Below are 278,740 nucleotides of genomic sequence, written 5' to 3' on the forward strand. Positions count from 1 at the left end.
GTAAGAACAGAGAATCTCCCTTTGATCAAAAGCGCAACAGAACTGTTTTCCGTGGAGCAGGTTTCAGACCCGTAGACCTGTTTTATTTGTAGGGCAGGGCGCATTCCCAAACGCGAATCTCCTGTTTTAGAAATGGTTTGGGGCGGCGTGAAGTGAAAATAAGAAGTGGGCTCCAGATGCACATGGAAGCAATCAAGTGTTTCATCCGAGCTGTTTCAAAGACTGCTCAACAGCTTTCCTTTCACAGAGGCCCAACGATTAATGATGGGGGTGCACCCTTCAATGTGCCTTACGACTCTAGGGAGTGATTGAGACGATTCGTAGCGTGTTTTCATTTCCCTCTATTCCCCGTGTTGCAGTGGTAGGATGACGTAAATTCCTGCTTCAACACGTAACGGCATTATAATCACGTGCAGGAGCTGAGGGCTTTTGTTTTGTTTCGTTTTCCATGGCGTTCGTAAACGCGCAAAACAAAGACAATTCCTCCGTCTAACACGAATGTAAATGCTTTTGAAAGTGCAGTGTGGTGCAGCTTGTAAAATCCTTGTCCACATTTTTGGTTTGTTGATGTTTTTTCTGTCTGCCAAAGTTGCATTTTGACATCCGGACGGGGAGACTTTATCATTTGAACGTGAAGCCAGCCTTAAACCCTCTGAGGCGTGTCTGTCTGCCGGCATGTATCTTGTGAAAGGTTTTTTTTTTTTAACGGAGAGCGACTTAAAAAAAGTTTCTGCAGCCACCTCGCACTCCGTGTTAGATTATAGGAGGAATGCGGCGGCGGCGAGCTCGCTGTAGTTGTGGCCGAGTAGTTAAGGCGATAGACTTGAAATCCATTGGGGACTCCCCGCTCAGGTTCGAATCCTGCCGACTATGGCGTCTGCCGCACGTTGCCTTGTGCCTGTGCGGCAAAGGCGAAGTGCAGTTTCTCCTTTCCTGGTACTATAAAAATGCTACATCGCTTGGTCCTGCTTCCATGGAAAGCAGTTCTTCAGGTAATTCTACTCTCTTACCAAAGCTGTTAGGTTCCTTTCCGTGGTGAGAGGGGTTGTCATGCAACGCTGCCACATAGTGCCGACAGACAAGTGTGTTGCGGGAGAAGAGAAAAGTGTTTGAAGATTTAAGAGTGTCTTAGGTGGAGCCAAAATCAAGTGTCACAAATGCAAGTGGGAGGATTTCCAATGTTTAATATGGTAAAAATAAGCGGAAGTTATCTGCCGGTCCGGCACAGTCTGCCATGCTTTTGTCATATACTGTAAAGTGGTGTCGAACTGGGTGTCGAACTGGAGCCTCACCATTTGCATATGTGAGGCTCCAGTTATACATCGAGTGTCACATTAAATGACAAAAATGAAGAGAGTTAAAGCAGCTGGAGAGGTTTTCTTACAACTTTTGAGCTGACACAGTTTTGGAAAATGTTTCCTTCACGCTGCACTGTACAACATAGGCAGCCAAGAGTCCCCAAAACAAAACAGAATTGACAGATAGGAGAAAATTCCCATTCGTCCTGAAGTTCCCAAAATCCAGCACTGAGCGTAAACAAAGTGTCTAAGTAGCGTGGGAATGCTAACCCTAACCCTAGCTGGAGTTTGAGCAATCCAGCACTGAGCGTAAAAAGATGAGTCAAAGTAACGTCTAATCGGATTAGTTTCCTTAGAGCTGGTTCAGAGTTTGCTCAAGAGTTTACCTTTCACAGATGCGCAAAGAAGAATGTTGGGGGTGCAAGCTTCAAGGCGCCTTACAGCTGTAGGGTGTGATTCGAGACGATTCGTGGCGTGTGCTGGTTCCCATATACCGTATGCACCGGGGTGCAGTACTAGGATGACGTACAATACCGCTTGGGCACGTAACGGCGTTATATGCAGGGTTTTCGTTTGTTCGTTTTGTTTTGCTGGGTGAACCTCCTTCTTGATCAAGGTATCTCCCCTGCCAGGTAAGTATGAGTTAAACAGGCCCCTGCAAGCGGCCCGCACCCACAGCACAAATCGCGCAGTCTAGGCCACCTCCTCGCCCCGCACGCCACCGCCTCCTGCTGGGCCCACTCTTTCACACAGTCACACGCCACACTAACACTCAAAAGTGTGGGCAAAACGAGAAAACGAGCGCGCCGTTTCCTACACATCTGCAGTCGCCGTTGCGCATTCGCAGCATGTCCCGGGATGCAATTCGGCCTCATTTGCATAACTCCAGACCGGCAGATCGCCACGCAAGCTCGCGACGTGCGCCTGCCACACACCGAACAAACCTTTTCAGCAATTTCCAAAAAACGGGCCTGCTCGCCTGCCCACAAGGCTCCGTCTCTTACCTGCTCTCCAGAGCCTGCTGCCTTCTGTGCTTTTCTCTCGGCACCGCTGCAGTGCACACAACTCCTGCAGCGGGAGGGGGGGAGAAAGTTCCCGCGCTCCGCCGCAGGGAAGGCTCGCTCCGTGCGCACACGTCCTTTCGATGCCAGTCCAACAAGTGCTCCGCATTAGCTGCGTCGGGGCTCCGGCGTGTCGCACCTCACCTCACCTCGCACTGCCCCCTCCTTGAATGTCTGCCGCTGGGCATGCCCCGCTCTCCTCCGCCTTATCTTATCGCGTGTGAGCACCGACAATGGCCACAATGCCGGGGAATGGCACCTGTAAAGTGTTAATTGGGGCACAGGAACAGCCCGTCTCGTCTCGGGGGGGCCGCCTTCAGAGACAATACAGCAAACACAGCGGGGCGGGGGAAGAAGACGACACCACACATGCGGGTACATTCAGCTCCGGCGGGATCGAGACATTTGTCGGTCTTTTCAAGTGCCGAGAGCCGAGCAATCCTTCACTTGTATCGTTTCTCCCCGGTGACTAGATCTGGCCCTGCGACTCTCGACTGGGCTCACCCCCGGGGCAGCCCAGCAGGTGTGAGCCTGGCCGGCACCCGGATGGGAGATTCCACCCCGGAAAAGCTCCGGTTGCTGCTGCTCCTGCAAGAGGTGTGACTGGGACCAGTAGGGAGCGCTCACCCTGCGGGCTGTGTGGCTCTCTTACGCCCCAGCCTCCTGATGGCAACACTCTGCTGCACAAACAGGCGCCGTCCTTCGGGATAATTGAAAAGTTCGGGTCATAGCCGATGCAGTGCGTGCTAATTAGAACAGCAACGCTGAGCTCTCAGCACCGTACTGAGCCCAGGTGTTTTTCTAAAGCTGTCAGGTGCAGTTCATTTACAGTACGCCCCGTGTCTCAACGGTAGGACGGAGTCAAATACTGCCTCGACACGCAACAGCATTATAATAAACCGCAGGACTTGAGGGCTGTTCTCTTTCAATGTTCCAAGGCATTCGTAAGAGCGTAGGTCAAGGGCCATTCGTGCATCTCCTGTAACTCGAGTAAAAATGCTATTCAAAGTGCAGTGACTGAAATCGTCGTCCACATGTCTCCGTTGTTGATTTTTTTCTGTCTAAGAAAGTTCTATTTTCATGTCCGAACGGGGAGACTTTATCATTCCAACTTGAAGCCACCCTTAAGTACTCTGAGGTGTGTGTCTGCTTACACGTATGGCGTAAAAGGTTTCTTAAACGGAGAGCGAACTTGAAAAAAGTTGCCGCCGCCTCGCACTCCCTGTTCGATTGTAGCAAGAAGCCAACAGCTGGCGTATTTACTGTAATCGTGGCCGAGTGGTTAAGGCAACAAACTTGAAATCTGTTTGGGTCTCCCTGCGCAGGTTCAAATCCTGCCGACTACGGTGTCCTTTGCATTTGCTCTCGTGCGTGCATGAAAAAGGACCAGCGCTGTTTTGTTTTCGCTGGGACCTTTAACACTCTAAATCGCCTAGACCCACTGCCTTGGAAATCGATTGTTCAGCACCCACGAGTGACGCTTTGCAGCTGGACGCAGATAACGATGCTTTTCTGCAACGAGCTTTCCAGCTGAATTTTCTCGGCAGCTCCATACTGAACCTGTTCTCCATTGCAACATAGCGGAGGCTCGTCACGTCTATAGCAAGGCTGTGTAGGACCGCATACGCCACAGTGACTTGTACACAGACCACATGAAAGGCAAGCAAAATACACTTTTAAAATTCCAAAGACTCACAAGGTCAGAGGAACAGCGATGACCTGAACAGATCTGTTACAGAAGTCTAGGTTGACCTTTTTAGAGCTGTAATTGCATTTTTGTTTAATAGAAGATCAAATCTACTCGCATGTACCAGCACCTTACAGTTTATTGATGTTAATTCTATTTAAGTAATAAGATTGCTAACGATGTTGGACTTTAGCCAGTGTTTTTTAGAACAAATTGCTTACTCTTCTGTAAGGAATACGCAGTACGTGCCTTTGTCAGTCATTGCTCACCATACCTGTAACTTTCTTATCTAACTCACTTCCTCAAATGGTGAAGGTCCACAAACATAAATGAAAAAAAAACCCTTGTTGTAGATGAGGTGCACAAAAAAGCAGCCCCTGATAGTGTATAACACATTTATACTATTGCAGAGACACATGTAACATATATATATATACTGTATATATATATGAAACAGAAATACAAACAGAAACAGGAATCGCTTACTCACCTGGAGAATCTCTGTAGGAATATCTAGCATTTATCAATGGAAATAAAAGCTGCTTTAATACAGTGCATGTTCAAACTCAAAACCTCAGCTGCTGTTCTTGTTTGTTTTGGGACAAATTGCAACTGAGCATCGCATGAGCCGGTACGTACCCTTATCTGTTAGGGAATTTCAAGGGAGGAGTTAGATCAGAATGGGTAGGCTGCAAAACAACAAGTAAAGATTTATTCCAAGATGAAACGTTGTGGCGGTTTTCTTATCTTTTCAGCATGGACTAAACTTTTACGTGTTCCTTATATGCTATATATGTATATATTAGAACCAATGTCGTTCTTAAAAACTTACATGAAATTGTCAGGGACATTCAGCTATATACAAAGACGAGACAGACAAAGTAATAATTCTATATTAACGTGGCCTACATATTGACGCAATGATCGAACTAACTGACATGTTCTGATTCAGATCCCCTGCAGTTCATGCCAATTAGAACAATAGCAATGCTGAGTCCTCCCCACCCTACTGAGCACAAATTCAGCTGCTCTCCAGTTCTGTTCTGCATGTTTTTTCATTGCAATTGAGCTCGGAGCTGGAGATGATCTCCATACAGTTCTGTGTTAACTAGCCCGCACTTGCGTGCTAATTTACGGGTTGTGGCAAATGCTTTTCTATAGTTCATATACATGACGGCAACCTGTTACCGAGGAACCTGAGAGGTTTAAAAGCCTCACAAGCCAGGAAGGACTCGAACCTACAATCTTCTGATGCGAAGTCAGACGCGTTATCCATTACGCCACTGGCCCATAGAACATGCGCTTACACTCCACCACAGAGAGCTCTACACTGCTACCAGTAGTACACTTCCCCATCTAAATTTTCACAGCAAGAAACTTGTGTTTCCTACTATTTTTATCAGGTTTAAAATATCATCTCCTTAAAACAGAAAAAGTGTTGATGTGTCGTGCTGAAATTCCGATTGATTTTGAATTCAAAGAAAAAAGGTTTTCTTCCAAAACACCGTGAAATTCTAACATCTTGCAGACAATAGGTGTATTCCATGTTGAAAAGAGAAGAAAGAAAACCATGGAACCTTTTACAGGTGTGAGGCTTCTTCAGGTGTGAGAAGACCTCATGGCCGAAACGTTGTGTTTCCTTTCTTCTCTTTTCAGCATGCAATAAACCTATTACTTGTTCCTTTGCAGCCGAGGCATGGTGACGTAGCTACCCAGCTGAACATCTTGCAGACTCTACAGTACTTCTCTCCTGTAGAAGTAAAGCAGGGCTTGCTGGGTGAGCTTTTGCTCCGGTAAATTAGGTCACGTGTCATGTTAAATCACTTCTTCTAAACACAACATTTGCTGGTGCTAGCTTTCCCCATGAAAAGGGTGAACTGCGTCTACCACTAATGTAAGAGCTATTTCAAGTGCGACGTGGTGCGGCTTTTCAAATGCTTGTGGGCATTTCTCTGTTGTTGATTCTTTTTTTGTGTGTAACAAAGTGGTATTTTCATGTCCGGACGGGGAGACTTTATCATTCCGACATGAAGCCACCCTTAAGTCCTCTGAGGCGTGTCTGTCTGCAAGGCTTGTATTTTGGAAATGTTTTTTTGAAACGGAGAACGACTTTGAAATAGGCTTTCGCCGGCGCCTCGCGATCCAGGTAAGATTGTAGCAAGAACGCAGCGGCGGTGGGGCTTGCTGTAGTCGTGGCCGAGTAGTTAAGGCGATGGACTAGAAATCCATTGGGGTCTCCCCGCGCAGGTTCGAATCCTGCCGACTACGTTGTCTGCCTCCAGTCGGTGTGTTTCGGCGCAAGCAAAGAAGCGCGCCTCTTTGCTGTTCCTGGTGGTTTTAAAACGCCCAATCGCTTGTACCCACTGCCTTGGAAATAAGTTCTTCAGCGTCCGCGAATGGCATTTTGCAGCTGGAAGCAGATGTCGACGCGTTTTCCACAGAGCACCAAAAAAGCGTCTTTTTTGAAGGTCCAGGCACTGAGCATTGGTGGTTCAGTGGTAGAATTCTCGCCTGCCATGTGGGAGGCTTGGGTTTGATTCCCGGCCAATGCAGTGGCTATTGCAGCGAGCGGCTCCATCACTTGCATCCCCTTGCAACTTGCAACTGAAAACCCACTGAAGCTAAGCAGGTGTTAGCCAGGTCAGTACCTGGATGAGGGTGAGCTACAGGGAAAAACAAAGCTTCCAGCTGGAAGCGGTGTTAATGGTGCCAGTGGGGGGGTGCTCACCCTGAGGTCTGTGCGGGTCCCAATGTCCCAATATAGTGACGGAGAAGCTGTGTTGTAAAAGGGTGCTGTCTTTTGGATGAGATGTAAAACCGAGGTCACAGCGCACTGTGGTCATTAAAAATGACCACCAAAACCTTTGACAAAAGCTCTTGGTAATTGATGGTCTTCAATAATGCTTCTCCTTTAGGTACATTTTAAATCAGCTGAAAAATGCTGTGAAATGGGGGGGCACTTCAGGCCAGTGTAGGATTTGGGTTACAAGAACCATGAAACTGCACGAGAAAGCCCGTACACTGAATTACACGGCTTTCTATTCAAAGGAGGAAAAAAGAAATTCCCTGAGTTCGATTTTTTGCAGCACAGAGAGGAGCACTGTCGTGAGGCCAGTTAGCTCAGTTGGTTAGAGCGTGATGCTAATAACACCAAGGTCACGGGTTTGAGCCCCGTACGGGCCAGGTCCTTTTCTCCTCTCTTACCAAAGCTGTTAGGTTCCTTTCCGTGGTGAGAGGGGTTGTCATGCAACGCTGCCACATAGTGCCGACAGACAAGAGTGTTGCGGGAGAAGAGAAAAGTGTTTGAAGATTTAAGAGTGTCTTACTGTAGGTGGAGCCAAAATCAAGTGTCACAAATGCAGGTGGTTGGATTTCCAATGTTTAATATGGTAAAAATAAGCGGAAGTTATCTGCCGGTCTGGCACAGTCTGCCATCCTTTTGTCAGATACTGTAAAGTGGTGTCGAACTGGGTGTCGAACTGGAGTCTCACCATTTGCATATGTGTGTGCGTTGTTAGTTGATCTGACAATTGATTTTCTAAAAGCCCCAACGAACAACCTCGTGTTTATTGCTACAATTAATAATTGTCTCAGTAAACCCATCAAACCTCTACATTTAATGGCGTCCCTGGGCGGGCGAGTTTAGAATAAAATGAGAATCAATCGCACAGAATAACTGATGTTATACAGTTATACATCGAGTGTCACATTAAATGACAAAAATGAAGAGAGTTAAAGCAGCTGGAGAGGTTTTCTTACAACTTTTGAGCCGACACAGTTTTGGAAAATGTTTCCTTCACGCTGCACTGTACAACATAGGCAGCCAAGACTCTCCAAAACAAAACAGAATGGACAGATAGGAGAAAATTCCCACTCGTCCTGAAGTTCCCAAAATCCAGCACTGAGCGTAAACAAAGTGTCTAAGTAGCGTGGGAATGCTAACCCTAACCCTAGCTGGAGTTTGAGTAATCCAGCACTGAGCGTAAAAAGATGAGTCAAAGTAACGTCTAATCGGATTAGTTTCCTTAGAGCTGGTTCAGAGTTTGCTCAAGAGTTTACCTTTCACAGATGCGCAAAGAAGAATGTTGGGGGTGCACGTAACGGCGTTATATGCAAGTGCTGGACGTGAGGGTTTTCGTTTGTTCGTTTTGTTTTGCTCTGCTTTGCTTTGTTTTGCTTTCCATCGCGTTGGTAAGAGCGTAAATAAAAAGGCGATTCCTGCGTCTACCACTAATGTAAGAGCTATTTCAAGTGCGGCGTGGTGCGGCTTCTCAAATGCTCAACAGGATGACTTCGCATGCACGCGTGCTTTCTTGCAGTCGTGTGTGCAACCATGTCTGCTTACGTGCAAACGGGCGTGGTTTCATGTATGCAAAAAACTTTCCTGGGCTCTTCTGAAGCACATAACATTTTTTGGAGATATACATTTGTCTTGTTTTCCTCTTAGGCTCTAGAATTGATAACTTTTTTTTCATTTTTGGCATTTTTATCATTTTCCAGAAAGTGGTTGCAAGCCCTATATCATGCGAAGAAACTTCAGAATTCGGGGATCAGTCAATGGATTTTCTTCAAAGTTGGATTTTTGCACTCTGTGGACCAAGAGATGTTGTTCTATAATGTTTTTTTTCAAATTTAAAAATATCATTTTTTCATGGAGCTTTGAAGGGGATGGATTCACCCTCCTTTAGCCAGGACAGAGCTCCAGGAGCCTGGGTAGGATTCTAGCTTTCTCCCCTTGCAGGCACCTGGCACAGAAGACATCATTTTTTTCCTTAAAATCTTTTTTTTTTGTGTTCCTTGTTGTTCCAAACTTAATTTTAATCACTTTTAATTAGAGATTTTATTAAAAATAGTGCAAAAAATGACAAATTTCACACAAAATAATGTAACATAAAACGGATGTTTTTAACTTTATTGTAGTGTTTTAGAAACTAATATGTCTTCAAAAATGGTTGTTTTTCACTCCTAGGAATGAAAGCTGTTGTTAAATGATGTTTATTTTCAAATTTTGAAAAAATCAAAGGATTCTAGCTTTCTCCCCTTGCAGGCATCGGACACAGAGAACCTCATGGTTTTCCTAAAATCATTTGTTATGTTCCCTGGTGTTCCAAACTTAGTTTTAATCAATTTTAATGTGTTATTATGTTAAAAACAGGGTAATAAGTTTCTAATTGGACTATAAATAATGTCATATTGTCTGCTATAAAACTGATGTTTTCAACTCCATTGTAGAGATTCTAGAATCAACTAATAGAGAATTGAAATAAAAAAAGGGCATAAGAAGACATTACCAACAACGACCACAGGATGGAGATATTGTCTAGACATTACCAACAACGACCACAAGATGGAGATATTGTCCAAAGAGGCAAGAATGGCAATGCCGCGATAAGGTAAAATCATTTTTTGAAAGAGATTGCTGTCAGAATGCACACCCGTATCCCAAACATAATCTCTAGTAAAATATGATCATTTGTGAAACAGGCAAATGAGTGTCTGCGACAATATGATTGCTACATATCTGCATTTGTTGGTTTTTAAGGAGTAAGAGTGCAGGGGGTTTAAACCTGCGATCCAGTGTGTTGAAGTATTTCACAACACTAACCCTAGCACATTTGGAAATAAATCCTCATAATGATTATTGCCCTGGGCATGTACCAAAAAATCAGTGAGCATATATATATATATCACTGTGTTGAAGCTAGAGACACAGAATAAGAGCAAACACATCCTAAATACAGTGTTCCTGCACCTTTGACCTCATCCAGAATGTATCGTTTTTTGAAAGGGATTGCTGTCAGAATGCACAACTGAATCCCAAACAGAATCTCTAGTCAAATATGATCATTTGTGAAACAGGCAAATGAGTCTCTCAGGTGCCCATTGCTCATTTTCAGACACATTTATGCAATACTTTCACCATGCGTTGAGCAATAGGGATTAAAGATACCAGAGGTAAGGTTTAAAAGTGATTCTGAGGTGCAACACATCAGCGATACAGCTAGGCATCTGAAATGCGGGGTTTGAGAGCCCTTCAGGGAACACCGTACCCTAAAGGTACCAGAAGTCCACTAGTATAAGCATTAAGTCACTGTCACCCCTGTTACAATGTGATTGCTACATATCTTCATTTCCTTGGTTTTTAAGGAGTAAGAGTGCAGGGGGTCTAAATCTGCGATCCAGTGTGTTGAAGTATTTCACAACACTACCTGTAGCCCGTCTGGAAATCAATCCTCATTCTGATTGTTGCCCTGGGCATGTACCAATAAATCACTGAGCATATATATATAGCACTGTGTTGAAGCTAGAGACCTGTATGTAATAATATGATGCTAAAATGTTATTTTCAGATATATTAATGTAATAAATGATTGCTTATGCTTTATAAACAAATCTAATTAAAATAAAAGCTTAAGTTTTGTATTTATCTTGTATCATAGAACATGATTTTCTTTGTATTTCAAGCCCACAAAGTGTCCAAATGACGCACTACATGATATAAGGAAGATTATCACATGCATATCGGTATTATCTTTCTTATGAAAATGCATTCCTTTCATTACCTTTTACTTTTTAAAATGAACTCAAATTGTGTATAATGTAATAATTTAAGTAGAATAGATTCTAATAATATAATGATCCAGTGTGTTGCACTACTTCACTGCTTCACTGCTCTATGCCGTCTGGAAATAAATCCTCAGACTGCTTACTGCCCTGGGCATGTACCAATAAATTACAGGAGCACATCTATATATCACTGCGTTGAAGCAGGGGACACACAATCACTGCAAACACATCCTAAATACAGTGTTCCAGCACCACTGACCTCATCCAGAACGTATCATTTCTTGAAAGGGATTGCTGTCCGAATGCACATCTGAATCCCAAACAGAATCTCTAGTAAAATACGATCATTTGTGAAACAGGTAAATGACTGTCTCAGGGGCCCATTCCTCATTCTCAAGACACATGTATGCAGTACGTACACCATGCATTGAGCAATAGGGATTAAAGACACCACAGGTAAGGTTAGAAGTCATTCTGACTATATTCTAAAATATTGGACTCATATTCTTATGATGGCTGACATGATGCTGCGTTTAAAACCGGGGTTAATGGACATTATATGACTGTCAATTCTGTTTTGTTTTGGAGACTCTTGGCTGCCTATGTGGTACAGTGCAGCGTGAAGGAAACATTTTCCAAAACTGTGTCAGCTCAAAAGTTGTAAGAGAACCTCTCCAGCTGCTTTAACTCTCTTCATTTTTGTCATTTAATTGTCTGTCGGCACTATGTGGCAGTGTTGCATGACAACCCATCTCACCACGGAAAGGAACCTAACAGCTTTGGTAAGAGAGGAGAAATGGACCTGGCCCGTACAGGGCTCGAACCCACAACCTTGGCGTCACTAGCACCACGCTTTAACCCACTGAGCTAACCAGCCTCACAACAGTGGTCCTCTCTGTGCTGCAAAAAATCGAACTCAGGGAATTTCTTTTGTCCTCCTTTGAATAGAAAGCTGTGTAATTCAGTGTACGGGCTTTCTCATGCAGTTTCATGGTTCTTGTAACCCAAATCCTACACTGGCCTGAAGTGCCCCCCCATTTCACAGCATTCTTCAGCTGATTTAAAATGTACCTAAAGGAGGAGCATTATTGAAGACCATCAATTACCAAGAGCTTTTGTCAAAGGTTTTGGTGGTCATTTTTAATGACCACAGAGCGCTGTGACCTCGGTTTTACATCTCATCCAAAGGACAGCACCCTTTTATAACACAGCTTCTCCGTCACTATGCTGGGGCATTGGGACCTGCACAGACCTCAGGGTGAGCGCCCCCCCGCCGGCACTGTTACGTCCCAGTGTGTGTTCTGTGTGTTTTTCTGTTATGTCCACACTGCTGACCCTTGATTGTTCTCCCTTCCCCATTGGCCAACCATCACACCACTGTTTCAATATGATGTCATCATCAATCAGCCTTCAGCCAATCAGAACATATTTTATTCACTATATAACATGGAGGCTTTCAGAAAGAAAAGGCCTTTTGTTTGACTTTGGTCCTGTTTGGTTTTGGTTTTCGCTTCGCTTCGCTTCGCTTCGCTTCTTGTTATTGCTTCGGCTTCGTTTGTTGGTTTGTATTGCTTTGTGTTTGTGTATTTTCGTATAGCTTCGGCTTTGTTGTTTTGTTGGTTTTACGTTAGTTTCTTTGTACTTTCGTTTGTTTGTGTGTTCATCCATGATTTGTCTTTACCTTGCCCAGGTGTTACATGTTCAACTTATGTGTTCTTTTGTACCCTGTCCTGTTGATTACTCTTGTTTTTCCTTATTTGTATTCCTGGTTCACTTGTATTTTTGTGTGAACTTTTGTATATAAGGTTAGTTTAGGTTGTTGGGTACACTTACACACTTAGTTAATTTTGTATTAGTACACTAGTTTAGTACGGGTGAGTGCCATTTGTCTTGTATGGTTTTGGGTAGTCAGTGCAGGTTAACTAGGGTGTTGAAGACGCAGAAGACCGTGTGTTTCTGGTTTTTCTTTTGTAGTCAGATTAGCTTTCCCTCACTGTCCTAGCCAGCTCCATTTTGTTTGTTATTTTCTTTTCTTTGGCAAAACTCTAGTTCCTTACCCTTATCACGCTTCCTAGTCCCTCACCAAAACCCATCTGCTTCCAAAAGAATTATCCTAAATGTTACACCCCTTTTCCCCTAGACACTTGGGGTCGTAACATTATTGGGGGCTCGTCCGGGATATCAAATTCCCGTCCTAAGGATTTTTTTTTGTGTTGCAGAATTTTGGTGTTGGTACAGGATTTTGATTTGTGGATTGTGTTTTGGCAAGGTACTGTAGTTATGGCTACTTTTGATTTGCGAAAGTTTGTGGAGGAACCTTCCTTTGAGCAGCTGGATAAGTGTAGGAAGGACGAATTGCTCCAAATTGCTGATTACTTCCAGATTCAGGTTTCGACGCAAGCTCTTAAAAGGGACGTCAAGAGACCTGTGATGGATAGATTGGTAGAGTTAGAGGTCATTGCATTAACGAGCAGGTACGCCGGTTCTCCTGGGGCTGGTGCTAAACCTGCTATGGTGGTGGAAGAACAGGACGAGGTGCAGGGGGTGGCTGAAGACTTAGTGGAGGCTGAGGTCAAGGCCACCTTGCCTCCCTTTGAACCGTTCTCTCCGGTCTCCACCGGGTCAAAAAGCGATACTCGCCTGAAAGTTCATTTGGCCCGCTTGCACATGGAGGCGCAGGAAAAAGCCCAAGTACGCCAGGCAGAATTTGAATTGCGCCTTGCAATTCGTAAGATGGAGATCAAGGCGGAGAAAGAGGTTAAGCTCCGACAGCTTGAGCTAGAAGCACGAAAGAATGCTCCTGCTGTGCAGCCGACCCACTCCGAGGCCTCTAGCATGTCTCCTTTGCAAGATCCACTCTCTACCACCTTTGATGTAAGTAAGCACATTGCTTTAGTACCTCTGTTTAGGGAGACGGAAGTTGATTCGTACTTTGGTGCATTCGAGCGAATTGCCACATCACTTCGTTGGCCTAAGGAGGTTTGGTCACTGCTTTTGCAGTGTAGATTAGTGGGCAAAGCTCAGGAAGTTTGTTCTACACTTTCTTTAGAAGAAAGTTTGAATTACAATACTGTGAAAGCTGCTATCTTACGGGCTTATGAATTAGTTCCTGAGGCATATAGACAACGCTTCAGAAATCATCGTAAAGTGTCAGACCAGACATTTGTTGAATTTGCTAGAGAGAAGGGCACTCTCTTTGATAAATGGGTTGTAGCCAGTAAAGTGAGTGACTTTAACTCATTGCGTGAGTTAATGCTCTTAGAGGAATTTAAGAACTGTTTGCCTGAACGCATTGTTGTGTATTTGAATGAGCAAAAAGTAACTACTTTATCGCAAGCCGCTGTTTTGGCAGATGAGTTCGTGCTCACTCATAAGAATGTTTTCATGTCTGTGCGTGCGGAGAAGACTTTGTCTACTCTAAGTTCCCAGTCTCAGTCTCCCTCAGTAAAAACTAGTTCCTCACGTCTTAAAGAGGAGCGTGAATGTTTTTATTGTCACAAGAGAGGTCATATAATTGCAGATTGTTTGGCCCTAAAACATAAGCAGCAGCAACAGCAACATCCTAAGAGTGCTGGGTTTGTTAAGACTGTTTCCCGTTCTGCTATTCCTTTGTCTAGTGAAAACAGTCTCCCTGACCCTAGTTATGAACCATTTATTATGGAAGGATTCATTTCGCTAACAGGTTGTAAGAAAACCGGCTCAGGGACGCCAAATATGTAATCATAGTGGCTCTCTGAAGGCACCAGTTCTGTAGGGTTTGGGCATTTACTGAGACAATTATTAATTGTAGCAGTAAATCACAAAGTTGATTCTTTTGATGGCTTTAGAATCCAACCATGCGACATAACTCAAACAACGCACACACACAGGTACTAATACACGAGGATACATTTATTAATACATAGAATATGCATGTAAACCTAACAGATCTTATCGAGAGGGTTATCAGAATACAAAAGGTATATATTCAGTCAGTTACTAAGTGTTACACATATCAAGAGGACATACGTTCAGTATATCATTCATTTATACCGTTTCGTAATTGAACTTGGTTACAACTTCTACATTAGATACTCAAAACAAGTACATAACTCTTAGGAAATAAATTGATATCAACTGGTTGGGATAACAATTGAATTCTCGAGCTGTAATGCATTGAAGTTGAATACTCATCCAATTTCTGGGGATTCAGATCTCCTGCGGGCACAAAGAAACAGTTGCAGGCTGTTGCTGTCAAATCCGCGCTCTCTGGCTCGGTGCCAGGCTGTGATGTGCGGCTTGCAACGATGCGCTGCTGATGCTCACTGTTGGCTTTAACTAGCAAAGTTTGTGCACAGGAGAAAAGATGACTGTGGGTCCCAGCAAGTCAGGAAGAGGACCTGTTCGTTCCTGATGAAGAGCTAGTTCTGAATAGTGATTCAGCTGTCCACAGTTCCGACCTGTTCACGAGGCTTGCTGCTGGTGCTAACCTCGAGTGGATCCTCTGGTTAGTCTCTGGCAACCTCCGCTGTAGACTCTTAGAACAAAGGAAAGTTCTGGCACTCGGACACACTGGCCGTTCCGTGGTTGTCCGGGCTGAGTCTCAGGATGGTCAGGAGGCGCGCTGCGAGAATGTCCTGCCCTTGGGATCCTTCTGCTCCTGGGCCGTCCTGCCCTGGAATTCTCCTTTGAATTCCCTTTAGAACAGTCCACAGAATCCTCTCCAGAATCTTACTGAATCTTACTGAAGCCGAATCTTGTTGAATCTCTCAGGCTCTCTGTGTTGCCTGTTTTTACCTGGAGGAACTTCAGCTCATTGATTGGTTGAAAGTTCCATGGGCATCAGAGTCCCATGTGGGTTACTCGGCCCTACCAGTCCCTGATTGGTTGATCAAGGTGAGATATGAGTCACTTACTCCTGACACTTAGGAATGCAGTCCAGATGTCCAACTGGCACTCCCTAGACAGATAGGCACCAATGGATGACCATTGATCATGATAGCCAGGCTTAGCTAAGTGCATCCCCCTTTGGGAGCTGTCCTAATCAAACCTTATATCAGCTTGCATGAATAGTTTCTCTGTGGCTGCACCACAGAGATGAACAGAGAAATAATTTGGGAAAGCTCAGAAACACTTAATTATTTCTTATTAATAAGCCTCGCCGCTACAAGGTAAACCAGAAGACCAGAAAACAATTCAAATATTTAGAGATAGTGGAGCAGCCCAGTCATTTATTGTTGTGGATGCACTGCCTTTGTCTGATAAATCTTTCTGTGGTTCGAGTGTATTAGTTCAAGGCATCGAAATGGGTTTTATGAAAGTGCCTTTACACTGTGTACATCTACAATGTGGTTTAGTTACTGGATTTGTTAGAGTTGGGGTATGTCCTTCGCTACCTGTTAATGGAGTAACTCTTATTCTTGGAAATGACCTGGCTGGGGGTAGAGTATAGCATATTGTTTGATTGGTTTTGTCTTCATTGTCCAAACATTAGATGTTTGTTTTTATGGGTGGGGGTGTTACGTCCCAGTGTGTGTTCTGTGTGTGTTTTTTCTGTTATGTCAAACAATGTCAACCATCACACCACAGTTTCAATATGATGTCATCATCAAACAGCCCTCAGCCAATCAGAACACATCTTATTCACTATATAACATGGAGGCTTTCAGAAAGAAGAGGCCTTTCGTTTGACTTCGGTCCCGTTTGGTTTTGGTTTTCGCTTTGCTTCGCTTTGCTTCTTGTTATTGCTTCGGCTTCGTTTGTTGGTTTGTTTTGCTTTGTGTTTGTGTATTTTGGTATAGCTTCGGCTTTGTTGTTTTGTTGGTTTACATTAGTTTCTTTGTTCTTTCATTTGTTTGTGTGTTCTTCCTTGTTTTGTCATTCCCTTGCCCCAGTGTTACATGTTCAACTTTTGTGTTCTTTTGTACCCTGCTCCTGTTTATTACTCTTGTTTTCCCTTATTTGTATTCCTGGTTCACTTGTGTTTTTGTGTGAACTTTTGTATATAAGGTTAGTTTAGGTTGTTGGGTACACTTACACACTTAGTTGACTTTGTATTAGTACACTAGTTTAGTACGGGTGAGTGCCATTTGTCTTGTATGGTTTTGGGTAGTCAGTGCAGGTTAGCTAGGGTGTTGAAGACGCCGAAGACCGTGTGTTTCGGGTTTTCTTTTGTAGTCAGATTAGCTTTCCCTCACTGTCCTAGCCAGCTCCATTTTGTTTATTTTCTTTTCTTTGGCACCACTCTAGTTCCTTACCCTTATCACGCTTACTAGTCCCTCACCAGAATCCCCCTGCTTCCAAAAGAATTATCCTAAATGATACACCCCTTTACCCCTAGACACTTGGGGTCGTAACAGACCTCTAACTCGTTTCCTTAGCTTGGATTTAAGCCACGAAGCAGGCTTCTACTGTATAAACGTCTAGAGGAATCACAAGCTATTTGAGAGGCCATCATGCCAGGGGGAACTGACAAAGTCTATGCCTAAACACCTAGCGCAGTCTCTCGAGAGACTGTCAAAAATCGCTTTCTCCTTTTGCGTTGCAAGTAAGTGAAAACGCAGTCTCAACCCAGAGCCACTTGGCAGCAGCGGCACGTAAATACTGTTACTGTTACTGCTCGATACCGACGTTAACCTACTATACCATGTTCAGCCACCGCTAGAAAATGTTCGGCTCTAGTACCGGAGCAAATGACAGGAGGGCCAATGTCGAACAGGCACACGTGTCAGACATGGAGAGCGACTAGGATGGGATTTGAACCCATGCGTGCAGAGCACAATGGATTAGCACTCCATCGCCATCGCCTCGTCGGGGAAACTGGACTGTCCGGACATGAGCTAGCGCGCTCCAGATGATCTTTTTCATTTTTTTCCCTCATACTCGAGGGTCATTTTCCTGTTCCACATGCGATTTCAACATTTTCCTTGGGAGATGTCAAGCCAGCACGCCACTGCTGTGGTTCAGTGGCCAGTGTGGAGTTCAGAGGCCCTGTTGTACACAGAAAGCACATTGAGCTCCTTGGACGTGAAAAGTTCCAGATAAAAGCCATTTGTCATCCTTTTCTCTTGGTGTCGATGTTGCTATTGTATGTAAAGGTGGCAACTTGCTCAGCGAGCAGGCGGAGCACACACCGAATGCAGATGTGTCTGAGTGGTGTGTCCAAGTGGCTGCAAAAGGACAGCGCTCCCGGGGTGCCGTGGCTTAGTTGCTTAAAGCACCTGTCTCTTAAACAGGAGATCCTGAGTCCGAATCCCAGTGGTGCCTTCTTTGTTCTGTCTTCTTGAACAGAACTGGTCCTTACAGACAACCGCCTACGGCTAGACTTAATTAAATGCAAGTATTCATTTCCTGTCTTTAACGCGACTTGTTTTTCTTAAAATGGATGCAACTTGCAAAACATGAAATACAAACATTGCTAATCAGCGCTAGCGGCTGGCAAAAAAAAAGAAGTCAGCAATGTTTTTTTTCTTTAACCTTAACCCTGCTAATGGAGAAGAGTTAAACGACCGAGTCTATGCAGCTTAAACGGTGCTCATGTCGGGTTCTTAGCTGAAAGGGTTGTAAATCACGCTCACCCCAGTCCTTAATCTTTTAAAAGGATACAAAATTGAACCTAGTCGCCACATCACATACATCCTGTTCAACGATAAAAAGGTGACATCTATCCTCGATCCAGTGTAAATCCCACTTTGAGGGCATATTGTTTTCCACTTTACCATGAGTTGGGCTCAGCTGCACAGAGGCGAGAGCAGAGCAATGAGGTCACGGGGACAGGGGAGTCACACGCTGGCGGTTTAAACACGCGGAAGAAAACTGAGGGATCCACAGTATGTGGACCCTCTGTGCGCCATCAGTCCGCACTCCGGACTCTGAATCCTGCCATCCAAGTTAAGATCTCGGCGGAACCTGAGGCGCAGTTCCTTCTTAAAACGTAATCTGGTGAGCATTTCTAGAATCGTACTTGTATAGATGCAGCCTTTAATGTGTTGCTAGGTTAAAATTGATGACTTCTTGAACTTCAGTAGGAAACTTCCCTCTTGATTTCAGATTTAATTTCTTTATTACAGGGGCGCTTTTATGAAGACAGAGTCATGTTCTGGTACTTTGCTTGATGGAGGAAGCATATTTCGGACTCTGTGATCTGCTCACCTGGAAAGGTCTGCTGTACTACTACAAGAGAGAAGTAGAGTCTGGAAGAATGGACAATTTTATGATGCTTTGGAAGATAATGTTTTTTTTTTCTTTGAAATCGAAATGAATCAGAATATCAGTGCAAAAGACAAACTCTTGGTTTGGTTTAATGAGATATGGTTTTAAAACAGACAAAATGTAGAAAACAGGTGTTTCTCACTTTTGGAAAAGAATGGACCGGGGGTAATATTTTACTAGTTGCAGTGCTGATCTCACTGGGTTACAGTCCTGTAGTGTCACACCAGGGCCAGTGGCGCAATGGATAACGCGTCTGACTACGGATCAAGAGATTGCAGGTTCGACTCCTGCCTGGCTCGGGTCGTTTTTAAACGCATCGCGCTACTCCCTAAGTAGTCTATGCTACTTACTGCATTGTAATCGTACCCAGTAAGAGATTTCCTTCATGTAAATGAACTGCACCTGACAGCTTTAGAAAAACACCTGGGCTCAGTACGGTGCTGAGAGCTCAGCGTTGCTGTTCTAATTAGCACGCACTGCATCGGCTATGAGCCCGAACCTTTCAATTATTCCGATCAGTAAGTCAACACGTAGTCCACATGAACGGTAGAAATATTCTCGTCTGTCTCTTGTTTGTATAGAACTGAATGTCCCTGACAATGTACTGTTAGTTTTAATTGAAGAACGGCATTTGTGTTCAAATATACCAGACAAGTTTATGTAACTGCTCATGCGACACTCAGTTGTAATTAGTCAAGAAATAAAGTCGAACAACAGCTGCGGGTTTGATTCTGAACGTATCAGATTGCAGCGCCTTTTACTTCCATTGACAAATGATAGAGATTCGAAGAGAGATCCTTCAGACCAGCAAGCAAACCCACGGCTATTTCGGTTTTCTATCTAGGCAACGTTGGTGTGTGCAATAGCATACATGAAAGCGTGATGCAATTTCTGTGGTTACATTTGTTGCACGTCATGCACAGTAAGAGTGTTTCTAACACCAAATAAAAAGTCAACAATTAGCGATCACGCCTTCTCCTCAGTTAACCCACTGAAACCCTTGCTGTTAACAGTTCTTTACTGCGTGCTTTAAGAGCACCTACACATCGTGTCGGTTCTTACAGCTTTATTCATTAGGTTTTCAAAGGCATAAGTAGAGCACCAGAGGTGCGAACGCAAAATGTGTGGTTATCTGAAGAATTGCTTTCCATGGCAGCGGGGCCAAGCGATTTAGCGTTTTTATAGTACCAGGAAAGGAGAAGCGGCACTCCGCCTCTGCCGCGCAGGCACAAGGTGACGTGCGGCAGACGCCGGAGTCGGCAGGTTTCGAACCTGCGCGGGGAAGCCCCAACGCATTTCGAGCCCATCGCCTTAACCACTCGAGCACGACAAATGCGGGCTCCCCGCCGCCGCATTCCTCCTATAATCAAACACGGACTGCGAGGTGGCTGCGGAAACCTTTTTAAAGTTGCTCTCCGTTAAAAAAAATACCTTTCACAAGATTCGTGCCGGCAGACAGACACGCCTCAGAGGGTTTAAGGCTGGCTTCACGTTCAAATGATAAAGTCCCCCAGTCCGGATGTCAAAATGCAACTTTGGCAGACAGAAAAAACATCAACGAACCAAAAATGTGGACAAGGATTTTACAAGCTGCACCACACTGCACTTTCAAAAGCATTCGTGTTAGACGCAGGAATTGCCTTTGATTTGCGCACTTACGAACGCCATGGAAAACGAAACAAAACTAAAGCCCTCAGCTCCTGCACTTGATTATAATCCCGTTACGTGTCGAAGCAGGAATTTAAGTCATCCTACCACTGCAACACGGGGAATAGAGGGAAATGAGCACAAGCTACGAATTGTCTCTAATCAGTCCCTACAGTTGTAAGACGCCTGGAAGCGTGCACCCCCATCATTAATCTTTGCGCATCTGTGCAAGGTAAACTCTGGAGCAGTCTCTGAAACGGCTCAAAGGAAACACGTGATTGATTCCATGTGCATCTGGGGTTCATTTCTTATTTACATTTAATTCAAGGGAAAGGCTTGGGTCAGTTTCAGACGGCCTCCAACAGCGAGATTCAAGCGCCCCACCTTCAGCCCAATCTGCGCCGCCAGAACGCCAACGGCTCCTCTGGTCTCCGGGGTGCGGTTGTGGCCCCGTAACCTAAAGTGTTGGTGGCAGACAAATGGAGACTAACAGGTGATGTCCTAGGACATGACTACATTGTGACACTCGGTGGGGATGGTGACCATTGCTTGGAAAAGAGTGCGAGGCCCCTTTAGAAAAACATTTTGTTAACAGGCATTCTGCCTCAGCCTAAACACTTATAGCTTGCAAAGCGCATGCTATTAGACAGGCACCTCTGCAAGACCTTAAGAGTCTCTTAAACTAGTGATAGTAAGGTGTTCCCAATGGGCGATGTTCGGCTTTCAAATCATCTCTCCGTGGAAGCGCCGAGATGCAGCTGTTTAAGGCTTAGAAGCAGCTGACTGTTTTACTACCTAGCTGATCACTGTCAGTCAGGGAGCTTAGAGGTGAAAAGCCTGTCTGAGAGACAATTCGCCGTCGATCAGTTCAATATGTTCCGTACCAGCTCGGCGCACCTGAGATCATCTTGGTAGCCGTGTAGCTCATATGAGTGAAAGCGTGTGTGTCAGGACTCTTACTTGGCCATCCCAACATACGGAATTTCTTCTGTTTCAGCCACTCTGTTGTTGATGTACTCCTTTGTTTTTGTCATGTTGCAAGACCCAGCGTCTTTTGAGTTTTAGATCACAGGCAGACACCCTGACATTCTGCTGTAGAATTTCCTGATACATCTCGGAATTCATCGGTCCCTCGATGATTGCAAGCCGTACAGCCTCCGCCATGCTTCCCAGGTGGGATGAGGTTTTGGAGTTGGTATGCGGTGTTTTGTTATCTCCAAACATAACACTGTGCATATTTACCAACAAGTTCAACTTTTGTCACGTCTGTCCACAGAACATTGTTCCATGAGTTGTGGAACATCCATGTCGTCTTTAGCAAACTTGAGAGGGGCAGTGGTGGTTTTTTTTTGGGGGAGAGCAGTGGTTTCCTCCGTGGTGACCTCGCATGATCACCACTCCTGTTCAGATTTCTTCTTATGGTGGACTCATGAACACAGACGTAAGACAAAGTAAACCACCTGTTTGCTAGATCCCATCCCCACTCAGCTAGTCAAAGATTCCCTCGAAGGACTGGCAGGACCTATAATTAGTATGATGAATGCATCGCTTGCGTCAGGCGTCGTACATGATCAATTTAAGGTAGTGGTTCTTAGACCGCTCCTTAAGAAGTCAAATTTGGATCCACAAGTTCTTAACAACTACAGGCCTGTCTCAAAGGTCCCATTTCAATCTAAAAGTCTTGAAAGAATAGTTGTTGCCCAACATCAAATGGATTCAAATAATATACTTGAGAAATTTCAGTCTGGTTTCTGAAACTGCATTAACAAGAGTCGTAAATTATATTCTCTTAGCTACTGATGCGGGGAATGCAACAGTGCTAGGTTGCAACAGTGCTAGGAATGCAAACTTTAGGTTGCGCTTCTTCATGCTGCATCATTGGCATGAGTGGAGCTTTTTAAACGTCTGTACTTACTGCGCCCCATAAGAAATCGTTTGTCCCTGTTCAAAAGAGATTGTGCGATGTCCTGCAGCGTTCGCAAAGCAAACCTTTGACAGTTTGAATAGAGGAATTTATTCTGCTTCCTGTGCGTGCAGTAGTTACAAACTTGAACGTCTTTACACGATCTCCTGCAGTTTTCAGGGGGCAGGCTTGGTCAGATGGCTTGGAAAAACGCACTGTGTTTCGGCTCGGGAAACATCATGAGCAGTGTCCTGCATGTTTTCTGTGTATAGCTGTCTTTTAACGCATACAGAATTCATTCGAAATCATTGATTTCTCCAATTAACAAGGATCCCTTAAATGATGAGTCAAAGTAACATCTAATCGGATTAGTTTCCTTAGAGCTGGTTCAGAGTTTGCTCAAGAGTTTACCTTTCACAGATGAGCAAAGAAGAATGTTGGGGGTGCACGCTTCAAGGCACCTTACAGCTGTCGGGAGTGATTCGAGACGATTCGTGGCGTGTGCTCGTTCCCATATACCATACGCACCGGCGTGCAGTGCTAGGATGACATACAATACCGCTTGGGCACGTAACGGCGTTATATGCAAGTGCGGGACGTGAGGGTTTTCGTTTGTTCGTTTTGTTTTGCTCTGCTTTGCTTTGTTTTGCTTTCCATCGCGTTGGTAAGAGCGTAAATAAAAAGGCGATTCCTGCGTCTACCACTAATGTAAGAGCTATTTCAAGTGCGACGTGGTGCGGCTTTTCAAATGCTTGTGGGCATTTCTCTGTTGTTGATTCTTTTTTTGTGTGTAACAAAGTGGCATTTTCATGTCCGGACGGGGAGACTTTATCATTCCGACATGAAGCCACCCTTAAGTCCTCTGAGGCGTGTCTGTCTGCAAGGCTTGTATTTTGGAAATGTTTTATTGAAACGGAGAACGACTTTGAAATAGGCTTCCGCCGGCGCCTTGCGATCCAGGTAAGATTGTAGCAAGAACGCAGCGGCAGCAGGGCTTGCTGTAGTCGTGGCCGAGTGGTTAAGGCGATGGACTAGAAATCCATTGGGGTCTCCCCGCGCATGTTCGAATCCTGCCGACTACGTTGTCCGCCTCCAGTCGGTGTGTTCCGGCGCAAGCAAAGAAGCGCGCCTCTTTGCTGTTCCTGGTGGTTTTAAAACGCCCAATCGCTTGTACCCGCTGCCTTGAAATAAATTCTTCAGCATCCGCGAATGGCATTTTGCAGCTGGAAGCATATGTCGACGCTTTTTGCACAGAGCACCAAAAAAGCGTCTTTTTTGAAGGCCCAGACACTGAGCATTGGTGTTTCAGTGGTAGAATTCTTGCCTGCCACGCGGGAGGCTTGGGTTTGATTCCCGGCCAATGCAGTGGCTTTTGCAGCGAGCGGCTCCATCACTTGCATCCCCTTGCAACTCGCAACTGAAAACCCACTGAAGCTAAGCAGGTGTGAGCCAGGTCAGTACCCGGATGAGGGTAAGCTACAGGGAAAAACAAAGCTTCCAGCTGGAAGCGGTGTTAATGGTGCCGGCGGGGGGGCGCTCACCCTGAGGTCTGTGCGGGTCCCAATGTCCCAGCATAGTGACGGAGACGCTGTGTTGTAAAAGGGCGCTGTCTTTCGGCTGAGATGTAAAACCGAGGTCATAGTGCTCTGTGGTCATTAAAAATGACCACCAAAACCTTTGACAAAAGCTCTTGGTAATTGATGGTCTTCAATAATGCTTCTCCTTTAGGTACATTTTAAATCAGCTGAAAAATGCTGTGAAATGGGGGGACACTTCAGGCCAGTGTAGGATTTGGGTTACAAGAACCATGAAACTGCACGAGAAAGCCCGTACACTGAATTACACGGCTTTCTATTCAAAGGAGGGCAAAAGAAATTCCCTGAGTTCGATTTTTTGCAGCACAGAGAGGACCACTGTCGTGAGGCCGGTTAGCTCAGTTGGTTAGAGCGTGGTGCTAATAACGCCAAGGTCATGGGTTCGGTCCCCGTACGGGCCATGTTCTTTTCTCCTCTCTTACCAAAGCTGTTAGGTTCCTTTCCGTGGTGAGATGGGTTGTCATGCAACGCTGCCACATAGTGCCGACAGACAAGAGTGTTGCGGGAGAAGAGAAAAGTGTTTGAAGATTTAAGAGTGTCTTAGGTGGAGTCAAAATCAAGTGTCACAAATGCAACTGGGAGGATTTCCAATGTTTAATATGGTAAAAATAAGCAGAAGTTATCTGCCGGTCATGGCACAGTCTGCCATGCTTTTGTCAGATACTGTAAAGTGGTGTCGAACTGGAGCCTCACCATTTGCATATGTGAGGCTCCAGTTATACATCGAGTGTCACATTAAATGACAAAAATGAAGAGAGTTAAAGCAGCTGGAGAGGTTTTCTTACAACTTTTGAGCTGACACAGTTTTGGAAAATGTTTCCTTCACGCTGCACTGTACAACATAGGCACCCAAGAGTCTCCAAAACAAAACAGAATTGACAGATAGGAGAAAATTCCCACTCGTCCTGAAGTTCCCAAAATCCAGCACTGAGCGTAAACAAAGTGTCTAAGTAGCGTGGGAATGCTAACCCTAACCCTAGCTGGAGTTTGAGCAATCCAGCACTGAGCGTAAAAAGATGAGTCAAAGTAACGTCTAATCGGATTAGTTTCCTTAGAGCTGGTTCAGAGTTTGCTCAAGAGTTTACCCAGTGGGCATTGATTCGTCGCATATACGTATATTCACGGCGAAAATACGGCTATACGTATATATACGTCGCCTCGACGTATAATCAACGTCGAATTGCAACCGTAAAATCGACGACATTAATAAACGCATATATAACGTCGAAAACACATCTAACACAGTGCCTGAGGCTTTTTACTGTATGTATCGTGTGTGCCGCAACTAGGAGTATACGGCACTCTGCACAGTGTACGAAGTAAATTATTTTCGCAGTAATTAATTTACACTTGTATAATAAATATAGTAAATATAATAAATTAATTACTGCGAAAATAATTTTCTTCGTAAATCCTGCAATCCAGATGATTGGGGTATTGGTGCATGGCTACAGTCTGTGCTAGGAACATGGAGAGGGTCTCTGGTTCAATACATATTTGTGGGTCTGGTATTATTCGTTATGATCATATCGTTAATATCCTGTTTGAAAAACATGTGGACTAAAGCTGCTGCTTCTGTGCTAATTGTACGCCCTGAAGGGATCATGAAGGTCAAAAAATGATTTCATGGGAAAGATTCTCTTATCTAGTGGCAGAACCTGATGGGTAGAACAATATAGCTTTAAGGGGGGTTACCCTTGGGAGTGATTCCCCTAGATGCAAATGATTATTGTGGTTTGTTTGTTCATAATAAGATGTTTTGCAGGAACGGAACAAAGAGAAATTTTACAACTTCAGCTAGTATTGTTCTACAAAACGTCACAGCTGAGGCAGGGGAACAATGTGTAGATTTTTCTAAGAGTTATTACCCAGTTGTTGACCAATCTGTTGACCAATGTTGACCAAAAAAGCCTAGGATTATGCTGGGCTCCAGCCCACAGGGATTTACCTGTGCTGTAAGAACTAATGAGTGAATAAGGAGACTGGATTCTGGTGAAAGACTTCAGGAAAAAGAAATGGTGTTCACTCAGGTGGAGGGGGCTGTACCAGGTGCTGCTGACCACTGCCACTGCTGTGAAGGTCACAGAAATGGTGCCCTGGATTCATGCTTCCCACTGTAAAAAGGTCACAAACGAACTGAACAAAGCGCAGGAGTGATGTCTCCACAAGGACAGATGGGGATAACCTGCTTGGGACTGATGTGCACAGCCTTTTTCCTTTTTATGTAGAAGCCTGTCACCACCCCAAAAGAGGAAGAATCTAAACACGAAGCCTCTTTGTATACAAACTGGCTGAATGAAACTGATAATGAGGGGGATATGAGTAATTTGTGGTATAAATTTATAAATCATACTGTAAAGTTAAAGAAATTTAATGCATCTTGTTATATATGTGCTTTAATGCCTCATTCTACAGCCTCACCCATGCGACTTTTTATGAAATGTACTCTTTTATTAATATCATGTTAGAAGGCTTAGACGCTATCAAACAAGAATTAAGGGGAGTTAGATTAATGGCACTTCAGAACAGGTTCGTGCTGGACCTTCAAAATGCAGCATCTGGAGGAGTCTATGCTTTAGTAGGAGACTCCTGTTGTACATATATTCCAGCTAATGACTATGATTACGGAAATCTTACGCTCGCTATTCAGCATTTAAAAGAACTAAAAGACAAGGTGAATAAAGAGAGAGGCATAAAAGATACACCGGCTTTTCTCTCCTGGTTAGAATCACTGTTTGGGCCAGGGGGAATGTTTTTCTTTTAAGTTACTAACACCGATTATAGGGGCTGTGATACTTGTCTTCCTGTTTTTATGTTGCTGTATGACATGTATTATTCCAATGCTTCGAAATATGGAAATATGGTACCTAGGGGGATAAACTGTTCATCCTTCCAGTCTGGAGAATTGGCAGCTGTCTGACGTCAGTAAGTGATCCTTAAAAAATTAATAGTTCCATGACAGTGTGCATCACCAGAAAATCAATTTCAATGCATTAAAACTCTTGTTATCCTTCTGATCATTGAAGTGTCATTGCCCCAGCACTGTATACTCTTACTTTTGACGCCTGTCTGAAGTTGGATCCATTTCTAAGAATGGTGACTCACATATCCTCATGCTCAACTTTGGCTCAACCACACAAACTATGAAGTTAATCATCTGCTTTTGCTCCAAGATTTATGTTACTAGGCTCTCTCCTGGGGATCCTCGTGTTCAAACATTGCCCTTATTGTGGATGATCCATGACAGAATTCAGGGAATTCAGAATTCTGATACCTCAGCTCAGATTCTGACTGGGCAGACTGTCATTGCCTGGTGTGAATGTGTGCATATCTGTTTTTGTGCATGTTCTGTGGCCTGTTGTACAGTACATCACAAATGAAAGGGAAATGGAAAACTAAAATAAGACTCAAGTGTTTTATCTTTCATTAACAGTGTTTCATTAGTATCTGTGCTAGATCCTGTCATCCACTGCTTACCACGACAGGCTCTAGCACAGGATAGCAGCTAATACATTTAACAATCTCACTGCACAATGTTGTATATTCAAGGGCTGATCTTCTGTACTTTTTCTTTCACTTTTCATTTCCTAGAAACTCAGTCCTGCCAGGAATAATCTGAGAACAAAATCAATCTGAGTGAAAATCTAAGCAGAGGAAGATTGTTTTACAGAGTCAACAAGGTCTTATTCAAGGTCATCAGCACTAACAACATTCTCTCTGGAGACAGGCGATAAGAAAATTGAAAGTGTGTATTGTTACATAACAGCAGAGACTATGAGTTATGCTATCATGAGAGTGGTGATGGATTTTTTTCATTGCTTAGTTTTGCAGGTTCTGTACATTTGAACATTCAAAGTGACTAAAGTAAAGGAGTTTTCCCTTTTTACCACATAATTCCCAAAGATCAACACTAATAGAAAGCCTAATTCCAGCCAAGATTCAATTACTGTCTCTCAGGCATCCCAGCAGTGGATTTCATGACTTCAGACAGCCATCTTTATCAGTGGAGAACTCAATGCTCTGAGGTTTACTGGCAGAGTCTCACACTGGGTAATATGTTGGTAAATAATGTCCTATGGAATTCTACTATTGATAAATTCTACTATGGAACTGCGATGTGTCCTGAAAAAATCTTCTATGATAGTGGTACAGTCCATCACACCCCACCTACAGCCTTTAAAAGAGAAAAAAATATTCTGATATTATGGTGGAAAAAGAGCCCTGGAATCTTTGTAGAAGGACAAAAGACGGAAAGAACGGGCAGTGTAACCATGGCGAAGAGAAGGGAAATATTGGAGAGAGCTTTTTTCATACACTTTTTATCATTGTTTTTCCAGCCCAACAATGATCAACAAATATGGGCAGGCGTCCTGTGCCAAATCCAATCTACCTTTCTTCCAAGCATACAGGAATGTCAGTGAATTAAATATTGACATATGAAAATACCCAAAAATATGCAATCACACATATGCAGTTTGAGCAAACATAAGACAATACCCAAGTACCACAAACTACCAGGCATCATTAGCAGTTCAGGTGGGGAGCTGTGTCAGCATGCGTAGGCTGCAAAGGAACAAGTAATAGGTCTATTCCATGCTTAAAAGAGAAGAAAGAAAACACAACATTTCAGCCGTGGAGCCCTCACACCTGAAGAAGGCTCCACGGCCGAAACGTTGTGTTTTCTTTCTTCTCTTTTCATCTAGTGTCATTAGCCAGTTCCTGTCAAAATAAAATAGAAATGGATAACATTCTAGAGAGAGTTTGAAATACCAAGGTACAATTTAAACCATATTTCTTCCACTACAACCACAATATTTTGGAGAGATCGCTGAGCCTAACTGTTCTGGCATGCCCGTTAGCCTCCGTCCTGCTTCAGCAATGAATGCAACGGGGCACATTCTGAGGGAGATGCGGTCAATCAGGTTACAGGAAAACCACGCTATGCTTTTTTTTGAGATCCTGAAAAGGACAGAGGGGCCATGTATATGTGTGCAGCTGGATATGTAATTGCAGGTGGCGTAGCAAATTCTGCTGAAGCCCCACTGCCTGGTGTGGACGGTAGCTGTGCATGTTGCAGCAGAATTGTGCATGTGAGATCAAGGGGGCATGTCATGTGTTTGAGCACTTCACTCCCTTCCGGAAGCACGTGATTCCCTGAGTCCAAAAATATTTGTAAGTTCTTTGGATGACCTGTGGACCGATCTTTCACGATGAAGAATTCCTTAAGAAGAATAGATCTCGGCCCACCATCCCAATGCCTCCATCTCAAAACAGCAACCTCCCACTGCCCTTAGTCTGCAAGGCAGTCCTTTCAAGTGCGATGATGACGCCGGGACCTTCGTTGCCTATTGTACGAGCTGAACTTTTGTGCTCATCAATTCAACGCTCTTTCCATCAACTCATCTTGTCTTTTGACGCTTCGTGTTTTGTGCTCCTTTGACTATCGGCATATCGGGTGACTGCAAACACTGAAGTTCTTGCTTACGGAGTGTGGAATAGTGTTTTCAAGTGATCGCTGTTCTGTCATGTTGACGCCGAGTGAATCTTTCTTTGGCAACATGGGCAGGCTGACAGCAGCGCGAGCGAAAGTAATGGCAAATTTCTTGACTTATTTCTGAATGTGAATGTTCTTTAGAAAAGGGATGCGGCGTTGCTTCTCCCCCGTGTAAAGGTCACGCATTCCAGACGTGGTTATGAGCGAACAGTTGCCGCAAGTGTTTGAAAAGAGCAAGAGAGGAAGCAGCCCTGCCCCGTGTGAGGATCAAACTCAGGACCTTCAGATGATGAGACTGACGTGCTACCAACTACGCCAACGAGGCCAGCTGCAGTACACAGCCGGAAAGTTTGCCTCATGGATTTCAGTCGCCCGTTCCCTAATCTTTAGACGCCCTCTGCTGGATGTTGCATTTGCCTTTTGATCTCACCGATACTTTTTTGGTCTGTTTCTGTTGCAAGTCTGTTTTTCAGATCTCACCTAGCACAAGTCTCTCTGACTGAAGTGGCCTCTCTGCTTCAGCATCGTGCCCTCACTCAGCCTTTAAAAACGTCACTCGGACTTCTGACATGCTGACATGAAATGTCAAGAGAGAGTGGCGGAGACGCTTAAGGCAGAGAGAAGATGAAGAGGGGGCGTGGCTGCGAAATGATTGACAGATGCATGACGCTCTCCGTGACCACAGGCTAAAGGACACCTTTCGGCACATCAAGCTCTAAGCACACACCTGGAGGACGTGGGAAATGATCCCGCTACCTCTCGCATGCAAAGCGAGCGCTGTACCATGCAAGCTAACCCCCCTCGCTGGGGCTCATGCCTCGGTGTCGCCTAGTGCCGCTTGTTCCCCTCTTACCGGGTGCAGTTCACTGCCCTTCGTCTGCAAGGCAGTCGTGTAATTGCGGCTTTCTTGACTTATTGATGAAGGTCTGACTGGACGAGCGAATGACGCCTCTCCCCCGTCCTCAAGCTCGCTGACAGAATAAAATGGAAAGTGCTGCCGTGGCTCATTGGTTTAGGGGTATGATTCTCGCTTAGGGTGTGGGAGGTCCTGGGTTCAAATCGCGGATGAGCCCTTGTGTGTTCTTTCTGTCCTCGTCCACAAGACTGGGAACTGATATCCACATCACCTTGCAGCATCTGCTTATGGCAAACGATGGAATGTGACTAATGACTGAACGAGCCTGGTGAATACTCATCACGTGGCACAATGAGAGCGTGCAGTCAGCTGTCCAAGGCAGCAACCTCATTGCTCGTTCAAAAGAACACGTACTGAAAACTCATCACCACTATGTCGTAAATGAGCACCGCGATCGGTTGTTGTCATGCGTCCTTACCTGGGAAATGCAGAAGCAAAAACTGCCCTCTCTCAGCCACCGAAACGTGTGCGGCTCGCCTTGCACTCTCTGCGCCTCGCATATTTATGGAGCTGTCTGCTCTTCTTTCTGTTGAAGTACGCAAGTTATGGGGCGTACTGCAGACTATGATGTGCTCAATGACAGCTTTCAAGATTTGAAAACTATGAGCTTGATGGCTCAAGTCGAACGAATGTGGTTGTTACGCAATTGATGATCAAACGCACGTATTCTAACGATTCGTGAGAGTATGTTCTAAAGGTCCCTGGCTCGATCCCGGGTTTCGGCATTTTGTTTCATCGCGCTCTTTGTTCCTCTCTCCAGCGCCCTCTGCCTAAAGTGACGCGTCCCTTTCTCAGCCCGAAACGCAAGCGAGACACCAGCAGCAGTCCCTACAGGTTTCCGTAGTGTAGCGGCTATCACGTTCGCCTAACACGCGAAAGGTCCCTGGTTCGAGACTGGGTGCAAACAGCCTCTTCTTGCACGCTCCTGCACTTCACAGAGGTCTTGAACCACCAGTCATTTGTTCCCAATGTATTTCCGGTGCCTTCATGCACTCTTGTACCAAACGCACGTTTTTTCTGTACCTGGAGCCGATCATTTGCAATTGGGCTGTCCCGACAGACCAAGACGAGCTCTGTCGGCTCAAAAGCAGCGCAACACCTGCGAGAACAACAGAAAGATTAGTACCCAGCGGGGGCCTCTTAGTGAGCCCAAGATCTAATCAAGAATCGACTCCAGAAACAGGGCTTGGCGCATTGTTCCATACTCCGACCACTCTTGGTGTAAACAGGTCCCTCCTGGTCTCTGCATGAAATGCACTTTCCTGCGTTTGCTTTGGTGTAACTGGCTTCCCATGCATGGGCGAATGTGAAGAAGATCCTTAGTAAGTCATTGAAGAAACCCGAGAAGAGGTCGGAGTGGCCTCTGTCGTTCATCAACGATCCAGTCAGGCAGTACTCCTCTGTAAAGCGCCGTTTGTTCACATCGATTGGCTTTTTTTTGCCTTCATTCATGCAAGTAGTAAAAGCAGACGCCCCTATTCTGCCGTGACCCGGATTTGAACCAGGGTTGTTGCGGCCACAACGCAAAGTACTGACCACTATACAATCACGGCGAGTTACCGATACACACGTGGCAGGGCGGAAAAGGCTGTGCTCTCTTCGTGTGACATAATTCGGAAAAGTCCTGACGTTGCATTTCAACTGAGTCCCAGTATACATCGACCCTTCGACACTCTGAGTGACAACTCTCTTGCGTGTTTTCTCATATTTATGTAGTTTGCTTGCATGATGCCCGGAACAGCAGGGTTGTGCACTCCCATATGGTCTAGCGGTTAGGATTCCTGGTTTTCACCCAGGCGGCCCGGGTTCGACTCCCGTTATGGAAACGTGTCAATTTTGCCTCCTGCTTTCCAAAAGATCAGCAGTGTGTACGAAGGAGCCACATTAAAACTACTCAACGTGCAAAACGTGCGAGAAGAGGGGGCGCTTGTTTCCAGCCGAAACTTCTCGCGTGTGAGACGAGCTGACCATCGCTGCAGGAGGTGGGAGGGTCACTCTGGTAGACAGGGCTGACCTTCGGCAATAGGATTTATACTCTCCAAGATGATTTTTGCACTTTCTGGAGAGGCGATTTTCTCCACTTCAGTAGCCCGATTTCGTCGATTGCGTGGAGAGGGCTGTAGAATGTGGCGCCGTCTTTCCTGCTCCGTCCATGACAGGCGTGCTGGTCTCTGGAGAGAGAGCACGGTCCATCAGCGCACCCCAATAAAGGCACTGGAAGCAGCTGAATCGCATTGGCGAAGCTCAGCGCTGGGCCGCTGGGCACATCTGACCACAGTTTCCGTAGTGTCGTGGTTATCACGTTCGCCTCACACGCGAAAGGTCCCCGGATCGAAACCGGGCGGAAACAGACCAGACTTCTTCTGTCGCCACGCACAAAATGGGATTGGGGATTGGGGATTCGCCTAGTGATCGAACAGACCCACTCACCTCTTAGTGTGGCGGGATCTGCACAGTGCATGTCGCAGCGCATCCTGCTTTCACTTCAATGCGCGTCCTGATGTACCCCGGTCTCCCGCGTGACAGGTGGGGACAGGTGACAGGTCCTATACTAACGAGGAAGACATCACTCTCTCCGACCCCCGGCATCGTGTCCCGACCCACCGTGCTGGAAGCCGACTCGTGCTGTGATTCCTTTACGGAGCAGAAATGACAACCGAGGAGCCGAGAGATCATTTCAGCATTTCGCGTCTGAACGGAAAACACAAACGACCAACTCGGAATGATTTGCCTTTGACGCTTATCAAAGCGTTCTTTGTGCATCGAACAGACCCACTCACCTCTTAGTGTGGCGGGATCTGCACAGTGCATGTCGCAGCGCTCCCTGCTTTCACTTCAATGTGCTTCCTGATGTCGAGTCGTGTGCCGTGCAGAGGCTCTGAAAGCGAGAGCAATGAAAAGGTGCACGACGCTGTGTTAGAAAACAGAGAAGTGAAAGGCAGTCCTTTCTCTAAGGAGGTAAAAGAAAAGCTACTCCCCGTCGGGGAATCGAACCCCGGTCTCCCGCGTGACAGGCGGGGATACTTGCCACTATACTAACGAGGAAGACATCACACGCTCCGACCCCCGGCATCGTGTCCCGACCCAGCGTGCTGGAATCCGACGCGTGCTGTGATTCCTTTACGGAGCAGAAATGACAACCGAGGAGCCGAGAGATCATTTCAGCATTTCGCGTCTGAACGGAAAACACAAACGACCAACTCGGAATGACTTGCTTTGGACGCTTTTCAAAGCGTTCTTTGTGCACGACAACTGCGCCGCCTAGCAGATACAAATGGGTTGTACAACTTTGAAGTAGCAAATGGAAGAGGGCTAAGCCTCCTCTCTTTTAGCCCAGGTTCGATCTGTCTCCCAGAATCACCAGGGCGCACGCACACACACACACCCGTGCCGTTGAAGTACTCTGCTTCATTTCTAAGGGCAACTCAACATTCACTCCTACCCCGAGTGCAGAAAAGACAGCGTCTGCAGCAACAGCAGCTCAGGTCTCTGCACAGGAGCTAAGCTGCCCCCATCTCCTCTGCTCTGCGGCTCCTACTGAGTGGAGTCCTGCCTGGAGCCGTGTTTGCAGGCGGCGGCTCCCCGCACCCTGTCTGTGCGTCGTGTCCAAGAGCTCCTGGGAGGAAGAGAGAGCCCTCCGACTCGGGGGCTTTTCCACGGTCTGTGTGAGGAGGGGCGGGTGTGTCCAGCAGCTTATCGAGCGGAAGCCTGGGGCGGCGGAGAGCTGTGATCGTGCAGACCTTGAGGTGTCACCTCTTTGTCTGCTTTCCCGCCCTCCCTCCGCCCAAGCTCTGCTCCAAAGTAGCCCGGCAACCCCTCACACCTGCACGTGTCACAACCTAAGGTGTGGTCATGAGACACCCATGGGGTGTTGTTCTGTTCTTGCTAATTGTTTCCTGCCCGTCGCAGGCAGGAGTCCATGCGAGGAAGATGCGCTGGACAGAGCTCAGAGGACGCACCTGGGTGGCTTTCCTTCTGAGTGACGTTCCTGCAACACTCTCCCGCTACTCTTGGTGCGCTCATGCCGCAACACAGGAAGGCTGGAGCAGGTGGCTGTGGGCTCTGTGCACCGCCGAAATAGCTCAGCTGGGAGAGCGTTAGACTGAAGATCTAAAGATCCCGGGTTTCGGTGTTTTGTTTCATCGCGCCCTTTGTTCCTCTCTCCAGCGCCCCCTGCCTAAAGTGACGCGTCCCTTTCTCAGCCCGAAACGCAAGCAGCAGCAGTCCCTGCAGGTTTCCGTGGTGTAGCGGCTATCACGTTTGCCTAACACGCGAAAGATCCCCGGATCGAAACTGGGCGGAAACAGACCAGACTTCTTCTGTCGCCACGCACAAAAGGGGATTGGGGATTCGCCTAGTGCTGTGATCGAACAGACCCACTCACCTCTTAGTGTGGCGGGATCTGCACAGTGCATGTCGCAGCGCATCCTGCTTTCACTTCAATGCGCGTCCTGATGTACCCCGGTCTCCCGCGTGACAGGTGGGGACAGGTGACAGGTCCTGTACTAACGAGGAAGACATCGCTCTCCGACCCCCGGCATTGTGTCCCGACCCACCGTGCTGGAAGCCGACTCGTGCTGTGATTACTTTACGGAGCAGAAATGACAACCGAGGAGCCGAGAGATCATTTCAGCATTTCGCGTCTGAACGGAAAACACAAACGACCAACTCGGAATGACTTGCCTTTGACGCTTATATACCTCTTAGTGTGGCGGGATCTGCACAGTGCATGTCGCAGCGCTCCCTGCTTTCACTTCAATGTGCTTCCTGATGTCGAGTCGTGTGCCGTGCGGAGGCTCTGAAAGCGAGAGCAATGAAAAGGTGCACGACACTGTGAAATAAACATTAATAAACGCATATATAACGTCGAAAACACATCTAACACTAGGAGTATACAGCACTCTGCACAGTGTACGAAGTAAATTATTTTCGCAGTAATTAATTATATTTACTATATTTATTATACACGTGTAAATTAATTACTGCGAAAATAATTTACTTCGTACACTGTGCAGAGTGCCGTATACTCCTAGTGTTAGATGTGTTTTCGACGTTATATATGCATTTATTAATGTCGTCGATTTTACGGTTGCAATTCGACGTTGATTATACGTCGAGGCGACGTATATATACGTATAGCCGTATTTTCGGCGTGAATATACGTATATTCGACGAATCAATGCCCACAGCTTGGCATACAAGGGTTTTGCGGAGGGGTCTTGCCACCTGCCTGAAAAAAAAAACAGTAAAATGTTTGAGTGCCTATAGAGTTTCTATTTTTATTTTCTTGAGAAAAGTTGATACCATTTCCTGGAAACCCCGTCCCCCATCAGTGCGCGGTGCCCGGGGAAAAATCTGTAGGGGGGCGTCTGATATTCTGAGCGGGGGTGATATTTCGGTTGAAACGGAGCTGTACGGTGCAGCTACCCAAATGAAATCTCGCAGCTATGCCATTAATTAGTGCTTTATGATAGAAGATATCGACTAGCAATCTGGTATTTGCGATGAAGTTCAGTTTCACATTTTTCGTCACTCTCACTGGAGAGTATTGCCTGGAGCGAAAAGTACCATAAGCGTTCATTTTTGCAGCTACATGGACATTCTGAATCGTTAAGAAAAAATGTTGTAAAACCAACAGAAAGCACAGACTGCTATAACTAGTCCTAGTTATATAACGATTTTAAGTATAATGATAAACTACTGCAAGGAATCGGTCCACCTGAGCAAACAGGATCGTAATGTTGACACTCAATAACGACACTGATATGTGCAGCTCCTGGACGGATAGCCCTCCTGCCCATCAAACAGACTGAGTGACTGTTCGTGTCATTTAGTGTTGTCTGACCATTGACAAAGTACAACTATTTTTTAGGGCGCAAATTAAGTTAGGTAAATCTTTTTGCCCAAAACTGAAGGGGCAACATTCCCCCCTCCCCCCGTGATGCCAGGCCTGTCCCCATCCTATTCCATAATGTCATTATATATAATACCATACAACAGTGACCGATCCTTACTAACTACATGCGTTAAAATTGCACATCAGCTCATAGCAGGGGGCACATAGCCGCGATGTATTATCAATGTTATATTTCAACCATAATATCGACAACATTAATAAACGCATACGTTGAGAAAATATCGAACCCAGCATATTTTCCGCATATATACCACAATGCATTGCTAGTATTCGTTGGTCACAATTTTGGACACGTTTTTCAAACGTAGAAGTATATCCGCAAATATCTCAGCAATCCTCTTTTGACGAGTAAGTATGAACAATAATAATACTATCTGAATACATACAGATCTTTCTTAATATTATTTTGATTAAAATAGTACGTGAATAAGCAAAAAATGGCACATAAAATAGTGTGAATGGGGAAGATGACACAAAATTGTTTTGCCGTTTCTCTATTCTTATTCTATGTTGTACTTTCAAACTTTGGGTACTCTTTAATTAGGACAGACTTTATTGCTCAACTGCTATGATGCAAGCCAAATTTTATACATTTATTTCAGTTTTGAGCTTAGTAAACCGTTCACTTTTTAGATTATACTAAAGAAGATAATCATCATTTATTTGGGAAGTAATATTATACAATTTTCTCCTAGCTGCGGTGCTGAAGTCCCACCCTACATCAACAGAAAAAGAAATAAAGGAGCATGCAATGTGTTACTTGAAGAATGCATATGAAAGACAGGGGGCCAGGAGATCTGGACACTGAAAATAATAGGTTTTTGGTTCTAACTGTTAGGACAATTAGACAGGGTTTGCAAATAGTGGACAAAAATCGTCTTAACTTCCATTGTAATATTTTTTTTTCTTGGAAATATAGAAGTTGTACATTTTAAAATGTATATTTGAATCAAAATGTGGTTTTGAGTTAGTGTGTTAATGTAATTAGTTTTGTGTTTGTCATTACTATACTGTATATTGCCATGTTACCAGAATTTGTAGCTGAAGTTTAAGACTAGTTGTGTTTTTTATGATTATTGCCCATATGTTGATTGTTGATTGATTGTATACAATGTATAATTTGAAATACATATGTTTCAGGTGTGAATGTGTATTTTCAGAATACATTTCTAAACCTAATCATTGGCTTGGTTTACTTGTTTCTACGCCTATAAAATCTATCTTTGATGTATAATAGACCTCTACCCATATACGTATAATAGACCTTTAATGTTATCCGTATAACAGACCTCTACCCATATACGTATAATAGACCTCTAAAGTTATACGTATAATAGACCTCTAAAGGTATACGTATAATAGACCTCTAACCATATACGTATAATAGTCCTCTAAAGTTATCCGTATAATAGACCTCTAAAGTTATCCGGAACTCCAACCATATATGTATAATAGTCCTCTAAATTTATCCGTATAATAGAACTCCAACCATTTATGTATAATGAACGTCTAAACATAGACGTATAATTGACGTATAACTTTAGACGTATATTAGAATTTCATTCTAGACGAATTGTAGACCACATTTAGACGTCTAAGGTATGCGTTTAATAGACGTATATTATACGTCTTTTGCCCACTGGGACTACTGAATGGCGTAGACCTGAAAATAAAACTCACGCGCAACAGAGATGCTTTCTGCTTAATGAACAACATCAGAGAACACAAACTGAGCGTACTCTCTGCATCTTTGTTTGTGAACGCCGAAGCACTCCTGACGGTCGCACCACTAAATACCTAAATACCCCATAGACCGCGTACAGATGAAAGTCTTCAGCCTGCCTGCAGGGAGCCATGTGTGTAACCAAGAAAACCTCTTTCTCGGACAGTTACCCAAAGTGGTAATTTTGGGGTTTGTGGACAAAGCGGCATTCAGCGGCAGTTTTACACAAAACCCCTTCAAATTTAAACACTACAACATTAACTTTCTGGCTCTCTACACGGACGGTGAACAAATCCCGACTAAACCGCTTCAACCGCTTCAACCAGACTTCCAGAATGGACATTGCGTCGGTGAATATTTTAATCTGGTGGAAACATCCGGGAAGCCTCTGAAAGTCTTTTTTTGTGTGTAACAAAGTTGCATTTTCATGTCCGGACGGGGAGACTTTATCATTCCGACATGAAGCCACCCTTAAGTCCTCTGAGGCGTGTCTGTCTGCAAGGCTTGTATTTTGGAAATGTTTTTTTGAAACGGAGAACGACTTTGAAATAGGCTTCCGCCGGCGCCTCGCGATCCAGGTAAGATTGTAGCAAGAACGCAGCGGCGGCGGGGTTTGCTGTAGTCGTGGCTGAGTGCTTAAGGCGATGGACTAGAAATCTATTGGGGTCTCCCCGCGCAGGTTCGAATCCTGCCGACTACGTTGTCCACCTCCTGTCGTTGTGTTCTGGCGCAAGCAAAGAAGCGCACCTCTTTGCTGTTCCTGGTGGTTTTAAAACGCCAAATCGCTTGTACCCGCTGCCTTGGAAATAAATTCTTCAGCGTCTGCAAATGGCATTTTGCAGCTGGAAGCAGATGTCGACGCGTTTTGCACAGAGCACCAAAAAAGCGTCTTTTTTGAAGGTCCAGGCACTGAGCATTGGTGATTTAGTGGTAGAATTCTCGCCTGCCACGCGGGAGGCTCGGGTTCGATTCCCGGCCAATGCAGTAGCTTTCGCAGCGAGCGGCTCCATCACTTGCATCCCCTTGCAACTTGCAACTGAAAACCCACTGAAGCTAAGCAGGTGTGAGCCAGGTCAGTACCCGGATGAGGGTGAGCTACAGGGAAAGACAAAGCTTCCAGCTGGAAGCGGTGTTAATGGTGCCGGCGGGGGGGCATTCACCCTGAGGTCTGTGCGGGTCCCAATTCCCCAGCATAGTGACAGAGAAATAAACATATTTTGGCAACTTTGGTCACCCCCATTTAACTTCTGGGGCAGGAAAAGCACACTTTTCAAAACTTGTTTTTCAGCTCGAAATAAACGTATTTTTTCAAACCTTGGAATCCCAATGTAGCTGCCTGGCTCATTAGAGCCCACTGAGTCAGCCCTTAACCCCACTGTGCAGAAGCTGTCAAAACGGGTTTTTCAGCAGAAATAAACACGTTTGGGCAACTTTGGTCACCCCCATTTAACTTCTGGGGCAGGAAAAGCACACTTTTCAAAACGTGTTTTTCAGCTTGCTGTGACCTCTGTTTTACATCTCATCCAAAAGACAGCGCCCTTTTACAACACAGCGTCTCTGTCACTATCATAAGTGACTGCCATCATAAGAATATGAGTCCAATATTTTAGAATATAGTCAGAATGACTTCTAACCTTACCTGTGGTGTCTTTAATCCCTATTGCTCAATGCATGGTGTACGTACTGCATAGATGTGTCTTGAGAATGAGGAATGGGCCCCTGAGACCGTCATTTACCTGTTTCACAAATGATCGTATTTTACTAGAGATTCTGTTTGGGATTCAGATGTGCATTCGGACAGCAATCCCTTTCAAGAAATGATACGTACTGGATGAGGTCAAAGGTGCTGGAACACTGTATTTAGGATGTGTTTGCAGTGATTGTGTGTCTCCTGCTTCATCGCAGTGATATATAGATGTGCTCCTGTAATTTATTGGTACATGCCCAGGGCAGTAAGCAGTCTGAGGATTTATTTCCAGACGGCATAGAGCAGTGAAGCAGTGAAGTAGTGCAACACACTGGATCATTATATTATTAGAATCTATTCTACTTAAATTATTACATTATACACAATTTGAGTTCATTTTAAAAAGTAAAAGGTAATGAAAGGAATGCATTTTCATAAGAAAGATAATACCGATATGCATGTGATAATCTTCCTTATATCATGTAGTGCGTCAGTTGGACACTTTGTGGGCTTGAAATACAAAGCAAATCATGTTCTATGGTACAAGTTAAATACAAAACGTAAGCTTTTATTTTAATTAGATTTGTTTATAAAGCATAAGCAATCATTTATTACATTAATATATGTGAAAATGACATTTTAGCATCATAATATTACATAAAGGTCTCTAGCTTCAACACAGTGATATATATATATATGCTCAGTGATTTATTGGTACATGCCCAGGTCAATAATCAGAATGAGGATTTATTTCCAGACGGGCTACAGGTAGTGTTGTGAAATACTTCAACACACTGGATCGCAGATTTAGACCCCCTGCACTCTTACTCCTTAAAAACCAAAGAAATGAAGATATGTAGCAATCACATTGTAACAGGGGTGACAGTGGCTTAATGCTTATACTAGTGGACTTTTGGTACCTTTAGGGTACGGTGTTCCCTGAAGGGCTCTCAAACCCCGCATTTCAGATGCCTAGCTGTATCACTGATGTGTTGCACCTCAGAATCACTTTTAACCTTACCTCTGGTATCTTTAATCCCTATTGCTCAACGCATGGTGAAAGTATTGCATAATTGTGTCTGAAAATGAGCAATGGGCACCTGAGAGACTCATTTGCCTGTTTCACAAATGATCATATTTGACTAGAGATTCTGTTTGGGATTCAGTTGTGCATTCTGACAGCAATCCCTTTCAAAAAACGATACATTCTGGATGAGGTCAAAGGTGCAGGAACACTGTATGTGTTTGCACTTATTCTGTGTCTCTAGCTTCAACACAGTGATATATATATATATGCTCAGTGATTTTTTGGTACATGCCCAGGGCAATAATCATTATGAGGATTTATTTCCAGATGTGCTAGGGGTAGTGTTGTGAAATACTTCAACACACTGGATCGCAGGTTTAGACCCCCTGCACTCTTACTCCTTAAAAACCTGAAGCGTCTGGCGTCTCGCCGACGTCGAACACCCCCCTCAGGCTGTACTCGTACTCGGCTAACTGCTGTGGAACCCTGCGTGAGAAGCCGTTGGCCACGGTGACGGCTGGCGACCCACAGACGCCCCACTATCGGCCGGCTCCAGCCCCGGCTGGTCCTCTAGAGCCTCCCCACACGGCTCCTCCTCCCGGGCCTGGTAGGGGGCCAGCCGGTCTTGGTGCAGGACCACCACTCTCCCCCGTGTTCGCAACCGGACACGGTAGCAGACCTCGCCCACCACCCAGAGTACCTCAGCGGGCCCCTCCCACGACGGCGCCAGCTTAGGGCTGAGGCATTTGCGGCGGCGCGGGTTGTACACCCAAACCGAGTCCCCGGGCTGGAAGGCAGGCCCCCTGCAGCGCAGGTCGTAGTGCCGCTTCTGCCGGACCCCCGCCTGTGTCAGGTGGGTCCGTGCAAAGCTGTGCACCTGCTGCATCCGCTGCCGCAGGTCCCATTCGTAGTCCGGTCCAGCCAGCGGTGCCGACCCGTCTCCGGGCGACGGGCCGAAGACCAGGTCCACCGGGGTTCACATTTCCCGGCCCAGCATGAGTGAGGCTGGGGTGCACCCGGTGGATTCCTGGACCACGGTCCTATACGCCCAGAGTGCAAGGGGGAGGTGGCGGTCCCAGTCCCGTTGGTGCCGGGACACCAGGGTGGCCAGCTGGGTGGTGAGCGTACGATTAAACCGCGCCACCAACCCGTTGCTCTGGGGATGCAGAGGTGTGGTCCGCGTCTTAGTGATCCCCAGGCGCTGGCACACTCTGGCAAAGACCTGGGACTCGAAGTTACGCCCCTAGTCACTATGTAACTCCTCCGGCACCCCCAGCCTGGCAAACATCCCCTCCAGCAGTGCATCGGCCACCGTGGGGGCACTCTGGTCCGGGAGGGCGTAGGCCTCCGGCCACTTCATAAAATAATCCATGGCCACCAAGACGTAGAGGTTCCCGGCCTCGGTGCGCAGAAACGGGCCCAAAACGTCCACCCCCACCCGCTCCATAGGAGCCCCCACCTGGTGTTGTTGGAGGGGGGCCCGAGAGCGCTCGGGGGGACCCTTCTGCGCCACGCACACTGCATACGTTCGGCAGTACCACTCCACGTCCCGGTGGCAAAGACCCCAATAAAAATGGCCTCGGAGGCGCTACAGGGTTTTTTTACCGCCAAAGTGCCCCACGCCCGGCTGGCCATGCACTGCTCGGAGCACCGCCCCGCGGAGCGACCAAGGCACCATCAGCTGCCACCGTACCTCGCCACTGGAGGGTACCCGCCACCCCCGGCGCAGCACCCCGTCCTTTACCTCCAAGGCCTCCCACAGGGCGCAGGGGGCCTTGACGGACTTTGGGTGTGGGGCGAGCTTCTCTCGCGTAGACCGCACTCCGGCTACCACTCCCAGCATGCCCAGCGGTACTACGAGCGCCTAGGGGCGCTTCCTCCTCACCACCAGGCGAGGGCGTTACAATACATAGAATATGCATGTAAAACGAACAGATCTTATCGAGAGGGTTATCAGAATACAAAAGGTATATATTCAGTCAGTTACAAAGTGTTACACATATCAAGAGGACATACATTCAGTATATCATTCATTTAGACCATTTCATAAATGAACCTGGTAATAACTTCTACATTAGATACTGAAAACAAGTACATAACTCTTAGGAATTGAATTGATATCAACTGGTTGGGATAACAATTGAATTCGCGAGCAGTAATGCAGTGAAGTTGAATACTCATCCAATCTCTGGGGATTCAGATCTCCTGCGGGCACAAAGAAACAGTTGCAGGCTTGTTGCTGTCCAATCCGTGCTCTCTGTCTAGGTGCCAGGCTGTGCTGTGCGGGTTGCGACGGTGCGCTGCTGATGCTCACTGACCGGCTAGTTAGTGTTGGCTTTAACTAGCAAAGTTTGTGCACAGGAGAAAAGATGACTGTGGGTCCCAGCAAGTCAAGAAGAAGACCGGTTCGTTCCTGATGAAGAGCTAGTTCTGAATAGTGATTCAACTGTCCACAGTTCCGACCTGTTCACGAGGCCTGCTGCTGGTGCTAACCTCGGGTGGATCCTCTGGTTACTCTCTGGCAACCTCCGCTTTAGACTCTTAGAACAAAGGAAAGTTCTGGCACTCGGACACACTGGCCGTTCCGTGGTTGTCCGGGCTGAGTCTCAGGATGGTCAGGAGGCGCGCTGTGAGAATGTCCTGCCCTTGGGAGCCTTCTGCTCCTGGGCTGTCCTGCCCTGGAATTCTCCTTTGAATTCCCTTTAGAAAACTCCACAGAAATCTCTACTGAATTCCCACTGAATCTCTCAGGCTCTCTGTGTTGCCTGTTTTTACCTGGAGGAACTTCAGCTCGTTGATTGGCTGAAAGTTCCATGGGCATCAGAGTCCCACGTGGGTTACTCGGCCCTACCAGTCCCTGATTGGTTGATCAAGGTGAGATATGAGTCACTTACTCCTGACACTTAGGAATGCAGTCCAGATGTCCATCTGGCACTCCCTAGACAGATAAGCGCCAATGGATGACCATTGATCATGATAGCCAGGCTTAGCTAAGTGCATCCCCCTTTGGGAGCTGTCCCTTATCAAGGGAAACCTTAAATCAGCCTGCATGAATAGTTTCTCTGTGGCTGCACCACAGAGATGAACAGAGAGATGAGGCCTAATTTGGGAAAGCTCAGAAACACTTAATTCTTTCTTATTAATAAGCCTCGCCGCTACACCGCCCAAAGCACTTCTAAAACAGGAGATTCGCGTTTGGGAAAACAGGTCTACGGGTCTGAAACCTGCTCCACGGAAAACAGCTCTGTTGCGCTTTTGATCAAAGGGAGATTCGCTGTTCTTACTTTTTGATGACATAACACCCAAAGGGGCTTCTTTGGAGCTGGATTCCAACCAGCATCCTTAAGTTTCTTGGCGGTATCCTTTACAGTCCTCTGTTTGGTCGACAAGGGACTGAAGGGGGCAGCTTTCCTCACACATACAGTGCAATGTACTGTAGTGTTCCCCTTAATTGAATTCGCAGTTCTGCATCAAACCTCTAACTCGTTTCCTTAGCTTGGATTTAAGCCACGAAGCAGGCTTCTACTGTATAAACGTCTAGAGGAATCACAAACTATTTGAGAGGCCACCATCCCAGGGGGAACTGACAAGTCTATCCCTAAACACCTAGCGCAGTCTCTCGAGAGACTGTCAAAAATCGCTTTCTCCGTTTGCGTTGCAAGTAAGTGAAAACGCGGTCTCAACCCAGAGACACTTGGCAGCAGCGGCACGTAAATACCGTTACTGTTACTGCTCGATACCGACGTTAGCCTACTATACCATGTTCAGCCACCGCTAGAAAATGCACGGCTCTAGAACCGGAGCAAATGACAGGAGGGCCAACGCCGAACGGGCACACGTGTCAGACATGGAGCGCGACGAGGATGGGATTCGAACCCATGCGTGCAGAGCACAACGGATTAGCAGTCCATCGCCTTAACCACTCGGCCACCTCGTCGAGGGATCTGGGCTGTCCGGACATGGGTTGGCGCGCTCCAGATGATCTTTTTCTTTTTTTTCCCTCGTACTCGAGGGTCATTTTCCTGTTCCACGTGCGATTTCAACATTTTCCTTGGGAGATGCCAAGCCAGCAATTAATTCTCCAGGACCTTAATTCTCTTCTCTTGCAGCATGAGATCATGTCCTTCTTTTGGCTCCCTCCAGTTCTGATAAAAAATCTCATTCTTAGATTTGTTAATTTTTGCAGAGGAAGCCAAAGAGAAACGCTCACAACACTGCAGAGCTCTGCTAATTGAGGTACTGTCAGAGAGGAGCAGGGTGACGTCATCCATGTATAGAGATGTCTTTACCTCTCCTCCCCCACTTCCAGGCACTGGTATCCCATTAATGGCCTGATCCTGGCGCAAGGCACAGGCTAAGGGCTCCGTAGCCAAAACGAATAACAAAGGGGATAATGGGCAGCCCTGCCTCACTACTGAACAGACTTCAAAGGGGTGTGATCTATTGCCATTAACCATTACTCTGCTGTTGCTACCTGTGTACAGCAGGTTAATCCACTTTCTCATGATGGGGCCAAAATTCATGTGCTCAAGTACCGATGTTAAGTACTGCCGGTTTAGGCGGTCAAAGGCCTTTTCTAGGTCTACACCTAAAACGCACAGAGGGAGGGAGCGATCCTCTGAGTACAGACAGACATCCCTCAACAAGGCCAGGTTGTCGCTCATCAGGCGTCCTACTATCCCACAAGTCTGTTCTTTCCCTACCAGTGAGGCCACTACATTTTGTAGGCGCAGGAAAAGGGCTTTGGACAGGATCTTAGTGTCCACGCCTAACAGGCTGAGGGGTCTCCAGTTCTTTATGTCATTCTTTGCTCCTTTCTTAAACAAGAGAGAGATAGTGCCTTCTCTTAAGGAGTCAGGCAGCAATTCTGTCTTATAGCTTTCCTCGAATAGGAGCAGTAGCGGATCCTGAAGCAGATCCCAAAAGGTGCAATAAAATTCTTTAGGGAGCCCGTCAGCACCCGGAGTTTTCCCCTTCTGTAAGCTCTCCATAGCCTGTCTCAGCTCTTCTACTGTCAAATCCCTCTTAAGTACTTCCCTATCTTCTTCACTCAAAACGTTTTCTAGCTTTGAGGTAAAAAAATGAATTTCTTCATCCTTTACCTCTGTAGAGCTGTACAGTCTTGAGTAGAAGGCCTCGGTGCAGGAGAGGATAGCACTCAGCTCTGTTCTCTCTCGTCCCTCCTCATCAACTACACTTTCCATGACAGACTTGGAGCCTACCACTTTCCTGAAAAAGAAGCGAGTACACTTCTTATTTTCTTCCAAGAACTGCACTCTGCTTCTTAACAGCACTCCTCGACTACTTTCTTGGCTATGCTCCGGATGTCCTTTTTTAAAAGGGTGATATCCTCGAGCACATCGAAGCCACTGTGCAGCATCGTGTAGAGACGCTGCAGCTGCCTCTGTTTCCTGGCTAGCACTCCTCTCCGTCTGGCAGCAGCCTTCCTTCCCTCAGCCATGAAAAAGGCCTTTGTCCTCATCTTCACCTCCTCCCACCACTCTCCTACTGACCCGTACTGACACTGCAAGGACAGCCACTGTGATAGTTTCTCCTTGTAGCGGGATACTACCCCCTCGTTCTCTAGCAGCTTTGTGTTGAGTTTCCAGAGGCCTGGGCCAAAGACAGTCCCGCCCTGGAGTTCCACTCTACACCCTAAAGCCTGATGATCTGAGAAGAAGACAGGCTGAAGAGTGACCCCAACAACTTTCACTCTCTCTGAGACAAAGCAATAGTCAATTCTGGAGCTGCTATTCCTCCCTGACCATGTATATCCTGCTGTTGTGGGATATATACATCTATATGTGTCTGAGAGTTTAAAGTCTTGAACTAAGTTTTGCAGGGCCAGTGAGCTGGAATCCAATTTTATCGGAGAGCTAGACTGCCTGTCTGTGTGCTCTAAGATACAATTAAAATCCCCTCCCACTATCACATCTGTGCTACTTAACAATAGGGGAGAGAGTGCCTTGAGTAGCTCCACCCTTACTCCCACGTCAGTAGGACAATACACATTGATTAGCCGCAGGTTAACGGTCCCCCATTCCACATCCACACACAGCAACCTGCCATCTATGACCCTCTGAATACTTTTCAATTTGAAAGCCCATCCTTTGAAAAGAATGGCCACGCCAGAGGCTCTGTTGTTATTGTCCCCTGACCAAACAGAAGGCCCTTTATCCCACCTATCTTCAAAGCTTTTATACCTCTCTTGATAGGCTAAAGCACACTCCTGCAACATCAACACATCTCCCTCTCTCTGCTGGAGGTAATCAAAGACACACTGGCATTTAACTCTGTCATTGATACCTCTGGTGTTAAGAGAAATTATGTTTAGAGCCATATTACATAAGAAAGTGGAACCAGTCTTTACAAAACACATTTCTCTTCGGTCTCAACTGTTACCTTCTTCTTTTTCTTTTTCTTCTTACCAATTTCCTGCCAGCCATCCTCTGAATGAGCCTTCATCAGGGTGGCAGCAGTAAAAGCGTTCACGGAGTCCATTTCAAGGAAGGGGGTAGAAGGAGGGGTGGAGGGGTTCCAGCTGTCCCCATCGCCATGCTCTCCTTCCTCCTCGCTCGGGGAGAAAACAGAGTCATTTTTCCTTTTCCTCAAGTCCAGCTCCTGGGAGCACCGAGGGGAAAGGGGTGCAGCCGATGCACCAGTCTCCTCTTCCCCCTCACCCACCAGCTGTTGCAGATCCTCCGTGATGGACTGGATGGAGGAGAGGAGGGCATCTGTAGCACTTGCAGAGTCTGAGAAAAGCAGCTCCGCTGAATCCTGGGTATCCTCGCTGGACCCGCTCCACCGGGGGGCCCCACACTGGCCCTCGTTCTGAGGAGCAGGAGTGGGGGAGGGGTCCTCGCTGTTCTCTGGGGTTTTCAAACCCTCGTGCTTGTCTGGTGCAGTCTGCGGTTGTGGGGGCGTAGTGGATTTCTCTTCCACCGGCCCCGGAGCCACAGCAGGACTGATCCTGGCTGGAGGCTGAGACTCTTTGTCCAACAAGGGTTCTTTGTTTGACTTGTTGTTTGCTTTGGCTTTTTCAGGCCGGTTTGGCTGAAACAAGCACTGCCTCATCCTTTCTCATTTTGAGTTTATAGGCGTAGGCGTGAGGGCAGTTCTTAAAAACGTGTCCTTCTGAGCCACATAAATTGCACTTTGGCAGCATTGAACAGTCAGAGGCTTAATGTCCCTGTTTGCCACAGGTCTTGCAGCATTTCACAGTGCAGGACGATGCCAGGTGTCCCACAGCACCACAGCGCCGACACACCTTTGGTTGTCCCACATAAAAAACATAGCCATTGCAGGCGCCCAGCCGGATTGTAGAGGGCAGGTGCCTTAAGCCTCCATTTACATTGTCCGGTAGCAAGCGAACCTCGAATTTCCTTGTTCCTGTTTTTATACCGTCAACATCTCTAACCTCAGTTCCATGGTGGACGGTGCAGTACTGCTTAAGCCAGGTGTGAATGTCCTCCGTCTTTGCCATTTCCGAGAACATAACAACCTCTCTCTCTGTGTCAGAGGCTGCAAGTTGATCTTCTCAAGGGCAGGAACTTTCCCTCTTTTTGCCTCAAACACATCCACACATTGTTCAAACAGAGAATAGGTAGCAAAAACAACCTCAAATGCTTTCTGACCTGGGAGAGCGAAGATGAAATACAAGTGCCGAGGTTCAAAGCCAAGTTCCTTCTGTAACACTTTTCTGCTGAACTGCATACGATCCATGAAGAGGTCATCCAAAAGCTCAAAACGTACAGCATTCTTGCGGGATCCAAAGGTTGCCATCTCAAACTGCAAAACAAACACTGCTTCCACAAAACAAGAAAACAATCCAACTACTCCAACTACAGGCTGATCAAGGTATCTCCCCTGCCAGGTAAGCCGAGAGCCGCAGGCGATGAGCCCGGAGCTGAACGGGCCCCACTGGCTCGTTTGTAAGGCCAGGTGCATTGCCAACCACGACCGGCAGGGGAGAGGACTTGAAGGCGGCCTGGGCTCCTGCAGCTGTCCAGCCACGCACTCTGGTTTCTCTTCATCTCGTACAAATCTTTTGCCTTTTACTAAAGATTTCCATGGAGAGGAGCATGAATGAGTTCCATACAATTTTTGTGCTTCCCTGCCTTTGGGTGGGGCGCAGCTGGGCTGGTCAAAGAGAGAAAACAAAACCGCTCACAATCGCTCTTATTACGGCGACTGTGGCCTTCTGCTCTGCGAGTCCTCGGTCTCCGCCTGTCTGATTGGCGCTCTTTTCTTTGGGGGGCGGGAAGTGTCCGGCCGCAAATATGAAGCGTTACAGCAACGACATGCCATGAGACGATTGATAACGATTTCCATAGGATCCCCGCGGTTGCCTGGCTACCGTCAGCTTTGCGCAGTGGCAGTATCGTAGCCTGTGAGGTTTAGCCGAGGCGCGATTATTGCTAGTTGAAAACTTTTCCCAATACCCCGCTTCCGCCGGTTTCCAATACAATCGGCGAAAGCAATTTTTGAGCAAGGTGTTTAAAGACAGATTTTGTCATGGTAACATCATGGTAGAAAGAAACAAGCTTGTTACGTCTCAACAGAAACGCTCTTTAGCTCTTTCAGCGTTATGCAGAGAACAGCGTCTGTCGAGATCACTTTTGAGTCAGCGCGAAACGCCGTGTGCTGTCAGTTTGATTTCATATTGCTCGTAGCGGCGCCCGGCTTTTGTCTGTCAAACGTTAGGTTGCGCTTCTTCATGCTGCATCGTCGGCATGAGTGGAGCTCTTTAAACGTCTGTACTTACTGCGCCCCATAAGAAATTGTTTGTCCCCGTTCAAAAGAGATTGTGCGATGTCCTGCTGCGTTCACAAAGCAAACCTTTGACAGTTTGAAAAGAGGAATTTATTCTGCTTCCTGTGCGTGCAGTAGTTACAAAGTTGAACGTCTTTACACGATCTGCTGCAGTTTTCAGTGGGCGGGCTTTGTCAGATGGCTTTGAAAAACGCACTGTGTTTCGGCTCGGGAAACATCATGAGCAGTGTCCTGCATGTTTTCTGTGTATAGCTGTCTTTTAACGCATACAGAATTCATTCGAAATCATTGATTTCTCCAATTAACAAGGGTCCCTTTTTGAACCTGCGAGAAGCATTCTTTCAATGTAAAAGATTTACTCCGAGGAAAGGCAGCATGACATTGAGAGTAGCTCAAGCTTTCAGCACCCGTATCGGACTGCGTGTATGCAGACACCGCTCAGAATCCCCTGTAAGATTCTCCCTCAATTCCGTTGTGCAGTGCTTTACCTCTTTCAAAAGGCTTCACTTTCCTAGTCACATTCCAAGACTCATCGAACCCGGGCTGTTTCCTCCAGCGGTATAGTATTGCAGTGAGACAGCACGATGCCTGCAAGACTATGTCACGCTAAACGCCACAGATTGTGTTTGTCCCTTCGTGTCAGTCGTCCTGCAGCCACGGGAAGTGGGACACAAACATGCTGCAATGCTTTCAGGACGTTTGGATTTGTTTGTGCAACATCCGAGAAGAGTACTTGTGGCTTGAATGTGAACTGTACGTGCCCGCCCCCTTTCCTCTGTAGTGCATGAGTTCCTCCCGGCATGCCCTTCGTCATTGTTCTGTCATCTTGTATTTAAAGGGTTGTATTTCTGCTGCTGAAAATAAGCAACGGTTTTCTCACAACGCCCTTTGTTCCCGACGGAGCCCTTGTCTGTCATGAAATTCTTTAAAACCTCAAGCTAGAAGAAGAAGACGACAAATATGAAGCGTTACAGCAAAACATGCCATGAGACGATTGATAACGATTTCCATAGGATCCCCGCGGTTGCCTGGCAACCGTCAGCTTTGCGCATTGGCAGTATCGTAGCCTGTGAGGTTTAGCCGAGGCGCGATTATTGCTAGTTGAAAACTTTTCCCAATACCCCGCTTCCGCCGGTTTGCAATACAATCGGCGAAAGCAATTTTTGACAGTCTCGTCAGAGCGTGACATAGTCTTGCAGGCATCGTGCTGTCTAACTGCAATACTATACCGCTAGAGGAAACAGCCCGGGTTCAATGAGCCTTGGAATGTTACTAGGAAAGTGAAGCCTTTTGAAAGAGGTAATGTCGACGCTTTTTTAACAGAGCACCAAAAAAGCGTCTTTTTTCAAGGCCCGGGTACTGAGCATTGTTGGTTCAGTGGTAGAATTCTCGCTTCCCACACGGGAGGCTCTGGTTCGATTCCCAGCCAAAGCAGTGGCTTTTGCAGCGAGCGGCTCCATCACTTGCATCCCCTTGCAACTCGCACCTCCTGTCGTTGTATTCTGGCGCAAGCAAAGAAGCGCACCTCTTTGCTGTTCCTGGTTGTTTTAAAACGCCAAATCGCTTGTACCCGCTGCCTTGGAAATAAATTCTTCAGCGTCTGCAAATGGCATTTTGCAGCTGGAAGCAGATGTCGACGCGTTTTGCACAGAGCACCAAAAAAGCGTCTTTTTTGAAGGTCCAGGCACTGAGCATTGGTGATTTAGTGGTAGAATTCTCGCCTGCCACGTGGGAGGCTTGGGTTCGATTCCCGGCCAATGCAGTAGCTTTTGCAGCGAGCGGCTCCATCACTTGCATCCCCTTGCAACTCGCAACTGAAAACCCACTGAAGCAAAGCAGGTGTTAGCCAGGTCAGTACCCGGATGAGGGTGAGCTACAGGGAAAGACAAAGTTTCCAGCTGGAAGCGGTGTTAATGGTGCCGGTGGGGGGGCGCTCACCCTGAGGTCTGTGCGCGTCCCAATGCCCCAGCATAGTGACGGAGACGCTGTGTTGTAAAAGGGCGCTGTCTCTTTGGTGAGATGTAAAACCGAGGTCACAGCGCTCTGTGGTCATTAAAAATTACCACCAAAACTTTTGACAAAAGCTCTTGGTAATTGATGGTCTTCAATAATGCTTCTCCTTTAGGTACAATTTAAATCAGCTGAAAAATGCTGTGAAATGGGGGGTCACTTCACGCTAGTGTAGGATTTGGGTTACAAGAACCATGAAACTGCACGAGAAAGCCCGTACACTGAATTAGCAACATCGACACCAAGAGAAAGGATGACAAATGGCTTTTATCTGGAACTTTTCATGTCCAAGGAGCTCAAAGTGCTTTCTGTGTACAACAGGGCCACTGAACTCCACACTGGCCACTGAACCACAGCAGTGGCTTGCTGGCTTGACATCTCCCAAGGAAAATGTTGAAATCGCATGTGGAACAGGAAAATGACCCTCGAGTATGAGGGAAAAAAAAAGAAAAAGATCAACTGGTGTGCGCCAACCCATGTCAGGACAGCCCAGTTTTGTTGATGAGGTGGCCGAGTGGTTAAGGCGATGGACTGTTAATCCATTGTGCTCTGCACACATGGGGTCAAATCCCATCCTTGTTGCTCTCCATGTCTGACACGTGTGCCCGTTCAGTGTTGGCCCTCCCGTTCTTTGCTCCGGTACTAGAGCCGTACATTTTCTAGCGGTGGCTGAACATGGTATAGTAGGCTAACGTCGGTATCGAGCAGTGACAGTAACAGTATTTACATGCCGCTGCTGCCAAGTGGCTCTGGGTTGAGACCGCATTTTCACTTACTTGCAACGCAAACGGAGAAAGCGATTTTTGACAGTCTCTCGAGAGACTGCGCTAGGTGTTTAGGGATAGACTTTGTCAGGTCCCCCTGGGATGGTGGCCTCTCAAATAGTTTGTGATTCCTCTAGAAGTTTATACAGTAGAAGCCTGCTTCGTGGCTTAAATCCAAGCTAATGTAACGAGTTAGAGGTCTGATGCAGAACTGCGAATTCAATGAACGGGAACAGTACAGTATATTGCACTGTATGTGTGAGGAAAGCTGCCCCCTTCTGTCCCTTGTCGACCGAACAGAGGACTGTAAAGGATACCGCCAAGAAACTTAAGGATGCTGGTTGGAATCCAGCTCCAAAGAAGCCCCTTTGGGTGTTATGTCATCAAAAAGTATGAACAGTGAATCTCCCTTTGATCAAAAGCGCAACAGAGCTGTTTTCTGTGGAGCACGTTTCAGACCCGTAGACCTGTTTTATTTGTAGGGCAGGGCGCATTCCCAAACGCGAATCTCCTGTTTTAGAAATGCTTTGGGCGGCGTGAAGTGAAAATAAGAAGTGGGCTCCAGATGCACATGGAAGCAATCAAGTGTTTCATCCGAGCTGTTTCAAAGACTGCCCAAGAGCCTTCCTTTCACAGAGGCGCAACGATTAATGATGGGGGTGCACCCTTCAATGCGCCTTACGACTGTAGGGAGTGATTGAGACGATTCGTAGCGTGTGCTCATTTCTCTCTATTCCCTGTGTTGCAGTGGTAGGATGACGTAAATTACTGCTTCGACACGTAACGGCATTATAATCAAGTGCAGGAGCTGAGCCACGGCGCCCCAGGAGTGTTGTCCTTTTGCAGCCACTTAGACACACCTTTAGAAAAACATTTTGTTAACAGGCATTCTGCCTCAGCCTAAACACCTATAGCTTGCAAAGCGCATGCTATTAGACAGGCACCTCTGCAAGATCTTAAGAGTCTCTTAAACTAGTGATAGTAAGGTATTCCCAATGGGCGATGTTCGGCTTTCAAATCATCTCTCCGTGGAAGCGCCGAGATGCAGCTGTTTATGGCTTAGAAGCAGCTGACTGTTTCACTACCTAGCTGATCACTGTCAGTCAGGGAGCTTAGAGGTGAAAAGCCTGTCTAAGAGACAATTCGCCGTCGATCAGTTCAATATGTTCCGTACCAGCTCGGCGCACCCGAGATCATCTTGGTAGCCGTGTAGCTCATATGAGTGAGAGCGTGTGTGTGTACCACCGTGATTGGATGCCGGCCCTTCTCAAGTCACAGTAAACCTTCTGCTCAAAAAAAGTGAGCTAAAACCTCACTCTGCACAGTAAAACCTCAAAAAAAGTGAGGTTTTATTTAATCTCTGACCAAGGGAAACGTTTCATTTTTTCAAAGAAATGTTTGTTAAAAAATGAAGTCATAGTTCTATGGGATTCAATCAGAGACCGTGCGATATGGAAGTCAGGAACCTAACCCACAGCGCCAACAGCACAGTCACGTGCTGAGTGCTGAAAAAGCACTACAGAAACATTATCGACAGACAATGTACAGTGTGTACTATTCTTGTGTTGCGGTACATGAATATAATTATATCGTTATTAATTTCTAATTTATAACTTTATAAATTTACTTTATAAATTTATTAACGTTATTAATTAATTTCACGACGCACAGACAGGGCGCGGGGAGCTGCCGCCTGCAAACACAGCTCCAGGCAGGACTCCACTCCGCAGGAGCCGCAGAAAAGAGGAGATGGGCAGAGACCTGAGCTGCTGTTGCTGCAGACGCTGTCTTTTCTGCACTCGGGGTAGGAGTGAATGTTGAGTTGCCCTTAGAAATGAAGCAGAGCACTTCAACGGCACGGGTGTGTGTGTGTGCGTGCGCCTGGTGAGTCTGGGAGACAGATCGAACCTGGGCTAAAAGAGAGGGGGCTTAGCCCTCTTCCATTTGTTAGTTCAAAGTTGTACAACCCATTTGTATCTGCTAGGCGGCGCAGTCATCGTGCACAAAGAACGCTTTGAAAAGCGTCAAAGGCAAGTCATTCCGAGTTGGTCGTTTGTGTTTTCCGTTCAGACGCGAAATGCTGAAATGATCTCTCGGCTCCTCGGTTGTCATTTCTGCTCCGTAAAGGAATCACAGCACGCGTCGGCTTCCAGCACGGTGGGTCGGGACACGATGCCGGGGGTCGGAGAGTGTGATGTCTTCCTCGTTAGTATAGTGGCAAGTATCCCCGCCTGTCACGCGGGAGACCGGGGTTTGATTCCCCGACGGGGAGTAGCTTTTCTTTTACCTCCTTAGAGAAAGGACTGCCTTTCACTTCTCTGTTTTCTAACACAGCGTCGTGCGCCTTTTCATTGCTCTCGCTTTCAGAGCCTCCGCACGGCACACGACTCGACATCAGGAAGCACATTGAAGTGAAAGCAGGGAGCGCTGCGACATGCACTGTGCAGATCCCGCCACACTAAGAGGTGAGTGGGTCTGTTCGATGCACAAAGAACGCTTTGATAAGCGTCAAAGGCAAGTCATTCCGAGTTGGTCGTTTGTGTTTTCCGTTCAGACGCGAAATGCTGAAATGATCTCTCGGCTCCTCAGTTGTCATTTCTGCTCCGTAAAGGAATCACAGCACGAGTCGGCTTCCAGCACGGTGGGTCAGGACACGATGCCGGGGGTCGGAGAGAGCGATGTCTTCCTCGGTAGTATAGGACCTGCCACCTGTCCCCACCTGTCACGCGGGAGACCGGGGTACATCAGGACGCGCAGTGAAGTTAAAGCAGGATGCGCTGCGACATGCACTGTGCAGATCCCGCCACACTAAGAGGTGAGTGGGTCTGTTCGATCACAGCGCTAGGCGAATCCCCAATCCCCTCTTGTGCGTGGCGACAGAAGAAGTCTGGTCTGTTTCCGCCTGGTTTCGAACCGGGGACCTTTCGCGTGTGAGGCAAACATGATAACCACTACACTACGGAAACGGTGGTAAGATGTGCCCAGCGGCCCAGTGCTGAGCTTCGCCAATGCGACTCAGCTGCTTCCAGTGCCTTTATTGGGGTGCGCTGATGGACCATGCTCTCTCTCCAGAGACCAGCACGCCTGTCATGGACGGAGCAGGAAAGACGGCGCCACATTCTACAGCCCTCTCCACTCAATCGACGAAATCGGGCTACTGAAGTGGAGAAAATCGCCTCTCCAGAAAGTGCAAATATCATCTTGGAGAGTATAAATCCTATTGCCGAAGGTCAGCCCTGTCTACCAGAGTAACCCTCCCACCTCCTGCAGCGATGGTCAGCTCGTCTCACACGCGAGAAGTTTCGGCTGGAAACAAGCGCCCCCTCTTCTCGCACGTTTTGCACGTTGAGTAGTTTTAATGCGGCTCCTTCGTACACAGTGCTGATCTTTTGGAAAGCAGGAGGCAAAATTGACACGTTCCCATACCGGGAGTCGAACCCGGGCCGCCTGGGTGAAAACCAGGAATCCTAGCCGCTAGACCATATGGGAGTGCACAACCCTTCTGTTCCGGGCATCATGCAAGCAAACTACATAAATATGAGAAAACACGCAAGAGAGTTGTCACTCAGAGTGTCGAAGGGTCGATGTATACTGGGACTCAGTTGAAATGCAACGTCAGGACTTTTCCGAATTATGTCACACGAAGAGAGCACAGCCTTTTCCGCCCTGCCACGTGTGTATCGGTAACTCGCCGTGATCGTATAGTGGTCAGTACTTTGTGTTGTGGCCGCAACAACCCCGGTTCGAATCCGGGTCACGGCAGAATAGGGGCGTCTGCTTTTACTACTTGCACGAATGAAGGCAAAAAAAAGCCAATTGATGTGAACGAACGGCGCTTTACAGAGGAGTACTGCCTGACTGGATCGTTGATGAACGACAGAGGCCACTCCGACCTCTTCTCGGGTTTCTTCAATGACTTACTAAGGATCTTCTTCACATTCGCCCATGCAGGGGAAGCCAGTTACACCAAAGCAAACGCAGGAAAGTGCATTTCAAGCAGAGACCAGGAGGGACCTGTTTACACCAAGAGTGGTCGGAATATGGAACAATGCACCCAGCCCTGTTGCTGGAGTCGATTCTTGATTAGATCTTGGGCTTACTAAGAGGCCCCCGCTGGATACTAATCTTTCTGTTGTTCTCGCAGGTGTTGCGCTGCTTTTGAGCCGACAGAGCTCGTCTTGGTCTGTCGGGATAGCCCAATTGCAAATGTTTGGCTCCAGGTACAGAAGGAATGTGCGTTTGGTACAAGAGTGCATGAAGGCACCGGAAATACATTGGGATCAAATGACTGGTGGTTCAAGACCTCTGTGAAGTGCAGGAGCGTGCAAGAAGAGGCTGTTTTCACCCGGTCTCGAACCTGGGACCTTTCGCATGTTAGGCAAACGTGATAACCACTACACTACGGAAACCTGTAGGGTTTGTTGCTGGTGTATCGCTTGCGTTTCGGGCTGAAAAAGGGAAGCGTCACTTTAGGCAGGGGGCGCTGGAGAGAGGAACAAAGGGCGCGATGAAACAAAAAACCGAAACCCGGGATCGAGCCAGGGACCTTTAGAACATACTCTCACGAATCGTTAGAATACGTGCGTTTCATCATCAATTGCGTAACAACCACATTCGTTCGACTTGAGCCATCAAGCTCATAGTTTTCAAATCTTGAAAGCTGTCATTGAGCACATCATAGTGTGCAGTACGCCCCGTAACTTGCGTACTTCAACAGAAAGAAGAGCAGACAGCTCCATAAATATGCGAGGCGCAGAGAGTGCAAGGCGAGCCGCACACGTTTCGGTGGCTGAGAGAGGGCAGTTTTTGCTTCTGCATTTCCCAAGTAAGGACGCATGACAACAAGCGATCGCGGTGCTCATTTACGACATAGTGGTGATGAGTTTTCACTACGTGTTCTTTTGAACGAGCAATGAGGTTGCTGCCTTGGACAGCTGACTGCACGCTCTCATTGTGCCACGTGATGAGTATTCACCAGGCTCGTTCAGTCATTAGTCACATTCCATCGTTTGCCATAAGCAGATGCTGCAAGGTGATGTGGATATCAATTCCCAGTCTTGTGGACGAGGACAAAAAGAGCACACAAGGGCTCATCCGCGAGTTGAACCCAGGACCTCCCACACCCTAAGCGAGAATCATATCCCTAAACCAATGAGCCACGGCGGCACTTGCCATTTTATTCTGTCAACGAGCTTGAGGACGGGGGAGAGGCATCATTCGCTCGTCCAGTCAGACCTTCATCAATAAGTCAAGAAAGCTGCAATTACACGACTGCCTTGCAGACGAAGGGCAGTGAACTGCAACTGGTAAGAGGGGAACAAGCGGCACTAGGCGACACCGAGGCATAACCCCAGCAAGGGGGGTTAGCTTGCATGGTACAGCGCTTGCTTTGCACGCGAGAGGTAGCGGGATCATTTCCCACGTCCTCCAGGTGTGTGCTTAGAGCTTGATGTGCCGAAAGGTGTCCTTTAGCCTGTGGTCACGCCTTGTATGGAAAGCGTCATGCAGCTGTCAATCATTTCGCAGCCACGCCCCCTCTTCATCTTCTCTCTGCCTTAAGCGTCTCCGCCACTCTCTCTTGACATTTCATGTCAGCATGTCAGAAGTCCGAGTGACGTTTTTAATGGCTGAGTGAGGGCACGATGCTGAAGCAGAGAGGCCACTTCAGCCAGAGAGACTTGTGCTAGGTGAGATCTGAAAAACGGACTCGCAACAGAAACAGACCAAAAAAGTATCGGTGAGATCAAAAGGCAAATGCAACATCCAGCAGAGGGCGTCTAAAGATTAGGGAACGGGCGACTGAAATCCATATGAGGCAAACTTTCCGGCTGTGTACTGCAGCTGGCCTCGTAGGCGTAGTTGGTAGCGCGTCAGTCTCATCGTCTGAAGGTCCTGAGTTTGATTCTCACACGGGGCAGGGCTGCTTCCTCTCTTGTTCTTTTCAAACACTTGCGGCAACTGTTCGCTCATAACCACGTCTGGAATGCGTGACCTTTACACGGGGGAGAAGCAATGCCGCATCCCTTTTCTAAAGAACATTCACATTCAGAAATAAGTCAAGAAATTTGCCATTACTTTAGCTCGCGCTTCTGTCAGCCTGCCCATGTTGCCAAAGAAAGATTCACTCGGCGTCAACATGACAGAACAGCGATCACTTGAAAACACTGTTCCACACTCCGTAAGCAAGAACTTCAGTGTTTGCAGTCACCCGATATGCCGATAGTCAAAGGAGCACAAAACACGAAGCGTCAAAAGACAAGATGAGTTGATGGAAAGAGCGTTGAATTGATGAGCACAAAAGTTCACCTCGTACAATAGGCAACGAAGGTCCCGGCGTCATCATCGCACTTGAAAGGACTGCCTTGCAGACTAAGGGCAGTGGGAGGTTGCTGTTTTGAGATGGAGGCATTGGGATGGTGGGCCGAGATCTATTCTTCTTAAGGAATTCTTCATCGTGAAAGATCGGTCCACAGGTCATCCAAAGAACTTACAAATTTTTGGGACTCAGGGAATCACGTGCTTCCGGAAGGGAGTGAAGTGCTCAAACACATGACATGCCCCCTTGATCTCACATGCACAATTCTGCTGCAACATGCACAGCTACCGTCCACACCAGGCAGTGGGGCTTCAGCAGAATTTGCTACGCTACCTGCAATTACATATCCAGCTGCACACATATACATGGCCCCTCTGTCCTTTTCAGGATCTCAAAAAAAAGCATAGCGTGGTTTTCCTGCAACCTGATTGACCGCATCTCCCTCAGAATGTGCCCCGTTGCATTCATTGCTGAAGCAGGACGGAGGCTAACGGGCATGCCAGAACAGTTAGGCTCAGCGATCTCTCCAAAATATTGTGGTTGTAGTGGAAGAAATATGGTTTAAATTGTACCTTGGTATTTCAAACTCTCTCTAGAATGTTATCCATTTCTATTTTATTTTGACAGGAACTGGCTAATGACACTAGATGAAAAGAGAAGAAAGAAAACACAACGTTTCGGCCGTGGAGCCTTCTTCAGGTGTGAGGGCTCCACAGCTGAAATGTTGTGTTTTCTTTCTTCTCTTTTAAGCATGGAATAGACCTATTACTTGTTCCTTTGCAGCCTACGCATGCTGACACAGCTCCCCACCTGAACTGCTAATGATGCCTGGTAGTTTGTGGTACTTGGGTATTGTCTTATGTTTGCTCAAACTGCATATGTGTGATTGCATATTTTTGGGTATTTTCAAATGTCAATATTTAATTCACTGACATTCCTGTATGCTTGGAAGAAAGGTAGATTGGATTTGGCACAGGACGCCTGCCCATATTTGTTGATCATTTTTGGGCTGGAAAAACAGCCACAAAAACAGTCATAAAAAGTGTATGAAAAAAGCTCTCTCCAATATTTCCCTTCTCTTCGCCATGGTTACACTGCCCGTTCTTTCCGTCTTTTGTCCTTCTACAAAGATTCCAGGGCTCTTTTTCCACCATCTTTTTCTTCTTCTTCTTCTTCTTTTTCACAGCCTTAGTCCCAGACTGTCCTGGGGTCAGCTGCTTTGGTTGCTCTTCTCCATTTGTCTCTGTCGAGCACATCTTCTTTACTCACTTCACATACCTCCATATCTTTTCTCACACAATCTATCCATCTCTTTCTAGGCCTGCCTCTTCCTCTGTTACCTTCCACCTCAAATTCCATTACCCTCTTTGTTACTTCCTCAACGTCCCTCCTCATGATATGTCCATACCACCGTAACCTCGCCTCTCGCATCTTCTCAACCACATTCACCACCCTACATCGTCTACGGATTTCTTCATTTCTGATCTTATCCTTCATTGAAATCTGCAGAATCCATCTCAACATCCTCATTTCAGTTCTTCTCATCAAGTTCTCTTCCCTCTTTCCAACTGCCAAGCATTCAGCTCCATATAGTAGTACAGGTCTAATCACAGTCTTGTACATTTTGCACTTTAACTTTCTGGGAATTTTCCTGTCACAGATTATTCCAGTTATCTCTCTCCACTTGTTCCATCCAGCTTTCACTCTTTGTTTTACTGCCTCCAGTGTTTCTCCTCCCTTTACCAGTTTTGATCCAAGGTATTTAAAGTCATCAACTTGTTTCAGTTTTCCTCCATTTGTCTCCTCATTATTGGTCATAGTATCTCCTCTTCTCTCCATTACCATTATTTCAGATTTTTCTGCATTCATTTTCAGTCCACCTTTTTCCAGACTCCTCTGCCATTTGAACACTTTCTCCTGTAGTTCTACTTCTGAGTCTGCCATCAGTGCCACATCATCAGCAAAGATGAGTTCCCAAGGCACTTCTGTTCTTACCTCCTCTGTCAGTGTGTCAATAATGTTTATGAAAAGGAAAGGACTTAGTGCTGATCCTTGGTGTACTCCAACTGTGATTTCAAACTCTTTTGTCTCTCCCTGTTGTGTTATCATCTTCGTAGTTGCATCTCTATAGGTTGCTTGAACTAACTTCACCATGCTTTCTGGTACTCCTTTCTTCCTCAAGCACCAATAAACCACCTCTCTGGGCACACGGTCATATGCCTTCTCCAAGTCCAGAAAGGCCACATACAGCTTTTTCCCTTTCTCTAGTGTCTTCTCCTGTAACTGTCTCATCACAAAAATGGCATCTGTTGTGCTTTTCCCCACTGAGAATCCAAATTGTGAGTTGTGGATCCTGATTATCTTCCTGAGTCTCTTGTCCAGAATTTTTTCCAGGATTTTCAATCCATGTTCCAGAAGTTTTATTCCTCTATAGTTTTTACACTCCATTGGGTCTCCTTTCTCCTTGTAGATGGTAACCATACTGCTTTTTGTCCATTCTTCTGGAATTCTCTCTTCCTTTGCAATATTGTTTAGCAATCTCGTCAGCCACTGAATCCCCTCTTTTTCCACCATAATATCAGAATTTTTTTTTTCTCTTTTAAAGGCTGTAGGTGGGGTGTGATGGACTGTACCACTATCATAGAAGATTTTTTCAGGACACATCGCAGTTCCATAGTAGAATTTATCAATAGTAGAATTCCATAGGACATTATTTACCAACATATTACCCAGTGTGAGACTCTGCCAGTAAACCTCAGAGCATTGAGTTCTCCACTGATAAAGATGGCTGTCTGAAGTCATGAAATCCACTGCTGGGATGCCTGAGAGACAGTAATTGAATCTTGGCTGGAATTAGGCTTTCTATTAGTGTTGATCTTTGGGAATTATGTGGTAAAAAGGGAAAACTCCTTTACTTTAGTCAATTTGAATGTTCAAATGTACAGAACCTGCAAAACTAAGCAATGAAAAAAATCCATCACCACTCTCATGATAGCATAACTCATAGTCTCTGCTGTTGTGTAACAATACACACTTTCAATTTTCTTATCGCCTGTCTCCAGAGAGAATGTTGTTAGTGCTGATGACCTTGAATTAGACCTTGTTGACTCTGTAAAACAATCTTCCTCTGCTTCGATTTTCACTCAGATTGATTTTGTTCTCAGATTATTCCTGGCAGGACTGAGTTTCTAGGAAATGAAAAGTGAAAGAAAAAGTACAGAAGATCAGCCCTTGAATATACAACATTGTGCAGTGAGATTGTTAAATGTATTAGCTGCTATCCCGTGCTAGAGCCTGTTGTGGTAAGCAGTGGATGACAGGATCTAGCACAGATACTAATGAAACACTGTTGAAAGATAAAACACTTGAGTCTTATTTTAGTTTTCTATTTCCCTTTCATTTGTGATGTACTGTACAACAGGCCACAGAACATGCACAAAAACAGATATGCACACATTCACACCAGGCAATGACAGTCTGCCCAGTCAGAATCTGAGCTGAGGTATCAGAATTCTGAATTCCCTGAATTCTGTCATGGATCATCCACAATAAGGGCAATGTTTGAACACGAGGATCCCCAGGAGAGAGCCTAGTAACATAAATCTTGGAGCAAAAGCAGATGATTATCTTCATAGTTTGTGTGGTTGAGCCAAAGTTGAGCATGAGGATATGTGAGTGTAGTGGAAATCTAATGAGTTAATTGATTCTTAAAAATGTAGAGAGCTTTAAAAAAAATATATTGGTGCTTTTAGATAATATTTCAAGGATATAACTGCTATGCTACAGTACGTGCAGAATTTTAGAAAACAGTTCGTCAACAAAGTACACTGTTTAGGTTAGTTTAGAAGACAATGTACCAAAATAATATATGCTGTCTGGGTCATTAGAATTAGCTGAAAGTAACTGATAAGCTTTGAATAACAAATCTAGTTTTCTTCTCTCGCTCTATGATGTAATCTGTTTTCTCTTAGAGAAAGGGGAAGTTTTAGAAGGGACCAAGTGCTGAACTTTTTTACAGCGCAACGTCTTATAAAAACCCTGTACTGCTTGTAACAAATTGAGTCTCTGATGCACTTTGCGAAGTGGCAGCAGGGCTCCCAATATTGCAATATTGAAATAAAGACCTTACTCAGGTGAGAACTCTCTCTTGTGGCTTCCTTGATAGTTAAATTTCCATGACAATTTGGGGGCTCGTCCGGGATCACAAACCTGAACGCGAACGGCTGCTGAAACTCCATCCGGACCCGGACAATTTTAGCAAATTGGACGAACCTCGGAGGATAAACTGTTTATCCTTCCAGAGACGCGTCTGGAGAATTGGCAGCTGTCTGACGTCAGTAAGTGATCCTTAAAAATTAATAGTTTGAGAAGCGAGCCACAGGGGTGTTCTCACGCGGGTTTGATGAGTCTGGGACTCATATAAAGAACTTATCTTAACACAGACGTGTGGTTTTTGCTCTGCGGAGTAGTTAATGTGATAAGGTTCTAAGTAAGGCACCGATCGGTAAAAATGGGAAATTAAAATTCAGAGACGAAAATGGGACCGAGCAGTCCAGCAAAAGTACATGTACGACAAATTCGGAGAAACAATTATAGCCTGGGTTAGGGAAAAAAATTATGTTCATGAACTGTAAAGCTAGGGTAATAGGTGTAAGGGAACTTGCACATAATTTATATATGATAATTAGGGGCCCATAACTATGAAGGATCTTTGTAAGTGAATCAGAATGGACAGAGGAAAGTTGAATTAGGAAAAAGAAGTTTCCTGAAGAAGGGGAAACTTAGAAGAGAAGGAGAAGAAATGAAAGAAAATGAATTGGAAAACTTATTTAATGGAAAGAGGAATCACAGAAATAATGGGAAGCTTAAAAAAAGACTAGTCTTGAAACTAAAGAACAGCAAACTGCAGCTAAAGTCATGGCCATGCGTACTAAAAAGAAAAAGTCTCCACCGAAATTAGAAAGCGGTCCGGAGCCACTTGTTTGTGAAATACCAATGTGCACTTTTTCAGGTCCAGAAAGAACTCCACCATATGTACAGTACATTGACATTGGTCTCCTAGTGAATTATTTGCATTAGTTAAGTCTTTTCCTTAATTGCCTGATGATCGTAAAGAATTTAGAAGAAAGGCAAGCGCCTTGTTCTTGATTGTCTTAAGCCTAATTACAGTGACATAACCTTGTTGCTAGATCATATTGTTCCTAAAGGTTTTCAACATCCTCTAAAAAGGAGGAGGCAGATTGGCGGATACGTGACCCAAATGATGAAGAAGTATCCATCTAAATTAAACCACACGGACATGGGGAGGAAAAGTTAGGCGGCCGCTTCTAAAAAGAGGTAAGGACTCCTCTTTTCTAAAAAGTCCCTTGTCCTCTCCATGTTGCTGTGGTGGGTTCAGGGTTTTCCTGAAGCTGAAGCGAGTACAACAGAAAAATGAGTTAATGGTGTATGTGTTTTAGATGCCTGTTTTGTGAAGGTGGGGTAGAAAAGGAGGGATTGCTGAAGGAATAGCATCTCGCCCTGCCCGTGCGAAAAAATCCAGGTGTTGCATCCTGGTACACGACTGCAGTACGGCTGAAGGTAGCAACTAGAACTGTACTCGAGGAAGAGCCGAAAATGGTAACTCGATTCAACTGTGTGTTTAAAGCCAGGATTTGGAACCTGGTCCGTGTTCCCGAATTGTGATAGTTCGTCAGTTTGTCTCGACTGGGGGATTCCGCGGGGCGCGTGGGAGACGTGAAAATGGTTTGGTGTGAAGGAAAAAAAAGTTTGATTAATCCAAAGTGAAACTTAAAAGAAATATTGACTGTCAGACGGAATTTAGGCTGAACAGGAATGTAGAAAAGTGTATGAACCTTTGGATAAAAATATTTAGAGGAATATTTGAGAATTCAACAGAATATCATAGATGAGACGCAAAAATCCCTGATGGAAAAGCTAAAAGCAATGGCTGAACGAAACGAAGTTGTATATGTAGAAAAAGAGAAAGCAAAAGAAGAAATAGAACGCCTTAAGAGAGAATCTGGGAGAAGGGTGGGAATTAGTGTGGAGATTTTTGAAAGAGCATTACCCACCGAAAACTGATTAGAGAAAATTAACAGCATGTCAGCAGAAGGAAGTGAGGATGTTTTCAGATTTTACAGAAAGGTTTATAGCTTTATGGATAGTATACTCGGGGTTAGCCGATGAAAAGGAAGTGAATGAAGATACTTCCACAGTAATAAAACAAATTTACTTGAGTGGGTTAAAACCTGATGTTGCCAAGAATGTGCAACTATGCTTTCCTGATATTACGAACAGAGACAGATGTGATTTAATAACTCGCGAAGCATGCATGCAGAACTGCGAGCGCTGCAAATGGGTGGTAAAAAGACTCCCAAGGAGGAGAAAAGGGAGCCGCCAGTTTGTCGAAATTATTGTGCGACTTTAATGTTATACCGAGATATAAAACCTCAAAGACAGAACTACTAATAAGCTGGTGTGCAGTTACTAAAAAAAAAAATGTGTTTTTTGGAGAAATTGTAAGAAAGAGGCTTGATTTCACAATTAAAGAACTTGTCAGAAGCTGAAACGAGAGCCGTGTGTGAACTAACAGTTTTAATCTAGTAAGCCCCTCTGTAGCCTTCCTAAATTTATCTCAGGATTTAAATAAAAGTGAAATAATCTTACAGTGTGCAGTAACTGTGGGGCACAGGAGCACAGCTGTCCTGTTTTTAGACTAAAACAGCATAAAGATGTGATATAACGTTTTCTAACGGATAACAGGAGGCTACAGGAGAAGGAGTGTAAGGGTTGTGTTTAAAGCAAATATAAGCTGTCACAGTCTGCTTGGGTAAAGATGTACAGTTTCAACTACTGATGTGGGTGGGGGACACCCCAGACCTATTTTAGGCCCAGACTGCAGCATTTTATAAGGAATAACTGCATGAAATAGCATTTATGTAAACTAACTCAATAGAGTTATGTGATATTGTGATTGTTTTACCTAATGAGGGAATCCATAAGGCCGGACTACTCCAAGTATTGGATCTTGAGAGGAAAAAAAGGAGTATAAAACCAACTACATGATAAAGCCAGGGTGAATGCCTTCTCAGAACGAGCTTGTCTAGTGACGTACTGGTTTAAGGGGGGTAGTGCAGTCTAAAGACAAAATTGCCTTGACCCCTGCAGCAGAAACCGTTTTTGATGTTTTGAAACAAGCTTTCTTGCAGGCACTGGCTCTGGACTGGATTCCCTCAGACGGATCATCTGTATGTAATCTGTATGTAAGTGAAAGAAATGGGTCGTGAGCTGTTGTGCTGGTGCAGGAGCATGGAGATAGGCATCGTCTGGTGGGTGGCCCGGTGGCCAAGGGGCCGTGTTTATGTGTTGTGCAGGCTACCTGCCTGGCTGTATAAACTGTGAATAATCTGGTGTAGAACTAGCAGACCGAATGAAAAGATTTAATTGAAACTTGTAAATATGCTAAATGGAAAATTGTAGCAATTTATATAGACTGTATATATACATTTGGTGTATGCCACAAGTTTGGATGGCAGTGAAGGAATAGGGATTTCCCCAACATGGCAGGGACTCCAGTTAAGAATGCTGGGTTTGTCTCTGAACTGTTAGAAGCTTTGCAGCTGCTGACTGAAGTAGCTGTGGTAAAGTGTAAATCACATAATAAAGAAATGTTTCCAGTAACTCGAGGGAACAACTTTGCAGATGTAGCTGTCAGGTGAGCAGTACTCGTAGAACAGGAGTCTGAGACCCCTGTGAGACCTCTGTTGGTGAAAAGGGGACAGCTACAGGATATTCAGGCTGAGGCCTCTAAAGCAGAGAAAAGGACATGGTTAGAAAAGAGTGTGGTGCTGCCAGCACACTGGACGCTCTGCATGCCCTCACAGCCTAATGCCCTTTATAGCTCGACAAATGCACTCTGTCGGACACCTGGGTGGGGACCGTGTTTGAAGCAGTACCCACTTATGTGGTATCTCAATGTGATGCTTATCAAAGGAACTCAACTACAGTTCAGGTGCAGGTGCTACAGCTCAAAAGGCCTGCTCCTGAGAAACCTTTCACGCAGTAGCAAATGTTTACAATTTACAATTGTAAAGGGAAACCTTGGCTCTTATCATCTGTTTTCCCAGTGGGTTGCTGTCACTGCCTCTGTGTCTACCAAACACTTGATGATGGAGATAAGCCCTCAGTGGGCACTGACCTACCGCTTGTATTATGATCAAGGGACAGGCTGTGGCTGGATTATTCGGGGTGAGATGGACTGAGATCACCCTCAGTCTGCTGGAACAGTGGAATGAAGGAACAGAACTCTAAAAGATCGACTAGACATCAGAATGAAGGAACGCCATGGAATGCGGGCTGGATCAAACAGAACTGTGTAATAGAGCCTGTTTGATATCATCACAAGCCAATCAACAAAACTTCCTGGAGGGATGAATTTGGCTAATGGATTGTTAAATTTGCTAATTCTCTATTGTAATATTGTAGGTTGTTAATTGAAGTGGTGCATGGGGCTGGTGAACAGGTGCTGGACACTTGGAGACCTCCAGTAGAGGGAAGACACGACCTGATACCTGGCGAGTGGGTATGGTGAGGAAGATATACCCTGCCAGATGTTGCAACCCTGCTGGGAAGGACCATATCAAGTGCAACTGACTACCGACTCTGCCATCTGAGTGACAGGACGAGATCGCTGGATCTACGCATTGCGCCGACACCGAACCACTGCACCAGAGACTGAGTGAACATTAATTATTATATTGTAACTGTTTCTGTGTTTGTTGAGCTTCCTGAGGGGGGGCGACAGTGTACCTGTTAAGTGTAATGAGTTTTACTTTGATAAAATGGGGATATGGAATCAATACTTTATCAGTCAGCCACAAATAATAATCAGAGCTCATGTTGGGATTGTATTGCTATAGAAGATGCTCATGGGAGTAATCCCCTTTGATAGAGGTGATTATTTAGGTTTATTGGCATGGGTAAATAGCCCTTCTTTTAGTCTGAGTGTAACTCAGATATATTAAAATGGAAATAACTGTATGCTCCTCGCTATAATCACAGTTTTAGGCCATTCTCTATTAGGGTGATAGACAGCTGTTTAGGTGAGCAAAGACTAAACAGTACTTGTATTCTAGACAATTATTAGCAAATGAATGACTTAGCAAAGCACATCTATGATGAAGAAAAATATATATCATAATTATAATCCAGATAATTGGGGCATTGGTGCATGGCTACAGTCTGTGCTAGGAACATGGAGAGGGTCTCTGGTTCAATACATATTTGTGTGTCTGGTATTATTCGTTATGATCATACTGTTAATAACCTGCTTGAAAAACATGTGGACTAAAGCTGCTGCTTCTGTGCTAATTGTACGCCCTGAAGGGATCATGAAGGTCAAAAAATGATTTCATGGGAAAGGTTCTCTTATCTAGTGGCAGAACCTGATGGGTAGAACAATATAGTTTTAAGGGGGGTTACCCTTGGGAGTGATTCCCCTAGATGCACATTATTATTATGGTTTGTTTGTTCTTAATAAGATGTTTTGCAGGAACTGACCAAAGAGAAATTTTACAACTTCAGCTAGAATTGTTCTGCAAAACGGCACAGCTGAGGCAGTGGAACAATGTGTAGATTTTTCTAAGAGTTATTACCCAGCTGTTGACCAATCTTGTAAAAAAAACCCTAAGAAAAATGCTGGGCTCCAGCCCACAGGGATTTACCTGTGCTGTAAGAACTAATGCGTGAATAAGGAGACTGGATTCTGGTGAAAGACAGGAAAAAGAAATGGTGTTCACTCAGGTGGAGGGGGCCGTGCCAGGTGCCCTGAATTCATGCTTCCCACTGTAAAAAGGTCACAAACGAACTGAGCAAAGAGCAGGAGTGATGTCTCCACAGGGATAGATGGGGATCACCTGCTTGGGACTGATGTGCACAGCCTTTTTCCTTTTTATGTGGAAGCCTGTCACCACCCAGAAAGAGGAAGAATCTAAACGTGAAGCCTCTTTGTATACAAACTGGCTGAATGAAACTGATAATGAGGGGGATATGAGTAATTTGTGGTACAAATTTATAAATTATACTGTAAAGTTAAAGAAATTTAATGCATCTTGTTATGTATGTGCTTTAATGCCTCATTCTACAGCCTCACCCATGCAACTTTTCCCCCGACCAGTTGATAGTCACATTTCTGAATGCATAAGTCTAGTGGCAGGATTTCCAAAGCCAGATCCAAGATCTTTTCCCACCTTCACCATAACGTATTTGACCTACTCAAAGGGGCATCCATATGCAGCCGGCCTGAAGATAAATAAGTCTACTACAGTAGCATTAGGCTTTGTTTCTCCCAGTGATCCAGCAGTGCATTTTGCTATTCACTTCAATGTTACCAGTAAAAAAGCAGAATGTCCTCCTTTGTGGGATTACCTAAAGAATCACATTACCTGGACTGATTCTCCTGTTAAAATAGCAGTTTACCTGCCTTCTAAGGTTAATCACTCTTATTGCTATGAGAATAAAGGTCGTGGCCCCTCAGTAGGAAGAACAGGAGGCTGTAGCGCCACGGTTACTAACCATACTTTATCTAATGGAACTATGGTTTTGATGGATTGGTATTGGCAATGTGCTACAAAAGTTTATGATAGCCTTCCTCCCCAGTGGAGAGGAGTGTGTGCTCTAGTCACGCTACACCACTCCATTCTCATTGTCCCAGTAAACTCTTACTTGTTAAATTCAATGAAGCCCCTTCAGAGGGAGTCAAGGGTTAAACGCGCTCTCAGTTGGGCTGACAGATATGGTCCAGATATTTCTAAAGTACCAGAAGACCATAGACTATTTACTGCAGCTGAAATGATTTTTTCCTCAGGACTGAGTATTCAGGCAGTAGCTAATGCCCGCTGGTTACAAATTACTCGCTATGAAATGTACTCGTTTATTAACATCATGTTAGAAGGCTTAGACGCTATCAAACAAGAATTAAGGGGAGTTAGATTAATGGCACTTCAGAACAGGTTCGTGCTGGATCTACAAAATGCAGCATCTGGAGGAGTCTGTGCTTTAATAGGAGACTCCTGTTGCACATTTATTCCAGCAAATGAAAATGATTACGGAAATCTTACGCTTGCTATTCAACATTTGAAAGAACTGAGAGACAAGGTGGACAAAGAAAGAGGCATTAAAGATACACCTGCTTTTCTCTCTTGGTTAGAATCACTGTTTGGGCCGGGGGGAATGTGTTTTTTCAAGTTACTAACACCAATTATAGTAGCTGTGATACTTGTCTTCCTGTTTTTGTGTTGCTGTTCGACTTGTATTATTCCAATGCTTCGCAATATGATAATGAATATGTTTGCGCATCAGTATGTTCTGATAAAAACGGAAGAATCTGAAGTATGGGAGCCTCCTGGGAGTCCATATGAAGAATCTAACTTTTAATCATTTTCAAGAATAAAAAGGAGGGAATTGTAGTGGAAATCTAATGAGTTAATTGATTCTTAAAAATGTAGAGAGCTTTGCAAAAAAATATATTGGTGCTTTTAGATAATATTTCAAGGATATAACTGCTATGCTACAGTACGTGCAGAATTTTAGAAAACAGTTCGTCAACAAAGTACACTGTTTAGGTTAGTTTAGAAGACAATGTACCAAAACAATATATGCTGTCTGGGTCATTAGAATTAGCTGAAAGTAACTGATAAACTTTCAATAACAAATCTAGTGTTTTTCTCTCGCTCTATGAGGTAATTTGTTTTCTTTTAGAGAAAGGGGAAGTTTTAGAAGGGACCAAGTGCTGAACTTTTTTTACAGCGCAACGTCTTATAAAAGCCCTGTACTGCTTGTAACTAATTGAGTCTCTGATGCACTTTGCGAAGTGGCAGCAGGGCTCCCAATATTGCAATATTGAAATAAAGACCTTACTCAGGTGAGAACTCTCTCTTGTGGCTTCCTTGATAGTTAAATTTCCACGACAACCCCCTTCCTTGAAATGGACTCCGTGAATGCTTTTACTGCTGCCACCCTGATGAAGGCTCATTCAGAGGATGGCTGGCAGGAAATTGGTAAGAAGAAAAAGAAAAAGAAGAAGGTAACAGGTGAGACCGAAGAGAAATGTGTTTTGTAAAGACTGGTTCCACTTTCTTATGTAATATGGATCTAAACATAAGGCGTGCTGGTCTATGGAGAGAGAGCACGGTCCATCAGCGCTCCCCAATAAAGGCACTGGAAGCAGCTGAATCGCATTGGCGAAGCTCAGCGCTGGGCCGCTGGGCACATCTGACCACAGTTTCCGTAGTGTAGTGGTTATCACGTTCGCCTCACACGCGAAAGGTCCCCGGATCGAAACCGGGCGGAAACAGACCAGACTTCTTCTGTCGCCACGCACAAAAGGGGATTTGGGATTCGCCTAGCGCTGTGATCGAACAGACCCACTCACCTCTTAGTGTGGCGGGATCTGCACAGTGCATGTCGCAGCGCATCCTGCTTTCACTTCAATGCGCGTCCTGATGTACCCCGGTCTCCCGCGTGACAGGTGGGGACAGGTGACAGGTCCACGTGACAGGTCCTATACTAACGAGGAAGACATCTCTCTCTCCGACCCCCGGCATCGTGTCCCGACCCAACGTGCTGGAAGCCGACTCGTGCTGTGATTCCTTTACGGAGCAGAAATGACAACCGAGGAGCCGAGAGATCATTTCAGCATTTCGCGTCTGAACGGAAAACACAAACGACCAACTCGGAATGATTTGCCTTTGACGCTTATCAAAGCGTTCTTTGTGCATCGAACAGACCCACTCACCTCTTAGTGTGGCGGGATCTGCACAGTGCATGTCGCAGCGCTCCCTGCTTTCACTTCAATATGCTTCCTGATGTCGAGTCGTGTGCCGTGCGGAGGCTCTGAAAGCGAGAGCAATGAAAAGGTGCACGACGCTGTGTTAGAAAACAGAGAAGTGAAAGGCAGTCCTTTCTCTAAGGAGGTAAAAGAAAAGCTACTCCCCGTCGGGGAATCGAACCCCGGTCTCCCGCGTGACAGGCGGGGATACTTGCCACTATACTAACGAGGAAGACATCACACGCTCCGACCCCCGGCATCGTGTCCCGACCCAGCGTGCTGGAAGGCGACGCGTGCTGTGATTCCTTTACGGAGCAGAAATGACAACCGAGGAGCCGAGAGATCATTTCAGCATTTCGCGTCTGAACGGAAAACACAAACGACCAACTCGGAATGACTTGCTTTGGACGCTTTTCAAAGCGTTCTTTGTGCACGACAACTGCGCCGCCTAGCAGATACAAATGGGTTGTACAACTTTGAAGTAGCAAATGGAAGAGGGCTAAGCCTCCTCTCTCTTAGCCCAGGTTCGATCTGTCTCCCAGAATCACCAGGGCGCACGCACACACACATACCCGTGCCGTTGAAGTACTCTGCTTCATTTCTAAGGGCAACTCAACATTCACTCCTACCCCGAGTGCAGAAAAGACAGCGTCTGCAGCAACAGCAGCTCAGGTCTCTGCACAGGAGCTAAGCTGCCCCCATCTCCTCTGCTCTGCGGCTCCTACGGAGTGGAGTCCTGCCTGGAGCCGTGTTTGCAGGCGGCGGCTCCCCGCACCCTGTCTGTGCGTCGTGTCCAAGAGCTCCTGGGAGGAAGAGAGAGCCCTCCGACTCGGGGGCTTTTCCACGGTCTGTGTGAGGAGGGGCGGGTGTGTCCAGCAGCTTATCAAGCGGAAGCCTGGGGCGGCGGAGAGCTGTGATCGTGCAGACCTTGAGGTGTCACCTCTTTGTCTGCTTTCCCGCCCTCCCTCCACCCAAGCTCTGCTCCAAAGTAGCCCGGCAACCCCTCACACCTGCACGTGTCACAACCTAAGGTGTGGTCATGAGACACCCATGGGGTGTTGTTCTGTTCTTGCTAATTGTTTCCTGCCCGTCGCAGGCAGGAGTCCATGCGAGGAAGAAGCGCTGGACAGAGCTCAGAGGGCGCACCTGGGTGGCTTTCCTTCTGAGTGACGTTCCTGCAACACTCTCCCGCTACTCTTGGTGCGCTCATGCCGCAACACAGGAAGGCTGGAGCAGGTGGCTGTGGGCTCTGTGCACCGCCGAAATAGCTCAGCTGGGAGAGCGTTAGACTGAAGATCTAAAGATCCCGGGTTTCGGTGTTTTGTTTCATCGCGCCCTTTGTTCCTCTCTCCAGCGCCCCCTGCCTAAAGTGACGCGTCCCTTTCTCAGCCCGAAACGCAAGCGAGACACCAGCAGCAGTCCCTGCAGGTTTCCGTGGTGTAGCGGCTATCACGTTCGCCTAACACGCGAAAGGTCCCCGGTTCGAGACCGGGCGGAAACAGCCTCGTTTTGCACGCTCCTGTACTTCACAGAGGTATTGAGCGACCGGTCATTTGTTCCCAATGTATTTCCGGTGCCTTCATGCACTCTTGTACCAAACGCACGTTCCTTCTGTATGCGGAGCCGATCATTTGCAATTGGGCTGTGCCGACAGATCAGGACGAGCTCTGTCGGCTCAAAAGCAGCGCAGGACCTGCAACAACAACAGAAAGATTAGCATCCAGCGGGGGCTTCTTAGTGAGCCCAAGATCTCATCAAGAATCGGCTCCAGCAACAGGGCTGGGCGCATTGTTCCATTCTCCGACCACTCTCGGTGTAAACAAGTCCCTCCTGGTCTCTGCTTGAATTGCACTTTCCTGCGTTTGCTTTGGTGTAACTGGCTTCCCCTGCATGGGCGAATGTGAAGAAGATCCTTAGTAAGTCATTGAAGAAACCCGAGAAGAGGTCGGAGTGGTCTCTGTCGTTCATCAACGATCCAGTCAGGCAGTACTCCTCTGTAAAGCGCCGTTCGTTCACATCAATTGGCTTTTTTTTGCCTTCATTCGTGCAAGTAGTAAAAGCAGACACCCCTATTCTGCCTTGACCCGGATTCGAACCGGGGTTGTTGCGGCCACAACACAAAGTACTGACCACTATACGATCACGGCGAGTTACCGATACACACGTGGCAGGGCGGAAAAGGCTGTGCTCTCTTCGTGTGACATAATTCGGGAAAGTCCTGACGTTGCATTTCAACTGAGCCCCAGTATACATCGACCCTTCGACACTCTGAGTGACAACTCTCTTGCGTTTTCTCATATTTCTGTAGTTTGCTTGCATGATGCCCGGAACAGAAGGGTTCTGCACTCCCATATGGTCTAGCGGTTAGGATTCCTGGTTTTCACCCAGGCGGCCCGGGTTCGACTCCCGGTATGGGAACGTGTAAATTTTGCCTCCTGCTTTCCAAAAGATCAGCACTGTGTACGAAGGAGCCGCATTAAAACTACTCAACGTGCAAAACGTGCGAGAAGAGGGGGCGCTTGTTTCCAGCCGAAACTTCTCTCGTGTGAGACGAGCTGACCATCGCTGCAGGAGGTGGGAGGGTCACTCTGGTAGACAGGGCTGACCTTCGGCAATAGGATTTATACTCTCCAAGATGATATTTGCACTTTCTGGAGAGGCGATTTTCTCCACTTCAGTAGCCCGATTTCGTCGATTGCGTGGAGAGGGCTGTAGAATGTGGCGCCATCTTTCCTGCTCCGTCCATGACAGGCGTGCTGGTCTCTGGAGAGACAGCACGGTCCATCAGCGCACCCCAATAAAGGCACTGTGAAATAAACATTAATAAACGCATATATAACGTCGAAAACACATCTAACACTAGGAGTATACAGCACTCTGCACAGTGTACGAAGTAAATTATTTTCGCAGTAATTAATTATATTTACTATATTTATTATACACGTGTAAATTAATTACTGCGAAAATAATTTACTTCGTACACTGTGCAGAGTGCCGTATACTCCTAGTGTTAGATGTGTTTTCGACGTTATATATGCATTTATTAATGTCGTCGATTTTACGGTTGCAATTCGACGTTGATTATACGTCGAGGCGACGTATATATACGTATAGCCGTATTTTCGGCGTGAATATACGTATATTCGACGAATCAATGCCCACAGCTTGGCATACAAGGGTTTTGCGGAGGGGTCTTGCCACCTGCCTGAAAAAAAAAACAGTAAAATGTTTGAGTGCCTATAGAGTTTCTATTTTTATTTTCTTGAGAAAAGTTGATACCATTTCCTGGAAACCCCGTCCCCCATCAGTGCGCGGTGCCCGGGGAAAAATCTGTAGGGGGGCGTCTGATATTCTGAGCGGGGGTGATATTTCGGTTGAAACGGAGCTGTACGGTGCAGCTACCCAAATGAAATCTCGCAGCTATGCCATTAATTAGTGCTTTATGATAGAAGATATCGACTAGCAATCTGGTATTTGCGATGAAGTTCAGTTTCACATTTTTCGTCACTCTCACTGGAGAGTATTGCCTGGAGCGAAAAGTACCATAAGCGTTCATTTTTGCAGCTACATGGACGTTCTGAATTGTTAAGAAAAAATGTTGTAAAACCAACAGAAAGCACAGACTGCTATAACTAGTCCTAGTTATATAACGATTTTAAGTATAATGATAAACTACTGCAAGGAATCGGTCCACCTGAGCAAACAGGATCGTAATGTTGACACTCAATAACGACACTGATATGTGCAGCTCCTGGACGGATAGCCCTCCTGCCCATCAAACAGACTGAGTGACTGTTCGTGTCATTTAGTGTTGTCTGACCATTGACAAAGTACAACTATTTTTTAGGGCGCAAATTAAGTTAGGTAAATCTTTTTGCCCAAAACTGAAGGGGCAACATTCCCCCCTCCCCCCGTGATGCCAGGCCTGTCCCCATCCTATTCCATAATGTCATTATATATAATACCATACAACAGTGACCGATCCTTACTAACTACATGCGTTAAAATTGCACATCAGCTCATAGCAGGGGGCACATAGCCGCGATGTATTATCAATGTTATATTTCAACCATAATATCGACAACATTAATAAACGCATACGTTGAGAAAATATCGAACCCAGCATATTTTCCGGTTATATACCACAATGCATTGCTAGTATTCGTTGGTCACAATTTTGGACACGTTTTTCAAACGTAGAAGTATATCCGCAAATATCTCAGCAATCCTCTTTTGACGAGTAAGTATGAACAATAATAATACTATCTGAATACATACAGATCTTTCTTAATATTATTTTGATAAAAATAGTACGTGAATAAGCAAAAAATGGCACATAAAATAGTGTGAATGGGGAAGATGACACAAAATTGTTTTGCCGTTTCTCTATTCTTATTCTATGTTGTACTTTCAAACTTTGGGTACTCTTTAATTAGGACAGACTTTATTGCTCAACTGCTATGATGCAAGCCAAATTTTATACATTTATTTCAGTTTTGAGCTAAGTAAACCGTTCACTTTTTAGATTATACTAAAGAAGATAATCATCATTTATTTGGGAAGTAATATTATACAATTTTCTCCTAGCTGCGGTGCTGAAGTCCCACCCTACATCAACAGAAAAAGAAATAAAGGAGCATGCAATGTGTTACTTGAAGAATGCATATGAAAGACGGGGGGCCAGGAGATCTGGACACTGAAAATAATAGGTTTTTGGTTCTAACTGTTAGGACAATTAGACAGGGTTTGCAAATAGTGGACAAAAATCGTCTTAACTTCCATTGTAATATTTTTTTTCTTGGAAATATAGAAGTTGTACATTTTAAAATGTATATTTGAATCAAAATGTGGTTTTGAGTTAGTGTGTTAATGTAATTAGTTTTGTGTTTGTCATTACTATACTGTATATTGCCATGTTACCAGAATTTGTAGCTGAAGTTTAAGACTAGTTGTGTTTTTTATGATTATTGCCCATATGTTGATTGTTGATTGATTGTATACAATGTATAATTTGAAATACATATGTTTCAGGTGTGAATGTGTATTTTCAGAATACATTTCTAAACCTAATCATTGGCTTGGTTTACTTGTTTCTACGCCTATAAAATCTATCTTTGATGTATAATAGACCTCTACCCATATACGTATAATAGACCTTTAATGTTATCCGTATAACAGACCTCTACCCATATACGTATAATAGACCTCTAAAGTTATACGTATAATAGACCTCTAAAGGTATACGTATAATAGACCTCTAACCATATACGTATAATAGTCCTCTAAAGTTATCCGTATAATAGACCTCTAAAGTTATCCGGAACTCCAACCATATATGTATAATAGTCCTCTAAATTTATCCGTATAATAGAACTCCAACCATTTATGTATAATGAACGTCTAAACATAGACGTATAATTGACGTATAACTTTAGACGTATATTAGAATTTCATTCTAGACGAATTGTAGACCACATTTAGACGTCTAAGGTATGCGTTTAATAGACGTATATTATACGTCTTTTGCCCACTGGGACTACTGAATGGCGTAGACCTGAAAATAAAACTCACGCGCAACAGAGATGCTTTCTGCTTAATGAACAACATCGGAGAACACAAACTGAGCGTACTCTCTGCATCTTTGTTTGTGAACGCCGAAGCACTCCTGACGGTCGCACCACTAAATACCTAAATACCCCATAGACCGCGTACAGATGAAAGTCTTCAGCCTGCCTGCAGGGAGCCATGTGTGTAACCAAGAAAACCTCTTTCTCGGACAGTTACCCAAAGTGGTAATTTTGGGGTTTGTGGACAAAGCGGCATTCAGCGGCAGTTTTACACAAAACCCCTTCAAATTTAAACACTACAACATTAACTTTCTGGCTCTCTACACGGACGGTGAACAAATCCCGACTAAACCGCTTCAACCGCTTCAACCAGACTTCCAGAATGGACATTGCGTCGGTGAATATTTTAATCTGGTGGAAACATCCGGGAAGCCTCTGAAAGTCTTTTTTTGTGTGTAACAAAGTTGCATTTTCATGTCCGGACGGGGAGACTTTATCATTCCGACATGAAGCCACCCTTAAGTCCTCTGAGGCGTGTCTGTCTGCAAGGCTTGTATTTTGGAAATGTTTTTTTGAAACGGAGAACGACTTTGAAATAGGCTTCCGCCGGCGCCTCGCGATCCAGGTAAGATTGTAGCAAGAACGCAGCGGTGGCGGGGTTTGCTGTAGTCGTGGCCGAGTGCTTAAGGCGATGGACTAGAAATCTATTGGGGTCTCCCCGCGCAGGTTCGAATCCTGCCGACTACGTTGTCCACCTCCTGTCGTTGTGTTCTGGCGCAAGCAAAGAAGCGCACCTCTTTGCTGTTCCTGGTGGTTTTAAAACGCCAAATCGCTTGTACCCGCTGCCTTGGAAATAAATTCTTCAGCGTCTGCAAATGGCATTTTGCAGCTGGAAGCAGATGTCGACGCGTTTTGCACAGAGCACCAAAAAAGCGTCTTTTTTGAAGGTCCAGGCACTGAGCATTGGTGATTTAGTGGTAGAATTCTCGCCTGCCACGCGGGAGGCTCGGGTTCGATTCCCGGCCAATGCAGTAGCTTTTGCAGCGAGCGGCTCCATCACTTGCATCCCCTTGCAACTTGCAACTGAAAACCCACTGAAGCTAAGCAGGTGTGAGCCAGGTCAGTACCCGGATGAGGGTGAGCTACAGGGAAAAACAAAGCTTCCAGCTGGAAGCGGTGTTAATGGTGCCGGCGGGGGGGCATTCACCCTGAGGTCTGTGCGGGTCCCAATTCCCCAGCATAGTGACAGAAAAATAAACATATTTTGGCAACTTTGGTCACCCCCATTTAACTTCTGGGGCAGGAAAAGCACACTTTTCAAAACTTGTTTTTCAGCTCGAAATAAACGTATTTTTTCAAACCTTGGAATCCCAATGTAGCTGCCTGGCTCATTAGAGCCCACTGAGTCAGCCCTTAACCCCACTGTGCAGAAGCTGTCAAAACGGGTTTTTCAGCAGAAATAAACACGTTTGGGCAACTTTGGTCACCCCCATTTAACTTCTGGGGCAGGAAAAGCACACTTTTCAAAACGTGTTTTTCAGCTCGCTGTGACCTCTGTTTTACATCTCATCCAAAAGACAGCGCCCTTTTACAACACAGCGTCTCTGTCACTATCATAAGTGACTGCCATCATAAGAATATGAGTCCAATATTTTAGAATATAGTCAGAATGACTTCTAACCTTACCTGTGGTGTCTTTAATCCCTATTGCTCAATGCATGGTGTACGTACTGCATAGATGTGTCTTGAGAATGAGGAATGGGCCCCTGAGACCGTCATTTACCTGTTTCACAAATGATCGTATTTTACTAGAGATTCTGTTTGGGATTCAGATGTGCATTCGGACAGCAATCCCTTTCAAGAAATGATACGTACTGGATGAGGTCAAAGGTGCTGGAACACTGTATTTAGGATGTGTTTGCAGTGATTGTGTGTCTCCTGCTTCATCGCAGTGATATATAGATGTGCTCCTGTAATTTATTGGTACATGCCCAGGGCAGTAAGCAGTCTGAGGATTTATTTCCAGACGGCATAGAGCAGTGAAGCAGTGAAGTAGTGCAACACACTGGATCATTATATTATTAGAATCTATTCTACTTAAATTATTACATTATACACAATTTGAGTTCATTTTAAAAAGTAAAAGGTAATGAAAGGAATGCATTTTCATAAGAAAGATAATACCGATATGCATGTGATAATCTTCCTTATATCATGTAGTGCGTCAGTTGGACACTTTGTGGGCTTGAAATACAAAGCAAATCATGTTCTATGGTACAAGTTAAATACAAAACGTAAGCTTTTATTTTAATTAGATTTGTTTATAAAGCATAAGCAATCATTTATTACATTAATATATGTGAAAATGACATTTTAGCATCATAATATTACATAAAGGTCTCTAGCTTCAACACAGTGATATATATATATATATGCTCAGTGATTTATTGGTACATGCCCAGGTCAATAATCAGAATGAGGATTTATTTCCAGACGGGCTACAGGTAGTGTTGTGAAATACTTCAACACACTGGATCGCAGATTTAGACCCCCTGCACTCTTACTCCTTAAAAACCAAAGAAATGAAGATATGTAGCAATCACATTGTAACAGGGGTGACAGTGACTTAATGCTTATACTAGTGGACTTTTGGTACCTTTAGGGTACGGTGTTCCCTGAAGGGCTCTCAAACCCCGCATTTCAGATGCCTAGCTGTATCACTGATGTGTTGCACCTCAGAATCACTTTTAACCTTACCTCTGGTATCTTTAATCCCTATTGCTCAACGCATGGTGAAAGAATTGCATAATTGTGTCTGAAAATGAGCAATGGGCACCTGAGAGACTCATTTGCCTGTTTCACAAATGATCATATTTGACTAGAGATTCTGTTTGGGATTCAGTTGTGCATTCTGACAGCAATCCCTTTCAAAAAACGATACATTCTGGATGAGGTCAAAGGTGCAGGAACACTGTATGTGTTTGCACTTATTCTGTGTCTCTAGCTTCAACACAGTGATATATATATATATATGCTCAGTGATTTTTTGGTACATGCCCAGGGCAATAATCATTATGAGGATTTATTTCCAGATGTGCTAGGGGTAGTGTTGTGAAATACTTCAACACACTGGATCGCAGGTTTAGACCCCCTGCACTCTTACTCCTTAAAAACCTGAAGCGTCTGGCGTCTCGCCGACGTCGAACACCCCCCTCAGGCTGTACTCGTACTCGGCTAACTGCTGTGGAACCCTGTGTGAGAAGCCGTTGGCCACGGTGACGGCTGGCGACCCACGGACGCCCCACTATCGGCCGGCTCCAGCCCCAGCTGGTCCTCTAGAGCCTCCCCACACGGCTCCTCCTCCCGGGCCTGGTAGGGGGCCAGCCGGTCTTGGTGCAGGACCACCACTCTCCCCCGTGTTCGCAACCGGACACGGTAGCAGACCTCGCCCACCACCCAGAGTACCTCAGCGGGCCCCTCCCACGACGGCGCCAGCTTAGGGCTGAGGCATTTGCGGCGGCGCGGGTTGTACACCCAAACCGAGTCCCCGGGCTGGAAGGCAGGCCCCCTGCAGCGCAGGTCGTAGTGCCGCTTCTGCCGGACCCCCGCCTGTGTCAGGTGGGTCCGTGCAAAGCTGTGCACCTGCTGCATCCGCTGCCGCAGGTCCCATTCGTAGTCCGGTCCAGCCAGCGGTGCCGACCCGTCTCCGGGCGACGGGCCGAAGACCAGGTCCACCGGGGTTCACATTTCCCGGCCCAGCATGAGTGAGGCTGGGGTGCACCCGGTGGATTCCTGGACCACGGTCCTATACGCCCAGAGTGCAAGGGGGAGGTGGCGGTCCCAGTCCCGTTGGTGCCGGGACACCAGGGTGGCCAGCTGGGTGGTGAGCGTACGATTAAACCGCGCCACCAACCCGTTGCTCTGGGGATGCAGAGGTGTGGTCCGCGTCTTAGTGATCCCCAGGCACTGGCACACTCTGGCGAAGACCTGGGACTCGAAGTTACGCCCCTAGTCACTATGTAACTCCTCCGGCACCCCCAGCCTGGCAAACATCCCCTCCAGCAGTGCATCGGCCACCGTGGGGGCACTCTGGTCCGGGAGGGCGTAGGCCTCCGGCCACTTCATAAAATAATCCATGGCCACCAAGACGTAGAGGTTCCCGGCCTCGGTGCGCAGAAACGGGCCCAAAACGTCCACCCCCACCCGCTCCATAGGAGCCCCCACCTGGTGTTGTTGGAGGGGGGCCCGAGAGCGCTCGGGGGGACCCTTCTGCGCCACGCACACTGCATACGTTCGGCAGTACCACTCCACGTCCCGGTGGCAAAGACCCCAATAAAAATGGCCTCGGAGGCGCTACAGGGTTTTTTTACCGCCAAAGTGCCCCACGCCCGGCTGGCCATGCACTGCTCGGAGCACCGCCCCGCGGAGCGACCAAGGCACCATCAGCTGCCACCGTACCTCGCCACTGGAGGGTACCCGCCACCCCCGGCGCAGCACCCCGTCCTTTACCTCCAAGGCCTCCCACAGGGCGCAGGGGGCCTTGACGGACTTTGGGTGTGGGGCGAGCTTCTCTCGCGTAGACCGCACTCCGGCTACCACTCCTAGCATGCCCAGCAGTACTACGAGCGCCTAGGGGCGCTTCCTCCTCACCACCAGGCGAGGGCGTTACAATACATAGAATATGCATGTAAAACGAACAGATCTTATCGAGAGGGTTATCAGAATACAAAAGGTATATATTCAGTCAGTTACAAAGTGTTACACATATCAAGAGGACATACATTCAGTATATCATTCATTTAGACCATTTCATAAATGAACCTGGTAATAACTTCTACATTAGATACTGAAAACAAGTACATAACTCTTAGGAATTAAATTGATATCAACTGGTTGGGATAACAATTGAATTCGCGAGCAGTAATGCAGTGAAGTTGAATACTCATCCAATCTCTGGGGATTCAGATCTCCTGCGGGCACAAAGAAACAGTTGCAGGCTTGTTGCTGTCCAATCCGTGCTCTCTGTCTAGGTGCCAGGCTGTGCTGTGCGGGTTGCGACGGTGCGCTGCTGATGCTCACTGACCGGCTAGTTAGTGTTGGCTTTAACTAGCAAAGTTTGTGCACAGGAGAAAAGATGACTGTGGGTCCCAGCAAGTCAAGAAGAAGACCGGTTCGTTCCTGATGAAGAGCTAGTTCTGAATAGTGATTCAACTGTCCACAGTTCCGACCTGTTCACGAGGCCTGCTGCTGGTGCTAACCTCGGGTGGATCCTCTGGTTACTCTCTGGCAACCTCCGCTTTAGACTCTTAGAACAAAGGAAAGTTCTGGCACTCGGACACACTGGCCGTTCCGTGGTTGTCCGGGCTGAGTCTCAGGATGGTCAGGAGGCGCGCTGTGAGAATGTCCTGCCCTTGGGAGCCTTCTGCTCCTGGGCTGTCCTGCCCTGGAATTCTCCTTTGAATTCCCTTTAGAAAACTCCACAGAAATCTCTACTGAATTCCCACTGAATCTCTCAGGCTCTCTGTGTTGCCTGTTTTTACCTGGAGGAACTTCAGCTCGTTGATTGGCTGAAAGTTCCATGGGCATCAGAGTCCCACGTGGGTTACTCGGCCCTACCAGTCCCTGATTGGTTGATCAAGGTGAGATATGAGTCACTTACTCCTGACACTTAGGAATGCAGTCCAGATGTCCATCTGGCACTCCCTAGACAGATAGGCGCCAATGGATGACCATTGATCATGATAGCCAGGCTTAGCTAAGTGCATCCCCCTTTGGGAGCTGTCCCTTATCAAGGGAAACCTTAAATCAGCCTGCATGAATAGTTTCTCTGTGGCTGCACCACAGAGATGAACAGAGAGATGAGGCCTAATTTGGGAAAGCTCAGAAACACTTAATTCTTTCTTATTAATAAGCCTCGCCGCTACACCGCCCAAAGCACTTCTAAAACAGGAGATTCGCGTTTGGGAAAACAGGTCTACGGGTCTGAAACCTGCTCCACGGAAAACAGCTCTGTTGCGCTTTTGATCAAAGGGAGATTCGCTGTTCTTACTTTTTGATGACATAACACCCAAAGGGGCTTCTTTGGAGCTGGATTCCAACCAGCATCCTTAAGTTTCTTGGCAGTATCCTTTACAGTCCTCTGTTCGGTCGACAAGGGACTGAAGGGGGCAGCTTTCCTCACACATACAGTGCAATGTACTGTAGTGTTCCCCTTAATTGAATTCGCAGTTCTGCATCAAACCTCTAACTCGTTTCCTTAGCTTGGATTTAAGCCACGAAGCAGGCTTCTACTGTATAAACGTCTAGAGGAATCACAAACTATTTGAGAGGCCACCATCCCAGGGGGAACTGACAAGTCTATCCCTAAACACCTAGCGCAGTCTCTCGAGAGACCGTCAAAAATCGCTTTCTCCGTTTGCGTTGCAAGTAAGTGAAAACGCGGTCTCAACCCAGAGCCACTTGGCAGCAGCGGCACGTAAATACCGTTACTGTTACTGCTCGATACCGACGTTAGCCTACTATACCATGTTCAGCCACCGCTAGAAAATGCACGGCTCTAGAACCGGAGCAAATGACAGGAGGGCCAACGCCGAACGGGCACACGTGTCAGACATGGAGCGCGACGAGGATGGGATTCGAACCCATGCGTGCAGAGCACAACGGATTAGCAGTCCATCGCCTTAACCACTCGGCCACCTCGTCGAGGGATCTGGGCTGTCCGGACATGGGTTGGCGCGCTCCAGATGATCTTTTTCTTTTTTTTCCCTCGTACTCGAGGGTCATTTTCCTGTTCCACGTGCGATTTCAACATTTTCCTTGGGAGATGCCAAGCCAGGAATTAATTCTCCAGGACCTTAATTCTCTTCTCTTGCAGCCTGAGATCATGTCCTTCTTTTGGCTCCCTCCAGTTCTGATAAAAAATCTCATTCTTAGATTTGTTAATTTTTGCAGAGGAAGCCAAAGAGAAACGCTCACAACACTGCAGAGCTCTGCTAATTGAGGTACTGTCAGAGAGGAGCAGGGTGACGTCATCCATGTATAGAGATGTCTTTACCTCTCCTCCCCCACTTCCAGGCACTGGTATCCCATTAATGGCCTGATCCTGGCGCAAGGCACAGGCTAAGGGCTCCGTAGCCAAAACGAATAACAAAGGGGATAATGGGCAGCCCTGCCTCACTACTGAACAGACTTCAAAGGGGTGTGATCTATTGCCATTAACCATTACTCTGCTGTTGCTACCTGTGTACAGCAGGTTAATCCACTTTCTCATGATGGGGCCAAAATTCATGTGCTCAAGTACCGATGTTAAGTACTGCCGGTTTAGGCGGTCAAAGGCCTTTTCTAGGTCTACACCTAAAACGCACAGAGGGAGGGAGCGATCCTCTGAGTACAGACAGACATCCCTCAACAAGGCCAGGTTGTCGCTCATCAGGCGTCCTACTATCCCACAAGTCTGTTCTTTCCCTACCAGTGAGGCCACTACATTTTGTAGGCGCAGGAAAAGGGCTTTGGACAGGATCTTAGTGTCCACGCCTAACAGGCTGAGGGGTCTCCAGTTCTTTATGTCATTCTTTGCTCCTTTCTTAAACAAGAGAGAGATAGTGCCTTCTCTTAAAGAGTCAGGCAGCAATTCTGTCTTATAGCTTTCCTCGAATAGGAGCAGTAGCGGATCCTGAAGCAGATCCCAAAAGGTGCAATAAAATTCTTTAGGGAGCCCGTCAGCACCCGGAGTTTTCCCCTTCTGTAAGCTCTCCATAGCCTGTCTCAGCTCTTCTACTGTCAAATCCCTCTCAAGTACTTCCCTATCTTCTTCACTCAAAACGTTTTCTAGCTTTGAGGTAAAAAAATGAATTTCTTCATCCTTTACCTCTGTAGAGCTGTACAGTCTTGAGTAGAAGGCCTCGGTGCAGGAGAGGATAGCACTCGGCTCTGTTCTCTCTCGTCCCTCCTCATCAACTACACTTTCCATGACAGACTTGGAGCCTACCACTTTCCTGAAAAAGAAGCGAGTACACTTCTCATTTTCTTCCAAGAACTGCACTCTGCTTCTTAACAGCACTCCTCGACTACTTTCTTGGCTATGCTCCGGATGTCCTTTTTTAAAAGGGTGATATCCTCGAGCACATCGAAGCCACTGTGCAGCATCGTGTAGAGACGCTGCAGCTGCCTCTGTTTCCTGGCTAGCACTCCTCTCCGTCTGGCAGCAGCCTTCCTTCCCTCAGCCATGAAAAAGGCCTTTGTCCTCATCTTCACCTCCTCCCACCACTCTCCTACTGACCCGTACAGACACTGCAAGGACAGCCACTGTGATAGTTTCTCCTTGTAGCGGGATACTACCCCCTCGTTCTCTAGCAGCTTTGTGTTGAGTTTCCAGAGGCCTGGGCCAAAGACAGTCCCGCCCTGGAGTTCCACTCTACACCCTAAAGCCTGATGATCTGAGAAGAAGACAGGCTGAAGAGTGACCCCAACAACTTTCACTCTCTCTGAGACAAAGCAATAGTCAATTCTGGAGCTGCTATTCCTCCCTGACCATGTATATCCTGCTGTTGTGGGATATATACATCTATATGTGTCTGAGAGTTTAAAGTCTTGAACTAAGTTTTGCAGGGCCAGTGAGCTGGAATCCAATTTTATCGGAGAGCTAGACTGCCTGTCTGTGTGCTCTAAGATACAATTAAAATCCCCTCCCACTATCACGTCTGTGCTACTTAACAATAGGGGAGAGAGTGCCTTGAGTAGCTCCACCCTTCCTCCCACGTCAGTAGGACAATACACATTGATTAGCCGCAGGTTAACGGTCCCCCATTCCACATCCACACACAGCAACCTGCCATCTATGACCCTCTGAATACTTTTCAATTTGAAAGCCCATCCTTTGAAAAGAATGGCCACGCCAGAGGCTCTGTTGTTATTGTCCCCTGACCAAACAGAAGGCCCTTTATCCCACCTATCTTCAAAGCTTTTATACCTCTCTTGATAGGCTAAAGCACACTCCTGCAACATCAACACATCTCCCTCTCTCTGCTGGAGGTAATCAAAGACACACTGGCATTTAACTCTGTCATTGATACCTCTGGTGTTAAGAGAAATTATGTTTAGAGCCATATTACATAAGAAAGTGGAACCAGTCTTTACAAAACACATTTCTCTTCGGTCTCACCTGTTACCTTCTCTTTTTCTTTTTCTTCTTACCAATTTCCTGCCAGCCATCCTCTGAATGAGCCTTCATCAGGGTGGCAGCAGTAAAAGCGTTCACGGAGTCCATTTCAAGGAAGGGGGTAGAAGGAGGGGTGGAGGGGTTCCAGCTGTCCCCATCGCCATGCTCTCCTTCCTCCTCGCTCGGGGAGAAAACAGAGTCATTTTTCCTTTTCCTCAAGTCCAGCTCCTGGGAGCACCGAGGGGAAAGGGGTGCAGCCGATGCACCAGTCTCCTCTTCCCCCTCAACCACCAGCTGTTGCAGATCCTCCGTGATGGACTGGATGGAGGAGAGGAGGGCATCTGTAGCACTTGCAGAGTCTGAGAAAAGCAGCTCCGCTGAATCCTGGGTATCCTCGCTGGACCCGCTCCACCGGGGGGCCCCACACTGGCCCTCGTTCTGAGGAGCAGGAGTGGGGGAGGGGTCCTCGCTGTTCTCTGGGGTTTTCAAACCCTCGTGCTTGTCTGGTGCAGTCTGCGGTTGTGGGGGCGTAGTGGATTTCTCTTCCACCGGCCCCGGAGCCACAGCAGGACTGATCCTGGCTGGAGGCTGAGACTCTTTGTCCAACAAGGGTTCTTTGTTTGACTTGTTGTTTGCTTTGGCTTTTTCAGGCCGGTTTGGCTGAAACAAGCACTGCCTCATCCTTTCTCATTTTGAGTTTATAGGCGTAGGCGTGAGGGCAGTTCTTAAAAACGTGTCCTTCCGAGCCACATAAATTGCACTTTGGCAGCATTGAACAGTCAGAGGCTTAATGTCCCTGTTTGCCACAGGTCTTGCAGCATTTCACAGTGCAGGACGATGCCAGGTGTCCCACAGCACCACAGCGCCGACACACCTTTGGTTGTCCCACATAAAAAACATAGCCATTGCAGGCGCCCAGCTGGATTGTAGAGGGCAGGTGCCTTAAGCCTCCATTGACATTGTCCGGTAGCAAGCGAACCTCGAATTTCCTTGCTCCTGTTTTTATACCGTCAACATCTCTAACCTCAGTTCCATGGTGGATGGTGCAGTACTGCTTAAGCCAGGTGTGAATGTCCTCCGTCTTTGCCATTTCCGAGAACATAACAACCTCTCTCTCTGTGTCAGAGGCTGCAAGTTGATCTTCTCAAGGGCAGGAACTTTCCCTCTTTTTGCCTCAAACACATCCACACATTGTTCAAACAGAGAATAGGTAGCAAAAACAACCTCAAATGCTTTCTGACCTGGGAGAGCGAAGATGAAATACAAGTGCCGAGGTTCAAAGCCAAGTTCCTTCTGTAACACTTTTCTGCTGAACTGCATACGATCCATGAAGAGGTCATCCAAAAGCTCAAAACGTACAGCATTCTTGCGGGATCCAAAGGTTGCCATCTCAAACTGCAAAACAAACACTGCTTCCACAAAACAAGAAAACAATCCAACTACTCCAACTACAGGCTGATCAAGGTATCTCCCCTGCCAGATAAGCAGAGAGCCGCAGGCGATGAGCCCGGAGCTGAACGGGCCCCACTGGCTCGTTTGTAAGGCCAGGTGCATTGCCAACCACGACCGGCAGGGCAGAGGACTTGAAGGCGGCCTGGGCTCCTGCAGCTGTCCAGCCACGCACTCTGGTTTCTCTTCATCTCGTACAAATCTTTTGCCTTTTACTAAAGATTTCCATGGAGAGGAGCATGAATGAGTTCCATACAATTTTTGTGCTTCCCTGCCTTTGGGTGGGGCGCAGCTGGGCTGGTCAAAGAGAGAAAACAAAACCGCTCACAATCGCTCTTATTACGGCGACTGTGGCCTTCTGCTCTGCGAGTCCTCGGTCTCAGCCTGTCTGATTGGCGCTCTTTTCTTTGGGGGGCGGGAAGTGTCCGGCCGCAAATATGAAGCGTTACAGCAACGACATGCCATGAGACGATTGATAACGATTTCCATAGGATCCCCGCGGTTGCCTGGCTACCGTCAGCTTTGCGCAGTGGCAGTATCGTAGCCTGTGAGGTTTAGCCGAGGCGCGATTATTGCTAGTTGAAAACTTTTCCCAATACCCCGCTTCCGCCGGTTTCCAATACAATCGGCGAAAGCAATTTTTGAGCAAGGTGTTTAAAGACAGATTTTGTCATGGTAACATCATGGTAGAAAGAAACAAGCTTGTTACGCTCTTTCAGCGTTATGCAGAGAACAGCGTCTGTCGAGATCACTTTTGAGTCGGCGCGAAACGCCGTGTGCTGTCAGTTTGATTTCATATTGCTCGTAGCGGCGCCCGGCTTTTGTCTGTCAAACGTTAGGTTGCGCTTCTTCATGCTGCATCGTCGGCATGAGTGGAGCTCTTTAAACGTCTGTACTTACTGCGCCCCATAAGAAATTGTTTGTCCCCGTTCAAAAGAGATTGTGCGATGTCCTGCAGCGTTCACAAAGCAAACCTTTGACAGTTTGAAAAGAGGAATTTATTCTGCTTCCTGTGCGTGCAGTAGTTACAAAGTTGAACGTCTTTACACGATCTGCTGCAGTTTTCAGTGGGCGGGCTTTGTCAGATGGCTTTGAAAAACGCACTGTGTTTCGGCTCGGGAAACATCATGAGCAGTGTCCTGCATGTTTTCTGTGTATAGCTGTCTTTTAACGCATACAGAATTCATTCGAAATCATTGATTTCTCCAATTAACAAGGGTCCCTTTTTGAACCTGCGAGAAGCATTCTTTCAATGTAACAGATTTACTCCGAGGAAAGGCAGCATGACATTAAGAGTAGCTCAAGCTTTCAGCACCCGTATCGGACTGCGTGTATGCAGACACCGCTCAGAATCCCCTGTAAGATTCTCCCTCAATTCCGTTGTGCAGTGCTTTACCTCTTTCAAAAGGCTTCACTTTCCTAGTCACATTCCAAGACTCATCGAACCCGGGCTGTTTCCTCCAGCGGTATAGTATTGCAGTGAGACAGCACGATGCCTGCAAGACTATGTCACGCTAAACGCCACAGATTGTGTTTGTCCCTTCGTGTCAGTCGTCCTGCAGCCACGGGAAGTGGGACACAAACATGCTGCAATGCTTTCAGGACGTTTGGATTTGTTTGTGCAACATCCGAGAAGAGTACTTGTGGCTTGAATGTGAACTGTACGTGCCCGCCCCCTTTCCTCTGTAGTGCATGAGTTCCTCCCGGCATGCCCTTCGTCATTGTTCTGTCATCTTGTATTTAAAGGGTTGTATTTCTGCTGCTGAAAATAAGCAACGGTTTTCTCACAACGCCCTTTGTTCCCGACGGAGCCCTTGTCTGTCATGAAATTCTTTAAAACCTCAAGCTAGAAGAAGAAGACGACAAATATGAAGCGTTACAGCAACGACATGCCATGAGACGATTGATAACGATTTCCATAGGATCCCCGCGGTTGCCTGGCAACCGTCAGCTTTGCGCATTGGCAGTATCGTAGCCTGTGAGGTTTAGCCGAGGCGCGATTATTGCTAGTTGAAAACTTTTCCCAATACCCCGCTTCCGCCGGTTTGCAATACAATCGGCGAAAGCAATTTTTGACAGTCTCGTCAGAGCGCGACATAGTCTTGCAGGCATCGTGCTGTCTAACTGCAATACTATACCGCTGGAGGAAACAGCCAGGGTTCAATGAGCCATGGAATGTGACTAGGAACGTGAAGCCTTTTGAAAGAGGTAATGTCGACGCTTTTTTTTTTTTGGCGTGGTACTAATAACGCCAAGGCTGGGGTTCGAGCCCCGTACGGGCCAGGTCCTTTTCTCCTCTCTTACAAAAGCTGTTAGGTTCCTTTCCGTGGTGAGATGGGTTGTGATGCAACGCTACCACATAGTGCCGACAGACAATTAAATGACAAAAATGAAGAGAGTTAAAGCAGCTGGAGAGGTTTTCTTACAACTTTTGAGCTGACACAGTTTTGGAAAATGTTTTCTTCACGCTGCACTGTACCACATAGGCAGCCAAGAGTCTCCAAAACAAAACAGAATTGACAGTCATATAATGTCCATTAACCCCGGTTTTAAACACAGTATCATGTCTGCCATCATAAGAATATAAGTCCAATATTTTAGAATATAGTCAGAATGTCTTCTAACCTTACCTGTGGTGTCTTTAATACCTATTGCTCAATGCATGGTGTACGTACTGCATACATGTGTCTTGAGAATGAGGAATGGGCCCCTGAGACATTTACCTGTTTCACAAATGATCGTATTTTACTAGAGATTCTGTTTGGGATTCAGATGTGCATTCGGACAGCAATTCCTTTCAAGAAATGATACGTTCTGGATGAGGTCAAAGGTGCTGGAACACTGTATTTAGGATGTGTTTGCAGTGATTGTGTCTCCTGCTTCAACGCAATGATATATAGATGTGTTCCTGTAATTTACTGGTACATGCCCAGGGCAGTAAGCAGTCTGAGGATTTATTTCCAGACGACATAGAGCAGTGAAGCAGTGAAGTAGTGCAACACACTGGATCATTATATTATTAGAATCTATTCTACTTAAATTATTACATTATACACAACTTGAGCTCTCAGCACCGTACTGAGCCCAGGTGTTTTTCTAAAGCTGTCAGGTGCAGTTCATTTACATGAAGGAAATCTCTTACTGGGTACGATTACAATGCAGTAAGTAGCACAGGCTACTTAGGGAGTAGGCTGATGTGTTTAAAAACGACCCGAGCCAGCAGGAGTCGAACCTGCAATCTCCTGATCCGTAGTCAGACGCGTTATCCATTGCGCCACTGGCCCTGGTGTGACACTGCAGGACTGTAACCCAGTGAGCTTAGCACTGCAACTAGTAAAATATTACCCCCGGTCCATTCTTTTCCAAAAGTGAGAAACACCTGTTTTCTACATTTTGTCTGTTTTAAAACCATATCTCTTTAAACCAAAACAAGAGTTTGTCTTTTGCACTGATATTCTGATTCATTTCGATTTCAAAGAAAAAAGAAACATTACCTTCCAAAGCATCATAAAATTGTCCCTTCCTCCAGACTCTACTTCTCTCTTGTAGTAGTACAGCAGACCTTTCCAGGTGAGCAGATCACAGAGTCCAAAATGAGCTTCCTCCATCAAGCAAAGTACCTGAACATGACTCTTTCATCATAAAAGCGCCCCTGTAATAAAGAAATTAAATCCGAAATCAAGAGGGCAGTTGCCTACTGAAGTTCAAGAAGTCATAAATTTTAACCTAGCAACACATTAAAGGCTGCATCTATACAAGTACGATTCTAGAAATGCTCACCAGATTACGTTTTAAGAAAGAACTGCGCCTCAGGTTCCGCCGAGATCTTAACTCGGATGGCAGGATTCAGAGTCTGGTGTGGAATGATGGCGCACGGAGGGTCCACATACTGTGGATCCCTCAGTGTTCTTCCGCGTGTTCAAACCGCCAGCGTGTGACTCCCCTGTCCCCGTGACCTCATTGCTCTGCTCTCGCCTCTGTGCAGCTGAGCCCGACTCATGGTAAAGTGGAAAAAAATATGCCCTCAACGTGAGATTTACTCTGGAGTGAGGATAGTTGTTACCTTCTTATCGTTGAAACGGATGTATGTGATATGGCGACTAGGTTCTTCTCCATTAGCAGGCTTAAGGTTAAAGAAAAAAACATTGCTGACTTCTTTTTTTTTTGCCAGCTGCGAGCGCTGATTAGCGAGGTTTGTATTTCATGTTTTGCAAGTTGCATCCATTTTAAGAAAAACAAGTCGTTCAAGACAGGAAATGAATACTTGCATTTAATTAAGTCTAGACGTATGCGGTTGTCCATAATGACCAGTTCTGTTTGAGAACACAGAACAAAAAAAGGCACCGCTGGGATTCGGACCCAGGATTTCCTGTTTACTAGGCAGGCGCTTTAACCAACTAAGCCACGGCGCCCCGGAAGTGCTGTCCTTTTGCAGCCACTTGGACACACCACTCAGACACATCTGCATTCGGTGTGTGCTCCGCCTGCTCGCTGAGCAAGTTGCCACCTTTACATACAATAGCAACATCGACACCAAGAGAAAGGATGACAAATGGCTTTTATTGGACTTTTCATGTCCAAGGAGCTCAATGTGCTTTCTGTGTACAGCAGGGCCACTGAACTCCACACTGGCCACTGAACCACAGCAGTGGCTTGCTGGCTTGACATCTCCCAAGGAAAATGTTGAAATCGCATGTGGAACAGGAAAATGACCCTCGAGTATGAGGGAAAAAAAAGAAAAAGATCAACTGGAGTGCGCCAACCCATGTCAGGACAGCCCAGTTTTGTTGACGAGGTGGCCGAGTGGTTAAGGCATGGGGTCGAATCCCATCCTTGTCGCTCTCCATGTCTGACACGTGTGCCCGTTCGGTGTTGGCCCTCCTGTTCTTTGCTCCGGTACTAGAGCTGTACATTTTCTAGCGGTGGCTGAACATGTTATAGTAGGCTAACGTCGGTATCGAGCAGTCACAGTAACAGTATTTACATGCCGCTGCTGCCAAGTGGCTCTGGGTTGAGACCGCGTTTTCACTTACTTGCAACGCAAACGGAGAAAGCGATTTTTGACAGTCTCTCGAGAGACTGCACTAGGTGTTTAGGGATAGACTTTGTCAGTTCCCCCTGGGATGATGGCCTCTCAAATAGTTTGTGATTCCTCTAGACGTTTATACAGTAGAAGCCTGCTTCGTGGCTTAAATCCAAGCTAAGGAAACGAGTTAGAGGTCTGATGCAGAACTGCGAATTCAATGAACGGGAACAGTACAGTACATTGGACTGTATGTGTGAGGAAAGCTGCCCCCTTCTGTCCCTTGTCGACCGAACAGAGGACTGTAAAGGATACCGCCAAGAAACTTTAGGATGCTGGTTGGAATACAGCTCCAAAGAAGCCCCTTTGGGTGTTATGTCATCAAAAAGTAAGAACAGCGACTCTCCCTTTGATCAAAAGCGCAACAGAACTGTTTTCCGTGGAGCAGGTTTCTGACCCGTAGACCTGTTTTATTCGTAGGGCAGGGTGCATTCCCAAACGCGAATCTCATGTTTTAGAAATGCTTTGGGCGGCGTGAAGTGAAAATTAGAAATGGGCTCCAGATGCACATGGAAGCAATCAAGTGTTTAATCCGAGCTGTTTCAAAGACTGCTCAAGAGCTTTCCTTTCACAGAGGCGCAACGATTAATGATGGGGGTGCACCCTTCAATGCGCCTTACGACTCTAGGGAGTGATTGAGACGTACGTAGCGTGTGCTCATTTCCCTCTATTCCCCGTGTTGCAGTGGTAGGATGACATAAATTCCTGCTTCGACACGTAACGGCATTATAATCAAGTGCAGGAGCTGAGGGCTTTAGTTTTGTTTCGTTTTTCATGGCGTTCGTAAGCGCGCAAATCAAAGGCAATTCCTGCGTCTAACAGGAATGTAAATGCTTCGGAAAGTGCAGTGTGGTGCAGCTTGTAAAATCCTTGTCCACATTTGTGGTTTGTTGATGTTTTTTCTGTCTGCCAAAGTTGCATTTTGACATCCGGACGGGGAGACTTTATCATTTGAAAGTGAAGCCAGCCTTAAACCCTCTGAGGCATGTCTGTCTGCCGGCACGTATTTTGTCAAAGGTATTTATTTTTTTTTAACAGAGAGCGACTTTGAAAACGTTTCCGCAGCCACCTCGCACTCCGTGTTAGATTATAGGAGGAATGCGGCGGGGGTGAGCTCGCTGTAGTCGTGGCCGAGTGGTTAAGGCGATGGACTCGAAATCCGTTGAGAACTCCCTGCGCAGGTTTGAATCCTGCCGACTATGGCGTTTGCCACACGTATCCTTGTGCCTCTGTGGCAAAGGCGAAGTGCCGCTTCTCCTTTCCTGGTACTATAAATACGCTAAATCACTTGGCCCTGCTGCCATGGAAATGAGTTCTTCAGACCTCTGGTGCTCTACTTATGCCTTTGAAAACCTAATGAATAAAGCTGAAAGAACCGACACGATATGTAGGTGCTCGTAAAGCACGCAGTAAAGAACTGTTAACAGCAAGGGTTTCAGTGGGTTAACTGAGGAGAAGGCGTGATCGTTAATTGTTGACTTTTTATTTGGTGTTAGAAACACTCTTACTGTGCATGACGTGCAACAAATGTACCCACAGAAATTGCATCACGCTTTCATGTATGCTATTGCAGACACCAACGTTGCCTAGATAGAAAACCGAAATAGCCGTGGGTTTGCTTGCTGGTCTGAAGGATCTCTCTTCGAATCGCTATCATTTGTCAATAGAAGTAAAAGGCGCTGCACAGAGAGGATCACTGTCGTGAGGCCGGTTAGCTCAGTTGGTTAGAGCATGGTGCTAATAACGCCAAAGTCGTGGGTTCGAGCCCCTTACTGGCCAGGTCCTTTTCTCCTCTCTTACCAAAGCTGTTAGGTTCCTTTCCGTGGTGAGATGGGTTGTCATGCAACGCTGCCACATCGTGCCGACAGACAATTAAATGACAAAAATGAAGAGAGTTAAAGCAGCTGGAGAGGTTCTCTTACGACTTTTGAGCTGACACAGTTTTGGAAAATGTTTCCTTCACGCTGCACTGTACCATATAGGCAGCCAAGTGTCTCCAAAACAAAACAGAATTGACAGTCATATAATGCCCATTAACCCCGGTTTTAAACGCAGCATCATGTCTGCCATCATAAGAATATGAGTCCAATATTTTAGAATATAGTCAGAATGACTTCTAACCTTACCTGTGGTGTCTTTGATCCCTTTTGCTCAATGCATGGTGTACGTACTGCATACATGTGTCTTGAGAATGAGTAATGGGCCCCTGAGACAGTCATTTGCCTGTTTCACAAATGATCGTATTTTACTAGAGATTCTGTTTGGGATTCAGATGTGCATTCAGACAGCAATCCCTTTCAAGAAATGATACGTTCTGGATGAGGTCAAAGGTGCTGGAACACTGTATTTAGGATGTGTTTGCAGTGATTGTCTGTCTCCTGCTTCAACGCAGTGATATATAGATGTGCTCCTGTAATTTATTGGTACAAGCCCAGGGCAGTAAGCAGTCTGAGGATTTATTTCCATACGGCATAGAACAGTGAAGCAGTGAAGTAGTGCAACACACTGGATCATTATATTATTAGAATCTATTCTACTTAAATTATTACATTATACACAACTTGAGTTCATTTTAAAAATTAAAAGGTAATGAAAGGAATGCATTTTCATGAGAAAGATAATACCGATTTTTCATGTGATAATCTTCCTTATATCATGTCGTGCATCATTTGGACACTTTGTGGGCTTGAAATACAAAGAAAATCATGTTCTATGGTACAAAACAAATACAAAACTTAAGTTTTTATTTTAATTAGATTTGTTTATTAAGCATAAGCAATCATTTATTACATTAATATATGTGAAAATGACATTTTAGCACCATAATATTACATACAGGTCTCTAGCTTCAACACAGTGATATATGCTCAGTGATTTATTGGTACATGCCCAGGGCAATAATCAGAATTAGTATTTATTTCCATACGGGCTACAGGTAATGTTGTGAAATACTTCAACACACTGGATCGCAGATTTAGACCCCCTGCACTCTTACTCCTTAAAAACCAAAGAAATGAAGATATGTAGCAATCACATTGTAACAGGGGTGACAGTGACTTAATGCTTATACTAGTGGACTTCTGGTACCTTTAGGGTACGGTGTTCCCTGAAGGGCTCTCAAACCCCGCATTTCAGATGCCTAGCTGTATCGCTGATGTGTTGCACCTCAGAATCACTTTTAAACCTTACCTCTGGTATCTTTAATCCCTATTGCTCAACGCATGGTGAAAGTATTGCATAAATGTGTCTGAAAATGAGCAATGGGCACCTGAGAGACTCATTTGCCTGTTTCACAAATGATCATATTTGACTAGAGATTCTGTTTGGGATTCAGTTGTGCATTCTGACAGCAATCTCTTTCAAAAAATGATTTTACCTTATCGCAGCTTTGCCCTTCTTGCCTCTTTGGACAATATCTCCATCTTGTGGTCGTTGTTGGTAATGTCTAGACAATATCTCCATCTTGTGGTCGTTGTTGGCAATGTTTTCTTATGCCCTTTTTTATTTCAATTCTCTATTAGTTGATTCTAGAATCTCTACAATAGAGTTGAAAACATCAGTTTTATAGCAGACAATATGACATTATTTATAGTCCAATTAGAAATTTATTACCCTGTTTTTAACATAATAACAAATTAAAATTGATTAAAACTAAGTTTGGAACACCAGGGAACATAAAAAATGATTTTTAGGAAAACCATGAGGTTCTCTGTGTCCGATGCCTGCAAGGGGAGAAAGCTAGAATCCTTTGATTTTTCAAAATTTGAAAATAAACATTATATAACAACAGCTTTCATTCCTAGGAGTGAAAAACAACCATTTTTGAAGACATATTAGTTTCTAAAACACTACAATAAAGTTAAAAACATCCATTTTATATCACATTATTTTTTGTGAAATAATTAAATTGGCTTATTTCTCTCGCATTAAATTGGCTACAAATGCAAGAATTCAACCAGATATTCTTGTAAAATGTATACTGTTGCATTGCAGTTAGTTAATGTAGTTAGTCCATAGTCAGCAATCTAAACTTTATTGTTAAGCTTTAATGATTGATGTTGTACCAGTAACCTTTAGAAATACTATAGTACTTCACAAATGCTTTGTGTGTTTGGAAATCTTTTGAGTAAAAGCCTTATAAAAATAGGTTTAGTTTTTACAGGACATCACAAAGAAATAGGATGGTATAATTCTTATAATTGCTTAGTGATTGTATTTGGAAGATTATGCACTAAACAGACTTCAGGAATGCCAGTGGATCATTGTGCTATTTGGAATTATTCCAAAAATCAAGTGACCTCTTTGCTGAAGTATTTTTAGTATTATTTATTTAGTATTAATAAAGAATAGATTTATTAAAGTCATGCGATGTGCAAGCGGGATATGTAAAATAATTGAAAATAAAGTTTTTTATTATTGTTATAGAGAAACATGATCAGATTTTCCCTGGTTCAGAAAAAAAACGATTAAAATCTGTAATCTTTCCACTTGTATGTCATCAGACATTAACGAGTACAACCCCCCTCTCTGCCGGAGTGCTGGCTGTGACGAATTAAACCAATTTCACAGGTATTTTCAAAGTAGGAAGTACAGTGTTAACTAGTAGATGGCCTCCTCAATGAAATCGCTTCAACATGCTAATGCGTTGGTGTAACAGTCCGGGCGTGGCAAGCTTCCAATGTCAACTCGACTCGATTGGAAGACAATGAACGTATTTTAGCCCTAAATGAATTAATAGCAAACATGGTTTACATAAAAGACATTTTTCCAAGAAAGTTCATAATAATACGATCTATAGTTGAAATCTGAGCCTAAATATAAAGAAAAAAGCATTTTCAGAGAGCAATCACGCTGTGTTTATGTAGAAAAAGCGATTAGGTTTATGAGCAATCTAATTATCTATTCGCTTAAAACGCTATATAAAATAAAGTTTATTTAAAGATGAATGATAAGTGTCGCAGTTTAAATAATTTTCGTAGTAGGGCTTGGACAGATTCCAAGTGCATTTTTGCAATTTACGTTGCATTGTCCAATGTGATGTTGTAATACAGTTTAGAATACAGTAAGTCTAAACTGTATCAGCTTTATTTATGGGTTGCAATTTAGAAAAAGTCAAAAACCGCACTCAAAATGCAATTTAGAGCTTTCTGGCAAGAGGAGACACCCAAATTATAATGTAACATGCCACTGTTTGTGCATGAACAAAGTTATACTGCAATTTTCCTTAGATTCGCAATTAAAAAAAATAATTTTTTTGAATCCCCGGCCGAACACATTCCATTAGAATCAGCACTTTTATACAGTATATCGCCTTTAAACACATATATTTAAACACGCGTTTACGATTTAAATCAAAACGCGATTCAAATCAATATAAATGTTTATTTTGTAACGCATAGGTGACTATTCATTGTTATTAAAAAGACGTAAATTCGATCATGTTGTGATATTTAGAAATATAAATTTGTTTTGATGCGAGTGAGGTTTTATTTAATCTCTGACCAAGGGAAATGTTTCATTTTTTCAAAGAAATGTTTGTTAAAAATTAAAGTCATAGTTCCATGAGATTCAACCACAGACCATGTGACATAGGAGTCAGGAACCTAACCCACAGCACCACCAGCGCAGACACATGCTGAGGGCTGAAAAAGCACTACAGAAACATTATCGACTATAAAATAATGTAATTAGGCACAGAAGAAGTTTACAGCACAGTACAATAATAAATGCTGACCATGACTTTAGAAGCATAAATTACCTTACACTCAATTTAAACACAAGCTGTCTTTAGCCCTCTAAGCTGGTTCATACAGAAATGTAGAGAACCAGGCTCAGAACACACAGCTTCATTAGCGAATACATATGCAGAACAACTAGAGAAGATGTTTTACAGAGGATGGATTTTTAGAAACATCCCATCAGTGACATCACTGAAGTCAACTCCTAGGTAACTGTCGTGTGGATAGTTTCACAAGAATCAGACAAAGGTTTAAGCATCGCTTATTTTAGATAAAACTGCAAAAAAACAACAACAACCCATAATGTACTTCTTTGCGGCTCTGTTTGCCCAAATCATATATTCACAACGTGAAATTAGAAAATAATATTACGTAACCAAAAACCGCAATATGGAAACAGAACCTGTGTAATTGTTGACAGATGATGTACTCGTAACATTTTTACAAGACGAACTACAACATTTAAAAAATGACTTGTATGTACTTGATATCTCTAATCAATCCACTGCACTGCATTAAAACAAAACGAAAACTAAAACGCCCTGGGCATACCGTTTCGCGCTTCTTATCAGTTGCTCAAAAGCAATTTGACCGTATGAAATGCATAATATAAACCTAGAAACATATACGTGAGGAGTATTTACGTAGTATCGGTGTCAAGACATACCTCTCAAATACTGTAAATCAAGTTAAAAATATCTCAAGACCGATTCTGGTCATAATGAAACCATGTTTCGTGTATGTTTTCTTTAAAGTACCGAGACCAGCCATATACTGTATGTTTATGTTCCAAAATTAATATCGTTTATGGCCTTCACACGTGTTGCAGTATGCTCCTATTCTTTTTATGCTCAGGCACTAAGATTTCCCTTCAGTGGTAAAATTCCAAATAAATATTCAATACTTAAACGGGCACAGTTAAGACATTACATATACATATACATATACAAACTGTATACAGTACAGTTTGCATACGGTAATATGTTTATGTTCCTAAATCAACCTCTTTTATGAGCATGTGAAAGGCATGGTGAATCGATTCTCAAAAATTACTGTACTTTGCATGATTGGAAAAAAATGCGTGATTGCGAAATGCTGTGGTGTTACTTTTACAAAGACGGTCAATGAAAAAAATAATGTGGACCAGGGCAATACTTTGAGTTTACAGCTTGTCCAAGTTCATTTATTATTAATACTATTAGTAATATCTTCATTAAAGACTTTGATGGCTACAGCTCAAACATGAGAAGTTGAGCTTTATTAGCGCCACCTTGCGGAAATTCCGGATACTATTATTTTGCTAGCGGTATTTACCGGTAACTCGCGGTATTTACCGGTAACTTGTGGTAGACTGCGTACAGCGTACGCCCGCGCATTTTGAATGGCTGCATCTGTAGCAATCATATTGTAGCAGACACTCAATTGCCTGTTTCACAAATGATCATATTTTACTAGAGATTCTGTTTGGGATACGGATGTGCATTCTGACAGCAATCTCTTACAAAAAATGATTTTACCTTATCGCGGCTTTGCCCTTCTTGCCTCTTTGGACAATATCTCCATCTTGTGGTCGTTGTTGGTAATGTCTAGACAATATCTCCATCTTGTGGTCGTTGTTGGTAATGTCTTCTTATAGATAGATACTTTATTGATCCCGTGAGGGAAATTGCAGTGCAACAGCAGCTTAACACACACAACACAGCCACAGTGTAACAATTATATAATAATAGTACAATACTGTATATATACTGTATATATATATGAAACAGAAATAGAAACAGAAACAGGAATCGCTTACTACCTGGAGAATCTCTGTAGGAATATCTAGCATTTATCAATGGAAATAAAAGCTGCTTTAATACAGTGCATGTTCAAACTCAAACCCTCAGCTGCTGTTCTTGTTTGTTTTGGGACAAATTGCAACTGAGCATCGCATGAGCCGTTACGTACCCTTATCTGTTAGGGAATTTCAAGGGAGGAGTTAGGTCAGAATGGGTAGGCTGCAAAACAACAAGTAAAGATTTATTCCGAGATGAAACGTTGTGGCGGTTTTCTTATCTTTTCAGCATGGACTAAACTTTTACGTGTTCCTTATATGCTATATATGTATATATTAGCACCAATGTCGTTCTTAAAAACTAACATGAAATTGTCAGGGACATTCACCTATATACAAAGACGAGACAGACAAAGTAATAATTCTATATTAACGTGGCCTACATATTGACGCAATGATCGAACTAAGTGACGTGTTCTGATTCAGATCCCCTGCAGTTCATGCCAATTAGAACAATAGCAATGCTGAGTCCTCCCCACCCTACTGAGCACAAATTCAGCTGCTCTCCAGTTCTGTTCTGCATGTTTTTTCATTGCAATTGAGCTCGGAGCTGGAGATGATCTCCATACAGTTCTGTGTTAACTAGCCCGCACTTGCGTGCTAATTTACGGGTTGTGGCAGATGCTTTTCTATAGTTCATATACATGACGGCAACCTGTTACCGAGGAACCTGAGAGGTTTAAAAGCCTCACAAACCAGGCAGGACTCGAACCTACAATCTTCTGATCCAAAGTCAGACGCGTAATCCATTACGCCACTGGCCCATAGAACATGTGTTTGCATTCCACCACAGAGAGCTCTACACTGCTACCAGTAGTACACTTCCCCATCTAAATTTTCACAGCAAGAAACTTGTGTTTCCTACTATTTTTATCAGGTTTAAAATATCATCTCCTTAAAACAGAAAAAGTGTTGGTGTGTCGTGCTGAAATTCTGATTGATTTTGAATTCAAAGAAAAAAGGTTTTCTTCCAAAACACCGTGAAATTGTCACATCTTGCAGACAATAGGTGTATTCCATGTTGAAAAGAGAAGAAAGAAAACCATGGAGCCTTTTACAGGTGTGAGGCTTCTTCAGGTGTGAGAAGACCTCACGGCCGAAACGCTGTGTTTCCGTTCTTCTCTTTTCAGCATGCAATAAACCTATTACTTGTTCCTTTGCAGCCGAGGCATGCTGACGTAGCTACCCAGCTGAACATCTTGCAGACTCTACAGTACTTCTCTCCTGTAGAAGTAAAGCAGGGCTTGCTGGGTGAGCTTTTGCTCCGGTAAATTAGGTCACGTGTCATGTTAAATCACTTCTTCTAAACACAACATTTGCTGGTGCTAGCTTTCCCCATGAAAACAGACATTTCCCTTACAGTACATGACATATCGTTTTTATTCTATCAATAAGTATAGAAATAAAACAAAAGAAAAAATGTTGTCGCCAAAGAATGCACAGTTCTGTCGCCTTGGGGAGGTGTCAAGGGCATTGAGCTCCTTGGACATGAGAAGTGCCAGATAAATGCCATTTCTCATCATTTCTCTTGGCGTCAGTTCTGCTATTAAATGGGACGGAGGCAACGGGCTCAGAGAGCAGGTTAAGTGCACACCGAACGCAGATGTGTCCAAGTGTCTGTAAAAGCACGGTGCTCTGCTGGCGCTGTTCCCTAGTGGCTTAAAGTGCCTGCCTAGTAAGCAGGCGATCCTGGGTCTGAATACCAGCGGTGCCTCTCTCCGTGTCTTGTTGTGCCGCATGTCTCATTTCAGACAAACATGTACAGCTTGGTTCAGTTTAATGCAAGAATTCATTTCCTTTCTGGAATAACTTGTTTTTGAAGAAATCCATACAGCTTGTGAAAGATGAAATCCATTTCTTGGTTGTCAGTGGAAAAAGATTGCCGGCTGCAAGAAGCGCAAGTGATTGTTTTCTTTGACCATAAACCTGCAAATGTAGGGCGCACAAAAGACTGTCAGACTCTGTGGTGCTGAAAAGTTGGTGGTTCAAGCCCCTCCAGTATGCGTGTCTCAGTTTTTCCAATGTAAACATCATCACCATTGCTAAAGAAGATGGCGCAGAAGGCTCCACAGCCGAAACGTTGTGCTTCTTTTCTTCTCTTTTCAGCATGGAGTAAACCTTTGCTTTATCCTTTGCAGCCTAAGCATGCTGACGCAGCTACCTTTCTCTTAACACGCCTCAATCATTATTCACCAAAACGATCAGCAGAATAAGTCGCCTTTGTGGTGATGTCACTCCTCTGCTTCACAAATGTCCTTAGTGACGGGCCATTTCTTTCTGCCATTTTTCCGGAGCGGTTATTGATTGCTCCATCATTTCCCTCTTACTTTCCATCACTAGATTGAAAAAAAAAAACAGAAACAGGCTGACAGGACGACAATCAAATTGCAAAAACTCATCAAAGCACTCGATAGAGTATTTGAATCCACAAGTAGCTACGAGCAACTTTGTCCTGGCTTGCATGAAAGTCGGAAAATGTCAAAAAGAAAAAGATGGTGGCTTTTTCATATTCGTTCTTTTATTTTTAGTTTGTTGCTTCTTCTGTCCATTGTCCTCCTGCCTGGCTCTTGACCTGTGACTGTTTGAACGCACACAGTAGACTTTCATGCAGGGGATTTGTCCTGAGCCTCTGTGAAAGACCCACCCACCCCCATAAATAACTGCTCTAGAAACACATGAATGCAAAACTAAACCACAGCTTAAAGAGGAGCTTGTCATGACCGCCAGGCAGTTAAGACCAACTCTTAAGCAATCTAAACAGCACCAGCAGCGGGTGATTATTAACAAACGCCGCCGCACGAGTTAACCCACCTGCACACACTCCACCGTGCGGTACGCAGTGCTATTTTTACCATCTTTACCTGCTTCCCGCTGGTATTGAGTCTACTCCTTGAGAGCTCTACCTGGCGTTTTTTCCATTACCTCGTTTATTCTGGATATTGGACTCCCCTTCTGCCTTTTCGACTTTGGACCTCGCCTCTCACCTCGGACTGTTTGCCACCAGTGTTCTCCCTGGATTACGACTTACCTTACGCCTCTTGACCACGAAACAAAGCAAAGCAGAGCAAAACAAAATGAACAAACGAAAACCCTCACGTCCCGCACTTGCATATAACGCCGTTACGTGCCCAAGCGGTATTTTACGTCATCCTAGCACTGCACCCCGGGGCGTACGGTATATGGGAACGAGCACACGCCACGAATCATCTCGAATCACTCCCTACAGCTGTAAGGCACCTTGAAGCATGCACCCCCAACATTCTTCTTTGCACATCTGTGAAAGGTAAACTCTTGAGCAAACTCTGAACCAGCTCTAAGGAAACTAATCTGATTAGACGTTACTTTGACTCATCTTTTAAGGGACCCTTGTTAATTGGAGAAATCAATGATTTCGAATGAATTCTGTATGCGTTAAAAGACAGCTATACACAGAAAACATGCAGGACACTTCTCATGATGTTTCCCGAGCCGAAACACAGTGCGTTTTTCCAAGCCATCTGACAAAGCCCGCCCACTGAAAACTGCAGCAAATCGTGTAAAGACGTTCAACTTTGTAACTACTGCACGCACAGGAAGCAGAATAAATTCCTCTTTTCAAACTGTCAAAGGTTTGCTTTGCGAACACTGCAGGACATCGCACAATCTCTTTTGAACGGGGACAAACGATTTCTTATGGGGCACAGTAAGTACAGACGTTTAAAAAGCTCCACTCATGCCGACGATGCAGCATGAAGAAGCGCAACCTAACGTTTGCATTCCTAGCAAATTCCTTTTATTTTTTGATAAATAAAGACAGTCTTGTTTAACAAACAACACACACAACATTTTACATTGTCAATTCAATTCAAATCAATGTATTTCTATATAGCGCCTTTCACAACAAGGTTGTCCCAAGGCACTTAACAATGCAAGTTGTTAAGAGCCTTGTGTCTAATATGCCGCCTAGGTAACGTGCTGTCTCTTTGAGGCAAATGTTTAAATCCTCTGAGTTAAGTGCTGAAGTTATAGTAGTCCTATCAGTATTGTTGCCTCCGATCAACAGATCCTCATTTTTCTCAGAGTTGAGTAACGAAAAGTTTTCACACATCCAAGTATTTCCTTCCTTAATGCATTTAACTAAACTGATAATAGAAGAGTTGTCGTTTGGTGTAAACAAAATGTTTATTTGAGTGTCATCAGCATATGAATGAAAGTTCATATTATTTTTTCAGATTATCCTACCTAGCAGCAGCATGTAGAGAGAGAGAGCAATATTGGTCCCAGCACTGATCTTCTGGTACCCCAAATTGAACTGGTGACATTGATGAAGCAGTACAATTATTAGATATTTGAACATAATGAAAACGATGAGTAAAATGTGAAGTAAACCACTGAAGGACGGTTCCAGATAAGCCAACCTCAAACTCAAGCCTGTGTAACAAAACAGAGAGGTCAACCGTGTCAAAGGCAGCTCTAAGATCTAGAAGCACAAGCACTGTTGCATTCCCCGCATCAGTAGCTAAGAGAATATCATTTACGACTCTTGTTAATGCAGTTTCAGAAACCAGACTGAAATTTCTCAAGTATATTATTTGAATCCAGATACGATTGACGTTGGGCAACAACTATTCTCCCAAGACTTTTAGATTGAAATGGGACCTTTGAGACAGGCCTGTAGTTGTTAAGAACTTGTGGATCCAAATTTGACTTCTTAAGGAGCGGTCTAACAACCGCTACCTTAAATTGATCAGGTACAACGCCTGACGCAAGCGATGCATTCATCATACTAATTATAGGTCCTGCCAGTCCTTCGAGGGAATCTTTGACTAGCTGAGTGGGGATGGGATCTAGCGAACAGGTGGTTGACTTTGTCTTACGTCTGTGTTCATGAGTCCACCATAAGAAAAAATCTGAACAGGAGTGGTGATCATGTGAGGTCACCATGGAGGAAACCACTGCTCTCCCCCCAAAAAAAACCACCACTGCCCCTCTCAAGTTTGCTAAAGACCACATGGATGTTCCACAACTCCTGGAACAATGTTCTGTGGACAGACGTGACAAAAGTTGAACTTGTTGGTAAATGTGCACAGCGTTATGTTTGGAGATAACAAAACACTGCATACCAACTCCAAAACCTCATCCCACCTGGGAAGCATGGCGGAGGCTGTACTGCTTGCAATCATCGAGGGACCGATGAATTCCAAGATGTATCAGGAAAATCTACAGCAGAATGTCAGGGTGTCTGCCTGTGATCTAAAACTCGAAAGACGCTGGGTCATGCAGCATGACAAAAACAAAGGAGTACATCAACAACAGAGTGGCTGAAACAAAAGAAATTCCGTATTTTGGGATGGCCAAGTAAGAGTCCTGACCCCAATCCCATTGAAGTGCTGTGGCGTGATCTGAAGCAGGCCGTTCAGTGCAAGACATCCCAAAAATATACATGAACTGAAACAGTTTTTCATAGAGGAATAGGCCAAAATACCTCCTAACCGCTGCTCAGGTCTGACCAGCCGCTACAGAAAGTGGGGGTTGAGGTTTTTGTCATAAAGGAGGTTCCACTAGCTCCTTAATATAAGGGTTCACGTACTTTTTCCATCAATGACCTTGATTGTTTAAACCATTTGGTCAATAAAGAAACAGCAATGTCAAATGTTGGGCGTGTGTTGTTTGTTAAATCAGACTCTGTTTATTAATTATTATGACTTAGATAAAGATAAGATCACATGTTAGGAGCCATTCATGCAGAAATCCACATCATTCCGAAGGGCTGTTTACAAAAGTTTTTCTCCCAACTGTATGTGAGAGAAAAGCAGAGACGCTCACTGAGTAAGGTGGGGTTGCAGCTTTGCAAATCAAAAGGACATTTGTACGCTCAAAATGGGACAGGAGCACCCCAGATGGGACTCAAACCCACAATCCCTGGCTTAGGAGGCCAGTGCCTTATCCATTAGGCCACTGCACCACACTGGGTTGGGTCGATCATGCTGATGAAGAGCCAGTTTTTTTTCCTTTGCTTTTTCAAAGGGATCCCCAAAATTAGGAAAGTTAGGCAGCAGAAGGTTTACTGTGACCTGAGAAGGACCGGCATCCAATCACGGTGGTACACACAGACACGCTCTCACTCATCTGAGCTACACGGCTACCAAGATGATCTCAGGTGCGCCGAGCTGGTACGGAACATATTGAACTGATCGACGGCGAATTGTCTCTCAGACAGGCTTTTCACCTCTGAGCTCCCTGACTGACAGTAATCAGCTAGGTAGTGAAACAGTCAGCTGCTTCTAAGCCTTAAACAGCTGCATCTCGGCGCTTCCACAGACAGATGATTTGAAAGCCAAACATCGCCCATTGGGAACACCTTACTATCACTAGTTTAAGAGACTCTTAAGGTCTTGCAGAGGTGCCTGTCTAATAGCATGCGCTTTGCAAGCTATAGGTGTTTAGGCTGAGGCAGAATGCCTGTTAACAAAATGTTTTTCTAAAGGGGCCTCGCACTCTTTTCCAAGCAATGGTCACCATCCCCACCGAGTGTCACAACGTAGTCATGTCCTAGGACATCACCTGTTAGTCTCCATTTGTCTGCCACCAACACTTTAGGTTACAGAGTCACAACCGCACCCCGGAGACCAGAGGAGCCGTTGGCGTTCTGGCGGCGCAGATTGGGCTGAAGGTGGGGCGCTTGAATCTCGCTGTTGGAGGCCGTCTGAAACTGACCCAAGCCTTTCCCTTGAATTAAATGTAAATAAGAAATGAACCCCAGATGCACATGGAATCAATCACGTGTTTCCTTTGAGCCGTTTTAGAGACTGCTCCAGAGTTTACCTTGCACAGATGCGCAAAGATTAATGATGGGGGTGCACGCTTCCAGGCGTCTTACAACTGTAGGGACTGTTTAGAGACAATTCGTAGCTTGTGCTCATTTCCCTCTATTCCCCGTGTTGCAGTGGTAGGATGACGTAAATTCCTGCTACGACACGTAACGGCATTATAATCAAGTGCAGGAGCTGAGGGCTTTAGTTTTGTTTCGTTTTCCATGGCGTTCGTAAGCGCGCAAATCAAAGGCAATTCCTGCGTCTAACACGAATGTAAATGCTTTTGAAAGTGCAGTGTGGTGCAGCTTGTAAAATCCTTTTCCACATTTGTGGTTTGTTGATGTTTTTTCTGTCTGCCAAAGTTGCATTTTGACATCCGGACTGGTGGACTTTATCATTTGAACGTGAAGCCAGCCTTAAACCCTCTGAGGCGTGTCTGTCTGCCGGCACGAATCTTGTGTAAGGTATTTTTTTTTTAACGGAGAGCGACTTTAAAAAGGTTTCCGCAGCAACCTCGCACTCCGTGTTAGATTATAGGAGGAATGCGGCGGCAGCGAGCTCGCTTTTGTCATGGCCGAGTGGTTAAGGCGATGGACTCGAAATGCGTTGGGGACTCCCCGCGCAGGTTCGGAACTTGCCGACTCCGGCGTCTGCCGCAAGTCGCCTTGTGCCTGCGCGGCAAAGGCAAAGTGCCGCTTCTCCTTTCCCGGTACTATAAAAACGCTAAATCGCTTGGACCCGCTGCCATGGAAAGCAGTTCTTCAGATTACCACACATTCTGCGTTCGCACCTCTGGTGCTCTACTTATGCCTTTGAAAACCTAATGAATAAAGCTGAAAGAACCGACACGATATGTAGGTGCTCGTAAAGCACGCAGTAAAGAACTGTTAACAGCAAGGGTTTCAGTGGGTTAACTGAGGAGAAGGCGTGATCGCTAATTGTTGACTTTTTATTTGGTGTTAGAAACACTCTTACTGTGCATGACGTGCAACAAATGTAGCCACAGAAATTGCATCACGCTTTCATGTATGCTATTGCAGACACCAACGTTGCCTAGATAGAAAACCGAAATAGCCGTGGGTTTGCTTGCTGGTCTGAAGGATCTCTCTTCGAATCTCTATCATTTGTCAATGGAAGTAAAAGGCGCTGCAATCTCATACGTTCAGAATCAAACCCGCAGCTGTTGTTCGACTTTATTTCTTGACTAATTACAACTGAGTGTCGCATGAGCAGTTACGTAAACTTGTCTGGTATATTTGAACACAAATGCCGTTCTTCAATTAAAACTAACAGTACATTGTCAGGGACATTCAGTTCTATACAAACAAGAGACAGACAAGAGAATATTTCTACCTTTCATGTGGACTACGTGTTGACTTACTGATCGGAATAATTGAAAAGTTCGGGTTCATAGCCGATGCAGTGCGTGCTAATTAGAACAACAGCAACGATGAGCTCTCAGCACCGTACTGAGCCCAGGTGTTTTTCTAAAGCTGTCAGGTGCAGTTCATTTACATGAAGGAAATCTCTTACTGGGTACGATTACAATACAGTAAGTAGCACAGGCTACTTAGGGAGTAGCCTGATGCGTTTAAAAACTAGTTGCAGTGCTGATCTTACTGGGTTACAGTCCTGCAGTATCACACTGGATAACGTGTCTGACTACGGATCAGGAGATTGTAAGTTCGACTCCTGCCTGGCTCGGGTTGTTTTTAAACGCATCGGGCTACTCCCTAAGTAGTCTGTGCTACTTACTGCATTGTAAGAGTACCCAGTAAGAGATTCCCTTCATGTAAAGGAACTGCACCTGAAAGCTTTAGAAAAACACCTGGGCTCAGTACGGTGCTGAGAGCTCAGCTTTGCTATTCTAATTAGCACGCACTGCATCGGCTATGAACCCGAACTTTTCAATTATTCCGATCAGTAAGTCAACACGTAGTCCACATGAACGGTAGAAATATTCTCTTGTCTGTCTCTTGTTTGTATAGAACTGAATGTCCCTGACAATGTACTGTTAGTTTTAATTGAAGAACGGCATTTGTGTTCAAATATACCAGACAAGTTTACGTAACTGCTCATGCGACACTGAGTTGTAATTAGTCAAGAAATAAAGTCGAACAACAGCTGCGGGTTTGATTCTGAACGTATGAGATTTCAGCGCCTTTTACTTCCATTGACAAATGACAGAGATTCGAAGAGAGATCCTTCAGACCAGCAAGCAAACCCACGGCTATTTCGGTTTTCTATCTAGGCAACGTTGGTGTCTGCAATAGCATACATGAAAGCGTGATGCAATTTCTGTGGCTACATTTGTTGCACGTCATGCACAGTAAGAGTGTTTCTAACACCAAATAAAAAGTCAACAATTAGCGATCACGCCTTCTCCTCAGTTAACCCACTGAAACCCTTGCTGTTAACAGTTCTTTACTGCGTGCTTTACGAGCACCTACATATTGTGTCGGTTCTTTCAGCTGTATTCATTAGGTTTTCAAAGGCATAAGTAGAGCACCAGAGGTGCGAACGCAAAATGTGTGGTTATCTGAAGAATGTATTTCCATGGCAGCAGGGCCAAGCGATTTAGCGTTCTTATAGTACCAGGAAAGGAGAAGCGGCACTTAGCCTCTGCCTCGCAGGCACAAGGTGACGTGCGGCAGACGCCGGAGTCGGCAGGTTTCGAACCTGCGCGGGGAAGCCCCAACGCATTTCGAGCCCATCGCCTTAACCACTCGAGCACGACAAAAGCGAGCCCGCCGCCGCCGCCGCATTCCTCCTATAATCAAACACGGACTGCGAGGTGGCTGCGGAAACCTTTTTAAAGTTGCTCTCCGTTAAAAAAAAAATACCTTTCACAAGATACGTGCCGGCAGACAGACACGCCTCAGAGGGTTTAAGGCTGGCTTCACGTTCAAATGATAAAGTCCCCCCGTCCGGATGTCAAAATGCAACGTTGTCAGACAGAACAAACATCAACAAACCACAAATGTGGACAAGGATTTTACAAGCTGCACCACACTGCACTTTCAAAAGCATTTACGTTCGTGTTAGACGCAGGACTTGCCTTTGATTTGCGCGCTTACGAACGCCATGGAAAACGAAACTAAACTAAAGCCCTCAGCTCCTGCACTTGATTATAATGCCGTTACGTGTCGAAGCAGTAATTTACGTCATCCTACCACTGCAACACGGGGAATAGAGAGAAATGAGCACACGCTACGAATCGTCTCAATCACTCCCTAGAGTCGTAAGGCGCATTGAAGGGTGCACCCCCATCATTAATCGTTGCGCCTCTGTGAAAGGAAAGCTCTTGGGCAGTCTTTGAAACAGCTCGGATGAAACACTTGATTTCTTCCATGTGCATCTGGAGCCCACCCAGTGGGCAAAAGACGTATAATATACGTCTATTAAACGCATACCTTAGACGTCTAAATGTGGTCTACAATTCGTCTAGAATGAAATTCTAATATACGTCTAAAGTTATACGTCAATTATACGTCTATGTTTAGACGTTCATTATACATAAATGGTTGGAGTTCTATTATACGGATAAATTTAGAGGACTATTATACATATATGGTTGGAGTTCCGGATAACTTTAGAGGTCTATTATACGTATATGGTTAGAGGTCTGTTATACGTATATGGTTAGAGGTCTATTATACGGATAACATTAGAGGTCTATTATACGTATATGGGTAGAGGTCTATTATACATCAAAGATAGGTTTTATAGGTGTAGAAACAAGTAAACCAAGCCAATGATTAGATTTAGAAATGTATTCTGAAAATACACATTCACACCTGAAACATGTATTTCAAATTATACATTGTATACAATCAATCAACAATCAACATATGGGCAATAATCATAAAAAACACAACTAGTCTTGAACTTCAGCTACAAATTCTGGTAACATGGCAATATACAGTATAGGTGAGTAGCACCTGAAGAAGGCTCCACGGCCGAAACGTTGTGTTCTCTTTCTTCTTTTTTTCAGCATGGAATAAACCTATTACTTGTTCCAATATACAGTATAGTAATGACAAACACAAAACTAATTACATTAACACACTAACTCAAAACCACATTTTGATTCAAATATACATTTTAAAATGTACAACTTCTATATTTCCAAGAAAAAAAAATATTACAATGGAAGTTAAGATGATTTTTGTCCACTATTTGCAAACCCTGTCTAATTGTCCTAACAGTTAGAACCAAAAACCTATTATTTTCAGTGTCCAGATCTCCTGGCCCCCTGCCTTGCATATGCATTCTTCAAGTAACACATTGCGTGCTCCTTTATTTCTTTTTCTGTTGATGTAGGGTGGGACTTCAGCACCGCAGCTAGGAGAAAATTATATAATATTACTTCCCAAATAAATGATGATTAATATCTTCTTTAGTATAATCTAAAAAATGAACGGTTTACTAAGCTCAAAACTGAAATAAATGTATAAAATTTAGCTTGCATCATAGCAGTTGAGCAATAAAGTCTGTCCTAATTAAAGAGTACCCAAAGTTTGAAAGTACAACATAGAATAAGAATAGAGAAACGGCAAAACGATTTTGTGTCATCTTCCCCATTCACACTATTTTATGTGCCATTTTTTGCTTATTCACGTACTATTTTAATCAAAATAATATTAAGAAAGATCTGTATGTATTCAGATAGTATTATTATTGTTCATACTTACTCGTCAAAAGAGGATTGCTGAGATATTTGCGGATATACTTCTACATTTGAAAAACGTGTCCAAAATGGTGACCAACGAATACTAGCAATGCATTGTGGTATATAAGCGGAAAATATGCTGGGTTCGATATTTTCTCAACGTATGCGTTTATTAATGTTGTCGATATTATGGTTGAAATATAACATTGAAAATACATCGCGGCTATGTGCCCCCTGCTATGAGCTGATGTGCAATTTTAACGCATGTAGTTAGTAAGGATCGGTCACTGTTGTATGGTATTATATATAATGACATTATGGAATAGGATGGGGACAGGCCTGGCATCACGGGGGGAGGGGGGAATGTCGCCCCTTCAGTTTTGGGCAAAAAGATTTACCTAACTTAATTTGCGCCCTAAAAAAATAGTTGTACTTTGTCAATGGTCAGACAACACTAAATGACACGAACAGTCACTCAGTCTGTTTGATGGGCAGGAGGGCTATCCGTCCAGGAACTGCACATATCAGTGTCGTTATTGAGTGTCAACATTACGATCCTGTTTGCTCAGGTGGACCGATTCCTTGCAGTAGTTTATCATTATACTTAAAATCGTTATATAACTAGGACTAGTTATAGCAGTCTGTGCTTTCTGTTGGTTTTACAACATTTTTTCTTAACGATTCAGAACGTCCATGTAGCTGCAAAAATGAACGCTTATGGTACTTTTCGCTCCAGGCAATACTCTCCAGTGAGAGTGACGAAAAATGTGAAACTGAACTTCATCGCAAATACCAGATTGCTAGTCGATATCTTCTATCATGAAGCACTAATCAATGGCATAGCTGCGAGATTTCATTTGGGTAGCTGCACCGTACAGCTCCGTTTCAACCGAAATATCACCCCCGCTCAGAATTTCAGACGCCCCCCTACAGATTTTTCCCCGGGCACCGCGCACTGATGGGAGACGGGGTTTCCAGGAAATGGTATCAACTTTTCTCAAGAAAATAAAAATAGAAACTCTATAGGCACTCAAACATTTTACTGTTTTTTTTTCAGGCAGGTGGCAAGACCCCTCCGCAAAACCCTTGTATGCCAAGCTGTGGGCATTGATTCGTCGAATATACGTATATTCACGGCGAAAATAAGGTTATACGTATATATACGTCGCCTCGACGTATAATCAACGTCGAATTGCAACCGTAAAATCGACGACATTAATAAATGCATATATAACGTCGAAAACACATCTAACACTAGGAGTATACGGCACTCTGCACAGTGTACGAAGTAAATTATTTTCGCAGTAATTAATTTACACGTGTATAATAAATATAGTAAATATAATTAATTACTGCGAAAATAATTTACTTCGTACACTGTGCAGAGTGCCGTATACTCCTAGTGTTAGATGTGTTTTCGACGTTATATATGCGTTTATTAATGTTTATTTCACAGCGTCGTGCACCTTTTCATTGCTCTCGCTTTCAGAGCCTCCGCACGGCACACGACTCAACATCAGGAAGCACATTGAAGTGAAAGCAGGGAGCGCTGCGACATGCACTGTGCAGATCCCGCCACACTAAGAGGTGAGTGGGTCTGTTCGATGCACAAAGAACGCTTTGATAAGCGTCAAAGGCAAATCATTCCGAGTTGGTCGTTTGTGTTTTCCGTTCAGACGCGAAATGCTGAAATGATCTCTCGGCTCCTCGGTTGTCATTTCTGCTCCGTAAAGGAATCACAGCACGAGTCGGCTTCCAGCACGGTGGGTCGGGACACGATGCCGGGGGTCGGAGAGAGCGATGTCTTCCTCGTTAGTATAGGACCTGTCACGTGGACCTGTCACCTGTCCCCACCTGTCACGCGGGAGACCGGGGTACATCAGGACGCGCATTGAAGTGAAAGCAGGATGCGCTGCGACATGCACTGTGCAGATCCCGCCACACTAAGAGGTGAGTGGGTCTGTTCGATCACAGCACTAGGCGAATCCCCAATCCCCTTTTGTGCGTGGCGACAGAAGAAGTCTGGTCTGTTTCCTCCCGGTTTCGATCCGGGGATCTTTCGCGTGTGAGGCAAACGTGATAACCACTACACTACGGAAACTGTGGTCAGATGTGCCCAGCGGCCCAGCGCTGAGCTTCACCAATGCGATTCAGCTGCTTCCAGTGCCTTTATTGGGATGCGCTGATGGACCATGCTCTCTCTCCAGAGACCAGCACGCCTGTCATGGACGGAGCAGGAAAGACGGCGCCACATTCTACAGCCCTCTCCACGCAATCGACGAAATCGGGCTACTGAAGTGGAGAAAATCGCCTCTCCAGAAAGTGCAAATATCATCTTGGAGAGTATAAATCCTATTGCCGAAGGTCAGCCCTGTCTACCAGAGTGACCCTCCCACCTCCTGCAGCGATGGTCAGCTCGTCTCACACGCGAGAAGTTTCGGCTGGAAACAAGCGCCCCCTCTTCTCGCACGTTGAGTAGTTTTAATGCGGCTCCTTCGTACACAGTGCTGATCTTTTGGAAAGCAGGAGGCAAGATTGACACGTTCCCATACCGGGAGTCGAACCCGGGCCGCCTGGGTGAAAACCAGGAATCCTAACCGCTAGACCATATGGGAGTGCACAACCCTGCTGTTCCGGGCATCATGCAAGCAAACTACATAAATATGAGAAAACACGCAAGAGAGCTGTCACTCAGAGTGTCGAAGGGTCGATGTATACTGGGGCTCAGTTGAAATGCAACGTCAGGACTTTCCCGAATTATGTCACACGAAGAGAGCACAGCCTTTTCCGCCCTGCCACGTGTGTATCGGTAACTCGCCGTGATCGTATAGTGGTCAGTACTTTGTGTTGTGGCCGCAACAACCTCGGTTCGAATCCGGGTCACGGCAGAATAGGGGCGTCTGCTTTTACTACTTGCACGAATGAAGGCAAAAAAAAGCCAATTGATGTGAACGAACGGCGCTTTACAGAGGAGTACTGCCTGACTGGATCGTTGATGAACGACAGAGACCACTCCGACCTCTTCTCGGGTTTCTTCAATGACTTACTAAGGATCTTCTTCACATTCGCCCATGCAGGGGAAGCCAGTTACACCAAAGCAAACGCAGGAAAGTGCAATTCAAGCAGAGACCAGGAGGGACTTGTTTACACCGAGAGTGGTCGGAGAATGGAACAATGCGCCCAGCCCTGTTGCTGGAGCCAATTCTTGATGAGATCTTGGGCTCACTAAGAAGCCCCCGCTGGATGCTAATCTTTCTGTTGTTCTTGCAGGTCCTGCGCTGCTATTGAGCCGACAGAGCTCGTCCTGATCTGTCGGCACAGCCCAATTGCAAATGATCGGCTCCGCATACAGAAGGAACGTGCGTTTGGTACAAGAGTGCATGAAGGCACTGGAAATACATTGGGAACAAATGACCGGTCGCTCAATACCTCTGTGAAGTACACGAGCGTGCAAAACGAGGCTGTTTCCGCCCGGTCTCGAACCGGGGACCTTTCGCGTGTTAGGCGAACGTGATAGCCGCTACACCACGGAAACCTGCGGGGACTGCTGCTGGTGTCTCGCTTGCGTTTCGGGCTGAGAAAGGGACGCGTCACTTTAGGCAGGGGGCGCTGGAGAGAGGAACAAAGGGCGCGATGAAACAAAACACCGAAACCCGGGATCTTTAGATCTTCAGTCTAACGCTCTCCCAGCTGAGCTATTTCGGCGGTGCACAGAGCCCACAGCCACCTGCTCCAGCCTTCCTGTGTTGCGGCATGAGCGCACCAAGAGTAGCGGGAGAGTGTTGCAGGAACGTCACTCAGAAGGAAAGCCACCCAGGTGCGCCCTCTGAGCTCTGTCCAGCGCATCTTCCTCGCATGGACTCCTGCCTGCGACGGGCAGGAAACAATTAGCAAGAACAGAACAACACCCCATGGGTGTCTCATGACCACACCTTAGGTTGTGACACGTGCAGGTGTGAGGGGTTGCCGGGCTACTTTGGAGCAGAGCTTGGGCGGAGGGAGGGCGGGAAAGCAGACAAAGAGGTGACACCTCAAGGTCTGCACGATCACAGCTCTCCGCCGCCCCAGGCTTCCGCTCGATAAGCTGCTGGACACACCCGCCCCTCCTCACACAGACCGTGGAAAAGCCCCCGAGTCGGAGGGCTCTCTCTTCCTCCCAGGAGCTCTTGGACACGACGCACAGACAGGGTGCGGGGAGCCGCCGCCTGCAAACACGGCTCCAGGCAGGACTCCACTCCGTAGGAGCCGCAGAGCAGAGGAGATGGGGGCAGCTTAGCTCCTGTGCAGAGACCTGAGCTGCTGTTGCTGCAGACGCTGTCTTTTCTGCACTCGGGGTAGGAGTGAATGTTGAGTTGCCCTTAGAAATGAAGCAGAGTACTTCAACGGCACGGGTGTGTGTGTGTGCGTGCGCCCTGGTGATTCTGGGAGACAGATCGAACCTGGGCTAAAAGAGAGGAGGCTTAGCCCTCTTCCATTTGCTACTTCAAAGTTGTACAACCCATTTGTATCTGCTAGGCGGCGCAGTTGTCGTGCACAAAGAACGCTTTGAAAAGCGTCCAAAGCAAGTCATTCCGAGTTGGTCGTTTGTGTTTTCCGTTCAGACGCGAAATGCTGAAATGATCTCTCGGCTCCTCGGTTGTCATTTCTGCTCCGTAAAGGAATCACAGCACGCGTCGCCTTCCAGCACGCTGGGTCGGGACACGATGCCGGGGGTCGGAGCGTGTGATGTCTTCCTCGTTAGTATAGTGGCAAGTATCCCCGCCTGTCACGCGGGAGACCGGGGTTCGATTCCCCGACGGGGAGTAGCTTTTCTTTTACCTCCTTAGAGAAAGGACTGCCTTTCACTTCTCTGTTTTCTAACACAGCGTCGTGCACCTTTTCATTGCTCTCGCTTTCAGAGCCTCCGCACGGCACACGACTCGACATCAGGAAGCACATTGAAGTGAAAGCAGGGAGCGCTGCGACATGCACTGTGCAGATCCCGCCACACTAAGAGGTGAGTGGGTCTGTTCGATGCACAAAGAACGCTTTGATAAGCGTCAAAGGCAAATCATTCCGAGTTGGTCGTTTGTGTTTTCCGTTCAGACGCGAAATGCTGAAATGATCTCTCGGCTCCTCGGTTGTCATTTCTGCTCCGTAAAGGAATCACAGCACGAGTCGGCTTCCAGCACGGGGGGTCGGGACACGATGCCGGGGGTCGGAGAGAGCGATGTCTTCCTCGTTAGTATAGGACCTGTCACGTGGACCTGTCACCTGTCCCCACCTGTCACGCGGGAGACCGGGGTACATCAGGACGCGCATTGAAGTGAAAGCAGGATGCGCTGCGACATGCACTGTGCAGATCCCGCCACACTAAGAGGTGAGTGGGTCTGTTCGATCACAGCACTAGGCGAATCCCCAATCCCCTTTTGTGCGTGGCGACAGAAGAAGTCTAGTCTGTTTCCTCCCGGTTTCGATCCGGGGATCTTTTGCGTGTGAGGCAAACGTGATAACCACTACACTACGGAAACTGTGGTCAGATGTGCCCAGCGGCCCAGCGCTGAGCTTCACCAATGCGATTCAGCTGCTTCCAGTGCCTTTATTGGGATGCGCTGATGGACCATGCTCTCTCTCCAGAGACCAGCACGCCTGTCATGGACGGAGCAGGAAAGACAGCGCCACATTCTACAGCCCTCTCCACGCAATCGACGAAATCGGGCTACTGAAGTGGAGAAAATCGCCTCTCCAGAAAGTGCAAATATCATCTTGGAGAGTATAAATCCTATTGCCGAAGGTCAGCCCTGTCTACCAGAGTGACCCTCCCACCTCCTGCAGCGATGGTCAGCTCGTCTCACACGCGAGAAGTTTCGGCTGGAAACAAGCGCCCCCTCTTCTCGCACGTTGAGTAGTTTTAATGCGGCTCCTTCGTACACAGTGCTGATTTTTTGGAAAGCAGGAGGCAAGATTGACACGTTCCCATCCCGGGAGTCGAACCCGGGCCGCCTGGGTGAAAACCAGGAATCCTAACCGCTAGACCATATGGGAGTGCACAACCCTGCTGTTCCGGGCATCATGCAAGCAAACTACATAAATATGAGAAAACACGCAAGAGAGCTGTCACTCAGAGTGTCGAAGGGTCGATGTATACTGGGGCTCAGTTGAAATGCAACGTCAGGACTTTCCCGAATTATGTCACACGAAGAGAGCACAGCCTTTTCCGCCCTGCCACGTGTGTATCGGTAACTCGCCGTGATCGTATAGTGGTCAGTACTTTGTGTTGTGGCCGCAACAACCCCGGTTCGAATCCGGGTCACGGCAGAATAGGGGCGTCTGCTTTTACTACTTGCACGAATGAAGGCAAAAAAAAGCCAATTGATGTGAACGAACGGCGCTTTACAGAGGAGTACTGCCTGACTGGATCGTTGATGAACGACAGAGACCACTCCGACCTCTTCTCGGGTTTCTTCAATGACTTACTAAGGATCTTCTTCACATTCGCCCATGCAGGGGAAGCCAGTTACACCAAAGCAAACGCAGGAAAGTGCAATTCAAGCAGAGACCAGGAGGGACTTGTTTACACCGAGAGTGGTCGGAGAATGGAACAATGCGCCCAGCCCTGTTGCTGGAGCCGATTCTTGATGAGATCTTGGGCTCACTAAGAAGCCCCCGCTGGATGCTAATCTTTCTGTTGTTCTTGCAGGTCCTGCGCTGCTATTGAGCCGACAGAGCTCGTCCTGATCTGTCGGCACAGCCCAATTGCAAATGATCGGCTCCGCATACAGAAGGAACGTGCGTTTGGTACAAGAGTGCATGAAGGCACCGGAAATACATTGGGAACAAATGACCGGTCGCTCAATACCTCTGTGAAGTACAGGAGCGTGCAAAACGAGGCTGTTTCCGCCCGGTCTCGAACCGGGGACCTTTCGCGTGTTAGGCGAACGTGATAGCCGCTACACCACGGAAACCTGCGGGGACTGCTGCTGGTGTCTCGCTTGCGTTTCGGGCTGAGAAAGGGACGCGTTTAGGCAGGGGGCGCTGGAGAGAGGAACAAAGGGCGCGATGAAACAAAACACCGAAACCCGGGATCTTTAGATCTTCAGTCTAACGCTCTCCCAGCTGAGCTATTTCGGCGGTGCACAGAGCCCACAGCCACCTGCTCCAGCCTTCCTGTGTTGCGGCATGAGCGCACCAAGAGTAGCGGGAGAGTGTTGCAGGAACGTTACTCAGAAGGAAAGCCACCCAGGTGCGCCCTCTGAGCTCTGTCCAGCGCATCTTCCTCGCATGGACTCCTGCCTGCGACGGGCAGGAAACAATTAGCAAGAACAGAACAACACCCCATGGGTGTCTCATGACCACACCTTAGGTTGTGACACGTGCAGGTGTGAGGGGTTGCCGGGCTACTTTGGAGCAGAGCTTGGGCGGAGGGAGGGCGGGAAAGCAGACAAAGAGGTGACACCTCAAGGTCTGCACGATCACAGCTCTCCGCCGCCCCAGGCTTCCGCTCGATAAGCTGCTGGACACACCCGCCCCTCCTCACACAGACCGTGGAAAAGCCCCCGAGTCGGAGGGCTCTCTCTTCCTCCCAGGAGCTCTTGGACACGACGCACAGACAGGGTGCGGGGAGCCGCCGCCTGCAAACACGGCTCCAGGCAGGACTCCACTCCGTAGGAGCCGCAGAGCAGAGGAGATGGGGGCAGCTTAGCTCCTGTGCAGAGACCTGAGCTGCTGTTGCTGCAGACGCTGTCTTTTCTGCACTCGGGGTAGGAGTGAATGTTGAGTTGCCCTTAGAAATGAAGCAGAGTACTTCAACGGCACGGGTGTGTGTGTGTGCGTGCGCCCTGGTGATTCTGGGAGACAGATCGAACCTGGGCTAAAAGAGAGGAGGCTTAGCCCTCTTCCATTTGCTACTTCAAAGTTGTACAACCCATTTGTATCTGCTAGGCGGCGCAGTTGTCGTGCACAAAGAACGCTTTGAAAAGCGTCCAAAGCAAGTCATTCCGAGTTGGTCGTTTGTGTTTTCCGTTCAGACGCGAAATGCTGAAATGATCTCTCGGCTCCTCGGTTGTCATTTCTGCTCCGTAAAGGAATCACAGCACGCGTCGCCTTCCAGCACGCTGGGTCGGGACACGATGCCGGGGGTCAGAGCGTGTGATGTCTTCCTCGTTAGTATAGTGGCAAGTATCCCCGCCTGTCACGCGGGAGACCGGGGTTCGATTCCCCGACGGGGAGTAGCTTTTCTTTTACCTCCTTAGAGAAAGGACTGCCTTTCACTTCTCTGTTTTCTAACACAGCGTCGTGCACCTTTTCATTGCTCTCGCTTTCAGAGCCTCCGCACGGCACACGACTCGACATCAGGAAGCACATTGAAGTGAAAGCAGGGAGCGCTGCGACATGCACTGTGCAGATCCCGCCACACTAAGAGGTGAGTGGGTCTGTTCGATGCACAAAGAACGCTTTGATAAGCGTCAAAGGCAAATCATTCCGAGTTGGTCGTTTGTGTTTTCCGTTCAGACGCGAAATGCTGAAATGATCTCTCGGCTCCTCGGTTGTCATTTCTGCTCCGTAAAGGAATCACAGCACAAGTCGGCTTCCAGCACGGTGGGTCGGGACACGATGCCGGGGGTCGGAGAGAGCGATGTCTTCCTCGTTAGTATAGGACCTGTCACGTGGACCTGTCACCTGTCCCCACCTGTCACGCGGGAGACCGGGGTACATCAGGACGCGCATTGAAGTGAAAGCAGGATGCGCTGCGACATGCACTGTGCAGATCCCGCCACACTAAGAGGTGAGTGGGTCTGTTCGATCACAGCACTAGGCGAATCCCCAATCCCCTTTTGTGCGTGGCGACAGAAGAAGTCTGGTCTGTTTCCTCCCGGTTTCGATCCGGGGATCTTTCGCGTGTGAGGCAAACGTGATAACCACTACACTACGGAAACTGTGGTCAGATGTGCCCAGCGGCCCAGCGCTGAGCTTCACCAATGCGATTCAGCTGCTTCCAGTGCCTTTATTGGGATGCGCTGATGGACCATGCTCTCTCTCCAGAGACCAGCACGCCTGTCATGGACGGAGCAGGAAAGACGGCGCCACATTCTACAGCCCTCTCCACGCAATCGACGAAATCGGGCTACTGAAGTGGAGAAAATCGCCTCTCCAGAAAGTGCAAATATCATCTTGGAGAGTATAAATCCTATTGCCGAAGGTCAGCCCTGTCTACCAGAGTGACCCTCCCACCTCCTGCAGCGATGGTCAGCTCGTCTCACACGCGAGAAGTTTCGGCTGGAAACAAGCGCCCCCTCTTCTCGCACGTTGAGTAGTTTTAATGCGGCTCCTTCGTACACGGTGCTGATTTTTTGGAAAGCAGGAGGCAAGATTGACACGTTCCCATACCGGGAGTCGAACCCGGGCCGCCTGGGTGAAAACCAGGAATCCTAACCGCTAGACCATATGGGAGTGCACAACCCTGCTGTTCCGGGCATCATGCAAGCAAACTACATAAATATGAGAAAACACGCAAGAGAGCTGTCACTCAGAGTGTCGAAGGGTCGATGTATACTGGGGCTCAGTTGAAATGCAACGTCAGGACTTTCCCGAATTATGTCACACGAAGAGAGCACAGCCTTTTCCGCCCTGCCACGTGTGTATCGGTAACTCGCCGTGATCGTATAGTGGTCAGTACTTTGTGTTGTGGCCGCAACAACCCCGGTTCGAATCCGGGTCACGGCAGAATAGGGGCGTCTGCTTTTACTACTTGCACGAATGAAGGCAAAAAAAAGCCAATTGATGTGAACGAACGGCGCTTTACAGAGGAGTACTGCCTGACTGGATCGTTGATGAACGACAGAGACCACTCCGACCTCTTCTCGGGTTTCTTCAATGACTTACTAAGGATCTTCTTCACATTCGCCCATGCAGGGGAAGCCAGTTACACCAAAGCAAACGCAGGAAAGTGCAATTCAAGCAGAGACCAGGAGGGACTTGTTTACACCGAGAGTGGTCGGAGAATGGAACAATGCGCCCAGCCCTGTTGCTGGAGCCGATTCTTGATGAGATCTTGGGCTCACTAAGAAGCCCCCGCTGGATGCTAATCTTTCTGTTGTTCTTGCAGGTCCTGCGCTGCTATTGAGCCGACAGAGCTCGTCCTGATCTGTCGGCACAGCCCAATTGCAAATGATCGGCTCCGCATACAGAAGGAACGTGCGTTTGGTACAAGAGTGCATGAAGGCACCGGAAATACATTGGGAACAAATGACCGGTCGCTCAATACCTCTGTGAAGTACAGGAGCGTGCAAAACGAGGCTGTTTCCGCCCGGTCTCGAACCGGGGACCTTTCGCGTGTTAGGCGAACGTGATAGCCGCTACACCACGGAAACCTGCAGGGACTGCTGCTGGTGTCTCGCTTGCGTTTCGGACTGAGAAAGGGACGCGTCACTTTAGGCAGGGGGCGCTGGAGAGAGGAACAAAGGGCGCGATGAAACAAAACACCGAAACCCGGGATCTTTAGATCTTCAGTCTAACGCTCTCCCAGCTGAGCTATTTCGGCGGTGCACAGAGCCCACAGCCACCTGCTCCAGCCTTCCTGTGTTGCGGCATGAGCGCACCAAGAGTAGCGGGAGAGTGTTGCAGGAACGTCACTCAGAAGGAAAGCCACCCAGGTGCGCCCTCTGAGCTCTGTCCAGCGCATCTTCCTCGCATGGACTCCTGCCTGCGACGGGCAGGAAACAATTAGCAAGAACAGAACAACACCCCATGGGTGTCTCATGACCACACCTTAGGTTGTGACACGTGCAGGTGTGAGGGGTTGCCGGGCTACTTTGGAGCAGAGCTTGGGCGGAGGGAGGGCGGGAAAGCAGACAAAGAGGTGAAACCTCAAGGTCTGCACGATCACAGCTCTCCGCCGCCCCAGGCTTCCGCTCGATAAGCTGCTGGACACACCCGCCCCTCCTCACACAGACCGTGGAAAAGCCCCCGAGTCGGAGGGCTCTCTCTTCCTCCCAGGAGCTCTTGGACACGACGCACAGACAGGGTGCGGGGAGCCGCCGCCTGCAAACACGGCTCCAGGCAGGACTCCACTCCGTAGGAGCCGCAGAGCAGAGGAGATGGGGGCAGCTTAGCTCCTGTGCAGAGACCTGAGCTGCTGTTGCTGCAGACGCTGTCTTTTCTGCACTCGGGGTAGGAGTGAATGTTGAGTTGCCCTTAGAAATGAAGCAGAGTACTTCAACGGCACGGGTGTGTGTGTGTGCGTGCGCCCTGGTGATTCTGGGAGACAGATCGAACCTGGGCTAAAAGAGAGGAGGCTTAGCCCTCTTCCATTTGCTACTTCAAAGTTGTACAACCCATTTGTATCTGCTAGGCGGCGCAGTTGTCGTGCACAAAGAACGCTTTGAAAAGCGTCCAAAGCAAGTCATTCCGAGTTGGTCGTTTGTGTTTTCCGTTCAGACGCGAAATGCTGAAATGATCTCTCGGCTCCTCGGTTGTCATTTCTGCTCCGTAAAGGAATCACAGCACGCGTCGCCTTCCAGCACGCTGGGTCGGGACACGATGCCGGGGGTCGGAGCGTGTGATGTCTTCCTCGTTAGTATAGTGGCAAGTATCCCCGCCTGTCACGCGGGAGACCGGGGTTCGATTCCCCGACGGGGAGTAGCTTTTCTTTTACCTCCTTAGAGAAAGGACTGCCTTTCACTTCTCTGTTTTCTAACACAGCGTCGTGCACCTTTTCATTGCTCTCGCTTTCAGAGCCTCCGCACGGCACACGACTCGACATCAGGAAGCACATTGAAGTGAAAGCAGGGAGCGCTGCGACATGCACTGTGCAGATCCCGCCACACTAAGAGGTGAGTGGGTCTGTTCGATGCACAAAGAACGCTTTGATAAGCGTCAAAGGCAAATCATTCCGAGTTGGTCGTTTGTGTTTTCCGTTCAGACGCGAAATGCTGAAATGATCTCTCGGCTCCTCGGTTGTCATTTCTGCTCCGTAAAGGAATCACAGCACGAGTCGGCTTCCAGCACGGTGGGTCGGGACACGATGCCGGGGGTCGGAGAGAGCGATGTCTTCCTCGTTAGTATAGGACCTGTCACGTGGACCTGTCACCTGTCCCCACCTGTCACGCGGGAGACCGGGGTACATCAGGACGCGCATTGAAGTGAAAGCAGGATGCGCTGCGACATGCACTGTGCAGATCCCGCCACACTAAGAGGTGAGTGGGTCTGTTCGATCACAGCACTAGGCGAATCCCCAATCCCCTTTTGTGCGTGGCGACAGAAGAAGTCTAGTCTGTTTCCTCCCGGTTTCGATCCGGGGATCTTTCGCGTGTGAGGCAAACGTGATAACCACTACACTACGGAAACTGTGGTCAGATGTGCCCAGCGGCCCAGCGCTGAGCTTCACCAATGCGATTCAGCTGCTTCCAGTGCCTTTATTGGGGTGCGCTGATGGACCGTGCTCTCTCTCCAGAGACCAGCACGCCTGTCATGGACGGAGCAGGAAAGACGGCGCCACATTCTACAGCCCTCTCCACGCAATCGACGAAATCGGGCTACTGAAGTGGAGAAAATCGCCTCTCCAGAAAGTGCAAATATCATCTTGGAGAGTATAAATCCTATTGCCGAAGGTAAGCCCCGCTAAGCCCCGGCGCAAAATAGGCAGGCAGGACCGCACTAAGCGTCAGAGCCGCCGTGAGCGCTACGGGGAAGGCAAGGGCTCAGGCAGAGTCTATCATAAGACTGGACGAAGGGAGTCGACTGCAGCCCGCCTGGCCAGGCTTGAACAAGCCCTGCCTGAGAGATCAGGACAGGGTAAACCTTCCGCAGCGAATGCCAGAAGTGTGAATGAGCTTAGGGGGACCACGCCCCTTCTCACTGGAGGAGGCGGGGATCCGTCCCAAGCCCCTCCCTCAGTCTATCTGATTGGGTGGGAGGGTTCCTGTCTGGAAGAAGGCTGTGACTCTGAGTTGGGCGCTGACCCCGCCCCTGAAGTCAAAGAAAAGGCAGGCTTCCTACAATTCTTAGGGAATCTCAGCCAGAAAGGCAAAGCAAGGCGTATTTATATCAAGGTTTCTCTTGAAAACGTCTTAGATAGAGAAGCACTGATTGACACTGGGGCTGAAATTAGTTTGATGTCAGCCGATCTACTCAGCGAGCTCAAACGAGTAGCGATAGGAAAAGGCATCAGACTTAAGGTAGAACCGTGTAAGATAGATATTTCCAGCTATACCCAGGATCATGCCAGGATCACACACCGAGTGTGGGTGGCACTTAGGTTCGGGCCAATGAACGTGGTGCATCCTGTTTACATCTCTAGGTTAAAAACAGAGCCACTACTCATTGGCCAAGACCTGCTTGACAGGCTGGAGCCTCTGGTGGACTGCCAGCGTGGAAAATTGTGGGCTCAGGTCAAAAACCCTAAGCCTGTTGCACAGCAAAAAGGGGGATTCAGTGGTTATGCTGTGATCACACAGTGCCCACTGAACACTATAGCTGAGTTGGAGGTTCCTCCTGGTTCCTCTGGACGAGAATAAATGTCTCTTCTTGCTTTCCAAAACTACAGGGAAGTCCTGCCCAGGCCAGCACTCCCACGGTCTCCCAACTACAGGAGCAGTGCTCCGAGCAGCTGCTTGACCCGCCAGGTAAAGCACACCCCCTTTTCATCCCTGAAGAAGAGTGGATCTCCCTGTCCGGTAATGAATGGGAGTCCTTTCTGTGCACCCTGGTACCTCAGGGGGTCCAGGACTACCACCCCATGGTGGTGGGAGGGGGTCCAGGTGGCAGAAGTGCAGGTTGATGATGTAATTCTTAGCCTCAGCTCTGAGAAGTCCATAATCAGTGAAGGTCTGTTCGAGGACCTGTCGCGAAGCTGTCAGGTGACCCTGGTGACGCAGTCACAGGTTCTGTGGTGGGCACCCCCACCTCATAGGTCCATTTGGAGCAAAGGAAGCTGTGTAGCTTCCATCTCCATCGGAAAAAGGAAGTTTGCTCACTACTTCCAGGTAGCACCTCAGCTGACCCATTCGGTCTGCATTGGTGCAGACCTATTGGTTCGACTGGGCGCCCAGCTGGACACAGTAAACAGTGTGCTGTGGAAACGGGTGGACCCAGATGCCCACTCTCTAAGCGGTGACCCCGAGAACATTCGGTCAGGTCAGACGATTCCTCAGGCCTGCCAGGTAGTAAACGAATCGGACCTGATCGTTCCTGCGTCAACAGCAGGGTTTCCGGTACGCCTTGTCCTAAAGAAGGGACAGAGAATGGACGCTGAGATGGTTTTCTTCCAACCATCAGCTCAGTTTATCAGACTGAACCTAGCAGTCTGTTGTACCCCCAGACTGGAACGGAATGGCTGAGCCACCTGCCTGTTGGTGCAGAACATAGCAAAACAAGATGTCAAAATCCCTGCTCGCACTGACATGGGACTGGAATTGACAATAGTTTCTATGATTTCGAACTGGCCATCCCAGTACTGGGGCAGCTCCCTGGTCCCTTGGCTTCATAAAAGCGCCCCTGTAATAAAGAAATTAAATCCAAAATCAAGAGGGCAGTTGCCTACTGAAATACAAGAAGTCATCAATTTTAACCTAGCAACACATTAAAGGCTGCATCTATACAAGTACGATTCTAGAAATGCTCACCAGATTACGTTTTAAGAAGGAACTGCGCTTCAGGTTCTGCCGAGATCTTAACTCGGATGGCAGGATTCAGAGTCCGGAGTGCGGACTGATTGCGCACGGAGGGTCCATATACTGTGGATCCCTCAGTGATCTTCCGCGTGTTCAAACAGCCAGCGTGTGACTCCCCTGTCCCCGTGACCTCATTGCTCTGCTCTCTCCTCTGTGCAGCCGAGCCCGATTCACGGTAAAGTGAAAAAAAATATGCCCTCAACGTGAGATTTACTCTGGAGCGAGGATAGATGTTACCTTTTTATCATTGAACAGGATGTATGTGATGTGGCGACTAGGTTCAATTTTGTATCCTCTTTAAAAGATTAAGGACTGGGGTGAGCGTGATTTACCACCCTTTCAGCTAAGAACCCGACGTGCACACCGTTTAAGCTGCATAGACTCGGTCGTTTAACTCTTCTCCATTAGCAGGGTTAAGGTTAAAGAAAAAAAACATTGCTGACTTCTTTTTTTTTTGCCAGCTGCTAGCGCTGATTAGCAAGGTTTGTATTTCATGTTTTGCAAGTTGCATCCATTTTAAGAAAAACAAGTCGTGTTAAAGACAGGAAATGAATACTTGCATTTAATTAAGTCTAGCCGTAGGCGGTTATCCACTGGGATTCAGACCCAGGGCCTCCTGTTTACTAGACAGGCGCTTTAACCAACTAAGCCACAGCGCCCCGGGAGTGCTGTCCTTTTGCAGCCACTTGGACACACCACTCAGACACATCTGCATTCGGTGTGTGCTCCGCCTGCTCGCTGAGCAAGTTGCCACCTTTACATACAATAGCAACATCGACACCAAGAGAAAGGATGACAAATGGCTTTTATCTGGAACTTTTCATGTCCAAGGAGCTCAATGTGCTTTCTGTGTACAACAGGGCCACTGAACTCCACGCTGGCCACTGAACCACAGCAGTGGCTTGCTGGCTTGACATCTCCCAAGGAAAATGTTGAAATCGCATGTGGAACAGGAAAATGACCCTCGAGTACGAGGGAAAAAAAAGAAAAAGATCATCTGGAGCGCACCAACCCAGTTGGGACAGCCCAGTTTTGTTAACGAGGTGGCCGAGTGGTTAAGGCGATGGATTGCTAATCCATTGTGCTTTGCACGCATGGGTTCAAATCCCATCCTCGTTGGTTTCCATGTCTGTTTCCATTCTGTTTTTGATCCCTATTGCTCAATGCACAGTGAAAGCATTGCATACATGTGTCTGACAATGAGAAATGGGCCCCTGAGACAGTCATTTGCCTGTTTCACAAATGATCGTATTTTACTAGAGATTCTGTTTGGGATTCAGATGTGCATTCGGACAGCAATCCCTTTCAAGAAATGATACGTTCTGGATGAGGTCAAAGGTGCTGGAACACTGTATTTAGGATGTGTTTGCAGTTATTCTGTGTTTCTAGCTTCAACCCAGTGATATATATATATATGCTCACTGATTTTTTGGTACATGCCCAGGGCAATAATCATTATGAGGATTTATTTCCATATGTGCTAGAGGTAGTGTTGTGAAATTCTTCAACACACTGGATCGCAGGTTTAAACCTGCACTCTTACTCCTTAAATACCAACAAATGCAGATATGTAGCAATCATATTGTAGCTGACACTCATTTGCCTGTTTCACAAATGATCATATTTTACTAGAGATTCTGTTTGGGATACGGATGTGCATTCTGACAACAATCTCTTTCAAAAAATGATTTTACCTTATCGCAGCTTTGCCCCTCTTGCCTCTTTGGAAAATATCTCCATCTTGTGGTCGTTGTTGGTAATGTCTAGACAATATCTCCATCTTGTGGTCGTTGTTGGTAATGTCTTCTTATGCCCTTTTTTTATTTCAATTCTTTATTAGTTGATTCTAGAATCTCTACAATAGAGCTGAAAATATCAGTTTTGTAGAAGACAATATGACATTAGTTATAGTCCAATTAAGACTTTATTACCCTGTTTGTAACATAACAAATTAAAATTGATTAAAACTAAGTTTGGAACACCAGGGAACATAAAAAATGATTTTTAGGAAAACCATGAGGTTCTCTGTGTCCGATGCCTGCAAGGGGAGAAAGCTAGAATCCTTTGCTTTTTCAAAATTTGAAAATAAACATCATATAACAACAGCTTTCATTCCTAGGAGTGAAAAATAACCATTTTTGAAGACATTAGTTTCTAAAACACTACAATAAAGTTAAAAACATCCGTTTTATATTACTTTTAGTATTTTTAGTGAAATTAGTCATTTATTGCACTATTTTTAATATAATCTCTAATTAAAAGTGAATAGAATTAAGTTTGGAGCAACAAGGAACACAAAAAAAAAAAGATTTTAAGGAAAAAAATGATGTCTTCTGTGCCAGGTGCCTGCAAGGGGAGAAAGCTAGAATCCTACCCAGGCTCCTGGAGCTCTGTCCTGGCTAAAGGAGGGTGAATCCATCCCATTCAAATCTCCATGAAAAAATGATATTTTTAAATTTGAAAAAAAAAAAACATTATAGAACAACATCTCTTGGTCCACAGAGTGCAAAAATCCAACTTTGAAGAAAATCCATTGACTGATCCCGGAATCCTGAAGTTTCTTCGCATGATATCGGGCTTGCAACCACTTTCTGGAAAATGATGAAAAATGCCAAAAATGAAAAAAAAGTTATCAATTCTAGAGCCTAAGAGGAAAATAAGACAAATGTATATCTCCAAATAATTTTATGTGCTTCAGAAGAGCCCAGGAAAGTTTTTTGCATACATGAAACCACGCCCGTTTGCACGTAAGCAGACATGGTTGCACACACGACTGCATGAAAGCACGCGTGCATGCAAAATCATCCTGTTAAGCATTTGAAAAGCCGCACCACGGCGCACTTGAAATAGCTCTTACATTAGTGGTCGACACAGGAATCGCCTTTTTATTTATGCTCTTACCAACGCGATGGAAAGCAAAACAAAGCAAAGCAGAGCAAAACAAAACGAACAAACGCAAAACCCTCACGTCCCGCACTTGCATATAACGCCGTTACGTGCCCAAGCGGTATTGTACGTCATCCTAGCACTGCACCCCGGGGCGTACGGTATATGGGAATGAGCACACGCCACGAATCGTCTCAAATCACTCCCTACAGCTGTAAGGCGCCTTGAAGCGTGCACCCCCAACATTCTTCTTTGCGCATCTGTGAAAGGTAAACTCTTGAGCAAACTCTGAACCAGCTCTAAGGAAACTAATCCGAATTGATTACCTTTTTTTAGGATTCTAGCTTTCTCCCCTTGCAGGCATCGGGCACAGAGGACCTCGTGGTTTTCCTAAAAATCTTTTTTTTGTGTGTTCCTTGTTGTTCCAAACTTAATTTTAATCACTTTTAATTAGAGATTTTATTAAAAATAGTGCAATAAATGACTAATTTCACTAAAAATAATGTAATATAAAACTGATGTTTTTAACTTTATTGTAGTGTTTTAGAAACTACTATGTCTTCAAAAATGGTTATTTTTCACTCCTAGGAATGAAAGCTGTTGTTATATGATGTTTATTTTCAAATTTTGAAAAAATCAAAGGATTCTAGCTTTCTCCCCTTGCAGGCATTGGACACAGAGAACCTCATGGTTTTCCTAAAAATCATTTGTTATGTTCCCTGGTGTTCCAAACTTAGTTTTAATCAATTTTAATTTGTTATTATGTTAAAAACAGGGTAATAAGTTTCTAATTGGACTATAAATAATGTCATATTGTCTGCTATAAAACTGATGTTTTCATCTCCATTGTAGAGATTCTAGAATCAACTAATAGAGAATTAAAATAAATAAGGGCATAAGAAGACATTACCAACAACGACCACAAGATGGAGATGTTGTCTAGACATTACCAATAACGACCACAAGATGGAGATATTGTCCAAAGAGAAGGGCAAAGCCGCGATAAGGAGATGCTGTCAGAATGCACATCCGGATCCCAAACAGAATCTCTAGTAAAATATGATCATTTGTGAAACAGGCAAATGAGTGTCAGCTACAATATGATTGCTACATATCTGCATTTGTTGGTTTTTAAGGAGTAAGAGTGCAGGCGGTTTAAACCTGCGATCCAGTGTGTTGAAGTATTTCACAACACTACCCCTAGCACATCAGGAAATAAATCCTCATAATGATTATTGCCCTGGGCATGTACCGAAAAATCAGTGAGCATATACATATATCGCTGTGTTGAAGCTAGAGACAGAATAAGTGCAAACACATCCTAAATACAGTGTTCCTGCACCTTGACCTCATCCAGAATGTATCGTTTTTTGAAAGCGATTGCTGTCAGAATGCACAACTGAATCCCAAACAGAATCTCTAGTCAAATATGATCATTTGTGAAACAGGCAAATGAGTCTCTCAGGTGCCCATTGCTCATTTTCAGACACATTTATGCAATACTTTCACCATGCGTTGAGCAATAGGGATTAAAGATACCAGAGGTAAGGTTTAAAAGTGATTCTGAGGTGCAACACATCAGCGAAACAGCTAGGCATCTGAAATGCGGGGTTTGAGAGCCCTTCAGGGAACACCGTACCCTAAAGGTACCAGAAGTCCACTAGTATAAGCATTAAGTCACTGTCAGCCCTGTTGCAATGTGATTGCTACATATCTTCATTTCTTTGGTTTTTAAGGAGTAAGAGTGCAGGGGGTCTAAATCTGCGATCCAGTGTGTTGAAGTATTTCACAACACTACCTGTAGCCCGTCTGGAAATAAATCCTCATTCTGATTATTGACCTGGGCATGTACCAATAAATCACCGAGTATATATATATATCACTGTGTTGAAGCTAGAGACCTGTATGTAATAATATGATGCTAAAATGTTATTTTCACATGTAAGAAAACCGGCTCAGGGACGCCAAATATGTAATGTTGCCATAGCAAAATTAAATGTAGTGGCTCTCTGAAGGCACCAGTTCTGTAGGGTTTGGGCATTTACTGAGACAATTATTAATTGTAGCAGTAAATCACAAAGTTGATTCTTTTGATGGCTTTAGAATCCAACCATGTGACATAACTCAAACAACGCGCACACACAGGTACTAATACACGAGGATACATTTATTAATACATAAAATATGCATGTAAACCTAACAGATCTTATCGAGAGGGTTATCAGAATACAAAAGATATATATTCAGTCAGTTACGAAGTGTTACACATATCAAGAGGACATACGTTCAGTATATCATTCATTAAGACCGTTTCGTTAATGAACTTGGTTATAACTTCTACATTAGATACTCAAACAAGTACATAACTCTTAGGAATTAAATTGATATCAACTGGTTGGGATAACAATTGAATTCTCGAGCTGTAATGCATTGAAGTTGAATACTCATCCAATCTTTGGGGATTCAGATCTTCCTGCGGGCACAAAGAAACAGTTGCAGGCTGTTGCTGTCCAATCCGCGCTCTCTGGCTCCGTGCCAGGCTGTGCTGTGCGGCTTGCGACGCTGCGCTGCTGATGCTCACTGTGGGCTTTAACTAGCAAAGTTTGTGCACAGGAGAAAAGATGACTGTGGGTCCCAGCAAGTCAGGAAGAGGACCGGTTCGTTTCTGATGAAGAGCTAGTTCTGAATAGTGATTCAGCTGTCCACAGTTCCGACCTGTTCACGAGGCCTGCTGCTGGTGCTAACCTCGGGTGGATCCTCTGGTTATTCTCTGGCAACCTCCGCTCTAGACTCTTAGAACAAAGGAAAGTTCTGGCACTCGGACACACTGGCCGTTCCGTGGTTGTCCGGGCTGAATCTCAGGATGGTCAGGAGGCGCGCTGCGAGAATGTCCTGCCCTTGGGAGCCTTCTGCTCCTGGGCCGCCCTGCCCTGGAATTCTCCTTTGAATTCCCTTTAGAATTGTCCACAGAATCCTCTGAATCCTCCCTTCTGAATCTTACTGAATCTCACAGGCTCTCTGTGTTGCCTGTTTTTACCTGGAGGAACTTCAGCTCATTGATTGGCTGAAAGTTCCATGGGCATCAGAGTCCCACGTGGGTTACTCGGCCCTACCAGTCCCTGATTGATTGATCAAGGTGAGATATGAGTCACTTAGTCCTGACACTTAGTAATGCAGTCCAGATGTCCAACTGGCACTCCCTAGACAGATAGGCGCCAATGGATGACCATTGATCATGATAGCCAGGCTTAGCTAAGTGCATCCCCCTTTGGGAGCTGTCCTAGGACCTTAAATCACCCTGCATGAATAGTCTCTCTGTGGCTGCACCACAGAGATGAACAGAGAAATGGGGCCTCATTTGGGAAGGCTCAGAACACTTAATTCTGCCTTATTAATAAGCCTCGCCGCTACACACATATATTAATATAATAAATGATTGCTTATGCTTTATAAACAAATCTAATTAAAATAAAAGCTTAAGTTTTGTATTTATCTTGTACCATAGAACATGATTTTCTTTGTATTTCAATCCCACAAAGTGTCCAAATGACGCACTACATGATATAAGGAAGATTATCACATGCATATCGGTATTATCTTTCTTACGAAAATGCATTCCTTTCATTACCTTTTACTTTTTAAAATGAACTCAAATTGTGTATAATGTAATAATTTAAGTAGAATAGATTCTAATAATATAATGATCCAGTGTGTTGCACTACTTCACTGCTTCACTGCTCTATGCCGTCTGGAAATAAATCCTCAGACTGCTTACTGCCCTGGGCATGTACCAATGAATTACAGGAGCACATCTATTTCTCACTGCGTTGAAGCAGGAGACACACAGTCTCTGCAAACACATCCTAGATACAGTGTTCCAGCACCTTTGACCTCATCCAGAACGTATCATTTCTTGAAAGGGATTGCTGTCCGAATGCACATCTGAATCCCAAACAGAATCTCTAAAAAAATACGATCATTTGTGAAACAGGCAAATGACTGTCTCAGGGGCCCATTCCTCATTGTCAGACATATGTATGCAATGCTTTCACCGTGCATTGAGCAATAGGGATTAAAAACACAGCAGGTAAGGTTAGATGTCATGTTCTATGATCATTTCTTTCAGCATTAGGGACTAAATATACTAAACGTATGATGCTAAAATGTTATTTTCACATATATTAATGTAATAAATGATTGCTTATGCTTTATAAATAAATCTAATTAAAATAAAAGCTTAAGTTTTGTATTTATCTTGTCCCATAGAACATGATTTTCTTTGTATTTCAAGCCCACAAAGTGTCCTTTGATCTCTATTCTGTGGTAATCCATGATGACCCCGTTCTTCAGGTGATTCATCATGTCCTCCCTCGCCTGTTGAGAGGCCACCTGATCTCTTCTGCCGTGGCGTGCTTCATACACGCCCTCTTGAAGTGAGCAGGAAGCTGATCAAAAGTATTCAGGCACATCTTGCACACCAGGGGAATCCTCGCGGGTTTCCTTTGAAAATAAATAATACCATCTGTGTATAGAAACAAGCTAAGACTGATTTCTTAAATTATCCTTAAAATTCTCTCTCATAGTTTGAGCATAATGATTTTATTGCATTTATATAAGAATTGCTCATTGCTCCTAAATAAATAATGGTCTCAGTCACAGACTTTCCAATAGAAGCCATTGTGGAGTTCAGCAACTGCAGGTCCAAGAAGTGGGGAAGGAATTTTAAAAGAGAAATTGAATTACAATACAGAAGGAATGGCTGAGGGTTCACTGAAATGTATAAATATACAAATTCCAAAGACTGAGTCCATATAGAAACAACTACTTTTCATTTTCAGTATAAGAAAAAAAAAACTATCTTCCAAAGCATCATAAAATTGTCCCTTCTTCCAGACCCTACTTCTCTCTTGTAGTAGTACAGCAGACCTTTCCAGGTGAGCAGATCACAGAGTCCGAAATGAGCTTCCTCCATCAAGCAAAGTACCTGAACATGACTCTGTCTTCATAAAAGCGCCCCTGTAATAAAGAAATTAAATCCAAAATCAAGAGGGCAGTTGCCTACTGAAATACAAGAAGTCATCAATTTTAACCTAGCAACACATTAAAGGCTGCATCTATACAAGTGCGATTCTAGAAATGCTCACCAGATTACGTTTTAAGAAGGAACTGCGCCACAGGTTCCGCCGAGATCTTAAATCGGATGGCAGGATTCAGAGTCCGGAGTGTGGACTGATGGCGAACGGAGGGTCCACATACTGTGGATCCCTCAGTGATCTTCCGCGTATTCAAACCGCCAGCGTGTGACTCCCCTGTCCCTGTGACCTCATTGCTCTGCTCTCTCCTCTGTGCAGCCGAGCCCGACTCACGGTAAAGTGAAAAAAAAGATGCCCTCAACGTGAGATTTACTCTGGAGCGAGGATAGATGTTACCTTTTTATCATTTAACAGGATGTATGTGATGTGGCGACTAGGTTCAATTTTGTATCCTCTTTAAAAGATTAAGGACTGGGGTGAGCGTGATTTACCACCCTTTCAGCTAAGAACCCGACTTGCGCACCGTTTAAGCTGCATAGACTCGGTCGTTTAACTCTTCTCCGTTAGCAGGGTTAAGGTTAAAGAAAAAAAAATAGCTGACTCCTTTTTTTTGCCAGCTGCTAGCGCTGATTAGCAAGGCTTGTATTTCATGTTTTGCAAGTTGCATCCATTTTAAGAAAAACAAGTCGCGTTAAAGACAGGAAATGAATACTTGCATTTAATTAAGTCTAGCCGTAGGCGGGGATCTCCTGTTTACTAGACAGGCGCTTTAACCAACTAAGCCACGGGGCCCCAGGAGTGTTGTCCTTTTGCAGCCACTTGGACACACCACTCAGACACATCTGCATTCGGTGTGTGCTCCGCCTGCTCGCTGAGCAAGTTGCCACCTTTACATACAATAGCAACATCGACACCAAGAGAAAGGATGACAAATGGCTTTTATCTGGAACTTTTCATGTCCAAGGAGCTCAATGTGCTTTCTGTGTAAACAGGGCCACTGAACTCCACACTGGCCACTGAACCACAGCAGTGGCTTGCTGGCTTGACATCTCCCAAGGAAAATGTTGAAATCACATGTGGAACAGGAAAATGACCCTCGAGTATGTGGGGAAAAAAAGAAAAAGATCATCTGGAGCGCGCCAACCCATGTCCGGACAGCCCAGTTTCGTCGACAAGGTGGCTGAGTGGTTAAGGTGATGGACTGCTAATCCATTGTGCTCTGCAGGCATGGGTTCGAATCCCATTCTCATCGCTCTCCATCTCTGACACGTGTGCCTGTTCGACATCGGCCCTCCTGTTGTTTGCTCCGGTGCTAGAGCCGTACATTTTCTAGCAGTGGCTGAACATGGTATAGTAGGCCAACGTCGGTATCGAGCAGTGACAGTAACAGTACTTACTGCGCCCCATAAGAAATCGTTTGTCCCTGTTCAAAAGAGATTGTGCGATGTCCTGCGGCGTTCGTAAAGCAAACCTTTGACAGTTTGAAAAGAGGAATTTATTCTGCTTCCTGTGCGTGCAGTAGTTACAAAGTTGAACGTCTTTACACGATCTGCTGCAGTTTTCAGTGGGCGGGCTTTGTCAGATGGCTTGAAAAAACGCACTGTGTTTCGGCTCGGGAAACATCATGAGCAGTGTCCTGCATGTTTTCTGTGTATAGCTGTCTTTTAACGCATACAGAATTCATTCGAAATCATTGATTTCTCCAATTAACAAGGGTCCCTTTTTGAACCTGCGAGAAGCATTCTTTCAATGTAACAGATTTACTCCGGGGAAAGCCAGCACGACATTGAGAGTAGCTCAAGCTTTCAGCACCCGTATCGGACTGCGTGTATGCAGACACCGCTCAGAATCCCCTGTAAGATTCTCCCTCAATTCCGTTTTTCAGTGCTTTAGCTCTTTCAAAAGGCTTTGCTTTGCTAGTCACAATCCAAGGCTCATGACAGCATTTGAAAACATTCGCCACTGCATTGGCCGGGAATCGAACCCGGGTCAACTGCTTGGAAGGCAGCTATGCTCACCACTATACCACCAACGCACACCCACAGGAAGCCTGCAGGACACCACCAGAGAATGCTTTTTTTAATTTTTTTTTATTAAACATAGAATTTACAAATACAAATACAACAAGAGGATCAGAGTCATGTACAAGAGAAAAAAAACGCAGCAGAAAAAAGCATTTAACTACCAGAGGTAATTAAGTAATTATGTGATCAAATTGTATATTTTACACGTATCATATTTTCCTTGCTTTAATATTTCTCAATTATTTATAAACTTTAGTTTCAACATGCATGCGTTTCCTGTAAAAAATAAAACTCAGCACACAGTTTTTCTTTTAACAACATTTCGAGTACCTCTGGCATTCATGAAAAAGACATACACAAAAGCAAATAACTAACTCTAAGACTGTCTAAACTATTGAGTTTTTCAAAGAACCATGAAGAAAGATGTGAAGACGGGGGTTTGAATTTAATCCTTTCTGTAGGGGGTTTAGACTTCTAAGTCACAAGCTGGGGTTTATGGCAGGAAAGGGGGTTAACTGATAAGGATTGCAGATGCAAGCTAGGAACCCCCCTGGGTGTAATGTTAAACTGACCATTTGCCCAGAACATCGTAAACTGGCCAAATACCATGAACCCCCCTCTTTACCATCAGACCGAGTGACGTCAGAAACGGAGAAGAAAACACTATATAACCCAAAAGTTTGTAACAGTACGTGGAACAATACTTCGGTTTTGTTGTTTCTTGCGGGAAACAAGACTTCGGCTTTATTGTTCCTTGCATGCAATAAACTCATCTGTTTTACTTCATCTCGGGATCAAGAACCTTATTTCTTCTGTTACAACAAATTTGGCGTAGTCGGCGGATGCTCCAGAAGGCGCAGAACTTCCCATCGGCAGGAGAGACGGTCAGCGCGCACATAACTAAGAGGTAAGGACTCCTCTTTTATTTAAAAGTCCCGACTCTCTCTGACCGATTGGGAAATCTCTGCTCCCTGCGAGAATCGCCCGAGATGACGGAGTAAACGTGAGTTTCTGAATTCCTCTGGCCCGGGGAAGGCACCGGTGTATGTAATGGGTTGGTTGCTGTAAGCCCAGAATTTGGTCTGGCAGGGGTTCCGCGGTATTGTGTACAGGCGTTCGAAGCTGGTGTATGCCTTAATTGCGCGTGGAGTTTTTAACGGGTTTTGGACCCTTACCGTGAAGTTCAGGACTGGTGTGGGTCTTAATTGCACCCGGAGTTCTGAAGGTCAGAACTGGTTTGGGTCTTAATTGCACCCGGAGTTCTGAGGCTCAGAATCGGTGTGGGCCTTAATTGCGCCCGGGGTTCTAGAGCAAGTGGTGCATTAAATGCACGTAGTTCAGGACTGGTGTGGGTCTTAATTGCACCCGGAGTTCTGAAGGTCAGAACTGGTTTGGGTCTTAATTGCACCCGGAGTTCTGAGGCTCAGAATCGGTGTGGGCCTTAATTGCGCCCGGGGTTCTAGAGCAAGTGGTGCATTAAATGCACGTAGTTCAGGACTGGTGTGGGTCTTAATTGCACCCGGAGTTCTGAAGGTCAGAACTGGTTTGGGTCTTAATTGCACCCGGAGTTCTGTGGCTCGGGATCGGTGTGGGCCTTAATTGCGCCCGGGGTTCTGGAGCTGAGTGGTGCATTAAATGCACGTATAATCCAGGATTGGTGTGGGCTTTAATTACGCCCGGGGTCCTGAGATTAGCTACGCCTTGATCGTGCACAGATTGGAGTGGCGTGGTTTCTGGCGTGGCGTGGTTTTTTTTTTTGTTTTAAAGGAAACAGGAGTAGAAGAGATATATGTATGTATGTTTTTGGTGTTTTCCTTGTTTGTGAAATACATATACACACGCACGACACTAACATAAACACACCTCATAATAAAGAGCAAAGCATTAAGTAGCAGGATTTAAAGGACGTTGAGACCCGAGAATCGCCCTGATTGAGCTCAGTGCGTAAGTCCACCCCGGGGCAAAAGCAGCGATGCTGGCGTTCTGGGGATGGTGAATTACTGATCAAGAAAGGGGGTTTTCGAGGTCTCGTTTCTTACCTGTGAACAGTGCGGTGTAAGTCCTCTCTAAAGTCTCGGAGAGGCATTTAGATCTGGAGGTAACAGACGCCCTTGGCTGAATGAGTGCAGTAATGCACAGGTTTTTCCAAGTGAAAACATCCCCCTACTGAATGAGCTGTTACCTCACACACGACAAAAGTAAATCTTAAAGAGACCGAACATGTGCGCTAACTGATGGTTTGAGAAAGTGGTGGAAGGGTCCGTTTAAATATCGGAAAAGTGTAAGTTGACGGAAAAGAAGGAGAAAAATATGGAAAAAGCTGAGTTTGTCAGAGGGAATTTGGGGGCGAAGACGCCTGTAAAGAAAGCATATATGAGTATTGATTGGCAAAAGCACAAGCATGTAGCTCCCACCCTGGTGCACGGCCGGCACCAGTGGTGGCAGATACATGAGAAAAAAAAAAAAGAAATTGGGATGTGACTTAAAAGTGTGTTTACGGGGAAAACAAAAACCCGGAAGAAAAGATATTTTAATCGCTACGAAAGAGTATAGAAAAAAAGCTAAAAGAGGCAGTACAGGAGAATGAGAAACTAAAGAAGGAATTAACTCCTGGTCACGCTGCACTGGTTAATGTGCTGCAGCCAGCGACTAAGTTATATCCTGCTCTCCCACAGGGGAACAAACAGGCAGGAAACGAAAATAATTGGGATCAATTCCCTCAGTGGCCATATGGAGAAGGGGGGTCTGATTGGGATAACACTTGGTATGAGTGTGATAAAGACGGATCAGGGTCTCCCCTGTTAGAGGGAGGGCGCCCGCAGATCTGTACTCTCACTCGAAGTGGGAAAGGACTTGATGTAGCAGGGGCTGGCGCCGTTGATGACAGTGCCACTCTAACACTGTCTCGCACCCCGTCGAGGGGGTCTGCAATCGCACCTACCTTCCCTGATTTCCCCCATACGATCAAATCCAAAACCGTAAGATATTGACCGGTGGGCTAAAGTACCGCACCCGAAATTAGAAATGCAGCGAACCTGGAGTGCGCTTCAGGAATTAAAAGGATTCATGTAGAAGTAAAACAAGAATACAGCACATTGTATTACGAAGAGAAAAATATATTCTCGATGTGTATGTGTGTTTTATGAATTTGTGTGCCGGCATGTATGTGTGTAACTGTGAGTTTTGGTATACTAAATGACGGTGTGAGTGTGTTTAGCCAGCGGGACTGGCTAGAGACGTAACTAAAGAGACTTGACGAAAATCAACTTAAGGAGATTGGAAAATATAAGAGCGTCTGAAACGTATAAGTACAGTGCAGGTGGACGTAAAAGTAGTTAAACAGTTTTTGTATTATTATAAATTATTATAAATTGTAATTTATACAATTAGTTGCAATAATGGAAACAATTTGGTTTTATTCGAATGTCTCGAAACCAGACATGCTGAAACGGTGTAGGTTTAGAATCGAGACTGGGGAGAATAACGTCTTGTGAGAAAATCTGTTTACCTAACGATTAGATCCTGTAAATCCCTTGTAGCCTCCCTAAGTCTGTCCCAGTCCAGTGGATAAAAATGTACTGTTAATGGAGTGTTGGTTTCTCTGTTAGGGGATACTGGAGCACTACTGTCCTGCTTGTTTCACTCCTCTGTTCAACAGTGTACTATAGAGCAATGTATATGGGAAGATGGCAGGAGGCCACAGGAGTATTGGGACAGCAAGTTTTACTTGCCGAGTACCAGATTTTAATGGGTGGTTTTATTCCAGATCTATTGGGTTGGAATATTATGCATTACAAAGAATGACTATGCAGAACAGGGTATCACGTGGCTTCAACTGGCTGTGATCACTCAGTATGTTGATGGTATTCTGAGTGCTTCCCCTGACGAGGAAACCCACAAGTCTGAGTTGCTTCAGCTTTAGAGTGTCTAATAGAAGCAGTTATGATAAGGCCCTTTTGTGTCTAGCATTGTGAAATTTTAACAGGGCCTGGGTGCAATGTTTTTTACAGGGTGAGCACAACTCTTAACAGATCTGCTTAAGGGGGGAGTGCAGTACAAGGACAAGATTGCCTTGGTTCCCGCAGCAAAAGCCGCCTTTAATAATTTGAATCAAGTTCTCTTACAGGTGCTGAGACTGGGGTTTCCTCAGATGGATCAACCATTCCTTTGTATTATTGCAAGTTGCTGACAGAGGCCACACAAGGAGCCCGCGAGCAGGTCCTGGAGGCGTGGGGACCACCACCTGAAGGAGGGCACGACCTCATCCCAGGAGAGTGGGTGTGGATCAGGAAATTTCCTTCACAGGTTCTCCAGCCCAGGTGGGACGGACCCTACCAGATCCTGTTGACAACCGAGTCTGCGGTTCGAGTGGAAGGAAAAGATCGCTGGATCCACGCGCCACACTGCCGACGAGCCTCATCCCCATTTACAGACTCAGAATGAAATCATTTCTGTTTATAACAATAATTGTTGCTGTAGGACTATGTTCCGCAGGAATTAATGATCATCTCTCCCACAAAGGAGAACATGGAATTAATTCCTTTTTAGGCCTCTCCTATCCTAGCTAAGAAAACCAACCAAAGTGCCTGCTGGGTGTGTGCCGCATTACCCAAATATGTACAGGGAGGACTTCCTATGGGAGCCATTCCTTGGCGTCGCGAGGAAGTCATAGGCATGATCATTTGGAGGGATAATTTAGGAAATTTTAATATGACAAACTATGGGGGTTGCCATAACACGACTTTAACCTGCACAACATTACAATATCTACAGGAGCGAGGCTTAGAGCCCACGAGTTTCACAGGCTCTTACGCTCCTAAATATAACAGAAGCCATACACCACCATACCTGACTCTAAATAAGGAACGTGAGGGAAACATATGTTTTCAGCACACTAATGGTCTGCACTTGGTTGGATGGAGTCGTTGCAACCTTACCATCGCTGCAAATATATCCACCTCTACCTTCCAAATTCCAGGATGGGATCGGCACACCCCACAATTCGGTATAAGTTTCTTATTTTCAGAGGCATGGGGAGCGCCAAACGGAACATATTTCATTTGTGGAAAACGAGCCTACCCAAGGTTGCCAGCCCAGTGGTCTGGCTCATGTTATTTAGGATATGTGGTTCCTCATATCCGTGTTCAAATCCACAGCCCCTTCGGACCTAACCACAGACCACAAAGAAAATTGGCTGATTGGGAATATTATTTAGGTATAATATTTCCACAAGCCGGCATGAACTTTCTGAGTCGAGAGTTAATTCAAATGGCCTCGACTTTAGAAGAATTAGCAAATTCTACCTCATCTAGTCTGAAGGCTGTTAATGATGAAATGGTAGCCCTCAGAACAGTGGCCATGCAGAACCGACTAGCTTTAGATTATGTACTGGCGGCCCAAGGAGGAACTTGTGCAGTAATTGGCACTGAATGCTGCACATATATTCCTGAAAATTCTGAGCACATCTCAGATCTGGCCCAACACATTTACAATGAGGGACAGAAATTTCAGTATGGGTAAAGTCTGTGTTTGGGGCCTGGGGTGGAACCTTTTTATAGTGTTTATCCGTAGGAGTAGTATTGTTTATATGTATAATTGTAATCATCACATTCACAAAAAAATGTATCACATCTTGCTATAACCGTGGAACGTACAATGACATGGCAATACATACCTGTTCGCCAAGAAAGGAAAGATCTGCCCTGACATTGTATTTATAAAAATAGGCTACACTGACGTATGCCATATTTTATAAGGGGGGAATGAAGAAAGATGTGAAGACGGGGGTTTGAATTTAATCCTTTCTGTAGGGGGTTTAGACTTCTAAGTCACAAGCTGGGGTTTATGGCAGGAAAGGGGGTTAACTGATAAGGATTGCAGATGCAAGCTAGGAACCCCCCTGGGTGTAATGTTAAACTGACCATTTGCCCAGAACATCGTAAACTGGCCAAATACCATGAACCCCCCTCTTTACCATCAGACCGAGTGACGTCAGAAACGGAGAAGAAAACACTATATAACCCAAAAGTTTGTAACAGTACGTGGAACAATACTTCGGTTTTGTTGTTTCTTGCGGGAAACAAGACTTCGGCTTTATTGTTCCTTGCATGCAATAAACTCATCTGTTTTACTTCATCTCGGGATCAAGAACCTTATTTCTTCTGTTACAACAACCAGAACTATAACAGTCCTTAACACTTAACTACACCATTCCAAACTAACACTAAAGAAACACTAGTATATACTGGTATAACAAATATAACCAAACATAATCATTAACTGAGCAGTCACTGGGAGCAAATCTCCTTCCCATCCACAAAGGCCCTCGCTCCCACAAAGTAGGCTCTCCTCCCCTCTCTTCTGGCAGCTTCAACCTGGGGCCACAGCTGGTTCCTGGTACTCCTGTCCGCGGCAGACAGGTCCTCTGCAAACCTCAGTTTGTTCCCATTCAAATACTCATTCTCCCTCGCCGCTCGCCACAGCATGTCCCTCGCCGTCCTCTTGGTGAACTGTATTATAATCGATCTGGGGCGCACTTGCCCAGACATGTTCGCTCTCCCGAGCCTGTGAACAAAGTCAATGGCCGATATTGTCACGCCCGACATCCCTCCCTAGAGGGCGCTCCACTGCTCTCATTATCGTTCTTGTCATTTAGCTCTCCAGGTGTACCTTTTTAGTGTTATTATTTAAAGACCAGCTCCTCCAGTCCTCGGGGCTCATCATTAGGGTAAGATGTCGCGAGGCCCGCCTAGCACCAGGAAACCCTACGTCCGTCTCCTGAGGGCATAGGCCTCATCCCCGACACCTCCCGTTTCCTGAGCCCGGGGTCTGGAGGATCTCGCCCCGTCACCCTTGGACCTCCATGTTTCGTTCGTCTGTGTGCTCCCCTCTCTCGGGGATTTTAACTTTGTCGCGTTCCAGGATGGATTTCCAGTTGATGGACTTTCGGACTGTGCTTTGACCTGCCCTTGGACTCGTTTGGATTTGGATGCCGTTTTGTCTTCCCCGTACACTGTCTCACGGACTGTCACTATTATTTTGTGCACTATTAAACCCCTCTGTGTTCCTTTTACCACGCCTCCTGTTTTCTCCAGCTCTTACCGCATCGCATAGGGTCTTCTACAATATCTGACACGGATTCCAGTTCGTGTCCGTTACAGATATTACGTCCTCCTGGTCCGGCAGGGTCCTTTTACAGATACCCTTCACTGTTGCAACAAGGTCCTTATCACGTTCCTCTTTAACTCCAAATAATTTTAAATTCCATCATCGACGGTATCTATCTACATCGTTCACTTTCAATTCAAGTTCTTTAATATGCTTTTCTTGTTTGGTATTTACTTGTTTAAGAACTTTTACTTCACTCTTTAAGTCTTCAACCTCTTTAAACACACAGTCCATGGACTTTTTAAGACTTTCGATTGCGACTGTATTAGATCAAATCATTTCCTTCAGCTCACCCATGCTCTGTGCCATCATGTTGAAGATGTTGGTCTGGAGCTCCTCCAGCGTCAGGTCGCCCCTTCCTCTCTTGGCTGCCGGGGTTTTCACAGGTGTGCTGGGCAGGGACTCCGGCTCTTCCTCTGGCAGCTGAGTCTCACTTGGGCTGCGAACGCTCGCGTACGAGCGCATCTCCAGCACTCTTTCCACGTCCCCTCCAGCTGCTTCACTTTTCCCTTTAGTTGCCATCAATTTTCTTGTAGTGCTATACATATACGATTGAGGTTTCTTAGACTTCTCCTTCGAAGACCCAGCACTCTCTTTTCTTTTCCCAGTGTTACTCATATCGAAATTCTTAAACCTAAAAAAAAACGTTTTTTTTTCTTTCAATTATAACTGAAGTTTAAACAAGTAGTGTTAAGTCCTTATTTTTCTGTAGTCAAAAAAAGCAAAAATTAACATTCAGGTCATGAAAAACTCAAAAAAAATCCTCAACCACTAAACTTTACCTCCCACCTGAGCGCCATCTTGAACGCCCCTACCACCAGAGAATGCTCACGATTTCGGAAGCTGTCTCCGGGACGTGCTGATTCCACACATCCTGAATAAATCATGATATTGTTAGTTGCTGTAGCTAGACGTTCAAATGAGTTTCATGGCCAGATGGACTGTTTCCTCCAGCGGTATAGTATTGCAGTGAGACAGCACGATGCCTGCAAGACTATGTCACGCTAAACGCCACAGATTGTGTTTGTCCGTTCATGTCAGTCATCCTGCAGCCACGGGAAGTGGGACACAAACATGCCGCAATGCTTTCAAGACATTAGGATTTGTTTGTGCAACATCCGAGAAGAGTACTTGTGGCTTGAATGTGAACTGTACGTGCCCGCCCCCTTTCCTCTGTAGTGCATGAGTTCCTCCCGGCATGCCCTTCGTCATTGTTCTGTCATCTTGTATTTAAAGGGTTGTATTTCTGCTGCTGAAAAGAATCAACGGGTTTCTTTGTTCCCAACGGAGCCCTTGTCTGTCATGAAATTCTTCAAAACCTCAAGCTAGAAGAAGACGACAAATATGAAGCGTTACAGCAACGACATGCCATGAGACGATTGATAACGATTTCCATAGGATCCCCGCGGTTGCCTGGCAACCGTCAGCTTTGCGCAGTGGCAGTATCGTAGCCTGTGAGGTTTAGCCGAGGCGGGATTATTGCTAGTTGAAAACTTTTCCCAATACCCCGCTTCCGCCGGTTTGCAATACAATCGGCAAAAGCAATTTTTGACAGTCTCGTTAGAGACTGAGCAAGGTGTTTAAAGACAGATTTGGTCATGGTGACATCATGGTAGAAAGAAGCGAGCTTGTTCCCAGTGGGCATTGATTCGTCGAATATACGTATATTTACGGTGAAATTACGGCTATACGTATATATACGTCGCCTCGAAGTATAATCAACGTCGAATTGCAACCGTAAAATTGACGACATTAACAAACGCATATATAACGTCGAAAACACATCTAACACAGTGCCTGAGGCTTTTTACTGTATGTATCGTGTGTGCCGCAACTAGGAGTATACGGCACTCTGCACAGTGTACGAAGTAAATTATTTTCGCAGCAATTAATTTACACGTGTATAATAAATATAGTAAATATAATAAATTAATTACTGCGAAAATAATTTACTTCGTACACTGTGCAGAGTGCCGTATACTCCTAGTTGCGGCACACAATCAATGCCCACAGCTTGGCATACAAGGGTTTTGCTGAGGGGGTCTTGCCACCTGCCTGAAAAAAAACAGTAAAATGTTTGAGTGCCTATAGAGTTTCTATTTTTATTTTCTTGACAAAAGTCCCCCATCAGTGCGCGGTGCCCGAGGAAAAATCTGTAGGGGGGCGTCTGAAATTCTGAGGGGGGAGTGATATTTCAGTTGAAACGGAGCTGTACGGTGCAGCTACCCAAATGAAATCTCGCAGCTATGCCGTTGATTAGTGCTTCATGATAGAAGATAACGACTAGCAATCTGGTATTTGCGATGAAGTTCAGTTTCACATTTTTCGTCACTCTCAAGGTTTGTATTGCCTGGAGCGAAAAGTACCATAAGCGTTCATTTTTGCAGCTACATGGACGTTCTGAATCGTTAAGAAAAAAATGTTGTAAAACCAACAGAAAGCACAGACTGCTATAACTAGTCCTAGTTATATAACGATTTTAAGTATAATGATAAACTACTGCAAGGAATCGGTCCACCTGAGCAAACAGGATCGTAATGTTGACACTCAATAATATGTGCAGTTCCTGGACGGATAGCCCTCCTGCCTATCAAACAGACTGAGTGACTGTTCGTGTCATTTAGTGTTGTCTGACCATTGACAAAGTACAACTATTTTTTTAGGGTGCAAATTAAGTTAGGTAAAACTTTTTGCCCAAAACTGAAGGGGCGACATTCCCCCCTCCCCCCGTGATGCCAGGCCTGTCCCCATCCTATTCCATAATGTCATTATATATAATACCATACAACAGTGACCGATCCTTACTTATTGCATGCGTTAAAATTGCACATCAGCTCATAGCAGCGATGTATTATCAATGTTAAATTTCAACCATAATATCGACAACATTAATAAACGCATACGTTGAGAAAATATCGAACCCAGCATATTTTCCGGTTATATACCACAATGCATTGCTAGTATTCGTTGGTCACCATTTTGGACACGTTTTTCAAACGTAAAAGTATATCCGAAAATATCTCAGCAATCCTCTTTTGACGAGTAAGTATGAACAATAATAATACTATCTGAATACATACAGATCTTTCTTAATATTATTTTGATTAAAATAGTATGTGAATAAGCAAAAAAATGGCACATAAAATAGTGTGAATGGGGAAGATGACACAAAATCGTTTTGCCGTTTCTCTTATTCTTATTCTATGTTGTACTTTCAAACTTTGGGTACTCTTTAATTAGGACAGACTTTATTGCTCAACTGCTATGATGCAAGCCAAATTTTATACATTTATTTCAGCTTTGAGCTTAGTAAACCGTTCATTTTTTAGATTATACTAAAGAAGATATTAATCATCATTTATTTGGGAAGTAATATTATATAATTTTCTCCTAGCTGCGGTGCTGAAGTCCCACCCTACATCAACAGAAAAAGAAATAAAGGAGCACGCAATGTGTTACTTGAAGAATGCATATGCAAGGCAGGGGGCCAGGAGATCTGGACTCTGAAAATAATAGGTTTTTGGTTCTAACTGTTAGGACAATTAGACAGGGTTTGCAAATAGTGGACAAAAATCGTCTTAACTTCCATTGCAATATTTTATATTTTATGTAATATTTTTTTCTTGGAAATATAGAAGTTGTACATTTTAAAATGTATATTTGAATCAAAATGTGGTTTTGAGTTAGTGTGTTAATGTAATTAGTTTTGTGTTTGTCATTACTATACTGTATATTGCCATGTTACCAGAATTTGTAGCTGAAGTTTAAGACTAGTTGTGTTTTTATGATTATTGCCCATATGTTGATTGTTGATTGATTGTATACAATGTATAATTTGAAATACATATGTTTCAGGTGTGAATGTGTATTTTCAGAATACATTTCTAAACCTAATCATTGGCTTGTTTTACTTGTTTCTACACCTATAAAATCTATCTTTGATGTATAATAGACCTCTACCCATATACGTATAATAGACCTCTAATGTTATCCGTATAATAGACCTCTAACCATATACGTATAATAGACCTCTAAAGTTATCCGGAACTCCAACCATATATGTATAATAGTCCTCTAAATTTATCCGTATAATAGAACTCCAACCATTTATGTATAATGAACGTCTAAATATAGACGTATAATTGACGTTTAACTTTAGACGTATATTAGAATTTCATTCTAGACGAATTGTAGACCACATTTAGACGTCTAAGATATGCGTTTAATAGACGTATATTATACGTCTTTTGCCCAATGGGTTACGTCTCAACAGAAACGCTCTTTAGCTCTTTCAGCGTTATGCAGAGAACATCGTCTGTCGAGATCACTTTTTAGTCAGCGCGAAACGCCGTGTGCTGTCAGTTTGATTTCATATTGCTCGTAGCGGCGCCCGGCTTTTGTCTGTCAAACGTTAGGTTGCGCTTCTTCATGCTGCATCGTCGGCATGAGTGGAGCTTTATAAACGTCTGTACTTACTGCGCCCCATAAGAAATCGTTTGTCCCCGTTCAAAAGAGATTGTGCGATGTCCTGCAGCAAACCTTTGACAGTTTGAAAAGAGGAATTTATTCTGCTTCCTGTGCGTGCAGTAGTTACAAAGTTGAACGCCTTTACACGATCTGCTGCAGTTTTCAGTGGGCGGGCTTTGTCAAATGGCTTGGAAAAACGCACTGTGTTTCGGCTCGGGAAACATCATGAGCAGTGTCCTGCATGTTTTCTGTGTATAGCTGTCTTTTAACGCATACAGAATTCATTCGAAATCATTGATTTCTCCAATTAACAAGGGTCCCTTAAAGGATGAGTCAAAGTAACGTCTAATCGGATTAGTTTCCTTAGAGCTGGTTCAGAGTTTGCTCAAGAGTTTACCTTTCACAGATGCGCAAAGAAGAATGTTGGGGGTGCACGCTTCAAGGCGCCTTACAGCTGTAGGGAGTGATTCGAGACGATTCGTGGCGTGTGCTCGTTCCCATATACCGTATGACCCGGGGTGCAGTGCTAGGATGACGTACAATACCGCTTGGGCACGTAACAGCGTTATATGCAAGTGCGGGACGTGAGGGTTTTCGTTTGTTCGTTTTGTTTTGCTCTGCTTTGCTTTGTTTTGCTTTCCATCGCGTTGGTAAGAGCGTAAATAAAAAGGCGATTCCTGTGTCTACCACTAATGTAAGAGCTATTTCAAGTGCGACGTGGTGCGGCTTTTCAAATGCTTGTGGGCATTTCTCTGTTGTTGATTCTTTTTTTGTGTGTAACAAAGTGGCATTTTCATGTCCGGACGGGGAGACTTTATCATTCCGACATGAAGCCACCCTTAAGTCCTCTGAGGCGTGTCTGTCTGCAAGGCTTGTATTTTGGAAATGTTTTTTTGAAACGGAGAACGACTTTGAAATAGGCTTCCGCCGGCGCCTCGCGATCCAGGTAAGATTGTAGCAAGAACGCAGCGGCGGTGGGGCTTGCTGTAGTCGTGGCTGAGTGGTTAAGGCGATGGACTAGAAATCCATTGGGGTCTCCCCGCACAGGTTCCAATCCTGCCGACTACGTTGTCCGCCTTCAGTCGGTGTGTTTCGGCACAAGCAAAGAAGCGTGCCTCTTTGCTGTTCCTGGTGGTTTTAAAACGCCCAATCGCTTGTACCCGCTGCCTTGGAAATAAGTTCTTCAGCGTCCGCAAATGACATTTTGCAGCTGGAAGCAGATGTCGACGCGTTTTGCACAGAGCACCAAAAAAGCGTCTTTTTTGAAGGCCCAGGCACTGAGCATTGGTGGTTCAGTGGTAGAATTCTCGCTTGCCACGCAGGAGGCTCGGGTTAGATTCCCGGCCAATGCAGTGACTTTTGCAGCGAGCGGCTCCATCACTTGCATCCCCTTGCAACTCGCAACTGAATACCCACTGAAGCTAAGCAGGTGTGAGCCAGGTCAGTACCTGGATGAGGATGAGCTACAGGGAAAAACAAAGCTTCCAGCTGGAAGCGGTGTTAATGGTGCCGGCGGGGGGGTGCTCACCCTGAGGTCTGTGCGGGTCCCAATGCCCCAGTATAGTGACGGAGATGCTGTGTTGTAAAAGGGCGCTGTCTTTTGGATGAGATGTAAAACCGAGGTCACAGCGCTCTGTGGTCATTCAAAATGACCACCAAAACCTTTGACAAAAGCTCTTGGTAATTGATGGTCTTCAATAATGCTTCTCCTTTAGGTACATTTTAAATCAGCTGAAAAATGCTGTGAAATGGGGGGGCACTTTAGGCCAGTGTAGGATTTGGGTTACAAGAACCATGAAACTGCACGAGAAAGCCCGTACACTGAATTACACGGCTTTCTATTCAAAGGAAGACAAAAGAAATTCCCTGAGTTTGATTTTTTGCAGCACAGAGAGGAGCACTGTCGTGAGGCCGGTTAGCTCAGTTGGTTAGAGCGTGGTGCTAATAACGCCAAGGTCGTGGGTTTGAGCCCTGTACGGGCCAGGTCTAGGTCCAGGTCCCTGTTTGTGAAACAGGCAAATGACTGTCTCAGGGGCCCATTCCTCATTCTCAAGACACATGTGTGCAGTATGTACACCGTGCATTGAGCAATAGGGACTGAATACACCACAGGAAAGGTTAGAAGTCATTCTGAGGTGCCACATGTGAGGGATACAGCTAGGCATCCGAAATGTAGGGTTTGAGACCCTTCAGGAGTACTGCATCCTTTGAGACAGACCCGTGCATGTTAAACAAATGATCATTTCTTTCGGCATTAGGGACTAAATATACTAAACATATGATGCTAAAATGTTATTTCCACATATATTAATGTAATAAATGATTGCTTATGCTTTATAAACAAATCTAATTAAAATAAAAGCTTAAGTTTTGTATTTATCTTGTACCATAGAACATGATTTTCTTTGTATTTCAAGCCCACAAAGTGTCCAAATGACGCACTACATGATATAAGGAAGATTATCACATGCATATCGGTATTATCTTTCTTATGAAAATGCATTCCTTTCATTACCTTTTACTTTTTAAAATGAACTCAAATTGAGTATAATGTAATAATTTAAGTAGAATAGATTCTAATAATATAATGATCCAGTGTTTTGCACTACTTCACTGCTTCACTGCTCTATGCCATCTGGAAATAAATCCTCAGACTGCTTACTGCCCTGGGCATGTACCAATAAATTAAAGGAGCACATCTGTTTATCACTGCATTGAAGCAGGAGACACACAGTCTCTGCAAACACATCCTAGATACAGTGTTCCAGCACCTTTGACCTCATCCAGAACGTATCATTTCTTGAAAGGGATTGCTGTCCGAATGCACATCTGAATCCCAAACAGAATCTCTAGTAAAATACGATCATTTGTGAAACAGGCAAATGACTGTCTCAGGGGCCCATTCCTCATTGTCAGACACATGTATGGAATGCTTTCACCGTGCATTGAGCAATAGGGATTAAAAACACCGCAGGTAAGGTTAGATGTCATGTTCTATGATCATTTCTTTCAGCATTAGGGACTAAATATACTAAACGTATGATGCTAAAATGTTATTTTCACATATATTAATGTAATAAATGATTGCTTATGCTTTATAAACAAATCTAATTAAAATAAAAGCTTAAGTTTTGTATTTATCTTGTACCATAGTACATGATTTGCTTTGTATTTCAAGCCCACAAAGTGTCCAAATGTTCTATGATCATTTCTTTCAGCATTAGGGACTAAATATACCAAACGTATGATGCTAAAATCCTGAAAAAAGGATGTGCTCCATCTCGTCAGTAGATTGGATTCCAAAACTGATTTGGGTCAATATACATTACCTTTGAAATTAAAGTACAGTCTACTGTAGGGAACCATCAACTTAGAAAGCATTGGCCTTCCCTGGGGGTCAGGTAGGTGCAAAAGATAAACCTTTATCCTATCTTTATCTTAAGATAAGTGGCCAAGCAGTATTTTTCCAAGTTTCACCAAGCACATCATGTTGCCATAGTAGACAAAGTTCTATAAAATGTTAAATAACTTTTAAAAAAAGCATCTTGGTCTTACAGTACTGTACAAGGTGAATTAAACTGTCCCTGGTAATAAAAAGTAATTAGAAGCATCTCAGAAACTTTATCTCTAGAAACATTAGCTGTTTTATATCATGTAATTTAGTGTGATGTTGTCAGAATTCAAGGACATTATCACACACAGAAATTGGTTCAGTTAAATCTAAAAAACACAGCTAAACATGGGTTTAAATGTAACAGAAGTCTTACCTCTTGTCAAAAGATTTAATTCAAGAAGCGATGTAATAAATGATTGCTTATGCTTTATAAAGAAGCTTAAGTTTTGTATTTATCTTGTACCATAGAACATGATTTTCTTTGTATTTGAAGCCCACAAAGTGTCCAAATGATGCACTACATGATATAAGGAAGATTATCACATGCATATCGGTATTATCTTTCTTATGAAAATGCATTCCTTTCATTACCTTTTACTTTTTAAAATGAACTCAAATTGTGTATAATGTAATAATTTAAGTAGAATAGATTCAGGTAGGAAATATAGAGTCATGATGTTTATGGCTGACATCATTTCACATGGGTGAATTTTAAGCTAAGAAATAAAAACATTTACAATGAAGATACCATTGCTTAATTTTAAATGCCTTTAAAAAATAAATGCCTCCTGAGAATAATTTGCCACTCCCAGATCCTTGGTAAGGTACTGTTTGAATCCAATCAGGAGAGGAGCATCCAGGGAGTGCTTTCTATAGAGTCCAGCTTGGGCCACTCTCTTCCAGCCTGCTGATACTTTTTAACTACTCAGGGCCTGTAAGGATATAAAACACCGGTTTAAACATTTTATACCTATAAGACAAATTAGAATTTTAGTAAAAAATAGATACATCTGAAAAATAAAAAAGTCTTACTGCTGATAGAGTTCTTCAGAGCTCACATCTTCCCCTTCCTTATCCGCTTCTGTTTCAGTTTCTAGAGCAGCCTCTGGCATCTAATCCTCCTGGACAGCGGCCTCTTGCTCAGGGCCGCTGGAATGCAGGTAGATTCTTTTCAACATGCTTTTACATAATATGTTGTAACAATGATTTCAAAAAGAAACTACAGAAGCCTTACAGATTAAAAATATCTCACCTTGCCAATGTGTCTTCAGGCTTCCCATGTACAAAAAGGCCCAAGGACTCTAGCAGTCTTACAACCACTATCCTGTTTGCCTCACCAGACACGATCTCTATTCTGTGGTAATCCACGATGACCCCCTTCTTCAGGTGATTCATCATGTCCTCCCTCGCCTGTTGAGAGGCCATCCTGATCTTTTCTGCCGTGGCGTGCTTCATACACGCCCTCTTCAAGTGAGCAGGAAGCTGATCAAGAGTATTCAGGTACATCTTGCACACCAGGGGAATCCGCGCGGGTTTCCTTTGAAAATAAATAATACCATCTGTGTATAGAAACAAGCTAAGACTGATTTCTTAAATTATCCTTAATTTTCTCTCTCATAGTTTGAGCATAATGATTTTATTGCATTTATATAAGAATTGCTCATTGCTCCTAAATAAATAATGGTTTCATAAAAAAGTGAACACTTGGTCTCAGTCACAGACTTTCCAATAGAAGCCATTGTGGAGTTCAGCAACTGCAGGTCCTAGAAGTGGGGAAGGAATTTTAAAAGAGAAATTGAATTACAATACAGAAGGAATGGCTGAGGGATCACTGAAATATATATATACAAATTCCAAAGACTGAGTCCATATAGAAACAACTACCTTTCATTTTCAGTATAAGAAAAAAAAAACATTATCTTCCAAAGCATCATAAAATTGTCCCTTCTTCCAGACTCTACTTCTCTCTTGTAGTAGTATAGCAGACCTTTCCAGGTGAGCAGATCACAGAGTCCGAAATGAGCTTCCTCCATCAAGCAAAGTACCTGAACATGACTCTGTCTTCATAAAAGCGCCCCTGTAATAAAGAAATTAAATCCGAAATCAAGAGGGCAGTTGCCTACTGAAATACAAGAAGTCATCAATTTTAACCTAGCAACACATTAAAGGCTGCATCTATACAAGTACGATTCTAGAAATGCTCACCAGAATACGTTTTAAGAAGGAACTGCGCCTCAGGTTCCGCCGAGATCTTAACTCGGATGGCAGGATTCAGAGTCCGGAGTGCGGACTGATGGCGCACGGAGAGTCCATATACTGTGGATCCCTCAGTGATCTTCCGCGTATTCAAACCGCCAGCGTGTGACTCCCCTGTCCCTGTGACCTCATTGCTCTGCTCTCTCCTCTGTGCAGCTGAGCCCGACTCACGGTAAAATGGAAAAAAATATGCCCTCGACGTGAGATTTATTCTGGAGCGAGCCAGTGTTGCGCATAGATGCCTTCAAAGCAGTTAACCCAGGTTCGATTCCCGGCCAACGCAGTTACGAATGTTTTCAAATGCTGTCATGAGCCTTGGATTGTGACTAGCAAAGCGAAGCCTTTTGAAAGAGCTAAAGCACTGCAAAACGGAATTGAAGGAGAATCTTACAGGGGATTCTGAGCAGTGTCTGCATACATGCAGTCAGATAAAGGTGCTGAAAGCTTGAGCTACTCTCAATGTCATACTGCCCTTCCCCGGAGTAAATCTGTTACATTGAAAGAATGCTTCTGGCAGGTTCAAAAAGAGACCCTTGTTAATTGGAGAAATCAATGATTTCGAATGAATTCTGTATGCGTTAAAAGACAGCTATACACAGAAAACATGCAGGACACTGCTCATGATGTTTCCCGAGCAGAAACACAGTGCGTTTTTCCAAGCCATTTGACAAAGCCCACCCACTGAAAACTGCAGCAGATCGTGTAAAGACGTTCAACTTTGTAACTACTGCACGCACAGGAAGCAGAATAAATTCCTCTTTTCAAACTGTCAAAGGTTTGCTTTGCGAACGCTGCAGGACATCGCACAATCTCTTTTGAATGGGGACAAACGATTTCTTATGGGGCGCAGTAAGTACAGACGTTTAAAATGCTCCACTCATGCCGACGATGCAGCATGAAGAAGCGCAACCTAACGTTTGACAGACAAAAGCCAGGCGCCGCTACGAGCAATATGAAATCATACTGACAAGCACACGGCGTTTCGCGCTGACACAAAAGTAATCTCGACAGACGCTGTTCTCTGCATAAAGCTGAAAGAGCTAAAGAGCGTTTCTGTTGACACGTAACAAGTTCGTTTCTTTCTACCATGATATCACCGTGACCAAATCTGTCTTTAAACACCTTGCTCAGTCTCTGACGAGACTGTCAAAAATTGCTTTCGCCGATTGTATTGCAAACCGGCGGAAGCGGGGTATTGGGAAAAGTTTTCAACTAGCAATAATCACGCCTCGGCTAACCCTCACAGGCTACGATACTGCCACTGCGCAAAGCTGACGGTTGCCAGGCAACCGCGGGGATCCTATGGAAATCGTTATCGATCGTGTCATGGCATGTCGTTGCTATAACGCTTCATATTTGTCGTCTTCTTCTTCTTCTAGCTTGAGGTTTTGAAGAATTTCATGACAGACAAGGGCTCCGTTGGGAACAAAGGGCGTTGTGAGAAAACCGTTGCTTATTTTCAGCAGCAGAAATACAACCCTTTAAATACAAGATGACAGAACAATGACGAAGGGCATGCCGGGAGGAACTCATGCACTACAGAGGAAAGGGGGCGGGCACGTACAGTTCACATTCAAGCCACAAGTACTCCTCTTGGATGTTGCACAAACAAATCCTAACGTCTTGAAAGCATTGCAGCATGTTTGTGTCCCACTTCCCGTGGCTGCGGGACGACTGACACGAACGGACAAACACAATCTGTGGCGTTTAGCGTGACATAGTCTTGCAGGCATCGTGCTGTCTCACTGCAATACTATACCGCTGGAGGAAACAGTCCATCTGGCCATGAAACTCATTTGAACGTCTAGCTACAGCAACTAACAATATCATGATTTATTCAGGATGTGTGGAATCAGCACGTCCCGGAGACAGCTTCCGAAATCGTGAGCATTCTCTGGTGGTAGGGGCGTTCAAGATGGCGCTCAGGTGGGAGGTAAAGTTTAGTGGTTGGGGAGTTTTTTTGAGTTTTTCATGACCTGAATGTTAATTTTTGCTTTTTTTGACTACAGAAAAATAAGGACTTAACACTAGTTGTTTAAACTTCAGTTATAATTGAAAGAAAAAAAAAACGATTTTTTTTTAGGTTTAAAAAGTCCGATATGAGTAACACTGGGAAAAGAAAAGAGAGTGCTGGGTCTTCGAAGGAGAACTCTAAGATACCTCAATCGTATATGTATAGCACTACAAAAAAATCGATGGCAACTAAAGGGAAAAGTGAAGCAGCTGCAGGGGCAGCAAGAGGGCGGAGGCGCCGCGCGCCCGGCCGAAGTGTTGGACCGGTGCGCTTTACGTGCTGAAATAAACACGCGACAGCCCCGAAATGTTTCCAGAGTGCTGTGCACTGAAGACTTGCCTGGTGCTCCTCCGTGCAGATTCTTTGTCCTCCTCCAGTGCGGGACGAGCCAACACAAGGGAGCGCATTCGCCAACATCCAGGCACGCAATGCGATTTGGAAAGCAGCTCCTTTCCAAAGAGTTGCACACGAACGATCCTTCAGTCCCGCTCGGGGGGCACGGAGCCCCCGCCACACACAGCTTCAAGTAGCGAGTCAGGCGCCAGGGCTTTCGCTTACGGCCACACCACCCTGAACACGCCCGATCTCGTCTGATCTTGGAAGCTAAGCAGGGTCGGGCCTGGTTAGTACTTGGATGGGAGACCGCCTGGGAATACCAGGTGCTATAAACTCTTGCTCTCCCGGCCAGCAGGGGTCGCCGTTGGTGCCGTAGGCTTTGGGAGGAAAACCTGCAGGATGGAAAGGTGATCTATAGCCTCATCTCTAGAGATGTTTTGTTGCTGTGGCATGTGTGTGACCCATATTCAAAAAAAAAAACCCGTCTGTAAAATGAATATCGAAGCTGCCTCTAAATCTGCAAATGAAGATGAGTCGATAAACCACTCGTTTTTCGTATAACTAGACATATATTCATTTGTTACCGATTTCATTCATTGAGCACGGTTACAGTAGAGGTACAGCCATTCACTGTTTGACATGTCTGCACTGGTACAGAACCGAGCAATCAGAAAACGGGTGAAACTGTCTTTAGACTCAGCATACAGTACCGAGGCCCCCCATGACCAAATAAAGGCTAACCTCGATAATCAGCCTAAAGAACGCAGACTACAGCAAAACGACTGACTTTGAAAAGGGAATGAACGTCCGGAAGGAGTAGTGGAACTAGCTTGAGATGCTTCTCCGGACCCCTAACTAAAAGCCAGCGAGAACCAGCAGCGGCGTCCACTCCTGTCGAACCGGGATCCTTCCGCAGCCACGCAGCTCGTGGTGTCCTAACCCTCCCGTATCTGATTTTGGACCAAGCACATCAGGGGAGAGCGCGAACGCAGTCCCCCACTACCAGAAATTATGCAGTCGAGATTCCCACATTTGGGGAATTCGCAGGGGTCAGCACAGCCGGAGTGCAATGGCCGAGCCTTGCCCTGGGTGAACCTCCTTCTTGATCAAGGTATCTCCCCTGCCAGGTAAGTATGAGTTAAACAGGCCCCTGCAAGCGGCCCGCACCCACAGCACAAATCGCGCAGCCTAGGCCACCTCCTCGCCCCGCACGCCACCGCCTCCTGCTGGGCCCACTCTTTCACACACTCACACGCCACACTAACACTCAAAAGTGTGGGCAAAACGAGAAAACGAGCGCGCCGTTTCCTACACATCTGCAGTCGCCGTTGCGCATTCGGAGCATGTCCCGGGATGCAATTCGGCCTCATTTGCATAACTCCAGACCGGCAGATCGCCACGCAAGCTCGCGACGTGCGCCTGCCACACACCGAACAAACCTTTTCAGCAATTTCCAAAAAACGGGCCTGCTCGCCTGCCCACAAGGCTCCGTCTCTTACCTGCTCTCCAGAGCCTGCTGCCTTCTGTGCTTTTCTCTCGGCACCGCTGCAGTGCACACAACTCCTGCAGCGGGAGGGGGGGAGAAAGTTCCCGCGCTCCGCCGCAGGGAAGGCTCGCTCCGTGCGCACACGTCCTTTCGATGCCAGTCCAACAAGTGCTCCGCATTAGCTGCGTCGGGGCTCCGGCGTGTCGCACCTCACCTCACCTCGCCCTACCCCCTCCTTGAATGTCTGCCGCTGGGCATGCCCCGCTCTCCTCCGCCTTATCTTATCGCGTGTGAGCACCGACAATGGCCACAATGCCGGGGAATGGCACCTGTAAAGTGTTAATTGGGGCACAGGAACAGCCCGTCTCGTCTCGGGGGGGGCGGCTTCAGAGACAATACAGCAAACACAGCGGGGCGGGGGAAGAAGACGACACCACACATGCGGGTACATTCAGCTCCGGCGGGAACGAGACATTTGTCGGTCTTTTCAAGTGCCGAGAGCTGAGCAATCCTTCACTTGTATCGTTTCTCCCCGGTGACTAGATCTGGCCCTGCGACTCTCGACTGGGCTCACCCCCGGGGCAGCCCAGCAGGTGTGAGCATGTCCGGCACCCGGATAGGAGATTCCACCCCGGAAAAGCTCCGGTTGCTGCTGCTCCTGCAAGAGGTGTGACTGGGACCAGTAGGGAGCGCTCACCCTGCGGGCTGTGTGGCTCTCTTACGCCCCAGCCTCCTGATGGCGACACTCTGCTGCACAAACAGAGGTCAAACCGAGGTCCCGACCCTCCTTGGCCATTAGGAAACCCCAGGGCGTCTCTCAAAAAGAGACGCCGGGGGTGTCCCTCTGGTGTTAGTGCTCCCCTTTACCCATCAGTCGGGGTCTCCTCCTAATCCCCGTCTAACCTGTAACAATCAATGACGAGGCCCCCCTGTCCGTGAGATTTAGTACTCGCGCAAGAGACCGGGGGCAGAGCGCGAACGCGGTCCCCCGCCCCCCACAAAGTGCGCGCTCCGGGTTCCCTCTCGGGGCCCTGCAACACAGCGGAAGGGCAGCGAGAAGGAGCCTCTTGCTCTGATGCCGCAAGGCCACAAGAGGGCGGAGGCGCCGCGCGCCCGGCCGACGTGTTGGACCGGTGCGCTTTACGTGCTGAAATAAACACGCGAAAGCCCCGAAATGTTTCCAGAGTGCTGTGCACTGGAGGTTTTTGTCTGGTGAAGACTTGCCTGGTGCTCCTCCGTGCAGATTGTTTGTCCTCCTCCAGTGCGGGACGAGTCAACACAAGGGAGCGCATTCGCCAATATCCAGGCACGCAATGCGATTTGGAAAGCAGCTCCTTTCCAAAGAGTTGCACACGAACGATCCTTCAGTCCCGCTCGGGGGGCACGGAACCCCCGCCACACACAGCTTCAAGTAGCGAGTCAGGCGCCGGGGCTTTCGCTTACGGCCACACCACCCTGAACACGCCCGATCTCGTCTGATCTCGGAAACTAAGCAGCGTTGGGCCTGGTTAGTACTTGGATGGGAGACTGCCTGGGAATACCAGGTGCTGTAAGCTTTTGCTCTCCCGGCCAGCAGGGGTCGCCGTTGGTGCCGTAGGCTTTGGGAGGAAAACCTGCAGGATGGAAAGGTGATCTATAGCCTCATCTCTAGAGATGTTTTGTTGCTGTGGCATGTGTGTGACCCATATTCAAAAAAAAAAACCCGTCTGTAAAACGAATATCGAAGCTGCCTCTAAATCTGCAAATGAAGATGAGTCGATAAACCACTCGTTTTTCGTATAACTAGACATATATTCATTTGTTACCGATTTCATTCATTGAGCATGGATACAGTAGAGGTACAGCCATTCACTGTTTGACATGTCTGCACTGTTACAGAACCGAGCAATCAGAAAACGGGTGAAACTGTCTTTAGACTCAGCATACAGTACCGAGGCCCCCCATGACCAAATAAAGGCTAACCTCGATAATCAGCCTAAAGAACGCAGACTACAGCAAAACGACTGACTTTGAAAAGGGAATGAACGTCCGGAAGGAGTAGTGGAACTAGCTTGAGATGCTTCTCCGGACCCCTAACTAAAAGCCAGCGAGAACCAGCAGCGGCGTCCACTCCTGTCGAACCGGGATCCTTCCGCAGCCACGCAGCTCGTGGTGTCCTAACCCTCCCTATCTGATTTTGGACCAAGCACATCAGGGGAGAGCGCGAACGCAGTCCCCCACTACCAGAAATTATGCAGTCGAGATTCCCACATTTGGGGAATTCGCAGGGGTCAGCACAGCCGGAGTGCAATGGCCGAGCCTCGCCCTGGGTGAACCTCCTTCTTGATCAAGGTATCTCCCCTGCCAGGTAAGTATGAGTTAAACAGGCCCCTGCAAGCGGCCCGCACCCACAGCACAAATCGCGCAGCCTAGGCCACCTCCTCGCCCCGCACGCCACCGCCTCCTGCTGGGCCCACTCTTTCACACACTCACACGCCACACTAACACTCAAAAGTGTGGGCAAAACGAGAAAACGAGCGCGCCGTTTCCTACACATCTGCAGTCGCCGTTGCGCATTCGCAGCATGTCCCGGGATGCAATTCAGCCTCATTTGCATAACTCCAGACCGGCAGATCGCCACGCAAGTTCGCGACGTGCGCCTGCCACACACTGAACAAACCTTTTCAGCAATTTCCAAAAAAAGGGCCTGCTCGCCTGCCCACAAGGCTCCGTCTCTTACCTGCTCTCCAGAGCCTGCTGCCTTCTGTGCTTTTCTCTCGGCACCGCTGCAGTGCACACAACTCCTGCAGCGGGAGGGGGGGAGAAAGTTCCCACGCTCCGCCGCAGGGAAGGCTCGCTCCGTGCGCACACGTCCTTTCGATGCCAGTCCAACAAGTGCTCCGCATTAGCTGCGTCGGGGCTCCGGCGTGTCGCACCTCACCTCACCTCGCCCTACCCCCTCCTTGAATGTCTGCCGCTGGGCATGCCCCGCTCTCCTCCGCCTTATCTTATCGCGTGTGAGCACCGACAATGGCCACAATGCCGGGGAATGGCACCTGTAAAGTGTTAATTGGGGCACAGGAACAGCCCGTCTCGTCTCGGGGGGGCCGGCTTCAGAGACAATACAGCAAACACAGCGGGGCGGGGGAAGAAGACGACACCACACATGCGGGTACATTCAGCTCCGGCGGGAACGAGACATTTGTCGGTCTTTTCAAGTGCCGAGAGCCGAGCAATCCTTCACTTGTATCGTTTCTCCCCGGTGACTAGATCTGGCCCTGCGACTCTCGACTGGGCTCACCCCCGGGGCAGCCCAGCAGGTGTGAGCCTGGCCGGCACCCGGATAGGAGATTCCACCCCGGAAAAGCTCCGGTTGCTGCTGCTCCTGCAAGAGGTGTGACTGGGACCAGTAGGGAGCGCTCACCCTGCGGGCTGTGTGGCTCTCTTACGCCCCAGCCTCCTGATGGCGACACTCTGCTGCACAAACAGGCGCCGTCCTTCGGGGGAGGCGTCAAACCGAGGTCCCGACCCTCCTTGGCCATTAGGAAACCCCAGGGCGTCTCTCAAAAAGAGACGCCGTGGGTGTCCCTCTGGTGTTAGTGCTCCCCTTTACCCATCAGTCGGGGTCTCCTCCTAATCCCCGTCTCACCTGTAACAATCAATGACGAGGCCCCCCTGTCCGTGAGATTTAGTACTCGCGCAAGAGACCGAGGGCAGAGCGCGAACGCGGTCCCCCGCCCCCCACAAAGTGCGCGCTCCGGGTTCCCTCTCGGGGCCCTGCAACACAGCGGAAGGGCAGCGAGAAGGAGCCTCTTGCTCTGACGCCGCAAGGCCACAAGAGGGCGGAGGCGCCGCGCGCCCGGCCGACGTGTTGGACCGGTGCGCTTTACGTGCTGAAATAAACACGCGAAAGCCCCGAAATGTTTCCAGAGTGCTGTGCACTGGAGGTTTTTGTCTGGTGAAGACTTGCCTGGTGCTCCTCCGTGCAGATTGTTTGTCCTCCTCCAGTGCGGGACGAGTCAACACAAGGGAGCGCATTCGCCAACATCCAGGCACGCAATGCGATTTGGAAAGCAGCTCCTTTCCAAAGAGTTGCACACGAACGATCTTTCAGTCCCGCTCGGGGGGCACGGAACCCCCGCCACACACAGCTTCAAGTAGTGAGTCAGGCGCCGGGGCTTTCGCTTTCAGCCACACCACCCTGAACACGCCCGATCTTGTCTGATCTCGGAAGCTAAGCAGCGTCGGGCCTGGTTAGTACTTGGATGGGAGACTGCCTGGGAATACCAGGTGCTGTAAGCTTTTGCTCTCCCGGCCAGCAGGGGTCGCCGTTGGTGCCGTAGGCTTTGGGAGGAAAACCTGCAGGATGGAAAGGTGATCTATAGCCTCATCTCTAGAGATGTTTTGTTGCTGTGGCATGTGTGTGACCCATATTCCAAAAAAAAAACCCGTCTGTAAAACGAATATCGAAGCTGCCTCTAAATCTGCAAATGAAGATGAGTCGATAAACCACTCGTTTTTCGTATAACTAGACATATATTCATTTGTTACCGATTTCATTCATTGAGCACGGATACAATAGAGGTACAGCCATTCACTGTTTGACATGTCTGCACTGGTACAGAACCGAGCAATCAGAAAACGGGTGAAACTGTCTTTAGACTCAGCATACAGTACCGAGGCCCCCCATGACCAAATAAAGGCTAACCTCGATAATCAGCCTAAAGAACGCAGACTACAGCAAAACGACTGACTTTGAAAAGGGAATGAACGTCCGGAAGGAGTAGTGGAACTAGCTTGAGATGCTTCTCCGGACCCCTAACTAAAAGCCAGCGAGAACCAGCAGCGGCGTCCACTCCTGTCGAACCGGGATCCTTCCGCAGCCACGCAGCTCGTGGTGTCCTAACCTTCCTGTATCTGATTTTGGACCAAGCACATCAGGGGAGAGCGCGAACGCAGTCCCCCACTACCAGAAATTATGCAGTCGAGATTCCCACATTTGGGGAATTCGCAGGGGTCAGCACAGCCGGAGTGCAATGGCCGAGCCTCGCCCTGGGTGAACCTCCTTCTTGATCAAGGTATCTCCCCTGCCAGGTAAGTATGAGTTAAACAGGCCCCTGCAAGCGGCCCGCACCCACAGCACAAATCGCGCAGCCTAGGCCACCTCCTCGCCCCGCACGCCACCGCCTCCTGCTGGGCCCACTCTTTCACACACTCACACGCCACACTAACACTCAAAAGTGTGGGCAAAACGAGAAAACGAGCGCGCCGTTTCCTACACATCTGCAGTCGCCGTTGCGCATTCGCAGCATGTCCCGGGATGCAATTCGGCCTCATTTGCATAACTCCAGACCGGCAGATCGCCACGCAAGCTCGCGACGTGCGCCTGCCACACACCGAACAAACCTTTTCAGCAATTTCCAAAAAACGGGCCTGCTCGCCTGCCCACAAGGCTCCGTCTCTTACCTGTTCTCCAGAGCCTGCTGCCTTCTGTGCTTTTCTCTCGGCACCGCTGCAGTGCACACAACTCCTGCAGCGGGAGGGGGGGAGAAAGTTCCCGCTCTCCGCCGCAGGGAAGGCTCGCTCCGTGCGCACACGTCCTTTCGATGCCAGTCCAACAAGTGCTCCGCATTAGCTGCGTCGGGGCTCCGGCGTGTCGCACCTCACCTCACCTCGCACTGCCCCCTCCTTGAATGTCTGCCGCTGGGCATGCCCCGCTCTCCTCCGCCTTATCTTATCGCGTGTGAGCACCGACAATGGCCACAATGCCGGGGAATGGCACCTGTAAAGTGTTAATTGGGGCACAGGAACAGCCCGTCTCGTCTCGGGGGGGCCGGCTTCAGAGACAATACAGCAAACACAGCGGGGCGGGGGAAGAAGACGACACCACACATGCGGGTACATTCAGCTCCGGCGGGAACGAGACATTTGTCGGTCTTTTCAAGTGCCGAGAGCCGAGCAATCCTTCACTTGTATCGTTTCTCCCCGGTGACTAGATCTGGCCCTGCGACTCTCGACTGGGCTCACCCCCGGGGCAGCCCAGCAGGTGTGAGCCTGGCCGGCACCCGGATGGGAGATTCCACCCCGGAAAAGCTCCGGTTGCTGCTGCTCCTGCAAGAGGTGTGACTGGGACCAGTAGGGAGTGCTCACCCTGCGGGCTGTGTGGCTCTCTTACGCCCCAGCCTCCTGATGGCGACACTCTGCTGCACAAACAGGCGCCGTCCTTCGGGGGAGGCGTCAAACCGAGGTCCCGACCCTCCTTGGCCATTAGGAAACCCCAGGGCGTCTCTCAAAAAGAGACGCCGGGGGTGTCCCTCTGGTGTTAGTGCTCCCCTTTACCCATCAGTCGGGGTCTCCTCCTAATCCCCGTCTCACCTGTAACAATCAATGACGAGGCCCCCCTGTCCGTGAGATTTAGTACTCGCGCAAGAGACCGGGGGCAGAGCGCGAACGCGGTCCCCCGCCCCCCACAAAGTGCGCGCTCCGGGTTCCCTCTCGGGGCCCTGCAACACAGCGGAAGGGCAGCGAGAAGGAGCCTCTTGCTCTGACGCCGCAAGGCCACAAGAGGGCGGAGGCGCCGCGCGCCCGGCCGACGTGTTGGACCGGTGCGCTTTACGTGCTGAAATAAACACGCGAAAGCCCCGAAATGTTTCCAGAGTGCTGTGCACTGGAGGTTTTTGTCTGGTGAAGACTTGCCTGGTGCTCCTCCGTGCAGATTGTTTGTCCTCCTCCAGTGCGGGACGAGCCAACACAAGGTAGCGCATTCGCCAACATCCAGGCATGCAATGCGATTTGGAAAGCAGCTCCTTTCCAAAGAGTTGCACACGAACGATCCTTCAGTCCCGCTCGGGGGGCACGGAACCCCCGCCACACACAGCTTCAAGTAGCGAGTCAGGCGCTGGGGCTTTCGCTTATGGCCACACCACCCTGAACACGCCCGATCTCGTCTGATCTCGGAAGCTAAGCAGCGTCGGGCCTGGTTAGTACTTGGATGGGAGACTGCCTGGGAATACCAGGTGCTGTAAGCTTTTGCTCTCCCGGCCAGCAGGGGTCGCCGTTGGTGCCGTAGGCTTTGGGAGGAAAACCTGCAGGATGGAAAGGTGATCTATAGCCTCATCTCTAGAGATGTTTTGTTGCTGTGGCATGTGTGTGACCCATATTCCAAAAAAAAAACCCGTCTGTAAAACGAATATCGAAGCTGCCTCTAAATCTGCAAATGAAGATGAGTCGATAAACCACTCGTTTTTCGTATAACTAGACATATATTCATTTGTTACCGATTTCATTCATTGAGCACGGATACAATAGAGGTACAGCCATTCACTGTTTGACATGTCTGCACTGGTACAGAACCGAGCAATCAGAAAACGGGTGAAACTGTCTTTAGACTCAGCATACAGTACCGAGGCCCCCCATGACCAAATAAAGGCTAACCTCGATAATCAGCCTAAAGAACGCAGACTACAGCAAAACGACTGACTTTGAAAAGGGAATGAACGTCCGGAAGGAGTAGTGGAACTAGCTTGAGATGCTTCTCCGGACCCCTAACTAAAAGCCAGCGAGAACCAGCAGCGGCGTCCACTCCTGTCGAACCGGGATCCTTCCGCAGCCACGCAGCTCGTGGTGTCCTAACCTTCCTGTATCTGATTTTGGACCAAGCACATCAGGGGAGAGCGCGAACGCAGTCCCCCACTACCAGAAATTATGCAGTCGAGATTCCCACATTTGGGGAATTCGCAGGGGTCAGCACAGCCGGAGTGCAATGGCCGAGCCTCGCCCTGGGTGAACCTCCTTCTTGATCAAGGTATCTCCCCTGCCAGGTAAGTATGAGTTAAACAGGCCCCTGCAAGCGGCCCGCACCCACAGCACAAATCGCGGAGCCTAGGCCACCTCCTCGCCCCGCACGCCACCGCCTCCTGCTGGGCCCACTCTTTCACACACTCACACGCCACACTAACACTCAAAAGTGTGGGCAAAACGAGAAAACGAGCGCGCCGTTTCCTACACATCTGCAGTCGCCGTTGCGCATTCGCAGCATGTCCCGGGATGCAATTCAGCCTCATTTGCATAACTCCAGACCGGCAGATCGCCACGCAAGCTCGCGACGTGCGCCTGCCACACACCGAACAAACCTTTTCAGCAATTTCCAAAAAACGGGCCTGCTCGCCTGCCCACAAGGCTCCGTCTCTTACCTGCTCTCCAGAGCCTGCTGCCTTCTGTGCTTTTCTCTCGGCACCGCTGCAGCGCACACAACTCCTGCAGCGGGAGGGGGGGAGAAAGTTCCCGCGCTCCGCCGCAGGGAAGGCTCGCTCCGTGCGCACACGTCCTTTCGATGCCAGTCCAACAAGTGCTCCGCATTAGCTGCGTCGGGGCTCCGGCGTGTCGCACCTCACCTCACCTCGCACTGCCCCCTCCTTGAATGTCTGCCGCTGGGCATGCCCCGCTCTCCTCCGCCTTATCTTATCGCGTGTGAGCACCGACAATGGCCACAATGCCGGGGAATGGCACCTGTAAAGTGTTAATTGGGGCACAGGAACAGCCCGTCTCGTCTCGGGGGGGCCGGCTTCAGAGACAATACAGCAAACACAGCGGGGCGGGGGAAGAAGACGACACCACACATGCGGGTACATTCAGCTCCGGCGGGAACGAGACATTTGTCGGTCTTTTCAAGTGCCGAGAGCCGAGCAATCCTTCACTTGTATCGTTTCTCCCCGGTGACTAGATCTGGCCCTGCGACTCTCGACTGGGCTCACCCCCGGGGCAGCCCAGCAGGTGTGAGCCTGGCCGGCACCCGGATGGGAGATTCCACCCCGGAAAAGCTCCGGTTGCTGCTGCTCCTGCAAGAGGTGTGACTGGGACCAGTAGGGAGCGCTCACCCTGCGGGCTGTGTGGCTCTCTTACGCCCCAGCCTCCTGATGGCGACACTCTGCTGCACAAACAGGCGCCGTCCTTCGGGGGAGGCGTCAAACCGAGGTCCCGACCCTCCTTGGCCATTAGGAAACCCCAGGGCGTCTCTCAAAAAGAGACGCCGGGGGTGTCCCTCTGGTGTTAGTGCTCCCCTTTACCCATCAGTCGGGGTCTCCTCCTAATCCCCGTCTCACCTGTAACAATCAATGACGAGGCCCCCCTGTCCGTGAGATTTAGTACTCGCGCAAGAGACCGGGGGCAAAGCGCGAACGCGGTCCCCCGCCCCCCACAAAGTGCGCGCTCCGGGTTCCCTCTCGGGGCCCTGCAACACAGCGGAAGGGCAGCGAGAAGGAGCCTCTTGCTCTGATGCCGCAAGGCCACAAGAGGGCGGAGGCGCCGCGCGCCCGGCCGACGTGTTGGACCGGTGCGCTTTACGTGCTGAAATAAACACGCGAAAGCCCCGAAATGTTTCCAGAGTGCTGTGCACTGGAGGTTTTTGTCTGGTGAAGACTTGCCTGGTGCTCCTCCGTGCAGATTGTTTGTCCTCCTCCAGTGCGGGACGAGTCAACACAAGGTAGCGCATTCGCCAACATCCAGGCATGCAATGCGATTTGGAAAGCAGCTCCTTTCCAAAGAGTTGCACACGAACGATCCTTCAGTCCCGCTCGGGGGGCACGGAACCCCCGCCACACACAGCTTCAAGTAGCGAGTCAGGCGCCAGGGCTTTCGCTTACGGCCACACCACCCTGAACACGCCCGATCTCGTCTGATCTCGGAAGCTAAGCAGCGTTGGGCCTGGTTAGTACTTGGATGGGAGACTGCCTGGGAATACCAGGTGCTGTAAGCTTTTGCTCTCCCGGCCAGCAGGGGTCGCCGTTGGTGCCGTAGGCTTTGGGAGGAAAACCTGCAGGATGGAAAGGTGATCTATAGCCTCATCTCTAGAGATGTTTTGTTGCTGTGGCATGTGTGTGACCCATATTCCAAAAAAAAAACCCGTCTGTAAAACGAATATCGAAGCTGCCTCTAAATCTGCAAATGAAGATGAGTCGATAAACCACTCGTTTTTCGTATAACTAGACATATATTCATTTGTTACCGATTTCATTCATTGAGCATGGATACAGTAGAGGTACAGCCATTCACTGTTTGACATGTCTGCACTGTTACAGAACCGAGCAATCAGAAAACGGGTGAAACTGTCTTTAGACTCAGCATACAGTACCGAGGCCCCCCATGACCAAATAAAGGCTAACCTCGATAATCAGCCTAAAGAACGCAGACTACAGCAAAACGACTGACTTTGAAAAGGGAATGAACGTCCGGAAGGAGTAGTGGAACTAGCTTGAGATGCTTCTCCGGACCCCTAACTAAAAGCCAGCGAGAACCAGCAGCGGCGTCCACTCCTGTCGAACCGGGATCCTTCCGCAGCCACGCAGCTCGTGGTGTCCTAACCCTCCCTATCTGATTTTGGACCAAGCACATCAGGGGAGAGCGCGAACGCAGTCCCCCACTACCAGAAATTATGCAGTCGAGATTCCCACATTTGGGGAATTCGCAGGGGTCAGCACAGCCGGAGTGCAATGGCCGAGCCTCGCCCTGGGTGAACCGATTTTCCGATTTTTAAGAACTTTATTTTCTTTTCACAAAAAAATACAGGAAATCACAAATCAGAAAGCTTTACATTAATATACATACTTAAAACAGTATATATGATCACATCTCATTACATTTTGACACGGAACCAGTTACATAGCAACAATTTCTTTTTTTCTGGTGCAAATCACATTCTTTACTTAAACATGATAATGTTTTTCACAGTTTCTTGAGATACTGTCCAATGCCCTCTATTTCCCACAGATTTTCTGCTTCCTCCCTCCCTTCTCTCCACAGATCTCTGAGGTAATAGTTCTCTCGGGTGATGAACAGGGCCAGGCTACCTGCTGCCTTGACTGGGACCTCGATGCCTTTGAACAGCCCCATGTTCCTCACTCTCCACAGGGCGTCTTTCCCACTGTTCACCACGGCCCAGATCCTGTCAAACACGTCAGGAGGAAGCTTGACAGGAGAGATGCCGTATATGATGAAAGCAGCGGTCAGGGTAAATTGGGGCGAGAGAGCCTGCAACCAATCTTCAAACTGTGCCCAGAAGGCCTTAGCAAAAAAGCAGGACCACAGGAGGTGGGTCACAGTCTCCTCCTCGCCGCAGCCCACCCTAACGCAGCGAGGGCTGGGGGTGAGGCCCCTACGGTACAAGAAAGTTCGTACCGGTAAGCACTGGTGGACGACACTCCAGGCTAAATCTCTGTGAATGTTGCACAGAAATTTAGAGGATGTGTGTTTCCACACCTTCCTTGTTTGGGCTGATGTTAAAATGCCCACAGGGGTCTGCCTATTGTTCTGGGGTGCTACGAAATCTTCCAGTTTTTGGACGCTGACATCTCGGAGGGGAATATGGCCAATTGGGTGAGATCTTAGAAAACTTTTAACTGTCCCATAAATTGCAGGGCATGTGTCAGAGAGTGGGACGTCCAGCTTGGGTCTGACACCCCACACTCTGAACACCTCCCTACCTACCCAGAGCCTGGAAAAATAAGTCCAGGTACGCGCTGCAGGTGCTGTTGCAAAGCCTCTCAGCACAGAGGCCAGGAAAATGCACAGCAGCTTCGTAGCAATATCTGGGACAGACTTCCCCCCTGAGGGTAGCGGCCTGTACATTATTTCCCTTCTGAGTCTTTCCTGCTTCCCACCCCATAGAAATTGAAACATCAATCTCCTCAGCACCGCCGCAACACGGTGTGGGATTGGGAAGGTAGAAGCCAGAAAATTCAAGACAGGCAAGAGCTCGGCTTTGATGACCAGCACCTTCCCTGTCATGGTGAGGTCTCGGTCCTTCCATTGCATCAGTTTTTTGTTTAAGATTGGCAATTTGTTCTGCCAATTTACTGTTCCCATCTCTTCTCCAAAATACACCCCCAGGACCTTAATTCTCTTCTCTTGCAGCCTGAGATCATGTCCTTCTTTTGGCTCCCTCCAGTTCTGATAAAAAATCTCACTCTTAGATGTGTTAATTTTTGCGGAGGAAGCCAAAGAGAACCGATCACAGCACTGCAGAGCTCTGCTAATTGAGGCATTGTCAGAGAGGAGCAGGGTGACATCATCCATGTATAGAGATGTCTTTACCTCTCCTCCCCCACTTCCAGGCACTGGTATCCCATTAATGGCCTGATCCTGGCGCAAGGCACAGGCTAAGGGCTCCATAGCCAAAACGAATAACAAGGGGGATAATGGGCAGCCCTGCCTCACCCCTGAACAGACTTCAAAGGTGCGTGATCTATTGCCATTAACCATGACTCTGCTGTTGCTACCTGTGTACAGTAGGTTAATCCACTTTCTCATGATGGGGCCAAACTTCATGTGCTCAAGTACCGATGTTAAGTACTGCCGGTTTAGGCGGTCAAAGGCCTTTTCTAGGTCTACACCTAAAATGCACAGAGGGAGGGAGCGATCCTCAGAGTACAGACAGACATCCCTCAACAAGGCCAGGTTGTCGCTCATCAGGCGTCCTGCTATCCCACAAGTCTGTTCTTTCCCTACCAGTGAGGCCACTACATTTTGTAGGCGCAGGAAAAGGGCTTTGGACAGGATCTTAGTGTCCACGCCTAACAGGCTGAGGGGTCTCCAGTTCTTTATGTCATTTTTTGCTCCTTTCTTAAACAAGAGAGAGATAGTGCCTTCTCTTAAGGAGTCAGGCAGCAATTCTGTCTTGTAGCTTTCCTCGAATAGGAGCAGTAGCGGATCCTGAAGCAGATCCCAAAAGGTGCAATAAAATTCTTTAGGGAGCCCGTCAGCACCCGGAGTTTTCCCCTTCTGTAAGCTCTCCATAGCCTGTCTCAGCTCTTCTACTGTCAAATCCCTCTCAAGTACTTCCCTATCTTCTTCACTCAAAATGTTTTCTAGCTTTGAGGTAAAAAAATGAATATCTTCATCCTTTACCTCTGTAGAGCTGTACAGTCTTGAGTAGAAGGCCTCGGTGCAGGAGAGGATAGCACTCGGCTCTGTTCTCTCTCGTCCCTCCTCATCAACTACACTTTCCATGACAGTCTTGGAGCCTACCACTTTCCTGAAAAAGAAGCGAGTACACTTCTCATTTTCTTCCAAGAACTGCACTCTGCTTCTTAACAGCACTCCTCGACTACTTTCTTCGGCTATGCTCCGGATGTCCTTTTTTAAAAGGGCGATATCCTCGAGCACATCGAAGCCACTGTGCAGCATCGTGTAGAGACGCTGCAGCTGCCTCTGTTTCCTGGCTAGCACTCCTCTCCGTCTGGCAGCAGCCTTCCTTCCCTCAGCCATGAAAAAGGCCTTTGTCCTCACCTTCACCTCCTCCCACCACTCTCCTACTGACCCGTACAGACACTGCAAGGACAGCCACTGTGATAGTTTCTCCTTGTAGCGGGATACTACCCCCTCGTTCTCTAGCAGCTTTGTGTTGAGTTTCCAGAGGCCTGGGCCAAAGACAGTCCCGCCCTGGAGTTCCACTCTACACCCTAAAGCCTGATGATCTGAGAAGAAGACAGGCTGAAGAGTGACCCCAACAACTTTCACTCTCTCTGAGACAAAGCAATAGTCAATTCTGGAGCTGCTATTCCTCCCTGACCATGTATATCCTGCTGTTGTGGGATATATACATCTATATGTGTCTGAGAGTTTAAAGTCTTGAACTAAGTTTTGCAGGGCCAGTGAGCTGGAATCCAATTTTATCGGCGAGCTAGACTGCCTGTCTGTGTGCTCTAAGATACAATTAAAATCCCCTCCCACTATCACGTCTGTGCTGCATAACAATAGGGGGGAGAGTGCCTTGAGTAGCTCCACCCTTCCTCCTACGTCAGTAGGGCAATACACATTGATTAGCCGCAGGTTAACGGTCCCCCATTCCACATCCACACACAGCAACCTGCCATCTATGACCCTCTGAATACTTTTCAATTTGAATGCCCATCCTTTGAAAAGAATGGCCACGCCAGAGGCTCTGTTGTTATTGTCCCCTGACCAAACAGAAGGCCCTTTATCCCACCTATCTTCAAAACTTTTATACCTCTCTTGATAGGCTAAAGCACACTCCTGCAACATCAACACATCTCCCTCTCTCTGCTGGAGGTAATCAAAGACAGACTGGCATTTAACTCTGTCATTGATACCTCTTGTGTTAAGAGAAATTATGTTAAGAGCCATATTACATAAGAAAGTGGAACCAGTCTTTACAAAACACATTTCTCTTCGGTCTCACCTGTTACCTTTTTCTTTTTCTTTTTCTTCTTACCAATTTCCTGCCAGCCATCCTCTGAATGAGCCTTCATCAGGGTGGCAGCAGTAAAAGCGTTCACAGAGTCCATTTCAAGGAAGGGGGTAGAGGGAGGGGTGGAGAGGTTCCAGCTGTCCCCATCGCCATGCTCTCCTTCCTCCTCGCTCGGGGAGAAAACAGAGTCATTTTTTCTTTTCCTCAAGTCCAGCTCCTGGGAGCACTGAGGGGAAAGGGGTGCAGCCGATGCACCAGTCTCCTCTTCCCCCTCACCCACCAGCTGCTGCAGATCCTCCGTGATGGACTGGATGGAGGAGAGGAGGGCATCTGTAGCACTTGCAGAGTCTGAGAAAAGCAGCTCTGCTGAATCCTGGGTATCCTCGCTGGACCCGCTCCACCGGGGGGCCCCACACTGGCCCTCGTTCTGAGGAGCAGGAGTGGGGGAGGGGTCCTCGCTGTTCTCGGGGGTTTTCAAACCCTCGTGCATGTCTGGTGCAGTCTGCGGTTGTGGGGGCGTAGTGGATTTCTCTTCCACCAGCCCCGGAGCCACAGCAGGACTGATCCTGGCTGGAGGCTGAGAGTCTTTGTCCAACAAGGGTTCTTTGTTTGACTTGTTGTTTGCTTTGGATTTTCGGGCCGGTTTGGCTGAAACAAGCACTGCCTCATCCTTTCTCATTTTGAGTTTATTGGCGTAGGCGTGAGGGCAGTTCTTAAAAACGTGTCCTTCCGAGCCACATAAATTGCACTTTGGCAGCATTGAACAGTCAGAGGCTAAATGTCCCTGTTTGCCACAGGTCTTGCAGCATTTCACAGTGCAGGACGATGCCAGGTGTCCCACAGCACCACAGCGCCGACACACCTTTGGTTGTCCCACATAAAACACATAGCCATTGCAGGCGCCCAGCCGGATTGTAGAGGGCAGGTGCCTTAAGCCTCCATTTACGCTGTCCGGTAGCAAGCGAACCTCGAATTTCCTTGCTCCTGTTTTTATACCATCAACATCTCTAACCTCAGTTCCATGGTGGACGGTGCAGTACTGGTTAAGCCAGGTGTGAATGTCCTCCGTCTTTGCCAGTTCCGAGAACATAACAACATGCACCGTTTTCCTCTCTCTCTGTGTCAGAGGCTGCAAGTTGATCTTCTCAAGTGCAGGAACTTTGCCTCTTTTTGCCTCAAACACATCCACGCATTGTTCAAACAGAGGATAGGTAGCAAATACAACCTCAAATGCTTTCTGACCTGGGAGAGCGAAGATGAAATCCAAGTGCCGAGGTTCAAAGCCAAGTTCCTTCTGTAACACTTTTCTGCTGAACTGCATACGATCCATGAAGAGGTCATCCAAGAGCTCAAAACGTACAGCATTCTTACGGGATCCAAAGGTTGCCATTTCAAAAACCGCAAATCGAACACTGCTTCCAACAAAAGAAAAACAATCCAACTACTCCACCTACAGGCTGATCAAGGTATCTCCCCTGCCAGGTAAGTATGAGTTAAACAGGCCCCTGCAAGCGGCCCGCACCCACAGCACAAATCGCGCAGCCTAGGCCACCTCCTCGCCCCGCACGCCACCGCCTCCTGCTGGGCCCACTCTTTCACACACTCACACGCCACACTAACACTCAAAAGTGTGGGCAAAACGAGAAAACGAGCGCGCCGTTTCCTACACATCTGCAGTCGCCGTTGCGCATTCGCAGCATGTCCCGGGATGCAATTCAGCCTCATTTGCATAACTCCAGACCGGCAGATCGCCACGCAAGTTCGCGACGTGCGCCTGCCACACACTGAACAAACCTTTTCAGCAATTTCCAAAAAAAGGGCCTGCTCGCCTGCCCACAAGGCTCCGTCTCTTACCTGCTCTCCAGAGCCTGCTGCCTTCTGTGCTTTTCTCTCGGCACCGCTGCAGTGCACACAACTCCTGCAGCGGGAGGGGGGGAGAAAGTTCCCACGCTCCGCCGCAGGGAAGGCTCGCTCCGTGCGCACACGTCCTTTCGATGCCAGTCCAACAAGTGCTCCGCATTAGCTGCGTCGGGGCTCCGGCGTGTCGCACCTCACCTCACCTCGCCCTACCCCCTCCTTGAATGTCTGCCGCTGGGCATGCCCCGCTCTCCTCCGCCTTATCTTATCGCGTGTGAGCACCGACAATGGCCACAATGCCGGGGAATGGCACCTGTAAAGTGTTAATTGGGGCACAGGAACAGCCCGTCTCGTCTCGGGGGGGCCGGCTTCAGAGACAATACAGCAAACACAGCGGGGCGGGGGAAGAAGACGACACCACACATGCGGGTACATTCAGCTCCGGCGGGAACGAGACATTTGTCGGTCTTTTCAAGTGCCGAGAGCCGAGCAATCCTTCACTTGTATCGTTTCTCCCCGGTGACTAGATCTGGCCCTGCGACTCTCGACTGGGCTCACCCCCGGGGCAGCCCAGCAGGTGTGAGCCTGGCCGGCACCCGGATAGGAGATTCCACCCCGGAAAAGCTCCGGTTGCTGCTGCTCCTGCAAGAGGTGTGACTGGGACCAGTAGGGAGCGCTCACCCTGCGGGCTGTGTGGCTCTCTTACGCCCCAGCCTCCTGATGGCGACACTCTGCTGCACAAACAGGCGCCGTCCTTCGGGGGAGGCGTCAAACCGAGGTCCCGACCCTCCTTGGCCATTAGGAAACCCCAGGGCGTCTCTCAAAAAGAGACGCCGTGGGTGTCCCTCTGGTGTTAGTGCTCCCCTTTACCCATCAGTCGGGGTCTCCTCCTAATCCCCGTCTCACCTGTAACAATCAATGACGAGGCCCCCCTGTCCGTGAGATTTAGTACTCGCGCAAGAGACCGAGGGCAGAGCGCGAACGCGGTCCCCCGCCCCCCACAAAGTGCGCGCTCCGGGTTCCCTCTCGGGGCCCTGCAACACAGCGGAAGGGCAGCGAGAAGGAGCCTCTTACTCTGACGCCGCAAGGCCACAAGAGGGCGGAGGCGCCGCGCGCCCGGCCGACGTGTTGGACCGGTGCGCTTTACGTGCTGAAATAAACACGCGAAAGCCCCGAAATGTTTCCAGAGTGCTGTGCACTGGAGGTTTTTGTCTGGTGAAGACTTGCCTGGTGCTCCTCCGTGCAGATTGTTTGTCCTCCTCCAGTGCGGGACGAGTCAACACAAGGGAGCGCATTCGCCAACATCCAGGCACGCAATGCGATTTGGAAAGCAGCTCCTTTCCAAAGAGTTGCACACGAACGATCCTTCAGTCCCGCTCGGGGGGCACGGAACCCCCGCCACACACAGCTTCAAGTAGCGAGTCAGGCGCCGGGGCTTTCGCTTTCAGCCACACCACCCTGAACACGCCCGATCTTGTCTGATCTCGGAAGCTAAGCAGCGTCGGGCCTGGTTAGTACTTGGATGGGAGACTGCCTGGGAATACCAGGTGCTGTAAGCTTTTGCTCTCCCGGCCAGCAGGGGTCGCCGTTGGTGCCGTAGGCTTTGGGAGGAAAACCTGCAGGATGGAAAGGTGATCTATAGCCTCATCTCTAGAGATGTTTTGTTGCTGTGGCATGTGTGTGACCCATATTCCAAAAAAAAAACCCGTCTGTAAAACGAATATCGAAGCTGCCTCTAAATCTGCAAATGAAGATGAGTCGATAAACCACTCGTTTTTCGTATAACTAGACATATATTCATTTGTTACCGATTTCATTCATTGAGCACGGATACAATAGAGGTACAGCCATTCACTGTTTGACATGTCTGCACTGGTACAGAACCGAGCAATCAGAAAACGGGTGAAACTGTCTTTAGACTCAGCATACAGTACCGAGGCCCCCCATGACCAAATAAAGGCTAACCTCGATAATCAGCCTAAAGAACGCAGACTACAGCAAAACGACTGACTTTGAAAAGGGAATGAACGTCCGGAAGGAGTAGTGGAACTAGCTTGAGATGCTTCTCCGGACCCCTAACTAAAAGCCAGCGAGAACCAGCAGCGGCGTCCACTCCTGTCGAACCGGGATCCTTCCGCAGCCACGCAGCTCGTGGTGTCCTAACCTTCCTGTATCTGATTTTGGACCAAGCACATCAGGGGAGAGCGCGAACGCAGTCCCCCACTACCAGAAATTATGCAGTCGAGATTCCCACATTTGGGGAATTCGCAGGGGTCAGCACAGCCGGAGTGCAATGGCCGAGCCTCGCCCTGGGTGAACCTCCTTCTTGATCAAGGTATCTCCCCTGCCAGGTAAGTATGAGTTAAACAGGCCCCTGCAAGCGGCCCGCACCCACAGCACAAATCGCGCAGCCTAGGCCACCTCCTCGCCCCGCACGCCACCGCCTCCTGCTGGGCCCACTCTTTCACACACTCACACGCCACACTAACACTCAAAAGTGTGGGCAAAACGAGAAAACGAGCGCGCCGTTTCCTACACATCTGCAGTCGCCGTTGCGCATTCGCAGCATGTCCCGGGATGCAATTCGGCCTCATTTGCATAACTCCAGACCGGCAGATCGCCACGCAAGCTCGCGACGTGCGCCTGCCACACACCGAACAAACCTTTTCAGCAATTTCCAAAAAACGGGCCTGCTCGCCTGCCCACAAGGCTCCGTCTCTTACCTGTTCTCCAGAGCCTGCTGCCTTCTGTGCTTTTCTCTCGGCACCGCTGCAGTGCACACAACTCCTGCAGCGGGAGGGGGGGAGAAAGTTCCCGCTCTCCGCCGCAGGGAAGGCTCGCTCCGTGCGCACACGTCCTTTCGATGCCAGTCCAACAAGTGCTCCGCATTAGCTGCGTCGGGGCTCCGGCGTGTCGCACCTCACCTCACCTCGCACTGCCCCCTCCTTGAATGTCTGCCGCTGGGCATGCCCCGCTCTCCTCCGCCTTATCTTATCGCGTGTGAGCACCGACAATGGCCACAATGCCGGGGAATGGCACCTGTAAAGTGTTAATTGGGGCACAGGAACAGCCCGTCTCGTCTCGGGGGGGCCGGCTTCAGAGACAATACAGCAAACACAGCGGGGCGGGGGAAGAAGACGACACCACACATGCGGGTACATTCAGCTCCGGCGGGAACGAGACATTTGTCGGTCTTTTCAAGTGCCGAGAGCCGAGCAATCCTTCACTTGTATCGTTTCTCCCCGGTGACTAGATCTGGCCCTGCGACTCTCGACTGGGCTCACCCCCGGGGCAGCCCAGCAGGTGTGAGCCTGGCCGGCACCCGGATGGGAGATTCCACCCCGGAAAAGCTCCGGTTGCTGCTGCTCCTGCAAGAGGTGTGACTGGGACCAGTAGGGAGTGCTCACCCTGCGGGCTGTGTGGCTCTCTTACGCCCCAGCCTCCTGATGGCGACACTCTGCTGCACAAACAGGCGCCGTCCTTCGGGGGAGGCGTCAAACCGAGGTCCCGACCCTCCTTGGCCATTAGGAAACCCCAGGGCGTCTCTCAAAAAGAGACGCCGGGGGTGTCCCTCTGGTGTTAGTGCTCCCCTTTACCCATCAGTCGGGGTCTCCTCCTAATCCCCGTCTCACCTGTAACAATCAATGACGAGGCCCCCCTGTCCGTGAGATTTAGTACTCGCGCAAGAGACCGGGGGCAGAGCGCGAACGCGGTCCCCCGCCCCCCACAAAGTGCGCGCTCCGGGTTCCCTCTCGGGGCCCTGCAACACAGCGGAAGGGCAGCGAGAAGGAGCCTCTTGCTCTGACGCCGCAAGGCCACAAGAGGGCGGAGGCGCCGCGCGCCCGGCCGACGTGTTGGACCGGTGCGCTTTACGTGCTGAAATAAACACGCGAAAGCCCCGAAATGTTTCCAGAGTGCTGTGCACTGGAGGTTTTTGTCTGGTGAAGACTTGCCTGGTGCTCCTCCGTGCAGATTGTTTGTCCTCCTCCAGTGCGGGACGAGCCAACACAAGGTAGCGCATTCGCCAACATCCAGGCATGCAATGCGATTTGGAAAGCAGCTCCTTTCCAAAGAGTTGCACACGAACGATCCTTCAGTCCCGCTCGGGGGGCACGGAACCCCCGCCACACACAGCTTCAAGTAGCGAGTCAGGCGCCGGGGCTTTCGCTTATGGCCACACCACCCTGAACACGCCCGATCTCGTCTGATCTCGGAAGCTAAGCAGCGTCGGGCCTGGTTAGTACTTGGATGGGAGACTGCCTGGGAATACCAGGTGCTGTAAGCTTTTGCTCTCCCGGCCAGCAGGGGTCGCCGTTGGTGCCGTAGGCTTTGGGAGGAAAACCTGCAGGATGGAAAGGTGATCTATAGCCTCATCTCTAGAGATGTTTTGTTGCTGTGGCATGTGTGTGACCCATATTCCAAAAAAAAAACCCGTCTGTAAAACGAATATCGAAGCTGCCTCTAAATCTGCAAATGAAGATGAGTCGATAAACCACTCGTTTTTCGTATAACTAGACATATATTCATTTGTTACCGATTTCATTCATTGAGCACGGATACAATAGAGGTACAGCCATTCACTGTTTGACATGTCTGCACTGGTACAGAACCGAGCAATCAGAAAACGGGTGAAACTGTCTTTAGACTCAGCATACAGTACCGAGGCCCCCCATGACCAAATAAAGGCTAACCTCGATAATCAGCCTAAAGAACGCAGACTACAGCAAAACGACTGACTTTGAAAAGGGAATGAACGTCCGGAAGGAGTAGTGGAACTAGCTTGAGATGCTTCTCCGGACCCCTAACTAAAAGCCAGCGAGAACCAGCAGCGGCGTCCACTCCTGTCGAACCGGGATCCTTCCGCAGCCACGCAGCTCGTGGTGTCCTAACCTTCCTGTATCTGATTTTGGACCAAGCACATCAGGGGAGAGCGCGAACGCAGTCCCCCACTACCAGAAATTATGCAGTCGAGATTCCCACATTTGGGGAATTCGCAGGGGTCAGCACAGCCGGAGTGCAATGGCCGAGCCTCGCCCTGGGTGAACCTCCTTCTTGATCAAGGTATCTCCCCTGCCAGGTAAGTATGAGTTAAACAGGCCCCTGCAAGCGGCCCGCACCCACAGCACAAATCGCGGAGCCTAGGCCACCTCCTCGCCCCGCACGCCACCGCCTCCTGCTGGGCCCACTCTTTCACACACTCACACGCCACACTAACACTCAAAAGTGTGGGCAAAACGAGAAAACGAGCGCGCCGTTTCCTACACATCTGCAGTCGCCGTTGCGCATTCGCAGCATGTCCCGGGATGCAATTCAGCCTCATTTGCATAACTCCAGACCGGCAGATCGCCACGCAAGCTCGCGACGTGCGCCTGCCACACACCGAACAAACCTTTTCAGCAATTTCCAAAAAACGGGCCTGCTCGCCTGCCCACAAGGCTCCGTCTCTTACCTGCTCTCCAGAGCCTGCTGCCTTCTGTGCTTTTCTCTCGGCACCGCTGCAGCGCACACAACTCCTGCAGCGGGAGGGGGGGAGAAAGTTCCCGCGCTCCGCCGCAGGGAAGGCTCGCTCCGTGCGCACACGTCCTTTCGATGCCAGTCCAACAAGTGCTCCGCATTAGCTGCGTCGGGGCTCCGGCGTGTCGCACCTCACCTCACCTCGCACTGCCCCCTCCTTGAATGTCTGCCGCTGGGCATGCCCCGCTCTCCTCCGCCTTATCTTATCGCGTGTGAGCACCGACAATGGCCACAATGCCGGGGAATGGCACCTGTAAAGTGTTAATTGGGGCACAGGAACAGCCCGTCTCGTCTCGGGGGGGCCGGCTTCAGAGACAATACAGCAAACACAGCGGGGCGGGGGAAGAAGACGACACCACACATGCGGGTACATTCAGCTCCGGCGGGAACGAGACATTTGTCGGTCTTTTCAAGTGCCGAGAGCCGAGCAATCCTTCACTTGTATCGTTTCTCCCCGGTGACTAGATCTGGCCCTGCGACTCTCGACTGGGCTCACCCCCGGGGCAGCCCAGCAGGTGTGAGCCTGGCCGGCACCCGGATGGGAGATTCCACCCCGGAAAAGCTCCGGTTGCTGCTGCTCCTGCAAGAGGTGTGACTGGGACCAGTAGGGAGCGCTCACCCTGCGGGCTGTGTGGCTCTCTTACGCCCCAGCCTCCTGATGGCGACACTCTGCTGCACAAACAGGCGCCGTCCTTCGGGGGAGGCGTCAAACCGAGGTCCCGACCCTCCTTGGCCATTAGGAAACCCCAGGGCGTCTCTCAAAAAGAGACGCCGGGGGTGTCCCTCTGGTGTTAGTGCTCCCCTTTACCCATCAGTCGGGGTCTCCTCCTAATCCCCGTCTCACCTGTAACAATCAATGACGAGGCCCCCCTGTCCGTGAGATTTAGTACTCGCGCAAGAGACCGGGGGCAGAGCGCGAACGCGGTCCCCCGCCCCCCACAAAGTGCGCGCTCCGGGTTCCCTCTCGGGGCCCTGCAACACAGCGGAAGGGCAGCGAGAAGGAGCCTCTTGCTCTGATGCCGCAAGGCCACAAGAGGGCGGAGGCGCCGCGCGCCCGGCCGACGTGTTGGACCGGTGCGCTTTACGTGCTGAAATAAACACGCGAAAGCCCCGAAATGTTTCCAGAGTGCTGTGCACTGGAGGTTTTTGTCTGGTGAAGACTTGCCTGGTGCTCCTCCGTGCAGATTGTTTGTCCTCCTCCAGTGCGGGACGAGTCAACACAAGGTAGCGCATTCGCCAATATCCAGGCACGCAATGCGATTTGGAAAGCAGCTCCTTTCCAAAGAGTTGCACACGAACGATCCTTCAGTCCCGCTCGGGGGGCACGGAACCCCCGCCACACACAGCTTCAAGTAGCGAGTCAGGCGCCGGGGCTTTCGCTTACGGCCACACCACCCTGAACACGCCCGATCTCGTCTGATCTCGGAAGCTAAGCAGCGTTGGGCCTGGTTAGTACTTGGATGGGAGACTGCCTGGGAATACCAGGTGCTGTAAGCTTTTGCTCTCCCGGCCAGCAGGGGTCGCCGTTGGTGCCGTAGGCTTTGGGAGGAAAACCTGCAGGATGGAAAGGTGATCTATAGCCTCATCTCTAGAGATGTTTTGTTGCTGTGGCATGTGTGTGACCCATATTCCAAAAAAAAAACCCGTCTGTAAAACGAATATCGAAGCTGCCTCTAAATCTGCAAATGAAGATGAGTCGATAAACCACTCGTTTTTCGTATAACTAGACATATATTCATTTGTTACCGATTTCATTCATTGAGCACGGATACAATAGAGGTACAGCCATTCACTGTTTGACATGTCTGCACTGGTACAGAACCGAGCAATCAGAAAACGGGTGAAACTGTCTTTAGACTCAGCATACAGTACCGAGGCCCCCCATGACCAAATAAAGGCTAACCTCGATAATCAGCCTAAAGAACGCAGACTACAGCAAAACGACTGACTTTGAAAAGGGAATGAACGTCCGGAAGGAGTAGTGGAACTAGCTTGAGATGCTTCTCCGGACCCCTAACTAAAAGCCAGCGAGAACCAGCAGCGGCGTCCACTCCTGTCGAACCGGGATCCTTCCGCAGCCACGCAGCTCGTGGTGTCCTAACCCTCCCTATCTGATTTTGGACCAAGCACATCAGGGGAGAGCGCGAACGCAGTCCCCCACTACCAGAAATTATGCAGTCGAGATTCCCACATTTGGGGAATTCGCAGGGGTCAGCACAGCCGGAGTGCAATGGCCGAGCCTCGCCCTGGGTGAACCTCCTTCTTGATCAAGGTATCTCCCCTGCCAGGTAAGTATGAGTTAAACAGGCCCCTGCAAGCGGCCCGCACCCACAGCACAAATCGCGCAGCCTAGGCCACCTCCTCGCCCCGCACGCCACCGCCTCCTGCTGGGCCCACTCTTTCACACACTCACACGCCACACTAACACTCAAAAGTGTGGGCAAAACGAGAAAACGAGCGCGCCGTTTCCTACACATCTGCAGTCGCCGTTGCGCATTCGCAGCATGTCCCGGGATGCAATTCAGCCTCATTTGCATAACTCCAGACCGGCAGATCGCCACGCAAGTTCGCGACGTGCGCCTGCCACACACTGAACAAACCTTTTCAGCAATTTCCAAAAAAAGGGCCTGCTCGCCTGCCCACAAGGCTCCGTCTCTTACCTGCTCTCCAGAGCCTGCTGCCTTCTGTGCTTTTCTCTCGGCACCGCTGCAGTGCACACAACTCCTGCAGCGGGAGGGGGGGAGAAAGTTCCCACGCTCCGCCGCAGGGAAGGCTCGCTCCGTGCGCACACGTCCTTTCGATGCCAGTCCAACAAGTGCTCCGCATTAGCTGCGTCGGGGCTCCGGCGTGTCGCACCTCACCTCACCTCGCCCTACCCCCTCCTTGAATGTCTGCCGCTGGGCATGCCCCGCTCTCCTCCGCCTTATCTTATCGCGTGTGAGCACCGACAATGGCCACAATGCCGGGGAATGGCACCTGTAAAGTGTTAATTGGGGCACAGGAACAGCCCGTCTCGTCTCGGGGGGGCCGGCTTCAGAGACAATACAGCAAACACAGCGGGGCGGGGGAAGAAGACGACACCACACATGCGGGTACATTCAGCTCCGGCGGGAACGAGACATTTGTCGGTCTTTTCAAGTGCCGAGAGCCGAGCAATCCTTCACTTGTATCGTTTCTCCCCGGTGACTAGATCTGGCCCTGCGACTCTCGACTGGGCTCACCCCCGGGGCAGCCCAGCAGGTGTGAGCCTGGCCGGCACCCGGATGGGAGATTCCACCCCGGAAAAGCTCCGGTTGCTGCTGCTCCTGCAAGAGGTGTGACTGGGACCAGTAGGGAGCGCTCACCCTGCGGGCTGTGTGGCTCTCTTACGCCCCAGCCTCCTGATGGCGACACTCTGCTGCACAAACAGGCGCCGTCCTTCGGGGGAGGCGTCAAACCGAGGTCCCGACCCTCCTTGGCCATTAGGAAACCCCAGGGCGTCTCTCAAAAAGAGACGCCGTGGGTGTCCCTCTGGTGTTAGTGCTCCCCTTTACCCATCAGTCGGGGTCTCCTCCTAATCCCCGTCTCACCTGTAACAATCAATGACGAGGCCCCCCTGTCCGTGAGATTTAGTACTCGCGCAAGAGACCGAGGGCAGAGCGCGAACGCGGTCCCCCGCCCCCCACAAAGTGCGCGCTCCGGGTTCCCTCTCGGGGCCCTGCAACACAGCGGAAGGGCAGCGAGAAGGAGCCTCTTACTCTGACGCCGCAAGGCCACAAGAGGGCGGAGGCGCCGCGCGCCCGGCCGACGTGTTGGACCGGTGCGCTTTACGTGCTGAAATAAACACGCGAAAGCCCCGAAATGTTTCCAGAGTGCTGTGCACTGGAGGTTTTTGTCTGGTGAAGACTTGCCTGGTGCTCCTCCGTGCAGATTGTTTGTCCTCCTCCAGTGCGGGACGAGTCAACACAAGGGAGCGCATTCGCCAACATCCAGGCACGCAATGCGATTTGGAAAGCAGCTCCTTTCCAAAGAGTTGCACACGAACGATCCTTCAGTCCCGCTCGGGGGGCACGGAACCCCCGCCACACACAGCTTCAAGTAGCGAGTCAGGCGCCGGGGCTTTCGCTTTCAGCCACACCACCCTGAACACGCCCGATCTTGTCTGATCTCGGAAGCTAAGCAGCGTCGGGCCTGGTTAGTACTTGGATGGGAGACTGCCTGGGAATACCAGGTGCTGTAAGCTTTTGCTCTCCCGGCCAGCAGGGGTCGCCGTTGGTGCCGTAGGCTTTGGGAGGAAAACCTGCAGGATGGAAAGGTGATCTATAGCCTCATCTCTAGAGATGTTTTGTTGCTGTGGCATGTGTGTGACCCATATTCCAAAAAAAAAACCCGTCTGTAAAACGAATATCGAAGCTGCCTCTAAATCTGCAAATGAAGATGAGTCGATAAACCACTCGTTTTTCGTATAACTAGACATATATTCATTTGTTACCGATTTCATTCATTGAGCACGGATACAATAGAGGTACAGCCATTCACTGTTTGACATGTCTGCACTGGTACAGAACCGAGCAATCAGAAAACGGGTGAAACTGTCTTTAGACTCAGCATACAGTACCGAGGCCCCCCATGACCAAATAAAGGCTAACCTCGATAATCAGCCTAAAGAACGCAGACTACAGCAAAACGACTGACTTTGAAAAGGGAATGAACGTCCGGAAGGAGTAGTGGAACTAGCTTGAGATGCTTCTCCGGACCCCTAACTAAAAGCCAGCGAGAACCAGCAGCGGCGTCCACTCCTGTCGAACCGGGATCCTTCCGCAGCCACGCAGCTCGTGGTGTCCTAACCTTCCTGTATCTGATTTTGGACCAAGCACATCAGGGGAGAGCGCGAACGCAGTCCCCCACTACCAGAAATTATGCAGTCGAGATTCCCACATTTGGGGAATTCGCAGGGGTCAGCACAGCCGGAGTGCAATGGCCGAGCCTCGCCCTGGGTGAACCTCCTTCTTGATCAAGGTATCTCCCCTGCCAGGTAAGTATGAGTTAAACAGGCCCCTGCAAGCGGCCCGCACCCACAGCACAAATCGCGCAGCCTAGGCCACCTCCTCGCCCCGCACGCCACCGCCTCCTGCTGGGCCCACTCTTTCACACACTCACACGCCACACTAACACTCAAAAGTGTGGGCAAAACGAGAAAACGAGCGCGCCGTTTCCTACACATCTGCAGTCGCCGTTGCGCATTCGCAGCATGTCCCGGGATGCAATTCGGCCTCATTTGCATAACTCCAGACCGGCAGATCGCCACGCAAGCTCGCGACGTGCGCCTGCCACACACCGAACAAACCTTTTCAGCAATTTCCAAAAAACGGGCCTGCTCGCCTGCCCACAAGGCTCCGTCTCTTACCTGTTCTCCAGAGCCTGCTGCCTTCTGTGCTTTTCTCTCGGCACCGCTGCAGTGCACACAACTCCTGCAGCGGGAGGGGGGGAGAAAGTTCCCGCTCTCCGCCGCAGGGAAGGCTCGCTCCGTGCGCACACGTCCTTTCGATGCCAGTCCAACAAGTGCTCCGCATTAGCTGCGTCGGGGCTCCGGCGTGTCGCACCTCACCTCACCTCGCACTGCCCCCTCCTTGAATGTCTGCCGCTGGGCATGCCCCGCTCTCCTCCGCCTTATCTTATCGCGTGTGAGCACCGACAATGGCCACAATGCCGGGGAATGGCACCTGTAAAGTGTTAATTGGGGCACAGGAACAGCCCGTCTCGTCTCGGGGGGGCCGGCTTCAGAGACAATACAGCAAACACAGCGGGGCGGGGGAAGAAGACGACACCACACATGCGGGTACATTCAGCTCCGGCGGGAACGAGACATTTGTCGGTCTTTTCAAGTGCCGAGAGCCGAGCAATCCTTCACTTGTATCGTTTCTCCCCGGTGACTAGATCTGGCCCTGCGACTCTCGACTGGGCTCACCCCCGGGGCAGCCCAGCAGGTGTGAGCCTGGCCGGCACCCGGATGGGAGATTCCACCCCGGAAAAGCTCCGGTTGCTGCTGCTCCTGCAAGAGGTGTGACTGGGACCAGTAGGGAGTGCTCACCCTGCGGGCTGTGTGGCTCTCTTACGCCCCAGCCTCCTGATGGCGACACTCTGCTGCACAAACAGGCGCCGTCCTTCGGGGGAGGCGTCAAACCGAGGTCCCGACCCTCCTTGGCCATTAGGAAACCCCAGGGCGTCTCTCAAAAAGAGACGCCGGGGGTGTCCCTCTGGTGTTAGTGCTCCCCTTTACCCATCAGTCGGGGTCTCCTCCTAATCCCCGTCTCACCTGTAACAATCAATGACGAGGCCCCCCTGTCCGTGAGATTTAGTACTCGCGCAAGAGACCGGGGGCAGAGCGCGAACGCGGTCCCCCGCCCCCCACAAAGTGCGCGCTCCGGGTTCCCTCTCGGGGCCCTGCAACACAGCGGAAGGGCAGCGAGAAGGAGCCTCTTGCTCTGACGCCGCAAGGCCACAAGAGGGCGGAGGCGCCGCGCGCCCGGCCGACGTGTTGGACCGGTGCGCTTTACGTGCTGAAATAAACACGCGAAAGCCCCGAAATGTTTCCAGAGTGCTGTGCACTGGAGGTTTTTGTCTGGTGAAGACTTGCCTGGTGCTCCTCCGTGCAGATTGTTTGTCCTCCTCCAGTGCGGGACGAGCCAACACAAGGTAGCGCATTCGCCAACATCCAGGCATGCAATGCGATTTGGAAAGCAGCTCCTTTCCAAAGAGTTGCACACGAACGATCCTTCAGTCCCGCTCGGGGGGCACGGAACCCCCGCCACACACAGCTTCAAGTAGCGAGTCAGGCGCCGGGGCTTTCGCTTATGGCCACACCACCCTGAACACGCCCGATCTCGTCTGATCTCGGAAGCTAAGCAGCGTCGGGCCTGGTTAGTACTTGGATGGGAGACTGCCTGGGAATACCAGGTGCTGTAAGCTTTTGCTCTCCCGGCCAGCAGGGGTCGCCGTTGGTGCCGTAGGCTTTGGGAGGAAAACCTGCAGGATGGAAAGGTGATCTATAGCCTCATCTCTAGAGATGTTTTGTTGCTGTGGCATGTGTGTGACCCATATTCCAAAAAAAAAACCCGTCTGTAAAACGAATATCGAAGCTGCCTCTAAATCTGCAAATGAAGATGAGTCGATAAACCACTCGTTTTTCGTATAACTAGACATATATTCATTTGTTACCGATTTCATTCATTGAGCACGGATACAATAGAGGTACAGCCATTCACTGTTTGACATGTCTGCACTGGTACAGAACCGAGCAATCAGAAAACGGGTGAAACTGTCTTTAGACTCAGCATACAGTACCGAGGCCCCCCATGACCAAATAAAGGCTAACCTCGATAATCAGCCTAAAGAACGCAGACTACAGCAAAACGACTGACTTTGAAAAGGGAATGAACGTCCGGAAGGAGTAGTGGAACTAGCTTGAGATGCTTCTCCGGACCCCTAACTAAAAGCCAGCGAGAACCAGCAGCGGCGTCCACTCCTGTCGAACCGGGATCCTTCCGCAGCCACGCAGCTCGTGGTGTCCTAACCTTCCTGTATCTGATTTTGGACCAAGCACATCAGGGGAGAGCGCGAACGCAGTCCCCCACTACCAGAAATTATGCAGTCGAGATTCCCACATTTGGGGAATTCGCAGGGGTCAGCACAGCCGGAGTGCAATGGCCGAGCCTCGCCCTGGGTGAACCTCCTTCTTGATCAAGGTATCTCCCCTGCCAGGTAAGTATGAGTTAAACAGGCCCCTGCAAGCGGCCCGCACCCACAGCACAAATCGCGGAGCCTAGGGCACCTCCTCGCCCCGCACGCCACCGCCTCCTGCTGGGCCCACTCTTTCACACACTCACACGCCACACTAACACTCAAAAGTGTGGGCAAAACGAGAAAACGAGCGCGCCGTTTCCTACACATCTGCAGTCGCCGTTGCGCATTCGCAGCATGTCCCGGGATGCAATTCAGCCTCATTTGCATAACTCCAGACCGGCAGATCGCCACGCAAGCTCGCGACGTGCGCCTGCCACACACCGAACAAACCTTTTCAGCAATTTCCAAAAAACGGGCCTGCTCGCCTGCCCACAAGGCTCCGTCTCTTACCTGCTCTCCAGAGCCTGCTGCCTTCTGTGCTTTTCTCTCGGCACCGCTGCAGCGCACACAACTCCTGCAGCGGGAGGGGGGGAGAAAGTTCCCGCGCTCCGCCGCAGGGAAGGCTCGCTCCGTGCGCACACGTCCTTTCGATGCCAGTCCAACAAGTGCTCCGCATTAGCTGCGTCGGGGCTCCGGCGTGTCGCACCTCACCTCACCTCGCACTGCCCCCTCCTTGAATGTCTGCCGCTGGGCATGCCCCGCTCTCCTCCGCCTTATCTTATCGCGTGTGAGCACCGACAATGGCCACAATGCCGGGGAATGGCACCTGTAAAGTGTTAATTGGGGCACAGGAACAGCCCGTCTCGTCTCGGGGGGGCCGGCTTCAGAGACAATACAGCAAACACAGCGGGGCGGGGGAAGAAGACGACACCACACATGCGGGTACATTCAGCTCCGGCGGGAACGAGACATTTGTCGGTCTTTTCAAGTGCCGAGAGCCGAGCAATCCTTCACTTGTATCGTTTCTCCCCGGTGACTAGATCTGGCCCTGCGACTCTCGACTGGGCTCACCCCCGGGGCAGCCCAGCAGGTGTGAGCCTGGCCGGCACCCGGATGGGAGATTCCACCCCGGAAAAGCTCCGGTTGCTGCTGCTCCTGCAAGAGGTGTGACTGGGACCAGTAGGGAGCGCTCACCCTGCGGGCTGTGTGGCTCTCTTACGCCCCAGCCTCCTGATGGCGACACTCTGCTGCACAAACAGGCGCCGTCCTTCGGGGGAGGCGTCAAACCGAGGTCCCGACCCTCCTTGGCCATTAGGAAACCCCAGGGCGTCTCTCAAAAAGAGACGCCGGGGGTGTCCCTCTGGTGTTAGTGCTCCCCTTTACCCATCAGTCGGGGTCTCCTCCTAATCCCCGTCTCACCTGTAACAATCAATGACGAGGCCCCCCTGTCCGTGAGATTTAGTACTCGCGCAAGAGACCGGGGGCAGAGCGCGAACGCGGTCCCCCGCCCCCCACAAAGTGCGCGCTCCGGGTTCCCTCTCGGGGCCCTGCAACACAGCGGAAGGGCAGCGAGAAGGAGCCTCTTGCTCTGATGCCGCAAGGCCACAAGAGGGCGGAGGCGCCGCGCGCCCGGCCGACGTGTTGGACCGGTGCGCTTTACGTGCTGAAATAAACACGCGAAAGCCCCGAAATGTTTCCAGAGTGCTGTGCACTGGAGGTTTTTGTCTGGTGAAGACTTGCCTGGTGCTCCTCCGTGCAGATTGTTTGTCCTCCTCCAGTGCGGGACGAGCCAACACAAGGTAGCGCATTCGCCAACATCCAGGCATGCAATGCGATTTGGAAAGCAGCTCCTTTCCAAAGAGTTGCACACGAACGATCCTTCAGTCCCGCTCGGGGGGCACGGAACCCCCGCCACACACAGCTTCAAGTAGCGAGTCAGGCGCCGGGGCTTTCGCTTATGGCCACACCACCCTGAACACGCCCGATCTCGTCTGATCTCGGAAGCTAAGCAGCGTCGGGCCTGGTTAGTACTTGGATGGGAGACTGCCTGGGAATACCAGGTGCTGTAAGCTTTTGCTCTCCCGGCCAGCAGGGGTCGCCGTTGGTGCCGTAGGCTTTGGGAGGAAAACCTGCAGGATGGAAAGGTGATCTATAGCCTCATCTCTAGAGATGTTTTGTTGCTGTGGCATGTGTGTGACCCATATTCCAAAAAAAAAACCCGTCTGTAAAACGAATATCGAAGCTGCCTCTAAATCTGCAAATGAAGATGAGTCGATAAACCACTCGTTTTTCGTATAACTAGACATATATTCATTTGTTACCGATTTCATTCATTGAGCACGGATACAATAGAGGTACAGCCATTCACTGTTTGACATGTCTGCACTGGTACAGAACCGAGCAATCAGAAAACGGGTGAAACTGTCTTTAGACTCAGCATACAGTACCGAGGCCCCCCATGACCAAATAAAGGCTAACCTCGATAATCAGCCTAAAGAACGCAGACTACAGCAAAACGACTGACTTTGAAAAGGGAATGAACGTCCGGAAGGAGTAGTGGAACTAGCTTGAGATGCTTCTCCGGACCCCTAACTAAAAGCCAGCGAGAACCAGCAGCGGCGTCCACTCCTGTCGAACCGGGATCCTTCCGCAGCCACGCAGCTCGTGGTGTCCTAACCTTCCTGTATCTGATTTTGGACCAAGCACATCAGGGGAGAGCGCGAACGCAGTCCCCCACTACCAGAAATTATGCAGTCGAGATTCCCACATTTGGGGAATTCGCAGGGGTCAGCACAGCCGGAGTGCAATGGCCGAGCCTCGCCCTGGGTGAACCTCCTTCTTGATCAAGGTATCTCCCCTGCCAGGTAAGTATGAGTTAAACAGGCCCCTGCAAGCGGCCCGCACCCACAGCACAAATCGCGGAGCCTAGGGCACCTCCTCGCCCCGCACGCCACCGCCTCCTGCTGGGCCCACTCTTTCACACACTCACACGCCACACTAACACTCAAAAGTGTGGGCAAAACGAGAAAACGAGCGCGCCGTTTCCTACACATCTGCAGTCGCCGTTGCGCATTCGCAGCATGTCCCGGGATGCAATTCAGCCTCATTTGCATAACTCCAGACCGGCAGATCGCCACGCAAGCTCGCGACGTGCGCCTGCCACACACCGAACAAACCTTTTCAGCAATTTCCAAAAAACGGGCCTGCTCGCCTGCCCACAAGGCTCCGTCTCTTACCTGCTCTCCAGAGCCTGCTGCCTTCTGTGCTTTTCTCTCGGCACCGCTGCAGCGCACACAACTCCTGCAGCGGGAGGGGGGGAGAAAGTTCCCGCGCTCCGCCGCAGGGAAGGCTCGCTCCGTGCGCACACGTCCTTTCGATGCCAGTCCAACAAGTGCTCCGCATTAGCTGCGTCGGGGCTCCGGCGTGTCGCACCTCACCTCACCTCGCACTGCCCCCTCCTTGAATGTCTGCCGCTGGGCATGCCCCGCTCTCCTCCGCCTTATCTTATCGCGTGTGAGCACCGACAATGGCCACAATGCCGGGGAATGGCACCTGTAAAGTGTTAATTGGGGCACAGGAACAGCCCGTCTCGTCTCGGGGGGGCCGGCTTCAGAGACAATACAGCAAACACAGCGGGGCGGGGGAAGAAGACGACACCACACATGCGGGTACATTCAGCTCCGGCGGGAACGAGACATTTGTCGGTCTTTTCAAGTGCCGAGAGCCGAGCAATCCTTCACTTGTATCGTTTCTCCCCGGTGACTAGATCTGGCCCTGCGACTCTCGACTGGGCTCACCCCCGGGGCAGCCCAGCAGGTGTGAGCCTGGCCGGCACCCGGATGGGAGATTCCACCCCGGAAAAGCTCCGGTTGCTGCTGCTCCTGCAAGAGGTGTGACTGGGACCAGTAGGGAGCGCTCACCCTGCGGGCTGTGTGGCTCTCTTACGCCCCAGCCTCCTGATGGCGACACTCTGCTGCACAAACAGGCGCCGTCCTTCGGGGGAGGCGTCAAACCGAGGTCCCGACCCTCCTTGGCCATTAGGAAACCCCAGGGCGTCTCTCAAAAAGAGACGCCGGGGGTGTCCCTCTGGTGTTAGTGCTCCCCTTTACCCATCAGTCGGGGTCTCCTCCTAATCCCCGTCTCACCTGTAACAATCAATGACGAGGCCCCCCTGTCCGTGAGATTTAGTACTCGCGCAAGAGACCGGGGGCAGAGCGCGAACGCGGTCCCCCGCCCCCCACAAAGTGCGCGCTCCGGGTTCCCTCTCGGGGCCCTGCAACACAGCGGAAGGGCAGCGAGAAGGAGCCTCTTGCTCTGATGCCGCAAGGCCACAAGAGGGCGGAGGCGCCGCGCGCCCGGCCGACGTGTTGGACCGGTGCGCTTTACGTGCTGAAATAAACACGCGAAAGCCCCGAAATGTTTCCAGAGTGCTGTGCACTGGAGGTTTTTGTCTGGTGAAGACTTGCCTGGTGCTCCTCCGTGCAGATTGTTTGTCCTCCTCCAGTGCGGGACGAGTCAACACAAGGTAGCGCATTCGCCAATATCCAGGCACGCAATGCGATTTGGAAAGCAGCTCCTTTCCAAAGAGTTGCACACGAACGATCCTTCAGTCCCGCTCGGGGGGCACGGAACCCCCGCCACACACAGCTTCAAGTAGCGAGTCAGGCGCCGGGGCTTTCGCTTACGGCCACACCACCCTGAACACGCCCGATCTCGTCTGATCTCGGAAGCTAAGCAGCGTTGGGCCTGGTTAGTACTTGGATGGGAGACTGCCTGGGAATACCAGGTGCTGTAAGCTTTTGCTCTCCCGGCCAGCAGGGGTCGCCGTTGGTGCCGTAGGCTTTGGGAGGAAAACCTGCAGGATGGAAAGGTGATCTATAGCCTCATCTCTAGAGATGTTTTGTTGCTGTGGCATGTGTGTGACCCATATTCCAAAAAAAAAACCCGTCTGTAAAACGAATATCGAAGCTGCCTCTAAATCTGCAAATGAAGATGAGTCGATAAACCACTCGTTTTTCGTATAACTAGACATATATTCATTTGTTACCGATTTCATTCATTGAGCACGGATACAATAGAGGTACAGCCATTCACTGTTTGACATGTCTGCACTGGTACAGAACCGAGCAATCAGAAAACGGGTGAAACTGTCTTTAGACTCAGCATACAGTACCGAGGCCCCCCATGACCAAATAAAGGCTAACCTCGATAATCAGCCTAAAGAACGCAGACTACAGCAAAACGACTGACTTTGAAAAGGGAATGAACGTCCGGAAGGAGTAGTGGAACTAGCTTGAGATGCTTCTCCGGACCCCTAACTAAAAGCCAGCGAGAACCAGCAGCGGCGTCCACTCCTGTCGAACCGGGATCCTTCCGCAGCCACGCAGCTCGTGGTGTCCTAACCCTCCCTATCTGATTTTGGACCAAGCACATCAGGGGAGAGCGCGAACGCAGTCCCCCACTACCAGAAATTATGCAGTCGAGATTCCCACATTTGGGGAATTCGCAGGGGTCAGCACAGCCGGAGTGCAATGGCCGAGCCTCGCCCTGGGTGAACCGATTTCGATTTTTAAGAACTTTATTTTCTTTTCACAAAAAAATACAGGAAATCACAAATCAGAAAGCTTTACATTAATATACATACTTAAAACAGTATATATGATCACATCTCATTACATTTTGACACGGTAACAGTTACATAGCAACAATTTTCTTTTTTTCTGGTGCAAATCACATTCTTTATTTAAACATGATAATGTTTTTCACAGTTTCTTGAGATACTGTCCAATGCTCTCTATTTCCCACAGATTTTCTGCTTCCTCCCTCCCTTCTCTCCACAGATCTCTGAGGTAATAGTTCTCTCGGGTGATGAACAGGGCCAGGCTACCTGCTGCCTTGACTGGGACCTCGATGCCTTTGAACAGCCCCATGTTCCTCACTCTCCACAGGGCGTCTTTCCCACTGTTCACCACGGCCCAGATCCTGTCAAACACGTCAGGGGGAAGTTTGACAGGAGAGATGCCGTATATGATGAAAGCAGCGGTCAGGGTAAATTGGGGCGAGAGAGCCTGCAACCAATCTTCAAACTGTGCCCAGAAGGCCTTAGCAAAAAAGCAGGACCACAGGAGATGGGTCACAGTCTCCTCCTCGCCGCAGCCCACCCTAACGCAGCGAGGGCTGGGGGTGAGGCCCCTACGGTACAAGAAAGTTCGTACCGGTAAGCACTGGTGGACGACACTCCAGGCTAAATCTCTGTGAATGTTGCACAGAAATTTAGAGGATGTGTGTTTCCACACCTTCCTTGTTTGGGCTGATGTTAAAATGCCCACAGGGGTCTGCCTATTGTTCTGGGGTGCTACGAAATCTTCCAGTTTTTGGACGCTGACATCTCGGAGGGGAATATGGCCAATTGGGTGAGATCTTAGAAAACTTTTAACTGTCCCATAAATTGCAGGGCATGTGTCAGAGAGTGGGACGTCCAGCTTGGGTCTGACACCCCACACTCTGAACACCTCCCTACCTACCCAGAGCCTGGAAAAATAAGTCCAGGTACGCGCTGCAGGTGCTGTTGCAAAGCCTCTCAGCACAGAGGCCAGGAAAATGCACAGCAGCTTCGTAGCAATATCTGGGACAGACTTCCCCCCTGAGGGTAGCGGCCTGTACATTATTTCCCTTCTGAGTCTTTCCTGCTTCCCACCCCATAGAAATTGAAACATCAATCTCCTCAGCACCGCCGCAACACGGTGTGGGATTGGGAAGGTAGAAGCCAGAAAATTCAAGACAGGCAAGAGCTCGGCTTTGATGACCAGCACCTTCCCTGTCATGGTGAGGTCTCGGTCCTTCCATTGCATCAGTTTTTTGTTTAAGATTGGCAATTTGTTCTGCCAATTTACTGTTCCCATCTCTTCTCCAAAATACACCCCCAGGACCTTAATTCTCTTCTCTTGCAGCCTGAGATCATGTCCTTCTTTTGGCTCCCTCCAGTTCTGATAAAAAATCTCACTCTTAGATGTGTTAATTTTTGCGGAGGAAGCCAAAGAGAACCGATCACAGCACTGCAGAGCTCTGCTAATTGAGGCATTGTCAGAGAGGAGCAGGGTGACGTCATCCATGTATAGAGATGTCTTTACCTCTCCTCCCCCACTTCCAGGCACTGGTATCCCATTAATGGCCTGATCCTGGCGCAAGGCACAGGCTAAGGGCTCCATAGCCAAAACGAATAACAAGGGGGATAATGGGCAGCCCTGCCTCACCCCTGAACAGACTTCAAAGGTGCGTGATCTATTGCCATTAACCATGACTCTGCTGTTGCTACCTGTGTACAGCAGGTTAATCCACTTTCTCATGATGGGGCCAAACTTCATGTGCTCAAGTACCGATGTTAAGTACTGCCGGTTTAGGCGGTCAAAGGCCTTTTCTAGGTCTACACCTAAAATGCACAGAGGGAGGGAGCGATCCTCAGAGTACAGACAGACATCCCTCAACAAGGCCAGGTTGTCGCTCATCAGGCGTCCTGCTATCCCACAAGTCTGTTCTTTCCCTACCAGTGAGGCCACTACATTTTGTAGGCGCAGGAAAAGGGCTTTGGACAGGATCTTAGTGTCCACGCCTAACAGGCTGAGGGGTCTCCAGTTCTTTATGTCATTTTTTGCTCCTTTCTTAAACAAGAGAGAGATAGTGCCTTCTCTTAAGGAGTCAGGCAGCAATTCTGTCTTGTAGCTTTCCTCGAATAGGAGCAGTAGCGGATCCTGAAGCAGATCCCAAAAGGTGCAATAAAATTCTTTAGGGAGCCCGTCAGCACCCGGAGTTTTCCCCTTCTGTAAGCTCTCCATAGCCTGTCTCAGCTCTTCTACTGTCAAATCCCTCTCAAGTACTTCCCTATCTTCTTCACTCAAAATGTTTTCTAGCTTTGAGGTAAAAAAATGAATATCTTCATCCTTTACCTCTGTAGAGCTGTACAGTCTTGAGTAGAAGGCCTCGGTGCAGGAGAGGATAGCACTCGGCTCTGTTCTCTCTCGTCCCTCCTCATCAACTACACTTTCCATGACAGTCTTGGAGCCTACCACTTTCCTGAAAAAGAAGCGAGTACACTTCTCATTTTCTTCCAAGAACTGCACTCTGCTTCTTAACAGCACTCCTCGACTACTTTCTTCGGCTATGCTCCGGATGTCCTTTTTTAAAAGGGCGATATCCTCGAGCACATCGAAGCCACTGTGCAGCATCGTGTAGAGACGCTGCAGCTGCCTCTGTTTCCTGGCTAGCACTCCTCTCCGTCTGGCAGCAGCCTTCCTTCCCTCAGCCATGAAAAAGGCCTTTGTCCTCACCTTCACCTCCTCCCACCACTCTCCTACTGACCCGTACAGACACTGCAAGGACAGCCACTGTGATAGTTTCTCCTTGTAGCGGGATACTACCCCCTCGTTCTCTAGCAGCTTTGTGTTGAGTTTCCAGAGGCCTGGGCCAAAGACAGTCCCGCCCTGGAGTTCCACTCTACACCCTAAAGCCTGATGATCTGAGAAGAAGACAGGCTGAAGAGTGACCCCAACAACTTTCACTCTCTCTGAGACAAAGCAATAGTCAATTCTGGAGCTGCTATTCCTCCCTGACCATGTATATCCTGCTGTTGTGGGATATATACATCTATATGTGTCTGAGAGTTTAAAGTCTTGAACTAAGTTTTGCAGGGCCAGTGAGCTGGAATCCAATTTTATCGGCGAGCTAGACTGCCTGTCTGTGTGCTCTAAGATACAATTAAAATCCCCTCCCACTATCACGTCTGTGCTGCATAACAATAGGGGGGAGAGTGCCTTGAGTAGCTCCACCCTTCCTCCTACGTCAGTAGGGCAATACACATTGATTAGCCGCAGGTTAACGGTCCCCCATTCCACATCCACACACAGCAACCTGCCATCTATGACCCTCTGAATACTTTTCAATTTGAATGCCCATCCTTTGAAAAGAATGGCCACGCCAGAGGCTCTGTTGTTATTGTCCCCTGACCAAACAGAAGGCCCTTTATCCCACCTATCTTCAAAACTTTTATACCTCTCTTGATAGGCTAAAGCACACTCCTGCAACATCAACACATCTCCCTCTCTCTGCTGGAGGTAATCAAAGACAGACTGGCATTTAACTCTGTCATTGATACCTCTTGTGTTAAGAGAAATTATGTTAAGAGCCATATTACATAAGAAAGTGGAACCAGTCTTTACAAAACACATTTCTCTTCGGTCTCACCTGTTACCTTTTTCTTTTTCTTTTTCTTCTTACCAATTTCCTGCCAGCCATCCTCTGAATGAGCCTTCATCAGGGTGGCAGCAGTAAAAGCGTTCACAGAGTCCATTTCAAGGAAGGGGGTAGAGGGAGGGGTGGAGAGGTTCCAGCTGTCCCCATCGCCATGCTCTCCTTCCTCCTCGCTCGGGGAGAAAACAGAGTCATTTTTTCTTTTCCTCAAGTCCAGCTCCTGGGAGCACTGAGGGGAAAGGGGTGCAGCCGATGCACCAGTCTCCTCTTCCCCCTCACCCACCAGCTGCTGCAGATCCTCCGTGATGGACTGGATGGAGGAGAGGAGGGCATCTGTAGCACTTGCAGAGTCTGAGAAAAGCAGCTCCGCTGAATCCTGGGTATCCTCGCTGGACCCGCTCCACCGGGGGGCCCCACACTGGCCCTCGTTCTGAGGAGCAGGAGTGGGGGAGGGGTCCTCGCTGTTCTCGGGGGTTTTCAAACCCTCGTGCTTGTCTGGTGCAGTCTGCGGTTGTGGGGGCGTAGTGGATTTCTCTTCCACCAGCCCCGGAGCCACAGCAGGACTGATCCTGGCTGGAGGCTGAGAGTCTTTGTCCAACAAGGGTTCTTTGTTTGACTTGTTGTTTGCTTTGGATTTTCGGGCCGGTTTGGCTGAAACAAGCACTGCCTCATCCTTTCTCATTTTGAGTTTATTGGCGTAGGCGTGAGGGCAGTTCTTAAAAACGTGTCCTTCCGAGCCACATAAATTGCACTTTGGCAGCATTGAACAGTCAGAGGCTAAATGTCCCTGTTTGCCACAGGTCTTGCAGCATTTCACAGTGCAGGACGATGCCAGGTGTCCCACAGCACCACAGCGCCGACACACCTTTGGTTGTCCCACATAAAACACATAGCCATTGCAGGCGCCCAGCCGGATTGTAGAGGGCAGGTGCCTTAAGCCTCCATTTACGCTGTCCGGTAGCAAGCGAACCTCGAATTTCCTTGCTCCTGTTTTTATACCATCAACATCTCTAACCTCAGTTCCATGGTGGACGGTGCAGTACTGGTTAAGCCAGGTGTGAATGTCCTCCGTCTTTGCCAGTTCCGAGAACATAACAACATGCACCGTTTTCCTCTCTCTCTGTGTCAGAGGCTGCAAGTTGATCTTCTCAAGTGCAGGAACTTTGCCTCTTTTTGCCTCAAACACATCCACGCATTGTTCAAACAGAGGATAGGTAGCAAATACAACCTCAAATGCTTTCTGACCTGGGAGAGCGAAGATGAAATCCAAGTGCCGAGGTTCAAAGCCAAGTTCCTTCTGTAACACTTTTCTGCTGAACTGCATACGATCCATGAAGAGGTCATCCAAGAGCTCAAAACGTACAGCATTCTTACGTGATCCAAAGGTTGCCATTTCAAAAACCGCAAATCGAACACTGCTTCCAACAAAAGAAAAACAATCCAACTACTCCACCTACAGGCTGATCAAGGTATCTCCCCTGCCAGGTAAGTATGAGTTAAACAGGCCCCTGCAAGCGGCCCGCACCCACAGCACAAATCGCGCAGCCTAGGCCACCTCCTCGCCCCGCACGCCACCGCCTCCTGCTGGGCCCACTCTTTCACACACTCACACGCCACACTAACACTCAAAAGTGTGGGCAAAACGAGAAAACGAGCGCGCCGTTTCCTACACATCTGCAGTCGCCGTTGCGCATTCGCAGCATGTCCCGGGATGCAATTCGGCCTCATTTGCATAACTCCAGACCGGCAGATCGCCACGCAAGCTCGCGACGTGCGCCTGCCACACACCGAACAAACCTTTTCAGCAATTTCCAAAAAACGGGCCTGCTCGCCTGCCCACAAGGCTCCGTCTCTTACCTGTTCTCCAGAGCCTGCTGCCTTCTGTGCTTTTCTCTCGGCACCGCTGCAGTGCACACAACTCCTGCAGCGGGAGGGGGGGAGAAAGTTCCCGCTCTCCGCCGCAGGGAAGGCTCGCTCCGTGCGCACACGTCCTTTCGATGCCAGTCCAACAAGTGCTCCGCATTAGCTGCGTCGGGGCTCCGGCGTGTCGCACCTCACCTCACCTCGCACTGCCCCCTCCTTGAATGTCTGCCGCTGGGCATGCCCCGCTCTCCTCCGCCTTATCTTATCGCGTGTGAGCACCGACAATGGCCACAATGCCGGGGAATGGCACCTGTAAAGTGTTAATTGGGGCACAGGAACAGCCCGTCTCGTCTCGGGGGGGCCGGCTTCAGAGACAATACAGCAAACACAGCGGGGCGGGGGAAGAAGACGACACCACACATGCGGGTACATTCAGCTCCGGCGGGAACGAGACATTTGTCGGTCTTTTCAAGTGCCGAGAGCCGAGCAATCCTTCACTTGTATCGTTTCTCCCCGGTGACTAGATCTGGCCCTGCGACTCTCGACTGGGCTCACCCCCGGGGCAGCCCAGCAGGTGTGAGCCTGGCCGGCACCCGGATGGGAGATTCCACCCCGGAAAAGCTCCGGTTGCTGCTGCTCCTGCAAGAGGTGTGACTGGGACCAGTAGGGAGTGCTCACCCTGCGGGCTGTGTGGCTCTCTTACGCCCCAGCCTCCTGATGGCGACACTCTGCTGCACAAACAGGCGCCGTCCTTCGGGGGAGGCGTCAAACCGAGGTCCCGACCCTCCTTGGCCATAAGGAAACCCCAGGGCGTCTCTCAAAAAGAGACGCCGGGGGTGTCCCTCTGGTGTTAGTGCTCCCCTTTACCCATCAGTCGGGGTCTCCTCCTAATCCCCGTCTCACCTGTAACAATCAATGACGAGGCCCCCCTGTCCGTGAGATTTAGTACTCGCGCAAGAGACCGGGGGCAGAGCGCGAACGCGGTCCCCCGCCCCCCACAAAGTGCGCGCTCCGGGTTCCCTCTCGGGGCCCTGCAACACAGCGGAAGGGCAGCGAGAAGGAGCCTCTTGCTCTGACGCCGCAAGGCCACAAGAGGGCGGAGGCGCCGCGCGCCCGGCCGACGTGTTGGACCGGTGCGCTTTACGTGCTGAAATAAACACGCGAAAGCCCCGAAATGTTTCCAGAGTGCTGTGCACTGGAAGTTTTTGTCTGGTGAAGACTTGCCTGGTGCTCCTCCGTGCAGATTGTTTGTCCTCCTCCAGTGCGGGACGAGCCAACACAAGGTAGCGCATTCGCCAACATCCAGGCATGCAATGCGATTTGGAAAGCAGCTCCTTTCCAAAGAGTTGCACACGAACGATCCTTCAGTCCCGCTCGGGGGGCACGGAACCCCCGCCACACACAGCTTCAAGTAGCGAGTCAGGCGCCAGGGCTTTCGCTTATGGCCACACCACCCTGAACACGCCCGATCTCGTCTGATCTCGGAAGCTAAGCAGCGTCGGGCCTGGTTAGTACTTGGATGGGAGACTGCCTGGGAATACCAGGTGCTGTAAGCTTTTGCTCTCCCGGCCAGCAGGGGTCGCCGTTGGTGCCGTAGGCTTTGGGAGGAAAACCTGCAGGATGGAAAGGTGATCTATAGCCTCATCTCTAGAGATGTTTTGTTGCTGTGGCATGTGTGTGACCCATATTCCAAAAAAAAAACCCGTCTGTAAAACGAATATCGAAGCTGCCTCTAAATCTGCAAATGAAGATGAGTCGATAAACCACTCGTTTTTCGTATAACTAGACATATATTCATTTGTTACCGATTTCATTCATTGAGCACGGATACAATAGAGGTACAGCCATTCACTGTTTGACATGTCTGCACTGGTACAGAACCGAGCAATCAGAAAACGGGTGAAACTGTCTTTAGACTCAGCATACAGTACCGAGGCCCCCCATGACCAAATAAAGGCTAACCTCGATAATCAGCCTAAAGAACGCAGACTACAGCAAAACGACTGACTTTGAAAAGGGAATGAACGTCCGGAAGGAGTAGTGGAACTAGCTTGAGATGCTTCTCCGGACCCCTAACTAAAAGCCAGCGAGAACCAGCAGCGGCGTCCACTCCTGTCGAACCGGGATCCTTCCGCAGCCACGCAGCTCGTGGTGTCCTAACCTTCCTGTATCTGATTTTGGACCAAGCACATCAGGGGAGAGCGCGAACGCAGTCCCCCACTACCAGAAATTATGCAGTCGAGATTCCCACATTTGGGGAATTCGCAGGGGTCAGCACAGCCGGAGTGCAATGGCCGAGCCTCGCCCTGGGTGAACCTCCTTCTTGATCAAGGTATCTCCCCTGCCAGGTAAGTATGAGTTAAACAGGCCCCTGCAAGCGGCCCGCACCCACAGCACAAATCGCGCAGCCTAGGCCACCTCCTCGCCCCGCACGCCACCGCCTCCTGCTGGGCCCACTCTTTCACACACTCACACGCCACACTAACACTCAAAAGTGTGGGCAAAACGAGAAAACGAGCGCGCCGTTTCCTACACATCTGCAGTCGCCGTTGCGCATTCGCAGCATGTCCCGGGATGCAATTCGGCCTCATTTGCATAACTCCAGACCGGCAGATCGCCACGCAAGCTCGCGACGTGCGCCTGCCACACACCGAACAAACCTTTTCAGCAATTTCCAAAAAACGGGCCTGCTCGCCTGCCCACAAGGCTCCGTCTCTTACCTGTTCTCCAGAGCCTGCTGCCTTCTGTGCTTTTCTCTCGGCACCGCTGCAGTGCACACAACTCCTGCAGCGGGAGGGGGGGAGAAAGTTCCCGCTCTCCGCCGCAGGGAAGGCTCGCTCCGTGCGCACACGTCCTTTCGATGCCAGTCCAACAAGTGCTCCGCATTAGCTGCGTCGGGGCTCCGGCGTGTCGCACCTCACCTCACCTCGCACTGCCCCCTCCTTGAATGTCTGCCGCTGGGCATGCCCCGCTCTCCTCCGCCTTATCTTATCGCGTGTGAGCACCGACAATGGCCACAATGCCGGGGAATGGCACCTGTAAAGTGTTAATTGGGGCACAGGAACAGCCCGTCTCGTCTCGGGGGGGCCGGCTTCAGAGACAATACAGCAAACACAGCGGGGCGGGGGAAGAAGACGACACCACACATGCGGGTACATTCAGCTCCGGCGGGAACGAGACATTTGTCGGTCTTTTCAAGTGCCGAGAGCCGAGCAATCCTTCACTTGTATCGTTTCTCCCCGGTGACTAGATCTGGCCCTGCGACTCTCGACTGGGCTCACCCCCGGGGCAGCCCAGCAGGTGTGAGCCTGGCCGGCACCCGGATGGGAGATTCCACCCCGGAAAAGCTCCGGTTGCTGCTGCTCCTGCAAGAGGTGTGACTGGGACCAGTAGGGAGTGCTCACCCTGCGGGCTGTGTGGCTCTCTTACGCCCCAGCCTCCTGATGGCGACACTCTGCTGCACAAACAGGCGCCGTCCTTCGGGGGAGGCGTCAAACCAAGGTCCCGACCCTCCTTGGCCATTAGGAAACCCCAGGGCGTCTCTCAAAAAGAGACGCCGGGGGTGTCCCTCTGGTGTTAGTGCTCCCCTTTACCCATCAGTCGGGGTCTCCTCCTAATCCCCGTCTCACCTGTAACAATCAATGACGAGGCCCCCCTGTCCGTGAGATTTAGTACTCGCGCAAGAGACCGGGGGCAGAGCGCGAACGCGGTCCCCCGCCCCCCACAAAGTGCGCGCTCCGGGTTCCCTCTCGGGGCCCTGCAACACAGCGGAAGGGCAGCGAGAAGGAGCCTCTTGCTCTGACGCCGCAAGGCCACAAGAGGGCGGAGGCGCCGCGCGCCCGGCCGACGTGTTGGACCGGTGCGCTTTACGTGCTGAAATAAACACGCGAAAGCCCCGAAATGTTTCCAGAGTGCTGTGCACTGGAGGTTTTTGTCTGGTGAAGACTTGCCTGGTGCTCCTCCGTGCAGATTGTTTGTCCTCCTCCAGTGCGGGACGAGCCAACACAAGGTAGCGCATTCGCCAACATCCAGGCATGCAATGCGATTTGGAAAGCAGCTCCTTTCCAAAGAGTTGCACACGAACGATCCTTCAGTCCCGCTCGGGGGGCACGGAACCCCCGCCACACACAGCTTCAAGTAGCGAGTCAGGCGCCGGGGCTTTCGCTTATGGCCACACCACCCTGAACACGCCCGATCTCGTCTGATCTCGGAAGCTAAGCAGCGTCGGGCCTGGTTAGTACTTGGATGGGAGACTGCCTGGGAATACCAGGTGCTGTAAGCTTTTGCTCTCCCGGCCAGCAGGGGTCGCCGTTGGTGCCGTAGGCTTTGGGAGGAAAACCTGCAGGATGGAAAGGTGATCTATAGCCTCATCTCTAGAGATGTTTTGTTGCCGTGGCACGGGATCCTTCCGCAGCCACGCAGCTCGTGGTGTCCTAACCTTCCTGTATCTGATTTTGGACCAAGCACATCAGGGGAGAGCGCGAACGCAGTCCCCCACTACCAGAAATTATGCAGTCGAGATTCCCACATTTGGGGAATTCGCAGGGGTCAGCACAGCCGGAGTGCAATGGCCGAGCCTCGCCCTGGGTGAACCTCCTTCTTGATCAAGGTATCTCCCCTGCCAGGTAAGTATGAGTTAAACAGGCCCCTGCAAGCGGCCCGCACCCACAGCACAAATCGCGCAGCCTAGGCCACCTCCTCGCCCCGCACGCCACCGCCTCCTGCTGGGCCCACTCTTTCACACACTCACACGCCACACTAACACTCAAAAGTGTGGGCAAAACGAGAAAACGAGCGCGCCGTTTCCTACACATCTGCAGTCGCCGTTGCGCATTCGCAGCATGTCCCGGGATGCAATTCGGCCTCATTTGCATAACTCCAGACCGGCAGATCGCCACGCAAGCTCGCGACATGCGCCTGCCACACACCGAACAAACCTTTTCAGCAATTTCCAAAAAACGGGCCTGCTCGCCTGCCCACAAGGCTCCGTCTCTTACCTGCTCTCCAGAGCCTGCTGCCTTCTGTGCTTTTCTCTCGGCACCGCTGCAGTGCACACAACTCCTGCAGCGGGAGGGGGGGAGAAAGTTCCCGCGCTCCGCCGCAGGGAAGGCTCGCTCCGTGCGCACACGTCCTTTCGATGCCAGTCCAACAAGTGCTCCGCATTAGCTGCGTCGGGGCTCCGGCGTGTCGCACCTCACCTCACCTCGCACTGCCCCCTCCTTGAATGTCTGCCGCTGGGCATGCCCCGCTCTCCTCCGCCTTATCTTATCGCGTGTGAGCACCGACAATGGCCACAATGCCGGGGAATGGCACCTGTAAAGTGTTAATTGGGGCACAGGAACAGCCCGTCTCGTCTCGGGGGGGCCGGCTTCAGAGACAATACAGCAAACACAGCGGGGCGGGGGAAGAAGACGACACCACACATGCGGGTACATTCAGCTCCGGTGGGAACGAGACATTTGTCGGTCTTTTCAAGTGCCGAGAGCCGAGCAATCCTTCACTTGTATCGTTTCTCCCCGGTGACTAGATCTGGCCCTGCGACTCTCGACTGGGCTCACCCCCGGGGCAGCCCAGCAGGTGTGAGCCTGGCCGGCACCCGGATGGGAGATTCCACCCCGGAAAAGCTCCGGTTGCTGCTGCTCCTGCAAGAGGTGTGACTGGGACCAGTAGGGAGCGCTCACCCTGCGGGCTGTGTGGCTCTCTTACGCCCCAGCCTCCTGATGGCGACACTCTGCTGCACAAACAGGCGCCGTCCTTCGGGGGAGGCGTCAAACCGAGGTCCCGACCCTCCTTGGCCATTAGGAAACCCCAGGGCGTCTCTCAAAAAGAGACGCCGTGGGTGTCCCTCTGGTGTTAGTGCTCCCCTTTACCCATCAGTCGGGGTCTCCTCCTAATCCCCGTCTCACCTGTAACAATCAATGACGAGGCCCCCCTGTCCGTGAGATTTAGTACTCGCGCAAGAGACCGGGGGCAGAGCGCGAACGCGGTCCCCCGCCCCCCACAAAGTGCGCGCTCCGGGTTCCCTCTCGGGGCCCTGCAACACAGCGGAAGGGCAGCGAGAAGGAGCCTCTTGCTCTGACGCCGCAAGGCCACAAGAGGGCGGAGGCGCCGTGCGCCCGGCCGACGTGTTGGACCGGTGCGCTTTACGTGCTGAAATAAACACGCGAAAGCCCCGAAATGTTTCCAGAGTGCTGTGCACTGGAGGTTTTTGTCTGGTGAAGACTTGCCTGGTGCTCCTCCGTGCAGATTGTTTGTCCTCCTCCAGTGCGGGACGAGCCAACACAAGGGAGCGCATTCGCCAACATCCAGGCACGCAATGCGATTTGGAAAGCAGCTCCTTTCCAAAGAGTGGCACACGAACGATCCTTCAGTCCCGCTCGGGGAGCACGGAACCCCCGCCACACACAGCTTCAAGTAGCGAGTCAGGCGCCGGGGCTTTTGCTTACGGCCACACCACCCTGAACACGCCCGATCTCGTCTGATCTCGGAAGCTAAGCAGCGTCGGGCCTGGTTAGTACTTGGATGGGAGACTGCCTGGGAATACCAGGTGCTGTAAGCTTTTGCTCTCCCGGCCAGCAGGGGTCGCCGTTGGTGCCGTAGGCTTTGGGAGGAAAACCTGCAGGATGGAAAGGTGATCTATAGCCTCATCTCTAGAGATGTTTTGTTGCTGTGGCATGTGTGTGACCCATATTCCAAAAAAAAAACCCGTCTGTAAAACGAATATCGAAGCTGCCTCTAAATCTGCAAATGAAGATGAGTCGATAAACCACTCGTTTTTCGTATAACTAGACATATATTCATTTGTTACCGATTTCATTCATTGAGCACGGATACAATAGAGGTACAGCCATTCACTGTTTGACATGTCTGCACTGGTACAGAACCGAGCAATCAGAAAACGGGTGAAACTGTCTTTAGACTCAGCATACAGTACCGAGGCCCCCCATGACCAAATAAAGGCTAACCTCGATAATCAGCCTAAAGAACGCAGACTACAGCAAAACGACTGACTTTGAAAAGGGAATGAACGTCCGGAAGGAGTAGTGGAACTAGCTTGAGATGCTTCTCCGGACCCCTAACTAAAAGCCAGCGAGAACCAGCAGCGGCGTCCACTCCTGTCGAACCAGGATCCTTCCGCAGCCACGCAGCTCATGGTGTCCTAACCTTCCTGTATCTGATTTTGGACCAAGCACATCAGGGGAGAGCGCGAACGCAGTCCCCCACTACCAGAAATTATGCAGTCGAGATTCCCACATTTGGGGAATTCGCAGGGGTCAGCACAGCCGGAGTGCAATGGCCGAGCCTCGCCCTGGGTGAACCGATTTCGATTTTTAAGAACTTTATTTTCTTTTCACAAAAAAATACAGGACATCACAAATCAGAAAGCTTTACATTCATATACATACTTAAAACAGTATATATGATCACATCTCATTACATTTTGACATGGTAACAGTTACATAGCAACAATTTTCTTTTTTTCTGGTGCAAATCACATTCTTTACTTAAACTTGATAATGTTTTTCACAGTTTCTTGAGATATTGACCTATGCTCTCTATTTCCCACAGATTTTCTGGTTCCTCCCTCCCTTCTCTCCACAGATCTCTGAGGTAATAGTTCTCTCGGGTGATGAACAGGGCCAGGCTACCTGCTGCCTTGACTGGGATCTCGATGCCTTTGAACAGCCCCATGTTCCTCACTCTCCACAGGGCAACTTTCCCACTGTTCACCACGGCCCAGATCCTGTCAAACACGTCAGGAGGAAGTTTGACAGGAGAGATGCCGTATATGACGAAAGCAGCGGTCAGGGTAAATTGGGGCGAGAGAGCCAGCAACCAATCTTCAAACTGTGCCCAGAAGGCCTTAGCAAAAAAGCAGGACCACAGGAGATGGGATACAGTCTCCTCCTCGCCGCAGCCCACCCTAACGCAGCGAGGGCTGGGGGTGAGGCCCCTACGGTACAAGAAAGTTCGTACCGGTAAGCACTGGTGGACGACACTCCAGGCTAAATCTCTGTGAATGTTGCACAGAAACTTAGAGGATGTGTGTTTCCACACCTTCCTTGTTTGGGCTGATGTTAAAATGCCCACATGGGTCTGCCTATTGTTCTGGGATGCAACGAAATCTTCCAGTTTTTGGACGCTGACATCTCGGAGGGGAATATGGCCAATTGGGTGAGATCTTAGAAAACTTTTAACTGTCCCATAAATTGCAGGGCATGTGTCAGAGAGTGGGACGTCCAGCTTGGGTCTGACACCCCACACTCTGAACACCTCCCTACCTACCCAGAGCCTGGAAAAATAAGTCCAGGTACGCGCTGCAGGTGCTGTTGCAAAGCCTCTCAGCACAGAGGCCAGGAAAATGCACAGCAGCTTCGTAGCAATATCTGGGACAGACTTCCCCCCTGAGGGTAGCGGCCTGTACATTATTTCCCTTCTGAGTCTTTCCTGCTTCCCACCCCATAGAAATTGAAACATCAATCTCCTCAGCACCGCCGCAACACGGTGTGGGATTGGGAAGGTAGAAGCCAGAAAAATCAAGACAGGCAAGAGCTCGGCTTTGATGACCAGCACCTTCCCTGTCATGGTGAGGTCTCGGTCCTTCCATTGCATCAGTTTTTTGTTTAAGATTGGCAATTTGTTCTGCCAATTTACTGTTCCCATCTCTTCTCCAAAATACACCCCCAGGACCTTAATTCTCTTCTCTTGCAGCCTGAGATCATGTCCTTCTTTTGGCTCCCTCCAGTTCTGATAAAAAATCTCACTCTTAGATTTGTTAATTTTTGCGGAGGAAGCCAAAGAGAAACGATCACAGCACTGCAGAGCTCTGCTAATTGAGGCATTGTCAGAGAGGAGCAGGGTGACGTCATCCATGTATAGAGATGTCTTTACCTCTCCTCCCCCACTTCCAGGCACTGGTATCCCATTAATGGCCTGATCCTGGCGCAAGGCACAGGCTAAGGGCTCCATAGCCAAAACGCATAACAAGGGCGATAATGGGCAGCCCTGCCTCACCCCTGAACAGACTTCAAAGGGGCGTGATCTATTGCCATTAACCATGACTCTGCTGTTGCTACCTGTGTACAGCAGGTTAATCCACTTTCTCATGATGGGGCCAAACTTCATGTGCTCAAGTCCCGATGTTAAGTACTGCCGGTTTAGGCGGTCAAAGGCCTTTTCTAGGTCTACACCTAAAATGCAAAGAGGGAGGGAGCGATCCTCAGAGTACAGACAGACATCCCTCAACAAGGCCAGGTTGTCGCTCATCAGGCGTCCTGCTATCCCACAAGTCTGTTCTTTCCCTACCAGTGAGGCCACTACATTTTGTAGGTGCAGGAAAAGGGCTTTGGACAGGATCTTAGTGTCCACGCCTAACAGGCTGAGGGGTCTCCAGTTCTTTATGTCATTTTTTGCTCCTTTCTTAAACAAGAGAGAGATAGTGCCTTCTCTTAAGGAGTCAGGCAGCAATTCTGTCTTATATCTTTCCTCGAATAGGACCAGTAGCGGATCCTGAAGCAGATCCCAAAAGGTGCAATAAAATTCTTTAGGGAGCCCGTCAGCACCTGGAGTTTTCCCCTTCTGTAAGCTCTCCATAGCCTGTCTCAGCTCTTCTACTGTCAAATCCCTCTCAAGTACTTCCCTATCTTCTTCACTCAAAACGTTTTCTAGCTTTGAGGTAAAAAAATGAATTTCTTCATCCTTTACCTCTGTAGAGCTGTACAGTCTTGAGTAGAAGGCCTTGGTGCAGGAGAGGATAGCACTCGGCTCTGTTCTCTCTCGTCCCTCCTCATCAACTACACTTTCCATGACAGACTTGGAGCCTACCACTTTCCTGAAAAAGAAGCGAGTACACTTCTCATTTTCTTCCAAGAACTGCACTCTGCCTCTTAACAGCACTCCTCGACTACTTTCTTCGGCTATGCTCCGGATGTCCTTTTTTAAAAGGGTGATATCCTCGAGCACATCGAAGCCACTGTGCAGCATCGTGTAGAGACGCTGCAGCTGCCTCTGTTTCCTGGCTAGCACTCCTCTCCGTCTGGCAGCAGCCTTCCTTCCCTCAGCCATGAAAAAGGTCTTTGTCCTCATCTTCACCTCCTCCCACCACTCTCCTACTGACCCGTACAGACACTGCAAGGACAGCCACTGTGATAGTTTCTCCTTGTAGCGGGATACTACCCCCTCGTTCTCTAGCAGCTTTGTGTTGAGTTTCCAGAGGCCTGGGCCAAAGACAGTCCCGCCCTGGAGTTCCACTCTACACCCTAAAGCCTGATGATCTGAGAAGAAGACAGGCTGAAGAGTGACCCCAACAACTTTCACTCTCTCTGAGACAAAGCAATAGTCAATTCTGGAGCTGCTATTCCTCCCTGACCATGTATATCCTGCTGTTGTGGGATATATACATCTATATGTGTCTGAGAGTTTAAAGTCTTGAACTAAGTTTTGCAGGGCCAGTGAGCTGGAATCCAATTTTATCGGAGAGCTAGACTGCCTGTCTGTGTGCTCTAAGATACAATTAAAATCCCCTCCCACTATCACGTCTGTGCTACTTAACAATAGGGGAGAGAGTGCCTTGAGTAGCTCCACCCTTCCTCCCACGTCAGTAGGACAATACACATTGATTAGCCGCAGGTTAACGGTCCCCCATTCCACATCCACACACAGCAACCTGCCATCTATGACCCTCTGAATACTTTTCAATTTGAAAGCCCATCCTTTGAAAAGAATGGCCACGCCAGAGGCTCTGTTGTTATTGTCCCCTGACCAAACAGAAGGCCCTTTATCCCACCTATCTTTAAAGCTTTTATACCTCTCTTGATAGGCTAAAGCACACTCCTGCAACATCAACACATCTCCCTCTCTCTGCTGGAGGTAATCAAAGACACACTGGCATTTAACTCTGTCATTGATACCTCTGGTGTTAAGAGAAATTATGTTTAGAGCCATTTTACATAAGAAAGTGGAACCAGTCTTTACAAAACACATTTCTCTTCGGTCTCACCTGTTACCTTCTCTTTCTTTTTCTTCTTACCAATTTCCTGCCAGCCATCCTCTGAATGAGCCTTCATCAGGGTGGCAGCAGTAAAAGCATTCACGGAGTCCATTTCAAGGAAGGGGGTAGAGGGAGGGGTGGAGGGGTTCCAGCTGTCCCCATCGCCATTTTCTCCTTCCTCCTCGCTCGGGGAGAAAACAGAGTCATTTTTCCTTTTCCTCAAGTCCAGCTCCTGGGAGCACTGAGGGGAAAGGGGTGCAGCCGATGCACCAGTCTCCTCTTCCCCCTCACCCACCAGCTGTTGCAGATCCTCCGTGATGGACTGGATGGAGGAGAGGAGGGCATCTGTAGCACTTGCAGAGTCTGAGAAAAGCAGCTCCGCTGAATCCTGGGTATCGTCGCTGGACCCGCTCCACCGGGGGGCCCCACACTGGCCCTCGTTCTGAGGAGCAGGAGTGGGGGAGGGGTCCTCGCTGTTCTCGGGGGTTTTCAAACCCTCGTGCTTGTCTGGTGCAGTCTGCGGTTGTGGGAGCGTAGTGGATTTCTCTTCCACCGGCCCCGGAGCCACAGCAGGACTGATCCTGGCTGGAGGCTGAGACTCTTTGTCCAACAAGGGTTCTTTGTTTGACTTGTTGTTTGCTTTGGCTTTTCGGGCCGGTTTGGCTGAAACAAGCACTGCCTCATCCTTTCTCATTTTGAGTTTATTGGCGTAGGCGTGAGGGCAGTTCTTAAAAACGTGTCCTTCCGAGCCACATAAATTGCACTTTGGCAGCATTGAACAGTCAGAGGCTAAATGTCCCTGTTTGCCACAGGTCTTGCAGCATTTCACAGTGCAGGAAGATGCCAGGTGTCCCACAGCACCACAGCGCCGACACACCTTTGGTTGTCCCACATAAAAAACATAGCCATTGCAGGCGCCCAGCCGGATTGTAGAGGGCAGGTGCCTTAAGCCTCCATTTACATTGTCCGGTAGTAAGCGAACCTCGAATTTCCTTGCTCCTGTTTTTATACCGTCAACATCTCTAACCTCAGTTCCATGGTGGACGGTGCAGTACTGGTTAAGCCAGGTGTGAATGTCCTCCGTCTTTGCCAGTTCCGAGAACATAACAACATGCACCGTTTTCCTCTCTCTCTGTGTCAGAGGCTGCAAGTTGATCTTCTCAAGTGCAGGAACTTTCCCTCTTTTTGCCTCAAACACATCCACGCATTGTTCAAACAGAGGATAGGTACCAAATACAACCTCAAATGCTTTCTGACCTGGGAGAGCAAAGATGAAATCCAAGTGCCGAGGTTCAAAGCCAAGTTCCTTCTGTAACACTTTTCTGCTGAACTGCATACGATCCATGAACAGGTCATCCAAAAGCTCAAAACGTACAGCATTCTTGCGGGATCCAAAGGTTGCCATCTCAAACTGCAAAACAAACACTGCTTCCACAAAACAAGAAAACAATCCAACTACTCCAACTACAGGCTGATCAAGGTATCTCCCCTGCCAGGTAAGCCGAGAGCCGCAGGCGATGAGCCCGGAGCTGAACGGGCCCCACTGGCTCGTTTGTAAGGCCAGGTGCATTGCCAACCACGACCGGCAGGGCAGAGGCCTTGAAGGCAGCCTGGGCTCCTGCAGCTGTCCAGCCACGCACTCTGGTTTCTCTTCATCTCGTACAAATCTTTTGCCTTTTACTAAAGATTTCCATGAAGAGGAGCATGAATGAGTTCCATACAATTTTTGTGCTTTCCTGCCTTCGGGTGGGGCGCAGCTGGGCTGGTCAAAGAGAGAAAACAAAACCGCTCACAATCACTCTTATTACTGCGACTGTGGCCGTCTGCTCTGCGAGTCCTCGGTCTCCGCCTGTCTGATTGGTGCTCTTTTCTTTGGGGGGCGGGAAGTGTCCGGCCGCAAATATGAAGCGTTACAGCAACAACATGCCATGAGACGATTGATAACGATTTCCATAGGATCCACGCGGTTGCCTGGCAACCGTCAGCTTTGCGCAGTGGCAGTATCGTAGCCTGTGAGGTTTAGCCGATGCGCGATTATTGCTAGTTGAAAACTTTTCCCAATACCCCGCTTCCGCCGGTTTGCAATACAATCGGCGAAAGCAATTCTTGACAGTCTCGTCAGAGACTGAGCAAGGTGTTTAAAGACAGATTTTGTCATGGTAACATCATGGTAGAAAGAAACAAGCTTGTTACGTCTCAACAGAAACACTCTTTAGCTCTTTCAGCGTTATGCAGAGAACAGCGTCTGTCGAGATCACTTTTGAGTCAGCGCGAAACGCCGTGTGCTGTCAGTTTGATTTCATATTGCTCGTAGCGGCGCCCGGCTTTTGTCTGTCAAACGTTAGGTTGCCCTTCTTCATGCTGCATCGTCGGCATGAGTGGAGCTTTTTAAACGTCTGTATTTACTGCGCCTCATAAGAAATCGTTTGTCCCCGTTCAAAACAGATTGTGCGATGTCCTGCAGCGTTCGCAAAGCAAACCTTTGACAGTTTGAAAGAGGAATTTATTCTGCTTCCTGTGCGTGCAGTAGTTACAAAGTTGAACGTCTTTATACGATCTGCCGCAGATCTTACAAACGAGCCAGTGGGGCCCGTTCAGCTCGGGGCTCATCGCCTGCGGCTCACGGCTTGCGAGCGTGCCCAATCCGTGCGATAACTTGGAAAACACCCGGCCACACTGTGCCGGAAACGACGCACTCTGGGAAGCCGCTATGCAAAGCGAGGTCCCAAGATCCCCTGCGGCCGGACACTTCCCGCCCCCCAAAGAAAAGAGCGCCAATCAGACGGCCGGAGATCGAGGACTCGCGGAGCAGACGGCCACAATCACCATTACAAGAGCGATTGCGAACGTGCTTGTTTTCTCTCTTTGACCAGCCCAGCTGCCCGCGACCCGAAAGCAGGAAATCACAAAAATTGCAGGGAACTCATTCGTGCTCCTCTCCACGGAAATCTTTAGTAAAAGGCGAAAGAGTTGTACGAGATGAAGAGAAACCAGAGTGCATGGCTGCACAGCTGCAGGAGCCCAGGCCGCCTTCAAGGCCTCTGCCCTGCCGGTCGTGGTTGGCAATACACCTGGCCTTACAAACGAGCCAGTGGGGCCCGTTCAGCTCCGGGCTCATCGCCTGCGGCTCACGGTTTGCGAGCGTGCCCAATCCGTGCGATAACTCGGAAAACACCCGGCCACACTGTGCCGGAAACGACGCACTCTGGGAAGCCGCTATCCAGGCAAGGTCCCAAGATCCCCTGCGGCCGGACACTTGCCGCCCACCAAAGAAAAGAGCGCCAATCAGACGGCCGGAGACCAAGGACTCGCGGAGCAGACGGCCACAATCACCATTACAAGAGCGATTGCGAACGTGCTTGTTTTCTCTCTTTGACCAACCCAGCTGCGCCCCACCCGAAGGCAGAGAAGCACAAAAATTGCATGGAACTCATTCATGCGCCTCTCCACGGAAATCTTTAGTAAAAGGCGAAAGATTCGTATGAGATGAAGAGAAACCAGAGTGCGTGGCTGCACAGCTGCAGGAGCCCAGGCCGCCTTCAAAGCCTCTGCGCTGCCGGTCATGGTTGGCAATGCACCTGGCCTTACAAACTAGCCAGTGGGGCCCGTTCAGCTCCGGGCTCATCGCCTGCGGCTCTCAGCTTGCGGCCGTGCCCAATCCGTGCGATAAGTCGGAAAACACCCAGCCACACTGTGCCGGAAACGACGCACTCTGGGAAGCCGCTATGAAAAGCGAGGTCCCAAGATCCCCTGCGGCCGGACACTTCCCGCCCCCCAGAGAAAAGAGCGCCAATCAGACGGCCGGAGACCGAGGACTCGCGGAGCAGACGGCCACAATCACCATTACAAGAGCGATTGCGAACGTGCTTGTTTTCTCTCTTTGACCAGCCCAGCTGCCCGCCACCCGAAAGCAGGGAAGCACAAAAACTGCAGGGAACTCATTCGTGCTCCTCTCCATGGAAATTTTTAGTAAAAGGCGAAAGATTTGTACGAAATGAAGAAAAACCAGAGTGCGTGGCTGCACAGCTGCAGGAGCCCAGGCCGCCTTCAAGGCCTCTGCCCTGCCGGTCGTGGTTGGCAATACACCTGGCCTTACAAACGAGCCAGTGGGGCCCGTTCAGCTCCGGGCTCATCGCCTGCGGCTCACGGCTTGCGAGCATGCCCAATCCGTGCGATAACTCGGAAAACACCCGGCCACACTGTGCCGGAAACGACGCACTCTGGGAAGCCGCTATGCAAAGCGAGGTCCCAAGATCCCCTGCGGCCGGACACTTCCCGCCCCCCAAAGAAAAGAGCGCCAATCAGACGGCCGGAGACCGAGGACTCGCGGAGCAGACGGCCACAATTGCCATAACAAGAGTGATTGCGAACGTTTTTGTTTTCTCTCTTTGACCAGCCAGGCTGCGCCCCACCCGAAGGCAGGGAAGCACAAAAATTGCATGGAACTTATTCATGCTCCTCTCCACGGAAATCTTTAATAAAAGGTGAAAGATTTGTACGAGATGAAGAGAAACCAGAGTGCGTGGCTGCACAGCTGCAGGAGCCCAGACCGCCTTCAAAGCCTCTGCGCTGCCGGTCGTGGTTGGCAATGCACCTGGCCTTACAAACTAGCCAGTGGGGCCCGTTCAGCCCCGGGCTCATCGCCTGCGGCTCTCGGCTTGTGGGCGTGCCCAATCCGTGCGATAACTCGGAAAACACCCGGCCACACTGTGTCGGAAACAACGCACTGTAAGGCACCTTGAAGCGTGCACCCCCAACATTCTTCTTTGCACATCTGTGAAAGGTAAACTCTTGAGCAAACTCTGAACCAGCTCTAAGGAAACTAATCCGATTAGACGTTACTTTGACTCATCCTTTAAGGGACCCTTGATAATTGGAGAAATCAATGATTTCGAATGAATTCTGTATGCGTCAAAAGACAGCTATACACAGAAAACATGCAGGACACTGCTCATGATGTTTCCCGAGCCGAAACACAGTGCGTTTTTCCAAGCCATCTGACAAAGCCCGCCCACTGAAAACTGCAGCAGATCGTGTAAAGACGTTCAACTTTGTAACTACTGCACGCACAGGAAGCAGAATAAATTCCTCTTTTCAAACTGTCAAAGGTTTGCTTTGCGAACGCTGCAGGACATCGCAAAATCTCTTTTGAACGGGGACAAACGATTTCTTATGGGGCGCAGTAAGTACAGACGTTTAAAAAGCTCCACTCATGCCGACGATGCAGCATGAAGAAGCGCAACCTAACGTTTGACAGACAAAAGCCGGGCGCCGCTACGAGCAATATGAAATCAAACTGACAGCACACGGCGTTTCGCGCTGACTCAAAATTGATCTCGACAGACGCTGTTCTCTGCATAACACTGAAAGAGCTAAAGAGCGTTTCTGTTGAGACGTAACCCAGTGGGCAAAAGACGTATAATATACGTCTATTAAACGCATACCTCAGACGTCTAAATGTGGTCTGCAATTCGTCTAGAATGAAATTCTAATATACGTCTATTGTTATACGTCAATTATACGTCTATGATTAGATGTTCATTATACGTAAATGGTTGGAGTTCTATTATACGGATAAATTTAGAGGACTATTATACATATATGGTAGGAGTTCCGGATAACTTTAGAGGACTATTCTACGTATATGGTTGGAGGTCTATTATACGGATAACTTTAGAGGTCTATTATACGTATATGGGTAGAGGTCTATTATACGGATAACTTTAGAGGTCTATTATATGTATATGGTTAGAGGTCTATTATACGGATAACTTTAGAGGTCTATTATACGTATATGGGTAGAGGTCTATTATACATCAAAGTTAGGTTTTACAGGTGTAGAAACTAGTAAATCAACCCAATGATTTGGTTTAGAAATTTATTGTGAAAATACACATTCACACCTGAAAAATATGTATTTCAAATTATACATTGTATACAATCAATCAACAATCAACATATGGGCAATAATCATAAAAAACACAACTAGTCTTAAACTTCAGCTACAAATTCTGGTAATATGGCAATATACAGTATAGTAACGGCAAACACAAACTAATTACATTAACACACTAACTCAAAACCACATTTTGATTCAAATATACATTTTAAAATGTACAACTTCTATATTTCCAAGAAAAAAAATATTACAATGGAAGTTAAGATGATTTTTGTCCACTATTTGCAAACCCTGTGTAATTGTCCTAACAGTTAGAACCAAAAACCTAGTATTTTCAGTGTCCAGATCTCCTGGCCCCCTGCCTTGCATATGCATTCTTCAAGTAACACATTGCGTGCTCCTTTATTTCTTTTTCTGCTGATTTAGGGCGGGACTTCAGCACCGCAGCTAGGAGAAAATTATATAATATTACTTCCCAAATTAATGATGATTAATATCTTCTTTAGTATAATCTAAAAAATGAACGGTTTACTAACCTCAAAGCTGAAATAAATGTATAAAATTTGGCTTGCATCATAGAAGTTGAGCAATAAAGTCTGTCCTAATTAAAGAGTACCCAAAGTTTGAAAGTACAACATAGAATAAGAATAGAGAAACGGCAAAACGATTTAGTGTCATCTTCCCCATTCACACCATTCCCCATTTCGAATGAATTCTGTATGCGTTAAAAGACAGCTATACACAGAAAACATGCAGGACACTGCTCACGATGTTTGCCGAGCCGAAACACAGTGCGTTTTTCCAAGCCATTTGACAACGCCCGCCCACTGAAAACTGCAGCAGATCGTGTAAAGACGTTCAACTTTGTAACTACTGCACGCACAGGAAGCAGAATAAATTCCTCTTTTCAAACTGTCAAAGGTTTGCTTTGCGAACGCTGCAGGACATCGCACAACCTCTTTTGAACGGGGACAAACGATTTCTTTGGGGCGCAGTAAGTACAGACGTTTAAAAAGCTCCACTATTTTTATGTGCCATTTTTTGCTTATTCACTTACTATTTTAATCAAAATAATATTAAGAAAGATCTGTATGTATTCAGATAGTATTATTATTGTTCATACTTACTCGTCAAAAGAGGATTGCTGAGATATTTGCGGATATACTTCTACGTTTGAAAAACGTGTCCAAAATGGTGACCAACGAATACTAGCAATGCATTGTGGTATATAACCGGAAAATATGCCGGGTTCGATATTTTCTCAACGTATGCGTTTATTAATGTTGTCGATATTATGGTTGAAATTTAACATTGATAATACATCGCGGCTATGTGCCCCCTGCTATGAGCTGATGTGCAATTTTAACGTATGCAGTTAGTAAGGATCGGTCACTGTTGTATGGTATTATATACAGTATAATGACATTATGGAATAGGATGGGGACAGGCCTGGCATCACGGGGGGAGGGAGGAATGTCGCCCCTTCAGTTTTGGGCAAAAAGATGTACCTAACTTACCTAGGAGTATACGGCACTCTGCACAGTGTACGAAGTAATTTTCGCAGTAATTAATTTATTATATTTACTATATTTATTATACACGTGTAAATTAATTACTGCGAAAATAATTTACTTCGTACACTGTGCAGAGTGCCGTATACTCCTAGTTGCGGCACACACGATACATACAGTAAAAAGCCTCAGGCACTGTGTTAGATGTGTTTTCGACGTTATATATGCGTTTATTAATGTCGTCGATTTTACGGTTGCAATTCGACTTTGATTATACGTCGAGGCGACGTATATATACGTATAGCCGTATTTTCGCCGTGAATATACGTATATTCGACGAATCAGTGCCCACTGGGTAAACTCTTCAGCAAACTCTGAACCAGCTCTAAGGAAACTAATCCGATTAGACGTTACTTTGACTCATCTTTTTACGCTAGGGTTAGGGTTAGCATTCCCACGCTACTTAGACACTTTGTTTACGCTCAGTGCTTGATTTTGGGAACTTCAGGACGAGTGGGAATTTTCTCCTATCTGTCAATTCTGTTTTGTTTTGGAGACTCTTGGCTGCCTATGTTGTACAGTGCAGCGTGAAGGAAACATTTTCCAAAACTGTGTCAGCTCAAAAGTTGTAAGAAAACCTCTCCAGCTGCTTTAACTCTCTTCATTTTTGTCATTTAATGTGACACTCGATGTATAACTGGAGCCTCACATATGCAAATGGTGAGGCTCCAGTTCGACACCCAGTTCAATACCACTTTACAGTAAATGACAAAAGCATGGCAGACTGTGCCGGACCGGCAGATTACTTCCGCTTATTTTTACCATATTAAACAATGGAAATCCAACCACTTGCATTTGTGACACTTGATTTTGGCTGCACCTAAGACACTCTTAAATCTTCAAACACATTTCTCTTCTCCCGCAACACTCTTGTCTGTCGGCGCTATGTGGCAGCGTTGCATGACAACCCATCTCACCACGGAAAGGAACCTAACAGCTTTGGTAAGAGAGGAGAAAAGGACCTGGCCCGTACGCGGCTCAAACCCACAACCTTGGCGTTACTAGCACCACCATCTAACCAACTGAGCTAACCGACCTCACAACAGTGGTCCTCTCTGTGCTGCAAAAAATCAAGCTCAGGGAATTTCTTTTGTCCTTTGAATAGAAAGCCGTGTAATTCAGTGTACGGGCTTTCTCGTGCAGTTTCATAGTTCTTGTAACCCAAATCCTACACTGGCCTGAAGTGCCCCCCCATTTCACAGCATTTTTCAGCTGATTTAAAATGTACCTAAAGGAGAAGCATTATTGAAGACCATCAATTACCAAGAGCTTTTGTCAAAGGTTTTGGTGGTCATTTTTAATGACCACAGAGCACTATGACCTCGGTTTTACATCTCATCCAAAAGACAGCGCCCTTTTTCCAACACAGCTTCTCCGTCACTATATTGGGACATTGGGACCCGTACAGACCTCAGAGTGAGCGCCCATTAACACCACTTCCAGCTGGAAGCTTTGTTTTTCCCTGTAGCTCACCCTCATCCTGGTACTGACCTGGCTCACACCTGCTTAGCTTCAGTGGGTTTTCAGTTGCGAGTTGCAAAAGTTGGGATACAAGTGTAGCGGCAATGCTTGTTAATAAGACAGAATTAAGCGTTGGTATGCTGTCCTAAATGAAGCCCCATCTCACCCCCCATCTCTGTGGTGCAGCCACAGAGAAAGTATTCATGCAGACTGATTTAAGTTGTTTTCTTTTGATAGGGAACAGCTCCCAGACAGGGATGCACTTAGCTAAGCCTGGCTATCATGATCAATGGTCATCCATTGGCGCCTATCTGTCTAGGGAGTGCTGAATGGACATCTGGACTGCATTCTTAAGTGTCAAGAGTAAGTGACTTATATCTCACCTTGACCAACCAATCAGGGACTGGCAGGGCGTGGTAATACCACGTGGGTCTCCAATGCCCGCCAAACTCTCAACCAATCAGCACACATCTGTGTCTTGGTCAAAAAGGGAGCGCAAGCTCAGATCGGGGCTCTCCTTGGCCATTTTCGCGCATCCTCAGAGACAATCACGTGACAACTGCTGTTGTCTGCATAGGGACTTGGACTTTGTTCTAAGCGCGAGGCCAAGCATCCCGTACGTACTCAGAATTCTACTAACGTGAATGCTCCGTTTGATCAACGGCAGCCTACAGTTGGACCCTCGTCGACAACCTGAATAGCTTATTCAGAAGCAGCGCTGGACCGGGAACGAACCAGTTTCTTCCCAGGCAAAAGAGTGACTTGTGAGGACTCGCGGTCACACTCTGTGCATAGAGACTTTCTACTAGCCAGCCGGACTGCTGGTAGATCCCCTCGGAGCAACGACTGCCCTGCGCGCCGCAGTCAGATTCCTCCGCCCGTCCTACTCCGAGCTGCACCTTGACTGGTTGGCTGGTAGCCAGAGGACGCCGACACAACGCCCATTGGACAACTGCTGGAACAGAGGCTGCAACAGAGCTTGTCAGCTGGTTTGGTGTTCGTGCCGGGAAATTCCAAATCCATACACAGTGGATAAGTTAACCCCATGTTCTACATTGCGTCTCGAGAATTCAATTGTACCTCAACACAAGTTGTTATCAATTTAATTCATGAGTAATGTATTTACTTCCGAGTTTAGAGTAACAATGGGTAATAACACTGATTAGCGATTTGGTAACCGAACGATATATATTGACATATATTCTCTGTTGTGTATCTCTTTGTGTTTGCATCTCTTCGAGATTATATATCTTGTATATTGATAACCCTCACAGTAAGGTCTGCCGCTCGTATCCAGGCAGACTAGTATATGTTTGGTGCACAATTTATATTAATAAATGTATCTCGTGTATTGAACCCGTGTGTGTGCGTTGTTAGTTGTTCTGGCGATTGATTTTCTAAAAGCCCCAACGAACAACCTCGTGATTACTGCTACAATTAATAAGTGTCTCAGTAAACCCATCAAACCACTACATTTAATGGCGTCCCTGGGTGGGCGAGTTTAGAATGAAATGAGACTCAATCGCACAGAATAACTGATGTTGCTGTGAGTTCAAGTTCAGCACAGCACCGTGGCTTTTATACGCGAATACCGGGTGTGCTGATAACTGCGTAAAGAAATCCCCCTGTTTTCTAGCGTTTAGTGTAACGTGTGCTGATTGGAAATCCATCTGCTCGGGTGTTTAGATTCCATACTGTATTTTGGTAAAAGGAAAAAAAGTAATACTCTTAAAGTTTCTCTGACGTAATGACAATGGCTGCTAAAATGTCTGAAGTGGAGTCGCTTATAAGTACTATTTCTAGCGACGACAATCCTGGTTACTGGAGCGGTATCGAAAAGTTGAACTTTGATGATATTGAGAAGCTGCAAGTAGATTTAGTAGCTAAGGTAGCGAACCAGCTTAACACAGGAGGGTCTGTGAACGCAGTTCAGGTCCTATCTAGTTTCGCCTTAAATCTAGCTAAACAGCTGGAACTGTCTTTGTCCGAGCTGACAAAGTTTCAAACGCTTCAGGGAAAGCTAGAAAGATATAAGGCGGAGCGAGTTGAGTTGTTGGATATAATCAGAGAAAAGAGAGTGAAAAGTGAGGAAAGTGAAGACAGACTCAGGGAAGTTTTAGGTAAATTAGATGACCTGTCTGCTAGAGAAACTGCGGCTGAGGTAGCTAGGAGAGACCTAGAAGCGAGCTTGAAAGAAAAAGAAAAAGAAATTGAGAGTTTAAATGAGCTCAGCCAGGAAAGGCAAAAGGAGTTAGATGCTGCCGTACTGGAAGCAAAACAGGCTAGATCCCACTTACATGCCAGCCCACCTAGCAGCCCGGAGCGCTCACCCAGGAGGTTTCTCCCGGCCAGGGTCTGTGGTCGGATCGGCATGGGGGAGATCGCCGAGTCCTGCGCGAGACGCAAGGGCGATTTAATTCAGGCATAGACCCCCTGCTCCTGATCACGGCCGTCTCCCTGCCCACGGAGAAACTGTAAAAATTAACCTCCACTCCCTGAGGCAGTTAGCCAAAGATGTAGAAAGGTTTGACCCGACAGTGTCAGGGAATAATGTGGAGACCTACATTGATGAGCTGAGATATACTTTGCAGTTTATGCCCGAAGCGTCCGAACAGGAAAAGGCTATGTTAGTAAGGAAAACTACCAGCCGAGCGGTCCACGAGTGGATGTCTAGACAAGGACCTGAGGTCTGTAATAGCTTTGAGGAGCTGTGTCAGGCAATGATCGGAGAATTTTCGGCTTTTATAGATCCCATATCTGCCGTGGCCACAGCGCACCATATTAAGCACGAAAAAGCTGAAGCCCCTCGCGACTATTACCCCTATTATATAATATTTTACTATTATATAACTTGTAAAATATTACCCCCGGTCCATTCTCTTCCAAAAGTGAGAAACACCTGTTTTCTACATTTTGTCTGTTTTAAAACCATATCTCTTTAAACCAAACCAAGAGTTTGTCTTTTGCACTGATATTCTGATTCATTTCAATTTCAAAGAAAAAAAAAACATTATCTTCCAAAGCATCATAAAATTGTCCATTCTTCCAGACTCTACTTCTCTCTTGTAGTAGTACAGCAGACCTTTCCAGGTGAGCAGATCACAGAGTCCGAAATATGCTTCCTCCATCAAGCAAAGTACCTGAACATGACTCGGTCTTCATAAAAGCGCCCCTGTAATAAAGAAATTAAATCCAAAATCAAGAGGGCAGTTGCCTACTGAAGTTCAAGAAGTCATCAATTTTAACCTAGCAACACATTAAAGGCTGCATCTATACAAGTACGATTCTAGAAATGCTCACCAGATTACGTTTTAAGAAAGAACTGCGCCTCAGGTTCCGCCGAGATCTTAACTCGGATGGCAGGATTCAGAGTCCGGAGTGCGGACTGATGGCGCACGGAGGGTCCACATACTGTGGATCCCTCAGTTTTCTTCCGCGTGTTTAAACCGCCAGCGTGTGGCTCTCCTGTCCCCGTGACCTCATTGCTCTGCTCTCGCCTCTGTGCAGCCGAGCCCGACTCATGGTAAAGTGGAAAAAAATATGCCCTCAACGTGGGATTTACTCTGGATCGAGGATAGATGTCACCTTTTTATCGTTGAACAGGATGTATGTGATGTGGCGACTAGGTTCAATTTTGTATCCTTTTAAAAGATTAAGGACTGGGGTGAGCGGGATTTATCACCCTTTCAGCTAAGAACCCGACGTGAGCACCGTTTAAGCTGCATAGACTCGGTCGTTTAACTCTTCTCCATTAGCAGGGTTAAGGTTAAAGAAAAAAAACATTGCTGACTTCTTTTTTTTTTGCCAGCCGCGAGCGCTGATTAGCGAGGTTTGTATTTCATGTTTTGCAAGTTGCATCCATTTTAAGAAAAACAAGTCGTTCAAGACAGGAAATGAATACTTGCATTTAATTAAGTCTAGGCGTATGCGGTTGTCCATAATGACCAGTTCTGTTCGAGAACACAGCACAAAAAAAGGCACCGCTGGGATTCGGACCCAGGATTTCTTGTTTACTAGACAGGCGCTTTAACCAACTAAGCCACGGCGCCCCGGGAGTGCTGTTTTTTTGCAGCCACTTGGACACACCACTCAGACACATCTGCATTCGGTGTGTGCTCCGCCTGCTCGCTGAGCAAGTTGCCACCTTTACATACAATAGCAACATCGACACCAAGAGAAAGGATGACAAATGGCTTTTATCTGGAACTTTTCATGTCCAAGGAGCTCAATGTGCTTTCTGTGTACAACAGGGCCACTGAACTCCACACTGGCCACTGAACCACAGCAGTGGCTTGCTGGCTTGACATCTCCCAAGGAAAATGTTGAAATCGCATGTGGAACAGGAAAAGGACCCTCGAGTACGAGGGAAAAAAAAGAAAAAGATCATCTGGAGCGTGCCAACCCGTGTCTGGACAGCCCAGTTTCATTGACGAGGTGGCCGAGTGGTTAAGGCGATGGACTGCTAATCCATTGTGCTCTGCACGCATGGGTTCGAATCCCATCCTCGGCGCTCTCTATGTCTGACACGTGTGCCTGTTAGATGTTGGCCCTCCTTCTGTTTGCTCCAGTACTAGAGCTGTACATTTTCTAGCGGTGGCTGAACATGGTATAGTAGGCTAACGTCGGTATCGAGCAGTGGCAGTAACAGTATTTACGTGCCGCTGCTGCCAAGTGGCTCTGGGTTGAGACCGCATTTTCACTTACTTGCAGCACAAACGGAGAAAGCGATTTTTGACAGTCTCTCGAGAGACTGCGCTAGGTGTTTAGGGATAGACTTTGTCAGTTCCCCCTGGGATGATGGCCTCTCAAATAGTTTGTGATTCCTCTAGACGTTTATACAGTAGAAGCCTGCTTCGTGGCTTAAATCCAAGCTAAGGAAACGAGTTAGAGGTCTGATGCAGAACTGCACTGTATGTGTGAGGAAAGCTGCCCCCTTCTGTTCCATGTCGACCGAACAGAGGACTGTAAAGGATACGACCAAGAAACTTTAGGATGCTGGTTGGAATCCAGCTCCAAAGAAGCCCCTTTGGGTGTTATGTCATGAAAAAGTAAGAACAGAGAATCTCCCTTTGATCAAAAGCGCAACAGAACTGTTTTCTGTGGAGCAGGTTTCAGACCCGTAGACCTGTTTTATTTGTATGGCGTTCGTAAGCGCGCAAAACAAGGACAATTCCTGCGTCTAACACGAATGTAAATGCTTTTGAAAGTGCAGTGTGGTGCAGCTTGTAAAATCCTTGTCCACATTTGTGGTTTGTTGATGTTTTTTTTCTGTCTGCCAAAGTTGCATTTTGACATCCGGACGGTGAGACTTTATCATTTGAACGTGAAGCCAGCCTTAAACCCTCTGAGGCGTGTCTGTCTGCCGGCATGTATCTTGTGAAAGGTATTTTTTTTTTAACGGAGAGCGACTTTAAAAAGGTTTCCGCAGACACCTCGCACTCCGGAGGAGGAATGCGGCGGCGGCGAGCTCACTGTAGTTGTGGCCGAAGAGTTAAGGCGATGGACTTGAAATCCATTGAGGACTCCCTGCTCAGGTTCGAATCCTGCTGACTACGGCGTCTGCTGCACGTCGCCTTGTGCCTGTGTGGCAAAGGCGAAGTGCCGCTTCTCCTTTCCTGGTACTATAAAAATGCTACATCGCTTGGTCCTGCTTCCATGGAAAGCAGTTCTTCAGGTAATTCTACTCTCTTACCAAAGCTGTTAGGTTCCTTTCCGTGGTGAGATGGGTTGTCATGCAACGCTTCCACATAGTGCCGACAGACAAGTGTGTTGCGGGAGAAGAGAAAAGTGTTAGAAGATTTAAGAGTTTCTTAGGTGGAGCCAAAATCAAGTGTCACAAATGCAAGTGGGAAGATTTCCAATGTTTAATATGGTCAAAATAAGCGGAAGTTATCTGCTGGTCCGGCACAGTTTGCCATGCTTTTGTCATATACTGTAAAGTGGTGTCGAACTGGGTGTCGAACTGGAGCCGCACCATTTGCATATGTGAGGCTCCAGTTATACATCGAGTGTCACATTAAATGACAAAAATGAAGAGAGTTGTAGCAGCTGGAGAGGTTTTCTTACAACTCTTGAGCTGACACAGTTTTGGAAAATGTTTCCTTCACGCTGCACTGTACAACATAGGCAGCCAAGAGTCTCCAAAACAAAACAGAATGGACAGATAGGAGAAAATTCCCACTCGTCCTGAAGTTCCCAAAATCCAGCACTGAGCGTAAACAAAGTGTCTAAGTAGCGTGGGAATGCTAACCCTAACCCTAGCTGGAGTTTGAGCAATCCGGCACTGAGCGTAAGAAGATGAGTCAAAGTAACGTCTAATCGGATTAGTTTCCTTAGAGCTGGTTCAGAGTTTGCTCAAGAGTTTACCTTTCACAGATGCGCAAAGAAGAATGTTGGGGGTGCACGCTTCAAGGTGCCTTACAGCTGTAGGGAGTGATTCGAGACGATTCGTGGCGTGTGCTCGTTCCCATGTACCGTACGCCCCGGGGTGCAGTGCTAGGATGACGTACAATACCACTTGGGCACGTAACGGCGTTATGTGCAGGGTTTTCGTTTGTTCGTTTTGTTTTGCTCTGCTTTGCTTTGTTTTGCTTTCCATCGCGTTGGTAAGAGCGTAAATAAAAATGCGATTCCTGTGTCTACCACTAATGTAAGAGCTATTTCAAGTGCGACGTGGTGCGGCTTTTCAAATGCTTGTGGGCATTTCTCTGTTGTTGATTCTTTTTTTGTGTGTAACAAAGTGGCATTTTCATGTCCGGACGGGGAGACTTTATCATTCCGACATGAAGCCAGCCTTAAACCCTCTGAGGCGTGTCTGTCTGCCGGCACGTATTTTGTCAAAGGTATTATTTTTTTTTAACGGAGAGCGACTTTGAAAAGGTTTCCGCAGCCACGTCGCACTCCGTGTTAGATTAAAGGAGGAATGCGGCGATGGTGAACTCGCTGTAGTCGTGGCCGAGTGGTTAAGGCGATGGACTCGAAATCCGTTGGGGACTCCCCATGCAGGTTCAAATCTTGCCGACTACGGCGTCTGCCGCACGTCTCCTTGTGCCTGCGCGGCAAAGGTGAAGTGCCGCTTCTCCTTCCCTGGTACTATAAAAACACTAAATAGCTTGGCCCCGCTGCCATGGAAATGAGTTCTTCAAATAACCACACATCTTGCGTTCGCACCTCTGGTGTTCTACTTATGCCTTTGAAAACCTAATGAATAAAACTGAAAGAACCGACACAATATGTAGGTGCTCGTAAAGCATGCATTAAAGAACTGTTAACAGCAAGGGTTTCAGTGGGTTAACTGAGGAGAAGGCGTGATCGCTAATTGTTGACTTTTTATTTGGTGTTAGAAACACTCTTACTGTGCATGACGTGCAACAAATTTAGCCACAGAAATTGCATCACGCTTTCATGTATGCTATTGCAGACACCAACGTTGCCTAGATAGAAAACCGAAATAGCCGTGGGTTTGCTTGCTGGTCTGAAGGATCTCTCTTCGAATCTCTATCATTTGTCAATGGAAGTAAAAGGTGCTGCAATCTGATACGTTCAGAATCAAACCCGCAGCTGTTGTTCGACTTTATTTCTTGACTAATTACAACTGAGTGTCGCATGAGCAGTTACGTAAACTTGTCTGATATATTTGAACACAAATGCCTTTCTTCAATTAAAACTAACAGTACATTGTCAGGGACATTCAGTTCTATACAAACAAGAGACAGACAAGAGAACATTTAGTATATAATAGACAGAAAGAGGTTCGAATCCTGCCGACTACGTTGTCCACCTCCTGTCGTTGTGTTTCGGCGCAAGCAAAGAAGCGCGCCTGTTCGGTGTTCCTGGTGGTTTTAAAATGCCAAATTGCTTGTACCCGCTCCCTTGCAAATAAGTTCTTCAGCGTCCGCGAATGGCATTTTACAGCTGGAAGCAGATGTCGACGCTTTTTGCACAGAGCACCAAAAAAGCGTCTTTTTTGAAGGCCCGGGTTCTGAGCGTTGGTGGTTCAGTGGTAGAATTCTCGCCTGCCACGCGGGAGGCTCGGCTTTGATTCCCGGCCAATGCAGTGGCTTTTGCAGCGAGCTGCTCCATCACTTGCATCCCCTTGCAACTCGCAACTGAAAACCCACTGAAGCTAAGCAGGTGTGAGCCAGGTCAGTACCCGGATGAGGGTGAGCTACAGGGAAAAACAAAGCTTCCAGCTGGAAGCGGTGTTAATGGTGCCGGCGGTGGGGCGCTCACCCTGAGGTCTGTGCGGGTCCCAATGCCCCAGCATAGTGACGGAGACACTGTGTTGTAAAAGGGCGCTGTCTTTTGGATGAGATGTAAAACCGAGGTCACAGCGCTCTGTGGTCATTAAAAATGACCACCAAAACCTTTGACAAAAGCTCTTGGTAATTGATCGTCTTCAATAATGCTTCTCCTTTAGGTACATTTTAAATCAGCTGAAAAATTCTGTGAAATGGGGGGCACTTCAGGCCAGTGTAGGATTTGGGTTACAAGAACCATGAAACTGCATGAGAAAGCCCGTACACTGAATTACACGGCTTTCTATTCAAAGGAGGGCAAAAGAAATTCCCTGAGTTCGATTTTTTGCAGCACAGAGAGAGCCACTGTCGTGAGGCCGGTTAGCTCAGTTGGTTAGAGCATGGTGCTAATAACGCCAAAGTCACGGGTTCGTGCCCCTTACTGGCCAGGTCCTTTTCTACTCTCTTACCAAAGCTGTTAGGTTCCTTTCCGTGGTGAGAGGGGTTGTCATGCAACGCTGCCACATAGTGCCGACAGACAATTAAATGACAAAAATGAAGAGAGTTAAAGCAGCTGGAGAGGTTCTCTTACAACTTTTGAGCTGACACAGTTTTGGAAAATAATTCCTTCACGCTGCAGTGTACCATATAGGCAGCCAAGAGTCTCCAAAACAAAACAGAATTGACAGTCATATAATGTCCATTAACCCCGGTTTTAAACGCAGCATCATGTCTGCCATCATAAGAATATGAGTCCAATATTTTAGAATATAGTCAGAATGACTTCTAACCTTAGCTGTGGTGTCTTTAATCCCTATTGCTCAATGCATGGTGTACGTACTGCATACATGTGTCTTGAGAATGAGGAATGGGCCCCTGAGACAGTCATTTGCCTGTTTCACAAATGATCGTATTTTACTAGAGATTCTGTTTGGGATTCAGATGTGCATTCGGACAGCAATCCCTTTCAAGAAATGATATGTTCTGGATGAGGTCAAAGGTGCTAGAACACTGTATTTAGGATGTGTTTGCAGTGATTGTGTGTCTCCTGCTTCAACGCAGTGATATATAGATGTGCTCCTGTAATTTATTGGTACATGCCCAGGGCAGTAAGTAGTCTGAGGATTTATTTCCAGACGGCATAGAACAGTGAAGCACTTCTACTTAAATTATTACATTATACACAATTTGAGTTCATTTTAAAAAGTAAAAGGTAATGAAAGGAATGCATTTTCATAAGAAAGATAATACCGATATGCATGTGATAATCTTCCTTATATCATGTAGTGCGTCATTTGGACACTTTGTGGGCTTGAAATACAAAGAAAATCATGTTCTATGGTACAAGATAAATACAAAACTTAATCATTTATTTTAATTAGATTTGTTTATAAAGCATAAGCAATCATTTATTACATTAATATATGTGAAAATGACATTTTAGCACCATAATATTACATACAGGTCTCTAGCTTCAACACAGTGATATATATATATATGCTCAGTGATTTATTGGTACATGCCCAGGGCAATAATCAGAATTAGTATTTATTTCCATACGGGCTACAGGTAATGTTGTGAAATACTTCAACACACTGGATCGCAGATTTAGACCCCCTGCACTCTTACTCCTTAAAAACCAAAGAAATGAAGATATGTAGCAATCACATTGTAACAGGGGTGACAGTGACTTAATGCTTATACTACTGGACTTCTGGTACCTTTAGGGTACGGTGTTCCCTGAAGGGCTCTCAAACCCCGCATTTCAGATGCCTAGCTGTATTGCTGATGTGTTGCACCTCAGAATCACTTTTAAACCTTACCTCTGGTATCTTTAATCCCTATTGCTCAACGCATGGTGAAAGTATTGCATAAATGTGTCTGAAAATGAGCAATGGGCACCTGAGAGACTCATTTGCCCGTTTCACAAATGATCATATTTGACTAGAGATTCTGTTTGGGATTCAGTTGTGCATTCTGACAGCAATCTCTTTCAAAAAATGATTTTACCTTATCGCGGCTTTGCCCTTCTTGCCTTTTTGGACAATATCTCCATCTTGTGGTCGTTGTTGGTAATGTCTAGACAATATCTCCATCTTGTGGTCGTTGTTGGTAATGTTTTCTTATGCCCTTTTTTTATTTCAATTCTCTATTAGATGATTCTAGAATCTCTACAATAGAGTTGAAAACATCAGTTTTATAGCAGACAATATGACATTATTTATAGTCCAATTAGAAATTTATTACCCTGTTTTTAACATAATAACAAATTAAAACTAAGTTTGGAACACCAGGGAACATAAAAAATGATTTTTAGGAAAACCATGAGGTTCTCTGTGTCCGATGCCTGCAAGGGGAGAAAGCTAGAATCCTTTGATTTTTCCAAATTTGAAAATAAACATCATATAACAACAGCTTTCATTCCTAGGAGTGAAAAACAACCATTTTTGAAGACATATTAGTTTCTAAAACACTACAATAAAGTTAAAAACATCCATTTTATATTACATTATTTTTTGTGAAATAATTAAATTGGCTTATTTCTCTCGCATTAAATTGGCTACAAATGCAAGAATTCAACCAGATATTCTTGTAAAATGTATAATGTTGCATTGCAGTTAGTTAATGTAGTTAGTCCATAGTCAGCAATCTAAACTTTATTGTTAAGCTTTAATGATTGATGTTGTACCAGTAACCTTTAGAAATACTATAGTACTTCACAAATGCTTTGTGTGTTTGGAAACCTTTTGAGTAAAAGCCTTATAAAAATAGGTTTAGTTTTTACAGGACATCACAAAGAAATAGGATGGTATAATTCTTATAATTGCTTAGTGATTGTATTTGGAAGATTATGCACTAAACAGACTTCAGGAATGCCAGTGGATCATTGTGCTATTTGGAATTATTCCAAAAATCAAGTGACCTCTTTGCTGTAGTATTTTTAGTATTATTTATTTAGTATTAATAAAGAATAGATTTATTAAAGTCGTGCGATGTGCAAGCGGGATATGTAAAATAATTTAAAATAAAGTTTTTTATTATTGTTATAGAGAAACATGATCAGATTTTCCCTGGTTCAGAAAAAAAACGATTAAAATCTGTAATCTTTCCACTTGTATGTCATCAGACATTAACGAGTACAACCCCCCTCTCTGCCGGAGTGCTGGCTGTGACGAATTAAACCAATTTCACAGGTGTTTTCAAAGTAGGAAGTACAGTGTTAACTAGTAGATGGCCTCCTCAATGAAATCGCTTCAACATGCTAATGCGTTGGTGTAACAGTCCGGGCGTGGCAAGCTTCCAATGTCAACTCGACTCGATTGGAAGACAATGAACGTATTTTAGCCCTAAATGAATTAATAGCAAACATGGTTTACATAAAAGACATTTTTCCAAGAAAGTTTATAATAATACAATCTATAGTTGAAATCTGAGCCTAAATATAAAGAAAAAAGCATTTTCAGAGAGCAATCACGCTGTGTTTATGTAGAAAAAGCGATTAGGTTTATGAGCAATCTAATTACCTATTCGCTTAAAACGCTATATAAAATAAAGTTTATTTAAAGATGAATGATAAGTGTCGCAGTTTTAATAATTTTCGTAGTAGGGCTTGGACAGATTCCAAGTGCATTTTTGCAATTTACGTTGCATTGTCCAATGTGATGTTGTAATACAGTTTAGAATACAGTAAGTCTAAACTGTATCAGCTTTATTTATGGGTTGCAATTTAGAAAAAGTCAAAAACCGCACTCAAAATCCAATTTAGAGCTTTCTGGCAAGAGGAGACACCCAAATTATAATGTAACATGCCACTGTTTGTGCATGAACAAAGTTATACTGCAATTTTCCTTAGATACGCGATTAAAAAAAATAATTTTTTTGAATCCCCGGCCAAACACATTCCATAAGAATCAGCGCTTTTATACAGTATATCGCCTTTAAACACGCGTTTACGATTTAAATCAAAACTCGATTCAAATCAATATAAATGTTTATTTTGTAACGCATAGGTGACTATTCATTGTTATTAAAAAGATGTAAATTCGATCATGTTGTGATATTTAGAAATATAAATTTGTTTTGATGCGAGTGAGGTTTTATTTAATCTCTGACCAAGGGAAATGTTTCATTTTTTCAAAGAAATGTTTGTTAAAAATTAAAGTCATAGTTCCATGAGATTCAACCACAGACCATGTGACATAGGAGTCAGGAACCTAACCCACAGCACCACCAGCGCAGTCACATGCTGAGGGCTGAAAAAGCACTACAGAAACATTATCGACTATAAAATAATGTAATTAGGCACAGAAGAAGTTTACAGCACAGTACAATAATAAATGCTGACCATGACTTTAGAAGCATAAATTACCTTACACTCAATTTAAACACAAGCTGTCTTTAGCCCTCTAAGCTGGTTCATACAGAAATGTAGAGAACCAGGCTCAGAACACACAGCTTCATTAGCGAATACATATGCAGAACAACTAGAGAAGATGTTTTACAGAGGATGGATTTTTAGAAACATCCCATCAGTGACATCACTGAAGTCAACTCCTAGGTAACTGTCGTGTGGATAGTTTCACAAGAATCAGACAAAGGTTTAAGCATCGCTTATTTTAGATAAAACTGCAAAAAAACAACAACAACCCATAATGTACTTCTTTGCGGCTCTGTTTGCCCAAATCATATATTCACAACGTGAAATTAGAAAATAGTATTACGTAACCAAAAACCGCAATATGGAAACAGAACCTGTGTAATTGTTGACAGATGATGTACTCGTAACATTTTTACAAGACGAACTACAACATTTAAAAAATGACTTGTATGTACTTGATATCTCTAATCAATCCACTGCACTGCATTAAAACAAAACAAAAACTAAAACGCCCTGGGCATACCGTTTCGCGCTTCTCATCAGTTGCTCAAAAGCAATTTGACCGTATGAAATGCATAATATAAACCTAGAAACATATACGTGAGGAGTATTTACGTAGTATCGGTGTCAAGACATACCTCTCAAATACTGTAAATCAAGTTAAAAATATCTCAAGACCGATTCTGGTCATAATGAAACCATGTTTCGTGTATGTTTTCTTTAAAGTACCGAGACCAGCCATATACTGTATGTTTATGTTCCAAAATTAATATCGTTTATGGCCTTCACACGCGTTGCATTACGCTCCTATTCTTTTTATGCTCAGGCACTAAGATTTCCCTTCAGTGGTAAAATTCCATATAAATATTCAATACTTAAACGGGCACAGTTAAGACATTAAATATACATATACATATACATATACATATACAAACTGTATACAGTACAGTTTGCATACGGTAATATGTTTATGTTCCTAAATCAATCTCTTTTATGAGCATGTGAAAGGCATGGTGAATCGATTCTCAAAAATTACTGTACTTTGCATGATTGGAAAAAAATGCGTGATTGCGAAATGCTGTGGTGTTACTTTTACAAAGAAGGTCAGTGAAAAAAATAATGTGGACCAGGGCAATACTTTGAGTTTACAGCTTGTCCAAGGTCATTTATTATTAATACTATTAGTAATATCTTCATTAAAGACTTTGATGGCTACAGCTCAAACATGAGAAGTTGAGCTTTATTAGCTCCACCTTGCGGAAATTCCGGATACTATTATTTTGCTAGCGGTATTTACCGGTAACTCGCGGTATTTACCGGTAACTCGCGGTAGACTGCGTACAGCGTACCGGAAAATAATGCAGTATCGCCCGCACATTTTGAATGGCTGCATCTGTAGCAATCATATTGTAGCAGACACTCATTTGCCTGTTTCACAAATGATCATATTTTACTAGAGATTCTGTTTGGGATACGGATGTGCATTCTGACACCAATCTCTTACAAAAAATGATTTTACCTTATCGCGGCTTTGCCCTTCTTGCCTCTTTGGACAATATCTCCATCTTGTGGTCGTTGTTGGTAATGTCTAGACAATATCTCCATCTTGTGGTCGTTGTTGGTAATGTCTTCTTATAGATAGATACTTTATTGATCCCGTGAGGGAAATTGCAGTGCAACAGCAGCTTAACACACACAACACAGCCACAGTGTAACGAATTATATAATAATAGTACAATACTGTATATATACTGTATATATATATATGAAACAGAAATAGAAACAGAAACAGGAATCGCTTACTCACCTGGAGAATCTCTGTAGGAATATCTAGCATTTATCAATGGAAATAAAAGCTGCTTTAATACAGTGCATGTTCAAACTCAAACCCTCAGCTGCTGTTCTTGTTTGTTTTGGGACAAATTGCAACTGAGCATCGCATGAGCCGTTACGTACCCTTATCTGTTTGGCAATTTCAAGGGAGGAGTTAGGTCAGAATGGGTAGGCTGCAAAACAACAAGTAAAGATTTATTCCAAGATGAAACGTTGTGGCGGTTTTCTTATCTTTTCAGCATGGACTCAACTTTTACGTGTTCCTTATATGCTATATGTGTATCTATTAGCACCAATGTCGTTCTTAAAAACTAACATGAAATTGTCAGGGACATTCAGCTATATACAAAGACGAGACAGACAAAGTAATAATTCTGTATTAACGTGGCCTACATATTGACGCAATGATCGAACTAACTGACATGTTCTGATTCAGATCCCCTGCAGTTCATGCCAATTAGAACAATAGCAATGCTGAGTCCTCCCCACCCTACCGAGCACAAATTCAGCTGCTCTCCAGTTCTGTTCTGCATGTTTTTTCATTGCAATTGAGCTCGGAGCTGGAGATGATCTCCATACAGTTCTGTGTTCACTAGCCCGCACTTGCGTGCTAATTTACGGGTTGTGGCAAATGCTTTTCTATAGTTCATATACATGACGGCAACCTGTTACCGAGGAACCTGAGAGGTTTAAAAGCCTCATGAGCCAGGCAGGACTCGAACCTACAATCTTCTGATCCGAAGTCAGACGCGTTATCCATTACGCCACTGGCCCATAGAACATGCACTTGCACTCCACCACAGAGAGCTCTACACTGCTACTAGTAGTACACTTCCCCATCTAAATTTTCACAGCAAGAAACTTGTGTTTCCTACTATTTTTATCAGGTTTAAAATATCATCTCCTTAAAACAGAAAAAGTGTTGATGTGTCGTGCTGAAATTCCGATTGATTTTGAATTCAAAGAAAAAAGGTTTTCTTCCAAAACACCATGAAATTGTCACATCTTGCAGACAATAGGTGTATTCCATGTTGAAAAGAGAAGAAAGAAAACCATGGAGCCTTTAACAGGTGTGAGGCTTCTTCAGGTGTGAGAAGACCTCACAGTCGAAACGCTGTGGTTCCGTTCTTCTCTTTTCAGTGTAGTGATTCATAGCCGTTCAGGGACCCCAAATATGTAAGAAAACCGGTTCAGGGACGCCAAATATGTAATCATAGTGGCTCTCTGAAGGCACCAGTTCTGTAGGGTTTGGGCATTTACTGAGACAATTATTAATTGTAGCAGTAAATCACAAAGTTGATTCTTTTGATGGCTTTAGAGTCCAACCATGCGACATAACTCAAACAACGCACACACACAGGTACTAATACACGAGGATACATTTATTAATACATAGAATATGCATATAAAACTAACAGATCTTATCGAGAGGGTTATCAGAATACAAAAGGTATATATTCAGTCAGTTACGAAGTGTTACACATATCAAGAGGACATACGTTCAGTATATCATTCATTAAGACCGTTTCGTAAATGAACTTAGTTATAACTTCTACATTAGATACTCAAACAAGTACATAACTCTTAGGAATTAAATTGATATCAACTGGTTGGGATAACAATTGAATTCTCGAGCTGTAATGCATTGAAGTTAAATACTCATCCAATCTTTGGGGATTCAGATCTTCTGCGGGCACAAAGAAACAGTTGCAGGCTGTTGCTGTCCAATCCGCGCTCTCTGGCTCCGTGCCAGGCTGTGCTGTGCGGCTTGCGACGGTGCGCTGCTGATGCTCACTGACCGGCTAGTTAGTGTTGGCTTTAACTAGCAAAGTTTGTGCACAGGAGAAAAGATGACTGTGGGTCCCAGCAAGTCAGGAAGAGGACCGGTTCGTTCCTAATGAAGAGCTAGTTCTGAATAGTGATTCAGCTTTCCACAGTTCCGACCTGTTCACGAGGCCTGCTGCTGGTTACTCTCTGGCAACCTCCACTCTAGACTCTTAGAACAAAGGAAAGTTCTGGCACTCAGACACACTGGCCGTTCCGTGGTTGTCCGGGCTGAGTCTCAGGATGGTCAGGAGGCGCGCTGCGAGGATGTCCTGCCCTTGGGAGCCTTCTGCTCCTGGGCCGTCCTGCCCTGGAATTCTCCTTTGAATTCCCTTTAGAACAGTCCACAGAATCCTCTCCAGAATCCCTTCTGAATCTTGTTGAATCTCACTGAATCTCTCAGGCTCTCTGTGTTGCCTGTTTTTACCTGGAGGAACTTCAGCTCATTGATTGGCTGAAAGTTCCATGGGCATCAGAGTCCCACGTGGGTTACTCGGCCCTACCAGTCCCTGATTGGTTGATCAAGGTGAGATATGAGTCACTTACTCCTGACACTTAGTAATGCAGTCCAGATGTCCAACTGGCACTCCCTAGACAGATAGGCGCCAATGGATGACCATTGATCATGATAGCCAGGCTTAGCTAAGTGCATCCCCCTTTGGGAGCTGTCCTAGGACCTTAAATCACCCTGGGAATAGTCTCTCTGTGGCTGCACCACAGAGATGAACAGAGAAATGGGGCCTCATTTGGGAAGCTCGGAAACACTTAATTCTGCCTTATTAATAAGCCTCGCCGCTACATCAGCATGCAATAAACCTATTACTTGTTCCTTTGCAGCCGAGGCATGCTGACGTAGCTACCCAGCTGAACATCTTGCAGACTCTACAGTACTTCTCTCCTGTAGAAGTAAAGCAGGGCTTGCTGGGTGAGCTTTTGCTCCGGTAAATTAGGTCACGTGTCATGTTAAATCACTTCTTCTAAACACAACATTTGCTGGTGCTAGCTTTCCCCATGAAAAGAGACATTTCCCTTACAGTACATGACATATCGTTTTTATTCTATCAATAAGTATAGAAATTAAACAAAAGAAAAAATGGTGTCGCCAAAGAATGCACAGCTCTGTCACCTTGGGGAGGTGTCAAGGGCATTGAACTCCTTGGACATGAAAAGTGCCCGATAAATGCCATTTCTCATCATTTCTCTTGGCGTCAGTTCTGCTATTAAATGGGATGGAGGCAACGGGCTCAGAGAGCAGGTTAAGTGCACACCGAACGCAGATGTGTCCAAGTGTCTGTAAAAGCGCGGTGCTCCGCTGGCGCTGTTCCCTAGTGGCTTAAAGTGCCCGCCTAGTAAGCAGGCGATCCTGGGTCTGAATACCAGCGGTGCCTCTCTCCGTGTCTTGTTGTGCCGAATGTATCATTTCAGACAAACATGTACAGCTTGGTTCAGTTTAATGCAAGAATTCATTTCCTTTCTGGAATAACTTGTTTTTGAAGAAATCCATACAGCTTGTGAAAGATGAAATCCATTTCTTGGTTGTCAGTGGAAAAAGATTGCCGGCTGCAAGAAGCGCAAGTGATTGTTTTCTTTGACCATAAACCTGCAAATATAGGGAGCACAAGCGGCCGTCAGTCTCTGTGGCGCAATCGGTTAGCGCGTTCGGCTGTTAACCGAAAGGTTGGTGGTTCAAGCCCACCCAGGGACGCATGTCTCCGTTTTTCCAATGTAAACATCATCACCGCTAAAGAAGATGGCGCAGAAGGCTCCACAGTCGAAACGTTGTGCTTCTTTTCTTCTCTTTTCAGCATGGAGTAAACCTTTGCTTGATCCTTTGCAGCCTACGCATGCTGACACAGCTACCTTTCTCTTAACGCGCCTCAATCATTATTCACCAAAACCATCAGCAGAATGTGTCGCCTTTGTGGTGATGTCACTCCTCTGCTTCACAAATGTCCTTAGTGACGGACCATTTCTTTCTGCCATTTTTCCGGAGCGGTTATTGATTGCTCCATCATTTCCCTCATACTTTCCATCCCTAGATTGAAAAAAAAAAACAGAAACAGGCTGACAGGACGACAATCAAATTGCAAAAACTCATCAAAGCACTCGATAGAGTATTTGAATCCACAAGTAGCTACGAGCAACTTTGTCCTGGCTTGTATGAAAGTCGGAAAATGTCAAAAAGACAAAGATGGTGGCTTTTTCATATCTGTTCTTTTATTTTTAGTTCGTTGGCTCTTCTGTCCATTGTCCTCCTGCCTGGCTCTTGACCTGTGACTGTCTGAACGCACACATTAGACTTTCAGGCGGGGGATTTGTCCTGAGCCTCTGTGGAAGACCCACCCACCCCCATAAATAACTGCTCTAGAAACACATGAATGCAAAACTAAACCACAGCTTAAAGAGGAGCTCCAACTCAGTGCCATACTAATGTAAACGAAGTAATACTAAGACATGTTCTTATGGATTTGTCTTACCTTGAGATATGTAATTGGATTTCAGGATTAACTTCCTCATTCAATGTACTGGTGATTCTTTGCCTGGTCAGTACCTGGGTGGGAGACCTCCAGCGAACAATTAAGCTTACTGCTGGAAGTGGTGTTAAGAGACTCTTAGGATCTTCCAGAGGTGTCTGTCCAATAGCACTAGTTGCCTTAGAGCTGGCTCAAACATTGCTCAAGAGTCTACCTTTCACAGATGCGCAAAGATGAATGATGGGGGTGCACGCTTCAAGGAGCCTTCCAACTGTAGGGACCGATTAGAGACGATCCGTAGCATGTGTTCGTTTCCATATCTGCCCCGTGTCTCAACGGTAGGACAGAGTCAAATACTGCCTCGACACGTAACAGCATTATATATAACCGCAGGACTTGAGGGCTGTTTTGTTTGAATGTTCAAGGCATTGGTAAGAGCGTAGGTCAAGGGCCATTGGTGCATCTCCTGTAACTGGAGTAAAAATGCTATTCAAAGTGCAGTGACTAAAATCGTCGTCCACATGTCTCCGTTGTTGATTGCTTTCTGTCTAAGAACGTTCTGTTTTCATGTCCGAACGGGGAGACTTTATCATTCCAACTTGAAGCCACCCTTAAGTCCTCTGAGGTGTGTGTGTGTGTGTCCTTGCACGTATGGCGTAAAAGGTTTCTTAAACGGAGAGCGAACTTGAAAAAAGTTGCCTCCGCTGCCGCCGCCACCTCGCACTCCCTGTTCGATTGTAGCAAGAAGGCAGCGGCCGCGGTGCTCGCTGTAGTCGTGGCCGAGTGGTTAAGGTGACGGACTTGAAATCCGTTGGGGTCTCCCCGCGCAGGTTCAAATCCTGCCGACTACGGCGTCCTTTGCATTTGGTTGCGTGCGTGCGTGTAAAAGGACCAGCGCCGTTTCGTTTTCGCTGGGACCTTTAACACTCTAAATCGCCTGGACCCGCAGCCTGTGAAATCGATTCTTCAGCACCCACGATGGACGCTTTGCCGCTGGACACAGATAACGATGCTTTTCTGCAACGAGCTTTCCAGCTGAATTTTCTCGGCAGCTCCGTACTGAACCTGTTCTCCATTGCAACATAGCGGAGGCTCGTCACGTCTATAGCAAGGCTGTGTAGGACCGCATACGCCACAGTGACTTGTACACAGACCACATGAAAGGCAAGCAAAATACACTTTTAAAATTCCAAAGACTCACAAGGTCAGAGAAACAGCGATGACCTGAACAGATCTGTTACAGAAGTCTAGGTTGACCTTTTTAGAGCTGTAATTGCATTTTTGTTTAATAGAAGATCAAATCTACTCGCATGTACCAGCACCTTACAGTTTATTGATGTTAATTCTGTTTAAGTAATAAGATTGCTAACGATGTTGGACTTTAGCCGGTGTTTTTTAGAACAAATTGCTTACACTTCTGTAAGGAATACGCAGTACGTGCCTTTGTCAGTCATTGCTCACCATACCTGTAACTTTCTTATCTAACTCACTTCCTCAAATGGTGAAGGTCCACAAACATAAATGAAAAAAAAACCCTTGTTGTAGATGAGGTGCACAAAAAAGCAGCCCCTGATAGTGTATAACACATTTATACTATTGCAGAGACACATGTAACATATATATACTGTATATATATATGAAACAGAAATAGAAACAGAAACAGGAATCGCTTACTCACCTGGAGAATCTCTGTAGGAATATCTAGCATTTATCAATGGAAATAAAAGCTGCTTTAATACAGTGCATGTTCAAACTCAAACCCTCAGCTGCTGTTCTTGTTTGTTTTGGGACAAATTGCAACTGAGCATCGCATGAGCCGTTACGTACCCTTATCTGTTAGGGAATTTCAAGGGAGGAGTTAGGTCAGAATGGGTAGGCTGCAAAACAACAAGTAAAGATTTATTCCAAGATGAAACGTTGTGGCGGTTTTCTTATCTTTTCAGCATGGACTAAACTTTTACGTGTTCCTTATATGCTATATATGTATATATTAGCACCAATGTCGTTCTTAAAAACTAACATGAAATTGTCAGGGACATTCAGCTATATACAAAGACGAGACAGACAAAGTAATAATTCTGTATTAACGTGGCCTACATACTGACGCAATGATCAAACTAACTGACATGTTCTGATTCAGATCCCCTGCAGTTCATGCCAATTAGAACAATAGCAATGCTGAGTCCTCCCCACCCTACCGAGCACAAATTCAGCTGCTCTCCAGTTCTGTTCTGCATGTTTTTTCATTGCAATTGAGCTCGGAGCTGGAGATGATCTCCATACAGTTCTGTGTTCACCAGCCCGCACTTGCGTGCTAATTTACGGGTTGTGGCAAATGCTTTTCTATAGTTCATATACATGACGGCAACCTGTTACCTAGGAACCTGAGAGGTTTAAAAGCCTCACGAGCCAGGCAGGACTCAAACCTACAATCTTCTGATCCGAAGTCAGACGCGTTATCCATTACGCCACTGGCCCATAGAACATGCGCTTGCACTCCACCACAGAGAGCTCTACACTGCTACTAGTAGTACACTTCCCCATCTAAATTTTCACAGCAAGAAACTTGTGTTTCCTACTATTTTTGTCAGGTTTAAAATATCATCTCCTTAAAACAGAAAAAGTGTTGATGTGTTGTGCTGAAATTCCGATTGATTTTGAATTCAAAGAAAAAAGGTTTTCTTCCAAAACACCATGAAATTGTCACATCTTGCAGACAATAGGTGTATTCCATGTTGAAAAGAGAAGAAAGAAAACCATGGAGCCTTTTACAGGTGTGAGGCTTCTTCAGGTGTGAGAAGACCTCACAGTCGAAACGCTGTGTTTCCGTTCTTCTCTTTTCAGCATGCAATAAACCTAGTACTTGTTCCTTTGCAGCCGAGGCATGCTGACGTAGCTACCCAGCTGAACATCTTGCAGACTCTACAGTACTTCTCTCCTGTAGAAGTAAAGCAGGGCTTGCTGGGTGAGCTTTTGCTCCGGTAAATTAGGTCACGTGTCATGTTAAATCACTTCTTCTAAACACAACATTTGCTGGTGCTAGCTTTCCCCATGAAAAGAGACATTTCCCTTACAGTACATGACATATCGTTTTTATTCTATCAATAAGTATAGAAATTAAACAAAAGAAAAAATGGTGTCGCCAAAGAATGCACAGCTCTGTCACCTTGGGGAGGTGTCAAGGGCATTGAACTCCTTGGACATGAAAAGTGCCCGATAAATGCCATTTCTCATCATTTCTCTTGGCGTCAGTTCTGCTATTAAATGGGACGGAGGCAACGGGCTCAGAGAGCAGGTTAAGTGCACACCGAACGCAGATGTGTCCAAGTGTCTGTAAAAGCGCGGTGCTCCGCTGGCGCTGTTCCCTAGTGGCTTAAAGTGCTCGCCTAGTAAGCAGGCGATCCTGGGTCTGAATACCAGCGGTGCCTCTCTCCGTGTCTTGTTGTGCCGAATGTATCATTTCAGACAAACATGTACAGCTTGGTTCAGTTTAATGCAAGAATTCATTTCCTTTCTGGAATAACTTGTTTTTGAAGAAATCCATACAGCTTGTGAAAGATGAAATCCATTTCTTGGTTGTCAGTGGAAAAAGATTGCCGGCTGCAAGAAGCGCAAGTGATTGTTTTCTTTGACCATAAACCTGCAAATGTAGGGAGCACACGCGGCCGTCAGTCTCTGTGGCGCAATCGGTTAGCGCGTTCGGCTGTTAACCGAAAGGTTGGTGGTTCAAGCCCACCCAGGGACGCATGTCTCCGTTTTTCCAATGTAAACATCATCACCGCTAAAGAAGATGGCGCAGAAGGCTCCACAGTCGAAACGTTGTGCTTCTTTTCTTCTCTTTTCAGCATGGAGTAAACCTTTGCTTGATCCTTTGCAGCCTACGCATGCTGACACAGCTACCTTTCTCTTAACGCGCCTCAATCATTATTCACCAAAACCATCAGCAGAATGTGTCGCCTTTGTGGTGATGTCACTCCTCTGCTTCACAAATGTCCTTAGTGACGGACCATTTCTTTCTGCCATTTTTCCGGAGCGGTTATTGATTGCTCCATCATTTCCCTCATACTTTCCATCCCTAGATTGAAAAAAAAAACAGAAACAGGCTGACAGGACGACAATCAAATTGCAAAAACTCATCAAAGCACTCGATAGAGTATTTGAATCCACAAGTAGCTACGAGCAACTTTGTCCTGGCTTGTATGAAAGTCGGAAAATGTCAAAAAGACAAAGATGGTGGCTTTTTCATATCTGTTCTTTTATTTTTAGTTCGTTGGCTCTTCTGTCCATTGTCCTCCTGCCTGGCTCTTGACCTGTGACTGTCTGAACGCACACATTAGACTTTCAGGCGGGGGATTTGTCCTGAGCCTCTGTGGAAGACCCACCCACCCCCATAAATAACTGCTCTAGAAACACATGAATGCAAAACTTAACCACAGCTTAAAGAGGAGCTCCAACTCAGTGCCATACTAATGTAAACGAAGTAATACTAAGACATGTTCTTATGGATTTGTCTTACCTTGAGATATGTAATTGGATTTCAGGATTAACTTCCTCATTCAATGTACTGGTGATTCTTTGCCTGGTCAGTACCTGGGTGGGAGACCTCCAGCGAACAATTAAGCTTGCTGCTGGAAGTGGTGTTAAGAGACTCTTAGGATCTTCCAGAGGTGTCTGTCCAATAGCACTAGTTGCCTTAGAGCTGGCTCAAACATTGCTCAAGAGTCTACCTTTCACAGATGCGCAAAGATGAATGATGGGGGTGCACGCTTCAAGGAGCCTTCCAACTGTAGGGACCGATTAGAGACGATCCGTAGCATGTGTTCGTTTCCATATCTGCCCCGTGTCTCAACGGTAGGACAGAGTCAAATACTGCCTCGACACGTAACAGCATTATATATAACCGCAGGACTTGAGGGCTGTTTTGTTTGAATGTTCAAGGCATTGGTAAGAGCGTAGGTCAAGGGCCATTGGTGCATCTCCTGTAACTGGAGTAAAAATGCTATTCAAAGTGCAGTGACTAAAATCGTCGTCCACATGTCTCCGTTGTTGATTGCTTTCTGTCTAAGAACTTTCTGTTTTCATGTCCGAACGGGGAGACTTTATCATTCCAACTTGAAGCCACCCTTAAGTCCTCTGAGGTGTGTGTGTGTGTGCTTGCACGTATGGCGTAAAAGGTTTCTTAAACGGAGAGCGAACTTGAAAAAAGTTGCCTTCGCTGCCGCCGCCACCTCGCACTCCCTGTTCGATTGTAGCAAGAAGGCAGCGGCCGCGGTGCTTGCTGTAGTCGTGGCCGAGTGGTTAAGGTGACGGACTTGAAATCCGTTGGGGTCTCCCCGCGCAGGTTCAAATCCTGCCGACTACGGCGTCCTTTGCATTTGGTTGCGTGCGTGCGTGTAAAAGGACCAGCGCCGTTTCGTTTTCGCTGGGACCTTTAACACTCTAAATCGCCTGGACCCGCAGCCTGTGAAATCGATTCTTCAGCACCCACGATGGACGCTTTGCCGCTGGACACAGATAACGATGCTTTTCTGCAACGAGCTTTCCAGCTGAATTTTCTCAGCAGCTCCGTACTGAACCTGTTCTCCATTGCAACATAGCGGAGGCTCGTCACGTCTATAGCAAGGCTGGTTAGGACCGCATACGCCACAGTGACTTGTACACAGACCACATGAAAGGCAAGCAAAATACACTTTTAAAATTCCAAAGACTCACAAGGTCAGAGAAACAGCGATGACCTGAACAGATCTGTTACAGAAGTCTAGGTTGACCTTTTTAGAGCTGTAATTGCATTTTTGTTTAATAGAAGATCAAATCTACTCGCATGTACCAGCACCTTACAGTTTATTGATGTTAATTCTGTTTAAGTAATAAGATTGCTAACGATGTTGGACTTTAGCCGGTGTTTTTTAGAACAAATTGCTTACACTTCTGTAAGGAATACGCAGTACGTGCCTTTGTCAGTCATTGCTCACCATACCTGTAACTTTCTTATCTAACTCACTTCCTCAAATGGTGAAGGTCCACAAACATAAATGAAAAAAAAACCCTTGTTGTAGATGAGGTGCACAAAAAAGCAGCCCCTGATAGTGTATAACACATTTATACTATTGCAGAGACACATGTAACATATATATACTGTATATATATATGAAACAGAAATAGAAACAGAAACAGGAATCGCTTACTCACCTGGAGAATCTCTGTAGGAATATCTAGCATTTATCAATGGAAATAAAAGCTGCTTTAATACAGTGCATGTTCAAACTCAAACCCTCAGCTGCTGTTCTTGTTTGTTTTGGGACAAATTGCAACTGAGCATCGCATGAGCCGTTACGTACCCTTATCTGTTAGGGAATTTCAAGGGAGGAGTTAGGTCAGAATGGGTAGGCTGCAAAACAACAAGTAAAGATTTATTCCAAGATGAAACGTTGTGGCGGTTTTCTTATCTTTTCAGCATGGACTAAACTTTTACGTGTTCCTTATATGCTATATATGTATATATTAGCACCAATGTCGTTCTTAAAAACTAACATGAAATTGTCAGGGACATTCAGCTATATACAAAGACGAGACAGACAAAGTAATAATTCTGTATTAACGTGGCCTACATACTGACGCAATGATCAAACTAACTGACATGTTCTGATTCAGATCCCCTGCAGTTCATGCCAATTAGAACAATAGCAATGCTGAGTCCTCCCCACCCTACCGAGCACAAATTCAGCTGCTCTCCAGTTCTGTTCTGCATGTTTTTTCATTGCAATTGAGCTCGGAGCTGGAGATGATCTCCATACAGTTCTGTGTTCACCAGCCCGCACTTGCGTGCTAATTTACGGGTTGTGGCAAATGCTTTTCTATAGTTCATATACATGACGGCAACCTGTTACCGAGGAACCTGAGAGGTTTAAAAGCCTCACGAGCCAGGCAGGACTCGAACCTCCAATCTTCTGATCCGAAGTCAGACGCGTTATCCATTACGCCACTGGCCCATAGAACATGCGCTTGCACTCCACCACAGAGAGCTCTACACTGCTACTAGTAGTACACTTCCCCATCTAAATTTTCACAGCAAGAAACTTGTGTTTCCTACTATTTTTATCAGGTTTAAAATATCATCTCCTTAAAACAGAAAAAGTGTTGATGTGTCGTGCTGAAATTCCGATTGATTTTGAATTCAAAGAAAAAAGGTTTTCTTCCAAAACACCATGAAATTGTCACATCTTGCAGACAATAGGTGTATTCCATGTTGAAAAGAGAAGAAAGAAAACCATGGAGCCTTTTACAGGTGTGAGGCTTCTTCAGGTGTGAGAAGACCTCACAGTCGAAACGCTGTGTTTCCGTTCTTCTCTTTTCAGCATGCAATAAACCTAGTACTTGTTCCTTTGCAGCCGAGGCATGCTGACGTAGCTACCCAGCTGAACATCTTGCAGACTCTACAGTACTTCTCTCCTGTAGAAGTAAAGCAGGGCTTGCTGGGTGAGCTTTTGCTCCGGTAAATTAGGTCACGTGTCATGTTAAATCACTTCTTCTAAACACAACATTTGCTGGTGCTAGCTTTCCCCATGAAAAGAGACATTTCCCTTACAGTACATGACATATCGTTTTTATTCTATCAATAAGTATAGAAATTAAACAAAAGAAAAAATGGTGTCGCCAAAGAATGCACAGCTCTGTCGCCTTGGGGAGGTGTCAAGGGCATTGAGCTCCTTGGACATGAAAAGTGCCCGATAAATGCCATTTCTCATCATTTCTCTTGGCGTCAGTTCTGCTATTAAATGGGACGGAGGCAACGGGTTCAGAGAGCAGGTTAAGTGCACACCGAACGCAGATGTGTCCAAGTGTCTGTAAAAGCGCGGTGCTCCGCTGGCGCTGTTCCCTAGTGGCTTAAAGTGCCCGCCTAGTAAGCAGGCGATCCTGGGTCTGAATACCAGCGGTGCCTCTCTCCGTGTCTTGTTGTGCCGAATGTCTCATTTCAGACAAACATGTACAGCTTGGTTCAGTTTAATGCAAGAATTCATTTCCTTTCTGGAATAACTTGTTTTTGAAGAAATCCATACAGCTTGTGAAAGATGAAATCCATTTCTTGGTTGTCAGTGGAAAAAGATTGCCGGCTGCAAGAAGCGCAAGTGATTGTTTTCTTTGACCATAAACCTGCAAATGTAGGGAGCACAAGCGGCCGTCAGTCTCTGTGGCGCAATCGGTTAGCGCGTTCGGCTGTTAACCGAAAGGTTGGTGGTTCAAGCCCACCCAGGGACGCATGTCTCCGTTTTTCCAATGTAAACATCATCACCGCTAAAGAAGATGGCGCAGAAGGCTCCACAGTCGAAACGTTGTGCTTCTTTTCTTCTCTTTTCAGCATGGAGTAAACCTTTGCTTGATCCTTTGCAGCCTACGCATGCTGACACAGCTACCTTTCTCTTAACGCACCTCAATCATTATTCACCAAAACCATCAGCAGAATGTGTCGCCTTTGTGGTGATGTCACTCCTCTGCTTCACAAATGTCCTTAGTGACGGACCATTTCATTCTGCCATTTTTCCGGAGCGGTTATTGATTGCTCCATCATTTCCCTCATACTTTCCATCCCAAGATTGAAAAAAAAAAACAGAAACAGGCTGATAGGACGACAATCAAATTGCAAAAACTCATCAAAGCACTCGATAGAGTATTTGAATCCACAAGTAGCTACGAGCAACTTTGTCCTGGCTTGCATGAAAGTCGGAAAATGTCAAAAAGAAAAAGATGGTGGCTTTTTCATATCTGTTCTTTTATTTTTAGTTCGTTGGCTCTTCTGTCCATTGTCCTCCTGCCTGGCTCTTGACCTGTGACTGTCTGAACGCACACATTAGACTTTCAGGCGGGGGATTTGTCCTGAGCCTCTGTGAAAGACCCACCCACCCCCATAAATAACTGCTCTAGAAACACATGAATGCAAAACTAAACCACAGCTTAAAGAGGAGCTCCAACTCAGTGCCATACTAATGTAAACGAAGTAATACTAAGACATGTTCTTATGGATTTGTCTTACCTTGAGATATGTAATTGGATTTCAGGATTAACTTCCTCATTCAATGTACTGGTGATTCTTTGCCTGGTCAGTACCTGGGTGGGAGACCTCCAGCGAACAATTAAGCTTGCTGCTGGAAGTGGTGTTAAGAGACTCTTAGGATCTTCCAGAGGTGTCTGTCCAATAGCACTAGTTGCCTTAGAGCTGGCTCAAACATTGCTCAAGAGTCTACCTTTCACAGATGCGCAAAGATGAATGATGGGGGTGCACGCTTCAAGGAGCCTTCCAACTGTAGGGACCGATTAGAGACGATCCGTAGCATGTGTTCATTTCCATATACGCCCCGTGTCTCAACGGTAGGACAGAGTCAAATACTGCCTCGACACGTAACAGCGTTATATTAAACCGCAGGACTTGAGGGCTGTTTTGTTTGAATGTTCAAGGCATTGGTAAGAGCGTAGGTCAAGGGCCATTGGTGCATCTCCTGTAACTGGAGTAAAAATGCTATTCAAAGTGCAGTGACTAAAATCGTCGTCCAGATGTCTCTGTTGTTGATTGCTTTCTGTCTAAGAACGTTCTGTTTTCATGTCCGAACGGGGAGACTTTATCATTCCAACTTGAAGCCACCCTTAAGTCCTCTGAGGTGTGTGTGTGTGTGCTTGCACGTATGGCGTAAAAGGTTTCTTAAACGGAGAGCGAACTTGAAAAAAGTTGCCTCCGCTGCCGCCGCCGCCTCGCACTCCCTGTTCGATTGTAGCAAGAAGGCAGCGGCCGCGGCGCTTGCTGTAGTCGTGGCCGAGAGGTTAAGGTGACGGACTTGAAATCCGTTGGGGTCTCCCCGCGCAGGTTCAAATCCTGCCGACTACGGCGTCCTTTGCATTTGGTTGCGTGCGTGCGTGTAAAAGGACCGGCGCCGTTTCGTTTTCACTGGGACCTTTAACACTCTAAATCGCCTGGACCCACAGCCTGTGAAATCGATTCTTCAGCACCCACGATGGACGCTTTGCCGCTGGACACAGAGAACGATGCTTTTCTGCAACGAGCTTTCCAGCTGAATTTTCTCGGCAGCTCCGTACTGAACCTGTTCTCCATTGCAACATAGCGGAGGCTCGTCACGTCTATAGCAAGGCTGTGTAGGACCGCATACGCCACAGTGACTTGTACACAGACCACATGAAAGGCAAGCAAAATACACTTTTAAAATTCCAAAGACTCACAAGGTCAGAGAAACAGCGATGACCTGAACAGATCTGTTACAGAAGTCTAGGTTGACCTTTTTAGAGCTGTAATTGCATTTTTGTTTAATAGAAGATCAAATCTACTCGCATGTACCAGCACCTTACAGTTTATTGATGTTAATTCTGTTTAAGTAATAAGATTGCTAACGATGTTGGACTTTAGCCGGTGTTTTTTAGAACAAATTGCTTACACTTCTGTAAGGAATACGCAGTACGTGCCTTTGTCAGTCATTGCTCACCATACCTGTAACTTTCTTATCTAACTCACTTCCTCAAATGGTGAAGGTCCACAAACATAAATGAAAAAAAAAACCCTTGTTGTAGATGAGGTGCACAAAAAAGCAGCCCCTGATAGTGTATAACACATTTATACTATTGCAGAGACACATGTAACATATATATACTGTATATATGAAACAGAAATAGAAACAGAAACAGGAATCGCTTACTCACCTGGAGAATCTCTGTAGGAATATCTAGCATTTATCAATGGAAATAAAAGCTGCTTTAATACAGTGCATGTTCAAACTCAAACCCTCAGCTGCTGTTCTTGTTTGTTTTGGGACAAATTGCAACTGAGCATCGCATGAGCCGTTACGTACCCTTATCTGTTAGGGAATTTCAAGGGAGGAGTTAGGTCAGAATGGGTAGGCTGCAAAACAACAAGTAAAGATTTATTCCAAGATGAAACGTTGTGGCGGTTTTCTTATCCTTTCAGCATGGACTAAACTTTTACGTGTTCCTTATATACTATATATGTATATATTAGCACCAATGTCGTTCTTAAAAACTAACATGAAATTGTCAGGGACATTCAGCTATATACAAAGACGAGACAGACAAAGTAATAATTCTGTATTAACGTGGCCTACATACTGACGCAATGATCAAACTGACTGACATGTTCTGATTCAGATCCCCTGCAGTTCATGCCAATTAGAACAATAGCAATGCTGAGTCCTCCCCACCCTACTGAGCACAAATTCATCTGCTCTCCAGTTCTGTTCTGCATGTTTTTTCATTGCAATTGAGCTCGGAGCTGGAGATGATCTCCATACAGTTCTGTGTTCACCAGCCCGCACTTGCGTGCTAATTTACGGGTTGTGGCAAATGCTTTTCTATAGTTCATATACATGACGGCAACCTGTTACCTAGGAACCTGAGAGGTTTAAAAGCCTCACGAGCCAGGCAGGACTCGAACCTACAATCTTCTGATCCGAAGTCAGACGCGTTATCCATTACGCCACTGGCCCATAGAACATGCGCTTGCACTCCACCACAGAGAGCTCTACACTGCTACTAGTAGTACACTTCCCCATCTAAATTTTCACAGCAAGAAACTTGTGTTTCCTACTATTTTTGTCAGGTTTAAAATATCATCTCCTTAAAACAGAAAAAGTGTTGATGTGTTGTGCTGAAATTCCGATTGATTTTGAATTCAAAGAAAAAAGGTTTTCTTCCAAAACACCATGAAATTGTCACATCTTGCAGACAATAGGTGTATTCCATGTTGAAAAGAGAAGAAAGAAAACCATGGAGCCTTTTACAGGTGTGAGGCTTCTTCAGGTGTGAGAAGACCTCACAGTCGAAACGCTGTGTTTCCGTTCTTCTCTTTTCAGCATGCAATAAACCTAGTACTTGTTCCTTTGCAGCCGAGGCATGCTGACGTAGCTACCCAGCTGAACATCTTGCAGACTCTACAGTACTTCTCTCCTGTAGAAGTAAAGCAGGGCTTGCTGGGTGAGCTTTTGCTCCGGTAAATTAGGTCACGTGTCATGTTAAATCACTTCTTCTAAACACAACATTTGCTGGTGCTAGCTTTCCCCATGAAAAGAGACATTTCCCTTACAGTACATGACATATCGTTTTTATTCTATCAATAAGTATAGAAATTAAACAAAAGAAAAAATGGTGTCGCCAAAGAATGCACAGCTCTGTCGCCTTGGGGAGGTGTCAAGGGCATTGAGCTCCTTGGACATGAAAAGTGCCCGATAAATGCCATTTCTCATCATTTCTCTTGGCGTCAGTTCTGCTATTAAATGGGACGGAGGCAACGGGCTCAGAGAGCAGGTTAAGTGCACACCGAACGCAGATGTGTCCAAGTGTCTGTAAAAGCGCGGTGCTCCGCTGGCGCTGTTCCCTAGTGGCTTAAAGTGCCCGCCTAGTAAGCAGGCGATCCTGGGTCTGAATACCAGCGGTGCCTCTCTCCGTGTCTTGTTGTGCCGAATGTATCATTTCAGACAAACATGTACAGCTTGGTTCAGTTTAATGCAAGAATTCATTTCCTTTCTGGAATAACTTGTTTTTGAAGAAATCCATACAGCTTGTGAAAGATGAAATCCATTTCTTGGTTGTCAGTGGAAAAAGATTGCCGGCTGCAAGAAGCGCAAGTGATTGTTTTCTTTGACCATAAACCTGCAAATGTAGGGTGCACAAAAGACTGTCAGACTCTGTGGTGCTGAAAAGTTGGTGGTTCAAGCCCCTCCAGTATGCGTGTCTCAGTTTTTCCAATGTAAACATCATCACCATCGCTAAAGAAGATGGCGCAGAAGGCTCCACAGTCGAAACGTTGTGCTTCTTTTCTTCTTTTTTCAGCATGGAGTAAACCTTTGCTTTATCCTTTGCAGCCTAAGCATGCTGACGCAGCTACCTTTCTCTTAACACGCCTCAATCATTATTCACCAAAACGATCAGCAGAATAAGTCGCCTTTGTGGTGATGTCACTCCTCTGCTTCACAAATGTCCTTAGTGACGGACCATTTCTTTCTGCCATTTTTCCGGAGCGGTTATTGATTGCTCCATCATTTCCCTCATACTTTCCATCCCTAGATTGAAAAAAAAAAACAGAAACAGGCTGACAGGACGACAATCAAATTGCAAAAACTCATCAAAGCACTCGATAGAGTATTTGAATCCACAAGTAGCTACGAGCAACTTTGTCCTGGCTTGCATGAAAGTCGGAAAATGTCAAAAAGAAAAAGATGGTGGCTTTTTCATATCTGTTCTTTTATTTTTAGTTCGTTGGCTCATCTGTCCATTGTCCTCCTGCCTGGCTCTTGACCTGTGACTGTTTGAACGCACACAGTAGACCTTCATGCAGGGGATTTGTCCTGAGCCTCTGTGAAGGACCCACCCACCCCCATAAATAACTGCTCTAGAAACACATGAATGCAAAACTAAACCACAGCTTAAAGAGGAGCTTGTCATGACCGCCAGGCAGTTAAGACCAACTCTTAAGCAATCTAAACAGCACCAGCAGAGGGTGATTATTAACAAACGCCGCCGCACGAGTTAACCCACCTGCACACACTCCACCGTGGGGTACGCAGTGCTATTTTTACCATCTTTACTTGCTTCCCGCTGGTATTGAGTCTACTCCTTGAGAGCTCTACCTGGCGTTTTTTCCATTACCTCGTTTATTCTGGATATTGGACTCCCCTTCTGCCTTTTCGACTTTGGACCTCGCCTCTCACCTCGGACTGTTTGCCACCAGTGTTCTCCCTGGATTACGACTTACCTTACGCCTCTTGACCACGAAACAAAGCAAAGCAGAGCAAAACAAAATGAACAAACGAAAAGCCTCACGTCCCGCACTTGCGTGTAACGCCGTTACGTGCCCAAGCGGTATTGTACTTCATCTTAGCACTGCACCCCGGGGCGTACGGTATATGGGAACGAGCACACGCCACAAATCGTCTCGAATCACTCCCTACAGCTGTAAGGCACCTTGAAGCGTGCACCCCCAACATTTTTCTTTGCGCATCTGTGAAAGGTAAACTCTTGAGCAAACTCTGAACCAGCTCTAAGGAAACTAATCCGATTAGACGTTACTTTGACTCATCCTTTAAGGGAACCTTGTTAATTGGAGAAATCAATGATTTCGAATGAATTCTGTATGCGTTAAAAGACAGCTATACACAGAAAACATGCAGGACACTTCTCATGATGTTTCCCGAGCCGAAACACAGTGCGTTTTTCCAAGCCCTCTGACAAAGCCCGCCCACTGAAAACTGCAGCAGATCGTGTAAAGACGTTCAACTTTGTAACTACTGCACGCACAGGAAGCAGAATAAATTCCTCTTTTCAAACTGTCAAAGGTTTGCTTTGCGAACACTGCAGGACATCGCACAATCTCTTTTGAATGGGGACAAACGATTTCTTATGGGGCACAGTAAGTACAGACGTTTAAAAAGCTCCACTCATGCCGACGATGCAGCATGAAGAAGCGCAACCTAACGTTTGCATTCCTAGCAAATTCCTTTTATTTTTTGATAAATAAAGACAGTCTTGTTTAACAAACAACACACACAACATTTTACATTGTCAATTCAATTCAAATCAATGTATTTCTATATAGCACCTTTCACAACAAGGTTGTCCCAAGGCACTTAACAATGCAAGTTGTTAAGAGCCTTGTGTCTAATATGCCGCCTAGGTAACGTGCTGTCTCTTTGAGGCAGATGTTTAAATCCTCTGAGTTAAGTGCTGAAGTTATAGTAGTCCTATCAGTATTGTTGCCTCCGATCAACAGATCCTCATTTTTCTCAGAGTTGAGTAACAAAAAGTTTTCACACATCCAAGTATTTCCTTCCTTAATGCATTTAACTAAACTGATAATAGAAGAGTTGTCGTTTGGTGTAAACAAAATGTTTATTTGAGTGTCATCAGCATATGAATGAAAGTTCATATTATTTTTTCATATTATCCTACCTAGCAGCAGCATGTAGAGAGAGAGAGCAATATTGGTCCCAGCACTGATCTTCTGGTACCCCAAATTGAACTGGTGACATTGATGAAGCAGTACAATTATTAGATATTTGAACATAATGAAAACGATGAGTAAAATGTGAAGTAAACCACTGAAGGACGGTTCCAGATAAGCCAACCTCAAACTCAAGCCTGTGTAACAAAACAGAGAGGTCAACCGTGTCAAAGGCAGCTCTAAGATCTAGAAGCAAAGCACAAGCACTGTTGCATTCCCTGCATCAGTAGCTAAGAGAATATCATTTACGACTCTTGTTAATGCAGTTTCAGAAACCAGACTAAAATTTCTCAAGTATATTATTTGAATCCAGATATGATTGACGTTGGGCAACAACTATTCTCCCAAGACTTTTAGATTGAAATGGGACCTTTGAGACAGGCCTGTAGTTGTTAAGAACTTGTTGATCCAAATTTGACTTCTTAAGAGCGGTCTAACAACCGCTACCTTAAATTGATCAGGTACAACGCCTGACGCAAGCGATGCATTCATCATACTAATTATAGGTCCTGCCAGTCCTTCGAGGGAATCTTTGACTAGCTGAGTGGGGATGGGATCTAGCGAACAGGTGGTTGACTTTGTCTTACGTCTGTGTTTATGAGTCCACCATAAGAAGAAATCTGAACAGGAGTGGTGATCATGCGAGGTCACCATGGAGGAAACCACTGCTCTCCCCCCCAAAAAAACCACCACTGCCCCTCTCAAGTTTGCTAAAGACCACATGGATGTTCCACAGCAACTCCTGGAACAATGTTCTGTGGACAGTGACAAAAGTTGAACATGTTGGTAAATGTGCACAACGTTATGTTTGGAGATAACAAAACACTGCATACCAACTCCAAAACCTCATCCCACCTGGGAAGCATAGCGGAGGCTGTACGGCTTGCAATCATCGAGGGACCGATGAATTCCAAGATGTATCAGGAAATTCTACAGCAGAATGTCAGGGTGTCTGCCTGTGATCTAAAACTCGAAAGACGCTGGGTCATGCAGCATGACAAAAACAAAGGAGTACATCAACAACAGAGTGGCTGAAACAATAGAAATTCCGTATTTTGGGATGGCCGAGTAAGAGTCCTGACCCCAATCCCATTGAAGTGCTGTGGCGTGATCTGAAGCAGGCCGTTCAGTGCAAGACATCTCCCAACTGTATGTGAGAGAAAAGCAGAGACGCTCACTGAGTAAGGTGGGGTTGCAGCTTTGCAAATCAAAAGGACATTTGTACGCTCAAAAAGGGACAGTAGCACCCCAGATGGGACTCGAACCCACAATCCCTGGCTTAGGAGGCCAGTGCCTTATCCATTAGGCCACTGGGGCACACTGGGTTGGGTCGATCACGCTGATGAAGAGCCAGTTTTTTTTTTCCTTTGCTTTTTCAAAGGGATCCCCAAAATTAGGAAAGTTAGGCAGCAGAAGGTTTACTGTGACCTGAGAAGGACCGGCATCCAATCACGGTGGTACACACACACACGCTCTCACTCATCTGAGCTACACGGCTACCAAGATGATCTCAGGTGCGCCGAGCTGGTACGGAACATATTGAACTGATCGACGGCGAATTGTCTCTCAGACAGGCTTTTCACCTCTGAGCTCCCTGACTGACAGTAATCAGCTAGGTAGTGAAACAGTCAGCTGCTTCTAAGCCTTAAACAGCTGCATCTCGGCGCTTCCACAGAGAGATGATTTGAAAGCCAAACATCGCCCATTGGGAACACCTTACTATCACTAGTTTAAGAGACTCTTAAGGTCTTGCAGAGGTGCCTGTCTAATAGCATGCGCTTTGCAAGCTATAGGTGTTTAGGCTGAGGCAGAATGCCTGTTAACAAAATGTTTTTCTAAAGGGGCCTCGCACTCTTTTCCAAGCAATGGTCACCATCCCCACCGAGTGTCACAACGTAGTCATGTCCTAGGATGTCTCCTGTTAGTCTCCATTTGTCTGCCACCAACACTTTAGGTTACGGGGTCACAACCGCACCCCGGAGAGCAGAGGAGCCGTTGTCGTTCTGGCGGCGCAGATTGGGCTGAAGGTGGGGCGCTTGAATCTCGCTGTTGGAGGCCGTCTGAAACTGACCCAAGCCTTTCCCTTGAATTAAATGTAAATAAGAAATGAACCCCAGATGCACATGGAATCAATCACGTGTTTCCTTTGAGCCGTTTCAAAGACTGCTCCAGAGTTTACCTTGCACAGATGCGCAAAGATTAATGATGGGGGTGCACGCTTCCAGGCGCCTTACAACTGTAGGGACTGATTAGAGACAATTCGTAGCGTGTGTTCGTTTCCATATACGCCCCGTGTTGCAATGGTAGGATGAAGTCAAATACGGCTTGGACGCGTAACGGCATTCTATCCAACTGCAGGACTTGAGGGTTTTTTGTGCTTTGTTCTGTTTTCGTTGACATCGCATTCGTAAGAGCGTCAAAAAAAGGCAATTCCAGCATCTAACACGAATAAAAGGGCTATTGAAACTGCAGGGCTGCGCAGCTTCTAAAATCCTTGCACACAATTCTCCGTTATTGTTACTTCCTTCTTTCTGTCTAACAAAGTTCCCTTTTCCTGACCGGACGGGGAGACTTTATCATTCCAACTTGAAGCCAGCCTTAAGTCCTCTGAGGCGCATTTGTCTGCTAGCATGCATTTTGTGAATGTTTTTTTTGTTGTTGTTAAACGGAAAGCGACTTTGAAAAAGGTTTCCGCCGCTGCCCGGCACTCTATGTTAGACTGCATCAAAAAGGCAGTGGCGGCGGCGGCGGCTGAGTGGTTAGGGTGATGGACTAGAAAGCCATCGGGGTCTCCCTGCGAAGCTTCAAGTCCTGCCGCCTACGGTGTCGTCGTGTGTCTGCGCAACAAAGGAAAAGCACCTGTTTTGCTTTTCCCGCAACTTTTAAAACGCGAATGATCTGGATTTCTACATGATTGGCTCTTAAAATGTGATCTGATCTTCATCTGACGCATAATAATAAATAAAGACAGTCTTGTTTAACAAACAACACACACAACATTTTACATTGTCAATTCAGTTCAAATCAATGTATTTCTATATAGCACCTTTCACAACAAGGTTGTCTCAAGGCACTTAACAATGCAAGTTGTTAAGAGCCTTGTGTCTAATATGCCACTTAGGTTACGTGCTGTCTCTTTGAGGCAAATGTTTAAATCCTCTGAGTTAAGTGCTGAAGTTATAGTAGTCCTATCAGTATTGTTGCCTCCGATCAACAGATCCTCAGTTTTCTCAGAGTTGAGTAACAAAAAGTTTTCACACATCCAAGTCTTTCCTTCATTAATGCATTTAACTAAAGTGATAATAGAAAAGTTGTCGTTTGGTGTGAACAAAATGTTTATTTGAGTGTCATCAGCATATGAATGAAAGTTCATATTATTTTTTCGTATTATCCTACCTAGCAGCAGCATGTAGAGAGAGAGAGCAATATTGGCCCCGGCACTGATCCGTCTGGTACCCCAAATTGAACTGGTGACGTTGATGAAGCAGTACAATTATTAGATATTTGAACATAATGAAAACGATGAGTAAAATGTGAAGTAAACCACTGAAGGACGGTTCCAGATAAGCCAACCTCAAACTCAAGCCTGTGTAACAAAACAGAGAGGTCAACCGTGTCAAAGGCAGCTCTAAGATCTAGAAGCACAAGCACTGTTGCATTCCCCACATCAGTAGCTAAGAGAATATCATTTACGACTCTCGTTAATGCAGTTTCAGAAAGCAGACTGAAATTTCTCAAGTATATTATTTGAATCCAGATACGATTGACATTGGGCAACAACTATTCTCTCAAAACTTTTAGATTGAAATGGGACCTTTGAGACAGGCCTGTAGTTGTTAAGAACTTGTGGATCCAAATTTGACTTCTTAAGGAGCGGTCTAACAACCGCTACCTTAAATTGATCAGGTACAACGCCTGACGCAAGCGATGCATTCATCATACTAATTATAGGTCCTGCCAGTCCTTCGAGGGAATCTTTGACTAGCTGAGTGGGGATGGGATCTAGCGAACAGGTGGTTGACTTTGTCTTACGTCTGTGTCCATGAGTCCACCATAAGAAGAAATCTGAACAGGAGCGGTGATCATGCGAGGTCACCACGGAGGAAACCACTGCTCTCCCCCCAAAAAAAACCACCACTGCCCCTCTCAAGTTTGCTAAAGACCACATGGATGTTCCACAGCAACTCCTGGAACAATGTTCTGTGGACAGACATGACAAAAGTTGAACTTGTTGGTAAATGTGCACAGCGTTATGTTTGGAGATAACAAAACACTGCATACCAACTCCAAAACCTCATCCCACCTGGGAAACATGGCGGAGGCTGTACGGCTTGCAATCATCGAGGGACCGATGAATTCCAAGATGTATCAGGAAATTCTACAGCAGAATGTCAGGGTGTCTGCCTGTGATCTAAAACTCGAAAGAGGCTGGGTCATGCAGCATGACAAAAACAAAGGAGTACATCAACAACAGAGTGGCTGAAACAGAAGAAATTCCGTATTTTGGGATGGCCAAGTAAGAGTCCTGACCCCAATCCCATTGAAGTGCTGTGGCGTGATCTGAAGCAGGCCGTTCAGCGCAAGACATCCCAAAAATATACATGAACTGAAACAGTTTTGCATAGAGGAATAGGCCAAAATACCTCCTAACCGCTGCTCAGGTCTGACCAGCCGCTACAGAAAGTGGGGATTGAGGTTTTTGTCATAAAGGAGGTTCCACTAGCTCCTTAATATAAGGGTTCACGTACTTTTTCCATCAATGACCTTGATTGTTTAAACCATTTGGTCAATAAAGAAACAGCAATGTCAAATGTTGGGCGTGTGTTGTTTGTTAAATCAGACTCTCTTTATTAATTATTATGACTTAGATAAAGATAAGATCACATGTTAGGAGCCATTCATGCAGAAATCCACATCATTCCGAAGGGCTATTTACAAAAGTTTTTCTCCCAACTGTATGTGAGAGAAAAGAAGAGACGCTCACTGAGTAAGGTGGGGTTGTAGCTTTGCAAATCAAAAGGACATTTGTACGCTCAAAATGGGACAGGAGCACCCCAGATGGTACTCAAACCCACAATCCATGGCTTAGGAGGCCAGTGTCTTAGCCATTAGGCCACTGCGCCACACTGGGTGAGGTCGATCATGCTGATGAAGAGCCAGTTTTTTTTCCTTTGCTTTTTCAAAGGGATCCCCAAAATTAGGGAAGTTATGCAGCAGAAGGTTTACTGTGACCTGAGAAGGACCGGCATCCAATCACGGTGGTACACACACACACGCTCTCACTCATCTGAGCTACACGGCTACCAAGATGATCTCAGTTGCGCCGAGCTGGTACGGAACATATTGAACTCATCGACGGCGAATTGTCTCTCAGACAGGCTTTTCACCTCTGAGCTCCCTGACTGACAGTAATCAGCTAGGTAGTGAAACAGTCAGCTGCTTCTAAGCCTTAAACAGCTGCATCTCGGCGCTTCCACAGAGAGATGATTTGAAAGCCAAACATCGCCCATTGGGAACACCTTACTATCACTAGTTTAAGAGACTCTTAAGGTCTTGCAGAGGTGCCTGTCTAATAGCATGCGCTTTGCAAGCTATAGGTGTTTAGGCTGAGGCAGAATGCCTGTTAACAAAATGTTTTTCTAAAGGGGCCTCGCACTCTTTTCCAAGCAATGGTCACCATCCCCACCGAGTGTCACAATGTAGTCATGTCCTAGGACATCACCTGTTAGTCTCCATTTGTCTGCCACCAACACTTTAGGTTACGGGGTCACAACCGCACCCCAAAGACCAGAGGAGCTGTTGTCGTTCTGGCGGCGCAGATTGGGCTGAAGGTGGGGCGCTTGAATCTCGCTGTTGGAGGCCGTCTGAAACTGACCCAAGCCTTTCCCTTGAATTAAATGTAAATAAGAAATGAACCCCAGATGCATATGGAATCAATCACGTGTTTCCTTTGAGCCGTTTCAGAGACTGCTCCAGAGTTTACCTTGCACAGATGCGCAAAGATTAATGATGGGGGTGCACGCTTCCAGGCGTCTTACAACTGTAGGGACTGATTAGAGACAATTCGTAGCTTGTGCTCATTTCCCTCTATTCCCCGTGTTGCAGTGGTAGGATGACGTAAATTCCTGCTTCGACACGTAACGGCATTATAATCAAGTGCAGGAGCTGAGGGCTTTAGTTTTGTTTCGTTTTCTATGGCGTTCGTAAGCGCGCAAATCAAAGGCAATTCCTGCGTCTAACACGAATGTAAATGCTTTTGAAAGTGCAGTGTGGTGCAGCTTGTAAAATCCTTGTCCACATTTTTGGTTTGTTGATGTTTTTTCTGTCTGCCAAAGTTGCATTTTGACATCCGGACTGGGGGACTTTATCATTTGAACGTGAAGCCAGCCTTAAACCCTCTGAGGCGTGTCTGTCTGCCGGCACGAATCTTGTGAAAGGTATTTTTTTTAACGGAGAGCAACTTTAAAAAGGTTTCCGCAGCCAAATCGCAGTCCGTGTTTGATTATAGGAGGAATGCGGCGGCGGCGAGCTCGCATTTGTCGTGCTCGAGTGGTTAAGGCGATGGGCTCGAAATGCGTTGGGGCTTCCCCGCGCAGGTGCGAAACCTGCTGACTCCGGCGTCTGCCGCACGTCGCCTTGTGCCTGCGCGGCAGAGGCGAAGTGCCGCTTTTCCTTTCCTGGTACTATAACAACGCGAAATCGCTTGGACCCGCTGCCATGGAAATCAATTCTTCAGATAACTACACATTTTGCGTTCGCACCTCTGGTGCTCTACTTATGCCTTTGAAAACCTAATGAATAAAGCTGAAAGAACCGACACGATATGTAGGTGCTGGTAAAGCACGCAGTCAAGAACTGTTAACAGCAAGGGTTTCAGTGGGTTAACTGAGGAGAAGGCGTGATCGCTAATTGTTGACTTTTTATTTGGTGTTAGAAACACTCTTACTGTGCATGACGTGCAACAAATGTAGCCACAGAAATTGCATCACGCTTTCATGTATGCTATTGCAGACACCAACGTTGCCTAGATAGAAAACCGAAAAAGCCGTGGGTTTGCTTGCTGGTCTGAAGGATCTCTCTTCGAATCTCTATCATTTGTCAATGGAAGTAAAAGGCGCTGCAATCTCATACGTTCAGAATCAAACCCGCAGCTATTGTTCGACTTTATTTCTTGACTAATTACAACTGAGTGTCGCATGAGCAGTTACATAAACTTGTCTGGTATATTTGAACACAGGTGCCGTTCTTCAATTAAAACTAACAGTACATTGTCAGGGACATTCAGTTCTATACAAACAAGAGACAGACAAGAGAATATTTCTACCGTTCATGTGGACTACGTGTTGACTTACTGATCGGAATAATTGAAAGGTTCGGGCTCATAGCCGATGCAGTGCGTGCTAATTAGAACAGCAACGCTAAGCTCTCAGCACCGTACTGAGCCCAGGTGTTTTTCTAAAGCTGTCAGGTGCAGTTCATTTACATGAAGGAAATATCTTACTGGGTACGATTACAATGCAGTAAGTAGCACAGACTACTTAGGGAGTAGCCCGATGTGTTTAAAAACGACCCGAGCCAGGCAGGAGTCGAACCTGCAATCTCCTGATCCGTAGTCAGACGCGTTATCCATTGCGCCACTGGCCCTGGTGTGACACTGCAGGACTGTAACCCAGTGAGATGAGCACTGCACCTAGTAAAATATTACCCCCGGTCCATTCTTTTCCAAAAGTGAGAAACACCTGTTTTCTACATTTTGTCTGTTTTAAAACCATATCTCTTTAAACCAAACCAAGAGTTTGTCTTTTGCACTGATATTCTGATTCATTTCGATTTCAAAGAAAAAAAAAACATTACCTTCCAAAGCATCATAAAATTGTCCCTTCCTCCAGACTCTACTTCTCTCTTGTAGTAGTACAGCAGACCTTTCCAGGTGAGCAGATCACAGAGTCCGAAATGAGCTTCCTCCATCAAGCAAAGTACCTGAACATGACTCTGTCTTCATAAAAGCGCCCCTGTAATAAAGAAATTAAATCCGAAATCAAGAGGGCAGTTGCCTACTGAAGTTCAAGAAGTCATCAATTTTAACCCAGCAACACATTAAAGGCTGCATCTATACAAGTACGATTCTAGAAATGCTCACCAGATTACGTTTTAAGAAGGAACTGTGCCTCAGGTTCCGCCGAGATCTTAACTCGGATGGCAGGATTCAGAGTCCGGAGTGCGGACTGATGGCGCACGGAGGGTCCATATACTGTGGATCCCTCAGTGATCTTCCGCGTATTCAAACCGCCAGCGTGTGACTCCCCTGTCCCCGTGACCTCATTGCTCTGCTCTCGCCTCTGTGGAGCTGAGCCCGACTCATGGTAAAGTGGAAAAAAATATGCCCTCATCGTGGGATTTACTCTGGATCGAGGATAGATGTCACTTTTTTATCGTTGAACAGGATGTATGTGATGTGGCGACTAGGTTCAATATTGTATCCTTTTAAAAGATTAAGGACTGGGGTGAGCGTGATTTACCACCCTTTCAGCTAAGAACCCGACATGAGCACCGTTTAAGCTGCATAGACTCGGTCGTTTAACTCTTCTCCATTAGCAGGGTTAAGGTTAAAGAAAAAAAACATTGCTGACTTCTTTTTTTTTGCCAGCCGCTAGCGCTGATTAGCAATGTTTGTATTTCATGTTTTGCAAGTTCCATCCATTTTAAGAAAAACAAGTCGCGTTAAAGACAGGAAATGAATACTTGCATTTAATTAAGTCTAGCCGTAGGCGGTTGTCTGTAAGGACCAGTTCTGTTCGAGAAGACAGAACAAAGAAGGCACCACTGGGATTCGGACTCAGGATCTCCTGTTTAAGAGACAAGCGCTTTAACCAACTAAGCAACGGCGCCCCGGTAGTGTTGTCCTTTTGCAGCCACTTGGACACACCACTCAGACACATCTGCATTCGGTGTGTGCTCCGCCTGCTCGCTGAGCAAGTTGCCACCTTTACATACAATAGCAACATCGACACCAAGAGAAAGGATGACAAATGGCTTTTATCTGGAACTTTTCATGTCCAAGGAGCTCAATGTGCTTTCTGTGTACAACAGGGCCACTGAACTCCACAATGGCCACTGAACCACAGCAGTGGCTTGCTGGCTTGACATCTCCCAAGGAAAATGTTGAAATCGCATGAGGAACAGGAAAAGGACCCTTGAGTACGAGGGAAAAAAAAGAAAAAGATCATCTGGAGCGCGCCAACCCATGTCTGGACAGCCCAGTTTCATCGACGAGGTGGCCGAGTGGTTAAGGCGATGGACTGCTAATCCATTGTGCTCTGCACGCATGGGTTCGAATCCCATCCTCGTCGCTCTCTACGTTTGACGTTGGCTCTCCTTTTGTTTGCTCCAGTACTAGAGCCTTACATTTTCTAGCGGTGGCTGAACATGGTATAGTAGGCTAACGTTGGTATCGAGCAGTGGTAGTAACAGTATTTACGTGCCGCTGCTGCCAAGTGGCTCTGGGTTGAGACCTTGTTTTCACTTACTTGCAGCACAAATGGAGAAAGCGATTTTTGACAGTCTCTCGAGAGACTGCGCTAGGTGTTTAGGGATAGACTTTGTCAGTTCCCCCTGGGATGATGGCCTCTCAAATAGTTTGTGATTCCTCTAGACGTTTATACAGTAGAAGCCTGCTTCGTGGCTTAAATCCAAGCTAAGGAAACGAGTTAGAGGTCTGATGCAGAACTGCGAATTCAATGAAGGGGAACACTACAGTACATTGCACTGTATGTGTGAGGAAAGCTGCCCCCTACTGTTCCTTGTCGACCGAACAGAGGACTGTAAAGGATACCGCCAAGAAACTTTAGGATGCTGGTTGGAATCCAGCTCCAAAGAAGCCCCTTTGGGTGTTATGTAATCAAAAAGTAAGAACAGAGAATCTCCCTTTGATCAAAAGCGCAACAGAACTGTTTTCCGTGGAGCAGGTTTCAGACCCGTAGACCTGTTTTATTTGTAGGGCAGGGCGCATTCCCAAACGCGAATCTCCTGTTTTAGAAATGCTTTGGGCGGCATGAAGTGAAAATAAGAAGTGGGCTCCAGATGCACATGGAAGCAATCAAGTGTTTCATCCGAGCTGTTTCAAAGACTGCTCAACAGCTTTCCTTTTACAGAGGCCCAACGATTAATGATGGGGGTGCACCCTTCAATGTGCCTTACGACTCTAGGGAGTGATTGAGACGATTCGTAGCGTGTGTTCATTTCCCTCTATTCCCCATGTTGCAGTGGTAAGATGACGTAAATTCCTGCTTCGACACATAACGGCGTTATAATCAAGTACAGGAGCTGAGGGCTTTTGTTTTGTTTCGTTTTCTATGGCGTTCGTAAGCGCGCAAAACAAAGACAATTCCTGCGTCTAACACGAACAAAATGCTTTTGAAAGTGCAGTGTGGTGCAGCTTGTAAAATCCTTGTCCACATTTGTGGTTTGTTGATGTTTTTTCTGTCTGCCAAAGTTGCATTTTGACATCCGGACGGGGAGACTTTATCATTTGAACGTGAAGCCAGCCTTAAACCCTCTGAGGCGTGTCTGTCTGCCGGCATGTATCTTGTGAAAGGTTTTTTTTTTAACAGAGAGCGACTTTAAAAAGGTTTCCGCAGCCACCTCGCACTCCGTGTTAGATTATAGGAGGAATGCGGCGGCGGCGAGCTCGCTGTAGTCGTGGCCGAGTAGTTAAGGCGATGGATTTGAAATCCATTGGGGACTCCCCGCTCAGGTTCGAATCCTGCCGACTACGGCGTCTGCCGCACGTCACCTTGTACCTGTGCGGCAAAGGCGAAGTGCCGCTTCTCCTTTCCTGGTACTATAAAAATGCTACATCGCTTGGTCCTGCTTCCATGGAAAGCAGTTCTTCAGGTAATTCTACTCTCTTACCAAAGCTGTTAGGTTCCTTTCCGTGGTGAGATGGGTTGTCATGCAACGCTGCCACATAGTGCCGACAGACAAGTGTGTTGCGGGAGAAGAGAAAAGTGTTTGAAGATTTAAGAGTGTCTTAGGTGGAGCCAAAATCAAGTGTCACAAATGCAAGTGGGAAGATTTCCAATGTTTAATATGGTCAAAATAAGCGGAAGTTACCAGCTGGTCCGGCACAGTCTGCCATGCTTTTGTCATATACTGTAAAGTGGTGTGGAACTGGGTGTCGAACTGGAGCCTCACCATTTGCATATGTGAGGCTCCAGTTATACATCGAGTGTCACATTAAATGACAAAAATGAAGAGAGTTAAAGCACCTGGAGAGGTTTTCTTACAACTTTTGAGCTGACACAGTTTTGGAAAATGTTTCCTTCACGGTGCACTGAACAACATAGGCAGCCAAGAGTCTCCAAAACAAAACAGAATGGACAGATAGGAGAAAATTCCCACTCGTCCTGAAGTTCCCAAAATCCAGCACTGAGCGTAAACAAAGTGTCTAAGTAGCGTGGGAATGCTAACCCTAACCCTAGCTGGAGTTTGAGCAATCCAGCACTGAGCGTAAGAAGATGAGTCAAAGTAACGTCTAATCGGATTAGTTTCCTTAGAGCTGGTTCAGAGTTTGCTCAAGAGTTTACCTTTCACAGATGCGCAAAGAAGAATGTTGGGGGTGCACGCTTCAAGGCGCCTTACAGCTGTAGGGAGTGATTCGAGACGATTCGTGGCGTGTGCTCGTTCCCATATACCGTACGACCCGGGGTGCAGTGCTAGGATGACGTACAATACCGCTTGGGCACGTAACGGGGTTATATGCAAGTGCAGGACGTGAGGGTTTTCGTTTGTTCGTTTTGTTTTGCTCTGCTTTGCTTTGTTTTGCTTTCCATCGCGTTGGTAAGAGCGTAAATAAAAAGGCGATTCCTGTGTCTACCACTAATGTAAGAGCTATTTCAAGTGCGACGTGGTGCGGCTTTTCAAATGCTTGTGGGCATTTCTCTGTTGTTGATTCTTTTTTTGTGTGTAACAAAGTGGCATTTTCATGTCCGGACGGGGAGACTTTATCATTCCGACATGAAGCCACCCTTAAGTCCTCTGAGGCGTGTCTGTCTGCAAGGCTTGTATTTTGGAAATGTTTTTTTGAAACGGAGAACGACTTTGAAATAGGCTTCCGCCGGCGCCTCGCGATCCAGGTAAGATTGTAGCAAGAACGCAGCGGCAGTGGGGCTTGCTGTAGTCGTGGCTGAGTGGTTAAGGCAATGGACTAGAAATCCATTGGGGTCTCCCCGCAGAGGTTCCAATCCTGCCGACTACGTTGTCCGCTTTCAGTCGGTGTGTTTCGGCACAAGCAAAGAAGCGCGCCTCTTTGCTGTTCCTGGTGGTTTTAAAACGCCCAATCGCTTGTACCCGCTGCCTTAGAAATAAGTTCTTCAGCGTCCGCAAATGGCATTTTGCAGCTGGAAGCAGATGTCGACGCGTTTTGCACAGAGCACCAAAAAAGCGTCTTTTTTAAAGGCCCAGGCACTGAGCATTGGTGGTTCAGTGGTAGAATTCTCGCCTGCCACGCGGGAGGCTCGGGTTCGATTCCCGGCCAATGCAGTGGCTTTTGCAGCGAGCGGCTCCATCACTTGCATCCCCTTGCAACTCGCAACTGAAAACCCACTGAAGCTAAGCAGGTGTGAGCCAGGTCAGTACCTGGATGAGGATGAGCTACAGGGAAAAACAAAGCTTCCAGCTGGAAGCGGTGTTAATGGTGCCGGCGGGGGGGCGCTCACCCTGAGGTCTGTGCGGGTCCCAATGCCCCAGTATAGTGACGGAGATGCTGTGTTGTAAAAGGGCGCTGTCTTTTGGATGAGATGTAAAACCGAGGTCACAGCGCTCTGTGGTCATTCAAAATGACCACCAAAACCTTTGACAAAAGCTCTTGGTAATTGATGGTCTTCAATAATGCTTCTCCTTTAGGTACATTTTAAATCAGCTGAAAAATGCTGTGAAATGGGGGGGCACTTCAGGCCAGTGTAGGATTTGGGTTACAAGAACCATGAAACTGCACGAGAAAGCCCGTACACTGATTACACGGCTTTCTATTCAAAGGAGGACAAAAGAAATTCCCTGAGTTTGATTTTTTGCAGCACAGAGAGGAGCACTGTCGTGAGGCTGGTTAGCTCAGTTGGTTAGAGCGTGGTGCTAATAACGCCAAGGTCGCGGGTTTGAGCCCTGTACGGGCTAGGTCCAGGTCCCTGTTTGTGAAACAGGCAAATGACTGTCTCAGGGGCCCATTCCTCATTCTCAAGACACATGTATGCAGTATGTACACTGTGCATTGAGCAATAGGGACTGAATACACCACAGGTAAGGTTAGAAGTCATTCTGAGGTGCCACATGTGAGGGATACAGCTAGGCATCCGAAATGTAGGGTTTGAGACCCTTCAGGAGTACTGCATCCTTTGAGACAGACCCGTGCATGTTAAACAAATGATCATTTCTTTCGGCATTAGGGACTAAATATACTAAACATATGATGCTAAAATGTTATTTTCACATATATTAATGTAATAAATGATTGCTTATGCTTTAGAAACAAATCTAATTAAAATAAAAGCTTAAGTTTTGTATTTATCTTGTACCATAGAACATGATTTTCTTTGTATTTCAAGCCCACAAAGTGTCCAAATGACGCACTACATGATATAAGGAAGATTATCACATGCATATCGGTATTATCTTTCTTATGAAAATGCATTCCTTTCATTACCTTTTACTTTTTAAAATGAACTCAAATTGAGTATAATGTAATAATTTAAGTAGAATAGATTCTAATAATATAATGATCCAGTGTTTTGCACTACTTCACTGCTTCACTGCTCTATGCCATCTGGAAATAAATCCTCAGACTGCTTACTGCCCTGGGCATGTACCAATAAATTAAAGGAGCACATCTGTTTATCACTGCGTTGAAGCAGGAGACACACAGTCTCTGCAAACACATCCTAGATACAGTGTTCCAGCACCTTTGACCTCATCCAGAACATATCATTTCTTGAAAGGGATTGCTGTCCGAATGCACATCTGAATCCCAAGCAGAATCTCTAGTAAAATACGATCATTTGTGAAACAGGCAAATGACTGTCTCAGGGGCCCATTCCTCATTGTCAGACACATGTATGGAATGCTTTCACCGTGCATTGAGCAATAGGGATTAAAAACACCGCAGGTAAGGTTAGATGTCATGTTCTATGATCATTTCTTTCAGCATTAGGGACTAAATATACTAAACGTATGATGCTAAAATGTTATTTTCACATATATTAATGTAATAAATGATTGCTTATGCTTTATAAACAAATCTAATTAAAATAAAAGCTTAAGTTTTGTATTTATCTTGTACCATAGTACATGATTTGCTTTGTATTTCAAGCCCACAAAGTGTCCAAATGTTCTATGATCATTTCTTTCAGCATTAGGGACTAAATATACCAAACGTATGATGCTAAAATCCTGAAAAAAGGATGTGCTCCATCTCGTCAGTAGATTGGATTCCAAAACTGATTTGGGTCAATATACATTACCTTTGAAATTAAAGTACAGTCTACTGTAGGGAACCATCAACTTAGAAAGCATTGGCCTTCCCTGGGGGTCAGGTAGGTGCAAAAGATAAACCTTTATCCTATCTTTATCTTAAGATAAGTGGCCAAGCAGTATTTTTCCAAGTTTCACCAAGCACATCATGTTGCCATAGTAGACAAAGTTCTATAAAATGTTAAATAACTTTTAAAAAAAGCATCTTGGTCTTACAGTACTGTACAAGGTGAATTAAACTGTCCCTGGTAATAAAAAGTAATTAGAAGCATCTCAGAAACTTTATCTCTAGAAACATTAGCTGTTTTATATCATGTAATTTAGTGTGATGTTGTCAGAATTCAAGGACATTATCACACACAGAAATTGGTTCAGTTAAATCTAAAAAACACAGCTAAACATGGGTTTAAATGTAACAGAAGTCTTACCTCTTGTCAAAAGATTTAATTCAAGAAGCGATGTAATAAATGATTGCTTATGCTTTATAAAGAAATCTAATTAAAATAAAAGCTTAAGTTTTGTATTTATCTTGTACCATAGAACATGATTTTCTTTGTATTTGAAGCCCACAAAGTGTCCAAATGATGCACTACATGATATAAGGAAGATTATCACATGCATATCGGTATTATCTTTCTTATGAAAATGCATTCCTTTCATTACCTTTTACTTTTTAAAATGAACTCAAATTGTGTATAATGTAATAATTTAAGTAGAATAGATTCAGGTAGGAAATATAGAGTCATGATGTATATGGCTGACATCATTTCACATGGGTGAATTTTAAGCTAAGAAATAAAAACATTTACAATGAAGATACCATTGCTTAATTTTAAATGCCTTTAAAAAATAAATGCCTCCTGAGAATAATTTGCCACTCCCAGATCCTTGGTAAGGTACTGTTTGAATCCAATCAGGAGAGGAGCATCCAGGGAGTGCTTTCTATAGAGTCCAGCTTGGGCCACTCTCTTCCAGCCTGCTGATACTTTTTAACTACTCAGGGCCTGTAAGGATATAAAACACCGGTTTAAACATTTTATACCTATAAGACAAATTAGAATTTTAGTAAAAAATAGATACATCTGAAAAATAAAAAAGTCTTACTGCTGATAGAGTTCTTCAGAGCTCACATCTTCCCCTTCCTTATCCGCTTCTGTTTCAGTTTCTAGAGCAGCCTCTGGCATCTAATCCTCCTGGACAGCGGCCTCTTGCTCAGGGCCGCTGGAATGCAGGTAGATTCTTTTCAACATGCTTTTACATAATATGTTGTAACAATGATTTCAAAAAGAAACTACAGAAGCCTTACAGATTAAAAATATCTCACCTTGCCAATGTGTCTTCAGGCTTCCCATGTACAAAAAGGCCCAAGGACTCTAGCAGTCTTACAACCACTATCCTGTTTGCCTCACCAGACACGATCTCTATTCTGTGGTAATCCACGATGACCCCCTTCTTCAGGTGATTCATCATGTCCTCCCTCGCCTGTTGAGAGGCCATCCTGATCTTTTCTGCCGTGGCGTGCTTCATACACGCCCTCTTCAAGTGAGCAGGAAGCTGATCAAGAGTATTCAGGTACATCTTGCACACCAGGGGAATCCGCGCGGGTTTCCTTTGAAAATAAATAATACCATCTGTGTATAGAAACAAGCTAAGACTGATTTCTTAAATTATCCTTAATTTTCTCTCTCATAGTTTGAGCATAATGATTTTATTGCATTTATATAAGAATTGCTCATTGCTCCTAAATAAATAATGGTTTCATAAAAAAATGAACACTTACTTGGTCTCAGTCACAGACTTTCCAATAGAAGCCATTGTGGAGTTCAGCAACTGCAGGTCCTAGAAGTGGGGAAGGAATTTTAAAAGAGAAATTGAATTACAATACAGAAGGAATGGCTGAGGGTTCACTGAAATATATAAATATACAAATTCCAAAGACTGAGTCCATATAGAAACAACTACCTTTCATTTTCAGTATAAGAAAAAAAAAACATTATCTTCCAAAGCATCATAAAATTGTCCCTTCTTCCAGACTCTACTTCTCTCTTGTAGTAGTATAGCAGACCTTTCCAGGTGAGCAGATCACAGAGTCTGAAATGAGCTTCCTCCATCAAGCAAAGTACCTGAACATGACTCTGTCTTCATAAAAGCGCCCCTGTAATAAAGAAATTAAATCCGAAATCAAGAGGGCAGTTGCCTACTGAAATACAAGAAGTCATCAATTTTAACCTAGCAACACATTAAAGGCTGCATCTATACAAATACGATTCTAGAAATGCTCACCAGATTACGTTTTAAGAAGGAACTGCGCCTCAGGTTCCGCCGAGATCTTAACTCGGATGGCAGGATTCAGAGTCCGGAGTGCGGACTGATGGCGCACGGAGGGTCCATATACTGTGGATCCCTCAGTGATCTTCCGCGTATTCAAACCGCCAGCGTGTGACTCCCCTGTCCCCGTGACCTCATTGCTCTGCTCTCTCCTCTGTGCAGCTGAGCCCGACTCACGGTAAAATGGAAAAAAATATGCCCTCGACGTGAGATTTATTCTGGAGCGAGCCAGTGTTGCGCATAGCTGCCTTCAAAGCAGTTAACCCAGGTTCGATTCCCGGCCAACGCAGTTGCGAATGTTTTCAAATGCTGTCATGAGCCTTGGATTGTGACTAGCAAAGCGAAGCCTTTTGAAAGAGCTAAAGCACTGCAAAACGGAATTGAAGGAGAATCTTACAGGGGATTCTGAGCAGCGTCTGCATACATGCAGTCAGATAAAGGTGCTGAAAGCTTGAGCTACTCTCAATGTCATGCTGCCCTTCCCCGGAGTAAATCTGTTACATTGAAAGAATGCTTCTGGCAGGTTCAAAAAGGGACCCTTGTTAATTGGAGAAATCAATGATTTCGAATGAATTCTGTATGCGTTAAAAGACAGCTATACACAGAAAACATGCAGGACACTGCTCACGATGTTTCCCGAGCCGAAACACAGTGCGTTTTTCCAAGCCATTTGACAAAGCCCACCCACTGAAAACTGCAGCAGATCGTGTAAAGACGTTCAACTTTGTAACTACTGCACGCACAGGAAGCAGAATAAATTCCTCTTTTCAAACTGTCAAAGGTTTGCTTTGCGAACGCTGCAGGACATCGCACAATCTCTTTTGAATGGGGACAAACGATTTCTTATGGGGCGCAGTAAGTACAGACGTTTAAAATGCTCCACTCATGCCGACGATGCAGCATGAAGAAGCGCAACCTAACGTTTGACAGACAAAAGCCAGGCGCCGCTATGAGCAATATGAAATCATACTGACAGCACACGGCGTTTCGCGCTGACACAAAAGTAATCTCGACAGACGCTGTTCTCTGCATAAAGCTGAAAGAGCTAAAGAGCGTTCCTGTTGACACGTAACAAGCTCGTTTCTTTCTACCATGATATCACCGTGACCAAATCTGTCTTTATGGACACGCCTGTCATGGACGGAGCAGGAAAGACGGCGCCACATTCTACAGCCCTCTCCACGCAATCGACGAAATCGGGCTACTGAAGTGGAGAAAATCGCCTCTCCAGAAAGTGCAAATATCATCTTGGAGAGTATAAATCCTATTGCCGAAGGTCAGCCCTGTCTACCAGAGTGACCCTCCCACCTCCTGCAGCGATGGTCAGCTCGTCTCACACGCGAGAAGTTTCGGCTGGAAACAAGCGCCCCCTCTTCTCGCACGTTTTGCACGTTGAGTAGTTTTAATGCGGCTCCTTCGTACACAGTGCTGATCTTTTGGAAAGCAGGAGGCAAAATTGACACGTTCCCATACCGGGAGTCGAACCCGGGCCGCCTGGGTGAAAACCAGGAATCCTAACCGCTAGACCATATGGGAGTGCACAACCCTGCTGTTCCGGGCATCATGCAAGCAAACTACATAAATATGAGAAAACACGCAAGAGAGTTGTCACTCAGAGTGTCGAAGGGTCGATGTATACTGGGGCTCAGTTGAAATGCAACGTCAGGACTTTTCCGAATTATGTCACATGAAGAGAGCACAGCCTTTTCCGCCCTGCCATGTGTGTATCGGTAACTCGCCGTGATCGTATAGTGGTCAGTACTTTGCGTTGTGGCCGCAACAACCCTGGTTCAAATCCGGGTCACGGCAGAATAGGGGCGTCTGCTTTTACTACTTGCATGAATGAAGGCAAAAAAAAGCCAATCGATGTGAAGGAACGGCGCTTTACAGAGGAGTACTGCCTGACTGGATCGTTGATGAACGACAGAGGCCACTCCGACCTCTTCTCGGGTTTCTTCAATGACTTACTAAGGATCTTCTTCACATTCGCCCATGCATGGGAAGCCAGTTACACCAAAGCAAACGCAGGAAAGTGCATTTCATGCAGAGACCAGGAGGGACCTGTTTACACCAAGAGTGGTTGGAGTATGGAACAATGCGCCAAGCCCTGTTTCTGGAGTCGATTCTTGATTAGATCTTGGGCTCACTAAGAGGCCCCCACTGGGTACTAATCTTTCTGTTGTTCTCGCAGGTGTTGCGCTGCTTTTGAGCCGACAGAGCTCGTCTTGGTCTGTCGGGACAGCCCAATTGCAAATGATCGGCTCCAGGTACAGAAAAAACGTGCGTTTGGTACAAGAGTGCATGAAGGCACCGGAAATACATTGGGAACAAATGACTGGTGGTTCAAGACCTCTGTGAAGTGCAGGAGCGTGCAAGAAGAGGCTGTTTGCACCCAGTCTCGAACCGGGGACCTTTCGCGTGTTTGGCGAACGTGATAGCCGCTACACTACGGAAACCTGTAGGGACTGCTGCTGGTGTCTCGCTTGCGTTTCGGGCTGAGAAAGGGACGCGTCACTTTAGGCAGAGGGCGCTGGAGAGAGGAACAAAGGGCGCGATGAAACAAAATGCCGAAACCCGGGATCGAGCCAGGGACCTTTAGAACATACTCTCACGAATCGTTAGAATACGTGCGTTTGATCATCAATTGCGTAACAACCACATTCGTTCGACTTGAGCCATCAAGCTCATAGTTTTCAAATCTTGAAAGCTGTCATTGAGCACATCATAGTCTGCAGTACGCCCCGTAACTTGCGTACTTCAACAGAAAGAAGAGCAGACAGCTCCATAAATATGCGAGGCGCAGAGAGTGCAAGGCGAGCCGCACACGTTTCGGTGGCTGAGAGAGGGCAGTTTTTGCTTCTGCATTTCCCAAGTAAGGACGCATGACAACAAGCGATCGCGGTGCTCATTTACGACATAGTGGTGATGAGTTTTCAGTACGTGTTCTTTTGAACGAGCAATGAGGTTGCTGCCTTGGACAGCTGACTGCATGCTCTCATTGTGCCACGTGATGAGTATTCACCAGGCTCGTTCAGTCATTAATCACATTCCATCGTTTGCCATAAGCAGATGCTGCAAGGTGATGTGGATATCAGTTCCCAGTCTTGTGGACGAGGACAAAAAGAGCACACAAGGGCTCATCCGCGAGTTGAACCCAGGACCTCCCACACCCTAAGCGAGAATCATACCCCTAAACCAATGAGCCACGGCAGCACTTTCCATTTTATTCTGTCAGCGAGCTTGAGGACGGGGGAGAGGCGTCATTCGCTCGTCCAGTCAGACCTTCATCAATAAGTCAAGAAAGCCACAATTACACGACTGCCTTGCAGACGAAGGGCAGTGAACTGCACCCGGTAAGAGGGGAACAAGCGGCACTAGGCGACACCGAGGCATGAGCCCCAGCGAGGGGGGTTAGCTTGCATGGTACAGCGCTCGCTTTGCATGCGAGAGTTAGTGGGATCATTTCCCATGTCCTCCAGGTGTGTGCTTAGAGCTTGATGTGCCGAAAGGTGTCCTTTAGCCTGTGGTCACACCTTGCATGGAGAGCGTCATGCAGCTGTCAATCATTTCGCAGCCACGCCCCCTCTTCATCTTCTCTCTGCCTTAAGCGTCTCCGCCACTCTCTCTTGACATTTCATGTCAGCATGTCAGAAGTCTGAGTGACGTTTTTAATGGCTGAGTGAGGGCATGATGCTGAAGCAGAGAGGCCACTTCAGCCAGAGAGACTTGTGCTAGGTGAGATCTGAAAAACAGACTCGCAACAGAAACAGACCAAAAAAGTATCGGTGAGATCAAAAGGCAAATGCAACATCCAGCAGAGGGCGTCTAAAGAGTAGGGAACGGGCGACTGAAATCCATGAGGCAAACTTTCCGGCTGTGTACTGCAACTGGCCTCGTTGGCGTAGTTGGTAGCACGTCAGTCTCATCATCTGAAGGTCCTGAGTTTGATCCTCACACGGGGCAGGGCTGCTTCCTCTCTTGCTCTTTTCAAACACTTGCGGCAACTGTTCGCTCATAACCACGTCTGGAATGCGTGACCTTTACACGGGGGAGAAGCAACGCCGCATCCCTTTTCTAAAGAACATTCACATTCAGAAATAAGTCAAGAAATTTGCCATTACTTTCGCTCGCGCTGCTGTCAGCCTGCCCATGTTGCCAAAGAAAGATTCACTCGGCGTCAACATGACAGAACAGCGATCACTTGAAAACACTATTCCACACTCCGTAAGCAAGAACTTCAGTGTTTGCAGTCACCCGATATGCCGATAGTCAAAGGAGCACAAAACACGAAGCGTCAAAAGACAAGATGAGTTGATGGAAAGAGCGTTGAATTGATGAGCACAAAAGTTCAGCTCGTACAATAGGCAACGAAGGTCCCGGCGTCATCATCGCACTTGAAAGGACTGCCTTGCAGACTAAGGGCAGTGGGAGGTTGCTGTTTTGAGATGGAGGCATTGGGATGGTGGGCCGAGATCTATTCTTCTTAAGGAATTCTTCATCGTGAAAGATCGGTCCACAGGTCATCCAAAGAACTTACAAATTTTTTGGACTCAGGGAATCACGTGCTTCCGGAAGGGAGTGAAGTGCTCAAACACATGACATGCCCCCTTGATCTCACATGCACAATTCTGCTGCAACATGCACAGCTACCGTCCACACCAGGCAGTGGGGCTTCAGCAGAATTTGCTACGCCACCTGCAATTACATATCCAGCTGCACACATATACATGGCCCCTCTGTCCTTTTCAGGATCTCAAAAAAAAGCATAGCGTGGTTTTCCTGCAACCTGATTGACCGCATCTCCCTCAGAATGTGCCCCGTTGCATTCATTGCTGAAGCAGGACGGAGGCTAACGGGCATGCCAGAACAGTTAGGCTCAGCGATCTCTCCAAAATATTGTGGTTGTAGTGGAAGAAATATGGTTTAAATTGTACCTTGGTATTTCAAACTCTCTCTAGAATGTTATCCATTTCTATTTTATTTTGACAGGAACTGGCTAATGACACTAGATGAAAAGAGAAGAAAGAAAACACAACGTTTCGGCCGTGGAGCCTTCTTCAGGTGTGAGGGCTCCACGGCTGAAATGTTGTGTTTTCTTTCTTCTCTTTTAAGCATGGAATAGACCTATTACTTGTTCCTTTGCAGCCTACGCATGCTGACACAGCTCCCCACCTGAACTGCTAATGATGCCTGGTAGTTTGTGGTACTTGGGTATTGTCTTATGTTTGCTCAAACTGCATATGTGTGATTGCATATTTTTGGGTATTTTCATATGTCAATATTTAATTCACTGACATTCCTGTATGCTTGGAAGAAAGGTAGATTGGATTTGGCACAGGACGCCTGCCCATATTTGTTGATCATTGTTGGGCTGGAAAAACAATGATAAAAAGTGTATGAAAAAAGCTCTCTCCAATATTTCCCTTCTCTTCGCCATGGTTACACTGCCCGTTCTTTCCGTCTTTTGTCCTTCTACAAAGATTCCAGGGCTCTTTTTCCACCATATCAGAATATTTTTTTCTCTTTTAAAGGCTGTAGGTGGGGTGTGATGGACTGTACCACTATCATAGAAGATTTTTTCAGGACACATCGCAGTTCCATAGTAGAATTTATCAATAGTAGAATTCCATAGGACATTATTTACCAACATATTACCCAGTGTGAGACTCTGCCAGTAAACCTCAGAGCATTGAGTTCTCCACTGATAAAGATGGCTGTCTGAAGTCATGAAATCCACTGCTGGGATGCCTGAGAGCCAGTAATTGAATCTTGGCTGGAATTAGGCTTTCTATTAGTGTTGATCTTTGGGAATTATGTGGTAAAAAGGGAAAACTCCTTTACTTTAGTCACTTTGAATGTTCAAATGTATAGAACCTGCAAAACTAAGCAATGAAAAAAATCCATCACCACTCTCATGATAGCATAACTCATAGTCTCTGCTGTTATGTAACAATACACACTTTCAATTTTCTTATCGCCTGTCTCCAGAGAGAATGTTGTTAGTGCTGATGACCTTGAATTAGACCTTGTTGACTCTGTAAAACAATCTTCCTCTGCTTAGATTTTCACTCAGATTGATTTTGTTCTCAGATTATTCCTGGCAGGACTGAGTTTCTAGGAAATGAAAAGTGAAAGAAAAAGTACAGAAGATCAGCCCTTGAATATACAACATTGTGCAGTGAGATTGTTAAATGTATTAGCTGCTATCCTGTGCTAGAGCCTGTCGTGGTAAGCAGTGGATGACAGGATCTAGCACAGATACTAATGAAACACTGTTAATGAAAGATAAAACACTTGAGTCTTATTTTAGTTTTCCATTTCCCTTTCATTTGTGATGTACTGTACAATAGGCCACAGAACATGCACAAAAACAGATATGCACACATTCACACCAGGCAATGACAGTCTGCCCAGTCAGAATCTGAGCTGAGGTATCAGAATTCTGAATTCCCTGAATTCTGTCATGGATCATCCACAATAAGGGCAATGTTTGAACACGAGGATCCCCAGGAGAGAGCCTAGTAACAAATCTTGGAGCAAAAGCAGATGATTAACTTCATAGTTTGTGTGGTTGAGCCAAAGTTGAGCATGAGGATATGTGAGTCACCATTCTTAGAAATGGATCCAACTTCAGACAGGCGTCAAAAGTAAGAGTATACAGTGCTGGGGCAATGACACTTCAATGATCAGAAGGATAACAAGAGTTTTAATGCATTGAAATTGATTTTCTGGTGATGCACACTGTCATGGAACTATTAATTTTTTAAGGATCACTTACTGACGTCAGACAGCTGCCAATTCTCCAGACTGGAAGGATGAACAGTTTATCCCCCTAGGTACCATATTTCCATATTTCGAAGCATTGGAATAATACATGTCATACAGCAACATAAAAACAGGAAGACAAGTATCACAGCCCCTATAATCGGTGTTAGTAACTTAAAAGAAAAACATTCCCCCTGGCCCAAACAGTGATTCTAACCAGGAGAGAAAAGCCGGTGTATCTTTTATGCCTCTCTCTTTATTCACCTTGTCTTTTAGTTCTTTTAAATGCTGAATAGCGAGCGTAAGATTTCCGTAATCATAGTCATTAGCTGGAATATATGTACAACAGGAGTCTCCTACTAAAGCATAGACTCCTCCAGATGCTGCATTTTGAAGGTCCAGCACGAACCTGTTCTGAAGTGCCATTAATCTAACTCCCCTTAATTCTTGTTTGATAGCGTCTAAGCCTTCTAACATGATATTAATAAAAGAGTACATTTCATAAAAAGTCGCATGGGTGAGGCTGTAGAATGAGGCATTAAAGCACATATATAACAAGATGCATTAAATTTCTTTAACTTTACAGTATGATTTATAAATTTATACCACAAATTACTCATATCCCCCTCATTATCAGTTTCATTCAGCCAGTTTGTATACAAAGAGGCTTCGTGTTTAGATTCTTCCTCTTTTGGGGTGGTGACAGGCTTCTACATAAAAAGGAAAAAGGCTGTGCACATCAGTCCCAAGCAGGTTATCCCCATCTGTCCTTGTGGAGACATCACTCCTGCACTTTGTTCAGTTCGTTTGTGACCTTTTTACAGTGGGAAGCATGAATCCAGGGCACCATTTCTGTGACCTTCACAGCAGTGGCAGTGGTCAGCAGCACCTGGTACAGCCCCCTCCACCTGAGTGAACACCATTTCTTTTTCCTGAAGTCTTTCACCAGAATCCAGTCTCCTTATTCACTCATTAGTTCTTACAGCACAGGTAAATCCCTGTGGGCTGGAGCCCAGCATAATCCTAGGCTTTTTTGGTCAACATTGGTCAACAGATTGGTCAACAACTGGGTAATAACTCTTAGAAAAATCTACACATTGTTCCCCTGCCTCAGCTGTGACGTTTTGTAGAACAATTCTAGCTGAAGTTGTAAAATTTCTCTTTGTTCCGTTCCTGCAAAACATCTTATTATGAACAAACAAACCACAATAATCATTTGCATCTAGGGGAATCACTCCCAAGGGTAACCCCCCTTAAAGCTATATTGTTCTACCCATCAGGTTCTGCCACTAGATAAGAGAACCTTTCCCATGAAATCATTTTTTGACCTTCATGATCCCTTCAGGGCGTACAATTAGCACAGAAGCAGCAGCTTTAGTCCACATGTTTTTCAAACAGGATATTAACGATATGATCATAACGAATAATACCAGACCCACAAATATGTATTGAACCAGAGACCCTCTCCATGTTCCTAGCACAGACTGTAGCCATGCACCAATACCCCAATCATCTGGATTGCAGGATTTACGAAGAAAATTATTTTCGCAGTAATTAATTTATTATATTTACTATATTTATTATACACGTGTAAATTAATTACTGCGAAAATAATTTACTTCGTACACTGTGCAGAGTGCCGTATACTCCTAGTTGCGGCACACACGATACATACAGTAAAAAGCCTCAGGCACTGTGTTAGATGTGTTTTCGACGTTATATATGCTTTTATTAATGTCGTCGATTTTACGGTTGCAATTCGACGTTGATTATACGTCGAGGCGACGTATATATACGTATAGCCGTATTTTCGCCGTGAATATACGTATATTCGACGAATCAATGCCCACTGGGTAAACTCTTGAGCAAACTCTGAACCAGCTCTAAGGAAACTAATCCGATTAGACGTTACTTTGACTCATCTTTTTACGCTCAGTGCTGGATTGCTCAAACTCCAGCTAGGGTTAGGGTTAGCATTCCCACGCTACTTAGACACTTTGTTTACGCTCAGTGCTGGATTTTGGGAACTTCAGGACGAGTGGGAATTTTCTCCTATCTGTCAATTCTGTTTTGTTTTGGAGACTCTTGGCTGCCTATGTTGTACAGTGCAGCGTGAAGGAAACATTTTCCAAAACTGTGTCAGCTCAAAAGTTGTAAGAAAACCTCTCCAGCTGCTTTAACTCTCTTCATTTTTGTCATTTAATGTGACACTCGATGTATAACTGGAGCCTCACATATGCAAATGGTGAGGCTCCAGTTCGACACCACTTTACAGTATCTGACAAAAGCATGGCAGACTGTGCCATGACCGGCAGATAACTTCTGCTTATTTTTACCATATTAAACATTGGAAATCCTCCCACTTGCATTTGTGACACTTGATTTTGACTCCACCTAAGACACTCTTAAATCTTCAAACACTTTTCTCTTCTCCCGCAACACTCTTGTCTGTCGGCACTATGTGGCAGCGTTGCATGACAACCCATCTCACCATGGAAAGGAACCTAACAGCTTTGGTAAGAGAGGAGAAAAGAACATGGCCCGTATGGGGATCGAACCCATGACCTTGGCGTTATTAGCACCACGCTCTAACCAACTGAGCTAACCGGCCTCACGACGGTGGTCCTCTCTGTGCTGCAAAAAATCGAACTCAGGGAATTTCTTTTGCCCTCCTTTGAATAGAAAGCCGTGTAATTCAGTGTACGGGCTTTCTCGTGCAGTTTCATGGTTCTTGTAACCCAAATCCTACACTGGCCTGAAGTGTCCCCCCATTTCACAGCATTTTTCAGCTGATTTAAAATGTACCTAAAGGAGAAGCATTATTGAAGACCATCAATTACCAAGAGCTTTTGTCAAAGGTTTTGGTGGTCATTTTTAATGACCACAGAGCACTGTGACCTCGATTTTACATCTCATCCGAAAGACAGCGCCCTTTTACAACACAGCGTCTCCGTCACTATGCTGGGACATTGGGACCCGCACAGACCTCAGGGTGAGCGCCCCCCCGCCGGCACCATTAACACCGCTTCCAGCTGGAAGCTTTGTTTTTCCCTGTAGCTTACCCTCATCCGGGTACTGACCTGGCTCACACCTGCTTAGCTTCAGTGGGTTTTCAGTTGCGAGTTGCAGGGGGATGCAAGTGATGGAGCCGCTCACTGCAAAAGCCACTGCATTGGCCAGGAATCAAACCCAAGCCTCCCGCGTGGCAGGCAAGAATTCTACCACTGAAACACCAATGCTCAGTGTCTGGGCCTTCAAAAAAGACGCTTTTTTGGTGCTCTGTGCAAAAAGCGTCGACATATGCTTCCAGCTGCAAAATGCCATTCGCGGATGCTGAAGAATTTATTTCAAGGCAGCGGGTACAAGCGATTGGGCGTTTTAAAACCACCAGGAACAGCAAAGAGGCGCGCTTCTTTGCTTGCGCAGGAACACACCGACTGGAGGCGGACAACGTAGTCGGCAGGATTCGAACATGCGCGGGGAGACCCCAATGGATTTCTAGTCCATCGCCTTAACCACTCGGCCACGACTACAGCAAGCCCCGCTGCCGCTGCGTTCTTGCTACAATCTTACCTGGATCGCGAGGCGCCGGCGGAAGCCTATTTCAAAGTCGTTCTCCGTTTCAAAAAAACATTTCCAAAATACAAGCCTTGCAGACAGACACGCCTCAGAGGACTTAAGGGTGGCTTCATGTCGGAATGATAAAGTCTCCCCGTCCGGACATGAAAATGCCACTTTGTTACACACAAAAAAAGAATCAACAACAGAGAAATGCCCACAA

At 46.9% G+C, this 278,740-nt stretch overlaps 94 non-coding genes and 1 pseudogene across 94 annotated transcripts; 52 read left to right on the forward strand and 43 right to left on the reverse strand.

Moving 5' to 3' along the window:
* Positions 1-6,232: 6,232 nt before the first annotated feature.
* trnas-aga (transfer RNA serine (anticodon AGA)) lies at positions 6,233-6,314 on the forward strand. Its single transcript has one exon. It is a non-coding gene; the product is annotated as a tRNA-Ser (tRNA).
* Positions 6,315-19,029: 12,715 nt separating this feature from the next.
* Positions 19,030-19,102, forward strand: trnar-acg (transfer RNA arginine (anticodon ACG)). Its single transcript has one exon. It is a non-coding gene; the product is annotated as a tRNA-Arg (tRNA).
* Positions 19,103-31,839: 12,737 nt separating this feature from the next.
* trnah-gug (transfer RNA histidin (anticodon GUG)) lies at positions 31,840-31,911 on the reverse strand. Its single transcript has one exon. It is a non-coding gene; the product is annotated as a tRNA-His (tRNA).
* Positions 31,912-32,112: 201 nt separating this feature from the next.
* trnae-uuc (transfer RNA glutamic acid (anticodon UUC)) lies at positions 32,113-32,184 on the forward strand. Its single transcript has one exon. It is a non-coding gene; the product is annotated as a tRNA-Glu (tRNA).
* A 1,147-nt stretch (positions 32,185-33,331) lies between these two features.
* trnad-guc (transfer RNA aspartic acid (anticodon GUC)) lies at positions 33,332-33,403 on the reverse strand. The gene has a single exon. It is a non-coding gene; the product is annotated as a tRNA-Asp (tRNA).
* An 11,164-nt stretch (positions 33,404-44,567) lies between these two features.
* On the reverse strand, positions 44,568-44,649 carry trnas-gcu (transfer RNA serine (anticodon GCU)). The gene has a single exon. It is a non-coding gene; the product is annotated as a tRNA-Ser (tRNA).
* A 4,076-nt stretch (positions 44,650-48,725) lies between these two features.
* LOC138236286 (U5 spliceosomal RNA) lies at positions 48,726-48,842 on the forward strand. Its single transcript, XR_011188578.1, has one exon. It is a non-coding gene; the product is annotated as a U5 spliceosomal RNA (small nuclear RNA).
* Positions 48,843-49,072: 230 nt separating this feature from the next.
* LOC138236275 (U4 spliceosomal RNA) lies at positions 49,073-49,217 on the forward strand. The gene has a single exon (XR_011188568.1). It is a non-coding gene; the product is annotated as a U4 spliceosomal RNA (small nuclear RNA).
* A 1,307-nt stretch (positions 49,218-50,524) lies between these two features.
* Positions 50,525-50,666, forward strand: LOC138236266 (U4 spliceosomal RNA). Its single transcript, XR_011188559.1, has one exon. It is a non-coding gene; the product is annotated as a U4 spliceosomal RNA (small nuclear RNA).
* Positions 50,667-54,458: 3,792 nt separating this feature from the next.
* trnad-guc (transfer RNA aspartic acid (anticodon GUC)) lies at positions 54,459-54,530 on the forward strand. The gene has a single exon. It is a non-coding gene; the product is annotated as a tRNA-Asp (tRNA).
* Positions 54,531-55,675: 1,145 nt separating this feature from the next.
* On the reverse strand, positions 55,676-55,747 carry trnae-uuc (transfer RNA glutamic acid (anticodon UUC)). The gene has a single exon. It is a non-coding gene; the product is annotated as a tRNA-Glu (tRNA).
* Positions 55,748-55,948: 201 nt separating this feature from the next.
* On the forward strand, positions 55,949-56,020 carry trnah-gug (transfer RNA histidin (anticodon GUG)). Its single transcript has one exon. It is a non-coding gene; the product is annotated as a tRNA-His (tRNA).
* A 14,836-nt stretch (positions 56,021-70,856) lies between these two features.
* Positions 70,857-70,929, forward strand: trnav-cac (transfer RNA valine (anticodon CAC)). Its single transcript has one exon. It is a non-coding gene; the product is annotated as a tRNA-Val (tRNA).
* Positions 70,930-71,563: 634 nt separating this feature from the next.
* On the reverse strand, positions 71,564-71,635 carry trnad-guc (transfer RNA aspartic acid (anticodon GUC)). The gene has a single exon. It is a non-coding gene; the product is annotated as a tRNA-Asp (tRNA).
* A 1,196-nt stretch (positions 71,636-72,831) lies between these two features.
* Positions 72,832-72,904, forward strand: trnav-aac (transfer RNA valine (anticodon AAC)). Its single transcript has one exon. It is a non-coding gene; the product is annotated as a tRNA-Val (tRNA).
* An 845-nt stretch (positions 72,905-73,749) lies between these two features.
* trnae-uuc (transfer RNA glutamic acid (anticodon UUC)) lies at positions 73,750-73,821 on the forward strand. Its single transcript has one exon. It is a non-coding gene; the product is annotated as a tRNA-Glu (tRNA).
* A 9,769-nt stretch (positions 73,822-83,590) lies between these two features.
* trnas-gcu (transfer RNA serine (anticodon GCU)) lies at positions 83,591-83,672 on the reverse strand. Its single transcript has one exon. It is a non-coding gene; the product is annotated as a tRNA-Ser (tRNA).
* Positions 83,673-87,747: 4,075 nt separating this feature from the next.
* Positions 87,748-87,864, forward strand: LOC138236287 (U5 spliceosomal RNA). The gene has a single exon (XR_011188579.1). It is a non-coding gene; the product is annotated as a U5 spliceosomal RNA (small nuclear RNA).
* A 230-nt stretch (positions 87,865-88,094) lies between these two features.
* On the forward strand, positions 88,095-88,239 carry LOC138236276 (U4 spliceosomal RNA). Its single transcript, XR_011188569.1, has one exon. It is a non-coding gene; the product is annotated as a U4 spliceosomal RNA (small nuclear RNA).
* A 1,286-nt stretch (positions 88,240-89,525) lies between these two features.
* On the forward strand, positions 89,526-89,667 carry LOC138236267 (U4 spliceosomal RNA). Its single transcript, XR_011188560.1, has one exon. It is a non-coding gene; the product is annotated as a U4 spliceosomal RNA (small nuclear RNA).
* Positions 89,668-91,914: 2,247 nt separating this feature from the next.
* Positions 91,915-91,988, reverse strand: trnat-agu (transfer RNA threonine (anticodon AGU)). The gene has a single exon. It is a non-coding gene; the product is annotated as a tRNA-Thr (tRNA).
* A 1,791-nt stretch (positions 91,989-93,779) lies between these two features.
* On the forward strand, positions 93,780-93,861 carry trnas-cga (transfer RNA serine (anticodon CGA)). Its single transcript has one exon. It is a non-coding gene; the product is annotated as a tRNA-Ser (tRNA).
* A 7,064-nt stretch (positions 93,862-100,925) lies between these two features.
* On the reverse strand, positions 100,926-100,998 carry trnaq-uug (transfer RNA glutamine (anticodon UUG)). The gene has a single exon. It is a non-coding gene; the product is annotated as a tRNA-Gln (tRNA).
* A 13,245-nt stretch (positions 100,999-114,243) lies between these two features.
* Positions 114,244-114,315, reverse strand: trnae-uuc (transfer RNA glutamic acid (anticodon UUC)). Its single transcript has one exon. It is a non-coding gene; the product is annotated as a tRNA-Glu (tRNA).
* Positions 114,316-114,516: 201 nt separating this feature from the next.
* Positions 114,517-114,588, forward strand: trnah-gug (transfer RNA histidin (anticodon GUG)). Its single transcript has one exon. It is a non-coding gene; the product is annotated as a tRNA-His (tRNA).
* A 574-nt stretch (positions 114,589-115,162) lies between these two features.
* On the reverse strand, positions 115,163-115,235 carry trnav-aac (transfer RNA valine (anticodon AAC)). The gene has a single exon. It is a non-coding gene; the product is annotated as a tRNA-Val (tRNA).
* A 1,196-nt stretch (positions 115,236-116,431) lies between these two features.
* Positions 116,432-116,503, forward strand: trnad-guc (transfer RNA aspartic acid (anticodon GUC)). The gene has a single exon. It is a non-coding gene; the product is annotated as a tRNA-Asp (tRNA).
* A 1,149-nt stretch (positions 116,504-117,652) lies between these two features.
* trnae-uuc (transfer RNA glutamic acid (anticodon UUC)) lies at positions 117,653-117,724 on the reverse strand. The gene has a single exon. It is a non-coding gene; the product is annotated as a tRNA-Glu (tRNA).
* Positions 117,725-117,925: 201 nt separating this feature from the next.
* trnah-gug (transfer RNA histidin (anticodon GUG)) lies at positions 117,926-117,997 on the forward strand. The gene has a single exon. It is a non-coding gene; the product is annotated as a tRNA-His (tRNA).
* Positions 117,998-118,571: 574 nt separating this feature from the next.
* On the reverse strand, positions 118,572-118,644 carry trnav-aac (transfer RNA valine (anticodon AAC)). Its single transcript has one exon. It is a non-coding gene; the product is annotated as a tRNA-Val (tRNA).
* Positions 118,645-119,836: 1,192 nt separating this feature from the next.
* Positions 119,837-119,908, forward strand: trnad-guc (transfer RNA aspartic acid (anticodon GUC)). The gene has a single exon. It is a non-coding gene; the product is annotated as a tRNA-Asp (tRNA).
* A 1,149-nt stretch (positions 119,909-121,057) lies between these two features.
* trnae-uuc (transfer RNA glutamic acid (anticodon UUC)) lies at positions 121,058-121,129 on the reverse strand. Its single transcript has one exon. It is a non-coding gene; the product is annotated as a tRNA-Glu (tRNA).
* A 201-nt stretch (positions 121,130-121,330) lies between these two features.
* Positions 121,331-121,402, forward strand: trnah-gug (transfer RNA histidin (anticodon GUG)). The gene has a single exon. It is a non-coding gene; the product is annotated as a tRNA-His (tRNA).
* Positions 121,403-121,976: 574 nt separating this feature from the next.
* trnav-aac (transfer RNA valine (anticodon AAC)) lies at positions 121,977-122,049 on the reverse strand. The gene has a single exon. It is a non-coding gene; the product is annotated as a tRNA-Val (tRNA).
* A 1,196-nt stretch (positions 122,050-123,245) lies between these two features.
* trnad-guc (transfer RNA aspartic acid (anticodon GUC)) lies at positions 123,246-123,317 on the forward strand. Its single transcript has one exon. It is a non-coding gene; the product is annotated as a tRNA-Asp (tRNA).
* A 4,068-nt stretch (positions 123,318-127,385) lies between these two features.
* On the forward strand, positions 127,386-127,467 carry trnas-gcu (transfer RNA serine (anticodon GCU)). Its single transcript has one exon. It is a non-coding gene; the product is annotated as a tRNA-Ser (tRNA).
* An 8,763-nt stretch (positions 127,468-136,230) lies between these two features.
* Positions 136,231-136,302, reverse strand: trnag-ucc (transfer RNA glycine (anticodon UCC)). Its single transcript has one exon. It is a non-coding gene; the product is annotated as a tRNA-Gly (tRNA).
* Positions 136,303-144,883: 8,581 nt separating this feature from the next.
* LOC138236270 (U4 spliceosomal RNA) lies at positions 144,884-145,025 on the forward strand. The gene has a single exon (XR_011188563.1). It is a non-coding gene; the product is annotated as a U4 spliceosomal RNA (small nuclear RNA).
* A 9,681-nt stretch (positions 145,026-154,706) lies between these two features.
* Positions 154,707-154,848, reverse strand: LOC138236265 (U4 spliceosomal RNA). Its single transcript, XR_011188558.1, has one exon. It is a non-coding gene; the product is annotated as a U4 spliceosomal RNA (small nuclear RNA).
* A 1,293-nt stretch (positions 154,849-156,141) lies between these two features.
* Positions 156,142-156,260, forward strand: LOC138236310 (5S ribosomal RNA). Its single transcript, XR_011188602.1, has one exon. It is a non-coding gene; the product is annotated as a 5S ribosomal RNA (ribosomal RNA).
* A 636-nt stretch (positions 156,261-156,896) lies between these two features.
* Positions 156,897-157,060, reverse strand: LOC138236336 (U1 spliceosomal RNA). Its single transcript, XR_011188627.1, has one exon. It is a non-coding gene; the product is annotated as a U1 spliceosomal RNA (small nuclear RNA).
* Positions 157,061-158,848: 1,788 nt separating this feature from the next.
* Positions 158,849-158,967, forward strand: LOC138236312 (5S ribosomal RNA). Its single transcript, XR_011188604.1, has one exon. It is a non-coding gene; the product is annotated as a 5S ribosomal RNA (ribosomal RNA).
* A 635-nt stretch (positions 158,968-159,602) lies between these two features.
* Positions 159,603-159,766, reverse strand: LOC138236323 (U1 spliceosomal RNA). Its single transcript, XR_011188613.1, has one exon. It is a non-coding gene; the product is annotated as a U1 spliceosomal RNA (small nuclear RNA).
* A 1,807-nt stretch (positions 159,767-161,573) lies between these two features.
* LOC138236315 (5S ribosomal RNA) lies at positions 161,574-161,692 on the forward strand. The gene has a single exon (XR_011188607.1). It is a non-coding gene; the product is annotated as a 5S ribosomal RNA (ribosomal RNA).
* Positions 161,693-162,328: 636 nt separating this feature from the next.
* Positions 162,329-162,492, reverse strand: LOC138236324 (U1 spliceosomal RNA). Its single transcript, XR_011188614.1, has one exon. It is a non-coding gene; the product is annotated as a U1 spliceosomal RNA (small nuclear RNA).
* A 1,807-nt stretch (positions 162,493-164,299) lies between these two features.
* Positions 164,300-164,418, forward strand: LOC138236295 (5S ribosomal RNA). The gene has a single exon (XR_011188587.1). It is a non-coding gene; the product is annotated as a 5S ribosomal RNA (ribosomal RNA).
* A 636-nt stretch (positions 164,419-165,054) lies between these two features.
* On the reverse strand, positions 165,055-165,218 carry LOC138236325 (U1 spliceosomal RNA). Its single transcript, XR_011188615.1, has one exon. It is a non-coding gene; the product is annotated as a U1 spliceosomal RNA (small nuclear RNA).
* Positions 165,219-167,025: 1,807 nt separating this feature from the next.
* LOC138236319 (5S ribosomal RNA) lies at positions 167,026-167,144 on the forward strand. Its single transcript, XR_011188610.1, has one exon. It is a non-coding gene; the product is annotated as a 5S ribosomal RNA (ribosomal RNA).
* Positions 167,145-167,779: 635 nt separating this feature from the next.
* On the reverse strand, positions 167,780-167,925 carry LOC138236338 (U1 spliceosomal RNA; annotated as a pseudogene).
* A 6,965-nt stretch (positions 167,926-174,890) lies between these two features.
* Positions 174,891-175,009, forward strand: LOC138236316 (5S ribosomal RNA). The gene has a single exon (XR_011188608.1). It is a non-coding gene; the product is annotated as a 5S ribosomal RNA (ribosomal RNA).
* A 636-nt stretch (positions 175,010-175,645) lies between these two features.
* LOC138236326 (U1 spliceosomal RNA) lies at positions 175,646-175,809 on the reverse strand. Its single transcript, XR_011188616.1, has one exon. It is a non-coding gene; the product is annotated as a U1 spliceosomal RNA (small nuclear RNA).
* A 1,807-nt stretch (positions 175,810-177,616) lies between these two features.
* On the forward strand, positions 177,617-177,735 carry LOC138236302 (5S ribosomal RNA). The gene has a single exon (XR_011188594.1). It is a non-coding gene; the product is annotated as a 5S ribosomal RNA (ribosomal RNA).
* Positions 177,736-178,371: 636 nt separating this feature from the next.
* On the reverse strand, positions 178,372-178,535 carry LOC138236327 (U1 spliceosomal RNA). The gene has a single exon (XR_011188617.1). It is a non-coding gene; the product is annotated as a U1 spliceosomal RNA (small nuclear RNA).
* Positions 178,536-180,342: 1,807 nt separating this feature from the next.
* On the forward strand, positions 180,343-180,461 carry LOC138236330 (5S ribosomal RNA). Its single transcript, XR_011188621.1, has one exon. It is a non-coding gene; the product is annotated as a 5S ribosomal RNA (ribosomal RNA).
* A 635-nt stretch (positions 180,462-181,096) lies between these two features.
* LOC138236328 (U1 spliceosomal RNA) lies at positions 181,097-181,260 on the reverse strand. Its single transcript, XR_011188619.1, has one exon. It is a non-coding gene; the product is annotated as a U1 spliceosomal RNA (small nuclear RNA).
* Positions 181,261-183,067: 1,807 nt separating this feature from the next.
* On the forward strand, positions 183,068-183,186 carry LOC138236317 (5S ribosomal RNA). Its single transcript, XR_011188609.1, has one exon. It is a non-coding gene; the product is annotated as a 5S ribosomal RNA (ribosomal RNA).
* Positions 183,187-183,822: 636 nt separating this feature from the next.
* On the reverse strand, positions 183,823-183,986 carry LOC138236329 (U1 spliceosomal RNA). The gene has a single exon (XR_011188620.1). It is a non-coding gene; the product is annotated as a U1 spliceosomal RNA (small nuclear RNA).
* A 1,807-nt stretch (positions 183,987-185,793) lies between these two features.
* Positions 185,794-185,912, forward strand: LOC138236303 (5S ribosomal RNA). Its single transcript, XR_011188595.1, has one exon. It is a non-coding gene; the product is annotated as a 5S ribosomal RNA (ribosomal RNA).
* Positions 185,913-186,548: 636 nt separating this feature from the next.
* Positions 186,549-186,712, reverse strand: LOC138236331 (U1 spliceosomal RNA). The gene has a single exon (XR_011188622.1). It is a non-coding gene; the product is annotated as a U1 spliceosomal RNA (small nuclear RNA).
* Positions 186,713-188,519: 1,807 nt separating this feature from the next.
* On the forward strand, positions 188,520-188,638 carry LOC138236304 (5S ribosomal RNA). Its single transcript, XR_011188596.1, has one exon. It is a non-coding gene; the product is annotated as a 5S ribosomal RNA (ribosomal RNA).
* A 636-nt stretch (positions 188,639-189,274) lies between these two features.
* On the reverse strand, positions 189,275-189,438 carry LOC138236332 (U1 spliceosomal RNA). Its single transcript, XR_011188623.1, has one exon. It is a non-coding gene; the product is annotated as a U1 spliceosomal RNA (small nuclear RNA).
* Positions 189,439-191,245: 1,807 nt separating this feature from the next.
* LOC138236341 (5S ribosomal RNA) lies at positions 191,246-191,364 on the forward strand. The gene has a single exon (XR_011188629.1). It is a non-coding gene; the product is annotated as a 5S ribosomal RNA (ribosomal RNA).
* A 635-nt stretch (positions 191,365-191,999) lies between these two features.
* Positions 192,000-192,169, reverse strand: LOC138236342 (U1 spliceosomal RNA). Its single transcript, XR_011188630.1, has one exon. It is a non-coding gene; the product is annotated as a U1 spliceosomal RNA (small nuclear RNA).
* Positions 192,170-199,109: 6,940 nt separating this feature from the next.
* On the forward strand, positions 199,110-199,228 carry LOC138236305 (5S ribosomal RNA). The gene has a single exon (XR_011188597.1). It is a non-coding gene; the product is annotated as a 5S ribosomal RNA (ribosomal RNA).
* A 636-nt stretch (positions 199,229-199,864) lies between these two features.
* LOC138236333 (U1 spliceosomal RNA) lies at positions 199,865-200,028 on the reverse strand. Its single transcript, XR_011188624.1, has one exon. It is a non-coding gene; the product is annotated as a U1 spliceosomal RNA (small nuclear RNA).
* Positions 200,029-201,835: 1,807 nt separating this feature from the next.
* Positions 201,836-201,954, forward strand: LOC138236306 (5S ribosomal RNA). Its single transcript, XR_011188598.1, has one exon. It is a non-coding gene; the product is annotated as a 5S ribosomal RNA (ribosomal RNA).
* Positions 201,955-202,141: 187 nt separating this feature from the next.
* On the reverse strand, positions 202,142-202,305 carry LOC138236334 (U1 spliceosomal RNA). The gene has a single exon (XR_011188625.1). It is a non-coding gene; the product is annotated as a U1 spliceosomal RNA (small nuclear RNA).
* Positions 202,306-204,112: 1,807 nt separating this feature from the next.
* On the forward strand, positions 204,113-204,231 carry LOC138236262 (5S ribosomal RNA). Its single transcript, XR_011188555.1, has one exon. It is a non-coding gene; the product is annotated as a 5S ribosomal RNA (ribosomal RNA).
* Positions 204,232-204,867: 636 nt separating this feature from the next.
* LOC138236343 (U1 spliceosomal RNA) lies at positions 204,868-205,037 on the reverse strand. The gene has a single exon (XR_011188631.1). It is a non-coding gene; the product is annotated as a U1 spliceosomal RNA (small nuclear RNA).
* A 5,261-nt stretch (positions 205,038-210,298) lies between these two features.
* On the forward strand, positions 210,299-210,415 carry LOC138236291 (U5 spliceosomal RNA). The gene has a single exon (XR_011188583.1). It is a non-coding gene; the product is annotated as a U5 spliceosomal RNA (small nuclear RNA).
* Positions 210,416-210,645: 230 nt separating this feature from the next.
* On the forward strand, positions 210,646-210,787 carry LOC138236272 (U4 spliceosomal RNA). Its single transcript, XR_011188565.1, has one exon. It is a non-coding gene; the product is annotated as a U4 spliceosomal RNA (small nuclear RNA).
* Positions 210,788-211,546: 759 nt separating this feature from the next.
* On the reverse strand, positions 211,547-211,661 carry LOC138236297 (U5 spliceosomal RNA). The gene has a single exon (XR_011188589.1). It is a non-coding gene; the product is annotated as a U5 spliceosomal RNA (small nuclear RNA).
* Positions 211,662-212,051: 390 nt separating this feature from the next.
* LOC138236298 (U5 spliceosomal RNA) lies at positions 212,052-212,168 on the reverse strand. Its single transcript, XR_011188590.1, has one exon. It is a non-coding gene; the product is annotated as a U5 spliceosomal RNA (small nuclear RNA).
* Positions 212,169-212,561: 393 nt separating this feature from the next.
* On the reverse strand, positions 212,562-212,676 carry LOC138236300 (U5 spliceosomal RNA). The gene has a single exon (XR_011188592.1). It is a non-coding gene; the product is annotated as a U5 spliceosomal RNA (small nuclear RNA).
* A 391-nt stretch (positions 212,677-213,067) lies between these two features.
* On the reverse strand, positions 213,068-213,184 carry LOC138236301 (U5 spliceosomal RNA). The gene has a single exon (XR_011188593.1). It is a non-coding gene; the product is annotated as a U5 spliceosomal RNA (small nuclear RNA).
* Positions 213,185-222,021: 8,837 nt separating this feature from the next.
* trnas-gcu (transfer RNA serine (anticodon GCU)) lies at positions 222,022-222,103 on the forward strand. Its single transcript has one exon. It is a non-coding gene; the product is annotated as a tRNA-Ser (tRNA).
* Positions 222,104-224,537: 2,434 nt separating this feature from the next.
* trnas-cga (transfer RNA serine (anticodon CGA)) lies at positions 224,538-224,619 on the forward strand. The gene has a single exon. It is a non-coding gene; the product is annotated as a tRNA-Ser (tRNA).
* Positions 224,620-232,742: 8,123 nt separating this feature from the next.
* Positions 232,743-232,815, reverse strand: trnar-ucg (transfer RNA arginine (anticodon UCG)). The gene has a single exon. It is a non-coding gene; the product is annotated as a tRNA-Arg (tRNA).
* Positions 232,816-235,496: 2,681 nt separating this feature from the next.
* Positions 235,497-235,570, forward strand: trnan-guu (transfer RNA asparagine (anticodon GUU)). The gene has a single exon. It is a non-coding gene; the product is annotated as a tRNA-Asn (tRNA).
* Positions 235,571-237,108: 1,538 nt separating this feature from the next.
* trnas-uga (transfer RNA serine (anticodon UGA)) lies at positions 237,109-237,190 on the forward strand. The gene has a single exon. It is a non-coding gene; the product is annotated as a tRNA-Ser (tRNA).
* A 1,554-nt stretch (positions 237,191-238,744) lies between these two features.
* trnar-ucg (transfer RNA arginine (anticodon UCG)) lies at positions 238,745-238,817 on the reverse strand. The gene has a single exon. It is a non-coding gene; the product is annotated as a tRNA-Arg (tRNA).
* Positions 238,818-240,010: 1,193 nt separating this feature from the next.
* Positions 240,011-240,084, forward strand: trnan-guu (transfer RNA asparagine (anticodon GUU)). The gene has a single exon. It is a non-coding gene; the product is annotated as a tRNA-Asn (tRNA).
* Positions 240,085-241,619: 1,535 nt separating this feature from the next.
* trnas-uga (transfer RNA serine (anticodon UGA)) lies at positions 241,620-241,701 on the forward strand. The gene has a single exon. It is a non-coding gene; the product is annotated as a tRNA-Ser (tRNA).
* A 1,554-nt stretch (positions 241,702-243,255) lies between these two features.
* trnar-ucg (transfer RNA arginine (anticodon UCG)) lies at positions 243,256-243,328 on the reverse strand. Its single transcript has one exon. It is a non-coding gene; the product is annotated as a tRNA-Arg (tRNA).
* A 1,193-nt stretch (positions 243,329-244,521) lies between these two features.
* Positions 244,522-244,595, forward strand: trnan-guu (transfer RNA asparagine (anticodon GUU)). The gene has a single exon. It is a non-coding gene; the product is annotated as a tRNA-Asn (tRNA).
* A 1,536-nt stretch (positions 244,596-246,131) lies between these two features.
* On the forward strand, positions 246,132-246,213 carry trnas-uga (transfer RNA serine (anticodon UGA)). Its single transcript has one exon. It is a non-coding gene; the product is annotated as a tRNA-Ser (tRNA).
* Positions 246,214-247,764: 1,551 nt separating this feature from the next.
* trnar-ucg (transfer RNA arginine (anticodon UCG)) lies at positions 247,765-247,837 on the reverse strand. The gene has a single exon. It is a non-coding gene; the product is annotated as a tRNA-Arg (tRNA).
* Positions 247,838-252,590: 4,753 nt separating this feature from the next.
* trnar-ccu (transfer RNA arginine (anticodon CCU)) lies at positions 252,591-252,663 on the reverse strand. Its single transcript has one exon. It is a non-coding gene; the product is annotated as a tRNA-Arg (tRNA).
* Positions 252,664-258,917: 6,254 nt separating this feature from the next.
* trnar-acg (transfer RNA arginine (anticodon ACG)) lies at positions 258,918-258,990 on the reverse strand. Its single transcript has one exon. It is a non-coding gene; the product is annotated as a tRNA-Arg (tRNA).
* A 1,624-nt stretch (positions 258,991-260,614) lies between these two features.
* Positions 260,615-260,696, forward strand: trnas-gcu (transfer RNA serine (anticodon GCU)). Its single transcript has one exon. It is a non-coding gene; the product is annotated as a tRNA-Ser (tRNA).
* A 1,342-nt stretch (positions 260,697-262,038) lies between these two features.
* trnas-uga (transfer RNA serine (anticodon UGA)) lies at positions 262,039-262,120 on the forward strand. The gene has a single exon. It is a non-coding gene; the product is annotated as a tRNA-Ser (tRNA).
* A 1,695-nt stretch (positions 262,121-263,815) lies between these two features.
* trnag-gcc (transfer RNA glycine (anticodon GCC)) lies at positions 263,816-263,886 on the forward strand. Its single transcript has one exon. It is a non-coding gene; the product is annotated as a tRNA-Gly (tRNA).
* Positions 263,887-269,658: 5,772 nt separating this feature from the next.
* On the reverse strand, positions 269,659-269,730 carry trnae-uuc (transfer RNA glutamic acid (anticodon UUC)). Its single transcript has one exon. It is a non-coding gene; the product is annotated as a tRNA-Glu (tRNA).
* Positions 269,731-269,931: 201 nt separating this feature from the next.
* trnah-gug (transfer RNA histidin (anticodon GUG)) lies at positions 269,932-270,003 on the forward strand. The gene has a single exon. It is a non-coding gene; the product is annotated as a tRNA-His (tRNA).
* A 7,493-nt stretch (positions 270,004-277,496) lies between these two features.
* trnai-aau (transfer RNA isoleucine (anticodon AAU)) lies at positions 277,497-277,570 on the reverse strand. The gene has a single exon. It is a non-coding gene; the product is annotated as a tRNA-Ile (tRNA).
* Between the last annotated feature and the right edge of the window lie 1,170 nt (positions 277,571-278,740).

The sequence above is a fragment of the Lepisosteus oculatus genome, unplaced genomic scaffold, assembly GCF_040954835.1.
Source record: "Lepisosteus oculatus isolate fLepOcu1 unplaced genomic scaffold, fLepOcu1.hap2 HAP2_SCAFFOLD_88, whole genome shotgun sequence".
NCBI classification, from domain to species: domain Eukaryota; kingdom Metazoa; phylum Chordata; class Actinopteri; order Semionotiformes; family Lepisosteidae; genus Lepisosteus; species Lepisosteus oculatus.